This window comes from Cervus canadensis, chromosome 23, assembly GCF_019320065.1.
Source record: "Cervus canadensis isolate Bull #8, Minnesota chromosome 23, ASM1932006v1, whole genome shotgun sequence".
NCBI classification, from domain to species: domain Eukaryota; kingdom Metazoa; phylum Chordata; class Mammalia; order Artiodactyla; family Cervidae; genus Cervus; species Cervus canadensis.
The window spans coordinates 15,009,874-15,267,286 of record NC_057408.1 but is presented as its reverse complement, the minus strand read 5'-3'; the positions used below and the strand labels follow the sequence as shown (position 1 = coordinate 15,267,286).

General features: G+C 43.0%; 1 protein-coding gene, 1 long non-coding RNA gene and 2 pseudogenes across 3 annotated transcripts; 1 reads left to right on the top strand and 3 right to left on the bottom strand.

The window, feature by feature from the left end:
• Positions 1-21,343: 21,343 nt before the first annotated feature.
• CDH20 (cadherin 20) lies at positions 21,344-225,931 on the bottom strand. 2 transcript variants are annotated; one of them, XM_043444235.1, is made up of 12 exons: positions 225,805-225,931; positions 74,346-74,742; positions 63,428-63,722; positions 62,464-62,583; positions 59,489-59,656; positions 56,042-56,229; positions 45,523-45,776; positions 38,290-38,426; positions 36,019-36,140; positions 32,017-32,134; positions 27,263-27,514; positions 21,344-22,911 (listed from the first exon to the last, which is right to left on the bottom strand). In XM_043444235.1, the coding sequence occupies exons 2-12, from the start codon at positions 74,589-74,591 to the stop codon at positions 22,406-22,408; spliced, it is 2,406 nt and encodes an 801-aa protein (XP_043300170.1). In that variant the 5' UTR covers positions 74,592-74,742; positions 225,805-225,931; the 3' UTR covers positions 21,344-22,405. The 2 variants fall into 2 exon arrangements, with proteins under 2 accessions (XP_043300170.1, XP_043300171.1); XM_043444236.1 differs by lacking the exon at positions 225,805-225,931 and having other exon boundaries at positions 74,346-74,748.
• On the top strand, positions 22,449-42,406 carry LOC122425678. The gene is made up of 4 exons (XR_006264959.1): positions 22,449-22,567; positions 23,587-23,673; positions 24,283-24,392; positions 41,580-42,406. It is a non-coding gene; the product is annotated as an uncharacterized LOC122425678 (long non-coding RNA).
• LOC122425676 lies at positions 114,493-115,143 on the bottom strand (annotated as a pseudogene).
• An 18,788-nt stretch (positions 225,932-244,719) lies between the features above and the next one.
• LOC122425562 lies at positions 244,720-245,979 on the bottom strand (annotated as a pseudogene).
• Positions 245,980-257,413: the final 11,434 nt, after the last annotated feature.

Here is a 257,413-nt window from a genome sequence, read left to right as displayed (position 1 = left end):
CTTCATCTTGCTCTTTTTATTTAAAATAAAATTTAGAGATTTTGCTGCATGCATTTATTGCATACCTCATTTCTTTAACAGCTGAAAGTTATTCTGTTGTATATTCTGGAAGTTATTCTGCCTCTGATAGTTTAATCTTTTCTCTAGTCATATGTATTTAAGTTGTCTCTAACTATTGCAATTACAAATAATCATTTTATATATGAGCAAATATAAATGCAGGATAAAGTTCTAGAAGGGAAATGGTTATGTCAAAGAGTATAAGGATTTGTACTTTTGACAGATAATGCCAAATTGCCTTTTTTGAAAGTTCTTCTGTTGCCACCCTTACCTGTAATTGCTGATGTTCGGTGATAATTCCCAATATTAGTATAAATGTTGTAAATTTCTTATGGCTTTTCCAGTAGTGTGTTATTAAACTTTTTATAACTTGCCACTCTTTTAGATGAAATAAAAAAATCTGTCATTTTAGTTTGCATTTCTGTATAGGGGAGGTTGAATATCTCTTCATCAATTTAAGATGCTTTGCACTTATTTTTCTGAGAACTGTTTACTCTCATCTTCTCCCTCTTTCTTTACTAGGCTTTTTTTCTAGTTACTGTTCATTTGTTAGAGTTTTTATATATTAAAAAAGTTAGTAAAAGTTATTATTGCTGTGGTCAACTAGGGTTAAGGCTGCTGGAAAAAAAATTGTTAAATTGTATTTTAAGAATTTAAAAGTCATGTCATTTTGCTGTTTCTAAAATGAAGTATTTCTTTCTTTTTTTCTTTAAAAAGTATTTATTTATTTACTTCTGGCCACATCTGGCTGGCATGTGGGATCTTAGTTCCCTGGCCAGGGATCGAACTCATGCCCCCTGCTGTGTAAGCAAGGAGTCTTAACCACTCAACTGCCAGGGAAGTCCCTGAAGAAGTATCTGGAAACATACATATTTCTAAAAATGAAGAGGTATTTAGAAACCTGCAGTAACATTCAGATTCTCTAGACAGTATTTGATGTAGTTAGTGCTAATGCTGCAACGTGTGGTTCACAGCTACTGAGTGATCAAGCAGATCTTAGATTAGCTAGTTCTGCTCTCCCAGTTTATAGGTAAAAATTACGGGTAAGAAAACTTAGTCCTTTGGCTGCAACTAACAAGAAGCCTCGAGAAGGCTCAAACTGGCTTGCATAATAGAAAACATATTGTGTTAGTCGCTCACTTGTGTCTGACTCCTTGAGGTCCCATGGACCCTTCAGACTCCTCTGTCTGTGGAATTCTCAGGCAAGAATACTGGTGTGGGTTGCCATTTCCTTCTCCAAGAAAATGTATTGCTTGACTTAAAAGGAAGACCAGAGTCAGTGTTGGCTCTAGGGCTGACTGATCCATCCAGCTCAAGACACCATCAGGAACCCAGGTTATTTCCCACAAAGGGTCATTGCCCGCACCCACCCAGGGCTACCGTTTCATTCTCCTCCAACAGCAGAGAGAAGGCTCCTTCTGCAAAGCTGCTCAGAATGAGAACAAACCTTACTGAAAGTCCACAACAATCTCTTCTCATATCTCATTGACCCTTACTAAGTCACATGACTCCACCTGAACTACACATTGGCAAGGGGACCGCTCACCCTCAGACCAGTCAGGACCACCCCATGTTACTATCCTTATTGTGTTTTTTAAAGGCAGATCAGCTTCCAGTGAGGTGTGTGGGCTATTGGGGGGCTGGGTGCCCAAACAAAATCAGGAGTCCAAGTTGTGCATGGTGGTGGTGGTGGTTTAGTCGCTAAGTCATGTCAGACTCTTGTGATCCCATGGACTGTAGCCTGCCAAGCTCCTCTGTCCATGGGATTTTCCAGGCAAGCATACTGGAGTGGGTTGCCATTTCCTTCTCCAGGAGATCCTCCTGACTCAGGGATCAAACCTGGGCCTCCTGCATTGCAGGCAGACTCTTTACCGACTGAGCCACCAGGGAAGCAAGTTGTGCATAACGTGATGCAAATTGGCATTATGAGTGTCTCTTCATTGCTTTAATTTATAGCTAGCACTCAAAAAAAAAAAAAAAAAAAAACTCACTTGAAATCTGAATATCAGTGTTCTCCAGAGAAACAAAAGCAAAAGTTGTATAAACACGTGTACCACACACACACAAGTTGAAGAACTTGGCTCCACTGAGAAATCTGGCAAGACTGAAATCTCTAGGGCCAACCAGCATGCTGGAAACACAGGGAGAGGTTGGTAACTTTTGACATGGACGGGATTCTTTCAACAATAAACCCCAGTATTTGTTCTTTAGACCATCAACAGACTGGATGAGGCTAACTCACATTATTGAGGGTAATTCCCTTTATTCAAAGTCAATGGATTGTAGTTTTAATTATGTTTACAAAATACCTTCACAGCAGCATCTAGACTAGTGTTTGACCAAACTCCAGGATACCATAGCTTAGCAAAATTGATACATAAAGTTAACTATTACATAATCCTTATTCTCCAGCCTTGTTCTCCTCAGTGTTTTCAGCTTCAAATCTCCTTGGAGTGAGTGATATTGGTATGATTTCAGACACATAAACCTTACGGCAGAGGTGTGGCCAGTAGAGAAAGTACACAGATCATTGTTTTCATACCAGCCCACACCATCCGTAAATATATCCCCCCAAGTAGACGGACTCTGCCCAGTACTGCAGATGAAAATGCTGTCCCACTCATGCACACGCGGATTCAGATTTCTCCTGTAGTGTTCCGTGTGTGGTGGGGAACGAGGTTTTCTTTCCTGTCTGCGGTAACGTTAACGAAAGCCATGACCTAGCAAGTGTGCCAAGTATCAGGACCCAGGCTCAGCAAAATAAAGGGAAAACAATTAGGACTGGAAACCTTTAACTCTCTGTTCCGTCCGAGCCAGCCTCTGGCTGATAGAGCTCTCATCTGTAGGTGATGATGTTGGTGATGACGGTGGTGACGGTGATCCACTCCACTGACAGCGCCTGTGATTTACACAGTACTTCTGGGGCGTGAGGCTAGACAAATGTTCTGTAGCAAGTTACGGGATTTTAGCCCAAGTGTCTCAGATTACCCAAGATATATTTTGGGTGATTCTGTATAGTTATTAGATTGTTTTAAAAATCTTTTTTAATACTCAGAGACATCTCTTCCTTTCTGAGGAGGTAATTTTAGCATGCTGGTAATTCTTGTTTTCACATGCTGTGAGAGCTCTTGCTCGTCTCAAAGTTTAGGAACTTTGCTTTACCCAAAGAGTCATTGCAATCCAAGGGCTTAACGGGAAATTATGGAATTAGTAGATTTAGGAGGTTAAAACAAACAAACAGCAATAAAACCAACAAAAAGAACCAGTCTTCCAAAATTCTGATGAGGAGGTTTGAGTGAAAGGCTCCTGATTGGCCGCCAGTATTTCATCCGGCCTTATTTTAGAACTTTCCTGCTAATTCTCTGGAGACAAATACTATAGGGTGGTGGTGGGCGGGTATGTTTACAGGAGGGTGTGGCGGGAGCCAAGGGAGTTTGGGGAGCAGCCAAGAGCGTGCAGTTTAGGAATTCTTGCTGTGCAGAGTCAGCCCTAATAGTTTTCTTCCTTCAGGTATTTTAACAATTAATCTTCAGAACAAAAAAAATGAAAAGCGAATGCTCCCCCGCTCTGGTCATGTATCAGACCCGGAAGCCCCTTTCCTCTCCTTTATTGGGCCACCTCAGCACGCATGGGATGTCCCCTTGGGAAGGGACAAGGTTCTGCTACGTCAGTCCTCCACAGCGAAAGCCCGGAGCCCTGACCGCTGGACCGCCCTATCACCCTATTTTAAGCCTGGAGATGGGAGAGAATTTCCCGTTTAGCACCAGAGACACTAATTCCACCGCCTGATGAAACTGATCCCCTGTCTTTCATAGACGATCTTCCGAAAATATTTCCTGAGAATTTTCTAGGGATTATTGCCCTGTTGGCACACGCTGTCGATGGGAGACACTGTTTTCGGACATCCCGATTTCCAAGAGAGAAAATGCTGGAAGCTCGACGTGGGGCGCCCCCGCCTTCCGGGCCCCGCTGCTGGCGCAGGGCTTGGGGCTGCAGCTGGGAGGCGGGCCGCGGGGCCGCGGCGAAGGGACCCGCGGAGGCGGGAAGCGCCCCCCGGTGGCCGAAAGCAAGACAGCGCGCAGAGAGGCGCGCCCAGGAAAGCGTTTTCTCTCCAAAGGCCCTTTCCTGCTGATGTAAACAGAGACACCCAAGCTTCCGCCTCCACTGCCCGACCACCTTGCCTAGCTGTTTCTCAGCGGGGACCATGATGGGCGCTGAGGCGGGAACGTAAACGCTAAGGGTCTTTCCTGTTTCAGCTTTTGTCCACGGGCCCGTCTGCACACTCTGCATTCTCCCAGCCCACTGGCTGGCCCAAACCTTCTCTGGAGACCACCCCTCCTTGTCTGTCCTCAGTCTTACTTCATTTGCGTCTCAGGGAAGTAAGTGGTTCGCTTGTCCGCCTCCTCCGCCAGCCTGGATCTCCTAGAGGACACAGGTCACGCCCGGGCATACCTGTGTGGGGCATGGCGCGTTCCGGCAGGATGTGCAGAAAGCAGGCTCGCAGCGTGTTGAAAAGGCAGAAAGGCCTTTCGTGGTCATCTGGGAAGAGCCCTGGATCATTGTCTGATTGCAAGCTGGGATGGTCACGGTGAGCCAAGAACACAGGCTGATTTTAAATGCTGGTTCTACCAGCTCCCTCAGTGGACTTAGACTTGACAGGATGTGCCTGCTCACGTGGTTTCATGTGAAACATTCCTTTTGTTTTTGAAACAGCTGAGTGAATTAGATGGGGTAGCTCCTTACTTTTAAATAAGAAAAGTGTTCACAAAGCGGGGGGTGACTTGCCCGAGGTTCCCGGGCCATGTGTCCTGCTCAGACTGGCTCCTCCTGCCCGTTTGTCCAGAGCTCGCTCTTCCATCAGCCCCTTTTCAGGGCTCCCACTATCTGGGTAAGTAGATGAGCACCGCGTTCTTGCCCGGGGTCCTCAGTCATCTGGTGTAGCTACCTTCCCCCATCAATTTCCGTCCCATGCCCAGCTGGCTGGTGACCCACTGAGCATATGACATCAGGCAAGTCATTAACCTGGACCTACATCTGAGCTCCTTCATCCTGAAAATGAAGATGACAATAGATGCCAACTGCCTCGGTTGGTGTGGAGATTAATGAGAGGGTGCAGGGAGGTGCCCTGAGCTCTCGGGATGAAACGCTTAGCAGAGGCACAGAGTCTACTGATACTTTCTCAACAGTTTCAAAGGAGCCTCTGGGAGGGCTGGCTCTTGCTTCTAAATTTAGGGAGCATGCCTATGCGGGCTGGATGCTTTTCTCTCTGCGGGTTGGCCCGGCAGTCTCCTGCTCCTGCTGCTCTTGAGGGCTCAGCTCTGCTCTGATCCAGCCGCTCTTGGTCTGCCCTCGGACCTCATCAGCAATAGAACTTAGCCCTTAAGGCACCACCCTGTCTTCCTTGCCCATAGGAAGGAGCCTACGCGTCAGATGGGCCTCTATGAACGGTATGGAATCTGGACAGGGTCCTTCGTCTAAGGGAAGGCATGTAGTCTAAGGGAAGGAAGACTGGAAGAAGTCCGCAGGGCCCTCCCAGGAAAGGGTTTTCCTCCCTGCTAAGAGGAAGGTCTGGAAGGGAACCTGTCCGAGCCGGCCTCCGCGCCCCGCCCTTGAAGGAGGGCGGGACCTGATCGTCGGAGCCCCTGCTGCGGTCTTGCGACCTGGGAACTGTAGCGATGCTGGCCTTGGCGCCCCTGAGCCCCTGAGGCAACGCGGGAGTTCCTGCTTGTGAGAAAAAGAAACCTTCCCTTAGGCACGGTGAGTGTTAAGCCTCCTGTTACTGCACTTAGGGACAGGCCCCTCGTGGACACGTGGCTGCGTCCACCACGCCGGCCCGGCCCGGCGGTACTCGTGGCTCTCTGAAACGTTACCACGGAGGTTTTGGAACACTGGATTTTAGGTGATAATCTTCGGCTTTGCCCGCTTTCTACCCTGCGTTGACTTCCTTCTGGCCGTTCTCTCCCCTAGCTCCTCACCAAGTGCTCTATGCTGAACGTGGGAATAAAATCAGGGCGAGAGCCAGCTTCCGGAGTGAGGAGGTGGGCTTTGTCCCTGCCTTGCTCTTTCTCAGACAGGTATTCAGAGCCCCCACGGCCCCTGCTGCTCGCGCTCCACCAGACGCCTCTGGGCCTGACCTCCCTTCCGGCGTGCGGACCCCTCTATTTCACGTCCTCAGGCTTCAGGGTCACAACTGGGGGAGATGCAGTGTGACCTTCACAGGTGGCCCACCCGTCACAGGGCGAAAACAGTTCCAGGCATAACTGACCCCCATGGCCCTGTTTTGTTCTCAGTCCTCTCCTCATAAAGCTTCTCAGACGTCTAGGGCTTTCTTGCTGTTCAGTGGGGTACGCTCTTACTTCTAAAGGACTCGGTTGTCTTATTGTTTCTGAAATGGGGACCACAATGCTTTGTCTGATCAGAGATCGAGGGGTCTTGCCTCTACTCTCTTTGGATTCTCCCTGCTCCATATTCTGAGCTTAAATGACCCAGGCACCATCAGAGCCCTTTCTTCCTGGCTCTACAAAAATTTCCATCACTTCCTGATCAATACTGCTGTGGGAAAAAAAAATCTTGATAAAGAGGGTTTATCTCCTTCAGGTTATTTGCATTTTCTCCTGTAGGAGAAATGCTGAAAATTTAGAGACCTTTTCTGAAACCCAATGTGGACCACAGTGGTCAACTCTTTACCTTTGTGACCTGTTCCAGGGACAGGAGTAACCAGAGGCTAGTTTTCAGTTGATTTTCACTAGTTTCAGGTTTATTGTGGGTTGGGGCTTGCAGAATTACCTAAAGCTTTCAACATTCAGTGGTTAGTGTTGAAAGGGAAATAATAGACGAAATGCTAGTCTCAGAAAGCCGTAGAACTCTGAAATCAAATACAGACTTCCTTGGAGAAGGGAATGGCAACCCACTCCAGTATAGTTCATGGGATCACAAAGAGTTGGAGACACTGAGTGTGCGCGCCTGCACACACACACAGACACACACAGACACACACAGACACACACACAGACACACAGACACACACAGACACACACAGACACACAGACACACAGACACACACACACACACACACAGACTTCCCAGCCATCTCTAGGGAAGGGGCCATCTTACTGAAACCTGTAGGAAGCTAACAGATACTTTCAGACACTTAAGGAAGTAATAAAGCAGCTGAGCTAATTAAAACATTCTCCATACACTGCAACTAGGGAAGATGAACGCTGAAAGATGAATTTGATTGCCTGTAAGGGGTTTGATTTCAAATGACAAAGCTGACTGGTGAAACTCTCAGGCATTTTGGGAGAAGACCTTCAGCTGGCTTTCTCTCTGAGTGTGAGACAGAAATTTGTGTTTTGGTTGCATCTTAATATAGTGAAACTTAGTCCTCCTGAGATTGAAATGTGCTCATTCTTCGGTAAATAGGACTCTTTCCCAGACAAAATGAGTAAATTGGCTTTGCTGTATGCCTGGAAAGAAAGTTGAGTATGTGTGGAAGCCAGCAGATACCTTACCTGGGAGCCAACTCATTAAGATGAAAAACAAATGAATAAAACAGAAATTCTGTTGAGGGACATGTTATGTGCACAAGGTCATTGACATGGCCGTGTGTACATGAAGTCTCAGGTTTGCAGATCAACTTTTACTTTGGCCTCTTTAGTCTTAGGTTTCTTATTTTGTCCTCGTTGATTAATAATGGTTTGTTACTTCAAATACCCCAAGTCTGAATGCAGTCACTGACTGTTTCTTTGGTTGCTCGGATGTCGTCATCGACGGCAGTGACGTCAATGGACCAGGGCATACTTGGTGCTGATGCATGGACGGGCTTGGAAGCAACCTAAGTGTCTGTCAACAGATGAATGGATAAAGAAGATGGCGAGTACATATGTATGTTAGATCTGATAGAGTGCCTGAAGAACTATGGATGGAGGTTCCTGACTTTATACAGGAGGCAGTGATCAAGGCCATCCCCAAGAAAAAGACATGCAAAAAGCCAAAACGGTTTTCTGAGGAGGCTTTACAAACAGCTATGAAAAGAAGAGACGTGAAAGGCAAAGGAGAAAAGGAAAGATATTCTCATTTGAATGCAGAGTTCCAAAGAATAGCAAGGAGAGATAAGAAAACCTTCCTCAGTGATCAATACAAAGAAATAGAGAAAAACAATAGAATGGGAAAGACTAGAGGTCTCTTCAAGAAAATTAGAGATACCAAGGGAAATTTTCATGCAAACATGGGCACAATAAAAGACAGAAATGGTATGGACATAACAGAAGCAGAAGATATTAAGAAGAGGTGGTAAGAATACACAGAAAAACTATCCAAAAAAGATCTTCACGACCCAGATAATCATGATGGTGTGATCACTCACCTAGAGCCAGACATCCTGGAATGTGAAGTCAAGTGGGTCTTAGAAAGCATCACTACGAACAAAGCTAGTGGAGGTGATGGAATTCCAGTTGAGCTATTTCAAATCCTGAAAGATGATGCTGTGACGGTGCTGTAGTCAATATGCCAGCAAATCTGTAAAACTCAGCAGTGGCCACAGGACTGGAAAAGGTCAGTTTTCATTCCAATCCCAAAGAAAGGCAATGCCAAAGAATGCTCAAACTGCCACACAATTGCACTCATATCACACGCTAGTAAAGTAATGCTTAAAATTCTCCAAGGCAGGCTTCAGCAATACGTGAACCGTGAACTCCCAGATGTTCAAGCTGGTTTTAGAAAAGGCAGAGGAACCAGAGATCAAATTGCCAACATCCACTGGATCATCGAAAAAGCAAGAGAGTTCCAGAAAAACATCTATTTCTGCTTTATTGACTATGTCAAAGCCTTCGACTGTGTGGATCACAATAAACTGTGGAAAATTCTGAAAGAGATGGGAATACCAGACCACCTGACCTGCCTCTTGAGAAACCTATATGCAGGTCAGGAAGCAACAGTTAGAACTGGACATGGAACAACAGACTGGTTCCAAATAGGAAGAGGAGTATATCAAGGCTGTATATTGTCACCCTGCTTGTTTAACTTACATGCAGAGTACATCATGAGAAACGCTGGGCTGGAAGAAGCACAAGCTGGAATCAAGATTGCCAGGAGAAATATCAATAACCTCAGATATGCAGATGACACCACCCTTATGGCAGAAAGTGAAGAGGAACTAAAAAGCCTCTTGATGAAAGTGAAAGAGGAGAGTGAAAAAGTTGGCTTAAAGCTCAACATTCAGAAAACTAAGATCATGGCATCTGGTCCCATCACTTCATGGGAAATAGATGGGGAAACAGTGGAAACAGCGTCAGACTTTATTTTTTGGGGCTCCAAAATCACTGCAGATGGTGACTGCAGCCATGAAATTAAAAGATGCTTGCTTCTTGAAAGAAAGCAAGCTAGACCAAGAAAGCAAGTTATGACCAAATTAGACAGCTTATTAAAAAACAGAGACATTATTTTGCCAACAAAGGTCCTACTAGTCAAAACTATGGTTTTTCCAGTAGTCATGTATGGGTGTGAGAGTTGGATAATAAAGAAAGCTGAGCACCAAAGAATTGATGCTTTGGAACTGTGGTGTTGGAGGAGACTCTTGAGAGTCCCTTGGACTGCAAGGAGATCCAACCAGTCCATCCTAAAGGAGATGAGTCCTGGGTGTTCATTGGAAGGACTGAAGCTGAAACTCCAATACTTTGGCCACCTGATGGGAAGAACTGACTCATTTGAAAAGACCCTGATGCTGGGAAAGATTGAAGGCAGGAGGAGAAGGGGATGGCAGAGGATGAGATGGTTGGATGGCATCATCGACTCAATGGACATGAGTTTGAGTAAACTCCAGGAGTTGGTGATGGACAGGGAGGCCTGCCGTACTGCATTCCTTGGGGTCGCAAAGAGTCGGACACGACTGAGTGATTGAACTGAACTGATACACACACACACACACACACACACACACACATACACACACACAGATGTGTATACAGACACACAATGGAATTTACTCAGCCGTAAAAATGAATAATGAAATATTGCCATTTGAAACAACCTGAATTGGCCTGGAGGGTATTATGCTTAGGTGAAGTAAATCAGAGAAGGACAAATACCATATTTTTTCACTTACATGTGGAATCTAAAAAAATAAATAAATGAATGAATATAACAAAAGGAAAAGAGAGAGAGAGAAATGAACAAGACATTGCTTCTGATCCTGCTGGGTTTTATTTGGCTAAAGGAGAGTTTAGGCCCTGTACCTATTTTATTCAACTCAATAGAGACTTGGCAAACATCAAGGCTTAAAAATGCAGGAATGCGCAGGTCATCCTGTAAAGACTCATCATAAAAATGCCAGCCAGGTTGAGGAGCAGTAGAAAGTATAGCTAAAAGTCACTGTATTCATTTCCTAATGTTGCCGTCACAAAGTACCGAAAACTGGGTGGTAGAAAACATCAGGGTCTCCATCTTTTATAGTTCTGGAGGCCGGAAGTCCAAATCAAGGCATCAGCAGGAGGCTCCTTCTCGGCGGTCCAGAGGCTGTACCCACTCCTGTTCCTCTCCCAGCTCCCAGGGGTTGCCGACGTCCCTTGGCATTCCCGGGCCTGCAGCTGCATGACTCTATCTCTGCCTCCGCGGGCACATGGCTACGCTCCCTCTGTGCATGTCCATCTCTGGGCACAGTGCTGTTTTAGCCTTTAATGTCAAAAATGTGTGCTGTTAACTTTGAGGAGAAATGGAAAAGGATGAACTGGTCAACAAGATCCAGTCTTACTCACGGGGAAAAAGACAACTGGGGCGCATGTATTGTGGATGAAGCATCAGTAGTCATCATGAAGGTCAGTCATACCAGTTGGTTAGCTCCTCGTCCTATGGGAAGCTAGCAGTTTTTATCATTCTTGTATTACTACGGGCAAAATTATAGGACTTCCCTGGAGACTCAGCGGTAAAGAGTCTGCCTGCAATGCAGGAGACACAGGTTCAATCCCTGGATCAGGAAGGTCCCCTGGTGGAGGAAATGGCAGGCCACTCCAGTACTCTTGCCTGGAAAATCCCATGGACAGAGGAGCCTGGTGGGGTACAGTCCATGGGGTCACAAACAGTCTGACAGGACTGAGGGACTAAACAACAACAAGTAATTCCAAATCTCAGTGACTCAACTGTGAAATTCGGTGTGTCTGTCCTGTGACAGCTCTCACTTCATCTCAGCTACAGGCCAGAGGGAGGACATGACTTGATACGGTCACTCAGACCGAGGCTGACAGAGGCGCCATGGCAGCACGGCTGAGAGGCCTCTGCAGCGGGAGACTGGGAACCAGCGACCCCTTGGCTGTTAGGACTCCCGTTCGCGTTTCCTTAGCTCAGTGCAGCCACATGGCCAGAAGGAACCATAACCCCGTGGAGAAGTTCAGGCCCGTGTACCTGGACGGAGGGCGATTGGAGTATTTGTCATCTGCCCCAAAGTCGACCACACTGAGATGTGGATTTCTTCAGCCTCAGCGTTATTACCCGTTGGTATTACCGTTCTTCTCAGTGTGGGAGAGGGAGAATTCTCCTCTGTAGGGTGGAACTTTGGCCAAACAACTGAATACAATGCTGAGCAAATTGTCAGAATTTGACTATTTATAATTGATTATTCTATAATATTTTATCATATATAATCTATATATACGACCTATATGTTATAGGATAATGCTGTTTATAAACAAAGACTTAGAACAGAAAGATGAAGGATGTGTGGTCATCCTTTGAATAGTCTTACGATCAGTATTCAATAATTTTAGACTCCCAAGTGTGCTAGTTAATACAGAGTTCATAAAAATCATCTGTTTACATAAGCTTGCTATTTATCTAGTTTATCTATCTAGGCTTATTAGAAAACTTGGCCAAGGTTGGCAAAGTAACACAATTAACATGAACGTCATTTAGATGATCACATTTCTCCCATGTTGGCGTTTTTGAGTCTAGTTCTAACTTTGGCTAGAGGGACCCTATAGAAGAGACTTTTGTCTGTGCTATAAGTTCCTATTTCTGCAGCTTCTGGTGTCTTTTTGCTTTTTCTCTTTGAGATAAAACAGGAGGGTTCCATCATTTTCCTTTCCTTCAGAGGAAGGAAAACAAATCAATTAGGATGATGCTAAAGCTTGATCCCTAGTCAGGTTATATTTTAATGGAGCCTCGGGGTTTACCAATGCACTCAAACAGTGAGGATGGCGCTGAAATGGAAAGAGGAAAAATAGGCTCTAGCCTTCCATTTCAATAAGTCAAAACACAGTGCCCTTTTTATTTCAAACTAAAAGGATTGCACTGGAGCAGTTTCCACTCTTGCTCTCCTACCTCTGTGACAAAAGAACCAGTCAGTCACGAGCAGCCCACCTTCACGGTGGGGAGCTGAGCTGCGGACAGGCTCTGGATAATCACATATGGAATAATGGGAAACAGGAGCAGAAGCTGACCTCCCAAGTTGGATGTATTATTATTCCCTTCACCTGCTCACTGGCACAGTGGGTGCCATCATGGAGGCAGTGACTAAAAACCCCGATCCAGACGTCTCTGCCAAGTCCCATAAATAATCTGTTTGCCCATCGTGCCTGAGGTGTCCATGGCATCTGCTTAGGTCGGGTGGGAGTGTGGATGTGGTAACTGGCTTGGAGTTTACAGAGAATCTGTAGCCGCTTTGTAGGGAAAGGACACAGTGTAAACATGGCAGGTGCCAGTGTCCTCCGGAAACAGCCTCCTGCTCCTTTGAGAGGTTAACCTGAGCTGTGCAAGATCTCTGATGATGAAGTCCTAGCCAGTGGCATTCATTTACAAAAATCTTCATGTCAGAGTGAAATAGACATACTGTTGGTGCTCCCAGGTGGATCAGTGGTAAAGAACCCACGTGCCAAGCAGGAGACTCGGGTTCGATCTCTAGGTCAGGAAGATCCCCTGGAGGAGGAAATGGCAGCCCACTCCAGTATTCTTGCCTGGGAAATCCCATGGACGGAGGAGCCTGACAGGCTACAGTCTACAGGGTCGCAAGAGGCAGACACAACTCCGTGACTTGGCAGCACTCAGACTTTCAGGAAAGCACGTAGGACTGCATTTAACAGCATGGTGACTCCGTTCCTCAGGGGGCTCTTGTCAGCTGTCCTCGCCTGGTTTTACTGCCTACTGTGAAGGCCAGCCTTCAGTTCTCAGGGCTTCAGGTAGACAGATATGAACAATCAACGTGAAGGACACGTGCTGTGCAGAGCTCCTCACAAGTTATAGCTCCCAGCGAGGCCAATGGCGTCAACACGTGGGGTGAATGCTTTACACATGGCTCTGTGTCCTTCTCTGGTTTTAGATCTCTGCTTTGCTTATGTTTTCAATGTGATAATTTGCAAGAAAGCACCAGGCACTGTGCCTGCATACAGTAGGTGCTCGATAATTGGCCGTTTCCTTCCCCCTCCCTCTGCTTCGGCTCAGAAGCAGTGGCATCAGCTGGGAGCATGGGGACGAGGCCCTGAGTCCCCTCTTGGGTGTAATTAATATTCACCCTCAGGTAATGCCCTGCACTTAAGAATCTCATCTCATACCAACCATCATATAGTCCAACAACTGAAGTCCTGGAAGTCATAGGCAAATGTAAAAATTTGAGGTTGATGAGGCCAGTCCTGGAGGTAGACCCTGGGCCAGACAGCTAGTGCCCCCAGGAGGCTAGTGAAGACTGGCGATTAGGATGAGTGAATTTCACCACATATGGGCCTGGCGGGGAACCCCAGAGGACTGCATCCGTTTCCTGGGGCAGCAGGGGAATGTCAAGTACAGGAGACAGAAGGGAACCAGGCAGCCTGCTCTGTGAAGGTTAATTCTTTCACTTTGCAGTGCAGCTCTCCACCTGCGGCCACGCCAAGGGGGGATTCACTGGCACGGTCCGTGTGCTCCATATTGCAGCCGTGTGTGGGGCACCTCTTTGGACGCTGGCTTTTGGCCCATGCTGCCCGAGGTCCGATGGGCTCTAAGTATCGTTGTCAGCAGCGCAGCCTCTCCCCTTTGTCTGTAACCTCTCTGCACGGCCCACATGCATGGGGTCACAGGAATGGAGGAGGCTCTTCTCAACCATCTGGTGACTCACCCTTCCTCCCCCCTGCCCGGAGCCCTGAGCACTGCTCGAAGGCCGCCAAGTCGGCAGGGGCGCCTGCTGCCGCCTGCGACCTGCCAGAGAGCGGGGAGTCTCCAGAGCCTGCTCCACATGCTCGAGCCATGTGCAAAGGCTGAGTGGATATAAAAACAAATCCCACAAAATGAGCACACTAATTCATTAATTAATTAATACATTACCTGTGTGTGGATGTGTTTCCAGCCAAAGTGACAGGGACACATAAAGGGGTCATGCTGAGTTATTTTTTATGTTAAAATAGATCTTAAAAAAAACATAGAAGCATCCCTGGTGGTCCAGGGGTTAAGACTGTGCCTCCAAGGCAGGGGGCATGAGTTCCATTCCTGGTTGAGGAACTAAGACGTCACATGCTGCAGCACGGCCGAAAAATAAGTAAAATAAGAAGAATAAGGCAATTAAAAAATGTGTTTATATAAGGTCTGCATTGGCTTCCTAGGGCAGCCAGAACAAATGACCACAAGTCGGGTGGTTTAAAACAACAGAAATATGTTCTTCTGTGGCTCTGGAGGCTATAAGTTGACATGAGAGTGTGGGCAGGCTTGGTTCCCTCTGGAGGGAGACCTGTCCCGTGCTTTTCTCCTAACTTTTGGTGGTCGCTGGCAGTGCTTAACACTCCGTGGCTTGTAGATGCATCTCTTATATTGTCTGTCTCTACCATCAGAGGGCATTTTCCTCTCTGTGCCTCTGTTTCTGCATCCAGATTTCTCTCTTCTTATAAAGACACCAATCCGTGGACGAGGAGTCACCCTAATCCAGTGTGACCTCATCTCCACTTGATTACATCTGTGAACATAGACTCTATTTCCAAAATAGGTCACGTTCACAGGTGCCCGGGGGTTAGGACCTGAACATTTCTGTGGCAGACACATTTCAACTCACGACAAAGACAATGCAGTGGGACTTCCCTGGTGGTCCAGTGGGTGAGTATCTGCCTTGCAATGCAGAGGACACAGATTTGATACATGGTCGGAGAACTATGATTCCACATGCCGTGGGGCAACGCAACTCCTGAGCCTTCAAGTCACAATGAAGATCTCCCATGATGCAACGAAGATCTCCCATGATGCAACAAAGATCTCCCATGATGCAATGAAGATCTCCCATGATGCAACAAAGATCCTGAATGCTGCAGCTAAGACCCAACATAGCCAAATAAACAAATAAAAAGATGATGTAGTAAAACATCATCAATATGATGTAGCCTTTTTCAATAAATGGTGCTAGAACAACTGAATATCCACATGCCAAAAAAGAAAAAAAGAGAGTGTCAATTCATACCTAAGGATCTACAAAGATTAAAAACCAAATGAATTATAGACCTAGTGTAAAACCTAAAACCACAAAATTTCCAGAAAAAAAAATTAGAGAAAATATCTGTGACCTTGGGAAGACAAAGATTATATTTAGAAATGATACCAAAAGCACAGTCTGTAAGAGAATGAATTGGCGAATTGGATTTCATAGCGGGGGTGGGGGGTGGGTGGGGGCGGGGGGGAAACGCCTGCCCTTCAGAAGGCATTGTTAAGGGAATAAAACACAGGCCACAGACTGGGAGGAAAATCTCTGCAAAGTGTGTACCTGATAAATGACTCACACCCAGGAACTAAAAAGAAATCTCAAAAGTCAACAACACAGGGACAAATAACTCAGTAAAAACTGGGCAAATACCTCTGGGTACTCCACCAAAAGAAGACAAGTGGACAGCAAATAAGCACATGAAAAGATGCTCAACATTATTAGTCATTAGAGTACTGCAAACTAAAACCACAGTGAGATACTATTCTACAACCTTCCTATTATAATGACTAAAATGAAAAACTGACCATACCAAGTGTTGATGAAGATGAGGAGGAAGTGGAACCCTCACATACTGCTGGTGGGGATGGGAAATGGTAAAAAGACTTTGGAAAATAGTTCAGCAGTTTAGAAAAAACTAGAACTGAAAACGTAATACTTATCGTATGATTCCAACCATCCTGCTCCTAATCATTCACTTGAGAGAAAACAAAATATATGTCTATACAAAGATTCACATGCAAATGTTCTTGGCAGCTTTTAACTTGTAACAACCAAAAGCTGCAAATAATCAAAATGTCCATCAACATATGAATTGTTATGGACTGAACTGTGTCCCCCTCCATGGGGGCTTCCCTGGTGGCTCAGACCATAAAGAATCTGCCTGCAGTGTGGGAGACCTGGGTTCGATCCCTAGGTTGGGAAGATCTCCTGGAAAAAGGAATGGCAACCCACTCGAGTATACTGCCTGGAGAATTCCATGGACAGAGGAGCCTGGTGGGCTACAGTTCATGGGGTCACAGAGTTGGGACACATCTGAGTGGCTAACACTTTTACTTTCTGTGCCCTCAATTCATACATTGAAGCCCTAAACTCTAATGTGACTGTATGTGGAGGAAGGAAGGAAATAAGGTTAAATGAGGATATATGGTTGGGGCCCTAATCTGATAGGATTAGTGTACTTATAAGAAGAGACACCAGAGACACTTGCTCCTGTCACCATGTGAGTACACAACTAGAAGGTGGATATTTGAGAGCCAGGAGGAGAGTCCTCACTGGAATCTGACCATGCTGGCACCTTGATTTTCGACCTCAAGCTTCCAGAACTAATGGAAAATATTTAAATGTTATTTAAGCCACCCAATTTATGGCATTTTATTTTGGCAGCATGAAGAGACTAACACATAATTAACAAATTGTGTTGTATCTACACAATGGTATACTGCTTATCAACAAAAAGCAATGAACTATTGTTGCACACAGTGACATAAATGAATCTCAAAATAATTATGCTGAGTGAAAGAAGCCTGCCCCCATCCTCTACGGAAAAAAAAAAAAAGGAGCACACGTTGTATGATTACAGTGATATAAAACTCAAGAAAATATAAACAAATCTGTGGTGATAGAAAGCATATCTGTGTTGGCTTGCAGTTGGGGAGGGGTGGGTGGCAGGGATGGGAGAGAGGTATTACAGTTGGGTATGAGCAATCTTTGAGGGTGACAGATACACTTACTATCTTGATCAGGGTGATGGCTTCATGGGTACATACATAATGTCAAAACTTCTTAAATTGTATTCTTTACCTGTAGTTGACTGTATATTAATTATACCTCCATAAAAATATACTGAATGCCTGTTATATATCAGATATTTTGCTGAGCATTTTCATGAAATATTATTTCTGACAGTGCTGTATGGTCAGTATAAAACTGAATTTCAGAGATGTTATACACATATAACAAGAATGTTTTTTGAGGAGAGGGATGGAAGAGAGAAAAGAAATGGTGAATGAAATCCAAAGTGATTCTTGGAATAGAGGAAAGAGGCAAAGTGGAAAAAAGGGAAAGACAATATGACTGATTGCATTTCCCAGTAATGGGCACATTACTTTTTCTTACAATGTATCTTGATACTTTTTCCATTGAGAGGTGAAGTCTCTGTCCCCTCTTCTTCATTATGGAGAAGCTCGTGACCACTCTAGAGGTGGTATTATGTGACTTCTGAAATTATATAAGGTGACTCAGCTTCTGCCCAGATTTCTCTTGGAATCTACCCCCATGATGTGAGGACCCCCAAGCAGCTCGAAGGAAGTCCTGCTGAAGCTCCATCTGAGGTCTTCATTGCTATCAATGAAGCAGCCACCAGACATGGAGGGGAGTGAGCATTTGGATGAGTTGAGCCCTAGCCATGGAGTCGCCTCAGCTAAGGTCCTGATGTGAAGAGATATCACTAACATATCCTTCCAGAATTCCCAACTGATCCACAGAATCTGTGAGCACGGTAATTGTTTTATATCACTTAGTGTCTTTTCATGCAGCAATGGTAGCAAAACAGTTGGCATAAAGAAAGGGAAGTGAAAATAATGAAAGCTAGTATCCAATCTTTCTGAGAAGTAAGAAAAGACTCAGAGGTAGTTTCACTAGCTTTTGAAAGTGGGTCCTTTCAGTGAAGTGCCCTAAAGTTTTTGGGGATGGTAAGTAGCCCTTTTCTTTTCATCATAGGTACCAGGAAGGTGACCACAGCAGTTAAAAGCCTGGAGTGTAAGAAACAGCCTCATCATCAGTTATCTGGCAGTTCTTACAAATACAGAATATGGACCAAACACATGGGGTAGGATTTACAAGCCGCCTATCCCAGGAGGAAATATTTAAGAAAAATTCTGGTTTTGGTTGATGTTGTACTATAATTTAGTACTTACAATTTTTGCACAACAGGTACAAGAGACAGATATGTCTCATTAGTAGGTCATTTTACAAAGAAGATTCCTTGATTTAATTTTGTCCACTCCCTATACCAGAACCTTGACCCTTAGGATCAAGCAGAAGTCTCTCAAATCGAGGTATTTACACATGAAAGTATCTTGAAAGTTCTTTAATTGTTATGAAGATGACAAATAGATTTGAGAATGAGTCCATCTGCAAAAAGAACTACTTGTAAAGTGCACCCCAGGCTCATGTAGTTCAGGCACTAGAAAGGATATGCTGGGGATTCTGACATCAAGATTTAGTTCTGGATCACCAGTAAACTCGTAACAATTTAGTCAGTGTGCCTATTCTGATTTTGACTTGTCTGAATTTTGTTTTCAGGATTTATAGATTCTTCCTTGTGTAAACTACTCCCTTCTTTGTCTTTGCTATCTGCCATGTTGGGATATTCTGCTTTTTTTGTTCTAACTTTTTATTTTGTATTGGGGTACAGCCAATAAACAATGTTGAGTTTCACATGAACAGCAAAGGGACTCAGCATTAGGTATACATGTATCCATTCTTCCCCAAACTCCCCTCCCAACCAGGTTTCCATATAATATTGAGCAGAGTTCCCTGTGCTATATAGAGGGTCTTGGTTATTCTGTTTTTTAGAAATATTTTTCAATTTCGAATTTATTCATTTGGCCGCACGAGGTCTGTCGCAGCATGTGGGATGTGGGGTCTTTCGTTCTGGTGCACAGACTCTGTAGCTGTGGCAAGCAGGCTTAGTTGCTCTGTGACATGTGGGATCTTAGTTCCCCAACCAGGGATCCTACAGGCATCCCCCGCATTGCAAGGCGGATTCTTAACCAATGGCCCACCAGGAAAGTCCCTATTCTGCTTTTCTGATTCAGAAAATTCATTGCTAAACTTGATCTTTGCTGTGTGCTTGTTCAGAATACAGTTCCAGACAGTCTTATCAACTGATTTCCATAGTTGCTCCTTTTCCCTCTAGCATGTAAATTAAAGGCTAGCTGCTTTACCTGTTAACAGAGACCTGGCTGGATCACTTTACAGCTCTCTCGCTTAACCTGATGACACTGCATTCCGCCTGGTTGTGATGGTGTTTTATTTTGAGAGGAACCAGCATTTGTGGTAAACTGTGGCAGTGGAAAGGGAACTCCAAAACTCATTTGGAGGGAAGAGTCTCTTTCAGCTTAAGAGTGTGAGCTGAGACAGATCTCCTATCCTATGCTTCTCCAACACTTCCTATATCACACCATTAAACATCCTCCCAGGAACCAGAAGCTCCAGGAGCTTCTGCTTAATCACTTCGTACCCAGTATCACGGCAGACCACATTTGCAGGATGTGGGGCATGCTAACCCCCTGTGGTGAGACAGCTGTTCTGTTTTTAAAACACGCAACACAGAATGAGATGGTCAAATGATTATCCTCAGGGCTCATGATAGAAAAGAATGTAATAGGGCTTAATTTGCTTACGTTCACATAACTGGTATGTTTGCAAAGCCTTGTTTGGATTCAAGCTCTTACTTTTTCTTTGCTAAGTTTAATTTATTTTTACATCACACTTTACCCTCAAAGAGGACGTATAAGACCTGCCTTTCATGGAGGGAAAAGGTCAGTACGCTGAAGGCTGACATGAGAATTTGCCTTAGTGGTGGTATTGTGCAGTCCTAAGTCAGGTCTAACTCTTTGTGACCCCATGGACTGTAGCATGTCAGGGCCCTCTGTCCTCCACTAGCCCTCAGAGTTTGCTCAGACTCACGTCTACTGAGTTGGTGATGCGAACACTGTCTTGGTGCACCACATGGTAAAGAATGAAGCACAGCCTGCTGGCTCCCAGACTCTCATTAACCTTTTTACTGTTTTCTGCCAAACTGTCCTTCCTGGACAACGTGACTCTACTGACGTCTTCCTGGACAACGTGACTCTACTGACGGAGTGGGCCCCAGTACAAGTGGACTGACAATCTAATCTTCATATATTTGAGAAAGAGAGACCATACACCAGATGCTCTCAAAATGGGGTCCCTGCCTGGACCCTCAGCACCAGTGTGACTCGAGGAGCTTATGACAAATGCAAAATGCGGGACTTCCCTGGCAGTCCAGTGGTTAAGACTCAGTGCTTCTATTGCAGGGAGCACCGGTTCAATCCCTGGGAACTAAGATCCTGCATGCCATGTGGCCATAAATAGATAGCTTAAAAAATGCAGATTTCCCTGCATTTTTCTCATATGGAATGAGAAACTCTATGGGCAAAGACCCAACAAGCTACAGTTTAACAAGTGATTATGTTCCAGATGGCCCTGACACACACAAAAATTGAGAACGTAGAACGAAGACACTCAGAAAACTATTTTCATTCACAATTTGTTCCCAATGGTGAGGATAATTGTGTAAAATATCCTTGAATAATAGGATGTCAAAGAAAGAGATCCCTTTCATCATGTACCCACTGAGCGCTTACTGTGTACCCCCTGTTAGGAAACATATATAAATACGGCTCCAGCCTTCCTTGAGCCCATCCAGTATCGACAAGATGTACATATTTGTTATGTATTTTTGGTAGATATTTGATTTGCCAACAAAACAGAGATGAAAATAGCATCTCTGGTGGCTACGTGCAATACCCTCTCAGGAGATGAAAAAATATGGGCTAAACTCAGTACTGTGTTGTTGCTGTTATCAAACCATCCTTTGGTCTTTTAAGAGAAGGGGAAATGAAGACCATTCATGAAAATCTTAACAGGGTCACAGTTTCAACTATACGTTCATTTGATCAATGACCAAAACAGAACGCACAGCCTCATACTTCGGTGCTTTGGCCTTTGCCTTGTGAATCAGCTCTAGCCCCAAGAACCTCAGACTAGGTCAGGATCACAAAACCATCTCTTACCTGCTCAGCAATTAAACAAATGTGCAACAGACTTTCCCTTCTATTTAACTTTTATTAAAAGAAGTGCTAAAGGTACTGAGATACAGTACATCATATTTATTACCAAAATTATTAACAAATATACAAAACTTATACATGTAATTTTCTTACATCCGTTTACTCTCTATAATACTGATTTGTGTTCAAGTAGGTTATCTACAGTATGTAAACATCCCTTGGATTGACCTCACACAGATTAGGAAAGCCCGCTAACCCATGCTTTTATCAGATACTTCTTTTTATTTGGCTTTCATTTCGTAGCATCTAATCGTCACATTTGGCACATGGAAGAGACATCTACAGTGCAAAGAGGCAGATTTTCTGGTCTCCTTCCTAACAGTTTTGCAGGGGCACAGTTAAAGAGCTGAGGGAACAAGAGCGCTCTAACTCGGTGGATTGGCTGTGACGCCAACTCTTGGTTCAGCCATTCAACTTGAGCTTAAAGTCAATGCCTCTTCCTTCTCCCACCCCCCATCCCCCCCATGCAATGCCAGTTAGGCCTTAGCCTGGTCTTAAAAGGATGGAAAGAGATTCCATCCAGCCCAGAACAAGTGAGGTTAATCTCACCGAGGAATCACTTTCAGTGTTCTTTTGTGTGGGTTGGTTTGTGCAGGGTGATGCGCCCGCCAAATCCTTAAATGGAGAGAATAGAACATAACTTTCAAAAAAAGCCCCCAAACATATAGGAGATTAGAACAGTTTTAAACGGCCACCTCAGCACTGAAAAGCCCAGCCTCTCTGAAGTGGCAACGAAGACAAACGCCTTCGTGAATGGCGGAGACAAGCCAAACCCGCCATACGTAACCTCAGACTCCACACCTTGGGGTACAGGATCACAAAAATTTTAAAATAAAATAAAGGTCGTTGGCGGTTCTGCCCCCCTCTTCCTGTGTTTCCTTTTGAGGATGTAGCTTAATCTCACCGAGTAAAGCTGATCCAGAGAGAGCTCCGCGCGCCCCTGGCCGCGCTGCCCCGCGCGCCACCGCTCCCGTGGACGGGCGCCTCTTCCGCGAAGCCGCTGCCCAGAAAGGCCAATTTTGGCCGCGCGCCCGCCTCCCGGCTTCCGTCACCATAGGGGCGCGGGCCCCTCCGACGCCCCGTAGAGCTCCGCCAGCTTCCGGAAGCGGGGCCCCCAGTCCGTGAGGAAGTCGAAGCTCTGCTCCGAGTCCGACGTGGCCGACTGCAGGGAGCTGAGCGAGCCGGCGACCGAGCCGTCGCCCTCGAACATGTAGGTCTGCAGGGAGTCGAAGGGCGGGGCCCACAGGTCCATGTCGGCCTCGTAGAGCTTGGCCAGCACGTAGCTGTGCACGGTACTGCTGACGGCGCACGTCTGAGGCACGTAGCGCGAGAGGCTCTCGATCTCGGGCAGCATGTCCTGCCGCGTCTTGGGCGCGCCGGCCGCCTGCGCCTCGCGGGGGTTCCACATGGCTGCGATGTCGAAGGCCTCGGTGTCCTCCTCGCCGCCGCCCTCGTCGTCGTAGCGCACGATGTTCTCGTGGATGTTCTCCTCGTCGTCGAGGATGTAGGGCTGCTTCCGGTGCCTCCGCAGGGAGAGGATGAGCAGCACCAGCACTGCGGGCACACAGAGGCCAGATTGGCGGGAGAGCCGGGCCGCGCCCTCGGGTGGGGGTGCGGAGGCTCGTGGGGGTGGGGAGGGGGGTGGGGATGCTCGTCTGAGGGGGCGAGGCGGGGTTTGGGCCTCGCCTCCCTGGCACCGCGGTCTCACTCTGTCTGCCGCGTCCAGTGGAGCGCTTGCGGGCAGCTGAACCTTACGTGATAATGTAATTCCAGGTGGTTCAAGTAGACGTGAAAGTGATAGTCACTCAGTCATATACGACTGTTGTGACCCCATGGACTGTAGCCCGTCAGGCCCCTTTGTCCATGGGATTCTCCAGGCAAGGATACTGGAGTGGGGTGCCATTCCCTTCTCCAGGGGATCTTCCCCACCCAGGGATTGAACCTGAGTCTCCTGTATTGGCAGGTGGGTTCTCTACCACCAGCACCCCCTGGTCTCTGTCTTACTGTATCTCAGTGAAATGCGTGTGGGTGTCTACACCCAACCACCCAAGTGTAATGTCTCATTAACCAGGCACAAAGCCCAGTGTCCCGCCATGGAGCATATGCTTAAAGATTAGGTGATGTCTTCTGACTAGGTAAGGATGCATACACATTTCTCTTATCGCGATGTGAAAACCTTATTCTGTAGGTGAAATCCTGCTTTTTCTTTTTACATTGGCATCTCTATAGGATTCTACTCTAAATATACTGTTGACCCTTGAGCAACATGGATTTGAACTACTGGAGTCCACTTCGATGTTCATTTTTTTTTTCCCGGTAAGTACATAGTACAGTACTTGGGCTTGGTTGCCGCAGATGCTGAAAGGTGGATACTGTGGGCCAACTGTTAAGTTATATACCACTGCAGGGCTGGTCTGCACCCCTCACCCCACCCCACCATTGTCCAAGGGTCAGTTGCAATCATATAGTAATGCAAATGCACATAGACACATACGCTAAATATGAACCAAAGTCTTTGTCTTTTCATGTTTTCTCCAAAAAATAAGAGTGCATAAATAACTGCCATTGTCTAGTTAACTCAGATTCTTCAGAAAAACCTTCTTTAGAGAGATGGTTGTGACTTTGTGGATCTAAGGATGTTCATGGAAGGGAGGGAGTGAGCAGTAACATTTTATATGATTCATCGTGTTATCAAAGAAGCGCGACACTGTTAGATGTGCCCTTGCAGGTTTGGATGAAATTTTATTGCAACAAATTTCTTTTTTTTCCCCAGGGTATGTGTTCAGTGGGGTTTAAGGGGGAGATAGAGATAAGCCCATTGAACTGTTTATCTCTGTGACTGAAAATGTTTTCCAGGAAGTGTCGTGAGGTTTTTGGCTGTAGAACTGCTATTGATTTTTTTTTTTCTGCCATGCTTTGTTACAGCTGGTGAACAGTGACAGCTTGACAACACTGCACAATAAGACCCCGGTTTATCCAAGGGAAGGAAGAGTCATATGCCCATTAAGATTATGGACTGACTTAAAGAAATCACGGTAATGGTTTTTAAAACCTGAATATGGAATGTGAGTTGCAGTTAATAATGTTAATACATGATGTTTCCCTGTATAGCTTGGGTGACAAAATGCCCACACAGGAAACAATTATAAACTCTCGTATGTTATCTCTGTGTGCAGAAATGTAACTCAGCCTACCGGACCCTGGGATTTTGGAGAAATAGGCTAGTAGGACTTTAAGGAAGTGGTGGCTTGAAGTGGGCTGTGGTGGTTGGGGTGTGATTTGGATGGATGGATGCAGGTTGGAGAAATGGGACTGTAAGTGAACTTGTGTTTGTGGGATTCAGTGAGCAGTTACTAAACGGCAGTATTTGGGGGAATTATCTGAAGCAAAGGGGAAACAAAGTTGAATATGACATGATTTCTTTTTTTTATAGGCTTGCAATCTAAGGAGATGATAGGCGTTAATGATTAATATGAATCAGGCAGTGATAAGGACTATCATAGAGCTATAAGAGTTTCACAGAGAACATAGAAGCAGGACCAGTGCATTCTTCCTGGTGCACTGGGAAAACCTTCACACCAGTGACACTGGAGTGATAGGTGTGGGATTTCAGAAAATGCTGGGAAGCAAAATTAGAAAAGTCTCTAAGTTTCTACTGGGAAGAATTCTGGTATTGTGGAGACCCGGCTTCAGTCCCTGGGTCAGGAAGATCTCCTGGAGACAGGAATGGCAGCCCACTCCAGAATTTTTGCCTGGAGAATCCCATGGACAGAGAAGCTTGGCAGGCTACACGCCATGGGGTCACAGAAAGTCAGACAGGACTGAGTGACTAACACTGTCACTGATTTAAGTAATAAGTATTATATAATCCGCTAAAAATCAAATCTTGGGGAAAATGACCCTATTCAGCTGAAAGGCTTCCCTGACAGAAGAGAATTGGTTTTAGGGATGTTTATTATTTAGGATCTGTAGGCTGAATGCCTATGAGATCGGGCCTATGAGATTTTCTAGGAGCTAGATACATATTTGAGACATGAAAAAAATACATAGTCAAAATTAATATGTTTATATACTTGTCCACAAAATGTATTTTTTGACAGATCGGCTGCAATTCAGCCTTACTCAGTTTTATGAATTATATTTAATGTGAAATGTGCACTTTTAGAAAAAAGTGCCTAAGAGTATAAGGATTTTAGGACAGCTTTGCTCAGTTTAGGTGCTGAAAACTGTCTGTTTATTACATGCAATTCAAAAAACAAGACATAATGGGCCACAAAGGAAATTGCACCTTGCATGCCTCTCCTGACCTCGGCGCCTCCTTGTGCGTCTCTGAATCAGTCTCTCTGTCGTGGTGGTTCCTTCACTATTTGTGGGATAGAGTGAATTTATAATGTAGGCAGTTTCCAAAGATAGAGGTAAGGACAGCCAGACTGGAAGTTTCTCCTGGGAGCAAGTTTCTTCAGAGGCCTCTTGCAGGTTATGCTGTTAAAGGACTCTCATTGCCACCTTCTGGACACTCAGGGAACTGCAGGAGGGTTTTACTTGTTAATGTAAAAAGGGACCAGAAACCTAAAGGTTCTCTCTGATCCAGGGATTCAAGGATTAGAAAGGTAACTTCTTTATACTGTTATCTCCCCTTGCGTAGCACTGAGCTGAGACAACAAAAGTGAACCACCTATTGTACTTTAAAATGTTTTTAGAGAAGCATATTCAGCAGACCTACTAGAAATGCAGTCAAGCACTGACATTTTACAGTGAGACCTTTCTTTGGTCTGACTCAGTCTCTTGGTGTGGAGGTAAACTTAAGATCAAGGCTTAAATTCTAATTTAAATCCCCAGTGCTTTACTCTTTTCCCTTATAGAATGCTAGGATTTCTTCCAAACTGAATAATAATACTGGTTTACTGAGTCTGCTTTTCTCTAAGCAGAATATGTATGCTGTGAATTAGCTCCATCAGAAGAGGTGGGGGCTATGTGCAGATACTTTCTTGGTCTCAGGAGTCGGTTTAGGTGTTTTACGTCTGCTTTGGTGTGTGGATGTTGAGAATGATAGCCAAGTGGCCTTGGGTACAGGGGAGCTGGGTGGCTGCTTCACAGGCAGTGTGACTTCAGACGAGGAAGAGTCCCTGCCGCGGTGGTGCCGCCCGCGGACCTGTCGCCACGGCGTCCTGTCGTGGCAGCAGAGGCACAGCGGCCCTGGTCAGAGGCCGCCGAACAGCTTATCCTCCCCGCTCTCTGTGTGGTTCAGTCTGTCACTTCTTTCAGATCTCTGCTCAAAGGCTCTCTTACCAGTGAGGTCTTCTCTGACTGCCTCACTTAAAATGGCACCCAGCTCCGTCTCCTCTTCTCCCAGGACTCCATGTCCCTCCCTCCTTCTCTGTAACACTTACCACCTCCGGGAGCTGGGGGTGAAATTCGGGAGAAGGGTCCTACTGCTCAGATGCAGGGATGTGCAGAGGGGCCTGCCTGCCTTTCAGTCCTGACTCTGCCCCTGAGAGGTGGCTTGGGCCTGTCACTGCCTGTCATTCCATATCTGAGAGGAGGGCATTAGGAGAGGTGATCATCACATCTGTCCAAAATGACCACGTAGGTTCTGTGATGTCAGAATGACTTGCTTTGTTTTGAAGTAAGCTCTGAAGGCCGGGACATTTCTGTCTCACTAATCCCAGCGTCTAGGATGGCAGCCTGGCTCTAATAAATGCTTGATAAATATGTATGCTTTGATCTGGGCTTGAAGGAAGGGACAGTCTTCCCTCTCTTTCCTTTTTCCCAGCGTTGCTCCGCCACCCTTGCACTCAGCCCGGTGTGGAAAACCAGTCCTGGCCGGCTGAGTTAGGATGCGGATGGGATGCTGTCTAGGGCAGCACGTGCAGGGCCCCAGTGTGGGGAGGAGGCGCTCACTCACCCAGGAGGACGAAGACGCAGGCCAGGATGGCGATGAGTGCACCGCGGCTGAGGCTCACGGGGAGCAGGTAGGCCTCGGGGCTGCAGGACAGCACGTGGCCCTCGTCGTCACAGCCGCACACCTGGATGGTCAGCGTGCCCGTGCTGCTGAGCACCGGCTGCCCGCTGTCCGAGATCAGGATGGGCAGGTAGAAGACACTCTGGTCCTGCTGCCGGAAGCCGGACCTCCTGGTCAGAATCCGGGCGGTGTTATCTGGAGCAGACAGGGATTCCAGGATCGGAAAGGGAAGAGGGAAAAGGAGAAGGGAATGGAAAGGAAGAACCACCGAGAGAGTTATTTCGTGGATTGGTGAAATTAAGGGGCAGGAACCCGGTGGGGAAGGCAGGGAAGGGACAGCATTCCCTGGAGGAGGTCCGCTGCAGCTGCTCATATTTGTCAGGGTCAGCAGTTGGGTTCAGAAAGCAAGATTTTTGCTTGCTTCTAGGCAAAAGCCCGAGGCCTAGGAGAGAAACCCTTTTTGAGAGTCTGTCTTCCCCTTTGTGACATAAAGTGCCCAGGGCGAACTGTCAGGCCTCAGATCTAACTGAAATGTCCCTGGGAAAGCTCAACAGAAGTGAACAATCACTGGTGACTTGTGGTCCCTGTTTGTTCTCTCTCAGCAGCTTTCCAAGGCCCCTGCTGCCGCTTTTGAGCCCCCAGGAAAGGAATGCGGAGGAGCCCACGTGGCTCTGGCAGACTGCTGCTTTTTGCCACTGCGGCTGGAATTCATGTCTTTGGCTGTTTTTTTTTGTGCCTTTGAAATGCAGTCACCAGTTCCTGTGCTTTCTGATGAACTTGCTCATTTAGCAGAAGCTTATTTGAAATCCCCTAATTATATGACGCACCCTATTATTTCCCACTACTTGGTGGTCTGAGTTTAAGCAATTCATATGAATTTGGTGAAAATTCAATACTGGTTTCCCCTCCCCCCAGTTTTAAAGAGGATTAGCCAGCTTGTTTGGTATGCTTTTATAAAGCTGGTGTGTGTATATTTTTACATTTGCTTAATGTAATATTTTAGGATCTTTTATTTTTTAATCTATCTTCTCAAGTTTTCTTGAGTGGGTTTTTGCAAAGCTGGTGTCTTTTTCAGCCAAGGAAAAGTTTGAGATGTGGAAGGACATACAAACAGAGACTCTCAAAGCTAACGTCAGCAACATGGAAGATTCTCTGGATGCATTTCACATTTCACAGGGAGGAGTCTGGAACTTCACAAAAAATTCTGAGAGCCTAATCAAAGGAAATGTTATTAGTATCAGTATCGATATTTCTTACATAAAAAGGATTAGACTTTTCTCCGCTTTTGACTTTGGATACTTGTATATGATTCGCTTTTGGTGATGGGAATGAGCAAAGGTGATCCGTGTCACTTCCGGGCAGCAGCGTGTACCCGCTGGCGTGACTCTGGTGCTCTCTGGCCGTGGTGCGGTGTGTGAGAGCACATTAGCCTGCACGTGACGGCTGTCCTGCACTGCCAGGCCCGCAGTCGGCTTTGTGTGAGCAAGAAATTCACTTGAGTTGAGTTAAGCCGCTGAAATTTTGGTGTCCTTTGTTTGCACAGCCTAGCCAGCCTATTCTAGCACGTTCTTCCTTAATTCATTTTCCACCTCTTCCTCCCCCTGTTTATTCATGAGACCAGTTGATTCTTGAGTGCGTATGTGCACGGTATTTTAGACTTCACATGCAGCAGCTCATTTCCTCTTTAGCGCCACTTGGTGAAATAATGGTAATCTCACCCTGTCACACTGAGAGAGTTAAGGCCTGGAGAGATCATGTAATGGGGTCCAAGTCACTGGTTTACTAACAGAGCTGGGATTTGAACTCTGGTCTCTGACTCCAAATGCATACTCCTTCCATTTGTGTTATGTAACCACTTAGTTTTGTAACAATGTTGAAAATTATTCAGCTAGTTGAAATCTCTTATCAGCTTTTTAAAGGCCTTTTTTCTCTCATTTCCTTCTCAGTGGAAAAAGATAGCAGTTGGTTGCCAACCTGAAGATTATATTTGTATTTCCACCTGCCACGCAATCTACCTAGTCTCTCTTTTCTAAATTTAATAGCTAAGAACTATTAATTTTGCTTCATAGTTTTAATTTTTTTTCAGAAATCAGATTTTTCTCAAATCTTTTTCATTTTCATCAAGGACAGCTCATCATATTTTTAGAAAGCTGGAGAAGAACTGAATTTCTTATCAGTATTACATTATGCCTCCCATGCATCATATATTTCTTGATCTCAGAATTATTTAAGATTAAAGAAAATATCAGTATCACATTGCTGAGACTGGTCCTAGAAAGGGGCTGGCATGTAGTAGCAGATCTTTTGTTGAATATTATAACTGGAACTTGAATAACCCATTTGGAAACAGTATTTGTTTTCACAGTAACACAAAACTCTGTGTGTGTGTGTGTGTGTGGCTAAAATAAGAGGTCCAACTTCCAGTCCCAGTCTTAATGCTTACTCACTCTGATCATGGGCTGTTTACTTTCTTCCCTCATCTATCAAATGAGATGTGAATCAGAGGTGTTAGTAACTTCCTTAAGACCTTATAGGATTATTGTGAATATCAAATAAAGCAAAGTATGAGAAAATGTAGGTAAAACTATGAAGTATACACTCAATCCTTTTCACAATGCTTTGGGAATTTAAAAAAGTAAGAAAGGCTTTACTTGAGATAGTGCAGTGTTGTGTTCATAAGTGAAAATAGTGTTTGAGGCACCTGAGTTGGAGGGCTTGACAGTAGATCCACCATATCAGATACTGGTCAATTTTTTAATGAGCCTCAGTAAAGGATACTTGAGGGATAAATTGTCATGAGGAGATTGAGTTCATTCTCTCTGCTGAAGATGTGCTGATTTCTGTTTTGGAAAACCTTCCAAGAGATGAATCATTTGTTTTTATAGTCACTATGTTCCAGTGGCCCATCTTTTTATGGTATTGACTCCATGAATTGGTGTCCAAAGTCATAGTTAAGATAATTGCAGCATTTTGCAATTGCTGTATATTGTTTCTGTATTGATCTTACAAATATCAGTGAAGGAACAGTGACACTTAGGAAAATGAAGAAACAGCGTAATGTATTGTTTTTCCCCCCAGGGTTTCTACTATAAATCCTATCCTGAAGGGGCTAAATGACCTTTTAAGGGTTTCCAAAGGAAGTAACTTTCCCTAGTGGCTCAGATGGTAAAGAGTCTGCCTGCAGTGTGGGAGACGGGTTCTATCCCTGGGTCAGGAAGATTCCTCTGGAGAAGGAGGTGGCAACCCACTCCAGTATTCTTGCCTGGGAAATCCCATGACAGAGGAGCCTGGTGGGCTCCTGGGGTCACAAAGAGTCGGACACAACTGAGCAACTAACACAAAAGAAGTAGACAAATGAAATTCAAAATTTGACCCAGCAAAAATACTAGGATATTTAATTATAGTTCTTCTGTTGTTGTAATTTATACTACTCTTCCTTTCAGAATTATCACAATGTTTTGCTAATTTTTTTATGTAGAAGTTTAAAAGGATGACTTGGAAGAGTGCTTTCCATTTAGAATAAAACAGGTTTGATATCCTCAGGTTTTAATAGCAGAACGTCATGTGGGATGGAATTAATACTTTGACGTTTGAGACCAAGACTCAGTTCAGTTCAGTCGCGTCTGACTCTTTGAGACCCCATGAATCGCTGCACGCCAGGCCTCCCTGCCCATCACAAACTCCCGGAGTTTACTCAAACTCATGCCCATTGAGTCGGTGATGCCATCCAGCCATCTCATAAAAATATGGAACACTTCACGAATTTGCGTGTCATCCAAGACTAGGTGTGCCTAAATCATGGCCTTTTGTTACCCTTTGTTTAGATTGTTAGAATTGACAGCGCTTTAGATTGGAATAAAAATGAGGCCACGCGGCCCAGAGAAGTGATGCCCTTCCTCCCCAAGGTCAGACTAGTTGGTAACAACCTGGTCGTGGAAGGGGCTCACTCGACAGATTTAAGTTATTTTTTCACTTGCTCTGACCTTTCCCTGAAAATCCTCTGGCCAGAGTACAGAAGCCGCTCCTTTTCCCATCTGTGCCCAGGGAAGAGTGCTCTTGGTCTGTCAACTCTGTAGCTGATCCGAATGCTGTTTGGAGTAGAGGGGTGTAGAATTCTGTTCCAGCAGAGATGTAGTGGGAAGCAGTTTCTGCAATAGGGAGCCCCACCTGACTGTTCTTTCTGAATCACTCCAAAGTAACAGAGGTTTCGGTGCCAGAACTACTCACCGTGTTTCTGAATCTGCCCTTTGTTCTCTGTTACTTAGCCTCTGTCTCCCTTTTGTTCTGGGAGCGTTTCTCTGTTTCCCCCTTTGATCCTTGCTGAGAAGTGTCCCCTCAGGTTTTTCTGTGTAGGCTACTTCTGTCTCCTTGCTCAAATTCTTCTCATAGTTAAGGAGCGTATAAACGAAGCTGCTCGGTGGGGATGGAGGAGGCCCTTAGCCTGTGTGCCTCCGTCGCGTCTGGGAGAGAGCCAGTGCGCAAACGTGTGTGAACTGAGTCAAGTTTCAGAATTAGCAGAGGATGTTCTTTGTTTTTGATGTTCTGAAACAAAACTTTAAGAGGATTGTACAGATGAGTATTAATGCTTTCCATGCTATTAACATGAAAGAGCTGGTGACCTCCGACACTGTGCGTGGTATAGTGACCCACGGTGTCCAGCCCATGCTGAGGGGAAGCGTCAGCAGCCAGCCGCTTACCTTGGTTGTCCCTTACGGTGAAGTTGGGGTTGTTCGCAGCCTCAGGAGCCAGGCTGTAGTAGAAGTGCTGGCCATTGCGCGGGTCGTCCTGGTCCACGGCGCTCACAGTCTGGATCAGCTGGGGGAGGGACGTGAAACCAGGCAAGTCAGAGTCAAAGGCTCCCAAGGAAGACGAGACCCCAGGCTGCGTTACCTAGTGAGGCCATCCTGAAACTTCCCTCGCAGTCTCTGTACCACCCCCCAGCCCAGACTGAAGTTTGGTTTATTGTCGGGGCTTCCCGGGTGGTTCAGTGGTAAACAGTCCTCCTGCCAACAGGGATGACTCAGGAGAGGCAGGTTTGATCCCTGGGTTGGGAAAATCCCCTGGAGAAGGAAACAGCAACCCACACCAGTATTCCTGCCTCGGAAATCCCATGGACAGAGGAGCCTGGTGGGCTGCAGTCCATGGAGTCGGCAGAGTCAGACCCGACCGAGCTACTGAGCATGCACACATGTGTTAACAGGCCCAGGGTAGGTGTCACCGAAAAAATGCTTTGGACGTGAGATGTCGAAATAACTCGGTATCCTCAGTCCTCATCTGGCCTGTTTTGGGCAGTCAGGACAGAAGGCTGAATGGAAGGACTCGGGGACGCCGCAGCGTCCTGCTTGTCCCCCGCTGTTTTGTCCTCCCCTCACCGTCTTAGCCTCACCTTTGGGTTCATAGTTCACGGTCAGATTGCTGTCTTTGAGAGTGAAAGTGAAAGTGTTAGTTGTTCAGTCATGTCTGATTCTTTGCAACCCCATGGACTGTATAACTTGCCAGGCTCCTCTGTCCATGGAATTCTCCAGGCAAGAATGCCGGAGTGGGTAGCCAATCCCTTCTCCAGGGGATCTTCCCAACTCAGGGATCGAACCTGGGTCTGCTGCACTGGCAGTTGGATTCTTTACCACCTGATCCACCAGGGAAGCTTTGAGAGGCCTCTACTTAAAAATGAGCAATACCTGGTGGGCAGTAAACAGACATTTCATCAATGATTTCAAGTTAATGGAAAACAGATGTGAGAGAATGGGTCGCAAAGCAGTCCTCTGTTGGCAGAAAGGGGAGCTAGATAGAGTGTAGAGCACCAGACCCCCCAGGGCGGGGTTACAGAGCAGACAGGAACTGGAAGCAGAGCTTGGGGCCGAGGAGAGCAGGAGGTGGGGTGGCAGCTGCTTGAGCTTTCTGGCCAAAATTTTGCCTTTTCCATCTGCTCTTCAAAGTACTGAGTTGCTATGAAGGTTTTGATGAGCAGGATGGAAAAGTCGGTAAGAAAGCAGTGTGAGGTGCACAGCTGAGACACTGGCTGGCAGACGGGGGTGGTGGACAAGGTGCTGAAGGGGTGGTCTGCCCGTGTGCGCTCTCCCACCGGCCCGCAGCACAGACTGCCCACCCTCCGGGGCCTGGCTCCAGACGTGACACCCCTGCTGTCAGACGCTGGCTGCTAGCAGGTAGAAGGTGGGACATTAGAGGTCAGCAGCGGGGCTGAGGGGGGCTGGCTTAGTCTGTCTCTCTTCGTCTGTAAATGAAGGGAGGTACAGATACTCTAGCAGTGTCCCGAGGAGTGAGGAAGCGAAGGGGACGCTTCTAGCAAGGGGCTCGCTGTAAACACAGTGTTGCTCAGACCCCTTCAGGGGAGGACTTGATGCCTTCACCTGTCAGTCTCTCTGGGGATGGCCTCGGTTGGTGAGACCCACCTCCCCACAGTCTCCACATCCTTCCAGAACAATTTGTGTCCAGCGACTGATACGATGTATACAGGCCTGGCCACCCCATCTCGACTCAGGAAAGCCCTAGTTCTCAGCGTCGGTGGAGTCCCCATGGACTGTCCGTGGTCTGCACCACTGCTGGGCATCTCTTGTCCAGCCCTGCAGAATCTCTTCTCTGGCACAGGAGCTGGTCCCAAGGGCATTCCTTACTCATTACTAAACATCTTAGAGCAGCACTCCAGCTCAGCTCGCCTCCTGGTGAACCCGGTTGGGAGGATGGAGGCCTGAGTCTGCATAAGCCAGACGTACCTGCTGAGCTGTGTGCTTTTGAAAATCTTCAAAACATGTCCCAGAGCCAAAATCAAAGGGTTGGATTTATGTTTCTTGGGCTAAAGATGATGAACATGACAGACTACGATAGACCTGTGCTCTCAACCTGAAGCTGAAGTCGCACATAAAGGTTTATGTGCTTCAAAGGGCTGTGTAACAGACCAGGAGAAGATGGACACAGAAATGCAGACGTGGAGAGCTGTTTGTGTGCTGCAAGGACAGGGGCGGCGACAGCATGCTGTTATCCTGCCGTTCGTTTCCAGCAGGGTGGGAATGCTTCACTGGGGGGTGTGGGGGTTCAGTGTACTGCGTTCCTGTTACTCTATATTACAGAATAAAAATCAGCTTCTTGTCATATTGTAACATAAAGTATGTCATGTTATAGTAATAATCCTGTATAAAACAAAAGTTTTGTGTTGTATTTCTATAATATATGTGTAACTTATCATATTATAATATAAAAATTATTAAAATGAAGGCCCAAATCTCAACTACCTTAGGACAGTAGCTATTGCTGGTTTTCTATCCTGCCTTCCAATTTTTGTTCACATGCAGATACAACTTTATGTAACTTAAAGCATGTACGTGTAGTTTCTGTGCCTCCTTTCTTTACTTATATAATAACATGGATCATTTCTTATGCTTTAAAGTGTTAATTTTAACTTTTATTAGCTGCATAATATTTCAAGTTTCTCTAGACTAGAAATGCAATAGATATGAAGGTAGATTTACCTTAGTCTTGTTGAAAAAAGTGTAGGCGTGCTGTAGACCATTGCACTGGGTTTCAGGCTTGAATGGATGAGATGACTTACATGAGAAGGACTGCAGGACACATTTCCCCACTCCCCCACCCGGCACAAGGGAGTCACTTTTTCTTTGCGTGGAAAGAACAGTAAGGATGCATTGAGGCAATCTTTGCTGAGTTCAGGCAGCTCGTGTGAGTCCTGGTTGTACAGACAGAGTCTCCCTGTGCAGCGCGATGCTGCAGGAGAGGGAGACCGCGGCGGAAGCAGAAACTGCTTTACGGTCGAGAAGCCTGAATCACCAGACCACGGCTGCTGGCCGTCTGCACCCAGCGCCTGGACCAGGGTCCTCAGGGTCACAAAATAAGCTCGGGGGATGTAAGGCAGGACTGTTAGGGAGTCTGTTGGGGCAAAGGTAGAGAGGACAGCATCTTACAAAAGTAGGACAGAAGAGGAGAAACAGCATGTGATCTGAGGTGTGGCAGGTTGGGTATGGTGTGGGCACCGGCCTAACACGTGTGTTAATCACATGGCCATTCCAGACACAGTTCAGTTGCACTACTTGGATTTAGTCAAACAAATATTCACTTAGGTTTTAAGCAGACTTAAAAAAAAATAGGGAAATGTATATGAAGATGATGGAGCTAAAGCTGTTTCAAATAAGTAGACATTGGTTCCTTAAGATGCCTTTCCTCTCAAAACTTCATGTGATGGGAGGGTACTGAGAACACGGGTGTTCCAGCTGAGGGGGGAGAGCGTAGGTGGGAATAAGGCAGACAGTCCCTCAGGAGGTACTTGCTGTCAGAAGAAAGGGAGGCAGGAAGATTAAAAAAGGAGCCTTCCTTACTGCAGATGTTTTCAAGGATTAGTGCTAAGCAGAGAAAAAGACGTTTTTTTTTTCCTTGATATTCATGGCCCCTTGTTTCCAGGATCCAAAGCACATGTTACTACAATTGGTTCTGTACGGTTCAGTTACAAGCTGGGTAAACTACCTTGATTCACAACCTTTTTTTAAATCATAAAATGTAACAGAGGTTCTGAATAGTTGTCTTAGCAAATAAGTGGTTGTAACATGATAAACAGAAGTCGGGGACTCTTTTACTGTTAGCTTCTGGAGTCTAAATTTCTTTGATGGCCAATCTGGTTATCTGTAACTGTCATTTCCACCTGTTGGGAGGTTAACCACAGTGCATAGACTGCTTACCTGTCCTGCCTTGGCATTCTCACAGACAAAAGCTTCATAGAATCGGGGGAACTCTGGGGCATTGTCGTTCACATCTAAGACTTTGATTGTGACAGGGACACTTCCAACCTGGGATGGATTGTCTAAAGGAAGCACACACAACACAGGTAAACAAAAACCAAAGGTGAGAAGGATTCAGAAACGTAAGGAAGCAGCTCTTTGTTGGAGCAGGTATTTGTCTCCTCACTCTGGTGTTTGAAGGAAGGGATAAAGACCATGGAACTATCAGTGCCAGGTTGCAGGGGGCTCCTGCTGAGAGTGTGGCTGGAACGTGAGTGTGGGCAGGTGTGTGCTGGAGAGAGTGTGTGACGTCAGGAGGATGAGGGGCGGGGTGAGACTCCCCGGGAGCAGGCATCACAAATGAATCTTCAAAAGAGGTTTTGAGTTTCGCACTTGGCTTAGACTTCAGGGTCTAGAGTTGAAGGCAGGTTGCAGCCTGGGCGGTGAGAGTGGCACCAGCAAGCTCCTTGCCTGGGAAGCGGCACCCAGCATCTCAGCATCAGCTGCCATATCCTTGAGCTGTGTCTGTGATCTGTGCTTTTTATTTTGTGCCTCTGCCAGCAAGATGTGTCCTGATGGAACTGCTGCTTCACGTTACACCATTTTGGCCTACAAAAGGGTTCATAGGAACCCTGTACTTTCACATAGTGGGGAAAACCTGTAATCAGTTCTTTGAATTACTGTTTCAGAAGATTTTAAGTTATTCATGGGATTACAGGTAACACTGCACATTTATTTCTGCTTTTGGAGTCAGGAGATATTACGGGATCAGACACACACCAGATCCACATTTTTGGCTGAGACAGAAGCTACCCACAGTCACTCATGGGGAAAAACACCCTTTGACACTGCCACACAGGGAATTTCACTACCCGCTGCCGACCCTCCTGTCTCTGGCCACCATCCCAGGAAAACAACACAGAAATTATAAGACATGCTTAGTGAATAATTTTATTAAATCTCAAAATGTCCTGTTCTTTTGGTTCATTTTTTCCCTCAAGAATATTTATATCTTGTTTTTCCCCTAAGTATTTATATTGCTTGGTCAGCAAGAATGCTGACATGTTTAAATTTTTCCACTGTAACTTGTGCTGGTGCTTGTTTATAGAGGCAATGATGAAAATTTCAGAAAAAATAAGAATAAATGTGACCCATTGTCCAACCACCAGATATCCATTATATATTATGTATAATGTTACATGTGTCCAAACTCTCTCTCTCTCTCACACACACACACTCTGAAATTAAGCAAAATAAAAATGTTTGATTTAGACTTTAACATTTTAGGGCAAGATTTTCCTGAAAGTCATTGAAATGTACTTTGAAATTAATTAATTGGTACATTAATTGATATTAATGTAAACAGGATTTTATTGTATGACTGTACCATGATTTATTTAGTCAAACTCCTGTTATTAGACTTTTAGGTATTTCCCCTCTTTTAAAATAACAATGCAGTGGGCATTTTGGTACATAAATCTTTGTTAATATTATGACTGTTTCCTTAAGATAATTATTAGAAGTATAATTATTGAGAAGAAGACTATGAATGTATTGGGGAATCTGAATACAAAAGATTTCTTACCCAATTGCCCTCATGAATGACTGTACATACTTCTGCCAGTACGTTTACCATTTACTTCTGCCAGGATTTACCATTTCCCTTAATATTCCTCATCACTGGGTGTTGTGGGAAAAAAATGGAATGTAGTAGTATATAATTTGTGTTGAGATTATAATAAATATGTTAATTTAGTTTATTAATTTTCAATTTTATTTTCAGGTTTATGTTAATAATCTGTTGTAAGATGTTTCAAATTCTTGCATGTATATGTATGTGCATAGTAAGGGTGATATGTTATAAATGCTTCCTTTCATCCGATAATAATATGCTATTTGCATTCCTAATCTTATTAAAGACTGAAAGCCTCTCAGATTTCTCAAGAATTGTCCCTTTTCTTCATACAGACGTGTAGCTCTTTAGTTCAAGGATGCTATTTTTTGTGCTGCTTTTGCACGATATGCTTGTTTTTATCCCTAGCACAGGACTAGGTATATAGAGATCCTCAGTAAGTATTTGAACTAAATACATTAATTCACTTGCGTAAACCAGGATTTCCATCTGTTCCCATAAAGACTATAATTTTTGTTCCAACAGGCTCTGGAAACTTCCACTTTCTACAATGCTTATGTTTTGTCACTATATGGAGACCAGTGTATTGTTTCACTTACTCATTTCCATAGCAAGGACAGTGATATTATGCCAAGAAAACTCCTCCCGGTCAAGAGGTCTTGCAGTCATTAGGGCACCTGTTGTAATGTCCACATAGAAGAATCTTCCAGGATCACTGCTTCTGTCAATGGAATATCTGTAGAAATGGAGATTAAATGTGTTGTCTTATTTGGATAAGCATGTTTATTCATACTTATAGCATATTACATGAGAGAACTGAGTGCATATTCTGTGAAACAGGACTAGCTCTGAATTATAGGCCCTGAGAAGACTGCATTCCTGTTTTATCATGTCCAAAACCACTGCCTGCCCCCCTAAAAAAACCCCCAAACACAACAACAAAAAATTGTTACTGCTTTAATTTCCTTGTTCAGAAAATGAAATAAAACGGGGTGCCAAAGCCTTAGGACAGTTTTATGCTTTCTAAAGATCAGTCTCAGCTATTTTTAAAGCTTAAAACTCTTCTAAGATTTTAGGGACACTCTGAATATCAACCCCTGCATGTCTTTGTTCAAAACAACATTTATTCAAGTAAGTCCAGAAATGCTAAGTTGGAACTGGAAAAGACAGAGTTGTGTGGTTCTGGCTCCTGTAAGTAGTATCACCTATTGAAAAGGAAGAATTTGAATTAGGTCCTTTGTAACATACTGATGACTGACTTGTTGGCAGACACAGTTATGTTACTTGCTAGATGGGGTGTCCTTATCTAGGGAACGTTTTTAGCAAGATGGACCCGGGTCTGTCTAGGTTGTTTATTGTAAATAGCCTAGAATTTATGGGGCACAGCTTGCTTGAAAATGTCATGTGAGTAGTGTAGTTAATGGAGTATAAAAAGCAGATGTTATATAACTAAAACAGCTTTCAGGCAATGCCCTTCATTCATTGCCTACACCTTTCATATTCTGTGTGGACCAACATGCATCCTTATACAGAAAATAGAAGGATATTTACAGGTACCTACACCTAATGGTTCTAGACCTCTCTAAGGAAAGAGAAGTGTTGAAAGTGTTAGTCATGTTCGATTTTTTGCGACTCCATGGATTGTAGCCCACCAAGCTCCTCTGTCAATGGGATTTCCCAGGCAAGAATACTGGAGAGGGTTGCCGTTTCCTCCTCCAGGGCATCTTCCCGACCCAGGGATAGAACCCAATTCTATCCCTGCAAGCAGATTCTTTACCACTGAGACACCAGGGAAGCCCGAGGAAAGAGTGCTTAGGTCATGTTTTGCTGCTGTTTATATCCTTTGAGTCCTTACTCACCTTGACACGGGGTAAGAGCGGTAATTCCTGTTGAATCTGAGTTGGATACCTGACCCTTTGTGTTTTACCTGAGTTGTCTTACCTGGCCCCCATCTTAGGGGGGTCACTAGGTGTGGAGGGAAGCTTAGGAATCTGTGTGTTTAAAAGCCTTCTAAGGGATTTTGATGTGTAGCCATGATTGAGAACCATTCTTGAGAATCTTATATTGTCCTTGGTAATGGGCAGTAGTTATGATTGCTGCCATCTGCCGAATACCAGGCATTTTATAGCTTCTTTTTAAATTCTGCAGCATCTCTAAGATATATAGCTAATGATTTTCAGGTAATAGTAAGATCTGAAATGTATATGTTTATGTATAAACTATTACATATATTATAGATTGTAAATTATATATAAACACTGGAGAAGGGAACGGCAACCCACTCCAATATTCTTGCTTGGAGAATTCCATGGACAGAGGAGGTTGGTGGGCTGTAGTCCACGGGGCCACAGAGAGTCGGACACGGCTGAGCGACTAACACTACACAACGCACATATACATGTGTAAGCTACCGTAATATACTGGGTTCAAAATTCCATTTAAAGTTGCCAGCGGGTACGAACGAACCTCTTTACAAAACAGAGGTAGAGTCGCAAATGGAGAAAACAAACAGTGGTTACCAAGGGGGAAGGCGGGGAGGGATGAGTTGGGAGACCGAGATTGACGTGCACACCGCTGCATATAAAATAGGTAACTAATAGGACCTGTGTGTAGCACAGGGCGCTCTGCTCAGTATTCTGCAATGCCCCATATGAGAAGAGAGTCTAAGAGAGCGGATCTATGTATAACTGATTTCAGTTTGCTGTACCGCAGAAAGTAATACAACATTGTAGATCAGTTATAACCCAATAAAAATTAATTTTAAAAAAGTTGCCATCGGAATTTCCTGGCAGTCCAGTGGTTAAGGACTGCAGGCTCTCTCACTGCTGAGGGTCTGAGTTCAATCACAAGCCAAGTGGCACAGCCCCCCAAAGAAGTTGACAGCAATTGCAGCCTGTATCTTAAAAGTTGTTAAAACTGGGAAATAACTGCCCTTTTGATGGAAGTAAGCAATTTCTTTAGTCTAATGCATTGTTTTTCAAACTGAAATCAATATGGTGGGTTATGACTACTGTAGAAAGAAAATGAAATGGATATAGGTATGCCAGACTTATTTCCAGTAAGGGTAAATATTGATGGTAAAATGTTTGTTTCAGTATATATACATACATATAGTTTATACCTGTATATATGGGGCTTCCTAGGTGGCACTCACGGTAGTGAATCTGCCACTGCAGGAGATGTAAGAGACATGAGTCAATCCCTGGGTGGGGAAGGTCCCCTGGAGGAGGGCATGGCAGCCCACTCCAGTGTTCTTGCCTGGAGAATCCCATGGACAGAGGAGCCTGCCAGGTTAGAGTGCATGGGGTTGCAAAGAGCTGGACAAAACTGAAGTGACTTAGCATGCACGTACCTGTATATATGTTATTTGGTAAAGTATTTTGTTTCAAGTATGCATTTTTTTCCTGTTGAGATTCAGGATGACTGTTCAGAGAACTGGGAATTAAAAGGTAAGGTGATCACTAAAGGCTGGAGAAGTTGGAATCATTTCAGTTGAAACCCTTAAGTGTTGGGAAATTTAAATATGTAATGCTTTTGCTTCTGACCCTGTTACTATAGCCTGGCCCTGCTCTAAACATCTTACATATATTGTCTTATGTAATCTCCACAAAAACCTTGTGAGGTAGGTATTGTTATTATCCCCGTTTTACAAGTGAGAAGCCGAAGCATGAAAAGGTTAAGGCGTTTGTCCAAGGTTGCACAGCTGAGAATCAAACCTAGGTGTATGAAATGTGTGGGATGGCTTAAGGAAACAAAGCCTTGTCTCTTTTTGAAGATAGATGGGGCCATGATGACCAATAATTGACTATTTAATAAAGAATAAACACATGCCTAGCAAGTTCATTTAAAATTAATTGGAGCATTTTTTCTTTTTTCTGGGTGTTATTAGTGATTTAAAGTCTCCTGGCTCTTTGAAGATTTGAATTTATCTTAGAAAAAAAGCACCGGTTGGCTTCTGACAGTCTTTTCCTCCAGCTCCCCCAACACGAGAAGAGCCAGCCGTTCACCCACAGAGCCGGAGCCCTGCTGGCAGCTCGCCCAGCGGCCGGCGGACCACCGAGCGGGGAGGCAGCCTGTCAGGAAGCCGCTGTCCGCACGCACACCCGCGGGGCCGCCGCGAGGGCCACAGACGGCAGGGGACGCGGGGTGATGGAACAGCCGACGGACAGGACGCCTGACCGCCTGCCGACGCTGCGGAGACGCGGCGGGCCGCCCCAGAGCGCCGCCCTCGGCAGGCAGGCGGGTTCCCGAGCGGGGCCTGCACTGAGGCAGGGATAGCGTTCATCACTCGGAGTGGGACACTGGGCCGATTTTCAGGAGCCAGGAGGACAAATTTAAAGGTGGAGATACAGATGGAAAATGAGGAAATTGGGAGACGCTGGCGAATTATGTGGGTGGCTTTCCTTTCTCTAACTAGAAGACTCTCAGCTGCTGTGGGCCGAACAGGCGTGACATATCCACACACGACTGCCCTCAGCGAACAATGCTGGTGTTCACTGAGCTCCCTGCTTGTTCACTTGGCTGAGGACATTCTCTGAATTTAGGAGTGATTTGAAAGCAGAGTTTCATGGACAGGATCCCAAAATCCACACACACACTCCGGGAAAGCACAGAGGGGCCGGCTGTTTGCATACCAGCAGAAGCCTGTTTCAATTGCTGAATGGTTCCTGCTTGCTAGAAATTCCTCAAGCATTTATTAAAAATTTAGGTGATCCAGACATTGTATTTTTCATGTATATATAACTAAATCTGGAGACTTGGTTTTGGGCGTTACTAGTACTTGATAACCAGCTTATCTGCCTCAACACACCGTAAAATTTCTAGAAATGAGATTATAAAAGTCCTGATGTTATTTATATGTATGCCTATGGCTGATTAATGTTGAAGTTTGGCAGAAACCAACAAAATTCTGTAAAGCAGTTATCCTTCAATTAAAAATAAAAAAAAGTCCTGATAATCTTTTTAAAAAGTTCAATGACCTCTTATCCATAGCATTTTTAAACTAGGTGATGTGTTAATTTTTGGCGATTTAATATGTATTTTATTTTTAGGAATATGAACCTCATTTATTGGTAATTAAAATATAGAAGATAAATTTAATAGCCAAGCAGCATATAACACATTCAAAGTATTTTAAAAGAAAATAACTTTTATAGGAAAAAAGGAGAAAATGAGCAATTTGAGGAAAGATAACATAGGAAAGTAATTTCCAGATGGGTTTATTAAGTGATAGCCAGAGATCTGACTTCTAGGTGCCTTCTCTCTTGAGAATCCAGGATCCCCAGTGTTCTGCTTGGGCCCAGGGACCATACTTCATTCTTGTGGGACAGCACAGAGCCAGAGACTCTTATCTGGCTGTGTCAATTCTGATCCTTCTTTCCAACCAAAATGCAGAGAGACCATTATCTCCAGTTCTGATAAGTGGGATTCTATTTCACCTCTGTCCTCCAGATGTTAGTCTTCAGCAGACCTGTGGCTGTTGCCTTGTTCCTGCCAGTCTCTCTCTCAAGGCCTAAAGTCAGGACTTCCTTGGCTATCCAGTCTTAAGACTCCCACAGAGGAGGAACAGGTTCGATCCCTGGTCGGGGGAGCTAAGACTCCCGCAGGCCACATGGTGTAGCCAAAAAGAACAAAGACCTAGAGTCTTGCCCTAGAATAAGCCCCATGGTCCCTGCTCCAGGCCTCCTGCCTGTTCACTCTTAGATTCCTCCTGACCGGGATCTATTGGACTAGACAGGCACCCCACTATACATTATTCTGATGCCAGCTGTCCTGCCTTGCTGGCCAACTGATGGTTTTCAACAGCTTATCACCTGAAGCAGCAGTTTCTGTTAGCCAGACAGGTTTCCTCATGCTGTGTACCTCCTTCTGCTCCATGCCTGCCATGGACCTAGGCCTGCTGGTATTTCTCTTTCCGTCCTAGATATGTGTTGAGATAATGACCTTAGTCCTGGATATGCATGTTCATGCTAGGTGTGTGTGTGTGGGTGTGTGTGAATTTCCTTAGTTCCTGACTGCTTTCTGTCTCTTGCTTGTCATTTAGTAGAGTGACTCTTTGACAAAACCAAATTTCCCGTGCCTACAACTCAGGAGTCTATAGCTAGTCAGAATCTAGAAAAAAGATGTGGAATTATCCACTGAATATTCTCATTGACTTTTAGAAACAGGATTTGAGTTTTTCAAACTGTTCTTGTTTTATTTCAAGTATTTTCCCTCCATAAAGTTTTATTCTCTGAAGTTTTCCCCACAGTTCTCCAATATGAGTAGATCAATCAGAAGATACACATGTATTCTTGGCTTTTGACATAAATGTAATTGTATTATAAATATAAATTTATAATAGAATTGTTTTCATTTATGATGTTTTTTGGGGGACAATACAATTTAACTAACTTCTTCCCATCTTATAAGCTTAAAAAGCTTAAGGTTGAACTATCACTTCTATAAAATTGTCATAACTTATAAAGATTCGTTGCCTACTAAAAATCAAGTATCAGAATTGAAACAAGATTATTTTAGCCATTTTAATGCCTGAAAAAACATTTGCTACTTGGTTAGAGGAAGCAGATTTCCCCCACTAAGGTTAATCTCAGGAGAGAATCGTTTTTATTAAATGGCAGAAGTACATTTTCCTTCAAAATGGCACCTGGTGAGGGAAGTAAGCAGCTGACAGAAAAGGCCTCTGACAAATTGAGGTGTGTTTAAACTGTGCGCTCTGTGCTAACGCCCGAGATCCATTTGTGTGGCTTTCGACAATTAACGTGACAGATGGCCTCAAACAGCCTGGGAACCCTGATCTTTTATGTCAAGCTTCAGAGGCTTGGCAGTTGCTCTGGAAGGTTGAAGTGTCAACCTGTTCACCAGCTGTTTGCTCTTTGGTTCCAGGGTCGATAGGAAGTGGCCGTGGCTATAAGAGGAGCTCTTTGCCTGCTCTTGAAGGGGAAGCATCTAGGTTGGAATCTTGATGTTCAAAACATACTTTGGAGAGGCTGATTTGTGGATTTGCAATAGAAAGTCAGTCTACATGTCATCAAAGCTGTTGACAACCGTGGGAGTTTTCTATGTCTGTTCTTTCTATAATATATGGAAATATGTGTTTGTATGTATTATTTTTTCCATTTTTAAAGTAAAAATGTCAAAGGTTCACAAAAATTAAGAGTATATAATAATCACTGTTATATTCACCACTAAGATTAAACAATTTTTAATGCTTTGATATCTATGTGTCTATTTGACAACATCTGGGGTCTTTTTTGGGGGCTTCCCTGATGGCTTAGTGGGTAAAGAATCCGCTTGCAGTGCAGGAGACAAAGGAGATGTAGGTTTGATCCCTAAGTTGGGAAGATCCCCTGGAGTCTAAGGGAATGGCAATCCACTCCAGTATTCTTGCCTGGAGAATCCCTTGGACAGGGGAGCCTGGTGGGCTACAGTCTGTGGGGTGTGCAAAGAGTCAGACTTTATAGATTGTTATAACTCAGGGAATGCTATGGTTTTTTTTAGCAGGTAGAGGCCAGAGATGCTGCTAAACATTGTAAAATGTATATGATACCCCCCTCAACAAAAAATTATCTACCCCTAAATATCAGTAAGGCCACGACTGAGCACTGAGGGGTGTGTGTATGTGTGTTGCTGAATCAGTTGACAGGGAGTTGTAGTCATAATGACACTTCACTTCTAAATAATATGAAAAGTCCATGTCATTTAAGAAAAAAAAAGAAGCATTTAAAGAAAGAGTCTCCAGAGATGGAATAAACAAAAAGAAAAAGTGCTAGAAAATTAGAATCAAGGGCAGATTCTCGGAAATAAGGCAAAGGTGAAATGTGTGGAAAAACCTGATTGAGTTGTTGGTCACATCTGGGTCCTTGGCAGAAACGATCTGTATGGTTGTCCCAATTGCCACATCTTCAGGTACCTCCACAAAATAAAAGCCAGGGTCAAACACAGGGGGCTCATCCACGTCTTCCACACTGATGTGCACCGTGGTTGTGTCTTGAAATGGGCCCAGGTTCAGAAACCGCATCTCGAGGTGAGGGTTGGCTCCCTCCACTTTTAAGGTATAGCTTTTCTTTCTCTCAAAACTCAGGGGCTGAAAAGTAAGGACAGGAAGACTGCTTAGTTAGGAGCATGTATGTCAAGGTTCTAAAGGATGGATGATACTGATAGCTGGCGGGTAGTTTCCCAAATGCATTAAAACGGTGGAAAAGAGACAAGAGGAAAAATAAGCAGAAATTTTCCATTTGTTCCATGGTTCTTGCAGTTTCAACAATTTGGGTAAAGAAAGTAAAGGGGATGGTAGATGCTTTAGAGATAGTAAAGCAAGCCAGCCTGCTGATGAAGAAAGCCACTGCACCCTGAGCAAGGCTGACTTTGACCTGTCTACTCTGTAATCTGCATGGTCATCGTTAGAAAGACTTGTTCATTTGAAAAGGTGTCATGATAATTAAGAGTGAGTTTGAGTTCTTTTTCAGTGTATCCAAGCAACTGAGGTCTAAGCTTCTCTGTTTTCTCCCTTAAAAATATTCTTAAGGACAGAGGCAATAGTGATCTTTTCTAAGAAACTATCAATAAACACCTCATGAAGGTTCTTAGTGCATTGTGTCAGATCAATATTTGTGTGTTTAGTTTATCATAGACAATCTCTTTTAAAAACCTGATCCAGTGCCTCATTTTATAGTTAAAGAAACATTCTCAGAGAGCTAGAAGACTGGCTGAAGCTGATGTGGTTGTCCGTGTCAGGGTGGAAATGCTGCTAAGGGCTTTTAGATTCCTCATTCAGGGCTCATCCACAAAGTTTAACTTTGTCTAATAAAATCCCATGTCATGACATATAGCTTTTTTGGTGTTTCCTTTTTTGGATCTTTCTCTCTACCTTCAGAATATTTTATGTCAAAATAAATACAGCACTTCAAGGCAGAAAGTAGACTTGAATGCTATCTCTTTAAGAATAATCCATTTAAGTTTTTTTTTTTAGACTGACAAAAATGTATAAAAGTTTTAAGCAACACCTCAAAATATTATTAATAATTTTAAGAATCAGGGAAATTCAATTCTATACAATAATTGCAGAGGATAGGAAAGCAGTTCCTAAAGCTGAAAAGTCACATGTCAGCTTATGTGGTGACTTTGCCATTTTTTTTTTTTTCCATAAAATATGCTGCATGTCAGCACATTTCATGTTAGAAAGAGGCAAATGTCTATTTAAGCAACTAGTTTGCTTTTGAGAAACAAACAGCAGGAGGAATTGCTTTAACTAAATTTATTATTTTCAAATTCTAACAAAAAATTTTTGTTTATTTTGTTGCTGTTGTTGATTTATCACTGTTCTGTATTTACTTAGCACCATAGGTTGTACTCTTTGTTTCTTAGAGTCCACTGTTTCCGTCTGAACCAAGTAGCCATTCCTACCAGCCTCCCTGCCTCCAAAATTCCTAGTCAAAAGACAGGGTTTTCATAAACAGGAAAATCTGCCACTCAGGTTTCAATAACTCTGGTGGAATAGATTTACCAATTTATTTTATTTATGTTACTCTTTTAAGTCTAAACATCTGTATTTCCTGGTAATTTATTAATACATTGAATTCTTTCAGAATTCTATCCCTATGTAGAAGTAACCCAAAGTGGACACTGATTGTTTATGTTAGGTTTGAGCTAGGCAAAATATGTTGTTTCTGTAATTTTAAGTCATTTTTCTAATTTGTCATGAATTTCATAAAAATTAAGATGTAACTTATATACCTTAAAATTCACCTGTTTTAGTGTAAAGTTTTGCAAGTTTTGAGAAATGTATACAGTCATGTATGTGCTTCCTATGATAATTAAGATACAGAACAGTTCCATCACCCCGTTACTTCCTGACCAGTGCTTCTTTGTGGTTAAATCCCACCCCTGGCACCTACTGGTCTATTTTGTGTCCCCATTACAAGATTGTCACATATATGCAGTCTTTCAGTATGTAGTCTTTTGAGTCTGGTTTCTTTCACTTAGGTTATGCATTTGAGATTCATCCATGTCTTTGTGAACGTGGAGTTTTGTCCCTTTTATTGCCAAGTAGTATTCCATTATATGGGTTTCCCAGATGGTGCTAGCGGTAAAGAACCCACCTACCAATGTAGGAGACATAAGAGACCTGGGTTTGATCCCTGGGTTGGGAAGATCCATTATATGGATGTACTGCAGCTTATCCACCCTCCAGTGGAGGATGTCGTTCCCAATTTCTGACAGCTATGAATGAAGCCACTACGAACATTTGTAGACAGGTTTTTGTGGAAGCATAGGTTTTCATTTCACTTGGGTAAATACCTTGGAGTGGGATTACAGGAGTACATGGTAAGTATATTTCTAACTTTATAAGAAACCTCCAAACCAATCTTCACAGTGGCTGTGCCATTTTGCATTCCCACCAGGAATGCATGAGAGTTCTCGTTGCTCCACATCCTTGTCGTCACTTGGTTTTGTCAGTTTTTCTGATGTTAGCGTCCTAGTGGATGTGAAACGGTATCATGGTGGTTTCGATTTGCATTTCCCTAATGCCAAGTGATGTTGAGCATCTTTATATCTTCTTGAAGAGTTCTTTGTGTATTTTATGTTATAGTCCTTTATCAGACACGGATTTGCAAATATTTTTTCTCAATCTGTGGTTTGTTTTTTCACTCTTTTATCAGTGATGAGAAGAAACTCTTAATTTTGTAAAATCTCATGTATCACTTTTTATTTTGTAGATTGGGGTTTTGGTGTCATATCTAAGAAATCAGGGTCACAAGGTTTTCTCCTATATTTTCTTCTAGAAATTTTATAGTTTAGTTTTTTATATTTAGGTAGATCATCTAAATTTCTTTTTATAGGTATGAATCAAGGTTCTCTTTTTATTTTTTTTAGATACAGACATCCAATTTTTCTAGTACTGTCTGTTGAAAGACTACAGTGAGTTTTTAATTATTTTTACAGTTTCTTTTTAAATAACTTACTTGAAGTGAAGTGAAGTGAAAGTTGCTCAGTCCTGTCCAGCTCTTTGTGACCCCATGGACTATACAGTCCGTGGAAGTCTCCAGGCCAGAATACTGGGGTGGGTAGCTTTTCCCTTCTCCAGGGGATCTTTCCAACCCAGGGATTGAACCCAGGTCTCCCTCATTGCAGGCAGATTCTTTACCAGCTGAGTCATAAGGGAAGCCCAAATAAGTTACTTAGTCATTTTTATATTATTTAATATTACTGTATCCCTTAAGTAATTTTATTGCTTAAGATTTAAAGAAAGCATTGCCTTAATACCTTAAAGTTTAAATTGCCAATAATTGATACATGAGTTTGACATTTCTCTCTTGAAAAGTTTTTGTACTTGTTTTTACATATTTAAGTAGTAAATCGAAGAGTAGAAATGTCTGAGACCTCTAGTTAAATTCAGGAAATTTCCTAGAGTCGGAGCACATAAAAATGAAGTCATTGTATCCTTGAAAACTGAGTAATGAAAATTATGTCAGAAAATAGTAATGCAGTTCCCCTAAGCAGAATTAATCATTGCCTCTTCTTCTCCCACAATACTTTGTCTTACTTCCATTATGGTTCTTCTTATTTTGGATTATAAATATTTTTTTCTGTGTTAGTTGCCTTCATGATATTAAAGGGCAAAGACAATGATACAGTCAGATTTTTATTCCCCAGGGCCTCGCCTGAAACCCCAAAATGCTGTTACCTTGTGTAGTGCAAAAGTTTGTCAGTGTATTTACGTGTACTGGTTGAGTGGCGATATATACAGATGTTTTATTGCTATATTTTAGTGATTGAACGATATAAATTTTTTCATATTTTGACATTTTGGATATAGAGTTGCTTCTGCAATTGATGGCACCCTGTAACTTCTGTAGGAGGCAGGATGTAGTTGTCAGCGTCTGTGCTGGCTAAACCTGGTCAAAGTCATCAATGCTATACTTCATTTGAGTTCTGCATGTGTTGGTAATACATGTGTTGAATTTTGCTGCCTTCTAAAATATTTTAAAAAAGATTGTATTATGATTCAACATTGAAACAAAAGTTGTTGTGTAGGCAAAATGACATGGAAGCAACAGCAGGGAATAAATCTGATGTTAGTGAAGCAAATATGCCTGTGTTTGCAAGAGCTTTCCCGGTGACTACAAACCGAGGAATAAGAAAGCGTTGTGCCATTAAAATTAGCAGAGTTTTTTTTTCTTTTTGAAGTGATATCTAAAACAATGATGAGAATTCATGGCACCTTAGATTTGATAAAATACAAAAGTTTTCAGAGGGGAGTGGACTGGAAACAGTTGTTTATTGAATACTGGAAGATGGAAGACACTGAAGCCATAAGATCATGCTCATACATAGAATAAAGAATATTCTGAAAATTACATATCTCAAGTTATCTTTGAAGCATTTAAATTAAGAGACTGAAAATCAATTGACTGATTACTTGAACACCCAAAAGACCCAAGGTACTGAGTAGTAATCAGTGTGGCTTTATGAAGATCCGATTCTGTAAATTCAACTTAATTTCTCTTTTTGAAAAAGTATGTGCTATTTTAGACAAATAATAGGCCTGGGAGAAATAAATCAAAAACAGAACTTTTGTTTCAATTTCACATGACATTATTAATGATAAAGTAGCAAGATGGGTGTGGATTAAGCATCTGAGTGACTATTGTTCCAAAAGTATAGATTGATTAGTCAATAGCCTCTAAAGTATTTATTATATTTGACTTATCCATCTACTCAACTTATTGACCTCTTTCCTAATTCAATTTTCTGACACCTCATAAGTTCAGAAGAGAAATCCAAGTGACTTTGGCAAAACTGATAAATATTTTGGTTAAACATAGATATAGTTTTAGCAATGACAATGAAAGACAGTATTCTGTCTTATGAGATTTAATCTTGTCTCCAGGTAAGGGAGCTGGAGAAGCGACATTTTGAGATTCCTTTTAGATAGAGCCATACCACTGTGACCAACCTCGTTTTATACAAAATTGTAATAGTTAATATTTTTTAAACTAATGGCTTACAGTAAGGTCTAAGATATATTCTAATAATTTGATATACATTAATTTGCTATTATTAAGGGGGCTTCCCTGGTGGCTCTGCTGTAATGCAGAAGATGGTGAAGAATGTGCCCACAGTGCACGAGCCGGGGCTTCTGTCCACGGGTCGGGAGGATCCCCTGGAGCAGGAAGTGGCAACACACTCCAGTATTCCTGCCTGGGAAATCCATGGACAGAGGAGCCTGGTGGGCTGCAGTCCGTGGGATCACAAAGAGTTGACTTAAATATTATTTTAAGATATAAAATTTAAAATATACTGAAACCTCAAAGATTCTGTTTTTGATTGCTTAATTTTTTAAAGATAATTTTTGCCTTAGACAATAATTATCCAAAACTCTGAACTTTTACCTTGTTGATAGTTATCAGTCATGGTAAGCAATATATTATTAATTTATAACTTGAGGCATGCCACATAGGGGGAACCAGAGATCATATTGCCAACACCCACTGGATCATTGGAAAAGTGAGAAAATTCCAGAAAAACATCTACTTCTGCTTTATTGATTACACCAAAGCCTTTGACTGTGTAGATCACAACAAACTCTGTAAAATTCTTCAAGAGATGGGAATACCAGACCACCTAACCTGCCTCCTGAGAAATCTGTATGCAGGTCAAGAAGTAACAGTTAGAACTGAAGACTGGAACAAAAGACTGCTTCCAAATCGGGAAAGAAGTACGTCAAGGCTGTATATTGTCACCCTGTTATTTAACTTATATGCAGAGTACATCATGCGAAACGCTGGGCTGGATGAAGCACAAGCTGGAATCAAGATTGCCAGGAGAAGTATCAATAACCTCAGATATGGAGATGACACCACCCTTATGGCAGAAAGCAAAGAAGAACTAAAGAGCCTCTTGATGAAAGTGAAAGAGAAGAGTGAAAAAGCTGGCTTAAAACTCAACATTCAAAAACTAAGATCATGGCATCCAGTCCCATAACTTCATGGCAAATAGATGGGGAAACAATGGAAACAGTGAGACACTTTATTTTTTTGGGCTCCAAAATCACTGCAGTCAGATGGTGACTGCAGCCATGAAATTAGACACATGTTCCTTGGAAGAAAAGCTATAACAAGCCTAGACAGCATATTAAAAAGCAGAGACATTACTTTGCCAACAATGGTCTGTCTAGTCAAATCTATGGTTTTTCCAAAAATCATATATGGATGTGAAGTTGGACCATAAAGAAAGCTGAGCACCAAAGAATTGATGCTTTTGAACTGTGGTGTTGGAGAAGACTCTTGAGAGTCCCTCAGACTGCAAGGAGATCCAACCAGTCCATCCTAAAGGAGATCAGTCCTGGGTGTTCATTGGAAGGACTGATGCTGAAGCTGAAGCTCCAACACTTTGGCCACCTGATGCGAAGAACTGACGCATTTGAAAAGACCCTGATGCTGGGAAAGACTGAGGGCAGGAGGAGAAGGGGACAACAGAGGATGAGATGGTTGGATGGCATCACCGACTCAATGGACATGAGTTTGAGCAAGCTCCGGGAGACGGTAAAGGACAGGGAGGCCTGGCGTGCTGCAGTCCATGGGGTCACAAAGAGTTGGACACGCCTGAGCAACTGAACTGACTGACATAATAGGGGAGCGTTCTTAATCTTATCATATGATGACTTTGTATTATTATTTCTAATGACCTTTTATAATTTTTTATTAATCCTCAAAGAATATGAATAAAATAAACTGCAATATTTAAATTACACCCAAATTTATATGATGATACCAAAATTAATGTCAGCATTTTGCACAGTTTTGAGGTCATTGTGTGCCCGTTACAAAGATTTCTGGTTGGAGGAATGCTGGATGTATCCGTTCTTTTGCTGTACTTGATTGCACTTTCAGTAAATACAGGACAAACATGTGAACTCTTCCCTTCTTTCCTTCTAAAGCAGCGTTAACTCAGCTCCATGGAACAGTATAGAATAAGGTTATTATTAAATACATTAATTCGTGCCACAGTCTGCTATGACTGCATTGGTTTTGTCAGGGTCATCAATGGTCTCCAGGTTCCTAAAGTCTGTGACTGATTTCCAGTGTTCTTCTGTGTCCTTTAGCAGCCTCTACCACAGGCAGTCACTGTTCTCCTGGGAAGTGTCTCCCTGCCGCCCAGGACAGCACAGTCTCCTGACTTCCCTCTGCTTGCCCGGTCTCTCCGCCTCAGTCTCCTTGCTTGCCTTTGCCCTCCCTGACCTCACCTAGGGGCGCCACAGGCTTACTTCACTGCTGTCTTCTCTAGAGATGCTCAATCCCTTGGCATATTATTATTTTTTTACTTGCTTTAAGTACCATTTATGACTCTCAAGTTTATATTTCTCACTCAGAACTCTTCTCCAAATTCCAGACTCCTATAACAAACAGCGACTGTATATCTCCACTTAGGTGTCTAATGGACATTGCAAATGCAACATGCCCAGCACTGAATCCCAATATTTCCCCATCTCACTTAGTGCCAGCTCTATTCTTTTTGTTGCTCAACTGACTCCTCTTTTTCTTCCTAACAGATCGACTGAGGATGTGAAAGAAAAAGAGGAGGACTGTTAGTCCTACTTTCAAAATATATTCAGATTCTGACCGCTTCTCACTGCCTCCATTCCCAATACCCTAGACCAAGGCATCATCCTCTCTTACCTGGATTATCACAATAGCATCCCAGCTGGTGTCTCCATTTCCATTCTTGCCCCCTTATGGTCTTTTCCCAACACAGATTACACAGTAATCATTTCATAGTAGAAGTCCAGTGATGTCACACATCTGTTAAAATCCTCCAGTTCTGCACTTCAGTCAGATAAACACCCAGCGTCCTGCCATCTGCACACACGGCCCTAACACCGTCTGGCCGCCTTGCTCCTTTTCTGGCCTCATCTCCTCCTAGTGTCCCTCTCGGACCTTAGAAAGCTCCTTCTGTTCTCGAGACACGCCGGGCAGAGTCCACCTCCGGGTCGTGCTCTGACTGTCTCTTTGTCCGGAACTCTTTACACACCCGTTCCCCTGTGCGCAGGGCTCCCGTGTGTGGTTCTCACTGAGTCACTCACGGGGTTCCTCCTAGGGCTGTGCATCGTCGATCTGCCCAACTCCGCGCTGTAACTCTGCCTCTGCTGCTGCTGCTTCTTCTTCTTTAATATATTTAGTCATTTGGCTGCACCTGGTCCTGGTTGTGGCCTACGGGACCTTTGGTTGCAGTATGTGGGATCTAGTTCCCTGACCAGGGATCTCTGCATTGGGAACACGGAATCTCAGTCACTGGACAACCAGCGATACCCCGACTCTGCCCACTTTAAATCTTTGCATAAACGTCACTTCTGTGTGAGGCCAGCCCCAAGCATGAAGTTAAATCTGAAGTCATGCTGGCTCTTCTGATCACACTCCCTTCTGCACAGAACTTGCTACTTTCTAATTCACTACCTTATTGACTTACTTTTGATATTTTGATAGTCTTCTTCCCCTTATAGAATGTAAATTTCAAGAAGGCAGAGGCTTTTGGTCATTTTATTTACTTTCTACATTAAATGCAGTGCCTGGCACATAGGTAGGCACTCAACACATGTTTATTGAAGAAATAATTTAAGATACCTTGAATTTTAAAGTGTATTTGAAATAGAAGAAAAGGAAGATTAAACCAATACTTTTTTGAATTAATTTATCAGATATATTTATTAGGATGTTAAAACTTCGATTTTATTAGGTTCTGTCTTTCAGCTGAGTATATACATATGTGCTTTATGCCACAGAATTGATAGCTTACATTTAGGAAACGTATTAACTTACTATGAAGCAGAGAGTTTCAAGTGGTGACATCCCTCAGCAGCTATGTTTGATAAAGCCTTTCCAAGTCTAATTAGCATCCGTGAGTCTTTAAGTAGCAATTTAAAAATCCCTGCCTGTTATTTATTGATTAATAATGATAGGATAGCTTGCTTTATTGTTATTTATAGTATACTGTGGTAAAAATGAGGTTATTCAAATGCAGATGTTGGTTAAGTCATTAATATTATGAGGGAATTAAGCTATGACAGTTTTTTTTTTTTTTTTAAGTGGCTAAGTAGCTTTTTCATGCTGTTCATGGGGTTCTCAAGGCAAAAATATGGAAGTGGTTTGCCATTCCCTTTTCCAGTGGACCACATTTTGTCTTGGGCTCCCAAATTACTGCAGATGGTGACTGCAGCCATGAAAGATGCTTGCTCCTGGGAAGAAAAGCTATGACCAACCTAGACAGCATATTAAAAAGCAGAGACATTACTTTGCCAACAATGGTCTGTCTAGTCAAAGCTATGGACCAAAAGAAAGCTGAGCGCTGAAGAATTGATGCTTTTGAACTGTGGTGTTGGAGAATACTTGAGAGTCCCTTGGGCTGCAAGGAGGTCCAACCAGTCCATCTTAAAGGAAATCAGTCCTGAATATTCATTGGAAGGACTGACACTGAAGCTGAAACTCCAATATTTTGGCCATCTGATGAAAAACTGACTCATTTGAAAAGACCCTGATGCTGGGAAAGATTGAGGGCAGGAGGAGAAAGGGATGACAGAGGATGAGATGGTTGGATGACATCACTGACTCGCTGACATGAGTTTGAGTAAACTCCTGGAGTTGATGATGGACAGGGAGGCCTGGCATGCTGCAGTCCATGGGGTCACAAAGAGCCAGACACAACTGAGCGACTGAACTGAACTGAAGTAGTGAGCTAGGAGAAGTGACATGTTTATATTTTTATCATGACTTGGTACCCTTCCTGTAAAACGATGACATGGCCAGTGTTTACATGTGAACAAAAGGAGTAAAGGGTTTTCTTTGTTGTTGTTTTGTCTGAGTTTTTGGCCTTGTTGTGAGGCACACAGGCTCTTAGGTCCCTGAACAGGGATTGAACCCGCACGCCTTGCCCTGGGGCCTCCTAGGTGGCGCCAGTGCTAAAGAACCCGCCTGCCAATGCAGGAGACACAGGAGATGCGGGTAGATAGATCCCTGAATTGGGACGATCCCCTGGAGAAGGAAATGGCAACCCGGGCAAGTATTCTTGGCTGGGCTAATCCCATGGACAGAGGAGCCTGGTGGGCTACAGTCCGTGGGGTCGCCAAGAGTTGGACACAACTGAAAAACTAAGCCGGCACACGCCCTTGCCTTGTAAGTTGGAGTCTTAACTGCTGGACTGCCAGGAAAGTCCAAGATGTTTTTTTTTTCTTAATGACAGGAAAGTGTTTATCAGAGGATTTAAAGCAATACTATTAACAATATAACAGTTCTTACTAATATTTCATACACGTTCAAGGGCTCCCCTGAAATGACTTGGAAGAAGGAGCTCGGTTACCTTCTTCACGGTTATGATGCCCACTTGGAAGTTGGGATCCGTGTTGATGTCGAACGCGTCTGCCCCGTCCCCATCCACGATCGTGTACTTCATCTCCGCGTTGATTCCTTCATCCAAGTCCTTGGCAAACACCCTCCCCACAGTCGAGCTAACTGGAGCTGATTCCAACACGCTCATCTGGTAGTGTTCTGTGAAGAAGTCAGAACATGCAGTTTTTGTAACCTGTCACTACACAAGAAAACACCTCCTCTGTATCACATCACATCCGCCACGCTGTGCAAAACATCTTTTTCATCATCCAAAGTTAAAACTTGAGTTTTACCAATGAAAAAACTGAGATCCAAAGGACTAAGCAGACGTTACTGGGTCATAGCCTGCATGGATGTCAGATGAGGAGGGGCCAAAATACGTAGATCATAATCCTAGCAGTAGGACAGGACAAAAGCAAAAATACTGCTTACCTCAGTGCATGCGCTTCCAGGGTGGTAGGCGGTACCTTGCTCTCCAGTCTTTCAGTCCTTCCTGACGCACTGGTTCCCCAGTGTTAATGCTGTTGTGGTCACAAAGTGCACGTTTATTCTGTTTGTGTTTCAGACGCACACATTTTCCTGTGGCCGGGCCAGCACGCTGAGCACCCGTCTGTGACCAGCTGCCCACGTTCGGAGCTGACCAGCGCCTGCAGAATAGGCCCGGCCCCAGAGCCCGGCTCTGCCGGCTTCTGCGCTGTCCGTCCATCAGGGTGTCTGCACTGGGGCCTGCGCCCCGGCGGCTTCTTCAGGGACACATCTCGATGCTCTTCGTTCTCTTTTCTGGAAGAGAATACCCTCAGGAGTCTCACCTGTGTGGGAAGCTCAGAGCCTTTTCCACTTGATACCCTGAATCCACTTGTTCAGTTCATGTTCATCTCCACGGAGTAGCGTTTTCGTTAACTTGCCTCCTCTGGGGCTCAGCTCTGTGATGCTCCTCGCTCTTCTGCCGGTCAGTGTGGATGACTAAAGACTCAATCAAACAACCACATTTTCGATACGTCCGCGGTGCCTCTGGTTCTCGTACGCATTGCAGGCTGTGGGGTGTGACCCTGGGAAGTCGGGGGGTGAGGGCATCATTCTCACAATGACCTGGGGGCTGACGGCACCCAGCCAGCGCTCAGCAGCCTCCCTTGCGCGGGAGGAGAAACGATGCCTGTCCTTTGCCGACCTGAGCCAGGAAATGGCTAATGTCTGCGCTAAACTGCAGGCGCTTGGATTTCATGATCTCTTTGCATTCTCTTCCAAAGTTGTTGATGGAGCAGACTTTGCTACTGCAGAACATGTTTGGGAAAAATAATTTTCTCCAGGAAAGTTAGGTGTTCTGTGTCAAAACAAACATCTTGTCCATACAATTTCTATACATAATGCATTATATTAGAAATAAATAGCCTGAGGTCTTGATACTCCATTATATTTGGTTAAATTAAAGGTAACTGAGCTTGTTCAGTATAAAATAGAAGGCGTGTCACTGTGTCAACAATCCCTAATCGGTTATGAAAATATTTGTGAAAAAGAAGGAAAGCAGGATTCAATATAACTTTCCTACAATAGGTCCAAATCTATGTGAACTGTGTAATAACTTCGCTCTTCTTCTCGTTCTGCCTTCTCAGAGACACTGTCCAGGGTCAGATCACAAAGCCGGGGGTAGGTCAGGGATGTTCAGGAATCTGTGGTCTAGTGACAGGTCTGTGAGCCGTTCATGGAACAGCAAAGATGGGTCAGCAGATGGGTCACTCAGGAAGCCAATCCATGTGGCCTTTCATAAGCTGTTTCATGATGCTCTAGTCTTCTGAACTGCAGAACCCATCGGCTTAGCAATCTCCTTGTTCATATCACTTATAAAACACTCCTCTGGTATCTTGTCTTTTGGTTTCACAAAATCTCATGGGGACTTTATGGATGCCGGTTGTATGCAAATATTTGAATTTTATTCCTGTATTTACACAGATAAAATAAATGGTTTGCCCACAATGTAGGCTTTCAGCAGATGGTCTGGTCTGGCCCTGTTTTAGTTTAGCTGTTGTTGATCCTGATTTCCTGGTTGAGTCTTTCACCCAGAACTGAGTCTGCCGCACTCACTTCTCCAGTTGCTCCCTTTTAGAATCTGCTTCTCAAATTCACATCTTCATTCCCGGTCTCCATCCCACAGTCCTAGCTCTATATTCCACCTTCCTTAATTCAGCTTGATTGTCCTGCTGTCACTTCATGTTCAAGGCAGAATTTGTCTTCCTCTTTGCCTGCCACTAGTTCCGCTAGGTATCCTCTGTTTCTCCCATTAGGACAATCTTTTTCCCTGTTGTCCAGACCTAGAACATCATTGTTGTCTTTGACTCCACCTCCCCTTAGCCAAGAAATCAGAGGTAGAAATCCAAGTTTTCTTATTTGTCCCATTCCACTTCTTCCGCTGTTTCCTTACGTTCTTATCAGTTCAAATCTGGACCATTCTAAAAGCCTCCTACCTGCTTCTAGTGTCCATTCCTGCGAGGCAGTGCTCTGCATGGCTATCAAAGTAGCCCTTCTTTATGTCTCTCACTTGCTCAAAAACTTTGCAGTGACTTCCATTAGACATGGAACATTTGAATCAATAAAAGAGCAGGTATTCATTTTCGGGATCTTTGAACATAAAATTACATTTGCAGCTTTATTTCTAGGACTTTATATCCCATACTAGAATGTTGCTCAAAACAAAATTTTTTTAATTGAATGAACAGCTTTCCCCTTCAGGAATGTTTTCTTTTTTTCCCTGTTTGACTCTGTTATATTCTTCAATACCTGGTTGAACTCTCATCCTTTTGTTAAGTCTTTACTCATCTTGGTTTATTGTGAAGGCGTCACTCTGCACTGACCAGGTGGCATCCCACTTACATTTTGATGAATACCAGTATACGTACTCCCAAGTGGGATTTCAGCCTCACAAGGGCAGGCACTTCGCTTCAGGAATCTTGTGCCCCTCGTGCCCAGGGCCCTGACTAAGCAAGCGCTCAGTACCTGCTGTGAATCGAGGGGTCACTGTGCCCACCTCCAGCTCTGGCTGACTCTCCCTGCATGCATCCTCAAAAAATCAATTCTTGTTGGAGAGAGGTGAAAAAAATCTTAGATATGACAGTGGTTTGTGGCTCTATAAAGTTCATCCCTGCCCAACAAAATCCTCTTGCTTAATATTTAATTGTATGAGGGGAGCGGTCAGGGCATGGCACTCAAGGAAAAAAAGGGCCTAAAGGGCTCCGGAGGGAGGCGATGGTGACGAGTAGAGACACACTGGTGCAGTGCTCTGAGCAGCTGGATCAGGGGGAGATGGTGACGTGAGAGCTGCATGACAATGTCAGAGAGGAGCCCGGGGGTAACTGACCTCACAGAGGGGCTCAGACCGGCCTCTCTCTCGCCCCCGCCACGACACTCTCGCCGGTTGGGTACTCACTCTGGGGGAAGCGGGGCGGGTTATCGTTGACATCTGAGAGGGTGATGTTGACAGTCGTGGTCCCCGCTAGTCCTCCGAGCTGCCCCCCCATGTCCTTGGCTTGGACGATCACCTCGTAGTTCTCTTTGGCTTCTCGGTCCATGTTCATGAGTGCGGTCCTGATGACCCCTGCAGGACAGAAACCATCTCTGTTTGTAGAAGCAGCACCACCGGTTCCATTTTAAAGACTGGGTTCTAGGCTTCTCCCTGTGCCTTGTCAGAGATGCAAGGCACCTGTTTTATTACACTTGAGGTCAGAATGTCGTTTCAGCTCAGTCGTGTCCAACTTTCTGTGACCCCATGGTCTGTACCCCGCCAGTTTCCTGTGTCCATGGGATTTCCCAGGCAAGGATACTGGAGCGGGTTGCCATTTCCCTCTCCAAGGGATCTTCCCGACCCAGGGATCGAACCCACGCCTCCTGCATTGCAGGCAGATTCTTTACCACGGAGCCATCAGGGAATCCCCAGCTTTTTTTAAAAAAATGAAAAGCTGTGCTTAAACAAAGGGTGAACGAGTAAAGACTGTTTCAGCCGGCAGGGCTCAGTTCAGCTCAGTTCAGTCGCTCAGTCGTGTCCGACTCTTCACGACCCGGTGGACCACAGCACGCCAGGCCTCCCTGTCCATCACCAACTCCCAGAGCCCACACAGACCCCTCTCCGTGGGGTCGGGCTTGGCGGGCTGGTTCCCGCAGCGCACTCCCGAGAAAGACCAGGAGGTGGCAGCGGTGGCCCTCTAACAGACCTGGGACCTGATGGTCTGCAGCGACTCCAGGGCTGCTCTGTCTCACCAAACAAAACTGGGCTGCAAGTGGGAAACAAAGCCTCAAAGTCCGCAAGTCTGCGATTTTTAGATCCTTCTCCTTTAGCTCTCTCTCCAGTCGCTAGAGCCCTCCTAGTGTGAGGGACTCTTCTCCCGGCAACTCATTCCCAGTCTGCTTTCTCCTGCCTCCCCAGTGCCTGGAAGCAGGGGTGGAATTCAGATTTGCTCCTCTTTTTGTTGTGTGTTCAGTCTGTTTTACTAGGTTCTGCCTACCTCTGTGCTTCAGTGCATTCTGTGAGTTAAGACATACACGATGCTCTGAGATGTTTATTGTTAACATCCATACGAGATGAACTTGCCCAGACGGTGTGTAACGTGAGGGTGTGATAATGTGCTTCCGTTTAGAGAGAGGGCTCTAAGTCAGAACCCTGTGGAATGTGTTGTTTCGATCCTGCCAAGGATGTGTGGGCATGTGTGATCCTCCTTTTCACGCTTCCACTTAGAGAAGCTGACTTCTGTACTCTCTAGACAAGGATTGAAGGCTTGTTTACTGCGCGTTTACGGTGTGACCCCCGGCCCAGCAGACCTTCTGCGCGCCAAGGGGAGAGGCTGGAACCACAGACCTGTCTTCGCTTTACTCCTATCGTGTCTGTGTCGCGTCACAGCAGCAGTCTAAAGTGAAGCATGCAGTGTTTTCTTTTCATAAATGCCCCGTGGGCATGGCGGTAACTGTCTTCTCATGTATTTTTGACCTTAACACTATAGCTGCCCCCTGGGAGCTGTCAAAATAATGTAAGTTTCCTCTTAATGATGTAAAGGACATATTACCCTCTTCCTGTCTGTATGTTTCCTCCCTGCGGGCACCCCCCTCATGGTCCCTCCCTCCATTTGTAGAATGGTTAAAATTGCTATTTTATAGAAATCCCTAACTGGAACGTTTTTTTCTTTCCTCCTACTAATTTATACTCTCTTACTTTCTACTTTTATGACATAATTTTCTGAATCCTTGGTTCCCCTGAGGACTTCTGGAAAAAATTATATCAGGTTGCTAATAGAATGTGTTTTTTCTATTTCATGTAAAGAGATGACTTTGAGTGTTTGGCATTGACTTTGTCTCTGTGGCTGTAAGTTTCTTTACTCAGGTTTTTTGTTAATTACTCTTAGGTCCATATGTTAATTTTCCCACATGTAAAATGAATAATGCTTCCATATATTTCACAAGTTTACAAGACTACTGGGACACTCAAATATGGTGAGATCTATGAATGTATTTTAAAAGGGAGAAAGTCTGGCACAAGTGCAAGATGGCAGTGTGGAGTAATATATTATTAATATATTAGTAACAATCATATCTGAGTTCCTCTGCCCAATTCAAAATGGTTAAAGGGAATTCTTCATAGACAAACTATACATTCTGTTGTCAAAGTTCTTGAGTAAAACTGAAAACAAAACAGAACATCCAAAGCAAACTGACTTGTTGGCTGTTGACTTGTCCTTTTCTGGGCGGGGCCCTCGCCCGCCCAGTCCTCTGCGTGGTCCTCCTGCTGGAGCGTCCCACTGAGCCTCCCTTCTCGGGGCCCACATCAATGCTCTGTGCTCCACTCATTCTGCCTTTGCTCTCTGCTTAGGACGGGGCGGGCTGGCGGGAAGAAGGCTGGACCGCATGTCAGGGGACACATCTACAGCCAGGGGCACTGTGTGAGGTCTCCATTCACGATTCCCGTACCCACTGAGTGAGTGGCGGTGGACTGGATGACTTGCCTAAGGCGCTTTCTAGTTTCAAAATCAATTATGCTGGTTCTATAGTGAGCCCGGGTTAATATGCCAGTCCTCTTAGATCTTCCTGAAGTTATGAATGACCTTACTCCTGGGGAATGGATACAACCATAGGATTATTGTTATTATTTTTGGGTTTTGAAGGCTGGTGAGGAGGCCCTTCTGTGGAGGCAGTTCTGCAGGCCTCGAGAGCAGGCCCAGTGCACTGTCTGCACCACGCTGCCCTTACCCACCGCGCGGCGCTAGCTTGCTGTCTTCACCCCGCGCGTATAACCATCTTCCTAGTGAGTGCGCCGTCTGGAGAGTTCTTGAAAAGGAGAGTTGGGTCTGTCCTAAGTCGCAGTTACAAATTATGAGAGAACAAAACAAATACCTCTGACCCAACTGTCCCATCACATACCTGTTTTGGAGTCCACGGAGAAATACGGCTGGCCCTGCAGGACGCTGTACACCACGCGGGCACTGTTGCCGTAGGTCGGGTCATCAGCGTCGGTGGCTGTCACCTGGATCACAGAAGTCCCTGAGAGAGAGGTGGACACCTGTTCAGGCCGAGCTGCTCAAGACTGGAGGCAAGCCTGAATGGCAGTGTTAAAGCATTTGCAGGTGTTATGTCTGCTTCCTTGAGGGGGCCTGTTTCTAGGTCAGGCTTCTATAACTGCTTAGTACACAAGTACCTCTTTAGCGGGGATGGGAGTTATTGGTGTCTTAAATTCTTAATAACTTGTGAGGACAAACAGGCTTTGGGCTCTTCATTCCTCTTTTGGTAATACCAAAATGCTTCTCCCTTATGAATCAAATATCTGCCTACCTATCTTCCATCTATATTTTGTTTTGCTTTTTAAGAACCAGAACTGGGGATTTCCCTGGTAGTTCAGTGGCTAAGACTCCATGCTTCCAATGCAGGGGACCCAGGTTCAGCCCCTGGTTAGGGAACTAGATCCCACATGCTGCATTTAAAGATCTCACGTGGTGCACTAAAGATTGAAGATCCCAGATCCCATGTGCCACAACTAAGAGCTGGTGCAGTCAGATAAATACGTGAATAAAAATAGATGAAGGAAGACCCAGAGCAGAGTAACAGGACTAGGCTTCGTATCACTGCTGTCTGTACTGTGGCTGATCTCACGTCTGAGTAGCTCGGTGCAGTTGTGTGGACTGTTCTGCACTTTCTCTCCTCCACATTGAGGCGGGAGGGCCTTCTAGAGGGGGACCACTGTCTGCGAGGATCGGTGCATCCCCGCCTTACCCACTGGTGACATTTCCGGATCGGTGCGCCCCGCCTTACCCACTGGCAACATCTCTGGCATGGTGCATCCCCGCCTTACCCACTGGTGACATCTCTGGATCGTTGCGCCCCGCCTTACCCACTGGTGACATCTCCGGCACGGTGGCGACATAAGGCCCGTCCAGGAACTTGGGCTCGTTGTCATTGATATCTTGGATTTTGATGATGAACTCGGACTCCGGCTCCATTGGCCTGCCCGTGCGCCTGTCCAGGGCCTGAGCCCTGAGAGTGTACTGGGCCCTTTCCTCCCGGTCAAGCCTCTGAATGGCGTGGATGTCTCCAGTGGTGTCGTCGATTGTAAACACAACGCCTGCGCCTTCTCCCGAGAGGATGTACTTGATGGAGCCATCTCCCCGGTCCATGTCTGAATGAAGCTGAGGGGAAAAGCACCGGCCTCTCAACAGGTGTCAAAAACAAACAGATTTTCAGGATGGTACAAGTGTATGATTTCCTTTCAAACAGGAAGACTTTTTCTTCCCACTCAAATGTTTTAAATGTCTACAAAGAACTAATCGGCTTTGAACATGACTGTATCAAAGAGCAAATATAAGTTGATGAATAAGCAAAATTTCTCCACGTCACATTCAGTATCCTTAACTTAGTACTGTTTTTAGTTCCTCTCCCTGAGAAGTGCAGAAGATGGGAGTTCTGGAACGTGTGGGACCCATATTGTATTGTATTGTATCCCCTACTGTATTGCCCCATGTACAATAGGAGCAAGTCTAATAAGGAGGAATCCAGCTTTTCCATTTAATCTTTTTTAAAGGATAAGTGTAAACATTTAAAAATTTAAAAGTGTTGATATAAATTATTTTGGAATTTCAAAAACTTTAGGACACTCCACGTTGTCTGAGAAGCTGCTGAAGCAGCTAATAAAAACCGTCTGTGGCCGCTGAACTGGAAATACTAGATGACTTCTGGGGGGCCCTTGAAATTCTCTAAATTCCATAGCTGCCCTCAGCAGGACTTTGCCTGCTTCTGTCTCAGGTAACAAAATGGAGTCTTACAGCTGGTTATTATCCTCTGTGTCAGGGTATCTATCATTTTGATGGGACCCATTTCTGGCCTTGTAATTGACTCACTCAAATCTGTATGTAGAAGGCTGTGGTAGGCACATGCTTTTATCTGCCCATCCAACTATATTTTCTCCGAAATTACTCTGTGACGACTCTCAAAATGAGCCTAGGGGCACTGTGCTCATTTTAAGCCTAGAAATAAACTCTTGCAGCTCTAATTATAGACAGTGTATATAAGTGGCAAGAACCCTAGAGTTTTGTGCTATCTTATAACAGTCCTTCTCTAAGAGAGCAACGAAAAATTAATTACACCTAGTCAGTCACCACTAACTCTTGTTGCTGGGCTTGCACAGTTCAGTGATAAAGTCAGTGAGATTCGGTTAATAAAATAGACCAGTTTAGGCCAGAGAGGCAAATATAACTGGCCTGAACACTATCTGTCTCAGTTATAAATTGAATGCCCTTGACAAACTATTTAATGTTTATAACTCTCAAGTTCCTCTTATTATAAATGTAGAGAACAGTGTTAATTCTTACTTTGCAGGTTTGTTGGGATCATTAGAAATTAGTGTATGTAAAGCACCTAGCTTTCTCATAATAGGAAAGCTATAAATGGGGCCAATTATGATGATGATGTGCTTGCAGAGAGACGGGTATTAACATGCCCAGCTCTTCCGTACTCCCTTCGAACCTCCGGGAGTGCAGCAGAGACGACAAAAACAGCCTGCTGGCCTTTTCCTTATGCACAGCCCAATGGTGAAGCTGGGAAAGCTGCCTGAAGCATTGCTGGTTCAGTGTTAGTCTGCGGGTTAAATGGTACGGACCCCAAGGAAACACCTGAAAGTGTATCAAGACTTTGAGCTGATCTCAAACTGACTCACGGCCAAATCACACAAGCAATGATTTTGCTGCCTAGAGGAATTCAGCTGTGTCTTATCCAGAGAAGGGCGATAAGAGAACAAAACTGGCCGAAAAAATAGCCGTGGATTTTTTTCTACTTAAAGAATTCTATTTAGAATCTAAAGTCCTCACATTTTCTTACTCCTTATACAGTATTATTATTATTTTTCACATTCTAAGTCTTCTATTTATTTAATTTAAAACAAGCAAGGTGCCTAGCTCTTATTGTGTAGAATAGAAAGCTATTTTATTTGGACCTGGCCACAAAAAAATGAAAATCCATTCCATCTGGAACTGTGTTCCCAGGCAGAGGGATGGAATTGGGAGGAGGAGGACAAAAAAAAATCCTTATATATTTATGCATGTTTACATACATATATATATGCATATGTAAATATAAATATGTGTAATTTTAAGGCATATAGCATAGGACTTTCACTTAGAGTGAAGTAGGGCGTGGCAGATTATCCAGGGGAGAAAGAAGGAATTGAAGCTGACATTAGAGAAAATACCCAGGGTTGCTTGGAGGTGTTCTAGCTGTCATCTAAAAAGTTTTGTCCTGTGAACCTTAAGAAGGTGAAGCATCGTGTGATTATCACTGGCCAAGTTTAAGTGCTCTGCCTACGGAGAGTGCTTGGTAAGTTACAGGAGGCTAGAGATCTTTGCAGCTCAAGAGATGGTCCTGGCTCCTCGGGAGTCACTCGGCTGGCTGATGTCAATGGAGTCTGGGCTGAAACTGGATCTGTGATCTTTGGTTTTGTCTATATTGAGAGAAGAATTTGAGGAAATTTCTAGATTGTGAGTTCCTTGAAGTCAGGAACCATGTGGTTTTCATCTGAGTGTGAGTCTTTATGTGCAGCAAAAGCTCAGTAAGGTTGTATGAACGGGAGGTATAGGGTGCAGCGTTAGAGTTTAAGCTTTTAGTGAAAGCATGTTGTCTTTGTCTTAGAGGAGTTGGCAAGCATCTCTCAGGTAGCTTCTCTGTGTATTTGTGCACAGGAAAAGCGGGGAGTGCCGGGAGCCGTTATGGGGGGGGGTCCCGCCCGTGACGAGGTCATGAAGAAAATACCGGGCAGGCAAGGCCGTCCGGGACCCCATCCATGACGAGGTCACGAGGAAAAAACCTGACAGGCAAGGCCGTCTAGGATAAGGGACCCTCCAGGTTGGCCTCGGCCTCTACTCCACCCTGTATCCTCCCCCCCTTTTCTGCTGTTGTTCTTGCTTGCCCTGTTACAGATTCTTGTGTTGCCTGCCTAGAGCTCTCCTGCTTCTCTTTCACTGAATGAGGACCAACTTAAAACCCTAATTAATAAATCTCCTGGACGCTGGTACCCTATGAAGGGGCCAGGGATGAAGGAAATGCTTCAATTCAAACATTTTGCTGGCATTCTGGCTTGTTTGATAAATGTGTGATCTCATTGCACAAAATGCTCTTGATTGTTCTAAACATCCTAAGCACAGTACGCTAACAAAAACTATTAAGCATAGGCCCATTCACGGGGTGAGAAAAGCTCCACAAATATAATAGCCACAAATGTGCCTAATAGAAAATACTTTAGATAGAGATTAGCTGGCGACTTCTTGCAGGTGGTTAACTTTTAGACTAAGAGCCTGTTTTGTGCCATATCTGCTGTTTCTGCAGTCCTTCGCATTTCTGTTCTGTAAAAATGTAATCCTATCTAGTTCCCATAGAGATGACGCTTATTAAAAAGAAAATAGATTAATTATAAGAAAAACAGGGTTGGCTACTGAAGTTGCTTAAGTCACACCAGGTGCAAGCCATAAAATGTTAGCAGGCCTGAAGGCCAAATGATAAGAAAGACTCTTGTGAATGAAAAAGTATGTGGTGACATCCAGTTTCTGTTGAAGGTCAAGTTGCTGTAATGTTTTGAGATGCCCTGTGTGTAAGCAATATGCACTTCCCCCAAAGATGTTGTTAAGGTATAAAGGGGCCATGCAAAAATAAACTTCAGACTTAGCCCCGAGCTTTGTCTCACTCTCTCTCTCATTCACCGACGCCGTTCATCCTGAGGGTTCCCCTGGATCCTGCTGGGGCTGGACCCCGGCAGGGGAGAACATCACAGGGAAGCAGGGGCACCTCCCAGGAACAGGAAGAGTTGTTCAGTCGCTCTGTCCTGTCCAACTCTTCTCGACCCCACGGACTGTAGCCCGCCAGGCTCCTCTGTCCATAGGATTCTCCAGGCAAGAATACTGGAATGGGCTGTCATTTCCTTCTCCAGGTGATTTTCCCGACACGGGGATTGAACCCATGTCTCCAATGGCAGGCGGATTCTTTACCTCTGAGCCACCCGGGAAGCCCAAAGGGAAGAGTACCAGCTATGAAAAGTGTCTGGATCTACTTACATATAACTCATTTCTAGGGGATATACATTTGACCCTTGATCTACGTGGATGTGAACTTTGAGGGTGCATATATATGTGGGTTTTTTTGTTTTCAATTATAAATACTGCAAACAGACCTACGCATGTGTCTGTGGAGCAGAAGCACGGATTCAGAGAACCGTGAGTACAGAGGAACCGTGGATGTGGACAGAGGGCCAACTCTAGAGTTACGCCTGGATTTTCCCACCGTGTGGAGGGTTGGTCCCCTAACCCTCTAACCCCGACGTGGTTCATGGGTCAACTGAAATTGTATCAGTTCAGGATCTAGTCGGGTAACAAAACCCATACCAGTCATTTTAGCGGAGAGAATTTAATATGAAGGATTGAAAAGGAAAAATGTTCCTTTCTAGAGGTGTCACTGGTGATGGTAACCAGTAACTTGAGGAAACAGCTTGTGCCCCTCTGGTTGGGCGAGCAGAGGACAGGAGTTGGGGGTGCTTGGAATCTAGATGTTTGGAGGAGGCTGGGCTGGAGTCCTCTGAGAAGGGGGTGTTATCCCCTTAGGCTGGACTCCAGGCATTTAGAAGTGCCCCCACCACCCCAGTGCGGCGCCGCCGCCCCCCCCCCTCCCCCCCCCGCCCCCGCCGAGCTGAGACTCCGACCTCTGAGAAGGGGGCGCCCTCCAGTGGATGTGTGAGGCTGGGGTATGCAAATACTTCCAGAAACCAGAATCAGCTCCCACAGATAAAAGGAGCAAGTCCCTCTTCTCCTGCCTTTGGTTCTCCCCCTAGAACATTCCACTCTCAGAAACCCGGGAGCTGCTTGGAAACAGAAAAGCTGTGATGTGCAGAGTCCCAGCCCCGTAGAGTATGGGAACGTGAATACGGAGCTGAGACACTAGCCTAGTAGCCAGCACAGTGATGTGAACTGAACATGAGGTTCTCCAGTCATAGAACGCACATTTGGTTGCAAAAATTGCAAAGAAGAGATATTAACAGCTTTTCTCTCAGTCACTCAGCAAGTTGGTACTGCAATAAAGATGTGCTTTATATGTATCCATGTTTAATTCAGCTCACACTGACAGCACCAGCTCTTCGGAGGAAGGTGTGGAGCTTCGGCAATGGAGTTGGTAGCACACAGTTACCCCCATCCTGGAAAAACAGCTTTGCTGTCCTAGACAGAATAAGACAGCTGGATACCCTGCTTAGCCTCACCTTGCTTTCGTCTATAAGATCTTGAGCCAGAGGAGTAGTGAGTGACGGGAAGTACATGAAGCTCAACACGGGGGGCGATGGCGCTCCTGTTTGCCATCTTTCACGGTGCCTCGTGTGGTTCCAGGAAGGCAGCGAGTGCACTTGTTAACCTCAGCACGACTCAGGACCCCGGATTCGTGCATAAGCACAAGCTCCCTGCATCCACTTCTTTGCATATGTCAACATAATCCCGGTTTGACTTGACACTGCCTTGTCCCTGGGAAGCCCAGTGTGGATTTTATAAGGCCATACCAATTACAGCTGATAATTGTTGCCATACTCCTTTCTGAAAAAAGCAAATACTCAGGCAGGCTCTCTAAACAGACATCTTCCAGAGCTCATGGTGACGAGCTGAAATGATCCCTGGGAGAGAGGGATGGGTTCTCTTTCAGAAGAAAGTGAGGGGGAGCAGTGCCTGGGTGAGTGAGTACACAACTCTTCCTGTGCAGGTAACAGACCCAATCCAGGGCGCAGACTTGCATTGAGAGCTGGTTGGTCAGGATGACTGTGGAGGCGCTGGGATGGCTTGTGTCCGCGGTGGGTGGATTAGGACGGGGTGAGCCCCAATCACGGGCTTCCCAGGGGCGCTAGTGGTAAAGAACCTGCCTGCCAATGCAGCTAGATGGAAGAGACATGCGTTTGATCCCCAGGTCGGGAAGATCCCCTGGAGGAGGGAGGGCATGGCTACCCACTCCGGTATTCTCGCCTGGAGAATCCCATGGCGAGGGGAGGCTGGAGGGCTCCGGCCCACGGGGTCGCACTGATCCTGAGCCCTGGAGCGTGCTGCTCAGCTGAGTGCTCCCACCTGCAGGGAACAGGTGTGGTTACATCTCTGGCCTCACTGATCATGAGCCCTGGGGTGTGCTGCCCGGCTGAGCGCTCCCGCCTTCAGGGAACAGGCGTGGTTACATCTCTGGCCTCACTGACACCACGGACTCTTCTGTGTGTGTCTCAGGGTGAGGTCTAACGTCATGGCCACATACAGGCCAAAGAAAGAGAAAGCCCATGGCTTCAGTGTCAGATTTCCTATTACCCTTCCGTGTAACTTTGGGCAAGGAACATAACCTCTCTGAACCTTCCCTTATTTAAATTATCCAGGAGAGGTGCCTTATACTCACTTCATGGCACTGCTGTGATGCCTGAATGACCTGCCTGACGCGCGCGGGGCTGATGCTCAGCACCGCGGTGCCCCGGGACAGCATCAGCTCCCCTCGACTGTCTGCATCTCCGCGTCTGCAGTTCTCTGCCAGGTGCTAGTGTCAGGGAAATGTAGGCCAGGCCAGGCGTGAGGTCTCGGTGTGTACCCTTGGGAGGAGGAGGGAGGGCTCGAAGTTGTACAAACACACAAAGCCATTACTGAATACAAAAGTGTTTTCCCAAACTTGTTTTAGCAGGAGCTATGTGTGTCTAGTTGGGAGAAATGTTTTACAAATACAAGTTGCTAGAAAACTTTGGAACTCTGAATGAATGGAAGATGTAGTCATGATGGAAAATGCTTTTAAGCTGGGACCCTGAGAAACGTGACCATGACCGAACGGAGAGGAGGGGACGGAGCATCCCGGGCGAGAGCAGCACGCACTCTCAGGGTGTGTTGTGTCCGGGATGGAAAGGAGACCCAGCCTGACGGACAGCAGGGTGAGGCTGCAGCTATCCCAGCGGGGCTTATCTTCCGGCAGTCCTTGCCCTGTGTGCCGAGAGCTCCGATGAGCACTGCGGAGCGACAGTGCTTCCTTAATCAGACAAGCGACGTGATGGGAAGGGCGCTTCAAGGAGATAAACGGCCCGAGTCCCGGGGGAAGGACAGGGACATCCTCCCTTACGGCGCCCACTCAGTTAACCTAATCATGAAGACCCGGAGGACCACAGTGAGCACAGAGCTGGAGAGGATGAGTGACTCAGAGAGAGTGGCAAGGTGATACTGACAGGACATGGGTGCATGAAGGAAGAAGAGAAGGAGAGGGAGAAGTCAAAGAAAATCCACAGGCTTTGAGGCTCAGAGATTTGTAGGCACATTAGGTATGCGTCACCGAGCTGCTTAATTCCCTTAATGAACTTGCTATCCTATTGCTGCTGCTACTATTACTACTCCTCATCCTCCTCCTACTACAGGGTAATGATCATTAAGATCTCACTCTGGACCAGGCACTCTTCTAGGGCACTTTACCTGTGCTAGCTTACTTAACCCTTATTACTCCACAAGGTACTCGTGTCTGTGTGACAGGTACCGTGTTAGGTTTTGTGGAGAAAATGGAGGCGATGTCCTTGTCCTCACAGAGCTTGTAGTCTGGTCTCAGTTCTCCCAGGTGGCTCAGTGGTAAAGAATCTGCCTGTCAGTGCAGAAGACACAAGAGAGGAAGGTTCGATCCCTGCGTCAGGAAGATCCCCTGGAGGAGCGCATGGCAACCCACTCCAGTATTCCTGTCTGAAAAATCCCGTGGACAGAGGAGCCTGGCGGGCTACAGGCTATGGGTCCGCAAAGAATTGGAGACGAGTGACTGCACACACACAGGACTCCAGACAATACACATGTAGACAAATGCATAACTTAGATGTCGTAGGGTGATCAGAACGCTGAAAACCTGGTGGTACTGAGAGTCCAACAGGGGTGCGCCTTGGAGGACGGCCAAGGCAAAGCCAGGTGTGAACGAGCCCTCGAGGACGAAGAGGAGCCTTCCCCGAGGGGAGCCAGGACGAGCGTGTCTTACGATGCGGGGAGGAAGGCAGGGCCGGCCAGCCTGGTAGCTGCCGGAGGCCGCGTCCCCAGGTCCCCGCGGAGAGAGGGCAGCGGTCAGAGCCCCGGCTGAGACGGTGGGACGGGCAGCGTGCCCGTCGTGGGGGTCGGCGGGGAGGGTGCCTGTGGTGAGGGCCGGTGGGCAGCGAGCCACGTGGCGGGGGCCGGCGGGGAGCGTGCCTGTGGTGAGGGCCGGTGGGCAGCGAGCCACGTGGCGGGGGCCGGCGGGGAGCGTGCCCGTGGCGGGGGCCGGCGGGGAGCGTGCCCGTGGCGGGGGCCGGCGGGGAGCGTGCCCGTGGTGAGGGCCGTGGGCAGCGAGCCACGTTGCAGGGGGGGGGGTGTGCCCGGGGGGGGCGGCGGGGGGGCCCGTCGGGGGGGCGGGGGGCAGCGCACGTGGGTGGGCGCGGCGGGGAGCGTGCCCGTGGTGAGGGCCGGTGGGAGCAGCGTGCCCGTGGCGGGGGCCGGCGGGGAGCGTGCCCGTGGTGAGGGCCGGTGGGCAGCGAGCCACGTTGCGGGGGTCGGCGGGGAGCGTGCCCGTGGTGAGGGCCGGCGGGGAGCGAGCCACGTTGCGGGGGCCGGCGGGGAGCGTGCCCGTGGCGGGGGCCGGTGGGCAGCGAGCCCATGGTGGGGTGGGGGCCGGCGGGGAGGCGGCGGGAGGAGCGGCCTCGCGAGAGGAGGGCGGGTCCGCGTGGCTCAGAGCGCAGCGGGGAGGCCCTGACGCCGTCCCCAGCGTGACGCGGCTGTGTCGGTTGTGTCCGTCTCTGCGGTCCCGTGGACTGTGCCCCTCGGGCTCCTCTGTCCGTGGGGTTCTCCAGGCCAGAACCCTGGAGTGGGTTGCCCTGCCCTCCTCCAGGCGCTCTTCCCGACCCGGGGATCGAACCTGGGTCTCCTGCATCGCAGCCAGAGTCTTACTCTCTGACTCACATTTCGAAAGATCGTGTGTGGAGAATGGCCCGGAAGGAAGTGCGGGCAGAAGGAAGGCGGCTGTTGGGAGGCCCGGTGTTTGCGCAGCTGAGAGGACGGTGGGCGCGGGGGTGGGAGGGCGGAGGGTTTATCTGGCTCCGGACTAAGGGCATCTGCAGGCGCAGAGGCCGCCTGACCAGAAGGGCCCAGGCTTAGGAACCGGGTGGTGGCAAGGGCGCCCCTGGGACGACCGAGGGCAGACTCGGTTCCGGAGGGAGATCGGGGGCGCTTCAGCGGATGGAGGCTGAGGAGTCCTAAATGCGGAGCGCGAGGGTTTTCAGTCTGAAGCTCGGACGAGTGGTCTGAGCCAGAGACGGAGGCTTTGAATTCCTTGGTTTAGGGGTTTAAGGCCACAGGGATGAGTTTAAAACCACCCCGCGGGGGTGAGTGTGACAGGGAAGAGGCCCCGGGCAGAGCTGACAGGACCCCGCAGGCTGGGCCAGCTGGACAGGGAGGACCGGCGAGGGGCTGAGAGGGCAGGAGTAAGAACCGGGCTGTGAACGCCGCGAAGCTGAGGCAAGAACCCCGAGTCAGGAAGGAGGGGCTGGGCAGCAGCGTCCAAGGCCCCCGTGGGGCGGCCCCGTAAACTGAACCGCCAGCTCTGGGGGTGGCGAGGTGCCGAGGAGCCCCGAAAACACGGCGTCCGTGCGGAGGGAGGGCGGAAGGCAGCTGCCTGGGCTCAGTGGTGGCTTAGCCACTAAGGTGTGTCCGGCTCTTTGTGTCCCGGTGGACTGTAGCCCGCCAGGCTCCTCTGTCCGTGGATTCTCCAGGCAAGAAGACTGGAGTGGCCTGCCATGCCCTTCTCCAGGGGATCTTCCCAACCCAGGGATCGAACCCAGGAAGATTCTTTACCGACTGAGCTACCAGGGAAGCCCCGCCTGGTTGAGAAGTGGGTGGAAGTTGAGGAAAGAGCTTATGTAGACAACTCTTGAGAAGTTGCAATTCTCTTATTATTCTTCAACATTTGGGGAAACAGAGGTTAACAGGACTTAGTGACCTGCCCAGAGTCACTCTGGAAGCAATTGGCAGAGCTGGGTTTTGCACCCACATGTGTTTGACTCTGCAATCTGCACTCTTAGCCTGTGTACTAAGCAAGTGTTTAAGTTATTTGAATGAATTATTCATTTTCTAATTAGTTCCTTGTTTCCCGTGTTCTCTCACTTAGTTGCTTTTGCAAAATGGCCTCTGATTAACATGCAAATAAAGTAAACACAGGAGAAAGCCCCGATTAAAAATGAAATGATGCTAGATGAATCAAGGCATTTCGAGTGTAAAGTTTATAAATATATTCATTGATCGTCTCCAGCTATCCTAAAGCACAAGCTAGGATCTTCTGAAATGAAGAATGTTTTATTCTTTTTTTTTTTTTTTCCCATTAAGTTTTGGCCTCAGGCAATACCTGTGGAAATGTTTTGGGGGAAAAAAAAAACACCCTAAGCTCCTCCCTTTGCATTTCTCAGTTTACTTCTTCCTTATCCTGTTATTCCTGAGGCTGCTGCTGCCTGTGTGAGGACTTGAACAGTTCTTGCAGGACCCAAGGCTTTTCCTCCAAAAACCCAATTCCTAGCCTTTCACACTCAGAACAGAGGCAAGGACAAGGAGAGAAGTCTTTCCTTTCTGACCAGTATCTGACAAAGCAAAAGCTAGATCTCAACTAGCTGTCAATTAACATACCTCTAGTTTAAAATTGTTCTCAAGCCTCAGACTATGCAAACTTTCATAGTTCATATTCCTATTCAGTTTCAATATCCGGTACTCAGATAATTTATTGTTCTCTTTGGCAGTTCTTACCTTGCCGACATACAAAGGGTCAGTTCCAGTGTATTCTTCCAGAACAAAAAACTGGTTCCAAACCCAACTCCTCTTTGTCCGTGGGTGTGACTGTGGCTTGTCTGACAGGAACACTTGTAGTTTGCCTGGTGGTGTTGGTGTGCCCGAGAGAACAGGGGTGGTAAGGTCCATCAATCCCCAGAAGTACAAGGACATGCCAAGTCCAAGCCAGCTCTTTGCATTGCTCATTCTACCAGAAGTCCGCATGGGATGGCCAGGTTTTCAGAAAGTAAAGTCCAGGATGACAAAAGCCACTGCTCTTCAGTATTTTCCAGATGAAAAAATAATGCAGTTTATTGAACACTTATGCTTCCCCAGTGAGGTCCTGATTCAAGTCAGTCTGCTTGAAGTCGACTTCCTGTCAAGTGAAGGAAAACACAGTTTGATGATGTCAAATTCTTTGCTGTGGGCTTATAGCAAGTTTTGAAGAAATGTCAGTAAATATTCGGCTTTTCTAGTCAACAAATGAAGGACTCATAACATGTTACTGCTTTAGAAGTGTTTAAGTAGTAAATAATATTTTGATAAAAAGAAGACAACTTATCTTGATATAATCAATCCCAAACCTTCAAAAATGGATTTCAGCAGAAATAAAACTAGTGAATAAATTTCTTCACATTGGTAACTAGAGGGGTATGCTGTATTATTGATTGGCTCTTTGAAATATTTATGATAAGACAACCTCCTACATTCTTAAAAATAGCATTCATTTCCAAAATTGACAACTAATAGTTAATATTTTCATTAGCCCCACTGCTTTTCTTGGTTCCTTAGAAAACCGAATCTAACCATCTTTTTTGCCACCCGCAATTATATTTTGCCTGCTCCACGTTATTGATAATATCAGGAGTCAGACTTCATTTATGAGCAGCCATGGGTCACTTCTGACTTTAATCGTTCTCTGAGCTCATGGTGGAATTTGAGTGTCACACACTACCGCTTCAGCTCTGAAGCACGGACAGGGGCTGCTAATGTGACCTTTCTAGGATCTGAAAAGTCAGTTAATCATTATATCATTCACAATAGACTTTAAAGTGCTATTAGTCACATGCTTCCCTGGGCACAGGAGAGAGTTCTAGCCAACATTATTTTCCCCCTGAGCTGAAAGACTCATTTAGGCAAAGGGATGTTGACTTCTACCCCGGGGACACCTTTTCATCAGTCAAACTTCTTTTGTTGCTATGAGGTCAGATTGGCTGGTGACCTCACTCCTGAGCTATGACCTCATCAACCTTTTCTTCCTTTACTTGGGCTGGATTTAATGAGCTGGCCTAGCACTCAAGCCATTCTGTCCGAACAGTTAGAATGTCCTCTGTGGGCTTAATATTTTCACTGTTAACGTGGAGAACTGCTGTCATCTTAGAACAAATGTGTTTATTTGGCCATTTCAGACTCATGCAACTAGGTAATGCCCCATTTCTGCAAGTGGTTTAGAATGCATGCACTGATGCTAACTCAGTTACCACCTTCTACCTGTCATCAGAACTCGTGTTCGCTTCCTCTCAAATACTATTGAACAAGAGAATTAAAAAGATATCTTATAATCATTCCATGCAATATGCCATTTCACCTCTGAAGAAGAAATCATTTCAATGAGAGGTGATAAAGGGGAATAAGCTGGGGGAGACTATAGAATCTCTATAACAGAATGGGAGGCTGTGCCTCTTATCGGTTCTAGCTCTAGAGGCAGATTGATTGTCAAGTGAAAGCAAGCTAGCTATGTCTTCTTTTGAGTGACATGTTTGTTAATGTTAAGAACAATGGTGTGCTAGAAGGGGGTCACCAAGTATTAGTTGTTCCTCTTCTCTTTAGACTGATCCACGGAAACCCAGCTCACTGATCCTTGTCTAAGGGGAGACCTTCTGGAAGAAGGAACCTTAACCCCAGAGATGAATTAATGAAAAAGATTGGTGAGAATTAGCTATGCTGTTTTAGGGAGCTAGAAGATGGACTAAAGAGCATTACCAAAAAAAAAAAAAAAAGAAAGAAAAAGGCAGTTGCTAGAATGAATCCTGGGATTGGTAGCCACAGTGGGAATATTCCATACCTTGTGAAACACAGACCTATCTGAAATTTCGCATATGTTTGCTAGACTAAGGGTCAGACAGTTTGACCCCTGGTTCTGCTTTCATTACCTCTGACTTGTTGACATCTATGAATTTTTATTCCTCTATTAAGCAGTGAATGCTATTAATATTTCTCCCACCTACTTCACAGGATGCCCATGAGGATTTTTTGGGACAATGTAGGTGACCATGTTCTGTAAATGACTAAGGTGTCAATTGACATTTGAACAGCCACACGAGGAAAAATTACTGAGTCATGTGTAGAAATGATGAAGCTGAGCCTGAAACATATCTCTTGGGCACTTTTTGGACCAAAACATATATCTGAAAGGGCTAACTATATATAAATATTATTATAAATTATATATATATATTATTTTATAGATCTCTGCATCTGTGATAAGTATTATTGGGGAGTAAATTCTGGCCCAGACCAATTCTGTAATAGCCAAGCTTTTTTTTTTTTCTTTTTGGTATGAGGAAACATTGAAGAACCATTTGAAAACTTTGTAGAGAAAATTTTCTTTTGGGGTCACACTTATCAAAGATAGAACTCAAAATGTATATTCTGTTTAATGCATTTCCTTTAACGTCTGTGTCTCATATGTGTACATTTTGCCTAAGCATTACTTTCAATGATTTTGATGACTTTCTCTAGCTACTTTAATCACGTTGCTTTTGGGCTCTAAGTGAGCAGATGCGTGTACATTGGGTGAGAGGGTGGGCCATACAAATGTTCCCTCTCCTGCTCCCACTGCTGAATTTTCTGAATGGAATGAGTTTTGAGGAAATTTTGAGAGGAATTTTAGGGAATTTTAAGTAGATTTTGAGGAATTTTAAGACTGTCCCTTCTATTCTCCCATCTCTAACAAACTAGATATGCATTCTTGCCAATTAAAACCTCCTATCTCTACCTATAAGCGTGATCTGAAGAGCTCAGGAGAAAAAGGAGGCGTTCTGTGGAATCTTTGTGATGAATATTTTGTAGGCTGTTCAGTTGCTTCTGCTTTCATCTCTCTTTCCTGCCCACTTTGGCCTCCTACACGCCAGCGCAAAGCCCTCACGTACTTCCGTTTCACGAGAAACGCACAGAAGTGGCTTCTGGATGTTTGGGGCCTGTGGAGCCCTTGGTGACCCTGTGAAAGGGCTGGTGGTCCACGTGCCCCTCTCGTGTCCCTAGTGATACACCTGGAATTCCAAAGCCCGCAGTGCCTGGGAACTCTTTTTGTGTTAAATAACTCGATGGCTGCAGCTGATTGGCAAGTACTTTCTTCCTGCTTTCTTGGGACAGAATGCATGAAAAATACTCCCTGCTTAACTTTTCTGAAAGCAAAATCTGGGTTATCCAATAGTTAAAGAAGAGTTATTCTTTTCATAGTTAGAGTTGTTTATACGAGTGAGGAGAAAATAGGTTCTGTCAGAAATACTAACCAGTCTGCAATTATTATAAATAAGATGGTTCTCATATTAACGTTTTTTTCCTCCAGGGTAAGAATAGCAATGATGTGTCTGATGGTAGGCTAATTGCTGTTGTTCTTATAAAGGAAGAGACTACTATATGTATATATAGGTCTGTTTTGAAAGACCATGTATGCTACATGAAGACAACATTAGTGGAAATTGACTTCTGTGTTAAATGAGTCCTTTAAAAGTTTTTTTTTCCCCTCCCATCCTGCCTGAAGAAAGTAAACAGCTTGGTAATGAACCCAGTAGGAAGAAATTAAAGTTGTACATAAAAGTGTGCTCTCAGTGAATTGTTTATTTTGTTACTTAAATTTGTTGTGATATTTAAAATGTAGGGGAAAGGAATGGTTACTGCTTTCTCCTTGAAATGAACTGGGCTTTTATGGTCTCCCTCTGATTTCTCTCTTCGTTATTCCAGTTTTCCTGAGCTTTTCGTGGTTAATGGAAATACTGCTCAGTAAAGCTCAAACGACATCTCTACGGGACCAGAAGAGTCAGGACAGGGGTGGGATTGTTTTAATTTTCTGTTCTGACCTCATGCTTTGTAGCGGTAAATGGAGGCTGTATTGCTGTGGTTTCCAACAGCTAAACTTCTTAAGCCATCACTTTTACTTATAATAAGAGCCTCTATAACGTACTTAAAAAGAAAGGCAGAACTTTGCGAGGATCCCGGACACTAGAGTGAAATATGACGGTGCACCGCGAGGAGTGTCAGCATGAAACCAGACCCGTCTCCGTGCAGAGTCACCTCACCTCCCAGTCACGAGTCTCTCCTGAGACATGTTTCACCGAGGAGTCAAACCCCTCAGTGTGGAGGACAGGTGGTCCCGGGTGCAAACTGGAGTGAAAAATTCATAGGAAGATGGTGTCTTTGAATATGTACAGTTCACAAACAATAAGGCTCCCATCGGAAAAGCCCACAAAGAAAAAATATTTTCAGCGCTTCTGTAAACGAGCTTTCAACATCCCTGGATCTGTGTGTGCATGTCTGTGCTACTGATGAAATGGAAATGGTGTATAGTGTAGGTTTGTATGCTGGAAGATGACATAGTTCCCTGACCTGAAGTCTTTTTCATTCCCTACAGATGTTCCATTTTACCTGGGCAGTCATTAAGTGAGTAGAAGCTCCAGTCTTCTTCTGTGACCGTCCACTCACCAGCCTCCCCAAAGCTACCTGTCTGTGGAGGTGACCGAGTCTCAGCGGAACAACAGAACCACAGAACCAGGAGAGGTGGTCCAGGTGTGGGGGTTTCCGGGTTTGGGCTTCGCTCTTGCTTCCAGGCCCTCCTCCACGCCTTACCTGCCTAATGAAGGCCCTCCTCCACTGCCCCCAGCTCCTCAGCTAGCATGTCTGAAATGGGATGTATCTTAAAGTCAGTACATAGGTTTAATGTGGTCCTAGTTCCTTTCCCATCTTTCAAAGAAGCTATTAATAAATTGATGGTGAATCTAGAATTGAAGAATTGTGCTTTTACCTTTTTATAAAATCAAACGGAATTCTTAATTTCCATGGAGAGTTCCTAGAAAAGGTAGTCATCACTTGCTTATTTATCTTCCTTTGACTTCCTGCTCCTCCAAGCCCCTCACAGACTGTGGAAACCTTGAGCTACAGGCTGAGGTCTTACAGCAGCCACTAAAGCTGTGATCAGCCCCAGAAATCTTCCTTTTCTCACCACTTGCTCTCTTTGGTCTCCTCTCCTTCCCACAACCAGATTAGTTTGGGAGAGGGAGCGCTGTTTTAAGATGTTCAAAAATGGAACTGTGGGGTTGCTGTGGCAGAGGGGGAGGCACAGGGTGGCTTAGTTGAAGGTTTTAGAAACAATATATGGTTTTATGTAAGACGAGGGGTGTGTGAGCGTGAGTGTGAGTGTGTGCATGTGTGTCTCCCCATGTGGGTGAGAGGAACAGAAGGAAAAAATGGTAGAAAGCTTGAATTATGTAATTAAGAGCTGGCTTTGAAAAACCTGATCAGTCCCATAACAAAACCTGTTTTGTATATCCTGTGTACAGGTTGCCCCTCCGGCTACGAATTTCCTAGCTTGGGCCGTGAATGAAGGTGTTTTCACTTTTAAACCCTCTCGCTGGAGTCCGTGCCCAGTTCTGTGTGTTTAATTCTCTTGTAAGCAGTTTCTCGAGTTGAGGGTGTCCTGACTTTCTTTCCACATCTTCTTAGAATGGCAAATAGATTCTTACTGAGCCTTTCACACATGCTGGCGTCTAGTGAATCTTTTAATCCTAAAGGAGTCAGGAAGTTTTTGACCTACTTTACCCTTCCTCTGGTTTTCACTTTTAATCAAGCTAATGAAGCTACAGTTCAGTCCATGGGCACTTTCTTTGACTGCAGTTAGACAAGAATGATCAGTTTTGATTTTTTCAAGGTCGTCTCACATGCTCACTAATTTCTAGCTTTATGTGCCATTTGTAATTGCATTTGTGCCTGTTCATTCAAGAAAAGCATGTGTTTTAAATGTAATTCTTTGGCTAAAGTTCCTCTTTCATAAGAAGTTACAGATAATCACAACTCAGGTTTTTTTTTATTAGCTTTGACTTCGTACAGAAGTTTAGGCAGGTAAGATAATTCTGATAAGTCTTCCCTGGACCATAAAGATTAATCCACAGGAGGAAGAGTTTAGGGGAAAAGGTAAGTCTGCTGTCTAAAATTGAGACAATTTATTAATTTGATAGATAGTGGAGCATCAGATGGGTTTAATCAAAGAATGGTTTGTAGGGACTTCTCTGGCCGTCCAGTGGTTGAGACTCCACACGTCCAGGGCGGGGCACTTGGGATGCCCTCCTCCAGGGGATCTTCCCAAGCCAGGGATGGAACCCAGGTCTCCCACATTGCAAGCGGATTCTTTCCCGTCTGGGCCACCAGGGAAGCCCATGAATACTGGAGCAGGTAGCCTATCCCTTCTTCAGGGGATCTTTCTGACCTGGAAATTGAACCTGCATTGCAGGCGGATTCTTTGCCGGCTGCAAGGGGAGCCCGTGCAATCTTGAGCAAGTGACTTCAACTTTTTCAGTCTCAGCTGGATGTCTAGAAACTGGAGATAATTATAGACTCTCATGGGGTGACTGTCAGAATTAAGGGAGAAAGTATGTATAGCTTGGTGTTAGGAAAAGCCTTGCACTTGAAAACTAGTAGGCACTTCCCCACTTCAAGACGTTTGCAGTTTAGTGGAGCAGCATGCGTGTGTGTGTGTGTGCGCTAAGTCGCTTTAGTCATGTCTGATTCTTTGAGACCCCATGGACCATAACCCCCAGGGCTCCTCTGTCCATGGGATTCTCCAGGCAAGAATACTGGAGTGGGTTGCCACTTCCTCCTCCAGGGGATCTTCCCCACCCAGGGATCGAACCTGCATCTCTTTTGTTTCCTGCCTCTTGGCAGGTGGGTTCTTTACCACTAGCACCACCTGGGATGCCCTTAGTGGGGCAGATACTACCATTACTTTGAGCAGTGGAAATAGTAGCAGAAGTAGGTCCAGGCCTGACGCCGTTCCTAGCAGTGGTGACGATAGGGTCCGAGCAGCAGTAGGAGTTATGGAGCAGTCTCAGCGGAAGCACTAGCATGGAGTGTTTACTCCACGTCAGGTGGTGTTGAGTAACATGCATTCTCTTCATTAGTTAATCTTTGCAAGAATTCCATGGAAAGGTATTCCTTTCCCATTCTGCAAAGAAACAGATGAAGAGTGGTGTGCTCCGGTTGCTCCTCCCGGCGATCATGGAAGCCAACTTGCACGTCTCTTGCCAACTCTTTGAAATCAACCATGGTGTGAACATTTCCACCACAGCCATTGGCAGATGCCACATAGCGAGTCATGGGGTGAGCTGCTTCAGCAGCACATGACTGACTGTAGCATAGTCTCTGTGATCAGGGCCCCAAGATGGGTAGAAACAAAGTGCTACACCAGGTTGGAGGGGCTTCCCAGGTGGCGCAGTGGTAAAGAATCTATCTGCTAATTCAGGAGACACAGGAGACACAGGTTCAATCCCTGGATGGGGAAGATCCCCTGGAGGAAGAAATGGCAAACCACTCTAGTGTTCTTGCCTGGGAAATCCCATGGACAGAGGAGCCTGGTGGGCTACAGTCCATGGGGTTGCAGAGTCGGACACAACTTAGCCACTGAGGACACATCACTGCACACCAGCTCAGAAGAGGGAGGAATGATTTCTAGTAGGGAGGAAACATTTAAGGTGGCATCTGAACCACACTTGCAGGACAGAAAGGAAGGAAGGCATCGAAGTGGAAGAAAGTGCAAGTGCAGAGATGTGGGTGCAGGATGCAAAGGACCTATCTGGGGGAGAAGAAGAAGTTAATTTGCTTGGAGAACGAGGTCTGTTCGGGAGGGCAGTGAGAGGTGAGGCAGGGCAGGTGGGCGAAACCCAGTAGCTCAGGAGCTTTGACTATTGCTCGACTGGAGTGCTTGGAATATATTTAATTGTCCATAGTGAGCAGTTAAGGGCTTTTAAGCATGCAAGCGTATACTTGTTGGGTGGGACGGGTGGGGGTCAGTGAGAGTCCAGGGAAAGCTGGCGAGGGGCCCTCGGCCAGGGGTCAGGGCGGAGCAGGTGGTGAGACCTCTTCAGTACTGGGGAGACAGAGTCTGCAACACTTGCAAGCAGACCCCACTCTTAAAGGGTATGAAAGAAGGTGCGTGCTTGGGTTAGGGCAGGAAGTTGAGAGGAGGCGCTAGTTAGAGGCAAGGTAATAAATTTGATTTTAGACTTAAGGATAAAAAATTCATTCTTTGATGCCTGATTATTTAAAGAGGCAAGAACCTTCCTTCTCTTTTAGTCCAAAACTTCAAAGCAGCTTTGGGCATAAAGAATGTGAACTCCCTCCTCTCCCTTGGAGCAATTCTCAGCAACTCCGGACGCGCACACTGAATCCAGGCTGTTGAGTGACTTCCTGTGGCTGCCTTGAACTCCACCTTAGCCGGGGACGGTGTTGACCCGTCAGTCCCCACATAGTGTTCTTTTCACACAATACTGACTCTCACATTGGGGTTGTGGGTGTTTTATCTTTCATAGTTCTAATGTGTAAAGAATGAACACAAAGAGACAACTGGATAATCTGTTCAAGGAAAAGAAATCCCCCTGGAAAACAAAACAAAGCAAAAATCTCGTTGATATTTATTATCTATTCTGTTAAAGGAAAAGAGAAACTTGTCTCCTACTGCATGGTTTCAAAGTACTTTCCTCTCTTTGAAAGAGTGAGTGATGCGTGGTGGGGCTTGGGACGCCTTGGTGAGACTTCCTCCAGCTCTGCTTTTCGATGTGTGACACACGGGGTGTCTCCTTAGCCTTTCTGAGTCTCAGATATGAGGATAATAATCGTCTTCAAAGGATCATCGTGCCTAATACTGCAGATTAAGTCCTGTTTTTATTTATTTATTTTACTTTCTATTTCCCTTTTTGTCTTTTCCTCAAAGCACCTCGTGCATTTCCGTTCTTGGCTTTTGGTCATTCAGTGTTGTAATGGCTTACTTGTCTCTGTCCCCATTCTGTAAGCTCCTTGAAGGTACCGATAGGATCTTTTACTCATGTATCCTTGATTCCTACGGTAGCATTTGGTAAATGCTAGGTGCTTAATAAATATTAACTGGGTGGCTAGTGTATTTTTAAGCTATAAGAAGTACTTAACAGCTTGATATTATTATTCTAGGCTTTCAGACTTTTATTTTGAGTTAACATTTTTCCATACTGATTTTAGTATCTATTTTTGAGTGAATATGTTAGTTGCTCAGTCATGTCCAATTCTTTGCAACCCCATATAGACTGAGGCCCGCCAGGCTCCTCTGTCCATGGCATTTACCAGGCAAGAACACTGGAGTGGGTTGCCATTCCCTTCTCCATCTATTCTTACCAGCAAGGTATTAAGTGGTGTGTAAATAGTATAAAGGCAACAAAAATCAAGGAAACGGGTACCGAATGTAACAAACCTTTACCTGTCAGAAGCACTCTAGACTTAGGCATCACTTGTTGTAATCTAAAGAATCTTTTTTTGAGATACTTGGAAACCTTACAAGGCAATTGGGATTTGAAACATTACATGGCCTAAAATAGATTTCCAACAGTAGATGATTTTAAAAATTATGATATACCTATGCAAAGGGATGCTATGTAACTCTGCCTTTGAAAGAAGATCAATTGGTTTAAAAGCTGTCCTGAAAAATACCATTTGTTAGCAACTTGTTAAGACATGTTGCCATACAACCTTCAATTGAAGAAACAAAATTTAGCCACTTCAGTTTTATCAGAAAGCAAGAACTATACTCTAGAAATATCTCAAATGAACTGATACAGTTAAGTCGTTACATTAGAACTGGCTGATCCTAGGCTGATGTTATCCCTTATCCATAGATCTCAATGACCTTTTGAGAAGGTAGTTGTAGAAAGTATTGTCTTTAAGCCTAAGATTCAATGTTCTCTTGTCCACTTTGATACCACTTGTATCTTGGATTGCCGCAGCAGACCAGGCCTAGCCATCCACACATGATGTGAGTGGTTCTCTGATCTGTAGGCTGCAGCAGCAACCTGGTTCTAATTACATCATAGTGATACCATTGTGGGGCAGAGACTAGCTAACTGTTCTCACTTCTCTGGGCTATCTTTAGTCCCCGATTGTCCTCTAGCTCAGTAACTGGCACCCCCTTTCAAGCAAGAGTGTGAGGTGGTCCTCATTTGGACTCTAAACAGGAGTCCCTCTGCACCCCGGAAGCCTGGCCCCACTAGCCCTCTGCTAGAATTGCTGAGTTTATATTAAAGCTAAGTTTGTGTGCTTTTCTGGAGGAGTTGTACCATGTTAACAGGTGATGTATAAAAAAAGAAATTCCCAAATGACACAAAGCAAAGTGGCCTAAAACTAGGTCTCGCGAGCAGAGTGGGATCCTCGGGAAGTGACCTGATGACTCTCAGGAGTGAGAGCTGCTCTGAATCCAGGGTCTTCTCAGTCCTTCCAGGCTCATCAGAACCTGGTGTAGTTTTGGCATCAAGGGCACCAGCAAGGCTCAGGCCTGGATCGAGAGGCACAAACATCTCACGGAATGAGGCAAAGGGGATGGGATCCTCAGGTCTTCCATCATTAGACCTTGTACTGAGTTATTTTGGTGCTAATTCCTGATTTCTGGCTAGCTATTGCTATGAAACAAATCACCTCAAAATGTAGTGGCTTAAAACAGCATTTCATTAGTTCTTGTGGTTTCCGTGGTGAGGAATTTGGGTGTGTGGGCCGGGAGGTTCTGGTGGGGTTTCTCAGGCCTCTGCAGCACATGGGGCTGGACTGGGCTCATGGGGCTTCTGGTGCCACGTGGCTTCACCTAGTAGTTCATGTGCCATTTCCACCTGGACTAAGGCGGGCTTCCTCACAGCGTGGTGGCTCGTGAGGGCCGCTGACTGCGGGCACGGTCAGGGCTCCCGTGTGGATGCTGCTGCTCCTGTTCTCCAAGCAGAAGCCGCATCGCCTCTTAGGATCCAGCCTCAGAATCCTCTCAGCATCACTTCTGTTGGTTACACGCCACTAGCAAGTCCACACACACAAGGGAAGGGGAGTCGATGCCACCTCAAACCAGGGGGGCTGCAAACCTCCGGCTGAGCCTGGACAGGAGATGTCGCTGTGGCCATTTTTAGGATGTGCAGGCTGCCACACCTGTATTGTGAATCAAGCCGTTCAGGGCCATTGAGTTCAATGTGGAGGAACGTTGGTAATCTCAAATAGCAGAGGTTAAGTTTTCGTATTTAAAAGGGATTGATGCAGTAGGGGTGGGGTGATAGTTATTCTTTGGTTTAAAAAACTTACATAGAACAGATCCTGTCCAAACGACCTAGTCTGCATTTAGGAATGGAATAGGCTGTGCGGAGATGGGTGCCCATAAAGAGGGAGCTCTATGTGAGCTGAACGCGTGGAACGTTGATTATGCCTTCCTCAGGCGTGACCGATGAGAAGGTATGGTTCTGACTGTTCAGTGCTGACTGGAGAATTGTCATCAGTGGATCATTCTGAACTTTAGTGCAATGACAAGTACTATTACACAGGAGCAAGTTCTGCATCAAGTGTTTAATATTCATTCATAATTTTAAGGATATCTAAAGTCATGGTCACTAAGCACTGAGATTTTACCAAAGCAGAAACCAGTGAAAATGATGGTGATAAAGCTTGTGGCTTAGCTCTCGACACATGGCTCTTTGGAGAGGTATTAGGATATAAACAGAGCGGTGATGAACATGATAAAATCTAGTAACAACTCAAAATGAGAAGTCATTAACAAATGTAAGATTGATGAGTCATGGTGGATATCACTGCCTCCCAGTCTGACTCCTAACTTTTTTCTCTGTTGGGTCTCTTGCTCTATTTCTCTTTTTTCTAGCCTGGAGAATGATTGGCACTTTTAGCTATCCAAGTAAAATCCAGAAGTCAGATTCCTTCCGTTCCCCTGTATCTGGCTTCTTAGACCGTCAGATTCTACCGTTTCTGCTCTCTAAGCCCTTCTCAAACCCTGTCCTTCCTCTCCAGGCCTGCTGCCCTTGTCACAGTTCTCACACTCGAAACTTCATGTCTTCACCACCGCAGCAGCTGCATAGCTGGTGTCCCTGTTCTAAGCTACTCTCTAATCAGCCAAAGGGATCGTATCAGGGCACACACCTGCTAAAAGGCCTCTAACAGCTTCTCATTTCTTAGCTGATACAATCTGAACTCCTTGACAAGGCACTTAAAGGACCTACATGACCGGACGCCTACCCACCATTCTAGACTCATCTCCTGCCCCTGCCCTCTCGCTTTCTTGTCCATCAGAATAAACTACAGACTCTACATCTCCACACCCTCATGCTTTTGCTCAGACGTGAGTGCCTTTCCCAGGCCCGTCTTTGCTTAGCAGCCTCCCTCCCGGGAGCTCTGATTAATCATCAAGCCTGCCGTCTCTGCCCCCCTGCTGCTCTGTCCATCCCACCAGCACAGCCCCATGGTCTGCCTGCCCCCACCCCTGCGAATTCTCTGAGGTCAGTGACTGTCACCTCTGAATCTTCAGAATTAGCACAGTGTTGGCATCAAACAGGAATAAAATAGAATGTGGAATAGAACTCAAATAAAAAGTGGACATCAATTCAGCAATGTGACATCATTCAGAAAGCATCTTGGCACCTGGAGGGCGATGTTCAAAGTAGGATTAAGGGTAGGATTCCAAGGAGCCTCCAGGTGGGACTGCGATTCTCACCAGAGCTTTGCCAGTTTCTGAGAGGACTGAGGAGTGAGGTGGGAGCTTGGAGCAGATACAGAGGAGTCATCAAGGCCTTAAAGATGACACCTGCAGTGTCCAAGGAAAGAAATCTCTAAGGCTGGAGGAGGAAAGCCACGGTTCAGCTCAATAACGACATCCAGATTTTAAAAATTCATCATTACTGAAGATGGACATGTCCTAGGAATCTGGAGTGGGGAACATGGCCTTAGTAGCCAAAGAGATTTAAACAAAAATGGGTCTTCTGGCAGTGAAGTTTATAAACTGGGACAGCATTTATGGAGATTATGGAACCTGCCTTTTTTGGGGGGCAGTGGGGAGAAGATGGGGCACAAGACTGCAGGCAAGGAGTTTCCCACAGACTGAACTTTGGGTCTGCCGAAAGCTGGGGGTGGAATCCAAGGGCCAGAAAGTCTTTTACAAATCATTTACATTGGTGATATTTTCAAATGCTGACTTTACATCATATTAAGAGCGTTTAACTCATTTTTGCCTAGGAGAAGTGTTGACCTTAAAAGCATCCTGGCGGCACAGTGGTCAGGAACCCACCTGCCAATGTAGGAGACTTGAGTTCTAACCCTGGGTCGGGAAGATCCCTTGGAGGAGGAAATGGCAACCCACTCCAGTATTCTTGCCTGGAGAATCCTATGGACAGAGGAGCCTGGCGGACTACAGCCCATGGAGTCACAAAGAGTCAGACACAGCTGTGACTGACCACACACACATACGCACACACAGAGGAAAAGAATTAGTGGTCCATCTCTAGAGAGCAGTCAGTTGGGGATGATGCTTGATTCTAGCTGTTTCTATTTTGACTTGCTGTACAATATCAGTAAAGAAAGGAATTTTAAAAAATGACCTGCCGATTAATCTCAGGTAACATTTGTGGCGAGATAGGATTGTTAGCTCTTCTGTCTGGAAAAACCATATGCCTCCCGTGTTTTTATGCTGACATTTCCCCCTTTCGGATATTTAAATACCATATAGGGGTGTCACAAAGATGTTCTAGTGGAAACTGCATTAGCAGTTAAAATCTCTGTATATTCTTTTTTATGTTGGTAAAGGGTTTGGATTTCTTTGGAATGGAAAATGCTCTTATGTATCTCTTTGCAAAATTTAATTTATTTTTTCTTTCTCCTGTAACCCCTTTCATCTTTTCTATATAGTAAAGAGTCTTTAAAAGAAACCCATATAAACCCTACAAGCTTTTGTTCTTATACTGTGAGGCTAAGAATAGTTTAACAGGAAACAATCCACATACTTTCATCCATGTTAAGGAAAGAGATTTTGCAAATGTCTTTCTTCAAAGTACTAAAAGTAAATGAAGGCTAAAGAAAGAGACTAACACGAAAGCCTTATTAATGGGAAACGCATTCTGATAAATCAAGCTGATTCCCATCTTAATAGTCAATTTAAATAATGGAATTGGTTAATAGCATCAAATTAGGATTAAAGAAAGGGATAAAATCTATTTCCACAAGTTGTTTCAAAACAAGACATTCACTGGCTGATGCCATATTATATGAGTCTGATTATACTGTACATAATAAAGCATGCCCTGCAATAAAATCCTGCTGGGAGATGTGTTTAATCAGATGCCTTTGATATTATTTGAGTGAAAGCTAGTTTGGATTCAAAAGACTCAAAGAGAAAAGTCTTTAGCTCCTGTAGTCAGTCTTAATCCACTGTGGACACTTGTGCTCCACACACACCCCATCCCAGCCTATGCCCAAACATAAGCATGAGCTAAGTGGCTGTGGTTTCAGATTTGTCTTTTCAGAAGTCATGAACAGAAATTGGTTTTGCTTAATTACCATGTTCCACACTTACTGTTCATTTCTAAGCTTATCAGCAATCAAGTCAAAGTAAAGATTTTCTGTTGTCAGGAATTTTAATGGACACAAGTGACTACACTTAATAGCTCCCCAATAATAATTTTAAATTACTGTCTTAGCCAGCTTTGAGCTTTGTTTGGCTCCCACAGCAACTAAACTGACACACTCATTTCCCAAGACAATCCTTCTATGCCACTGATCAATTTTAAACCAAATCTCTTGAAGACATGTCAGAAGTAAGAGAGCACATGAGAAGTTTTATAACTTCCTTCTCCCCTTCTTCCACGGAGTGTACTAGTTTTGCGTTTTTCTGAGCTTGCCCCTTTGGTGGTGGAGTTTGCTTCCTGCTGCCAGCCCCACTGTGTGTCGGAGCGATTTGAAAGTGGTCCTCCCTCTGCCAGTTTGAAGTCGGTCTCTAAATGATCATCAGCTCTGAAGGAGGCCGTTGGAGGTGGGGGATTTGGTCCAGTCACTTTGAGGGGAGAAGGCTACCCAGAGCTAGGGTTTTTCATCCCCCTCTACCCCCCCCCCCACCCCGCCAGTGCCACGGGTGCTTCTCTGGGGGGAGATGAGACCAGCCAGCCACCAAACTGCTGATGCAACCCAAAGCTACTTGGGAAGGGAGTGAGAACAAAAGGCATCACTTGTGTGAGGTGATTAGCGGCAAATGATGGATGGGGGTGGGAGGGAGCCCCGCGGACACAAGGCTGCGGGGCTGGCGGTCGCCCTTGTCTAGATGGGGAAGCACAAAGAAGGCTCTCCCTGAGCATGCGAGGCCCTGGGGGATTTCTTAACAGAAGCAAACGGCACAAGACCATTAGCAGCCTTGGGCAGTAAGAGCTGAAGTTCTTTAGACATATTGGCCTAGCAGGCAGCTGAAAATATCTGGTGGCAAATACCTACCAACTACTTAGGCATTTCAGAAACAGAAGATAATGGGAAGGCTAACAAATTGCACGTCTTTCCCACTTACCATTGCTTAGCGTTTCCAGTAAGTAAATGCAGTATCTCCTCTGAGCTGCTCTCTCAAATGATTGTTAATTAAATAATACTCCCTAAGAAATCTGTCATTACCGGCAGCCAGGGATGGGCTTGTGGAGTTTGCCTGAGGCTGTTAATGCTCCAACAAACGGGCTCTTAATTGCCATAAGAGGTAATTTCACTGGGGACTGTAGTTCACTTTTCCAGCACTTTCATGGTGCATTTTATATCTTAAACTTTTCCTTTGTGTTTCTGTGTCTGGAGTTGCAAAAGGCCAGAGGGATCATTCTCTAATGATTCGTCCATCGAATTAACCATTCTCTGTAATGGAAGAAGTGCCCATTGTTATTGAATCTGTAATTTTTTCCCCCCTATTTTCCATCATGACTAAAGAGAAGCAACTAATAACAGATTTTAAAATTAACTTAGTTTCCCCCTGTTCATTACTTATTCTTTGAAATGAGGGACGTGCTGGAGAAATGATTTCTGGTCTGTCATGCGTGTAGCTCTGACTTGACTGCTTGTCAACTGTTTTCCTAGTAGACAGGAGTGTTGGACAGTAGAACAACTATCATTAAATCCAGTTGAAAAGGGGAAAGATGAGGACAGTTGGCCCCGGAGAAGAACATGTGCCATGGCCCAGAATTTAAAGTGACCTTATCTTCAAACATTTTCCTTCTATGCATGAGCAGAGAATAAGGACAAATATTAAGAAAAAGTGACTTCTTTCAGTGTTGTAAAAGCCTCCATATGCCATTTCAAGAAAAAGTTCTATTCAATCTTTTCTTAAATGACTTCTTTTTCATCATAGTGTAATGTATTTTTTTCACCTTTTGACTTGTACTTGGGTTTTTTTTTTAATAAACTTACACACTTGTTTCAGAAAAATTACACTTTAGACTGCATCTTGTTGGTATTTCATCTGAACAGTTTCATTTGGTTGAATTAAAGTGCAGCTGCACCTTAGTGAAGGGAAAAGAGAAAGAGAGAGAGAAGGGAAGAGAGGAAGTAGAAGACAGATGAGAGAAGCTCATATAATCCAACCTCCAAGCATAATTTCCTTCAGCTCCACATTTCAGTATCATTATAGTAACCTTTATCTGTAGTAAAAGCATCATTTGGCTGGATAGCAGTGAAATATATGTATCTACATTATATCAGTGATTTACTGTCCTGCAGTCAAAATAGTTTCCTTTCTTCCCTCTTAACCAAGTTCACGTTTTGTTGTCTGGTGTCACTTGATAATCTTTCATTCTCTCTTTAAAAAAAAAAATCGGGTTCTTCTCTCTCTTTTTCCCATTAAGATGCGAATGGGCAGGATCTCAGCCAATATGTCTCTACATGGCTGAATACACTCAGAGAAAAGCAGGGTCTCCTTTGTCTGGACCCTGGATGGCTGAGTGTCATTCCGCGCCGATGGGCAGGGCCTCCCTTGGAGTAGGAACTTTGTGATGATTGCCAGAACAAATTGAACCCAGGCTTATTGGGTCTTTTCCTTTTTCAGTTGGGAAATGGAGGGAACGGGAGAACAAGGCCATTTTGACCAATGACAACACAGCGTAGAAATAGATTAGATACAGCCAGTGCCCAGTGGTGGGCAGACCACAGTCACGGGGTGTCCTTGTACAGGATGAGAAGGTGCCATCCCAATCACCTGCCAATCCCAAAGGAACTCAGCCCTGGGTATTCGTTGGAAGGACTGATGCTGAAGCTGAAGCTCCAATACTTTGGCCACCTGATGTGAAGAGCTGACTCATTGGAAAAGACCCTGATGCTAGGAAAGATTGAAGGAAGGCAGGAGGAGAAGGGGACAACAGAGGATGAGATGGTTGGATGGCATCACTGACTCAATGGACATGAGTTTGAGGAAGCTCTGGGAGTTGGTGATGGACAGGGAGGCCTGGTGTGCTGCGGTCCATGGGGTTGCAGAGAGTTGGACGTGACTTAGTGACTGAACGACACCCCCGCCATCTCTAGGCTACTGAGCCTTATTCCCTCCACCTGCTGGGGTCCAGTGTACACTGCCTGCATGTCCAGCAGCTGGCACGGGGGTTAGTGGAACTGATGCACAAGCAGCCAGTAGTGGGGAGACCACAGAGACATGGCTCGTCGGCACTGGTGTTCTATTTACACCTGGTGTCGACCAGCAGAAGCAACATTCAGGTTGTTTTCACCAGCCGACAGTGGGAAGCAAATGGTCTTTGAGAGGAAAGCTGAATACAAGGGAAAGAAACCCATTTAGAAATCAATTATATTTTTGCCTGCATGCTTGTTTTTGACCAGAATCTCGATGAGTGATTTGACACCTTCCATATATTACATTGACAGTGCTTCTAGACCCTTCTCTGTGTCTGTGTGACCATGGGTTTTATTCAGTTGTTAGTTCCACATGCATGATGGTAGCTGGAAGCTGTAATCGACACATGTAAAGGCAAATTGATGCAAAGGTAGAGGTGAGTTTCTCATTTTTTACGTATGTTCACACTCCACAGGTTAATTCTAAATCTCCACAAATGCCACAGGCTCACTTCCAGAAACCCTCCCCTCATAATGAGAGACTGCTGGGTGACACTTGCAGCCGTGGCCGTGTGCCGTGCTGTCAGCGCGGCGTGATTGAGAGGCGGGCCTCGGCAACTGCGCATCTGGCCTGGTGTGTCGTCAGAACTGCTGGAGCAGGCAGACCACCTGGCCGTGTGACAGCCCAGCCTATATTTTTAAAATAATATTATTTAAATTCAACATTTGAAACTGTGTGTGTGTGTGTGTGTGTGTGTGTGTGTGCGTCCTCATTCAATAGGGGTTAAGCTTAGCTCAGCCGTTCCCAAGGCAGTTGGAGGTCGATGAGATAGGGTGCTATGGCCAACTGAACACCCTTCCATCTGCCCTTTGCTTTGCTGGGAAATAACCAGCCAGACCAACGGCTTTTGCTTTGTTTGGCTTTTCTTTTTTTTTTTCCCTCATCTGAAGCAGAGGCTGACATGAAACAAACATGGCATTTCCTTTTGAAAATTGGATTCTGAAATTGGCTTCGTCTTTTCAGAAGCACAGCACTACTGCGGTTCTTTTCCAGTTTTGTGAATGTCATAAACAGTTTGCATATAAAGCTCCAAATCTGGAGGCAGTTGCCACATTAGTTTTTTGCAGTTTGTCAGCGGGGAGGTGTTTGGGTGTTGGTGGACATGAAGGGATATGTTATAGTGGGAGGGATGGAAATGGTTTCTCTGAACAGAAAGGGATGAAGAGAATGGGGGAACAGATTCATAATCAAGGGCACGTTTGTCTCTCGTTAGCGGTTTTAAAGGAGACACAGCAAACTATGGAGTCATGCAAATAGAGCTTCTTGAAGAACATTAGCATCACCCACGAGCTATAGTTTACAATCAGTGGCCACAAGGGCCCCCATAGGTCGCGGCCTGAGGCCAGCTGAGTGCAGCTGCAGCGACGCTGACGGTAAGGCGAGTCCCCGGACACGACGTGTGGGGGCAGATGACACCACATTGTGGACGCCAGTTGTGCAGAAGTGGCCTGAAATCGGGAGACTTCTAATGGAGCAGGCAGGGGGAAAACAAAGACTCTAGAGGAATGCAGTCCTCATTATAGTGCTCCTCACAGAGACTAAATATGCTTGTGCTTGAAAGGAGGGGTAAGGGAAAGACCATTCTTAGAAGAGAGCTACCAGCATCCTTTCGCACGGTGCCCTCCCTCTCCTCAGACAGACTCACAGACCTGCACGTGGAGATGGAGAGCTTTCCCTCACCATCGCATCGTCAGCATATCTCGATGCCTTGAGTCTTTAGGGGATTTGGGAAGAAGAGCTGTTTTAGGGTGAGATAAGGATTTGAGAATCCTGGCTGCCAAGATTGTCATTTCCTTTCTCCACCCATGCAGTGAGGAGATGAGCTGTGCAATTGTAACTTGACTTGACCTTGAACTTGTGATGGACTCATGGCTGTTCTCAAAGACACAGTTGAGGCACATTGAGTCAACAATGGGAGTGTCACCAAGGAGGCCCTGTGTGTCTGCAGAATCGAAGGAAACAACTTGACCTGCCGTGTAGTTGGACTGCCTGGGTCCTAAACCTAGCTCCACTGTTTATAGCTTTACACTTAACTTCTTTGTGCTTCCCTCTTACATCTGGGAAATGGAGCTGATGGTAGCCTGTTCGTACACTTACTATAGAGTCAGTGTATGTGGAGTGTTGGGAACCGGGAACCTCAGCCCACTGTTGGTGCTCCATAAATACTAACCACTAGCACAGGGGAGGGGCTTCCCTGGTGGCTCAGACGGTGAAGAACCTGCCTGCAATGCAGGAGACCCAAGTTTGATCCCTTGGCCAGGAAGATCCCCTGGAGAAGGGAATGGCTACCCACTCCAGTATTCTGGCCTGGAGAATCCCATGGACAGAGGGGCCTGGTGGACCACAGCCCGTGGGGTCACGAAGAGTCACACGCGACTGAGTGACTAGGCATAGCAGTCGTGAGAGGAGCACACGGGTCTCGGGATCAGGCAGAGTCAGCCTTAGACTCTACTCTCCTTTTTCTTGGGCTTGTTGTTGTTTAGTCTGTAACTTGTGTCCGACTCTTTGCGACCCCGTGCACTCTAAGCTGCCAGGCTCCTCTGTCCGTGGGATTCTCTAGGCAAGAATACTGTGGTGGGTTGCCATGCCCTCCAGGGGATCTTCCCCACCCAGGGATCAAACCCGTGTCTCTTATGTTTACTGCATTGTCAGGTGGGTTCTTTACCACTAGTGCTGTTCTTACGGGGGCGGCAAATTATTTACTCCTTCTGAGGCCCTGAGAGTTTTTTCCAGTCCACAGAGTTTCAGACTTGCTCCAAGGACAAAATCATCTTAGGTATACAATGTGCAAAGTATAATGTGGTGAACATAATACATAAGTGCTCTTTCAAAGCTTGATTCTTTCCCAGAGAGGAGACAGTACACCTATGGTGTAAGCTATTACTATAATGTTACCCTTTTCTTATCATTGTTTGGATCTTTTCGTTCATTTTTGAGGGGGAATGAGTCTTTCTAACATGTATTTCACATAAACTGTTTTCCAGCACTGGTGATCTCCCTTAAGATGTTGAAGTTGCAAACCCCGTGTTTGGTGGATGGTGGGAAATGGAAGATTGTTAGTAAAAAGATGTAAGATTCCTCCTGGCTTGTCAAAAGGACAGTATTCTTGACATATCTGGGGGGATAAACAGACCGGAAACCTGCAAACATGCTTCTTCATTGTGATTATGTGAAAAGTGGCAGATTCTCAAGAGGAGGGGAAGGAAAATTATGCTGCTTAAGTATCCTCAAATATAGAAAGAAATATGAAACATCAGTTCAGTTCAGTCGCTCAGTCGTGTCCGACTTTTTGTGACCCCATGAACTGCAGCACAGCAGGCCTCCCTGTCCATCACCAACTTCTAGTGTTTACTCAAACTCATGTCATTGAGTCAGTGATGCCATCCAACCATCTCATCCTCTGTCGTCCCCTTCTCCTGCCTTCAATCTTCGCAGCATCAGGGTCTTTTCCAATGAGTCAGCTCTTTGCATCAGATGGCCAAAGTATTGGAGCTTCAGCTTCAGATCGTTCCTTCCAATGAGTATTCAGGGTTGATTCCCCTTAGGATTGACTGGTTTGATCTCCTTGCTGTCCAAAGTGTATCTCTTCTTCACCACAGCCTTATTTGTAAAGGAGGACTCTGCCCCTCCCTCAAGCCAAAACTTTGTGTAATAGAGGTGGGGCCACCTGAGGCAGACTGGGCTGAGCAGGCCCTGTTTTCTGGGAACGTGGACTCGGGATGGGCAGGGAGGCCTGGATTTCCCTGTCCCACAGAGGCAGCGCAGAGGAAATCGGGAGATGAGACGCAGGAAGAGGGCAGGGGAGAGAGCCTTCCTCCCCGTTCCCATCCCTCGTCCCCTGGGGAAGCTGAGCTGAACTTCCTGCCTGGGATTCCGTGAGACACCACTGTAACTGCACAGATTTCTCTCTCTCTCAAAACTAGCTCGAGGGAGTTTTGGTTCCCTCAGACCAAAGCTCTTCCAGCAGGAGTCATGTCTAAGCCTTGGAAGACTGGCTTCAAGCTATAGATCCAGGGGACAGCAGTGTTAAGATTTTTCTCGGACTTGCTCCTCTCTCCTGACCCCTAGATTGTTTCAGGTAACTTTGTTATTAATAATAAGGTGAACTGCGGAAAGGAGAGTCATAACAAGAATGGCCTTGGGAGAAATGGCAGTGACGTCATGAGCTGCAAATTCCGTAACTTTCCGTGACCCGAATATCATGTCATGGGAAGATTTATGAACACTGATTGCTAAAGAAGTTCCCTGTGATAACAGCATTTAAATGAAATAGGAAGTTTCTGTTATAAACGTTAGAAAATAAACCTGAACATTTGTAGATAACTAAGGTAGAATTCTTTCTTGTTTTGTAAGAAGGTGGTAGAGAATCACTCTCAGAATCATGTATCTATTGTAAATCTTGCATCTATAATATTTATATCCCAAAGTGATGGACTACTGTTCAAACAGGGAAAAGAAGCTGCTTCCTCGGGGATATGCCTTCTTGTGGCTTTATACTGTTTAGGTGACAAGTACACCTGCTTCCCAGGGCAGATCCCGGAATTTGAGTTTGTCACGTTTTCTGTAGAATTAGAATGAGGATAGTTCTTATTGACTTTGCCCTCACAAATATCCACTTCCATTTTCTAGATGCTTTTGTCTGCTATAGTGTACAACCTTCTTGTTTCATTTCAGTGTTAATTTTTAAAACAAGTCATTAAAATTCACCTGGTTTGATAATAAAATTCCAGGCCATTAATTCTTCCTGAAAATTAAGAATCATTTCCAAAATATGAAAGTTTTAAAATGGTTTGGAAATCGAATGTCAATTTATTAACAATTTAATAAATGCCAATTTATTTTTGCAAACCTAGTGATTCTAACCAACTTCAGGATTCTTACTGCCAGTTCTGTTTTTCTCAATGTGATGGGAAATATGCATGTTACTAGCAAAAGGTCCATCCAGTTAGAAGATGGGAATGGGACCATTTCTTTGTAAGAACTGACAGTGGTAATTATCGGATGCAACGTTTTGGCTGACGGCGGCCCGGGAGCCAGAGGATGGCTAGAGTTAACAGACTCGGTGCTGCTCTTTGATTGCACGCCGCGCTTTTCAGCAGCTGTAGGAGAACACGTGGAAAGTAAAGAGTGCCGGCGCCTGTTGACAGTGACCCTGTTTTCAATTTCAATTAAAAAAATATCTGGAGATATTCTTGGAAAACCAGGCCAACCAGGGTTTTTCTAATGAGCTCTGGGATGATCACGTTTGAAACATTCTCAAGGATTTACTTAGGAACTGAATTTGTTTGCTATTACAAGGCTTATTTTGAGATGATTCATTCCATGTGGGGATATTGTCCTTTCCTGAATCTAGGGATGAATCAAGGATGTTGTTATACAGTGATCAATACCACTGAGGATTTCCCAAATATGTTCGATGACGCCATGGCTTTTTTTTTTCCCACTAAGAATAATTCATGTCTGGAACATGGGGGAGGACTCCAGCTGGTTTCACCACAGCCTCAGCTTCAGCGTCACCTCCATGCTGGCAACACTGGTCTCTGCTTTCGGGTTGGGGAGGGCTGGCTGTGCTTCAGTCTGGGGCCAGTGTTTCCTGCTGCTGCTGCCGCCAAGTCCTTCAGTCGTGTCCGACTCTGTGCGACCCCACAGACGGCAGCCCACCAGGCTCCGCCGTCCCTGGGATTCTCCAGGCAAGAACACTGGAGTGGGCTGCCATTTCCTTCTCCAATGCATGAAAGTGAAAAGTGAAAGTGAAGTCGCCCAGTGGTGTCCGACTCTCAGCGGCCCCATGGACTGCAGGCCACCAGGCTCCTCCGTCCATGGGATTTTCCAGGCAAGAGTACTGGAGTGGGCTCCTATTGCCTTCTCCTAGTCCCAGATATTTATTCATGGAATGTGGTTGCTTTCAGCTCCCCTGAGGCATCAAGTCACCGCTCACATTCACGCCCAGCCAGTGTTTTGATCAGGGATTCTATAAGGTGAGGATAGATTTGACAGGCAACTGTCAGCTCATGTAACACACCTTGACCTGGCCAGTGTTCCAGGCTGCTAGGGTTGAACAGCGTGCCTGTTCAAAACCTCCAAAAAAGCAGATGGAAGGGGATATTCCTGGAGGTTGCCTGGTCTTTGCTAGCAGTATAAAGAGGGCGAAGGGAGGGAGTGTTGTGTGGAGGGCGGAGGAGGGAGTTTGGTGGGGAGCCTCAGAGTCGAGGGCTGTCAGGACGGGAAGAACAGTGAGGAAAGCAATGGCTCACGCTGCAGAGGATGCTAAAGTTTTTTTTTTTTTTTTAATGCCTTGTTAAACCATTAAACTGTTCTTTCCTCAGATGTTTTCTTGCATTTTTTTTTGAAGGTTAGGAACCAATGACCATGCTGCATAAGCAGAAAAACTCTGAGCTTACATAAAGGGTATAATGATGTTATCAATAAAATTTAAAACCAGAATTACCATAGTGGTACATATTTAATTACAGGCACACTTCTTGCTGTGCTGTATGGTAATAATGGTAAGCGAATCACAGAGAGGATGGCTGGTGTTACTTTTAATAGGGGAGGGAACTAATACTTATGGAACTCCTCCTATCTAATAGGCTCCGTGCTGGGTGCCTTACATATATTGTCTCATTTAGTGTGGTGTGCAACAAGGCCTTTCCAGGGCCCCGTGGGGGGCGGAGGAGGCAGTTACTGCTCTGGGCCCCTTGGAAGACCAGGGTTCTCTTTCCTTGGGCAGGGGTGCATGATGGTTTTCATGACGGTTTCAGGACCATTGCCCTGTCTCAGGTTCTGAAGTTTCGGCGTCCTGGGCGCTGGAGGCGTGCTCACACTCGGACCCACACTTGGACCCGCTGACATCTGACCGACCTTACTTTCAGGTTTCACAAAGGGCTGGGAGCTCACCTGGCAGGCAGCCTGTGCTCCAGCCTCCAGATCAGAATTCTGTTCGAATTCAAGGAAGCAGAACCTGGAGCAGCCCCTCGTTTGAGTTTGAGGGAACGTGTGTGGGCAAACCAGGGCAGCCCCCAGCCCCACTGCCGCATCCCCCAGGCAGTCACACAGAGGGGAGCCCTGGGCTTCCAGCCGCGCGCCCTCTGCCCTTCGCCTTCCCACGCCCTGCAGAACATGCGTGTCAACAGTGCCGGCCCTGTACTCTTTAGACGGTGCCTTTTTAATGTTTTGGGACTAGGGGATTCTTTGAAAGTCATAACAGTCTTGACTCTGCGCCCCAGAAAAATATAGTAATATTTACACTGGAAGCGAAGACTGCTTGATTTAGAGATTCACACAAACTGCTCTGGGAAAACCTCTCCGGGGCATGGGGTGGGTGGGTAAGGACAGTGTATCAGCCATTTATTTTTCAGTAGGGTTATTTCGCTCATTTGCTTACCTGAGCTGTGCTTAAGGCGGCAGAGGCTGATGAGAGAAGACGGGTGGGTGGTAGGGTAAGAGATCATTTTGAAGCAAGAGACCTTGGGAGGCCCGGTGGGGGTGGGGAGCCTACAGTGAAGGCTTTGGCGTGTGGTCAGGTGCGCAGTCTCGTGGTGTGGTCCACGGACAGCGCATGGGCATCACCCAGGGGCTTGTTGGAAATGCAGGATTGTAGACCCCACCCCAGACGCACTGAGTCAGAACCTGCGTTTTCACAAGCTCTCTCCTTCGAGTCTGAGGAGCGTGGGTGTAAACTGAGGACCGAGGAGAGGAGTGGGGAGCCGGGCCTGAGCTCAGAGGAAGCCAAGGACAGGAGAGCGGTGTGAGGATGCCTGTGAAGGCGCCTCTGAGTGCCCACCAGGAAGGGAAAAGGAGCCCAGACAGGAGGGGGAGAGACAGAGGGCAGGACATAGAAGGGGTCCTCAGGGGGAGTGGGAAAGCTGTAAGTGGGAAGAATAGGATGTATTTAAACACAGGCTCAGAACTGCAGCGAAAATGAGTTGTTTACTACAAGATGTTGGGGCTTCCCAGGTGGAGCTAGTGGTAAAGAATCTGCCTGCCAATGCAGGAGACACAGGAAGACATGGGTTCTAGTTCCGGGTCAGGAAGATCCCTGGAGAAGGAAATGGCAACCCAGTATCCTTGCCTGGGAATTCCCATGGGCAGAGGAGCCTGGTGGGCTACAGTCCATGGGGCCATAGAGAGTCCGATGCGATTGAGCACACACTACAATTATGGAATCACGAATGGTACATAACTTAGTGTGAACTATGTTTTCTAAACATTCAGCTGGTATCAAAGAATTGTCATGCTAAATTACTTATGATATTTATGGAGTGCATTAGGCAGGCTTCCATCTCATCCCTTGGATGAATCTTCTGAACTTGTAATTTTGTTTTCTTGAAGCATAAGCCATTCAAGATGGGTTACTTGAAAGTCTCGAAGATCTTGAATTATTAGTTCCTGTTATTAGCAGCTGTCATTGACATGCCTTAGATGCCCTCTGCTCTGTTCCAAGAGAACCTTTATCAAATACTTGTTGGGCACATTACATTAGTAACTGTTGCTTGATCTCTAACTTCCCTTGTTTTGTGAAGGAGGCAACTAAAAAGAAATTATAATCTCTGGATCAGAGAGAGAATAACACTGTCATTTTGGTAAAGTTACAGGTTATATTTCGTTACTAATGCTAGATAATGCTAGATACATGTTAGGGGTTGAATTGTATACACTCCAAAAAGATGCTGAATACCTAGCCTCTGGTATCTGTGAACATGGCCTTATTTGGACATAGAGCCTTTGCAGGCATAATGGAGTTACAATCAGGCCATGAGGGTGGGCCCTGATCCAGCATGACTGATGTCCTCATCAGAAGGTAGAAGGCAGACACCCAGAGGGAGGGTGGTCATGAGAAGGCGGAGGGTAGAGTGATGCTGCCTCAAGGTCAGGGAACCCCCGGGGCCATCAGAAGCCGAAAGGCAAGGAAGGGTCCTCCCCTAGTGGCTTGGAGGGAGCACGGCCTGCCGAAACCCTGACCCTGGACTTACAGCTTCCAGAACTGTGAGCCAGTTTCTGTTGTTCAAAGCTACCTGGTTTACGGTGCTTTGTAGTGGAAGCCTAGGAAACTAATGTACCATGCCTAGCTGTTTTTCTATAGTTAGTCATCATTTTGATCCAATTTTGAATTCGTTAGTTTTGTATACTCCTGTTTGAGATGGAATACTCATTAAAGAAACTAAAACATTTTCTGAATCAATACTAAATTTGAATCCTCTACTTGAATAGGCTGCAGGTGTACTTTTTATATAATCTAGATATGCAGTAGTTCAAATTTATCTTTTCATAAAATGCCAACATTGCTTTTATGTTATCTTAGTAAAAATATAAATAAAAATGCCATCCAGTTCATTAGTACTTAGTGTGTGTGTGTGTGTGTGTGTGTGTGTGTGTACGCGCGCCCAGTTGCTTCAGTCAGTTTGAGTCTTTGTGACCCCATGGACGGTAGCCCTCTAGGCTCCATGGGATTTCCCAAGCAAAAATACTGAAGTTGGTTGCCATTACCTTCTCCAGGGATCTTCCTGACCTGGGGGTCAAACCCCCATCTTCCTGTGACTCCTGCATTGTAGGAAGATTCTTTACCCACTGAGCAACCTGAGAAGCCCTTAGCACTGACTACTAAATAAGATTCTGATTCAAAAATACTGAAAGATATGTTTAATCCTAAATCAGTAAATTATTAAAAATTAAATGAAAAAAAAAGCATTTAAACAGTGTTTGTCATTAGTAGCTACTGATGTCTACAATATCTAACATTGGGGGAAAAAAGTAGCAAAAACATAAGGGAAACACAATTGGCTAAGGAAAAAGGAAACTGCAAAACAGCTTATGTAATAGATACACCATATGGTCAAGGGATGTCAAAAATCTCAGATTTATTTTGAGACCAGAGTCAGCCTGATCCTGAAAATTACCTTTAAGAAAGGAAGGTCGAGTTGCTGGTCCCTTCCCTGGATGGCTTTCCTGAGCGGGAAGTCCAGGAATGCATTAAAGTGCAGAGAGGATCCTATTCTGAGACACCCTGAGCTGGGTACGGGTGGCCTTTGTGGTGCTGGCTGATCACATGTGTTGTGACTTCCCCTGTACTGCATGAGGTTTCTGTGACTGGCTCCTCCACTTAAATTAGATCCTACTACACCTCCCCCTTTTGGTCATTTGCCTAAAGTCTGTTGTTTTTAACTCAGTGCCAGGAAGACTGGTTACAAATGTACCCAGAAGAACCTCAGAGATGTCTCTGAGATGTGACTGTCATTGCAGAATGTCATCAAGGTCACTTGTATTTATTTTTTCCTAAATAGTTTCTTGACTTTAAAATGCCTTTGGAATTTCCAGCTCAAAATTCTAATTCCTTTCAGTGAGCTCAGTCTTATGCAAAACTTGCTTCCCGCCTGCCAGATTGAAAGCATCTGGATGGAATACTGAATTTAGGTCATTTTTTTTTTCCTAATGTGTCCTTCTTTAGAAGAAAGGAAATCAAATCCAATAACATCACAAGAGAAGAGGGTAAAATATTTCCAACAAGAGTTTCTTGTTTCAACAGTTGTTTGCAATGAAGTGTGTGACACTCTCTCTTCCCTATCTCTGCCTCTCCTACAACCAGATCTCAATGGTTGATTTGAATTTTTAAAGGCTTCCCTGATAGCTCAGTTGGTAAAGATTCCTGGATCAGGAAGATATCCTGGAGAAGGAATGGGCTACACACTCCAGTACTCTTGGGCTTCCCTTGTGGCTCAGCTGGTAAAGAATCCACCTGCAATGCCGGAGACCCGGGTTCGACCCCTGGTTTGGGAAGATCCCCTGGAGAAGGGAAAGGCTACCCACTCCAGTAGACTGGCCTGCAAAATTCCTTAGACTATACAGTCCATGGGGTTGCAAAGAGTCAGACACGACTGAGCAAGTTTCACTTTCACTTCACAGTCTTTTACTTTCCATTATCTCTACAGTACCATCCTCTCCTAAGGGGGACGACTAGAGTATTCCAATTCCTGAGGTTAATCAAGGCGGATTTTCCATCTTCCCAGTGGAGGCTCTGGGCGAAGTACAGACAGGGCTTCTTCGACTTGAAAGTGCATAGGAATCCTCTGAGGGTCTTGTTAACGTGCAGATTTTATTAGATCAGCCTGGGGTGGGGCTTGAGCTTTTGCATTTCTAAAATACTCCTAGGTGGTATAAGAGCTGCTAGTTCGTAAAAGACATCTAGAGGGGCACTGCATGGTCCACTTTGGGAGTATCTAGCTTCAGGTTCACTTTCTTGGCTTAGTCTCTCTCTTGTCACCTGGCTATTTCTGGGCTTGATACATTGAGGGCATATAGGATTTAGCACTGAGTAGGCACCCCACTCCAGCACTCTTGCCTGGGAAATCCCATGGACGGAGGAGCCTGGTAGGCTACAGTCCATGGGGTGGCGAAGAGTCGGACACGACTGAACGACTTCACTTCCACTTTTCACTTTCATGCACTGGAGAAGGAAATGGTAACCCACTCCAGTGTTCTTGCCTGGAGAATCCCAGGGACAGGAGCATGGTGGGCTGCCATCTGCGGGGTCACACAGAGTCGGACACGACTGAAGTGACTTAGCAGCAATGGCAACCCGCTCTAGTACTCTTGCCTGGAAAACCCCATGGACAAAGGAGTCTCAGGGACAGGAGCCTCGAGGGCTGCAGTCCATGGGGTCGCAAAGAGTCGGACGTGACTGAGTGACTTCACTTCCATGCGTTGGAGAAGGAAATGGCAACCCACTCCAGTGTTCTTGCCTGGAGAACCCCAGAGATGGAGGAGTCTGGTGGGCTGCCGTCTACGGGGTCGCAGAGTCGGACACGACTGACGTGACAGCAGCAGCAGCGGTGTCTCCCACACTGTAGGGCTTTCCAGGTGGCGCCTCAGAGCAGTCCAGCCGCTCAGTCGTGTCCGACTCTGCAACCCCATGCACTGCAGCACGCCAGGCCTCCCTGTCTGTCACGAGCTCCCAGAGTTTACTCAAACTTATGTCCATTAAATCGGTGATGCCATCCAACCATCTCATCCTCTGTCATCCCCTTCTACTCCCACCTTCAATCCCTCCCAGCATCAGGGTCTTTTCCAATCAGTCATTTCTTCACATCAGGTGGCCAAAGTATTGGAGTTTCAGCTTCAGCATCAGTCCTTCCAATGAATAATCAGGACTGATCTCCTTTAGGATGGACTGGTTGGATCTCCTTGCAGTCCAAGGGACTCTCAAGAGTCTTCTCCAACACCACAGTTCAAAAACATCAATTCTTTGGCATTCAGCTTTTTTTATAGTCCAACTCTCACATCCATACATGTCTACTGGAAAAACCATAGCTTTGACTAGGTGGGCCTTTGTTGGCAAAGTAATGTCTCTGTTTTTTAATATTCTGTCTAGGTTTTTCCTAGCTTTTCTTCCCAGGAGCAAGCATCTTTTAATTCATGGCTGTAGTCACCATCTGCAGTGATTTTGGAGCCCCCCAAAATAAAGTCTCTCACTGTTTCCCTATTTATTTGCCATGAAGAGATGGGACCAGATGCCATGATCTTAGTTTTCTGAATGTTGAGTTTTAAGCCATCTTTTTCACTCTCGTCTTTCACTTTCATCAAGAGGCTCTTCTTCTTCCCTTTCTGCTATAAGGGTGGTGTCATCCGCATATCTGAGGTTATTGATATTTCTCTCGGCAATCTTGATTCCAGCTAGTGCTTCATCCAGCCCAGCGTTTCTCACGATGTACTCTGCATATAAGTTAAATAAGCAGGGTGACAATATACAGCCTTGACGTACTCCTTTCCCGATTTGGAACCAGTCTGTTGTTCCATGTTCAGTTCTAACTGTTGCTTCTTGACCTGCATACAGATGTCTCAGGAGGCAGGTTAGGTGGTCTGGTATTCCCATCTCTTGAAAAAATTTCCACAGTTTGTTGTGATCCGCACAGTCAAAGGCTTTGGCCTAGTCAATAAAGCAGGTGGTGCTAGTGGTAAAGAATTTGCCTGCCAGTGCAGGAGACATTAGAGACATGGGTTTGATCTCTGGATTGGGAACATACCCTGGAGGAGGGCATGGCAGCAACCCACTCCAGCGTTCTTGCCTGGAGAATCCCACAGACAGAGGAGCATGGCGGACTACAGTCCACAGGGTTGCAAAGAGCCAGAAACGACTGATGTGACTTAGTACAAGTGCATGTCTCCCACACATGGAGGTGATGTCACCATTTCCCTTTTTCTATATTCCTGTTCTGTCCCCACTAAGTGTTCTGAGAGTTCAAAAATCAGTGCACATAGAAGCTTGCTATTACAGAGAAGCCATTTTTAACTGAGTAGAGAGAGGGAAAACAAGGAAAGATTTGTATCTACATTGATCGAACCTATATTCCATCATCAAAGAATTCAGAATTTAATTTTACCAGAGGTGATAGTTTCTTTAGTATTTACTTAGCATTAAGGTAAGTAATAGTCAGAATGATACCAGGTTGAAGCATATTTAATTTTTAGCTTTCTAAGTGCTCTAAATAAAAGAGATTGTAATAATATGACCCAAGCTATTATATCCCCAGTGGCACTTAAGACTGATAGATATAATGTTCCACTTAGGAGCTATCATGGTACAATTAACTGGATGGTATTAAAAAGAAGTTTCTTAAAACAGTTAATGTTGTAAAGCTATTTAGAAATAGATCTGTGCTTCTCAAGTAAATACAAACAAGGACTCCAGTGATTTTAGTGGATAATACAAGAAATCAACAAGCCCAATTCTAGTTTCCCATGGATGAGATTTAAACAGCAAATCTATGCTACTTTAGGCAATTAACATAAAATATACTTAAATTTGGAAGATTTACTCTGTCATCACCTTCCCACACAATAAATGCAGCTCCCAGGCTCCTTTGCCTTCATTAATTCACGCAGCATTGCTGACGTCTGCTCTCGGCTGCTTAAGCACAGCCTACCTCCAGGTTAAGTTCCTGCATCAGGGCTCTTTAGCTTCTGTTCAGGTCCTGAAGGAATCACAGGATACACACATTACGAGCCTTTCAGCCTGATTCTCTAGCCCTGAGGGAGGCTCTGTTGGTGTGTGCAGAATCAAAGAGGTTTGTGGAGAACAATTTCTTGCCTATCGCCTGGCAGAGCTCAAACCCAGCTGCCTGGCCCTGGAAAGGAGAGGGATATGATGGGCCTCATGTGAGAGGAGATGCTTTCCGAGATGTCTCTCAGACAGGCTATCTTCCTGACTCTCCTTCCCAAATATTACAGGAATGGGGCTAATACATTGTGATTCAGGGCTATATAAACCATGAACAATTTCAGATACTATGGTATCTTTTTTTTTTTGGAAATGAGTGTTTAGTTGTTGTTGTTGTTTAGTCGCTAAGTCGTGTCTGACTCTTGCGAACCCATGGACCACCAGGCTTCTCTGTCCATGGGATTTCCCAGGCAAGAGTATTGGAGTGAGTTGCCATTTCCTTCTCCTGACTCAGGGATTGGACCCGTGTCTCCTGCATTGGCCAGTGGGTTCTGTGCCAAATGTGCCACTATTCTCCTTAACCAAGGAAAACCCTATTCTTAGAGTGAATGTTGGTTCAATATCGTAAACACTAACAGTAAACTGAGAGGAAGGGCCATGAAGGCTATGGATGGAGAGGGTCTGATACCAAGAAAAAAGCAGACAGACGGGAGGAGAAATAGTCACGGAGAGACGGCGAGAAGATGCAGAGGCAGAGGAAGCAGCAGAGCAGAAAGACACTGCCGTGTTTAAACACTGTGATAAGCCCTGTGTGTTTTCTTTAAGTGTTTGAAGGAAATCTAGTTCCTTTGCTTGTAAAAGGAGTCAATTCAGGATCCAGGCTGTCCGCTGGAGAATCTGCATTTGAGAGTGAGCTATATCATACAGAAGAGGGGCAGCAGCAACGTGAGGCTGACCGGGAAATGCAGGTGGACGGCGTGGCCGTGGAGGCTCCGGGCCTGAGTGGACAGGAAACGGGGAGGGGTGAGCAGGCTGGAGAATCGGCTTCCTGTGTTTTCACAGTGTTTGACTCCAGAAAGCACTTAATTCCCACGCAAAGAGCTAGATCTTGTCATGTCTACCAAACCATGTGGAGATCACAGAATACCTAGGCCAAGTCGTGTTTTGTATTTGGTTACCTGAAAGAAGGAAAGACAGATTTTGTGCCTGTTACTTACCATCAACTGTGCTAAAACTTATTATCTGGCAACCTCTTGGATCCCATTACTACCTAGGAGCAAATAAGAGGAATGGGGCTAATCAAAGTATAGCCTAGAGGATTGAGGCTGGCAACTGACTGGAGAATAGGACCACTCTCATCTGTACACTTATAAAGTGATAGTGTCATAGGAGACCATTTGGCTTGGACAGGAAAGGTCTCCTGCAATGCAGATGACCTGGGTTCGATCCCTGGGTCGGGAAGATTCCCTGGAGAAGGGAATGGCTACCCACTCCAGTATCCTTGCCTGGAGAATTCCACGGACAAGGAGCCTGGCAGGTGAGAGTCCATGGACTCGCAAAGAGTTAGACACGACTGAGCTAATACTTCCACTTTCAGGGGACATTTTTAGTGAAGCTGGATGCAGAATTTAAACTTACACACCTCTCTTAAAACATTTTCAGTAACTTATGAAAAATTCTTTCTAAAACAAAGGCTCATCATGGATATTATGTTACAATTTATATAACAAATATTAACTTGAGATAAAATTAAAGGATCTTTTTTTTTAATGTCCCTTAGCACAGAAGTGTATAGCATTTGTTTTTCATGGTAACCTATAGTTTTTTGTTTGCTTGTCTAACTCATATTCTCATAATATCTTCACATTCCCACATTTGGCAAATAATTGTATACTTGCGGAATTTCTTGGAAGAAATAAAATGTTGTAAAAAATATTATTAAGATAATAATATGAACTTACAGTGGTTTTATAATTAGCCATATTGAAGAAATCAAAATATGGAATAAATTACTCAAAAACTATGTCATCTTAAGACGATTTAATTATGCACATTCACATTTAAAAAGTAGAGTTGACCTCCTTTCCAAAAAATAATTTCATTAATGGCTCCAGAATCTTTATCTTACAAACTGTCCTATTAAAACTTTTACCCATCAATCATACTTTTTAATTAACTAAACTGCAGACTTTATTTAGATTTCTCCAATTTTTTCATTAATGTCCGTTTTCTATTCTAGGATTCAGTCCAAGATCCCACACTGCCTTTAATTGTCATGTCTCTTTAGTCTCCTTCAGTCTGTGTCATTTCCCAGAGCCTTCTTAGTCTTTTGTGATATTGAACAAAATGATGTAGCCATCAGTTTTGTTGGAAATGGTTTGCAATTGTTCTCTTTAGCTTGGTTTCTGGTGGAAGAGTTTTGGGATAATACTAAGTGGTGGTAAAATATCTGTGGTAAATAATATTTTTTAAAGAGATATAAAAAATCCCATATAGAAAGTACATAAAAACAATAATATAATATGACATACATACATAGAGTTATGAAGACTAAAAATGTATAGGGCAAATATGAAAAAAATGATAAGATTCTAACAATGAATATAAGAGCTGAATGAAAGGAGGTTGTATCTCTGGAATACTGTTGGGGGGGGTTTGAAAAATTGTTTTAAGTTTATCTGGAATAGCTGGGTGGTGTGGGAGAAGAGGAGTGCTGTTTGCCCTTCTAGATATTAAATGTGTTTTAAAACTATAAAAATTCAATTGTTATGGTACTAAGGACATAACACAAAAAGGTCAATGAAACAACACAAATTTCAGAAATAGCCAACTGCACATAGAAACTTAGAATACAAAACATGTATTTCAATTTCTATAAAGAGAATGTTCCTCAAAATATAAAACCTAAACAGTAATGTGCCATGAAATGCTTTACAACCAGGTCCCTGAAAAAAACTGTATGCAAATATATATATGTACATAAATATTATGCATTTTTTACTAAAATAGAGGATACGTAGCATACAATTTAAAAATAAAAATACACAATACTCTTTATTGTCAATAAATGTTATTAACATAATCAAGTTTTTGTAATGTAATTTTTCAGAATGCTTTTTTTGATTTATTTCTAACTTTGAACTTACAGTCAATATTCAGCCATGATTTCTGACACATGGAGTTGCATCTCAGTCTGCTAACTCTTTTCCCAATAAATATATTGTTATTAAATCTGATATGTGGCTTGTTAAGCTTCTTTTCATCCCCTTCTCATTAATTAACTAAGAACTCAGTTTCAGAACTAAATCAAACCCTGATTTGTAGCACTAGCTGATTTCTGTGGTGTAAATACTCCCTTCACGACCAATTTTAAGCTACCAGTGGTGTCACTGAATGTGGAGTTGGGAAAAGATGTGGAATAGCACACTACTATATCCACTATCTGCATATTGTAGTCATAACTAATTTTGAAAGTATAGATAATAAGAATGTTTAGTAAAGTAACTAGTATTTATTGATTTTGTTTTAAATATAATTTAATTGTAAGTTTATGTAATTTTTAAATAATGGCTACATTTTATGATTGATCGCTGAGGTCTTAATCCTATAGATCACTGTTTCAAAGACAGGACCACAAAGTAAAATACTGGAAACTTTCTAAAATATTTAGACTGTAAAGCAAGTTAAAAAATAAGATGAAAAATCAGAAAATAGATTAATTACTTCTCTGGTGGGCAATTTAGCAATACATATCAAAATATAAGAATTACCATTTCTTTGATCAAACTTTTCCTTCATCCGTTAATTCCTCATATTTATTGAGCACCTATTATGTTGCAAGAACTTCTAAGAATTAATTTTACAAGCATATAAAGACCTATAAGATAGGAGAGCTGCCTCAATGTTTTATAGTAACAAAGCATTAATAAAATATAAGTGTTCATCAATAAGGGATTGGTTAAGTAAATGATAGTTCATTGATATGATTGTAACCATTAAGAATGAAGCTATAGATCAATAATGTTCATTGTAATGGAAATATGTCCATGGTGCATTTAAAAGCAAAAATCAACAAGTTTTAAAAGTGTATATGGTATGATTCCATTTTGTAAAGAATAATTACATCTCTAATACATGCATCTACAGGGACTTCCCTGTAGCTCATATAGTAAAGAATCTGCCTGCAATGCATGAGGCCCCGGTTCTGTCCCTGGGTCAGGAAGATCCCCTGGAGAAGGAAGTGGCAGCCCACTCCAGTGTTCTGGCCTGGAGAATCCCATGGACGGAGGAGCCTGGCGGCCGCAGTCCCTGGGGCCTCAGTCAGACAGGACTGAGTGACTAGCACTACTGCTGCTGTACACGGACAGACGTGTACACAGAAGGTCGGGACGGGTTTGAACAAGCTGTTAATAGAGGCACACTTTTCTCCTCTGAATAAATGGTTTTATAATGAACATGTATTACTTCTTAAAAATAACACTGAAACTCTTTCCATTAAAAATTGTTGTGATAAATATGTCCATCATAGATGAATCATGTTCTAGAGAAAGGACTTTAGACTTTGGACTAAACGTCTTGTTTGGAGTTCATAGTACCATTTTCTCTAGTTGAGTACCTATTTGAAAAACCCCATAATAAATAGTAAAGTTGAAAAAAGAGAGGTTTGAATTTCAGTTTCACTTCTTTTAAGCTATGTGACCTTGATTGAGATAACTGTCTGCTCTGAGCCTCATTGTTCTTTCTGAGTGGCAGGATAGACTGCATTCTTTATTCATTGGTGACTTGGCTCAAAGTCAGAATGTTCTGTTGCTTAGTTTCTCTACTTGGGGAGTGTTGGTAACAATGGAAATGGTGGTAATAGTTGTATCTACCTCATAGAATCATTGTGTTAAACGAATTAAAATGCATGCCTGTCATTGAACAAATTTTGATTATCTTCATTATCTGCAAAATGGGTTGATGGTGATGACAGTGATGCTAAAACACACCTGGACGATTTTTTAAATACTTAATATTTAGACCAAATGCTAGTTGCATCTACATTAAAACACAGCCTGAGTAAGATTTCTTCAAGAGAATGGCCAATGTAATTTATTTATCTCATGTCACATCTAGAAATTAGATAACAGGAGGTTGAATGCAAACTTTGGATTTTGACTCATTGAATAAAATACCCTTTCTCTGTTCAATTATCCAACATACTATTTCAAAATCTGGACTGCCATATTTAACAGCAAAAATATTTCTATATAATTTTATTTTGAGAAATCTCTATTGGATCATCATAATTCTTTATTATTCCATTAACTCAAAACAATTTGTACTGCCTCACTTGATATTCTCTGTAAATGGAGGCGATGCAATTACGCTATTTTAAATAATTTAAAGTGCCATGTTCCCTACTACCCATCCATTTGTATATATATTGTTCTGTGTGCATGCCTATGGGATGCCAACATACGGCCTAGTCCTTCAGTATGGAGCCATTAACCATGGGAGGATCAGAAACGATGTATATATTAATGATGTATTTTAATTTAACACATGACAGCAAGGGAAGGCTGAGTGACACATCATATTTAGCTACAAATAAGGGAAGAACTCATTGCTTAGGAGTGTTCGAGTCACAGGTGAATAGCAAAAGGTTTTTATTCCTTCTCTGACAGAATAAATTTATCTCCTTAAAAGTCACCTTTATGCTTTCTACTTATCATCAGGAAGGCTGCATTCTGTATTTCAATTTTATGTGGACAAGACATTAATTTTAAGTGAAAGACATTGTTCTGTGCTGGAATTAAATGAGGTCGTTATTGGTTTGAGTGCTAAAGATGTGTCTGTGGGGGGGTTCAGGCTCATGTTTGGCTTTAATGAGAAAAGTGCTATGTGAATATGGTCCTCTTGACTTTTTTGGCAGTGAAAGCAGAATCTAAATGGGGCCATATAGTTGAAAGCGATCAGTAGCCTCCCTAAGTATCTGGAGTCAGAGTATACATCTGCTATCAGATAGGGGATGTATGCAAGAATAGATGGGTCCTTTCTCAGTGGAGAGATGGATATGGCCACTTATAATTGATTTTAGATAGAGGAGCTCAGAGAGCATTAACTTCTGCTATTGAGAAAGGAACTTCAGAGGTCATCTAGTTTAAACCAAAGTTGAATCCTTTCAAGAATCACGTCTCTCCATTTCTTAAACACCCCCAGAAAGAGATTTTGCCACTCCTCCCAATACATAAATGTCACCAAATTGGCAGGAAAGAGAGAAAGCTGGTGATTAGAACAGGATGAATATTTAAAACAACTTTAACGCGTTCTATATCTGAGAGAAAATAAATGAGGTTTCCTTCAAATAAGGCCAAGAAGACCAATTCAGCTCTATTCAGGGCAAGTTCAGGTGATTGTAGAGGAGCACAAGCTAATTATAATTAAATAGTGCCTCACTATCCTTCCTGCTAGACCCACACTTCCTGAAAGGGAACTTGATAGCATTTTCACTTTCTCACTTCCCATTCACTCTGCAACCTAGTGATAGCTGACTTTTGCTTCTCTAATCAATTGAAATGGTTTTTGAAACTCACCCAAGGTGCTCCTTCCCAGTGTATAGACACTTTACAGGCTTCTGTTATTTGACCTCTCTGCTGTATTTGAGAGAGGAGGAAGGTTTTTACGAGTATTCTGAAATACACAGTTTCCCATTATTCTGCTAAATAAGTGTTATGGGTGAGGGCTGGTCTTTCTAAAGCTTCCTTTCTAAAACAAGGGAGGCTGATTGGTCCTAATCATTAGTCTTCTTTTCCTTTTGCTTTTGATATTTAACTAGCATTAAGTCAAGCACTGTGTTGCTTTACAAATGTTATGTGATTTAATGCCCCCAAATATCAATAGAAGGGAGGTAGCATTAAAGAGTCAGACACGACTGAGCACAAGCGTGTACGTCAGCATCACCTTCATTTTACAGAAGAGAAAACTGAAGTTCATAGTGGTGAGCTACTTGACTGGAGTTATGTAGCTTCTTGGGGCTTCCCAAGTGGAGCTAGTGGTAAAGAACCTGCCTACCAATGCAAGAGATGCAGGAGACATGGGTTCGATCCCTGGGTCAGGAAGACCTCCTGGAGGAGAGCATGCCAACCTACTCCAGTGTTCTTGCCTGGAGAATGCCATGGGCAGAGGAGACTGGCTGGCTAAGGTCCATAGGGTTGCAAAGAGTCGGACAACTGTTGCTTCAGTCGAAGCAACTTAGCATGCATTAGTGTGTGTGTAGCTCTTTAATGTGTAGTGTGGTGGCACTTGGATTTAAACTAGCCTTGGGCCCTTGTCCAGTATAGCATAGAAGAGGACAGCTGAGAGGAGCAGAAATCAGCTGCTCAGGGCATATGTTGCAGCGGCAGGAGTGAAGTGTAAGTGCAGGTCGTCGTCGTTGTTCTTTAGTCACTAAGTCGTGTCCAATTCTTTTGTGACTCTATGGACATTGCCCACCAGACTCCTCTGTCCATGGGATTTTCCAAGCAAGAATACTGGAGGGGGTTGCCATTTCCTTCTCCGGGGACCTTCCCAACCCAAGGATTGAACATGAGTCTCATGCATTGGTAGACGGATTCTTTACCACTGAGACACTCAGTTCTGTTCAGTCACTCAGTCACGTCTGACTCTTTGCAACCCCATGGACTGCAGCATGTCAGGTCTCCCTGTCCATCACAAACTCCCGGAGTTTGCTCAAACTCATGTCCATTGAGTTGGTGATGCCATCCGACCATCTTCTCCTCTCTCATCCTCTTCTCCTCCTGCCCTCAATCTTTCCCAGCATCAGGGTCTTTCCCAATGAATCAGTTTCTTTGCATCAGGTTGCCAAAATATTGGAGTTTCAGCTTCAGCCCTTCCAATTAATATTCAGGACTGTTTTCCTTTAGGATTTATTGGTTGGCTCTCCTTGCAGTCCAAGGGACTGAGCCACTAGGGAGCCCATAAGCACAAGTGGTAGACTGTTATTAGGCTGAACACATTGGGACTGAGTCAATGACACCCGAGTCAATAAAATGACTTCAGACCAACTGCCTAGGAGAGCAGAGAACAACTTCTCTTTCCAAAGAGAATTTTTGATTTAACTCATCATACTCATAATGACTAATTAAATGTCTCTTCACCCCATAGGTCATGCTTTTGCTTTTTTTTTTGTTAGATATTTGAAATACAACTTTACTCTGATTCTAAACGGAAAGGAATGGGAATGACAGTAACAAACAAGATTGCACCTCTGAATATTGTCATGCGACTACAGCAGTCTTATATTTGAAAGTCAAGGAGGAAACAACTGTGTTCCAAAACACCTAAATATGCAGGTCCAAAAACTGAATTTTTTTTTTAAACTTCCACATTCACTCCAAAGCTCTGTTTCCTTCAGTATCCAAAGATTAAGCACATGTTCTGCTTAGCTATATAATAAAGTGGCAAACACACTGCACCACTGACATCACAGGACAGTTGCCTTTAAAACTAGATTTCTGACGCTGAGCCCCAGCCTCACTTTCTCACAGGTTATCTTCTTCATCTGGGAGAGCAGCTGTCTGAGCAACCTCTAAATCGTGCTCAAACTGTGCTGCCAAGGCTGGGTCCATGACCACCTCTGGCAGGGCAAGAGCAGGCATGGCGACAAACTCCAAGTTAGGGTCTCCTATCAGATTTCTAGCAAGCCAGAGGAAGGGCTTTTCAAAGTTACAGTTACTTTTGGCAGAAATGTCATAGTACTGAAGATTCTTCTTTCAGTGGAAGGCAACTGACTTTGCCTTAACCTTTCTGTCCTTAATATCCACTTTGTTGCCACACAACACAATCGGGATGTTCTCACACACTCGTACCAGATCTCTATGCCAGTTAGGCACATTCTTGTAAGTAACTCTCCATGTTATGTCAAACATTATAATGGCACACTGAGCTTGTATATAACAGCCATCTCTCAGTCCACCAAATTTCTCCTGACCAGCTGTATTCCACACATTGAACTTAATCTGTCCTCTGTTGGTATGGAACTCAAGAGGATGGACCTCAACACCCAAGGTAGCTACATACTTCTTCTCAAATTCACCAGTCAGATGACATTTCACGAATGTAGTTTTTTCAGTACCACCATCAGCAACCAATACAAGTTTGAACTGAACTTGGGGTTCTCCTTGGGCAGCCATTACGATGTTACTTCCAAAAGCGTCTCCGCGCCCATCTAACTGAGGGCTGGAAAGATGGCGGAAGCGCAATTCAAATGCCCGGACACGCAGCCGACGCCGGCGCGCGCTGAGGGCGGGGCAAGGACGGTGGCCGCTCCCACGTGGCTGACGCGCGCTTCGGCGGCGCACCCGTCAGCCTGGAGCCTAGGGAGAGGCTCGAGGCTCACGGGGCGGAGGCAACGTGGTGGCGACAATTTTGCTCCCAGTTTCAACTTCTGTATCCTCAATCCATAATACAAAAGCGATTAATGAATATTTATTGAATGTCACAAACCCTTTTCCTCTTGAAATTCTCTGACATCTACATGCAGGTTTTCCTCCCAACCCACTGGCTGCTCATCTTCAGTCTCTTTATGTACTTTACTTTCCCCTTGACTTTCCAGGGTTTCTCAAGAATCTACCCTTAACATACATGGAAATCTACTATACTTATACTATTGAGGCTATAACGTCCGTCTAGTGGTATTCACTGTCCTATAACTATTGCCTCCCCAGTCTCTAGTTCATTTTAAACTTCTCTTCTGAGCATCATGGCTGTATGTTCAACTGTCTTCTAGCAAACTCTGTTTTGGAATCCTGTGGACACCTCAAATTCAGTAAGTCTAATATGATGTATCTTAGCCCCCATAATCAAACATTTGTGTTTTTGGAATAAAACATTTTATCCCAAAGGGAGGATCTAGAGCTTTCATCATATGCTCTAAACGTTCCATGGCGGAGGAAAGTTCAGAACTAGTGTGCATTTTTCCTAAGAAACAGTGCTTTCCTGTGAATCCCAATCCCAGGGGTTAGGGCAGATTCTTGTGTGCAGGCATAGAAATGTTGGCCATTGCAAGGTTTCTCACCACAATCCGTTGCTCCTTGTGAGAATACCATAATTATTGGTCTATATATATGGCAACCTGCTTTGCTGTGCTATCATTCAACACTTGCTTACACTCTGTTCTGCTTTTAGGACCAGCCTTCCTATTGGTTTGCTTCAGGCTACTGTCTTAAGGTAAAGTGAACAGAGATAGGAAAAAAAAAAATCCCAGGATATAAAAAAGAGGAAGAAATTTGAAGGAAGTCAGAATAGGCAACTGTATCAAATCACATAAGAATGAGAATGAGAAATGAGACTAGGTAATGATTAGGAGGTAACTGGTAATTTCTGAGTAAATAATTTGAGAGGAATTGTGCAGAAGACAGACTACAAGTGATAAAAAAGGAATAGATAATGAAGAGAGTGTGAAGGTGCTAGAAAAGGCAACAGTGAAATTCATGACCATGGAACCGAAACAGATGAAGGACTCGAAAATATGGAGGAAGGGATTAGAGTGTTTGATGGAGAAGGTCAAGTTCAGGAGCAAGGTAGTGAGAGAGGTGAGCACAGGAAGCAGTTAAAGAAGGTGGGAGCCAGAGGCAAACTCTTGTGTTTTACATTGTCTTCAGTGATACCGAGTAAGCTAAAGTGTTTTTATTTTCATGGGTAGATTAGCAGAGTGGAGATGAAATCGGTGAGAAATTGTGGGAGAAGTGTGTGTGGTAGGTTTTAACATTTCTATAGATTATTTGATATTCGTTCTTATGTGTCTAATTCACTTCCCCTTAAATATGAGCCAGACTTTGCAATTGACTTCTAACATAAAATGCAATGAAATGATGCTGTGTGGCTTCTGGGACTAGATCATCAAAAGTGTACAAATTCTATCTATCTCTCTCATGGGATGCTTGTCTTTGTAACTCAGCTCCTATGTGTTGAGGAAGCATAGGCCATGTGGAGAGATCCACATGGAGAGGCAACCAGGCCTGTGGCTCTCAGCCCAGGCTGAAGAACTAGTCAAAATCCACCACCAACTTGGCAGTCCTCAAAGTGAACCATTGGGAAGAAGATCTTCAAACCTTGTTGAACTACCTCAGCTGATGTCACATGGAGCAAAGAGGAGCTTTCCCTGCTAAGCCCTGCCCAACTTGTATATCTTAGAGGAAAATATATAATTATTACTGGTTTTAAACCATTAGATCTGGGTGGTTTATATGCAGTGACAGAAAACTGGAGTAGAGTTTTAGCAAGGCAGTGAACTGAGATGTTTCACTTTGAGTGACCTGAATTTAAATCTTTGACCACTAGTGTGACTTGGAATAGGTTACGTAACATTTCTGAGCCTCACTTTTCCTGTCTTTAAAGTGGGAATGATTTAGACTGCAGAGGTTTTGTGTGATTTAGAAATAGTTAGTATAAAGTCAATGGCTGTTGCATAGTGGCCATTCAGAAAATGATAACCATCTTTGTTATTATTAGGGAAGCTTGGAAGGAGCTTGAACTTTGGCACAAATGATATTTATGTTTACCTTCTGGTTCTGTTGCTGATTGTGACTTTGGGCAAGGTATGTAATTTCTCTGAATCGTGCATCCTTGTGTAAATGGAGGATGGAACCCACCTTGTGGGTTGTTATAGGTTAGAACTAGTATCTGTAAGATAGACTAGAGACCACATAGTAGGACTTCCCTGGTAGGTCAGAAGTTAAGAATCTGCCTGCCAATGCAAGCGATATGGGTTTGATTCCTGGTCTGGGAAGATCCCACAAGCTGTGGGGCAACTAGACTCATGCACCACAGCTATGGAGCCTGTGCTCTAGAGCCTGTGAGCCGCCACTACTGAAATGCATGCACCCAGAGCCTATGCTCTGCAATGAGTGAAGCCACTGCAAAGAGAAGGCCACGCGCCGTGACAAAGGGTGGCCTCTGCTCTCTGCTGCTAGAGAAAGCCCCAGTGCTGCAGAGTAACGACCCAGCTAGGCCAGAAATAACATAAAATAGTAAAAAAAAAAAGAAAAAAACATAGTGATGAACACATGGTAGGCACTCAATAAATAGAAGGCATCATAATGATTAATAATGACTGTTATAGCCCTGAAATTAATATGGCTTCAGGCAGGAGTAGGGCAAACTAGAAAATTCTGAGCCAAGCATCAAAGCCTTTGAGGCAGTTGGAGAAAGGCTCTAGTAGAAGATGGTGATGAAGTTTTGGGAAGGATGATATTAATAATTGATATGTTTCAAAAGAAGGATCTTTTGAATGATGAGCATAGAATGAAGACTTACAAAAAGCATTTAGAGTGACCCTCTTCTTCTACTAGTACTGGGAGTAGGAGGAAATAGGTTAAGGAGATTGGAAAAATAATGAGTTTCTTAATATTAGAAGAGGCTACAAAACTCCAACATAATGGATCTGAAATTATGAGAGAACAAAGGAGACCAAGAGACTGTAAGAAAGGTGGTATGATTGATAAGCAGTGTTAGTTTCAGGAATTTTGGGGAACAAGAGGGAGATTTCAACCTCTCAGTCATTCAACAAACTCACGGTCATAGCTCCATTCTCTGCTCTAACGTTAGCCGTACACATAGGCTTGCACAGAACTTGAGGTCATTCCCTGGTCTTCCACCTTTGGGCTGAGTCTCTCTTAAACTTAAACAAATGAATCTATTCTTAAAAGACTCTCAATCAATAGCTTAATAGCTCAGTGTCTGGGATCCCTCATTCTGAATTCTCATATCTACCAACTTCAATCTTTCTTTTTACAAAGACCTTGGCTTTCAAGCATATCCCGTACCATATTCCATGACCATTGAACTTCTCTTTTGACCTGTTTGACCGAAATGCAAACAGGCTTTACTCAACAGTTCCTGAGAAAGGTACATGTCAGCTTCTGGAAGCATCTTTTAAAAAAATGTTTTATCAGTCTAACTAGCATGATGCATGCTCCTGTCTTATGTAACTTTGCTATAACACCATTCATTCATCTGATATTTGCTGAGTATTAACTATGGGCTCGGCCCTGGTCTAGACACCCTGTGCCTCTGGAGCTTGTAATCTGTGGTGGGACTGGGGATGGGGTGGTACTGATGAGCAAATGAGCAATAAACAAATGAGTAAGTTCTACTAAAGAACATCCATGACGTGCAATATATCTGGGCCAACTCTGAGACCCAGCTCTCGGGTGCCTGAGAGAGTCCAGGTGCTGGGTAGGTTGGGAGAAGGACAAGAGGAATTAATTGTTCTGGTGGCTGACCTCCTGCCTCCCCGTACTGTACGCTCAGATCCACTGACTCCAGGCGGGTCCTGCTGCCCTGACTTAGTCCAGGGCCTCCTGTGAGCAGCTTTCTGGACTCTACCGGAGTTCTCTCTCCTTTTCCCTTCCCCGTCCTTCACAGAGTACTGGGCTTCAAGGAGCCAAGGTACTGGTTCTTAGTTCTCTGAGATGGTACCATGAGAAGGGTCCCTGAATGATATTTTCTGGAGTAGTGCTCCTCCAGATTTCACCCACAATGAGATCAGGAGCTTGTGCCAGAATGTAAATCAATGCCCTGTGTCTTCTGTAAGGAACAATCTCCCTATGGAAAAAGATGTCAGCTGAACTCAACAGCCTTCAGCGTTGGCTTCCGATCTTGCCACAGATGGGAACAAATAGTGTGTGGACAGGTGCTGATCTGTAGGCCACACTTTGAGAAGCACTGTCCTAAAATGTATATTGCAAATTGAGGATCCAAATTGCTGCATCCAGCCTGCAGATATAGTTTCTTTGGCCTGCCGCTGTTTTTAACATTCTGAAATGGAAAAATTTCACATAAAATCTCCCGTTTCCCAAAACCTCTTAATCATACCTTTCTTTGTGTCCCTTCATCTTTGGATGTCTTGGGATTCCACATTCCTACATGGCAAGAGTCGGAAATGACTCTCTCTTTTAAATAGGGCATGGACGGACAAGGGGCCCATTAGGCCCCTTTAACCTACTTTGTTTCTTTATGTTGCCTACTGCCTCCTAGAGGCGTTTGGTTTCATAACCCCTAAGAATCTTGGTGGTGGGGACAGGTCAGTGAACAAACGTGATGGTTGCTCTGTCCACGGAGGGAGAAGAACTGGGCTGCAGTGTGATTAAGAATGCCTCTCCTCAAGGGAGGGACAGATTAGGAGAGGAGCATGGAAGCCTACGTATCACCATACGTAAAGTAGATAGCTAGTGGGAATGCGCCCTGTGACGCAGGAAGCTCATCCTGTGCTCGCTTTCAACCTAGAGGGGTGGGAGGTCGGGCAAGAGGGCGGGGACCTGTGTACACCTGTGGCTGATACGTGTTGATGTGTGGGAGAAGCCAGCACAACATTGTAAAGCAATTATCCTCCAATTAAAAATAAAAAAAAAAATAGGTTTATGGATGCTCGAGAATGTAATGGATGTAACAGGCTACCTATTACTCATAGTGGCAATCCAAAATATAAACATTCAAAAACTGAAAAGATAAAAAGAATGCCTCTTCTCTTCTTTCCTTTATTCTTCCATCCATTCGTGGAGTCTTTTCTCATACCCTCTCCATCATAAAATTACTCAGCATTTATTGCCCTGAGCCTGCTCAGCAATGAGACTGGCAGAGAAAAGGTGATACGCATGTGTTTGTTCATGCACAGCAAAGTCATGTTCCAATCCGTCCAGCACCGTTTTTCCAAGAATCTGGGGAGCCGTTAGATCCACAGACCTGAGGGCAAATCCATGCGGGGTAAGAGGTTTTCTCGGAGGACCAGCCCTGCCTACCACTGCTGACTGCCCGGAGATGACTGACTGAAGACCTTCCCAAGAGAGGAGGCTTTATCAAAGGACTGCTTTAGAAAGTGCGTTTTGGTTTTCTAATGGTCCAGCAATCTTGTTACAAAGATTCTTGTTCCACTGCTCCCTCTAATCCTTACAAATCTTACAAAGTGGTGTTTGATCTGACTTCTCTGAAAGCGCACAGTAGTCTCTCGTTTTAGTCAGATTTCTTGATGCTCTTTTTTCTCAGTTTAAAGCCTTGAATATATTTTCCTGTGCCTTGTGAGGTGTATTAATTAAAATAGAAGATTATAAGGGGTAAGTGTGTTGCATACCACTGGACTTTGGGTAGCCCTCATTTAACCAGACATGGGTAGAGTTCTGGAAAACCCCCGTGATGGTCTAAGACAGAGGCTCCAGCTTGCAAATCCCTGGGACCAGCACTTGGCTTGGTGCTTCCTTACTTGCATTTTCTCGGTTTTTATTTATATGATACAAAATATTATAAGATGAGTGGTTCCTCAAGTGAGGACGGAGAGGAAAACTGAGTGCAGAAGTCACTTTTTTCTCAATCTAAAACCAGCGGAGTTTAGAATTTTAAGCAAGTCATGGTGGATGGGAAAATACAAAGACGCTGCTAAGTCACGTCAGTCGTGTCCGACTCTGTGCAACCCCATAGACAGAAGCCCACCAGGCTCCGCCGTCCCTGGGATTCTCCAGGCAAGAACATTGGAGTGGGTTGCCATTTCCTTCTCCAGTGCATGAAAGTGAAAAGTGAAAGTGAAGTCGCTCAGTCGTGTCCAACTCTTCGGGACCCCATGGACTGCAGCCTACCAGGCTCCTCTGTCCATGGGATTTCCCAGGCAAGAGTACTGGAGTGGTATGCCATTGCCTTCTCCAACAAAGACACTACAGTCTGTAAGTTCCACAAAACAGGGACCACAATTGGAGGGGAACATACAAGACTTAAAAATCACATTATAATCAATCTAGATCATATACTTTTGGGAATAGAAGTCTATAAATGAATAATAAAGCATTCCTATTACATGAAAAATATTCTACAGAATAAACAGAATTTGGGAATGTTGAAGGGACACAAAATAAATGAGGAGTCCAAGTTGGACTCTATTAAATGCTCAGAGGAAGGTGGCTCTGCCATCAGTGTGACTCTGTTATGGGCACAGAAATTGTTTGGTGTTCTTTTTTTAAATATGTATTTATGGCTGCCCTGGGTCTTTGCTGCTGCTTGAGTTTCCTCCAGTTGTGGAGAGCAGGGCTACTGTCCAGTTGCTGCTGTGGACTTCTCATTGCGGAGGGGTCTCTTGTTGAGGTGCCTGGGCTCTAGGGCCCAGGCTTGATAGTTGGGGCCTGTGGGCCCAGTTGCCCCACAGCACATGGGATCTTCCTGGACCAGGGATTAAACTGGTGTCCCCTGCACCACAAGGCAGATTCTCAGCCCCTGGGCCAGCAGGGAAGCCCCATTCAGTGTTTCTTTGACTCACGGAATACCTCTGTGTGCAGCATCTGTATTTACGGCGTATTTGGTTCACCTGATAAAAAGAACAGACAGTTCCCAGATAAGCTCCAGCCCTTAATTTGGCTCTTTCTGAAGTTGTACCTTCCCTGTATCTACACCCTCTGCAATGTGACTGCAGCTCTTTCTTTGAGGTGGCGCTGGCTTCCTCTCCCTTAAAGCTGGGAGGCCTTGTGACCCGCTTTGGTCAGTAGCGTGCAGCAGAAGGACAGTGGCCTCAAGCTGCAGCTCAAAGCCTCGGCCTTAGAGTACCTTGTGTACTGACCACAGGCGTAGTTTGCTGGAAGGTGAGACCTTGGAAGCAAAGCTGAGTAAGCCCACCTGGCTCAGCCAAGTTCCCAGCTATGCTGCGGAGTCTAGCCAAGATCAGAAAAGGTTCCTAGCTGGCTTGAAGCTTACGACAGAGGCATAAGTTTCACTGAACCCCGCTGAGGCCAGAGCTGTCCAGATGATTTTCGTGTTATTAGTAACAACGAGTAGTTATTAAGTCACATGTCTTTTGTTGCTGTTGTTGCTTTGTTACACAGCGTGACTGTGGCATTTGTAACTGATACAGAGGGAGTGTATCGATCAGCTTTGGCTGTGATAAAGCCATGTGACAAGCAACTCCCAAATCTTGTGGTTTACAAGATGTAATTTTTTTTTTTTTAATTTCCTTCACATCAGTTTCAGACTGATGGCAGGGTTTAGGACTCTTCGGTGTATCTCTCATTCTGGAATCAGGGGCTACCAGGGCATGATTTTCTCATGACAGATGACAGAGCACAAGGGCCAAGCCAGATTATGCAAACAAATTGAAAGGCTTTGTTTGCATCATGCCCACTAACATTCTGTTGGGTAGAAGAAGTCACATGGCTAAGCTGAAAATCAATGTGGCCTTTTAGTTTACCGATACTGCTGGGCTCTGTGAAGTCACATGACAAAGGAAACGATATGCAATCTTATTATAGGAAAGAAATGAAGAATTAGGAATAAATTCACCATGTGGAGAATTATTCAGAAGGTATAATCGGGAAATTATTTTCTGAAATATTTGATGAAACTCATTAATGAAATAAATAGTTTGCCCCAGAAAAAGCTAAAATAGCCTATTGAAGACAGATTGTGGTTCATATACTAGTGTGAATAAATAATTACTTTATTTTTGGAAACATTAATTATCTAGGATAGGAATGTGCCAAACAAATTTTCATTTTTCTTGGTAAACTCACCTATTAGTTTCTCTTTATATAAGTTCAGTACAGTTTTGGGTTATGTGATAGTTCTCCTCTTGGGTTTATAATTTGATCTACTCCCCTTTTAGGTTTCCTTTGGGTTTACAGTGTTGTAAAAATAGGAAGGTATCTTTCTTCTGCTCTAAGAAGTCTTGAAGGCAGCAAAAAAGTCATATATGTGAGTTCAGGCTAATATGCACTGTAATTATTAAAATGCCTTTTAGTTTGAACTGTAAAGTGAATTGAAACAATGAAACGAGGATAAGTTTATGCCACCATAGAAATGCAGGAGTCTATCTTGTATATACACAGAAAAGTGCTCTGAACACCCTATTACATGTGGCACGTTGCACTCTCCTCTGAGAGTTTCAGAATCGAGACTCTGCTTTTTTTGTGGTTGACTGTTAACAGTGCTTCTTGCCTTGGTAGGTCTTCCCTTGAGCACTGCCACTTTATTATGTAGGAAGTATGACAGTCAGTAATCATTTTTCTTTGTTAAAAATAAATATATACTAGTGCCCAGTGTCTACAACTATTTATCAGAAAAACTATTTGAAATAACATATTGAAAAAATTGAAGTACTCTACATGTTTTTGGCTGGTTTGCGCAAAGGATCTGTCTGTTCTGTCTGTCTGCCTGCCTGTGTCAAATACCTGTGACAGGAGCACAAGTCCTTGGCAGAGAGTTGGGGTCCTCTGCAGAACCCTCTCCACCTTCCTGTCTTCTCTGAATCAACCCCTCTCTTTTCCCGGTTGTGCTCCATGCGCTTGAGCACATACGGTGTCAGGGAAGACGTCTGTTATGGCCCTTGGGAGCGCTCGGTGGCGGAGGCGTTGAAGGGAAAGACAGCAAGAGAACCAGGCAGAAGTGAAGGAAAGGGTGGAGAGCTAGCATGTGGATACCAGGGCACAGGAAGTGGGTGGAGACAGCAACAGGAGTGGTTTTGGATGTAGAAATAGTGGTGACCCGCCAGCTGGGCGGAAGCGTACCTGTTGTGATACCACTGAGCCCACTTTCTAGCTTCAGAGCATTTGTTCTCGGTCATCCACATCACTTCACTCTGCTGCCCAAGCCCTCTGCACTTGGCTGAGGTATCTGTGCCAAATAAAAGCAATTTATGCAGCTCTACCTCGAGATTATTTGTGTTTGATGTTTCATCCAACCCAACCTGAAAACACAGTGCAGATAAAATGAAGAGAGAATTCCCTGAGGGGAAAAATGAGTGGTAGAAATAAATTCTGCATGGAGTATTTTTATGGATTCAAAGAATGCCAGAGTTGGGAAAGAACCTAGACACGATACTGTCCAAACTCTCAAGTTACAGGTGAAACCAATGTTCAGGGGAGTATAGTGACTTGCTCAAGGTAATGTGAAGCCCAGAGACAATATAAACCCAGACTCCTGACCCCGAGGGCAGTGCTCTTAACCCAGAACTTCCTTTCTGCTTGCCCTCTTTGAACCATTTAACAATGATTTTTGTGCAAGGAGAAATCAGGAAACGTAGCCTGTTATGGCATCAGCAGGGTTAATGAATCTTTCCTACATGCTGTCGCTTTAGTGCACCTGTTCAGCCCTTCATTTAACAATATTTAATAATGTCTATTGTAAGTTCCATGTATTATACAGTAGGCACACAGGGCCAATAATATTTTATGTATTCTCATCAAGAGGGGAATTGTAAGGGCCATAAATGGCCTGATGGAAGAGGATGGTGAGCATGGCGGCTCACAAATCACGTTTCCTTGGCTGAAAGAGCTGAGTGACTGAGGACGTGAGTTCTTCCTGTCTCACAGGCCCACGGGGAGCCACCTGCCAATGGGGCAAAACATATGAAGACATCTACCATTTACATTCTGTTCTGGTCAAAGGATGGTGGTGGCAGTGGAATGTTTGCCCTTGTGGTACATTCATCTTTACAGCTTGCATGTATTGAGCATGAATAGTAACTGTTGACCACTTACTGAGTGCAGGTCACTGTGCTAGATCCTTTTCTGTCAATTATTTCCATTAATTAATGAATTGATTCAGTTGGTCATTCAACCTTCATTAACTGAGTGCCTCCTATGTACCAAGCCCTTTTCTATTTCTTTTATATTCCTCACAATAACCTTAGTATGGGGATACACATGCTTATTCTCCATTTACAGCAAAGGAAACAAACTAAGAGAAGGTAAGTAAAATATTCCCAAGTCAAGCAGTATGTAGTCTGTAAGTCAGGATTTAAACCCACAGGCAGGGTGTCTAATTCAGCAAGTCCATGGACATAACACAAAACATGAAAAACCTGATTATAGTTTCGCCAAGGCTAGTCTTGGGTGTGAAGAGTGAGTAGTTACCCATGTGGTTCAATTTTGTAATTCTTAGGAGAATCCCATGTCCCAAATAATTTCTACTTAATGCTGTAGTGCCTAAATTCCACAAATAGGAATGCTTTCTTTTAGATTATTATACTGATGGCTTCTAAGTGTAACTACAGCATCTATCCTAAGTTTAGAATTTCCACTAAATTTAAAGCTGGATATTTAGAAGCTTTCTACATGTTTCACAGGCATCTCAAATTTGAGGTGCCTAAAACTGAACTTCATTAGTCATTGGGAGATGCAAGTCAAAACCACAATGAAATAGATTGCACTTCACATTCTCTAGGATGGCTAGGAAAAAAAAGACAGGCAATAACAAGTGCTGATGAGAATATGGAGAAGTTGGAGCCCTCATCCATTGCTGGTGGGAATGTGAAATGGTACCGTTTCTTTAGAAAGAGCATGTCATGTCCTCACAGGATTAAACCCAATAATTCCACTACTAGGGTTAGTCTCAATAGAATTTAAAACATATGTCCTCATAAAAACTTTTACTTGAATATTCATAACAGAATTATTCATAATAGTCAGATGGTGGAAACATCCAAATGTTGGCCAGCGGATGATTGGAAAAATGTGGTATACCCATACAATGGAATGTTACTTAACAGTCAGAAGGAAGTACTGATAATTGCTACAAGATGGGTGAGTCTTGAAAACACTGAACTACAAAAGACCATATGTTATAAAATTCCATTTATATTAAGTCTCCAGAACAGGCGAATCTATAAATACGGAAGGTGGATCAGTAGTTGCTTAGGACTGGTGTAGGAGGTGTAGTGGAAATGGAGAGGCTAATGTATGCAGGATTTCTTTGGGGGGTGTTTAAAATGTTCTGAAATCACTTGTGTTGATGGTTGCATGACTCTGAATATGTTAAAAACCATTGGACTATTTTAAATGGGTGAATTATATGACTTGCAAATTATATCTATCAGCTGTTATGTTTATTAAAAAACAAAAACAGCTTGTTCCGCCCATTTTCTAGGATAGCGACACCCCTCCTGCTCCCCCTAGCCAAGCTGTGTGCTCTTTGCAGTGGTCAGCTTCCTATTCGTATTTGTCTGCCTGTACCTAGCGTCGTGCCTGGCCTCTGTTGGGTTCACTTTACGATGTAGATTATCATCAGGAAGACAGGAGTGTTCTCCTCCCTGCTAGGGAGAACCTGGACAGGATGAGGCTCTTGGGAACCTGGGAGAAGCGGATGCCCTGAGCGGAGGGAAGGGAGCGGGGTTGTGGGACCGCGCGGGGTGCGGAGGGCGCCTTCGCCCGTTCGGCTTTGCCGGAGGTTGCCGGTGCACCTACCGCGGCACCGCGAGAGGGGTCTAAGGCAACGGACGGAGTTCAGCTTGGCTGGAGCTCCCAGAGAGAGGAAGGGATGGGGTCAGCCCGTGAACTCAGCGGAGTGGCTGAGTAACCGTCCTTGTCCTGCGAGTTTCTCAATCTCCTGATCCGTAGAAGGATAGAAATACTTCTAGGAATTATGAAGATACGATGAGAATGCGGTAAAGTCTGTAGCGTGGTGGCAGATGCTTTGTTTTTATATTATTATTTTGACTTTGCGTCCTGTTCTCAGGCGCTATCACAGTCAGGGGCTAAACGGAGAAACCTTACTGCGATCTCTCAGGCCTTCCTTGCCTCAGACTCCTGAAAGCATTCTGAAAGGGCTGAGAGAAAGTTCTCTGAAAGAACTGTGCACTGTACAAAAATTGGAATAAGTTCAATTACTAATCACTTTATGGATCAAAATGCTCATACTTCATGACCTTCATTTGTGTTATGTTAATTCTTCTCATCAGTCTTAGCTTGACCATCAGTGAGCTTCAGGAGGGCCTGACTGCGGCCGGACTTGGTCCTGGTGTCACAGACGGCCCCAGGATGCCCCCGCGGGAGAGACGCGGCCAGGGGTGGCCCTCTGTCGGCCTCACTCTGCCGCCTGTTGCTGTGTGCGCCCTTGGTAGGTGACTAACCTCTCGGCCACAGTTTCCTTGTCTTTAAGAGTCAAGTCATGCTAATAGTTCCCTTGCAGGCGTCGGAGGGGAAAAGTGAGGCAGGCAAGTAAAACTATTACAATATCTGGCGCTTGGTAAGCCCTTAATAAATGTGCTTTAAGCTGAAGGATACGTTGAAGACACGTTCTCCACGTAACCAATAAACCAAATTCAGAGTTCCATATCGCATTTTACAGCAGTTTACCTCCAAGTCAGTTCAACAGGTTATTTCTCACTGCCTGAAATGCCAGGGACTGTGCTAATTGTCCTGGTCAGAGACGTCTTCTGTTTTTAAACTTTGATATTTTATTCATCATGGATTTTTATGTTATTTTGTTTTTTAATAGTGCAGGAAATATTATTTAGTTACTGAGCTTTTTTTTGTTTTGTTTTGTTTGTTGTTTTTTGGGGCCACACAGTATGTGGGATCTTAGTTCCCAGACCAGGGATTGAACTTGTGCCCCCTGCAGTAGAAGCTCGGAGTTTTAACCTCCGGACGGCCAGGGAAGTCCCTGTCAGGGACTTCTTATAGTAGATAGAATGGACTTACTAACTGACAGGAAGATTTCTATATTATCAGCTGACAGGAAGATTTCTGTTATATCAAGTCTCCTTTAATTGACTCATAAGCATTATGTTTGATTTTTACAGAATGCTATATGAAGATGTATTCAGAAACATATAGACACATCAGATGTCACAGCGGGACTGTGGCTATTACTGCTATTATGTTGGAGCCCTCCTAGAGTACATGTGCCTAGGTTCGTCCCCCAGATGAGCCCTCCCAGACTTCTTTTCTACAGGGAAGTTCTAGTCAGATACTGAAGAGCCCAATACGCTTTCTTTGTGTTGTGATTCTGCTCTTGAAGTTGTTTCTAAGGTTCTGTTTTCTAAGAGTAAACAGAAATTACATCTTCTATACTGTTTTCTGATTTCTTATTTTTCAACTATGAAATCCAATACAAGTTGAATCCTTGTGAACAACACAAACAACAACCCCCCAAAGAGGCAATTGCCCAAATAAAATGACAAAAACACCACCTAAAATTCATCCTTGGTTGAGTCACACTGTTTAGATTTAACGTGGGTTGTTTTGGGAGCTTATTAAGCCTTTCGCTTAGTCCCAGGCTCTGATGACACATCTAGGTTTGAGGATCTGGGGCTTATAAAGGCAAGGGGCTACCAAACACATCATAGCCCAGATGTCACTTTTCAGTGGCCCTGTTTTCATGTGTGAGAATGGTGATAACTCAGAGAAAGTTTATAATCCTCTGGGAGATCTAAAGTAGCGGTAATATATTATGTTCAGTAATTATTTTTTAACATATGCTTTCCATCATTATATTTCAAAATAAAAATGCAAAACAAAAGAAATAAATATCAAAAATGACAATACAGATCTATATTTAATCACAAAGAGTTTTGTATTTCATTGAACAAAGCACTAGGTACCAAATTTGGAATGTTGGTATGATCTCATGTTTGATTAAACAGATATTCTCAGTAATGCTGACCACTTATTGCACATCTGTTCTGTTCTTGGCACTGTCCTAAGTGATTTACATATATTATCTTGTTTAATCCTGACATAAATAATGATATGGTATATTTTAACCATATATATATATGGTATACTTTGACCATATATATATATAACTTATCCCCATTGTACACATGTGAAAACTGAGACTTGGAAGGTTAAGCAGCTTGTTCAAGGTCACGCAGCCAGTATGTGTGAGAGCCAGGTACACTGCCCCTGACAGGTACAGACAGAGACACACACAAATGTCAGTAATTGTTACCTGTGGGTGTGGAATTTTTTTTTTCTTTTGGCTTATCTTTGTTTTCTAGTTTTCTCCAGTGAGTTTATCTTCATGATAAATGAAGTCAGGGGGTAAATTGAACTGTAAACAACCTTCATATCAAAGTGGAAGGAGGTGAAGGGAGAAAGGAAGATAAGAGGGAAAAGTAAAAGGCACCTAAGAGAAGGAAGGAAGGAAAAGGGGAAGGAAAAGGGGAAGGAAAAGGGGAAGGAAAAGGGGAAGGAGGGAAGGAGAGAAAGAAGGCTGTCTTTCTGAGGAGGCTGTGAGATGTTGCATACAACTCTGTACCCTCCTGCCTGCCTCTGGGGGTGGCCTTGAGTGCACTCCAGCTCAGAGGACGGGAGCAGCAGAAAATGTCCTTCAGAACACGGGATTTGGGGAGGGGACTTCACATATTTAGAACACTGTGTTCTTTCCAGCTATGGAAAATTGAGCATCGTGATACTGAACTGGGTTGTAATTTCTCCTGAAGACCGTATCTTTTAAAAAATGCAGTCATCTAACAGAATACTTTGAGTATTTTTAGCAGAAGACTAGTAGCCACCAAAAAGTTTACCCTGTTTCATCATCAGGGCATGTTGTGGGCCCTGGGCAGGGACAGAGGAAGGATTGGCAGCTAGATGGGTGGGCCAGTTATGTGGGAGACGCACGATACAGGAGGCCAGCGGTGGGACACGGTAGGGCTACCGTATGGTGTATCTTTCTAAGTGAAAAGGGGTCATATAATCATTAACTGGGACAACAGACACATATGAAGACAGTCACTGATAAACTGGGAAGTTTGATTATCCTAGAGAAGCCAGATCAACAGCCTAACCAAGAAGCCAAAGAACTAGATATAAGGCATGAATGTAAGAAGCAAAGAGAAATTAAAAAAAAAAAAAAGATCCAGCCTCATAAGTAATCACAGAGGTTCAAATTCAACCAAAAAAATGTTTCCTTTACTTTTCAAAATGGCAAAAAGTCATTTAAAAAATAATAAATCTGCCATTTGTTGAACACCTATATATGCTGGGTAATTTCTAAGCCTTTTTGAAAAGAATGTTTAATAAACTTTAATTTTATAATAGTTTTTCATTAACAGAAAAATCACAAGAATATTACAGAGAGTTACCACATACCTTGTATTCAGTATCTTACTATATTACGATGGTACACTTGTCACAACTAATTAATCAATAGTGATGCATTTTTGTTAACTAAAGTCCATGTTTTATTTGGGTTTTCTTGGTTTTTACCTAATGTCTTTTTTCTGTCCTACTATTCTGTCCAGGCTATCACATTACCTTTAATCATCACGTCTCCTTAGTTTCTCAGACTTCATTGTTTCTGATGACCTTGACAGTTTTGAGAAGTACTGGCCAGGTACATTATAGGATGCCCCTCAATCTGAGTTTGCCTAATGTTTTCCTCACAGTTAGTCAGGGCTTGCGGGTTGGGAGGGAAGAAGACCACAGAGGTAAAGTGTCGTTCCTCATCATATTCAGGATGCATCTGTCGACATAGCCTATCACGGTCGTCGCCCGGTCCCCTGGCTGCCTGAGAATGTCAGGCTTCTCCAATATAAAGGGCTCTTCTCCCCTTTTCATGCCGTACTTTTTGTCATACTGAGTGAAGTAAGTCAGACAGAGAAAGACGGATGTCATATGATATCACTTGTATGTGGAATCGAAAACAAAGGGTATAAATGAACTTATTTACGAAACTAAAATAGTCACAGATGTAGAAAATAACCTTATGGCTGGGAGGGGGACAAGCGAGGGGCCAGATAAATTGGAAGACTGGGATTACCATTTACACACTGCTGTATATAAAATAGACAAGTAATACGGACCTATAGTAGCTCAGGGAACTCTACTCGATACGCTGCAATGGCCTATATGGGAAAAGATCTAAAAAAAGAGTGGATATATCTGTATGTATAAGTGATTCACTTTGCTCTACACCTGAAACTAACACAGCATTGTAAGTCAACTGTACCCCAATAAAGACAAAACAAAACCACCGTGCTGTACTCTTTGAAAGGAAGTTACTATGCAATGCACAGTTAAGGAATGGGGAGTTATGCTCCAGTTCATTGATGGCATATTTGCATTAATTATTTGGAATTCTTCTGCCTGGAGACTTCTCTCTTCTCCCTTTCAGTGATTTATTTAATCATTAATTTTTATTGGTGTGGACTCATGGATATTTATCTTATACTTTGGGTTATGATTTAATACTGTGTTATTTATTTTATTGCTCAAATTGTTCCTGCTTTCACCACTGGGCGCTCTCTGGTGTTGGCTCCTGTGACTCTCTGACATGCCCCCATCATTTGTTTTCTGAGCACTTTTTAATTTGCTGGCACTAGAAGGTGCTCTAGGTTCATCTTGTGTATTTTCTTCCCAACCCCTTAATCAGCCATTTTTTTCAAGGACCCCTGACGAATGTTAGAAAATGCTACTAAAAACCAAGATACGGGCCCTAGCTATACCTAGATATGCCTCTCTATCTATCCACTTGTCCATATTAAGCTAAATGTGAGTTACCCCTGTGCCTCTGGCTGTCGTCCATTCCTGCACGATCCAGTCTAGTGTCTCCCTTCACTGGGCTGGAGCCTCTCATTCCCACTGTGTCTCCCTTCACTGGGCTGGAGCCTCTCATTCCCACTGTGTCTCCCTTCACTGGGCTGGAGCCTCTCATTCCCACTGTGTCTCCCTTCACTGGGCTGGAGCCTCTCATTCCCACTCACTCCTCCCCTGGGAGGCTACAATCCATGGGGCCGCAGAGAGTCTGGCACGACTGAGCGACTAAGCACACATACTTCCAGCGTAAACTTCACAGGATCTAGACCGTGAACCCTCCGGGAAGAGCAGTGTGTATTTTTTTTTTTTTTAACAACTACTGTAGCCTCCCAGGATGCCTCTGTCCGGGGAATTTTCCTGGCAAGAGTACTCGAGTGGGTTGCCATTTCCTCCTCCAGGTGATCTTTCCCAACCCAGAGATTGACCCATGTCTCTTGCATTGGCGGGCGGATTCTTTACCAACAGTACCACCTGGGAAGCCCTTAGAAAGTTTGAAACCTGTAAAACAACAACCTGTAAAAACAACTCAGGCATTTTCCTGGAAACAAAAAAGGGTGGGGGATGCCTAGGACAAGGGGGCAGTTATTCTACGGTCTTCACTGAGCCCCTCCAGCTGCCCTGCACTGTCCAGACGCCAAGGTAGGTCACCGGTGAGGTTACAGCTTCCTCACAGTTAACACGTGTGATACATGACAGACTTAGGGGCTGAACTTCAGTGATTCTAGAGTCTTTCTCTTCAAAGTATCAACTGCAAAGGAGCGGAAGTCTGAAGTCAGTGAGAGAAGTAACTATAACTTGAAGCAAGGAATAGTAATTGTAAACCATCACTGTTTATTTGAGAAGGGATTAGCAAAGAATCCCTTCTCAAAATGAACTCCCCAGAGCTTCTCTCTGCTCTTGATTTGATAGGCACGTTGCTAAGACTCTGAAAGAACAGCCAGTGGTGGTTTAACTTTCTGTGCTACAGAGAATCACAGAGGAGAGGCCACCCAGGTGGGCTGGAGAGGAGAGGGGGGAAGAGCGCCCTGTACTTCTGCAGGCGGTCTGGGGAAGATAAGTCAAATTTAGGGGAGAAAAGCTAAAACAGATCAGTAAGTTGTGGCTGCATTTGAAAACCAGGATTTCCTTTTAGAGCAGAAGTCACTGGAGATGTTGAGTTGGCTTGCTGTTTATTTGAACAACAAGCATAATAAGGGTGATTATTTGGAGGTTATAAACAACTGAAAGGGCATGTACCGTATCCAAAAGTCAAGTTTTATATAAGTTAGAACAACTGAAAGAGGAAATATAACCAAGTTGTAGGAGGTGTCCTGCCTCCCCCGGTGGCTCAGATGGTAAAGAATCCGCCTGTAATGCAGGAGACCTGGGCTCAATCCCTGGGTCGGGAAGGTCCCCCGGAGGAGGGTATGCCTCCTCACTCCAGTCCTCTTGCCTGGAGAATCCCATGGACAGAGGAGCCTGGCGGGCTGCAGTCCGTGGGGTCGCAAAGAGTCAGACACGACGGAGCGACTAAGCACAGCACCGGAGGTGTCCTCTAAAACTTCCAGACTCGGCATCCAGTGCAGGAGATGCTCAGTGGCGTTTTTATGCTGCCCTGCCAGCTCCCTACCCTGCACTCAGCTGGTAGAAAGGATGGCTTAGGAATCACAGGTTTCATTCCTTCTATTTCCTTTTTTTCTTTCTCTTTTATTTTTTAAATTATGAAAATATGATAACACATTTATAGGACACTTGGAAAATACAGAACAAAGTTACATGTAGTTTCACTATATATTACAATTGTTTAGGTAGATAAATTAAGATTTTTAGTTGGAGTTTCAATATCAAACTCTCAGAAATTAATTGAATGAATGTAGAGAGAAGAAGAATACAGTAGATCTGAAGGGCATTATGAGTCAATTCGACATAATTAAGATTTATACAATTTAAATGCCTTCTGTTTCTTGAAAGGGGTTGAAGGGAGAGAGGAAAGAACATCTCTTCTTTCTGCTCTTACAGCTTTGAATGTCGTCAGCAGTGAGGGGCAATCCTGCATTAATAGCACCCACTGTGGCTTTTGTCCTCTCTTCTCGGCTCCAGAATCCCTGCAGACGGTGACTGCAGCCGTGACATTAAAAGACGCTTGCTCCTGGGAAGAAAAGCTATGACCAACCTAGACACTGTTTTAAAAAGCAGAGACATTACTTTGCCAACAAAGGTCCGTCTAGTCAAGGCTATGGTTTTTCCAGTAGTCATGTATGGATGTGAGAGTTGGACCATAAAGAAGGCTGAGTGCCGAAGAAGTGATGCTTTCGAACTGTGGTGTTGGAGAAGACTCTTGAGAGTCTCTTGGATTACAAAGAAATGGAACTAGTCAATCCTAAAAGAAATCAATCCTGAATAGTCATTGAAAGGATTGATGCTGAAGCTCCAATACTTTGGCCACCTGATGCGGAGAGCTGACTCATTAAAAAAGACCCTGATGCTGGGAAAGACTGAAGGCAGGAGAAGGGGACAACAGAGGATGAGATGGTTGGATGGCATCACCGACTCAATGCACATGAGTTTGAGCAAGCTCTGGGAGATGGTGAAGGACAGGGAAGCCTGGCGTGCTGCAGTCCATGGGGTCGCAAAAAGTTGGACATGATTAAGTGACTGAACAACAACTAAAGTCAGAATTTGTGGAAGGGGCTGTATCCTGGTCTCTCTGTCTATGACACCTGATAGAATGCTAAAAACAAAACAGGTTCTCAGCAAATGCTGTCAATGAAGGGAAGGTTCTAACTTATAACTGCTATTTTAGGTGCCCTATTTAACTTTGACTTTAGCCTCTACTGGGATTGAGTTTTTGGAGAGAAGGAGGACCCATGGGCAGTTTTTCAAAATTCGTCCTTTACAACCACAGAGCTGGAATTCAGAGATCGTTAGTTTAGTGCTACATGTAGCATGGTTGATGGACGGGGGCTGGTCTGGGAACCATTTGTTTCTGGTCTGTGATAAAAACATGGACATGGGAAGCATTTAGAAGCTTTATAGTAATCTGACATCATGAGAACATCCAACTCTGTGCTCATTTTTCTAATACTTCATGTTTGCAATAGTCTCACAATAGTACTGGTGTACGAAGGACTGGAAATAAAAGAAATAAAATAGTCTGTCTTTTTGTCCATTTCAAAGAAAAGTTTGAGACACACCTTTGTGGTCCAGTTCCCTACCTCTTCAGAGAGGCAATAGAACGTAATGGTTGGACACATGGGCCCATTTGGGAATTCTGACCCTCTGCTTTCTAGGTAGGAGACCTTAAAGATTAAGTAATTTTAAGCAAAGATTAAATTGCTTCATCTTTGCTCCTCCAGTTTCCTCTTCTATAAAACGGGTTATGATGATGATGACAAGGCTTTTAGTACCTACCTCATCGTGTTGTTGTGATGACGGGATGAGTTGACACGTACAGCTGCTAGAACAAGGCCTGCCACATAGTCAACATCATACACTTATTATCATTGTTCAGACGAAAAGGAGACCCGGAGAAGTGGAGAGAGTTGCTCAAGGTTTCATGGCTCCTCAAGAGAGATGTGGACTTCCGCACGCCTCAGCAGATCCCTCTAGCCCAGGTCTCCCGCTCCTATTCTCTTCACTCATTTATGGCTGCGCTGGGGTTCTGCGGCTGCGCGCCCGCTTTCTCTAGTTGCGGGAAGAGGGCTGCTCTCCCGTTGTGGTGCGTGGGTGCCTCACTGTGGTGGCTTCTCTGCTGCACAGGCTCTAGGACACACGGGCTCAGCAGTTGCGATGCATGGCCTTAGATGCTCGGCGGCATGCGGGATCTCCCTGGACCAGGGATGGAACCCATGTCGCCTGCGCTGGCAGGGGGATTCTTAACCCCTGGGCCACAGGGCAGCCCCCTGCTCTCTCAGGCCTCGACGCCCTCCCCTCACTGCTCTCACCTCTGTTTGCTCTGTGCCCCTTGCACACTGTTCATTCTTAAACACGTTTCACTGTCGTGGTTCCGTCCGGGCCCTGCCTGACTGACCACAGACCGAATCACTGCCCGCCCGTGCTAGGGGCTTGTATCTCCCTGTCGGAGTCGTCGCAGAGATTGGCAGGGCTGGCCAAGCTCCTGACACAGCACACAGACAGCTGCTCAACAAAACGGCGGGACGTGTCACAGGAACACCTGCGGCAGAGATGGGCAGCGACTGCAAATGTTTATGAAAATGATGACCGACTTTCCTGCGAAGAAAATGAATCGCGCAGTATGCAGCTGATGCCGGCCATTAAGCCAGTCCTTGCGGGCCGAGCAGTATTGACCTGTCACGGAAGGAACAGGGGCAGACAGTGGACAAGATGTTTTAATTCTCCTCACACTCTGCCTGTGAGTTACTATGAGGCTGGAGTTAGAGAGTCTTATGTTTGGTCAAACAAGACAAAACCCAATCAGCAAGCAAACAAAAACTGCTCCCTTGCCCATTTTCTAGGTCTGTTTTTAAAAAATTGTGTATTTTGAGAAGATAAAGAATACCATTTTCCTCATATAATTCCTCTCCTTCCCCTAGGCTTTGAAAAGCCCTTTTCAAGCCCCTTCTACATTTGACGTCCTTAGATCTCTGGTATGCCATGTTGTATTCCTTAAAGAATGACTTAGTGAGGGCTTTCGGGGGTCTGGGCCCTTCTCTGAGAGCTTTCTCTGCTAACCCATTTGGTCCTACAAGCACCCGGGGAAGTCGTTTCTCTTTACTCCCATTTTAAGCTGGGGCGAAGCTCAGAGCAGGGAGTGGCAGGGTGGACGTGCTCCAGGCCGGACAGGCCTTGCTGGGGTCACCTGCTCACCCCCGCCTAAGGGAGCCGGGGGCCCAGGAGAGCCCTCCTTCTGCCACCCCTCAGCTGTCCTGTGGCCCTTCCTCCTCCATGCCCCCGTCTCCTTCCTTCTGAGCTCCTCTTCTCTGAGAGAGGAGGACTACACTTTCTGCTCGATGGGGCAATGACACAGTTTTCCCGGGATCTTTCCACCACTTCCTGTTCATCTGTCTCTGCCTGATTCTGAATAAAAAAGATGAGGAAACTGTAAATACAGACCCTCCAGTCTGTCGGAAGCATCTCAAGGAGTTTGGTTTTCCTCTCAGAAATATAATTCTCAGTTTTTTTCCTTGCATTTGCAGTAAGACCCTTTCAGGAGGGAAGGAGAGAAGGGGGGAGGGAGGGAAAGAAAGAGAAAGGGATTGTTGAGTAATGGGAGATATTTGAGAAGTTCTGGAATCTCATGATTAACCCTGTCATTATTACCTTGCTCATTGCTTGTTTAAAAAATTGGAGTGAGACTATTGAGGAATTCCCCAAAATGATTTGTGGCCAAGGGTCAGATTCTCATACCATTTCTTTTTACTGTAGGAAAGCAAAAGTATTAAAGGAGGAAGAAAAACTATATGACTTAAAATTCTATAAGTAGAGAGTGAATTCTTGTCTTTTTTTTTTTTTTTTGAGTGGGTTCTTAGATTGGACTCCAATATTATTCCAATGATACTAAAAAAATCTACCTCAAAGCAGATGTCAAAAATGCATTCTGGGAAATGTTTTTTCAAAACTACACTGACTAATTTTAAATCAATGCTACTTGACATTAAAGAAAATGAGTATATACAGAAGTCTAGATGGATGACATCTTAGTAACACTGTTTATTTTGTAAGCTTCCATAGTGTGACAGATACTGTATTGATTGGGAAGGGCAGTATTCTCTATCCTAAAGCAAATTCAGTCTAATTTAGACACAAGGAATAATCACTGCTAATACTGCCATGTTGCCCAGTTCCCCCAGAGAAATACCATTTTTTGGTTTCAGGTGACCTCCCATTTAGTAAAATTGTACAGGATGAAAAGAGGGTTTTCAGCATCCACAGCACAGTGCTTGTAAACATGAACTGAGAGACTGGCGCGACTTTGCATTGGATGCTGTTCTCAGGGTTGTCGCACACGCTGTTTTTTGGAGTATAGGAAAACCAGGCTAAAAAGGGCATACTTAACAGATAAGAGGAGAAAGAAAATTGGGAAAAAATGATTAATATCTTTGAAAGGGAGTTGTCATCTCCTAGTATATGTAACATCCTTTAATTAATTTGAGTACTTTAGGAAAGAATAAAGCAGTCAGGTTGAAAGAATTTGATCTAGCAGTTGAAAGTGAAGCACAGACAAACTGTTGCTTAGCATTTAGAAGTGAAATTTAGACAACGTGTAATAAGTGAAAGAATTTTACAGAACATCAGATTTATAGAAACAGCTCGCAGAGCCCTGAATTTAGGAACTCTCACGGGGAGGGAGGCAGGGAGGAGCAGGTGCTGGAGAGGCTGAAGCCCATCCTGATGAAACAGTGGCTCTTGCTGGCTAGGTGTTACAATGCAGCATAGATTTATTAAGTTAAAAGGGAAAAAAGAAGAATTGCGGAGAGGCTCAGCGTGGGCTCTCGTAGACCCTCCGTCGCGAGCTTCGTCATTGTCCGCGGTCAGGGCCGAGGGGAGGCGGGCAGTGGCCGTGGAGGACGGGGCGGAGCTCGCCGACAGGCGGACTCCCGGGACCGGCGGGTCAGAGCGGCGCGTGCCCCACGCCGAGGGATGGGGCCCCGGCCACGCCGCGAGGCGCTCGGGCGGGAGAGCCGGGCCGGGCCTCACAGCGCCGGGGTCCTCGTGGACTCGGCCCTGGCGGGGCTGACAGGGCACCGGATGCGGGGCACCCGCTCCAAGGACTCCGCCCGCGCGCTCTGAAGTCTCACTCGGCTTCCTTGGCGCTGAGCGGAGTCTGCTGGCTGCATCTTTCGTGGCCCGCTCCTCACGTGTTTCTTGACCTGCTGAAGACTCGCGCTTGTTCCTACTTTTTCTCTGACTGGACAAAGCCATTGTGTGTCCTCCATACTCCATGATTTAGTTTTAAAAACCTACTAGCTTATTAAGCTTTGGCTCACTCACATGTTTTCTGAAGTAAAAACATCATGTCAGTTTCATAATTTTGCTTAGGATAGATGCTGTGGGTAAGCGTTACGTGTAGTGACTAGTACTGATTGTGACGCTGGGTAAGAGGGAAGAGCAGGAAGCAATGAAACTGAGTGATAATTATAAAGCTGTGTTTTTAGTTAGTAGGTAAGCCAATCGCTTGTTCACAAGCCTTATCCTTAGCTGCAAAATCAACAGTTTAATTTTTTCTTCTCTTGTTTCCAGCTGTTGAAAGTTAACTTGCCCAGAAGAAGGGGAAGAAGAGTTGCAAATGTTTAAATTCATAGAAAATATTTCCTCCTTGCTGATTGTTAATGTTTATAGACTCAGGACAATAAATAAATGAAAATAATACAAAGTCACATCTCTATCTGTGCAAAACAACAGTCAAAACCAAAATATAGTTGGCACATGTTTCCCCTAGTGTTTCAGAGTGTGTGTTAAATAGACGAATCATGGACAGTTTTACTTATGAATTATAAGCCCTTTTACACGTACTTGTTATATCTATGAAATATGGTTATTTATAAAAGCATATTTTAAAATATATGCAGATATTTGACATGTGTTTATAAATATGCATGTATTTATATATTTACTATATTTCATTGACATCACATTTAGCAAATATGAATTTTTCTTCATAATTATAATGTATTCTATGCATAATTTCTATTAGGTCTCTTGTAATCAAAAGCTCACAGTGTGATGATCTTTTTCAGAATCCTAGCTCCCATGCTGAGTAGTAATATTTCTCTGAGAGGTAGAAATAGTTTGTTTTTTTTAAAAATGTAATTTGCAGTTCTAACCATGTAGTTTTCTGCTAATAGCAGCTTTTCTCAAAGACACAGAGCAAAGGTCAACAGAAATGCCTGGCTAACTAGAAAGTAATTAGAGAAAGTCTCATTAATTTGACTATTTAATTTTTTTTCACTTGTAGTGACATTATTTTTTCCAGTAAAACACTAATTTCTAATTCAACAAATAGTATCAGGCAGTGGAAAATGAGGTGGAGAGATAAAAGGAGAATCTGAAAAGCCATAAAATAGCTTATAAAGAACCAATAGTTTCCCTTTTGCCTGGAAACTGCCAATGGCTTACCCTGCAGCTGTTATCAGATGTGCTCAAAAGAATATTCTTGAAAGAGAAATGAAATATGTTTAATTATGGCTTTAAGCTTATGTAAGAAATCAGTCTTCTGTTCCACGGAGCTCTAGAACTACCGATGTTAATTTAACATTGCACTTCATTAATTTTTTTTTTTTTTTAATGTTACATCCAGATTCAGGTCATGACGGCATGGTCTTAAAACCATATTAATCCCAAATCAATATGCTTCTTTTGTTATTTTAGATATTAAGCACAGTAAGCGTGCTATTATATAGATTTTTAAAAAGTAGCTTAGAAAGTGAGCTCCTTTTATGATATGGACTTTACTGAAAGTGGAATTTATAACTATTCAGATGAAAATCACTGTTTAAAAAAAAATCACTGATACTAAACAAACCAAATTCAATCTTTCCAGTGGAATTGTTAATTCTATGTTACCATGTGTACCTCTAAAGAAGCAATACTTAGGATAGTTTATATTTTGAGAGACCTACAAACTTGGCAATAGAGCTGACCATTGTCCTAGATATGAACTACATGATTACACAGTGAAATCTTTAAGCCTGATTGCCAGGGACTCAGACTTAGTCTGACTGGACTTCCCTTTTGGAACATGCAAGTAGGGGATATGCCTCTGGTCATAGTAGTGAATTTTAAAGATAATAAGAGAGAATATTATGCATTTCATTAAGTGAAATTTATCTTCATGTTCAATGGATTGTATTACACTGCTCTTCCATGTTCTGAATTTGCTGTAATCTTCTTGCTATCATCTATTGTCCTTTTCCACTTCATTGACTTATAAAAAATGTTCTTGTATGCTTTTTAGACAACATTTTGGTAACTCACCATTCTTAGTGTTGATCAGATAATGCCAAACTAGTTAGCTATTAAATTTTGGAAAGATGAAGTAATTTCCTGACCCTTTTTCTTTTTTTTCATAGTGGGCATACTTTTAGAATGGATTATTGGATAAAAGTTTTGGAGCCCTCAGCAAGGGGTGTGGTGATGACTTGGAGCCAGTATGAGCGTAGGACTCCCTCATCAGACCAAAGCTCTGCAGGAGAGGCATCATTTTGTCATGTGAACCATTGTAGTTCCAGCCCACGGAGCGTCCCTCTCACCTAGAATACGCTCAGAGAATCTTTTGAAAGGATACATGAACATATCAGGGCAATGCAAACTAATATCAGTTCCTGTTTTGATATTCAGGTTACTCATTTGATAGACTGCATGATACTATGCATAAAATATACCTGGATTTCAGCGTGACATTGATTGATTTTTACTAGGATCTTTTGTGGTGAGACAAGTAGGTGTTAGATCACAGCTTAGTTAGTCTGGTCCACAGTGGTGACTTAAAAAATACTTGTGGAAAAAAAATGAAAGCTTCCAGAGAGAAGCAGTATGGCATACTGTGCTCCTACTTAAAATTTTTTCATTGATGTGACCGAACACATTTGTAAGTTAGCAGACTTAACAGTTCACAAAGAGCTCAATGGGCTGATGGAATAGCTTGAAAGTGAGAAGATGAACCATTAAAAGAATACTGGTTAGCTTCAGAAAGTGTAAAAAATGCAGGCTGACAAAGATATAACCCTCCAGTAGTTAAATATGTGATGTAAATTAGACCTGAGATATTGTTGATTGCAAGCTCAATTATGAATCAACAATAATGATCGGGCTACTAAAATATAAATGTGATTTGGGGTTGCATTAATAAACGCTTAACTTTGGATCTGCAGTTCATGAAACCTCTGACATTGTATGCATAGTGCATGTACGTGTATTTTGTTTTTTAGGAGAAAAGATTTATACCTTTTATTAGATTCTTAATGAGAACAGAGACTCACAAAATACTTAGATCTACTAGCTTAGAAGAATATAGGTAACAGTCCTATTTTGTACACAGGTCAGGTCAAAGTACAGTTGTACCATTATAACCTGTTCTTGGAAATACATTTGAAGAGCTACAGGGATGAACAGACAGCTCCAGGAGGCAAGCTGGAGAGTGAAGGGTGTAAAAGCCACGGCCTGTAAAGGCAGTACTGAAGCAACTGGAGGCTAGGCTTGGAAAGAAAAGACTTTAGAGATGTTGCAAATGACTTAAAAATGTTTGTTTCGGATTAGGAAAAGGCAAAAATATTGCTAGCATCTAGTGTGCTGTGCTGGAGAAGGAAATGGCAGCCCACTCCAGTGTTCTTGCCTCGAGAATCCTGTGGACAGAGGAGGCTGGCGGGCTGCCGTCCCTGGGGTCGCACAGAGTCCGACACGACTGAAGCGACTCAGCAGCGGCGGCAACGTGCTCTGCTCAGTCGCTCAGTCGTGTCTGACTCTGCAACCCCATGGAGCCCGCCAGCCTCCTCTGCCCATGGGACCTTTCAGGCAAGAATGCTAGAGTGGGGCCATTCCCTCTTCCAGGGGATCTTCCCAACCGGGGATCAAACCCAAGTCTCCCGCGTCTCCTGCATGGGCAGGCGAGTTCTTTACCGTTAGCCACCTGGGAAGCCCAATAGTGTCTAGTACTTGAGTATTGTAAATATACCATTTTTTAAAAATGCACATTTGTAGGTGATTTAGAGAAATTTTGTACACAGTACATATGCACAAAGGTGCATATACAAATAAATTTACAAAGCTGTTTAACAGTTTTGTTAATTGCCACAAACTGGAAATATCCTAAGGGTTTATCATAAGTTGTATCCTTGATACAACAGTAGAATACCATGGAGTGGTTAAAATTAAAGAGACAGATCCATAAACTTTAATGCAAAATATCATCAAGGTCTATTAAGCAAAAAAAAAAAACATGTTGTATATAATGTGAGTATTATAATTTATGGGGAAACTCCACAAAACAGTATATTTCCTTGTGTGCATAAAGAGATAAAGACCTGGAATAATTGGTAACAAGCTTATAATAGTGGTTCCCTCTGTAGGATTCAGCGAAGGTCAAGGGGTTTTTTATTTGTATAATTTATAATTTTTATGTAAAATATTTTAAGACATCTTTTAAATAATGAATAAGTAGAAGTTATAAATGAATAAAAGTAGATAAATAAAATTTTAGAGGATTTATATGTGGAATAGTGATTAAATTTCTTTTTTTGTATAGTTACAGAGGCGAAATAGGGTAAATTGTGTTAGAATACATATTTAAATTTTGTATAAGGGAGCATTTTCTAGGATTAGAAAGGTTTTAAAATGAAATTGGTTACTAATAACTGACTTCATCTTCATTCCAATGGTTCAACACTTCTAAGGGTTAAAACAGAGTAGATAACTCGCCTCCAAAGGTGTATTTAAAAATAATCACCCTATTTAATGAGAAAGATTCCTTCTGAAATAATTTTAAATTTTATGAGTTTATGATTCTATGGGTAGATAATGTCTAAGTACCTGTTTCGTTATAAATTCCAAAATTCTAATTTAGAATTCCTTAACTAGAGGCATACCACTGGTCATTCGGGAGGTGATTTTAAGTGCTACATAAATATGTCATTAATAATATTGAATAACTAAATCAAATCATTGGGGGAAATTGTTATTGTCCTTTATAGTACTTTTGAATAAAGTCAAGGAGAAAATTGCTAACATTTTTCTAGTACTTGATATTTTCCCTTTTTTAACCAACTGAGAAAAGCTTTTGGGCTTTGAACTTCAGTTATCAATAATATCTATCTATCTATCTATAATGTTATTTTTTCTTGTATGTGTTGTAATTGCCTTCTGGTTTTTGGTAGTTGTGGCACAAAATATTAGTTACCTACTCTATATTCATTTTCTCTTCTTTTTTACTAAAGGAGGCTCTTTGTTAATTGGTGGCAATACATCCAGTCTAACCCTCCTGACAACTGGGTGTGATCATGTGTCTTAGTTCTGGCTAGTGAGATGAGCAGAAATGCCATGTGTGACATCTAGGAAGGATGCATAAGGAGAGCTGATTCATCTGAGAGATGTGTACTTTCTGTCACAGCTCTGTTCTTCCTTTCTGCTTCTTATACAGATGAGATGCTAGAGCAACAGCGATTGAATTAGACCATGAAACATCTTGAGAACAAATGAGTCATGCTAAGAAAGGCAAGACAGAAAAGTAAGAAGGATACTGATCCCTGATAACCAATGCACTACCATTGCCAACTCTTGACTACTTTTTTATGATACATTTATCCGTTTAAGTTGTTGTTAGTTTAAGTGGGTATATAAAGGAACACCATCCTGACAGATTCACAAAGTATTATTGATTTTCTAATTATATTAGTGATACAAAATTTACTTCTATAATAAATTTATTTCATTGGGAGCCATTGGATTCAGTTTTAGTTTTGGAGTTCATTTTTTGAACAGGTTTAACTATTTGTAAGGACTGGTTTGTTGTTCAGTCACTAGGTCGTGTCTGACTCTTTGCAACCCCATGGGCTGCACAGCCAGCCCCTCCCCTCAGGAAACTCCATCAGAGGACAGACAGAAGAGGCAAAAACTGCAATCCCATGGCCTCCAGAATGAAAACCGCAATCATGGAAATCTAACCAAAATGATCACAAGGGTCCTGCCTTGTCTAACTCAATGAAACTATGAGCCATGCCCTGCAGGCCATCCAAGACGGATGGTTCATGGTGGAGAGTTCTGAGAAAGTGTGGTCCACTGGAGAAGGGACTGGCAAACCACTTCAGGATTCTTGCCTTGAGAACCCCATGAACAGCATGAAAAGATAAGGACTGGTACTTCACGACTTTTATTCGTTCTTCAAACCCTTCCAAAGAACAAACAGAAAATTAGCCATATCTATTAAAAAGCAAAAAGCTCATTTAATCTTGTAATTACTGCATGGGTCCATTAAATATTTTGTAAATATAAAATATGAGATCTTAGTGACCTTACCCTTATCATTACTTTTTATATCTTGAAACATCATTCTAGTTTATCATCTTAGGAATTATTTAATCATTACTCATCAATTATTAACGAGACCAAAAAAGACTGAAATGATAAGAAAGCGTGAGAACAATAGAATCCCCTAAATTTGAAGCCCTCTGAAAATGACATAGTAATAAACCATTCTTCAGCTTTCTTATTATGTTGCTGAGAGTATTGTATCATATTTTAAGAATCGTATTAAGACTGAAGACATCATCCTTGTGGTCTGCTTTTAGTTTTCATTGAAAAGGTTGAGATTTCTGAGTTTTACATTTCTGCTCAAAATGGCAAGGGGAAGGAATAGAAGAAACTGGTTCAAAATTATAGGAGGAATCAAAGGATAAATCCAAAGAGGCAGATCATAAATTGTTCATATAAGCAAAATTTGAGATGATTAGTTTTCAGATGGAGCTATCTAGCATGAATTTCCCCAAATTTAAAAATCACTGAGTGAACAGTTTATTTCTAAGGACACAAAAGAAAATAGGGCATTCTTATCCAGTTTGTCATTCAACCAAGAAAGGCTTCAATATGCCTATATTTTGTGGCAAGACTCACAAAAAGCATGTATGATAGCATTATTTCATCTTTTATGATGCTTGTACATAAAAATTTACTCAGTCAAATGAGGTTTATTTGTTTAAATTATTATGAAATTTTAAATAGTTTAGAATTTTTATCGTTATTCTTCTGTAATTTATTTGTAAAATGATCTAACATATAAAAAAGTAAAAAGGGCCCATTGGACTTAGAGAATAAACAATGATGAGTATTTTTCCCTGTGTTCTTAGGGGTAAGTGGAAATAGCTAGCTAACCAGATAATAAATATGAAGTTAATAAAATGCTAATTAATAAATAGCATTTTCTTGTTTTAGAAAAAAATAGAGGAAACAAAAAATAGAGGAAACTGGTTCAAAATTACAGAATGAATCCAAAGATAAATTAGGTTTAACATTTATAGGTTGGTAAACATCTATCATCAAAATCTATTTTCTTCATTCTAACTTTGACATCATTTTAAATGATGATGTTGTACATTGAGTTCTTCCTCTATTTAGATTTTTTTTTATTATGAGTAGTTATTGTTTAATGAGTATGGATTTCAGTTTGGGAAGATGAAAAATTCTGGGCATGAATGGTGGTGATAGCCCAGTGATGTAAATGTACTTAATGTTGCTGACTGTACATTTGGTTATAGATGGCTAAAATGGTCAATTTTATGTTTATTTATATTTTCCCACAATATAAAAAATTAAAAAAAAACTTAGTTCCTCTGGCATATTAAAACTCAAATTGTTTCCAATAGAATGCTTTAATTAATGACTGCTTTCATCCTTACTAATGCCTTTATCTTGGGTGTCCTACCTGTTTTTGGACAGAATTACTATTAAGTGGATATTGTACTATATGAATATGCTCACATAGGAGAGCAGATACAGTATGTATGATGGAGTCTTAAATAATTTCATTTTGACACATACCCAGTAGAGCCCCTATCAATGTAAGCACACTGTGTCACACTGTTGTCACTTAATGTCTATCTGTATCTTTCTACATTAACTTCTAATTAAGCTCGCACCCCAGTGAGGTGGCCTACTTCCTGTCCTTCTGGACTACTGCTCTGCACAGTGTGAGGGTCGTAGGAAGCGAATCCACGTGCATGGCTGAGATAGCCGATTCTGGTGAGTGGTTTCTCTTGTGCTTCTTTGGCTTCTGAGTCAAGCTGCATATAACGAGATTCTGAGCTCTTCTTACACTTGAGTACTCAGTATCCAAGACCTCTGGAGCCCAAACTTTGCATCTGTTCCTTACTTGTCTGACTTCCCACTGGTTTAATTTCATCCCATATTATCCACATGGCCATTCACACCTGCATCTGATAATATTTTATATTTTGGTTTCTGGAATTTGATAGAGGAGCCATGAAGTCCTTCAAAAAACTCACTTATAAGAATTCAAATAAAGATGATTTTGATTAAGACCAGGAAGCATGAGAACAAAAGAGCCGAGGGAGAGATAAGACCATGTCTTCTTCAAAATTAAGTTTCTCTTGATCTGCTGAGGTTTATTATACACAAGTTCCCTGATAAACTAGTTTCTTTAAGGATACTGCCTTATACTCAGATGTGAAGAGCTTGCATAATGAACTGTGGCACAGGAGGAGTGTTCTATATGTCCCCTTTGAAATTTCTTTCTATTTGTATGCTGAATGTTACTGTCACATTTTTAAGTAGACTGCAGTTTTTCCTAGGAAATTGAAATGCTTTTATGCTCTATTCATTGCAAGGATTTTCCTGCAAATTAAAAAAAAAACAAAACCAAAAACATTTCTACCAATGGAGTCCTTTCAGAATGCCTACAGAGGATATAAAAATTATATTGTAGGGCATTGTATTGATGTCAACAGAACTGTGTGTTTTCACCCTGGTGTGATGTCAGAACAATGCAGGGCATCTTCCACTGTGCCAACTCACTGGAATAAAAGATCCATTCAGAGAGGGCCCTTGGATGGGCTCAGTTTTTCAGAGTTTTTATGCATGGCCACACAAGCTTATAACTTAAATTTTTTCTTACAGTTCATTATATTCTCTTCCTATTGCAGCTGTGCTTTCAAATTGAAAAGTGAATATTTTTATATATAGCAGCTGAAATGTAGTGTTCATTTTTTGCTTAAAAAAATAAACATGTTTTATAGAATGATTGTATCCCAAGGCTAGGGTTAGCACATTTCATTCACGCTACTTTCCAACACCCCTGGTGTTGATTGACAGCAGAATGTAGACTTCGTAGATCCCACAGTACAAATTCTAAAACCCCTAATGTAACTGATAAACAGACGTGAGTGTGGATGGTATTATTGATGCTTTGGGGATGAAATTAAAACATTTTGCATTTAGATGTACAAAATAAGCATACAGCATTTCACTTTAGGTGGTTGGGGCTTAAGAAGAAGAAAGAAAAGCTTAAGAGGAAAATAAAGCACTTTGCCTTCATTCCAGGAATTCTTCCTCTTCCTCTCCCAATGCTTCATCTTGTTGTTCCTATTAAAATTTTATTTCCCTAGTTATAAAAGTCAGTTGTGATTATTGAAGAAATCGAGAAATACAAATAAAGGGAAAAAATTAAACTACCTTGGAACACCCTTTCCTGCTCTACCCAGAGACGTCATCATTACTGTGCTTGTGTGTGTCTTTTTTGGAGGATCTATGTTGCAAAAATAGATCATACTAAATGTGTGATACTGTAATATCATTCTAAACCATGGACCTTTTCCCATTTAAGTAAATATTCTAAAGCGTCATGTTTAATGAAAGTAAAGTATTTCATTATAGATGAACCAAAAGTTTTAAAACAATGGCATGATTATAGCACTTATTTTAATTTTTTGTTTATTGCTGTTGCATTTTTGCATTCTACATGCCCTTTCAGCTGAATCATTGTGTCTCTGCCCCATTCATATCCTCCAGTTGATTACTGTTGAATTATTCCTGTTTATTTCCAGATTATAAGCAAAACTGCCATAGTCACTTTGGACATACATCTTTGTGCACATGTTGAGTACTTATATAAGACAGCTTCCTAGAAGAGAAATATCTGAGTAACAGTATGTGTGGCCTTTTTTTTTTTTTTCCTGTGGGGAAGGAAGAAGGAAGGGGTGGCCTTTTAAATTTAATGGATTTCGCCAAATTGTCATTCAAAAAGTTGTATCAGTTTATACCCTCCCCCCAAACAGTGTGGATTCCATTTTTTCACACCATCTTGAACATTATGAAAATGAAAGTGTTAGTCGTTCAGTCGTGTCTGACTCTTTGTGACCCCATGGACATTAGCCTGAGATGGTCCTTCGTCCATGGGATTCTCCAGGCATGAATACTGGAGTGGGCTTCCATTTTCTTCTCCAGGGGATCTTCCCAACACAGGGATTGAATCTGAGTCTCCTGCATTGCTGGCAGACTCTACAATCTGAGCCACAGGGAAGCCCCCTTGAACATTATAAATAATAAAATTTTACCAATCTTATAGGCAAAAACTCACATATAGCTTAATTTTCATTGCCTTAATAATTTAAAAAATTAAGCATTTTTCAATGTTTACTGTATACTGTATTTCCATTTCAGTGGATCATTTTCTCTTCGAAACATTTGTGTATTTTCTACTAAACTGTATCTCTTTTATTGATTTATAGAAACTTTTAAACTTTTGTTTTTTGTATATCTGGTAAATATGTTCTTTAAATCAATCATTTAACTTTTAATTTTACTTGTGGTATTTTATTTTTCCATACAAATATTTTAAATTCTAGTTTAAATTTTAGTCATTTTCTTGATGAGTTCTAGGTTTTATGCCTTGGCTAAGAAGGGCCTTCTCTTCTAAAAATTTATGGAATAGTTTTCTATGTTTTCTACTTGAGCTTTCCTGTGTAGATGTTTAATCCATTTGAAATTAGTTTTGGATTAATGGTATGAGGAAGGAGGTCTAACTTTCTTTTTCAAAGAATATCCTATTGTCTCCAAATCATTTCTATTTTATACCATCTTTTGCCACTCCTTTACGTACCAATTTAAGATACTAAACAGTCATATCTGTTTCAATTTCTCTATTCTGTTTCTTATTCAAGTAATACACTGCTTTAATTTTTATAACCCTTTAATGTGTTTTGATTCTGGAAGGAAGAAAAAGACATTACCTACTTCCTCAGGTGAAATTATTTGGTCAGATTTTTGTGTGGCTTCAGGGCTCCAGAAAGGCCATACCAGTTCATAGATTATATGTATTTTAAATCACCAACTTGATAGACAAACAGTATCTGATAAACTGTTGTGCATATATTTGATTACTAGTAAGGCTGGACTCATTTCCCATATAGTTATTTAGTTTCATAATTCTTTTAAAATATTTTCAGTTTGATGTACTCCTATTAGGAATCTGTACATTTCAGTAATAGCATAACTCAGTGGGTAAATAATCTGTCTGTAAGGTAGGATACCTGGGTTTGATTCCTGGGTCAGCAAGATCCCCTGGAGAAGGAAATGGCAACCACTCCAGTATTCTTGCCTGGAGAATCCCATGGACAGAGGAGCCTGGTGGGCTACAGTCTATAGGTTGTTATTACTTATTATTATTATTTTTAATGCAGAGAGGTAAGTTACTGCTTTATCCAATTTAGTTGTGCTTACTTTTAAGTTTTAACATGGTGAAAAACTGATAGTGGAGTTAGAAATGTCAGTTCTGTCATTTATCTTATTGGTATTATCTTTTATCTGCCCTTGTCAATTTTGTAAAGTTTCATGAAATCTAGGCAAGTCCAGCTGCTGCGATATGACTCTTTAAATATTAGACAGATGGTTATTTTCCTTTGGTTTCCACGATTAGGAGGGCCAAAAGTTCAGCTAGGGTTCTAGTTATCTGTTTATTTCTTACTAGTCTACTGTCTAGAGTTTAGGGGTAATTTGGGGGTAGTAGAAAGAGTGAAAATGAATCCAAAATTAAATATTGGTAAGAAACAAGTCTTACACATGTGGGTTGCACTTCATACACAGGTCTAAACTGCAGTTTGAAGCATCTATAGCCACTGCTATGAGGAATAATATTAGAATCACAGATTGATCATTTTAACATTGATCAGTGTCCTCTGCTCATTCGCTGGGAGCCGGATTCATGAGATGACATTTTAGAGGTGAGGTTGGAGCTACTGATCATCTTGCCCATAACCCTGTGCCTCCCTTATCTCTCTCTGCCTGAATAGATGGCATACCTCAACAGTTACTGACACTACACTCCTAGAAATGATCCCTGACTTTCACTTCTCACATTCAACATACCTCCACATACTGGAAAATTTTCTGCATCTTTGCTGTTACCATTTTACTTCTCCCCCAGTCAAAATATCAGTAGCCTAAATGGTATTTAAAAAATATTACAGTGAAATTTTTTAATTGGAAATACATTTTAGGCCTCTAGAAAGTTCCAAAAATAGTGTAAGAGTTCTCGAATATCCAGCTCCCTCTCATGTTAATGTCTTCAGTTCAGTTCAGTTCAGCTCAGTTCAGTTCAGTCACTCAGTCGTGTCTGACTCTTTGTGACCCCCATGAACCGCAGCACGCCAGGCCTCCCTGTCCATCACCAACTCCCAGTGTCCACCCAAACTCATGTGCATCGAGTTGGTGATGCCCTCCAACCATCTCATTCTCTGTCATCCCCTTCTCCTCCTGCCCTCAATCTTTCCCAGCATCAGGGTCTTTTCCAATGAGTCAGTTCTTCACATCAAGTGGCCAAAGTATTGGAGTTTCAGCTTCAGCATCAGTCCTTCCAGTGAATATTCAGGACTGATTTCCTTTAGGATTGACAGGTTGGATCTCCTTGCAGTCCAAGGGACTCTCAAGAGTCTTCTCCAACACCACAGTTCAAAAGCATCAATTCTTTGGCACTCAGCTTTCTTTATAGTTGTAGAAAACAGACAAATCCAAAATTGAGGGGCATTCTACAAAAGATCTGACCAGTACTTTCAAAAAGTCAAGGTCATGAAAGACAAAGAAAGGCTGAGGACTAAGGAGACATGACAACTAACCATCACGTGAGATCCTGGATTTATAAGACAATGTTGATGTCTTACATAACCAACTATGGAAACAAGGAAATTAACATTGATGCAACCTTATTACTAAGGTAACAGACCTTATTCAACTTTCAGAGGTTTCCCACTAGCTGTTTCTAGTCTAGGATCTAGTCCAGGGTCTCACATGATGGTTAGTTGTCATGTCTCCTTAGTCCTCAGCCTTTCTTTGTCTTTCATTACCTTGACTTTTTGAAAGTACTGGTCAGGTCTTTTGTAGAATGCCCCTCAATTTTGGATTTGTCTGTTTTCTACAACTAGGTTTAGGCTAGGCATTTTTGGCAAGAAAATCATGACAAGAAGTGATGTTGTGCCCTTCCCAATATTACATTATATCAAGGGGGCTAAATGTCTCATTAAAGATGTGAATCAAACCATGTCACAGACATTCAGTGGGTTTCCATTTCTCTGAGAGCCTAAGTCCCTGAAAATTCTAGTCTCCTGTGGACTTTAATTCATGCCTCTGGCAAGGACAAATACAAATGAAAAATAACAGGCTTGATTCTCCCTGTTGAAAATAAGGGAAGAGACTTCCTCCTCCTCTCTATTCTTAGAGCATTTATTTTAGAGCACTTGTAATTGTTAAATTATTTCGGCTGTCTCTGAAATGTCATTGTCCAGGAAGAGAGAGCCCCCATCGCCTAGTTTCTGTGGGAGGGTAGGAGCCTAACTTCAGTGGTGCCTCGCTCCCAGTTCCAAAACTACCTCTTGTCATAAAGAGACGTTAATTTTTCCTTTGGATAAAGCCAATTAGCTAACACAGATGGTCACCCCAACTACTAAGTAAATTTGGGAAGAACTATGTGTGACAAATGGTGCTGTCAAGTCCTCTTACTTGCCTAGTTATTGTTTATCTTGAGAACATGTATGGGAAGGGTTGATCTGCTCGATTCTGTGAAAGGGGGGATATCTTGCCGTCTTTATAATCTCTTAGTGGACTGCCTGTAATGAGTATCACATTCTGACTTAAGGCTAATTCAGTAACAAAATTGTTTTCTTTCTCTTCTACATTTGTGGAGAGGTTTCCTGGACTGGGAGAAAATTTTGTTTTTAATTATATTTCCCCAGCACTTCTCCACTGACTTATGTTCACATTTTGAAAAACACCCAGCTGTTGCTTGTGATAACTAACCTCCACCAGAAACTCTCCACCTTCCTCCACCTCTTTAAGTGATTCCTTCCGATCTTTAGGACTGAGTTCAGATATAATCTGAATTTGTAGAAGTCTTGACAAACTAGTTTTTAGCAGTTTGTATTGAATGAACACGTAAAATAATTATATAGAGGAAGCAATGAGCCATTTCCTTTTCCAGGGGATACTCCTAACCCAGGGATCGAACCCCAGTCTCCTGCATCGCAGGCAGATTCTTTATCATCTGAGCCACCAGGAAAGCCCTTCAGGGGAAGCCATGAGTGAATATGATACATGAATATACCTTTATACTTGAATAAAAATAGGTCCAAATGCTTGTTTTTCAAACAGGAAATCCACAATGTATTTTAAAAAACCCACTCAAATATTTCAGGAAACTTTTCATGTTAACTCTGGATACAGCTGGGGCCATTTGAATTGTAACAGTGACTAAGTGGCAAGTGTGAACATCAATTAGTCCTGAATGAAGGGCAGGAGACGAATGCCAAGCGGGAGGAAGTGAGGATTCAGATCAGTTAGCAAATCTACCAGGGATCTTCACATCCTCATAGAGGAAGCTTCGGGGGCTCTGCTGACGTTTGAAGGAAGGCTGAAGACAGTGTTGCTCAAGTGGAAGTGGAGGGCTTGCTTAACACAGGTTGCTCGGCTGCATCTTCAGAGTTTCTGAGTTGGCAGGCAGGGGTGGGACCCCAGAATTTGCATTTCTAAGACTTTTCCAAGAGATGCTGCTATTGCTGCCCTCAGCTGGCACTTGGAGAATCATTGCTTTAAACTGTAGCGTGGCTAGAATACGCTGATGGAATTTATTTCAAACAATCTGCTGGGAGTTGACAATGCTTTCTTTTAAAAATTAAACAGATGTTACAGTTTATTTGAAACGTTGCCAAGGGGTGGTCTCGTTTTTGCATGTTCCCCTTCTCAGGTGCCCTTCTCTATTTCCGTTCTCACTTGTTGAGCTTATGCCAGGTACACACATGATTCATTCAATCTTCATGTGTGCATGCTAAGTCGCGTCAGTTACGTCTGCCTCTTTGTGACGCTGTGGACTGCAGCCCGCCAGGCTCCTCTGTCCATGGGATTCTCCAGCAAGAACACTGGAGTGGGTTGCCATGCCCTCCTCCAGGGGATCTTCCCGACCCAGGGACTGAACCTGCATCTCTTGCCTCTCCTGCATTGGCAGGCAGGTTCTTTACCATTAGCGCCACCGTATAAAGATAAATGTTATTATCTCCATCTTACTGAAGAAAAATTTGAGCTTCAAGGTAGCATGATACAAGGCGGCTTCCAGGTGGACTGCCCAGCGGTTCACGCCTGGTCAGTGACAACGCTGGAATGCAGCAGGGCTCGCTGGCTCCAGGACCTGAGAAAATTCAAATTAACTTTTTCAAGTTTATTTTTTGGTTGCGGCGTGCACTGCTCTGTGGGATCTCAGTTCCCCAATCAGGGATCAAACCCATGCCCCTTGCAATGGGAGTGTGGATTCTTAATCACTGGACAGCCAGGGAAGTCGCCCCCAAAATAGTTCTTTTCCCCCTTGACCAGGGATCAAACCCCAAGTGGAAGTGCCCAGTCCTGACCACTGGACTACCAGGGAATTCCCTCAAAATAATTTTAATCTAAGACTAATGGGAAACACCTTGAGGAGTTATAAAACTAAGGGAGAAATTACTCGTGACCTTGACATTAACCTTTTCTGACAAAGAGGCTGTTTAAGATTTTTAAAAAGTCCTACTGTGAAGTATAGCATCTAGGTACCTTATTACCCAAGAAAGGCAGTGGATTAGATTCCCAAGGGAGTTGGAATATTTTAAAGTTAACTCTGGAAAAATCTCATTTTGTATATGAATCTGTGTAATTTATTTAAGTGGCAAAAACAAATTGTTGTTGTTGTTTTTTTGTATAATTTTCTACATGAGTCAATGAATTCTCTATCGAGACACCAAGACTGAAGAGGTTCTCCTTAGTATCCAAAGAATGCATGGGTCACCTTGAAAAGTCTATGAAAAACTAGTTACAAGGAGCAAATGACTGAGTTTATAATTGTCTCCCTTTCTCTATGCCAAAATTGATGGCCAGTTGGAAGGCATTGAAATCTAGTGCACACTGACACTGTTTATCGGGTCTTGATGTTTTAGATTTGTATTGGACCATTCATCCTCGGATCATAAAAGTGGTTGTTAAAATTTATGCCATATTAGTCTGATTAACACTGAGATGGGTAAAAATAAAGGATTGAGGAGAAATATTTATTTCACAAGGGTAGGGACTTTAATATACAGAAAGCTGCATAAATCTGCAGATGTTCTAATTAGATTCAGCTGAACTGCTTCAGAATGCAGGATAACATGGATTTACTCTGCCAACAACTAAGAATAACTTTTTTGATGCAAAAAAATGTTCAAGTTTCAATATTGAAACATAAAATACCCCAGCCCAGGGGACAGATTCTTTTCACATCAATTTCTTCATTGGCTCACATTCTTCCAGCGCTTAACGTTACCTCTTTATTATATGACTTAAACAGAACGAGCTACGTGGTACCCCAGTGGTACTCTTCTCAGGCCATAGTACCTGAAATCTTATTTCCTGTTAATAGTTAAACATTAACCTTAGATCGCTAGAATACCGTCAAGCAAGTTATTCATACGACATTTAATTTACAATCAGGGAGCCATTTAGGCCATAAGAAAATGTGACTCATGAAGAAGATGACATTGGGAATCAAGGGATGCATTTCATCGGTATTTTTGTCAGCTGATTTCCATTTTTTTCTTGAATATATATATATATATTTAATCTTGGGAAGTTATTCCTGCATGCTGGCAGGGTAAATCTGTGTCATTCTGCATTCAGAAGTAGTTCAGCAAATCTTATCAGAACATTTGTTCAGGACCAACTCATAGCCAGGAGGAAGCATCAGCCCTCTTCCATCTTGGGAATCCTGCTTGATCCCCAACGGCACGGGGTTGCTGCCTTCAGAAATTCCTGCAGCACCAGGTTTTATACTTCCACAGAACCCGGCTGTCAGATCCAGCTGAGTGTTTTAACAGTTCCAGTTCTGGAAAGGCAAGGGGAAGGAGGATGTTCCTTTTCAAAGGATGTCAAGGAGAAATGTGACATAGGTTGTGTGTACAATCTCGTGTTCCATCGACTGCCCCTTAGACAAACCGACCTTTGGTCAATATTCTCTCAATTATATTTGTTTAAGCTGAGCTATTGTCCTTAATTAAAATGTTGGCAGGCAGTCTCCATGTGGATTTATGCCAAGGATTTGTAATAATCTCCTTGTTTTATGATTTCCCATTTTGAATAGTGAAAGAATAATTTCATAAGCCCTTCTGAAGGAGAGTCTCTGCAAATGACAATTTTATCTCCTTTATAATCTTTTCTGATCCCTGCAAATTTGTGTGGAACAAAAAAATACACTGCCCAAATATGCTGTGTTTTAATTTGTTAATAAAAACAATATATTTGTGAAAGGCATTTGCAGGAAATTGATTTGAAATAGATGAAATAGATGTGGTGTAAGCATTACTTTGTAACCTTAGGAACAATGAATTTAAAAAAATCAACATTATTTATAGACTTGCCAGAAGCCTAGTACTATAGGATCAGAGTCAAGAATGCTATAAACTATGTAGACCCATGACTTTGAATTTACATTTAACCCTTATTTGTCTAGTATCTAAGACAAATACAACATTACCTTGTTTCTCTTTTAATCCTAACTGATATTTTAAAAAAGCTGATCACTGATGTAAAACAAAACAAAACAAAACCTCAGATGGACAAAACTGGTGACTGATGTTGAAAGCAGACAGTACCTATAACGGAGAAGGGGCTCAGTACATGTGGGCTCTGCGTCCTACATCCCCCTTTTAATTTAAGGGGCATTTTTCTTTCTCCCCTCTCTTCCATCAAAGGGTCAATTGGGAATAAAAAAGCTGCAACTGGAACGAGTTCATTAGACTGATTTGCCGTACACGGTACTAGGAACTTTTGGCAGACGAATTTCAACATGGGTAAAACGAGTGTGAGGATGATTAGTGCCTTTTCTCCTTCCAAGAAAGCTTTCTCCTGTAGCATGGCTGCTGCTGACACAGCTGCATGATTGGCAGAAGCTGATATGCTGAGCTAGGGGGAAGTCCAGGGAGACCCAGCTCCTCAGCAACGATCAGATGTTCTCAGTCCCAGAAAGCCAGTTCCTCAGCTCTCAGGGCATGTCCAGATGGCAGCTGCTTGCCCTTTGCTTGACTCAGGCCTGGGTCATCTGGGCTTCTAAACTCTAATAATCATCTTTCAGTCTTTTATTTCCTTAGTTCACTGGGGCATCAAAGACTGACTCCAAGTCATCCCTTGGTTCTCAGTTCTGAGATGGATTCACCCAGCTGGGTTTCTGTTGGGATAGTGTCATACCAGGAGATACATAATTTTGCCTTTATTATAAGCTCCAAACTAAATAACTTGCCCATTACTCGCTATCTCTACACAAGAACATGTGGCCCCTGTGAACTGAGTCTTAGAAATAAAATTGTGTTAGTAATAGAGTGATGGGTGTACTTGAATCTGGCAGAAGCACTTTAGAAATAGACAACACCCTTAAGGGGGGAGAGAACAGTAGGGGTGTGTTCTCTTCGCCTCTTTTGAATGAAAGGAATTTCATTGTAGTTAGGAGTTTTCCTTCAACTCTGGTTTTCTACCCTTAGTCCATCTCCCTTTGCTGTTCTCATTTGCATATCATCAGAGAAGAGAGTCTGGCTTTTGCCTTTGAATCTTCCACAAGGTAACTGAAGAAAAGAATGAATTTTTAGATTATTCTCTCACTAACCATGTCTGGGCTTCCCAGGTGGCGCTAGTGGTAAAGAACCCACCTGCCTAGGCAGGAGACAGAAGAGACGCGGGTTTGATCGCTTGGTCGGGAAGATCCCCTGGAGGAGGGCCTGGCAACCCACTGCAGTATCCTTGCCTGGAGAATCCCCTGGACAGAGGAGCCTGGCGGCTGCCGTCCACGGGGTCGCAGAGTCAGACACGCCGGAAGCGACTGAGCCTGCAGGCATGCACCCACATCTACCCCCATGTTGAATAGTATCCACTTGACTTTGTACAGCCTAGACTGTTTACACTCCTCAGCGGGCTGGACGGGTCTCCGGGATCCTCGCGGCTGGGAGGGGTGAGGTCAGGTTCTCCGCCAGGGTTTGGGGAGAGCTGGAGCCGCGGGTCGGGGAGAAGGACGTGTGATAGGAAGCAGCCCTATTGTCCTCTCACCTGGGAACAGTCTCAGAACAGCGGCACATCCAGCTCCCAGGATAAAGGCAGGTGTTTTGCTTTAATTAAGACCAACAAAGACTTTTCTGCTCTCAATAGGCTTATATTTTTAGACACTAAGGTAAGGAGGAAGAGAACATTATCCCATTCTGTGCGCAAAAATAAAGATTCAGCCTGAGCTGCATAATTAAGAACTGAAAGGGGGAAAATGCAATTCAATTAAAACTGACAGAATAATACACGGAATCAATGGCTTTATTTGGTGTTTAATGATGATACTGTTTTCATTTTATTATACATGAGTCATAACCAGCTTTGCCTTAGTTTAATTGTATTCCTTACAGTGTAAACTGAAGTATGCAATTTGCAGTAGGCTCATCAATTAAAAAGAGGCTTATTTAAGATCATTATAAATTGATCCCTGAGACGGAAACTAAATTTTTCCCATTCCAATATATAAGTTTATTGGAATGATGTAAAATTTTAGGCAGGGGGAGGCGGGAGAGAGGCATTGGTTGGGGAGATGAGGGGCAATGTGCAAAGGACAAAGTCTGATTTCAAAGAGAAAAATACAATGATAGTAAGTATGTTTTCCAGTGGAGAAAATAACACGGCAGTATATATTTAATCCAGTGAGCCGAACAAAACACGATGAGATTTTAGACTGGAGAGGAAATGCTAGACTGAACTGCCTGTATGAAATGAATCATGGTATTGGCGCAAAATCGAGTGTAACAGAGAGATAGCATTGCTATATATGGCCATAAAGCCACAGAGATTTAAAACTGGGACATGGGACCCAAAGAAAGCAGAAGAGAGGCAAGTGTTAGACTACTGAGTACATCATGTATTAGTGGTGGAATATAGAACATGTTGCTTTAGGCACATTAATCAGAGAAAACTTCTCAGATGTCCTGCTCGGCAGGGTGGATTCATTGCCAGAGCCCTCTGAATGCGGCTGAGGACTTCATGTGAATTAGCAGCGAACGCTGAATTATGATAGAGTCCAGAACTGACAGGCTGGTCACTGCAAAACACCTCCGTCTTATGTCTTTATTCAATTAGTTGTGATAAAAGTTTTATATTCCTCATGCTTGACTAAATTTCAGTCCTACTATGTAAACCAACAGATTATAGGACTTTTAACAGCTCTGCTCTCCTCAAGAGCTGATAATGGTTTGAGTCTGGGAAAAGAGTAATATTTCTTCTCATCAGAGAGTCAAAGGGACCATCCTGCCCTCCTTGAAGGACGAGTACTAGGCACCTAGGACATGCTTATATAGCCTAGATTTTCACCTAGTAATTCTCTTGCCTGAAGAGTTCTGTGGCCAGAGGAGAGAGTATTTCCTGGAATATGGGGAGTTTGCAGGGGGAGGGAAAGTGTGTGGGGGAAGTGAGGAGGGCAGAGTGTAGGCAGGTCCCAGGAGAAGTCTTAGGGGCAGAGACTGAAGACACGGACATGAGGGGCGATCTGTTCCCTGCATCGTGGGTTGGTGCCCACAGGAGCAGCAACAGCCGGCGGCATAGGAGGCAAATGGGGTCATGGATCGCTTCACGGAGATTCTGGTGCCCCAGCATGGCGCCAAGGCCCAAGCAGGTCCTGGATCCCAGGACTATAAACTGCAGAGAGAACAGCCAGTTTTGAAGGGATTGTGCAGAGAGCCATAAAGGAGTCTTGGGGAGACTTCATGTAGATGAGTGCCAAATGCCCTTAGCAGTGTCTTTCTACAATGAAAGCTCTCCCTGTCCTCAGAAAGCTAGGCCAGCCCCAGGAAAAGTGGAATTGCTGACTGCCGGGAATTAACTGCCCACCACCCCCACAGAATGGAGACTCAGAAAGGAAGTGGGATAAAGGAACAATAAAGCTGGTCTCTTGCACATCTGAGTTTGTGCAGTGAGGCTCCTACTTGTTTCATGGGGAGTCATCTTCTGGGTTTGGCAAATATTCACACCATGGATTTTATTACAAACCCTAGTTTGTACAAGGGCTTCCATGGTGGCTCAGATGGTAAAGAATCCTTGTGCAATGCAAGAGACTGGGGTTCAATCACTAGGTCAGGAATATCCTCCAGAGAAGGGAATGGCTACCCACTCCAGTGTTCTTGCCTGGGAAATCCCATGGAGAGGAGCCTGGTGGACTACAGTCCTTGGGGTCACAAAGAGTCAAACATGACTTAGCGACTAGCACTTTCACTATCAGAGTTTGCACAAATCCTAGAATTAAAGCCAGGTCATTTGGAGGTAATTTGTGTAAACTGTGGGAGAACTGATAACCAGAAATGAGGTTGACTCTCAGAAGTCACTGTTGATTTTGGAAATGTCAGGGGACTGTGATGAGGCTGAGTTTGAAAAACTACAAAGTAATTTTTTAAACTTTCAGGGAAGGAAAATAACATGGTTTTCAGGAGAAAGAATGAGTAGGTGAATGTATCCTTAGAGGTCTTTCTTTAAAAATTTATTTTAAAGTTTTAGTTAATTAAATTACTGAGTTTTAGAAGAATACCTAGAAATGGTGAGTTCTGAATATGATTTTTTAAAATTTATTTTATTGAAATACAGTTGATTTACAATGTTGTGTTAATTTCTGTAAATTATGTATACTCAGTCATACATATATATGAATATATATATATTCTTTTCCATATGGTTTATTACAAGATATTGAGTATAGTTCCGTGGCCTTGTTATTTACCCATACTCTAGAATATTCTCTCTATAATATATATACATATATATTCTCTATGTAATAGTTTGCATCTGCTAATGCCAAACTCCCAATCCACCCCCACCCCTAACCCTCTTGGCAAACACAAGTCTCTTTCTATTTCTGTGAGTGTTTCTGTTTCAGAGATAAGTTCATTTGTGTCATATTTTGGATTCAGCATATAAGTGATGTCATGTGGTATTTGTCTTTCTCTGGTTTACTTCACTTCGAAGGGTAAAGTCCGTTCGTCCCACTCAGCGGCATTATTTCATCTTCTCTAAATGCCTGAGTAGTACTCCCGGCTCTGTGTGTGTGACATCTTCAGCCGTTCACCTGTCGATGGACGCTGAGTTTGTCTCCAGGTCTTGGCTGTTGTAAACAGTGCTGCCATGAGCACTGGGCTGCATGGGTCTTTTCAAACTGCAGCTTTTCCTGGCTTTGTGCACAGAGTCACATGGCAACTCTAATTCTGGTTTTGAGGAACCTCTATACTGTTTTCCATAGAGCCTGCGCCAATTTACATTCCTGTCAACAGTGTAGGAGGGTTCCCTTTTCTCTACATCCTCTCAAGCATTTGTTATTTGTAGGCTTTTAATAATGGCCATTCTGACTGGTGGGAGGTAGCACCTCATTATAGTTTTGATTTGCATTTCTCTAATAATTAGTGATGATTAGCATCTTTTCATGTGCCTATTGACCATCTGTATGTCTTCTTTGGAGAAATGTCTATTTAGGAGTTCTGCCCATTTTTTGAGTGGGCTTTTTAAATTTTTTGTTATTGAATTGTATGAACTGTTTGTATATTTTGGAAATTAAGCCCTTGTCAGTTGCATTATTTGCAAATATTTTCTTCCTGTCTGTAGGTTGTCTTTTGGTTCTGTGTATGGTTTCCTTTGCTGTGCAAAAGCTTAAGTTTGATCAGGTCCTATTTGTCTATTTTTGCCCATATTTCTCTTGCCTTGGGAGACTGACCTAAGAAAATGTTGGTACAGTTTATGTCAGAGAATGTCTTGCCTATGTTCTTTTCTGGGAGTTTTATGATGTCATGTCTCATATCTAAGACTTGCCCCATTCTGAGTTTGTTTTTGTGTGTGGCGTGAAGGTGTGTTCTGACCTCACTGATTGACACGTGTCTGTTCAGCTTTCCCAGCACCACTTGCTGAAAGCCTGTCTTTTCCCCATTGTGTATTCTTGTTTCCTTTGTCAAAGATTAATTGACCATAGGTGTGTGGGTTTATTTCTGAGTGTCCTATTCTGTTGCATTGATCCATATGTCTGTTTCTGCATATGATTTTTATAGCTTCTAATTTGGACTGTGATTTTTCTAAATGAACTAACAGTTACTATTCCAGGGAAAGAAAGGGCAATTTGCAGTACCAGCAACAACAGTGAGCATACTTTTCTTTAGTCTAAGAAATGGCTATCAAAGTTAAAAGTGAATTGAATATCCCTTCAACGATGCTTGCTCCTAACTTCCCACTGATGCATCCTTCCACATATACACAAACACACACAGGAGTGGAGATACCATGTATGGGGAGAGAGTGGGGACCAGACTTCACTACACAGCTGGTGCATGGACACAGAGGGGCGTGACTTCTAGGATTATTCTTTACAGTTTTTTTTCTTTTTCTTTACATTTTTACATTCTTCTTTACATTTGTTTTTTGCTTTTCTAAAAAGAAATGGGCATTTTGTCATAGAGTATCCCCATAAATAGATCCCATATCTGTCAGTGAAGACAGAAACAGTGTTTGGAGAATGTGTGGGGTTTCAGGAAAGAACCTGAGAGTGGGGGTTAAGTCTTGGAGGGCACCCGTTTGCCTCTTGAAGCAGACATATATCCTGGGGATATATGACCATGACTAGGGGTCGGACTGGGATCCCGCAGCCAGGGACAACCAGTTACACACCCAGTTATGTGCCAGTCGACAGAGTGCTGCCTATTAACGTATTTTAAAAGAACAACCTTACTGTTACATGGATGACTAACGGAGGGGAGGGAAATATTTAAAGGTGTTAACCCCACTGTACCTGTTTCTATGACTTTATAGGTTGGGCTAGGATTGTTGACTTGGTTGAGCACCAGCGTGGAGAGGAAGGATGCTGGGGGCAGATGAAGACAGGGGAAGGTGGGTGAGGACTCAGAGGGGCATCTATGGCTCGGACGCCATGGGCGGGGGTAGCGTTTTTATAATGAGAGTATTTGCACAAGTAAGCAGAACAGATTTGAAGCTGTGATCAGAGAATGGTTTTTTTTGGTAATGTAACAAGTTGGAGGAGGGAATATACAGATAGATGAAACAAAGTCCCTGGCTTCAAGAACCTGGAGTTGGAGGAGGTCGAATGTGTAGAGTATGAAGAAAAGTCAGAAATCTACAACACAGCTAGGATCTGATAAACGTGGTGAGCAAGACACAAGCGGACTGTCACACAAGTTAAACATTTATTTGAGAAGGGAAGGAGGTCTTGGAGCTAATTTGTTTATTTTTTATTAGACAGCTGGGCTCCCCTGATGGTTCAGTGGTAAAGAATCTGCCTGCCAATACAGGAGGCATGGGTTCAATCCCTGGGTCGGGAAGATCCCCTGAAGAAGGAAATGGTGATCCACTCCAGTATGCTTGGCTGGGAAATCCCGTGGACGGAAGAGCCTGGCAGGGCTACCGTTCACAGGGTCGCAAAAGAGTTGGGATGCAACTAAGCCAACAAAGAGGGATCTTACTTCCAGAGATGTCGAATGATCTGATGGTGATCTACCAGCTTAAACCTGCTCTTTCAACTACACTATGTATATAAACACATGTGCAGACCTATTTTCTGCTATGTCAAATGTCTTTGAAATGTATTATTTTAAAAGTTATATAGCTGGTCAAGAAAAAGATTACATGAGCTTGTGAGCACAGTGGAAAATAATATATAAAAGAAGTCACATACACTTATATCCAGTACAAAATGACTGCGCTGTTGACTAAATATTGACTACAAATCTTCAACCACCCACTATCCACAGGTGCCAATCTGCCTACAGTTACACACAGTTTATACAGTGTGTATTTGATGCCAAAATACACAGTAACTTTCTTGAATTCTTTAAAAATAAAATCGTTAGCCACCTTGAACCACAATAGTCTTCTCCTTAATGTCATTCATTTTCCTAAGTGAGATCAGAAAACCCTAATTTGGAGAAATGGGCTGGGCTCTACAAATAGGCTTGGGTTCCTCACTGAGTTGACAGATAAACATTGATTATTGGCCAAACAACTTCAAATTTAACAGATAGAATGTTGAGCTGGGATCTGTGGAATGAAACATGATAATCATGGGGAGCAAAATGTCTGCCCTGGGTGCCACAGCTAGTTAGGGGAGAATTTGACGGGCTTTGTGGTGTGTGGTGTGGAAAGCCCAGGAAAAGAGACAATGAAGAGGAAATTGGTCTTTCTCTTTTTGGTTTATAGTGAAATTGGAAAGAAAGTGGAACTATTTTAGGCCATGGCAAGATGGATCGAGAAGTAGACATCTGGAATCAGCTATTCGATGTAGAATTTTTTGTTTTACTATATGCAGATGGAAAATAGACCTGGCTTTGTTATCGGTGGTATTTAGGAATTCAGAGCTCTGGGTTGGAGATGAGTGTGGCTGTTGGCATCAGAATTCCTGAGGTCCTGTAAACTTGACCCAAACAGTGGTCCTGCTACAGGAGATGAATTTTCTGTTTTGTTTGTGGCAGTGGGGAACAGTATAACCAGACATTGCATCATTGATCCTCTTATTTGAGAAGAATAAATAGTAGAAAATGCTTCACTATGTTTTTTTTTTTTTTAAGGGACTGTATTTTATGGCAGTTTTAAGTTTGCAGCAAAAAGTCTAGAGATCTCCTGTATGCCCCTGTCCCCACACTGCACACCTTCCCCTCTTATCAGCATTCCCCAGCAGAGTGATGAATTTGTTATAAGTAACGAGCCTACACGGACACCTCATTACCCCCCAGTGTTCGCGCTGATTTATGTCAGGCTTTACTCTTTGCGTTGCTTGCCGTCCAGGCTCGTGTATGACGTCTCCACAATTACCGTATCCAGAGCGGCTGGACTGCACTGAGAGTCCTCTGTGCTCTGCCTGTCCATCCCTTTCTCCTCCCAGCCCCTGAGAAGCAGTGATCTCTTTACTGTCTCCATAGTTTGGCCTTTTCCAGAGTTCATATGTTTGGAAGCATACAATATGTGCTCTTTTTATATTGGCTTATATTTATATATATGCATTTACATTTTATATGCATTTTTTATTTATACATTTACATTTCCTTCAGGTCTAGTCATGATTTGACAGCTCATTTCTTTTGAACACAGAATAGCATTCCATTGTCTGGACGGAACAACTGTTTAAGCCTTCAGTCACTGAGGGATACTGTGGTTGTTTCCAAGTTTCGCCTATTATGAACAGAGCTATTATAAAAATCTCTGTTTAGGTTTTTGTCTGGACCTGCATTTTCAACTTCTGGGAGTAAAAGCCAAGGAAGGCAACTGCTAGATTGTCTGATAGGAGTATACTTAATTTTGCAGAAAGCTAAACTATAGGAGGACGGCCCAAGAGGAAACTGAGGGTGGAGTGCAGTGGATGCAGCAAAGAGAAGACTGCACGCAGTAGTGATGGAGATGAAAAGAGGGGGCTGATTCAGGAAATATTTAGGAGGCAGAGTAGTTCTGTAATCTTTTATTTTCCACTTGACATATTATGGATATCTTTCTATATTTCAAAAATGTAAGTCCATGTAATTAGGTCTTCACAGTAGTTTCTCATATGGATCGATAATGACATATTCAATAACCTCCAACTGATGGACTTTTATTCAATTAATAATGATTCTGCAAAGAATACCCTTTATATATTAATTGTCTGGTTATTCCATAATGTATATTTTGTATTTGATGCCAGACTAACTCCCAGGGACTTTGTCTCTGCTTATTCTCTCATAGACGCACGAGAATCCTGTTTTCCATCCTCTTGCCAAGCCAGTGCATTGCCAGTGCTTTTAAATTGAGCTAGCGGAGATAACAAGTAAAGGAAATTTAATATTTTAACTTGTATTCTTTTGATTACTAACGAGACTGGTTATCTTTCTGCATGTTTACTGGACAATTTATGTTTATTCTTCAGTGAATTATCTATTTCCTTTGCCCATCTATCTATTGGAATGTTCTTTTCCCAGTTGATTTAACATCACCCTTTCGTAATCCTTTATCATATATATGATGCAAAAATGTTTGCCAGTTTTTTGTTGCCTTGTAATCTTATTGACAGAGTTTCTAGTTTTTTGTTGCTGTTGTTTTTACCATATATATTTTTTCACTTTTAAGTCATTGAGTTTGTCTCTTGTCAGTGTTTTCCTTTATGCTTTTAGTTTTGTTGATATATTCTAAAGGCCTTCTGCACTCCAAGCATGCAAAATTATTTTTCAATACTTTATTTTCTACTATGAATGTACTTAGAGTTTGGTGTGAGGAGTAAGAAAGGGTTACTTATTTATTTTGCAAGTACATAGGCAGTTGTCCCTAGACCTTTTATTGAATAACCACTATGTCCCTCCTTGATTTGAAGTTCTGTCTTTTATATTTACAAAATTCTCAAATATATTTGAGTTCAGTTCTGAGCTCTGTAATCTATTTCTGAGCTCTCATCCTGTACCAGATTCGTGTTGTTTTATTACTGTAATTTTATAGCACAGTCTTTGTATCTCATAGTGCAATTTTATCTACATTCTTCTTCTTCATTGAATCATCCTAGTTATTTAAAAATATTTGTTCTTTAAAGTGGATTTTAGAATTATCTTGCCAAGCTATGCAAAAACTATCCTTATAGTAATTTTGGTAAGGATTAAATTGCATTTATAGATTAACTTTAGTGTTATGGGTCATTCTGCATTTTTTTCAAATAGTGGTTGAAGGAATTTCATTCGGAATCAAGTAAGATTTAGCATTTTGTGACCCATCCTTCAGAAATGTATGAAAAATTCACCAGCTATATAATTCACTAAATCACTGTATGGTTCTTGATGACTTATTTTTATAAATACTCACTGAGTTGGGCATATGGTACGTGCTGTTCCCAGTGCCGGGACTGGTGACCAAGCAGGATCCCTCTTCTCACACACTAGAGGGAAGGGACGACGGAGCCTGACTTCTCCCGCGGGGGCTGGTGGGGTTACGAATGGGGAAAACACAGTGGCTTCAGACAGCTCTTTCCAAAAATATTTACTTTGAAAGGAACAAAGGAAACTGGGTGGTTGTTGGTCATGGGAGCAAAGAAGGCTTTTGTTTTGTTTTCGGTATGGGAGACACTAGAGCTTATGTACATGCTGTAGAATGATCAGCAGAAAAAGAGAAAAAACAAACATACAGAAGCGTGAGGAGGTGGCTGAAGTTTCCAACTCCTTGAAGGTGAGAGTAGGTGAAAGGTATTTCACAAGTGGAGTGTCAGCTTTTGATAGAAGGAACAAATTAATGAGAGGAAATTCAGTGAGGTATACCCAGATACAAGTAATTTAGTGTTTATTTCACTACTGTAATTAAAGAGGTGCTTTTGAATGGGCAGTAAATAAATTTATAATACTCTGCCCACTGTTCATCAATTCCATAAAAGAATGGAATGCTGTATTTCAGACTTAAGGATGTCATAACTTCTTTGAAATTGAATTGTATGTAGTATTGAAATAAGTACTTAGAACAATGTCTGGCACCTATCTGACGCTTACATATTTATTGAATAAATATACAGATTAATGAATGAACTACAGTTCTATATTGCTGAACAGAATTTTCAAATCGTACGGGTGATGTCATATCTGCTATATGCACTTGTACCAATTCTTAGCACTTGGGTATCAGTACGCGTATTTATTTAACCCTTCCGTGGGGTATGTCCGAAAAGCACTGGGCTTGGAAATGGAAGGCTTGGATTTTATCATTTGCTCAGCCATGTTATTTATAGTTACTTAAGCTGGGAGGGGGATGGTTACTTAGTTTCTCTGTGTTTTTACTTTTTCATTGTTATATGAACAATTGGACGAATCAGTGGTTTTCAGTCCTTTGAAACCATTGGGCATTTTCTTCAGATGGAAGACTTTCTGGAGCCCAAAATGTAAAGGACGCATTAACTGAAAATGGGGTGTGAGAGAGGGGACCCTATCCATTCGACAGCAGTTTCCTTCATCCTGTTCCCATCCTTCCTGCATCTTGCTAGGGCCCCTGAATGGATCTCTTGGAGTAAAACCTAGAAGTCAAATAAGATTATCTTTAAGGTCTTTAACAACTGCATGACTGATAACATGTACATTTAAAAAAAAAAACATAATATCTATTTATTTTTATATATACACATGCATTTATTCCTTTTCAAATTCTTTTCCCATTGAGATTGTTACAGAATACTGAGCAGCGTTCCCTGTACGATATAGTAAGTCCTCTTGGTTATCTACTTTGACATGTACATTTTGTTGTGATTTTAATAATCTTGTGAAGTGAGGAATACATAGTATTTATTATTATGTTTTTCACAAATGAGAAAGCTGAGTTCAGATTTTAAAATTTGCCATAATCTCATGGCTAATAAACAGAGGAACGAGGATTAGAGCTCTCGTCTTCCGTCCTTTGGGCAGCCCTTTTGTCCCTGTGAAATGATTTCCTCTAACTGGCTTTATGTAGATTTAATGGGAGTCTCTGGTTAAAGTATCTGAACGGATTTCTGCCAGAAACTATTACTGCATACTTATATTACAGTTCACATCCTCACACATGTCATAAAACCACTTAAATATGCTTTTCTAAATGTTATTCTATACCTGAGTTACCTATGTTATAGAACCTTTAATCAAATTGATAAGAAATAATGAGCTGTGGGAAACCATTATAATTTCTCAAGAGAAGCATCTAAAATGCAAATCAAATGAGTTGACTGAACACTTAAATCTGTTTAGTTTTGAAATCAGTTTCATATTTGAAATTATATTAACATTGGTACAGATGACACATACAGATGTATTTAGTGTGAAACATTAAAACAAGGAATCAACCCAAATGTATAATGCAGAATTAGAACTTGAGCAAGATGGCACGCTGGGCTGGGCTGGGTGAGAGTTGGGGTGGCCGCATCAAATACGGGCCGTGACCCCAGCTCCCTGCCCTGCCCCTCGCGTGCCGCGGGCTTTCAGGCTGAGTCTTGCAGGCCGCCTTCTCCCTTGGAATGTTTTTCCCATCAGATGCAAATATTACTCATCCTTCAAGTCCTGTTTCAGAAGCTGCTTCCCCTGTGAAGTTCCCTCAACCTTGTGGCTCCTTTCCTTCTTAGGCAGAATCAATCTTTTCTCGCTGAGGCTCCGTCAAAGTTTGTACTGTGAGGATGCTACTCTTTATGTAGTCGCATACCTAGTCTGAAAGCTCTCTGCCCTCCTTGCCAGATTTTAATTTCCCCAAGAACAGAGAATATTAAACACTTTAAAGATTTTCCCCTCTATTATATCAATAAAAGTAAAATATACTTCTTGAGAGAAAATTTGGAAAAGTTACCAAAAGTTAAAATGAAAAAGAATCATTTCATCAATCCGTTGCCCTAATACGTATTATCAGCGTTTAGAATCTGAAATAATTGATTCCAGTGTTCCCCCTCCCATGGGCACATAAGTGTTGACTTTAGTTGGGTAGGCATTTTAGATGCTGGAAGGTGATACAAGACCGTACGTCCATCTCTGTGTCGTCTGACAGTGTCCAGGACAGCAGCTGGCACATATATGTTTATGTCTGTGTCTGCACATACATATATTACTCTAGGGAAATTTAGAATAAAGAGGGGATTTGCGCAAAGTACAGACAAGCTTGCCTAGAAAGTATTGCATAAAGTTAACTCGACTCTGGAAATCTCATCAAGAAATTTAGCAGAGTTTACTGAATTCCAACCTCTTTGTCAAGTGAGAATTGGGGCCGGGAAGCAGGGCTCAGGGACCGGTCCATCGTTTCACAGGAGAAAGGGCAGCTTGCGCCTTGAGCGCGGGCTCGGGCTTCCCACTCCTTTGTTCCCCGCTTCCTTTGGCAGGACCGACAGTCTGTGCTGCAGTTGAGAAATTCAGACCAGGACAGCAGCAGAGGGGTGCTTGCCGCGGGGCCACGCTGATGGACTTGCCTTTGTTTACTCTAGTGGGCGAATTCTACCATGTGATAGGAGCGGTTTTATGTGCGAGAGCGGAATAGACGCCAGGAGGAAAACAGGGCGCTGATAGGGGAGCTCCTTAGGGACAAAAACGGAGCCAGTCTTGAAAGTTTTACTTGGAGGATATCATTATTTGAGATTACTTTGTCTTTCATAATATTTTTTGACTATAATACTTATATGAGTTTCCAGTTGGGACTTTGGACAATGCAGAAACATTTGAAGATGTAGATCAAAAACAATCATATACCTATCACACGTTGATAACTAGTATCAATATTTTGATGTATTTGCATTCAATCATTTTCTATTAATGTATAAATAAGTGATTAGGGTTGTATTTTATATATATACATATATATATATATGTATATATATAAAACTATGCTAGCCTTTTTTCTAAAAGGCTTTTCTTTTTTTCTAAATTTTAAAGTTTAGATTTAGCTATTTATATTTTAATAGAAATCATTTTTAAGCTGTGTGAATATTCAAACATTTTAGAAGCTAGCTTAATTTCTGTCATAAGGATGAACTAAAATTAATATAATCATTACTACTCTTGTTCAATAGTTAGTCTGGTCCCAATTTTTTCAAAGTTAGATGTAACATTTCAAAGGATAGCTTTTTATATGCTGCTGTTGTGTCCGACTCTGTGTGACCCCACGGACTGCAGCCCACCAGGCTCCTCTGCCCATGGAATTTCTGAGGCAAGAATACTGGAGCGGGTTGCCATTTCCTTCTCCAGGGGATCTTCCTGATCCAGGGATCACACCTACGTCTCCTGCGTTGGCAGATGGATTCTTCACCGCTGCACCACCTGGGAAGCCCCAGCTTTTTATATAAATTGTTCAAATTTCTAATTATTTCCTTAGGGTAAATATATAATGTTTTGAACAGTGTTTTGAATTATTTGAACAAAGGTTTTGAAATGTCTTAGAGTCTGTATTTATTGTAAATTTCTGTCTAGAGAAGTTGAGACATTTGCCCTCTACAAGTAATTATTCCAGTGTAGCCTTAAAAAATTATATTTGAAATGTTTGCTATTTTGAGCATTAAATTTTGTAAATAAATGTAAATATACGGGTGTCTCACTTTCAAAAATTATACTCTTTCAAGTGCTAGTAAGGCTGATAATTTTTCTACATATATATCTATTTATCTACTTAGATTTTCTGAATAAATCATTAATGTCTTTCATGTGCAATCAATGTTCTTGAGCATTGAATTCTTGTTTGCCATTAATATGTTATTGATTGTTGGTTTAGAGCAAATAGAGTTTATCAGATTAAGGCTGTTGCTTTATAATCTTTTTAAACGAAGAGTATAAATATTATACTATGATAAATTAAAGCCCAGGTTTGGAAACAAGGTGTTAGACAATTTCTTCAGTGTCTTTAAGCCTTGCTTTTTTAAGTTGAATTCTGTGATGATATCTTCTGGATGGGGTTGATGAGATGGTTAAAAGAAACTATGATTCTAGCAGAGAGCCTGGAACATAGGAGGTGCTCAATCAATATTTACCATTTTTAGGAAAAGGTAGAGATTTTATGAAGTTTCTTTTTAGTATCTATTGAACAAACCATATTGGATTTATCTCATCTACTAATAGATCCTTATATTGATGAGATAAAGTACTTGATTGCAGTAGGACATTGTTTTTACATGTTCTAAAATTTGATTTGCTTCTCGTTATTTTTTCAAGAGTAAATATTGATGTGGAGTTTTTAATCATCCTTCAGCTGGAAGCTACCAATAAACAGTGGGTTATTATTTGGAGTTAAGCCCTCAGTGCTAAGAGAATCCTGTAAGAAAGCAACTATCTCATTGATTTATCTATCAGATATTTCTTCAGCGCTCACAACCGCAGGTGAAGGTTCATGCCAGGCAATCTTCACCACAGAGCCTCAGCAGCTGTTTAGATGTCTAAGAGTCGTGGGCAGTGATTAAGTGAGAGAAGGCGCTGCACTCAGAGGGCACGGAAGTCTCCTTGGCACAGGGCGGCATTCCTTTCCACCTTCAGAAGACTGATCACAAAGACTGAAATATTGAAGACTGTATTAACTTATTGTCACAATTAGACTGGATTAGGACCATTAATCAGTACAACTCTTATTTTCTTTCTCCTGACGAGGTACAATGAAAAAGTTATGAATGATGATGACAAATGGTTTCCATCTCTTCTTTTAGACTGAAAATTGAGCACAGGGTTTTCTGAGTGATCTACTATTTAAAACAGTCTCTAAACAGAGATACCTACGAGCCTGAGGCACTATACTGACAAAACTTTAGTAAGCAGTGTTTACTCTTTATAAAAATTCAAGAATCACTGTCTGCCTCTTTCAATGAAAGGAATAGGAATGAGTAGATTTGTTTCGTGGTTTCTTTTCAGAAAAGAGAAGAAATTACATCTGTGATGGATTTCTGTGCAAGGTAGGGAAGGCTTATTCCAAGAGAGGTCTGGTAGTCCCACAGACTGCAAGGCTGGGTCTTTATATCCCTGAAAGACATCTAAGTGAGTCCAAGTCTGCCCCAAACCGGAACTTCCACTTAGGCTGAGCTGTTCCACCGCCATGCACAGAACTTTCAGACGACCCTGTCTCTCTCCCTATCTCTGTTTTCAATTCTGAAGGCATAGGGGAAAAAAGGCTTCTTTTAATATACTGAAAACAACATTCACTTCAAAATTCTAAATCTAAATGTAGTATCTCATTTTTCTGTTACTCTCAGTGGAATTGCAGATAACATAAATATTTCAGATACCTACATTTTCCTACTGTGTCTATTTAAGAATGTAACATTTTTGATTGCATGAATTCTCAAGGGTATTGCCACTTGTTTTTAAAAACAGAGGGTACAGGAGTAGTATTTGATGGCTCAGTCTTTCAAATAAGCACTGTTGATGGTATCAGGTTATAATGATAACAGTGAATATTCCTGTGGTCACTTGTTATGGGTCTGGCACTGTTGTAGGTACCCTAGAGCAGTAAGTTAGTTACTTCTGCATTTACTTACATGCAACCCTCTGGCACAGGTACAAGGATCATCTCCATTTCACGGAGAGTTTGATAAACTTGAGTTCATAAGCTAGCGCACAGTACAGCTGGGCTTCAAACCGATGCAGCAGATTCCAGAGTCTGAGCTCTTCGCCACCGCAGAGCATAATGCTCCGTTTCTGTGCCGCCCATGGTGCTTCCCCCCAGGGCTGTGACGTTCCTTCGCCCTGCTGTGGCACATTTTAAGTTCTTGCATCTGTATGTTAAGGCATTCTCTCAAGCTTCCTTGTTGTCATCTACTAATTCTTTCCATTTTCACTCTGCCTGCCTTTCTCTTCATCAGATTTGGGCTTGAGAAATTGGAATGGAAAATGCTTATTAGAATTGTTCATTGCCACTGAATAAGAATCTAGAATGCTTGTTTATGTATGTGTATCTGTGGATTAAAAAAAAAAAACACTCTAAAATAGCCTTGGTCCTGAATAACGAAGAAAATCCAATATTTGTAAGTGCTTAGTAGTAAGAACAACAATTACAGTTGTTTGTTGAGTATCTACTGTCAGTCTGCATTAAGTATTAACCCCTGTTACCTCATCTCAAACCCCCACCAGCTCCTAAAGTGGGAACTATCTTCCCCATCTTCAGGGTCAGGAAGTAGGCCTTGGTTGGTAAGCCTTGAGGGTTTAAGCTCATCACTCACATCTATCTCCTGACTTCTCAGGGTTGATTTTATCAGCTAGGATGCTGTGGATAGCAAGTAATAAGATTATCTGACTAAAAGTGTCATAAGAAACAGGAGGCTATCTTCCCTCACCGCAGAAAGATTTCTAGAAGAAGGTGACTCCAAGCTTTTTTGCATGACTTAACAAAGGTAGTTTCTCAATCAGCCTCTCGTCAGAATCTTCATAGTCGCAAGATGACTGCCACAGCTCCAGCTATTACTTCTTTCCATAATAACATACAAAGAAGGGTAGAGAGATTAGCGATGTCCCCCTTAATACCTCTCTATTATTAGAGAAGAAGATCTTTTCCAGAGGCTTCCGGCAGACTTCTCTAAAAGTTCTGTTGACCAGAATTATTCCTGCCCTAAGCTGGTCCATGGAAAAAGTAGTAGTATTACTCCTTAGTCCAGTGATTGACTTCATCCAGTCATGGTTTGTCTCCTAGGACTGAAGAAGTGGCCTACTTCCCCGAGCATACTGCTGTTCCATCGTTAAACAAAGTCGAGGCTCTGTTGCCGAGGAGGAAGGTGGTAATAGCCACAGACAGTCCGATACTCTGGGCATGTGGCTCAACAAGAGAAGTTGACCTCCTTACACACCGCCTCCCTGCTCTTCCAAGGGACCTAGAAGCACTCTTTTTCTCTGGACCACGTAACAAGTGGCTCTGATTTCTGAAACTGCCCCAGCCAGTACTGCTGCCGAGGGGAGTGCCCCTGAGGACAAAGACAGCTCAAGGAGCAGGGCGCGGCTGTGAGAACAGTGAGGAACTGTGGGAGACGAGTTAACTGCTGGATCAAACAGTCCCTGAAGCCAGTTAATCTCAGCGTGCCCAGTTATAAAAGAAAAGCCATTCTCCATCTTTGCTTAACTCATTTTAGACTGGATGTTCTGTTTTGCTTAAGGCATTTTAGACTGGATGTTCTGTTACATGCAATATGAAGAATTTTTACAGTAAAAGGGTTGGGGATTTGGGAATGAGGCTGCCCACTCCTTTCCATCCTAATGAGGAGGCCAAACCTCATTTTCAGCTAAATAGAGTTAAACACGATTGTTGAATTTCTGATATGGTTTTTTTAGCTTTGTGGCAAGGAAGTTTTATTTACTCCAGGCACCTAGAGGGACACCTCTCTATTTGAGGAAGGCAATGAGGACAAGCTGACGATATTGCCCTTGAGACACGTGACTTTGAAGTTCTATAGGAAAAATAAATAAACAGCCTCTCTTCAAAACCTTCTATATTTAGTGGATAGAGCAGTACTGTTTTTCATTTTCTTCCCTGCCCAAATGATTCTTCCAGACCGCACTCAAAGGAAGGTGCCCCATCAGAGATTAAATGAGGCATTCACGGCACATACTTTTAAACCCATGATCTGTTTTTATTGGACCTAAAAAATAATGTCTTACTTGTGAACACAAATGTCAGTGTGTCTCATAACCTCTAATTTCAGCTCCAAGCAGTTTTATCCTCTTCGAATGACTGGCAACTTGATGATATTTTATTTTCATCTTATTTTGAAGAGCGATTTAGTTTGAAATAAGCAAACAGGTAAGCAAAAACTGCTTTAAGCCAGATTCTTCAAAATGAGCAATGCCCCTGTCCTCAGGGACTGCCAGATTTATGTCCTTAGATGAACAATAATTACATTAATAACTTTAAGGGCTAATTAGCATTTTATAGTAAACACATTGTTCATCACACTAAGGGGAGGGACGGCTGTATCCTTTCTGCAGAATAATTGTTTTTCACAATCAGAACCCATTTATCTTACTTCAGCAATACGTGCCCCTAACTGACCAAGAAATACTTCAGTGCTGACTTATTTCTTGTTAATTCTTACAACAGAAATTACATAAATCCAAACAGTGAAAAATGAATTAACTTTAGTTTCTACTTGTGTGAACCAAAAAAAAAAAAAAGCAGCTAAGAATATCTTGTCATCTCTTCTTCACATACTTCAAGTTTTCCAAGGCTTTTCCCACTTAATTTTCTATGGTATTTCTAATGTACATAAAGTTTGAGATCACACTTCCTTCTTCAGTCTCCATGCAGCTCAGCCAATTGCCATGGTTACTTCTTTATTGCATCAGGTCCTGGAAATACACTTTGATTTCACTTTAGATTTTGCAAGCTCAAAGCTAACTGTGGATAAATCTAAGAAGACTTTTCATCAGGGTACTGACCCTCCTCTCCAGAAGCCCCCTTAAGGGGATGTTCCTGCCTGCAGCCACTTTCAATACTTCCCTTATCCAGAGTTGCAGCAACTTCAAATCGACAGTCTTGTCAGAACGAATGATCTAAAATAAACATCCACTAGTCTGCCCACATTACTGATCCTGACAAGGATGCTTTGCTTGTAACAACTGTGAGCCGATAGTCCTTGGAAGTTCTTTGCTCATTGCCTTGGTCCAGCAGCAGATGGAGAGCAGATACAAAATCTAAAGTCTGATTGCAACTGGTTCATGACGTTAAAATGAAACTGAAATTTAAATGAAATCATCCAAAGTAAACCTACCTGCTTTCTCCATCTTGGCAACCTTCTTACTAGTAGCAGTTATCTCTTTTAAGCAAAACACTTGATCACTCACATTAGAACATCCCCAAAAGAACCATTTTATGTACAAAGACTGGATGATGGAGATGATTATAAATCTCAAGGCCACAGTTTTGCAGGCTAGGTTTCCCCTCTCATGTTTTCTTAGCTACTTAATGAACACCAAAACTTTGATATCTTTGGGATTCATACTATCTTATAGTACCAAAAACTATTAGCCAATAATAGACATTCTGTCTCTTTGGTCCTAAAAAATTTTTTGTAGATTTTTAAAAATTAATTTATTTTTTATTGAAGGATAATTGCTTTACAGAATTTTGCTGTTTTCTGTCAAACCTCAACATGATTCAGCCATAGGTATACATATGTAGTTTTTCCCTTACTCTTATTAAGCTATACAATGAGCCTAAAGAATAGAAAGAGAAAGGTTGCTAAGTTTGTTTGTTCTATGTCTTAAGACCAAGGAAACCAATGCAATACTATGAAGGGATTTTTCTATTAATGCTTTAAGATTTGGTGCCCTCAATAAAGTCATTAAAATTTCGATATTACAGTTTCCCTAAGAACCTTAACAATTTTTTTAAGGGGCATAATGATGCTTCTAGGCTGCTGAAATTATATGTGCCTAATACAAATTAAGTAGAAATTGCTTGGTTATTAGGCTTATCTGATCAATTAAAATAGCCAATTGGAATAAAAGAAATCCACTCTTGTGCCATAATTATCCAAACTGATTGTCTGTGTTACAGTCTGTGTCATTATCATTTTTATACATCATTTCAAGAGATACAGACAGCCTAAAAGCTCTCAAATTAGATTTTCATAAGGGAGAAAAACCTAACTGTGGATGTTACTCTTGAATTTTTATTTTATATCATATTTATCTAGGTGTTTCAGAAAGTCTTTTATGAGAAGACTACTGAAAGGGAGAGAAAATGGCCACTATCCAAATTTATCACAAGATTGTCTCTAATTGCTACATGTTCTCTCAGACTGGCCGTTTGAGGTATATATTCTATTCCCAGTAAGTAGCCCTGAGTGTCTCACATTAATTGTGCTTGGAGTGTGGTTGTTTCCTTAAAATATATTCCAAGTCACACCTAAGCTGATGTGCCAAATGCCAGTCCTTTAGAAATTAAAAAAAAAAAAGAAAGAAAAGCAAAACTGTTTTCCTCACTGTCTACCTGGTAGTTTTGTCATATTTGATCTAATTCAGAGCTTTTACTAAAGAGGATAAAGATAGTCATCAGCAGTGCTGGTTAATCTTATGTGCTAACTTAGAAGGGTGCCCATAGACGGGTTAGCCATTATTCTGGGTGGGTCTACGGGGATGTGTCTGGATGAACCAACATTTGAATCAGTGGCCTGAATAAAGTAGACTGCTCTCCCCAGTGTCCGTTGGCAGCCACTCTTTCGAAGGCCTGAATAGAACAAAAGGCTGAGTGAGAGGGAATTCATGCTCTCTGCCTTTGAGCTTCGACATTGGTCTTTGAGCTGGGACATTGGTCTTCGCCTGCCTATATATGTATGTACACACACACACACACACACACACACACACATCTTATTCGTTTTGTTTCTCTGGAGAACCCTAATACATCAGCTAACCAAAGTCAACATAATTTTGACAGTGAAGCTATGTCATAATTCTCCTGTGTTAAGTTTTAATTTTGAATACTTATAATAGTATTTAGTCTGATCCTGGTAGAATGAACCTGTAGTGAGCAATCTTCCATTTAGCATTTTAGTCATTCCTGAAATGAACAGAGCTCTACTGACTTGAGAATCGACAATAAAGGCAAGGGCATCAGTGGAATACATGACTAGACTCCCCACAGACATGTCCTGTTTGGCAAAGGTACAGATTTCTCCTTCCCGGGCAGACCTTTCCTTAAAGGGATACCTCACATTTCAAAAAATGTGAACTAAATAAACGATTATTTGTTGGGACTTAAACTCAATATAATCCAAAAGATAGTAAGTGGTCTAATATATGCAGGTCTCTGGGATGAAGAGTAACATAGAGCCAAAGCACAATTTCTTCCCTCAAGGAAGGAATTTTGAGTCACAGTGTAAAAACAGATAAAGAGGGGTAAGGGGAAGGGCAAGATAGGGGAAGGGAATTAAGAGGTACAGACTGCTAGGTGTAAACTAAACAGGATGCAAGGATATACGGCACAGTGCAGGGAATATAGCTGATAGTTTGCAATAACTGTAAGTGGAGGATAATATATAGTAGTAGTTCAGCAGTTTTAGCCGCTCAGTCGTGTCCAACTCTTTGAGAGCGCATGGCCCGGAATCTTCCAGGCTCTTCCGTCCTTGGAATTCTCCAGGCAAGAATACTGGAGTGGGTTGCCATGCCCTTCTCCAGGAGTCTAATCTATAAGAAGATCAAATCACTATGCTGTCCACCTGAAACTAACATAAGGACGGAAGTCAACTATACTTCAATTAAACAAAAGCACAGACAAACGGCATTTCCAGGGAAGCCATAATGAAGTGCTCAAATAAGCACCTGCTGATTACTCCAGCACTGTTTCCCCTGTTGCCTTGTACTGGGGTTCATCCGGGTACGTGACCGCCCGGGTACCACGTTTCCCAGACTCCTTTGCCTTGTACTAGGGTCCATCCGGGTACGTGACCGCCCGGGTACCACGTTTCCCAGACTCCTTTGCCTTGTACTAGGGTCCATCCGGGTACGTGACCGCCCGGGTACCACGTTTCCCAGACTCCTTTGCCTTGTACTAGGGTCCATCCGGGTACGTGACCGCCCGGGTACCACGTTTCCCAGACTCCTTTGCCTTGTACTAGGGTTCATCTGGGCAAGTGACTGTCCTGGTACCATGTTTTCCAGACTCCTTTGCAGCTAGATGTGGTCCTGAGACTCAGTTCTCTGCAGTAAAATGTAAATCAAAGACCAAGTGTGACTTCTACAAGTAATTGCCTAGAGTGAAGCTGCTGGTTGCAGATTTCCTTTTCCTACTTGGCCGATGAGAACTGTAGACTGGTAAAGTGATGTGGAGGTGAACTCAACCTTGTGTATGTGCTAAGGGTTCCAAGTTGCAAAGAACAAGCATGTCTCTGAATGACCTCACAGAGCAGACCTGCTTCACTTTATAATTGTTATAAAAGAGAAATAAACTTCTATTCTGTGTTTTTATTGTTGTGGTATCAGCTTAGTCTTTATCCAGAGCAGCTAATACAACTAACAGTCCTTTTTAATGGTACCTTAGCAGAATCTCTAAGTTTATGCCATTGTCCTCTCTGATGCCTCTTCTCTATAAATAAGCAGCTCCATGCACACACACACACCTATTCCTAACCATTATCTTTCTGACTGGATGTTAGAAAGGATGTTACATCCTGAAATAACTTACATGTAATTTAAAGAAACATGTGACTAAGTTAAAGTTAAACCTCCAAAGAGATATGAGGTGTTTTTTTTTTTTTTTTTTTTTGCCACAGAGAAACTGTCAGCAGAATAACTTTTCTTACCTGTAAAGTTCAAAGCTTTTAGCATTATTTTCTCTTCTTCTTCTTCTTTGTCTCTGTCTCCCTCTTTGGTTCTGCCTCTGCCTTTCTCTCTCTTTCAAACACACACACACAGTATGTATTTTAATAGTAAAGGATTAATTAGAACCGCTAATAACAAATCCAATAAGAGACAACTCTTCTTAAGGGAAAGATCAGATTAGAAATCTTCAGTTTTCAAGAGAAGCAACACCTAAGAAGCTATCCATTTGTGTTTCATATTTAATACTAGAAAACTATCTCTTAGATAATACAAAAAATACTACTGGCAGTTTTAAGAAAGGGACTTTCTGAGGGAAAAAATAGATAGATGACAATATTTTATATTCAAATGTAAACTAAAACTCATGAAAGTGTATATGTAAAAATTCATCATGGCTATATAACCTTGATTCTTTTTCTTTAGAAAGAGACTGGTTGGTTTATAAAAATGCTGCCTTTAGAGAGTTGAGTAGGGCTGTCTTGTATTAATATCTTTTATACATTTGATAGTAAAATCAGGATAAGGAACAAACTGCTATGTATAGATCTATGCGTTCATTTGACGTGTGGACAGGATCTGCTGGAATAGACTCGGAAGTGAGTCGATTTCACACCTCATGATTGGCCTACAATCTTGGTGGCCCTACTCTATTTTAGGGATGGAGGGCACATGCCAATGTGCTATTCTGAAGCTTCTGTTAAAAATATTTGCAAGTTAGAACTGCATCCCAGAACTTTATTATATTAAGAACATTCTAAAATGGATGACATATGGTATTCAGGTTAACAAATAAAATGTTTATAAGAATTACATGACTTCTTATTATCAAATGACTCATATTTTCAGCAGATACTTTTCTTAAGTCAATAGGTGACTCCTTTTTACTTCCTTTGGGTCTGATTTGGGGCCAGACTGCTTCCCGATTGAAAAAAGGGACTATAGAGTTAGAGAAAGTATTCATTAGTTTATGATCAATTTATATATATAAATACTTATGGGCTTCCCAGGTGGCATTAGTGGTAAAGAACCTGTTTGCCAATGCAGGAGATATAACAGACATGGGTTTGATCCTTGAGTTGGGAAGATCCCCTGGAGGACAGCATGGCCGCCCACTCTGGTATTTTTGCCCGGAGAATCCCATGGGCAGAGTCCATAGGGCCCATAGGGTCACAGTCCATAGGCTACAGTCCATAGAGTCACAAATAGTCGGATGCAACTTAGACACATGCATGCACATAAATATTTGTTAGTAAATTATACAATATTTATTCCACACTAGGGGTTCAGTCATTCTCAACTAACTAATGTTTCTGTGTTAGTAGCTCAGTGATGTCCAACTCTTTGTGATCTCATGGACTGTAGCCCGCCAGGCTCCTCTGTCCATGGGATTCTCCAGGCAAGAATACTGGGTGGGTAGCCAGTCCATTCACCCTGGGATCTTCCCGACCCAGGGATCAAACCCAGGTCTCCCACATTGCAGGCAGATTCTTTACTGTTTTTTTATAAGGGGACCATACAAAAAGAACCTCCTGAAGTATTGCTGTGTTTGCTCAGTTGTGTATGACTCCTTGGGATCCCCTGGACTGTAGCATTCCAGGCTCCTCTGTCCATGGAATTTTCCAGGCAAGAATACTGGAGTGGGTTGCATTTCCTACCCCAGGGGAGTGTAGCTGTGTTCCAATAAAACTGTATTTATGGACACTGAAATTTGGGTTTCATACAATTTTTAATGTCAGAGAATATAACTCAATTTTTTCTACCCCAAATACAAAAATCAATTTAAAAATGCAAAAATCAATTTTAGGCATATGACAACAAGCAGTGGGCCTTAGATCTAAATCAGAGGAACCTGTTGGGAGGACCCATTTCCATTGGGGAAATTTTAGGAGACACTTTTGGTCTTCTAGTGAAGTCTTCCCTGAACATTTACATATTGAAATACATTCTATTATAAAATATTTTCCTTTTTACTAATAAGGGATTATCAAATTAGAAATGAGTTGAACATTTTAATGGATCAGAGGACACAGACAATGTTTTAGCATGGATATTGTGTACAGCTAAGTAAAACAAGATCTAGGACTTTGAAATTATGGGGAAAAGAGAGCTAGGAAGGACAAGTGAAAATTAATAGTATAATGCTCATTATTTCAAATTTTAAAACAAATGAAACTTCTTTGTTAACTATATGTAGTGTGCACTATTTACACGCACACACAGATTTACACATGCACAAATATCTAGGGGGTGAAAAGCACAAGGACCCTTGCAGGTTTGTTCCTGACTCTGACCTCCAACTCGTGTTTTCTGCAGAGATAGTTCCTCAACTTGCAATTTTATTTCTACGGGGATTTTTAAGTACACGACCTTCAAGCATCAGGAGGGAATGACTGCAACTGAAATATTGTTCTTGAAGTCAGTGCATTTCTGAATAACCCAGCTGTTTACAGGTGGTATGTCTCTGCTGAAATCATCTATTAGACATGCTGACTTGTAGCAGCGTGTATTCCTATCCTGTAATGAAAGGAGGGAGACCATTTGGAAAACGTAAGGCCAATAATCTTATTTGTCACAAGGTTAGCTGTAGGTTACATAAAAAGTCGTTGCTTTCTAGCTCCTAATGAGCTCTTTCCACTTGGCCATTTATTAGTCTTTCCTGAAACTAAGCCCTCTGGGCAGCTGTCAGTCATTACTGTGTAATGACACAGAGGGCATGGGGATTTTTGGATAGAAAATACCTCATTTTTCTTTTTAGTTCTATTAAAAAGAATTTTTTTTCTCCTTACATGCAAGGAAATGTATATTTTATATCCATGCATATAAATGGATTACAAAATCTGTGCGAGTTCATTTCCTTGAGTCTAGGCTCGGTTCAGTAAATGCCACGTTCCAACGACATGGATGGCAGTCCTGAAGAAGCTTGTACTGAGTCACTATACAACACCTATAACAAGACAGAAACCGTCTCATTATCACCAGTTAATTTTTTTCCAGTCGGAAACAAAAACCCAGAACAAGCCAGCCAGCACTAATGAAGAAACACTGGCCCGCTGCGCTGCCTCTTCAGTTACGACGGCAGGCACGCTGCCTAACGAGAAGGGCGCCAACACAGCAGGTCGACTGCAGGTGACCAATTCCCATTTTCCCCCCCAAACCCAGAAAATACAAACTCAAGGGAAGCTCTTTTTGATGAATATTTCTTGTTCTTAACATTCATTCTTAATCCAGAAGATCTGATATGAAATTATAGTCCTATCAACAAAGAATTGTATTAAGAAGGGCCCTTTTGTTGTTCAGTAGATTTTTTTCACCCATCAATAATTACTGCTGGAGCTACCTGTCTTGTCTAATACTTTTCTAATTGGATAAGATGCCACTGTTATTTTAAAAGAATGTCCTGATGATGGTTTTCAAGTTAAAAACTGATCTGTGACTGAATAGTTGTACTTTTTAAAGAAGGCACTTTTGATGGTGATGAACTATTGGAGCAGATAATACTGTGAATAAAAAATTAATATGGTGATCATATAAAATCAGTTATAAAAACTGTCCTATACTCAGAGGGTATTAGACTTAACTGGACCTCAAGGATAGATGCGTTCACTTTAAAACAACCTAAATTACTAAATCAATAACACTCCAAATGCCTTGTGGAGAAAGACATGCCAGGAAGCAAGCATCCCATCAACTTTAGGGCATCCTTAGAGAAGAAGCACCACACTCAAGATGAGAAACTTTGTGTTTTATTTCTCTAGCACAAAGGACTTCGTGTATCGAAACAACTGAACAAGCACGTTGCTAAATTTTAAGTGTCCTGATGAGAGCAGAAATTCTTTGTTGTTGTTCAGTCTCTCAGTCGTGTCTGACTCTTTGCGACCCCGTGGACTGCAGCATGCCAGGCTTCCCTGTCCATCACCATCTCCCAGAGCTTGCTCAAACTCATGTCCATTGAGTCGGTGATGCCATCCAAACATATCGCCCCCTTCTCTTCCTGCCCTCAGTCTTTCCCAGCATCAGGATTTTTTCCAAGGAGTCGGCTCTTCTCCTCAGGTGGCCAAAGTATTGGAGCTTCAGCTTCAGCATCAGTCCTTCCAATGAATATTCAGGGCTGATCTCCTTTCGGATTGACTGGTTTGATCTCCTTGCAGCCCAAGGGACTCTCAAGAGTCTTCTCCAGCACCACAGTTGGTAAGAAATTCTTAGTTGAACAAATTCACAATTAAGAGACAATTCTTGGAAATGAAAATTTAAACGTAGGACATACATCCATTTTAAAATATATTACCTAAAACTACTAGACTTAGCTTATAACCACTAACATCTAAGCTGTACATTTGAAAGAGAATACTTAATTTGGCTATATATTATGCAAAGAGTCATGTACTCACATTAGAAGTTTATTCTATAACTAAAGAGATTAGAAATCCGTAGAGTGTATTTTCCTCTGGCTCAGGGAAGCAGCATGGAGTTGAGCAGGAGCTTTGCAGTCAGCAAATCTGCGTTCAGATTCTAGTTCTGTCCCTGCAGGCTATTGGAACCTAGAGAAATCACACACCCCCTTTGAGCCTCAGTCTCCATATTTTTAAATGTGGAATTTAGATGCTGCCTACCCCCGTAGCACCGCTGTTTGAAATGCGTGTAGGATCTCCTGCACGGCAGGCCGCCACAACAAGAGGTGCTGTTCGCTTTTTCCTCTTGCTTCTTTGTTGAATTCAACCCACAAACTGTAGTTTCTATAGAACATTTTCAGGGCCTAAGAACTATCTGTATTTTAGAACTTGTTTTCAGTAAAGTTACTACTTATTATAAATTAGGCTTATAAATTATTAAATGCGAGGGGCAGCTTTTCTACAGAGCTAATAGAATGTGAAAACATACAGAATTCCCAGCTAGTCTGGAACTTGTTTGTCTCCTGGGAAAGAACTAGTCCCTGTTTTACTTTTTCAGGCTGGCTTTGTGTGAACTCCGTGTCTTGGTTATAAATTTTGCTTCCTTGTTGACATTTAAAAAATGTTTGCCTTCTTCCCCACAAGAAGGTTTTTGGAAGTTTATTAAATAGTGTACTTATACTTTAAATGTAGTTGGTTACTAATGTGCTATTAAGAGATGTGATATGTAATATTAGCCTAATAATTTTTTTAACATCATCTGGTTTTTAGATGTGATGGTATTAACCCGACAGAATACTTGTCTAGGACTTTTTCTATATCCACACATATTTAAAATTTGTTTAAAAAATATTATCTATTGCATCTGTCTTTATAATTTCTAGGATTACTTATTTAACCCTAAAAATGTATGTTGGCTCTGTTTATAGCTGCTAGTTGCTTCACTCCTTACTGAAACAGCAGTTCTATTAGTCCCCGTTTATCAGTTATCTAAAATATCTTAGGTATCAACATATATAAAATAGATCAGATTTCCTAACAAACACCTGCCATTAAATAAGAAAGAGAAAGTGAGTGTGATCAATAGACTAATTCCCCACTGACCCTCCCCAGCCAAAGATGTCCACATCCTTATCCCCAGAATATGTTATGTTAATAGCAAAGGAGGAGTTAAGGAAGCAGATGCAGTTAAGGTGGTTAATCCACTGGCCTTAAAGTAAGACTGCCATCCTGGATTATCCTGCTTTGTGGACAGATTCCTTACCGTCTGGGCCACCAGAGAAAGACCAAAAAGGCAGCTACCCACTTAGACGTCTGAACTACAGGCCTGTGAGATGATAAATGTGCGCTCTTTGAAGCCACTAAGTAGCGATTTGTTCCAGCAGCCGTAGAAACCTTATACAGCAGGTAGGTGAAGTTCCTTGCACGTGTAACATCCGACGCCCGTGGGTTCCCGCTCGGCCTCCTTGCCTTCTGGTTTCGTCTCTCTGGGTTCAGAGCTCTGGGGCACTTGCTCATTCTTTCTGGTCTGCTGTTCGAGAGCGGGTGAGACGCTGTTAGAGGCACTCATCGGGCCTCTTCTCACCTTCTCGCGGACTGCAGACCCCTTTAGGATGTTCCCTTGCTCTATATAACAGGAAACATTCTAAAAAATGCGCACCTTTTCTAAAAAGGCTAGAGAAGCCCTTTATACTAAGACACACAAAAGACCCATTTTCCTATTCCTCTCTTCTTCTCTGAGATCACTTCACAATCTTGGAGGCACCTCTTACGTCACGCCACAGATGGCCCCTAGTATACAAAGGATTAGGGACTGATCTTACCTTTTTGAACCCTAATATATTCATCCTGTTTTCTCAAAAGCGTCTTTAGTAATTCCACAGTTTTTTCACAGTAATTTAGCATTGTGTAAAGTAACAGTTACTAGATAATCTCTAGGTAAAATACAACCATGCAACAGGAGATTTCTTTTTTTTTGCACTGTTTCTGCTTTGTTTGTGTGTGTGTGTGTGTGTGTGTGCAGCATTATAAATTTCTAAATAGTATTCAGATTTTTCTAGACAAAGCTGTATAACAAAAGCTTTATAATTAAGGTATGCCTAAATCAGAGATGCTAACTACTCATTATAGACTAATTTCACATTAAAAATTAAGAACTACAACTCCCATTATTGTTGTAACCTACAGCAGTTGCTTTTTTTTTTTTTTTAATTTTTTTGGCCACATCATGCAGCTTATGGGATCTTAGTTCTCCAACCAGTGATCGAACCTAGGCCCCCAGCAGTGACATTTGCTATTCTTTAAAAAATATCAAATATTTGTTATTAAAAAGCACAAGAATTTATAGGCATGTCCAGTTCTTTCACATGTATCTTAGAGAAATAATGTATGCCGCATTCATATGTCAAACATTAATTTAAATGTTCCTAATGACATAGCTGATGTACTTCTGTAAAGTCCAAGGAAACTTAACATGGTCAAAAGCAGGCCATGAAGGAAGCAGAAGTCCTTTGCTTCTAGCTTTGAAAACATGCTCAGGGTTTGAAGTGCTTACCACCAGTACCGAGCACACTAATGATGTTGGTTTAGCTGCCTTGCTTCACACCACGTGGCAGGATGGGAGTTTGTTTTTCTCTGGCGTCTGACATTTACACAAGAAATGAATAATATCTCGGACAGGAAAATTCAGGAGGCTAGTTTTAGAACCAAGTGAAGTTTGAGAATTTAGTATTACAGATTCATGGATACAGGTCGCACAATCATTTGTATTTACGAACGACCATCATGTTGATCAAATTAGACCATCTGCACGAAAGCTGTCAGAGGTTTAAAACGTGCAGTGTTCTGAGCAGTGTTGTTTTCCTAAAAGTTATAAATGTGAAAGTAAAACTCCAATATCTCTACCAAAAAGTTTTTACCTAAGGAGTTTAAAATACTTTATAAATATTAAACACATAAATCCTCCAAGGTCAATTCCATTTTGTAAGGAGCCGAAGATTTGTTGGCGGGGAGAGAGGTCGGAGAGGGGATCAGAATGGCGGGGACACAGGTGTACCTGTGGTCGATTCATGTTGATGTATAGCAGAAACCAAGATATTGTAAAGTAATTTTCCTCCAATTAAAAGCAATTAATTTTAAAAAGATTCGTGATATTAAAGGTTGAAGTATGACTTTGACTACGTACGTAGCTTACAGGTTTATAGAATCCATGAGTTCTAAGAAAACATTGACACTAAGAGACTTGATTTCCAGGAATCTGTAAACTGGACTATAACTACAAGAGGGTTTAGGTTTGGAAAATGTGACTTCCCAGCTATGTAATCAATAACCTCCTTTCTCTGATGCATATTTGAGAATCAAGAAAAAAAAAAGCTTAAAAAAGAGGTGGAGGTGTGTGATTCTGAGTTGCCAGGAGAGAGTTTACAAAATTCTTTCATTAAGGCTCATGTTTTTACTCACTGGACCCTTTTTACTCCTGGGATTTATCACTGGAAATCTACCAGTGTGCCACAGCATCTGAAAAGAGTGCGGTGGTCTGGTTTATCTGCAGATTAAAAATAACAAAAACTCCAATACTTGCTATAGGAATCTAAAAGCCCACAGCGTCTGGGACCAGCTAATAGGGGCCAAAGTCCTGCAATCCTGAGTAGAAGTGGAGGGAATCTCTGATTTGCAGTCCATTTCAACAATGGATGTTCGTAATGACGTCTGACTCCTCACTGAAAGAACCTCTGTGAAGGAGCCAAAGCAGTCACGGTAAGGGCAGCGCAGATTCGTCCCACAAAGGTCACCGGTCACCTCCCCTGGGCGAGGCAAAGCTGGATGGACAACGCTTGCTGCATCCTAGCAGCTGAGGTAGGGACAACGTCCTCGGGTGGCGGGCAGATGTGGAAATTTCTAGATGGGAGGTTATATGCCCTGAGGGAGGAGGCAAAGCCTGGAGGCACAGGCATCCCCTAGTAAGAAAATGGGATTTCTGTCCAAATCACTGGTGGTTCAGATGGCAAAGTGCCTGCCTGCAATGCGGGAGGCCCGGGCTCAGTCCTTGGGTCAGGAAGATCCCCTGGAGAAGGAAGTGACAACCCACTCAAGTATTCTGGCCTGGAAAATTCCATGGATGAAGGAGCCTGCTAGGCTACAGTCCATGGGGTCCCAAAGAGTTGGACATAACTGAAGGACCTCACTTTCTCTTTTTTCTTTCTTTAAAATAATAAAGATAGTTTAGATGCTTAAAGATGTAAAAATCTCAGCTCTGCCTTAGCTATTCAGAATGACTCGTTCCCAAAACATTCCTGTATTCCCAGCTCTATCATGTTTTTTCTTTTTCTTTTTTTGTCTAATGGTTAAGTTACAAATATGCAGAATTTTCATTAATTTAAAGTGATTATAGAGATAGCACTTGTGAGTTGGACTCAAGGTGCAGTTCTTAGCAATTCTAACATCATCCCACTTTGGCACTGCACTGAATAATTTCAGTAACACCGCACTGTATGAAGATGAATTTGACGGGCACTTTCGTTTCCTTCTTTCTATCTTTTCTTTAAAACAAAACAAAACAAAAAAACAACATAAAGGATCACCCAGAGGAGGGATATCCATCTCACTTTATTTAGGTCATGAAGTCACACACCACTGAAGGCCAACTTCTCCTCTGTAAGCCACCACCAACTCTGATGTGATAAAAGGCTGTTACCACCATCCAGTGGGACAAATTCCCTGACTCTTGATTTAAGTAAGATAAAATAAAATTTTATAGACGTTCTTCATAAATCCACAATAAGTCATTACTCTCTCTGACATGTAGCAAAAGCCCAGAAAATAAACATCACCTTAAGCCACACGAATATTCAAGATTTACACTCTTTCAGCCGAAAGAACAAAAGTAGTTGAAAGGTATTGAAGCATGCCTTTTCATTTGTTAATTAAAATAATACCCAGTACATTAGAGGGATGCTATGTTTTATTTTACCGATGACTCATTTTTTCCTAAATTCTTAGCCTTGAGAAATGCTCTTTTGTTCTGCCCCCTATTTATTAGCTACAGTGGAAAGAATTATACCACAGCCTCCTTGTTACACTGTTATTTGATGGACGGTAGAATTCCTTAGTTGGAGGATTTGGGGATCTCATAGAAAGTATGTGCGTGTGCATGCTAAGTCACTTCAGTCATGTCTGACTCCTTGCAATGCTATGGATCACAGCCCACCAGGCTCCCCTCTCCATGGGATTCTCCAGGCAAGAAGATTGGAGTGGGTTGCCACGCCCTCCTCCAAGCGATCTTCCCCTCCCAGGGATCAAACCCAGGTCTCTTATGTTTTCTGCACTGGCAGGCTGGTTCTTTACCACTAGCTCCATCTGGGAAGCCCGTGGAAAGTACACCACTGAATAAGGAGATTCCCACCTAGGGCTTTGGTGAAAACCCTTCGGATGTGCCTGGCAGCCTTGCTCTGTCTTTCAGCCACTACTTCTTTACCTTCATCCCAAAGGACTCTGGGACTGTTTTAAGTACCTTCTTTATGATCACCCCAGCTGGACTGTAAACTCCCCAAAGATAGGGCCAACTATCTTCTTTTTGTTTTCTCCACAATTCCACCACAGATCTGGGCATGCTATGGGAGCAGGATAAACACTCGTTGACTAATCATAAAAGGTGTGTCTGCTTTCTTTCATTTCTGCTTCTTGGAGCATGAAGATGGCAAGAAAGGGACACAGAACTTCTCCAGGGCATTTAAATCTTCCAAGTCGCCTGTCCTTCTGTGAAGGTATTAATAGTAAACTATGATTTTGCTACCTAATGTACTTCCATCATTGGTCAAAAGTGATGACATTTTGAGAAACTCTGAAGAAATAAATTATATACACATGTACACAGTATGCAAATATGTATATTTGAGCAAAGATAATGATGTCTACCATGATGACTCTCTTAAAATTGCTGTTGACCTCCCTCTCACTGGGCTTCCCCGGTGGCTCAGCTGGTAAAGAATCCACCTGCAATGCAGGAGACCCTGGTTCGATTCCTGGGTGGGGAAGATCCCTTGCAGAAGGGAAAGGCTACCCACTCCAGTGTTCTGGCCTGGATAATTCCATGGACTGTATAGTCCATGGGATCACAAAGAGTCGGGCACAAGTGAGTGACTTTTACTCCCTCTCACACCCCCTTTCCTCTCTTTTACTCTGAAAGCACTTATTACTGTCTAACATGTTTAACTCACTTGTATTTATTATCTGTCCCTCCCCATGAGAAAGTAAGCTACTAGAGGATTGGGATTTTTTTTTTTTTTTTGGTATCCTTAACACCTAGGATAGCCCTTGGTACCATCAATAATAAGTATGTGCTGTAAATAATGAAACTGTGTTTAACGTGGTGGAAAGGACACAGGGTCAGGAGAAAAAGCATTTATCTAAGGGCGGCTCTGTTGATATGCAATACTTAGAGAGATTTCTCCCCACCTCACTATCCCAAAGGAGAGTGCTCCTGTTAAAACTTCCTTAAGCTGAAGGGGCACTAAAGCAGAGGAACAATTACCTTAAGACTCCTCTTGCCAACAGATGTGCAAGAGAGACAAGGCACAGAGGCTCCCGAGGTTGAACGCTCCAGGGCCGGCTGCTGAGCGGCCGGGTATAGCTGCCCAGCGAGGAGTCTGGTGGCGCCGTTCTTATGGCCGAGGGCGCAAGATGCCCCCAACGGCTGGCTGCGAAACACATGCAGACTGCTATTTTTGAGTTTCACCTCTTTTCCTAAAAGCGAAACTCCTCTTTATGTTCTTTTGGGGTTAGTGAAAACAGATACTAATGTAGGTCTTTCATAAAAGTGAAATGGCTTAAAGAGAACTTTCAAGGAGCTGGGGATACCTATGTTCAGGTCTCTTTTTCCCATCTGTATAATGGGAAGAGAGGTAGGTGCGTTATGGACCCCTGATATCTCTGTTGGCGTGAAAGTCAGGCACGAACAGAAAAGTATTTTTAAACACTACAGCTCAGTTACACTCTGAAGTTTTCTTAGAAAACATTCCTTCTTCATGTTGGTGTTTTCTTAAGTTTTCTGAAATTTAATTTTTTTTTTTTTCTGAGTTTTGGTAGGAGAGAAGGAAACCTTTCTCAGAGTCAGGGGCCATAGGTCTTGGTACTAGGTCTGCCTCAAAATTGCTGTCTGACCTTTGAATGATTCACTTAACCTCTCTGGAGATGGATTTCTTCTTCTGTAAAATGGAGACTCACAATTAGAAAGGTTGCACTCAAGACCAAGACAATATTTGCAAAACATGAAGCTTTGTCAGCTGTAAGAATGTTGTAATTACTATTATCATAGGTCTGAGGGTTATCTTAGATCAGGGCATCTCGAATTATCTGTGATAGATCAGCTGCTATTATTTTCTAATCTATTACACTCTGATGTTTTTAAATAATACAAAGAGAGTTGGCTAGAAAAATGCAGTGGAAAAAAGTAAAAAAATACAAGTCCCAATTTAAATTTCTTTTTAGATCTAAGAGACAAAATATTTCTCAAACTGCTACAGATATTTATAAACACTCCCAGTTTCTACGTGCAGGTGATCATGGACCGTTGCTGGTGGCTATGGAGGTGACCTTTAATGAGTCTTCTGTTTGATTACTGTGACCAATGAATGTGATCAGAGAAGTGTATTTTATTTAATAATGTTTTCTCTTCCTGGTTCAATGGTTGTTAGGTTTTCCTCTATGCATATATTCAAGAGGCTAATTATTTCAATGATAAAATTCATTAAAAAAAACAGGTCAAGTAAATTGAACAACAGAAAAAGAGAAAAAAAAGTCTTAATGGGAAAAAAAAAACAAAACATGTAAAATCTCAAAAAAAATTTGCTCCTTAGGGTTAAATTTTCATCCATGTGTATAGCACTGACAATGCTGGACGCTGTTACTTATAACGGGATTTCCTTCAGCCCGCACATTCACCCTCTTCTCCTTAGCGTCTTCTCCTGGCTTCTGTTACTCTTGTGCTTCCAGCCAAGGAGAAAGGCAACCACCAATCAGTGGGGGAAAGTGAGTGGAATTAGCTTTAGCAAACAAATGGAAACACTTGCAGCCACTATACAGGGCTTGCTAGAGACATTCTGAGAAAGAGTCTGAGTGACAAATCAGATGAGTTGTCCACGTTAATGACCTAGTGCCAAGCACCCAGACTGAGGCTTTGTACACTTGGAAAATCTGCGACATGAATCATGGTAGCTTCTCCACTGCAAACACGAGTGTGGCAAAGACGGAGTGATTCTGCACACCGCAGCTGTGTCAGCCCTGCGACAGGTGAGGGGAAGTTTTGGGTGAGGAAAGCATTCACGGTTTTGATGGCAGCTTAAGGCAATAGTCTCCCACCATTTCTCTGCCTGTGCCCAGCCCTGGGGCAAGCAGAGGTGGGCATACGTTGCTTTTTTTTTTTTGCCTGGCTGTCCGGTACTCTTTGATCCTTCTCCCTGGAGTGTTCTCACCGTAACCACCAGGGAAATCCCTACTCATCCCTCAAATGTCATCTCTCTTCCAAGGCCTGGCTCCATTCCACCAGGCGGAGCATGGAGGGCACCCGTCTCCACGGTGCCTAGCAGCTCAATACACCCCAGCCTCCCCTCCCCGTGGCCCCTGCTCTGCGTGTCTCTATTATACGCTCACCCGGCGAGTGGAGGCTGCTTGTGCATCTTTCAACAGACTGAGAGCTTCTATGGCAAGGATTGTTTCTTTCATTTTTGTATTCCCTTCATAAACGTTCCTGAATAAAACATTCCATTCATTCTCTTATTCATACTCCCCATTCAGCAAATCTAACATAAAATTTGGAGAACAGGCTTGATTTTCAGTGCAGGAGCCATGTCACCCTTTTCCCCGTCTAAATAGTTCGGGGCACCTTTTCTCAACGTGTTAGTTTAGATCATCTACAGCAGAACCACCTGGCGTGCTTGTTAGACCCGATGCCCGGGCGCCCCATCCGGCCTATCGGACGCCAGTCTTGTACTGTGCTCTGCTCAGTCGTGTCTGACTCTGCGATCCCAGGGACTGCAGCCCGCCAGGCTCCTCTGCTCATGGAATCTTCCAGGCAGGAATACTGGAGTGGGTTGCCATTTCCTACTCCAGGGGATCTTCCCCATCAAGGGATTGAACCCGCGTCTCCTGCGTTGGCAGCAGATTATTTATCACTGTGCCACCTGGGGAGCCCATATCCAATCTCAGTTTAGCATTATCTTCACTTCCACTTCTACGCCACTCACCTTATTCAGTGAGAGAGTGAAAAGACAAATGACTGCATTTTCAATGAGTTCTTCAGCGGATTCTTGCACACCCTAAACTTTGATGGGCACCCCTTTCTTTGGGATGCTGTTAACAAGCATTGACCCATCATCTCAGGTGGCGGGTCCCTTGCTCAGAGGACAGCTCCCAGTGTCTGTGGATTCTGCGCCTAGCGATGGAGCCAGGGCCTGATGCGAACCTCAGAGCATCCACCGGCAGCCTGATGACCAGTGCCTGGAACCCACGGCCACAAAGGTCAGTTCTGCTTCACCTATAAGGGCTTCCCTTGTGGCTCAGCTGGTAAAGAATCCGCCTGCAATGTGGGAGACCCTGATTGGATTCCTGGGTCGGGAAGATCCGCTGGAGAAGGGAACGATACCCACTCCAGTGGTCTGGCCTGGAGTATTCCATGGACTGTATAGCCCATGGGATCGCAGAGAGTCGGACACGACTGAGCGACTTTGACTTCAGTTATAAGGAACAGCCTTTGTCTTCACACATGTTTAATTCTTTGTCAGTATATACAAATATCCTTGTCTCTTTAGAAAGAAACCGCAGGGTTAGGACAGTTTGATGATAAAAAATAAAAGTAGGTGCCTCGGGATTCTCAAGAAGCACTCTTGTCAGTTTAGCACTGTTTTTACTTCTGCTTTACCCTGATAATCCATGCTCCCCAGCCTTATTCAGTGAAGTTAGGGTGAAAAGAAACATGAGTTCTTAGAAGACTGGTTACGAAAGGTTCTCATTTATGCCTACGAGGAAAAGGGAAAAAGATTTCTAAGCTTGGTGCAATTTTTTTCTTTTTCTTTTCTTCCTGCTCTCCTATCTTTTTGTCCCTGCAGTGGGACAAGTGAATATAAAGGAAAAATCTAGACACACACACACACACACACACACACACACACAAGTCTTTAGAAGCTTTGAGCATAATAAATGTTAAATCTTTGGGATAAGGAAAATTGAGTCCTTCTATAATGCTCTGCAAAATGTATTATGGGGATGCAAAAAGAATAGAAAATTCACAGTAACGTCACTTACTCTATCTACCAAATTTGAATCAGAGACAAAAATCAGACAGTCAAAAATATTTATATTCCCAGGGTTAGTGATGTGTCTGACAGCGGGATGAGAAAAAGTGAAGGTTTTAATTGTTCACTTCATAAGGGATGTAGAAATATTTGTGAAATATTATTTAATGTATTTTCTTGGACTTTAAAACAGAAAAGGGACCAGTTTTCCAGTTTTGAATAATAGTCCGTACAACACGGAGTCACTCAGAAATTGTGAAAGAATGGCTCATGGCACAGATACTTAGAATGATTTAAAGAAGAGGCTCATAAATGATGGGAAAATAAAAAAAAAGTCCCAATGCACACAGAAAACAATGGAAAGAATTTTCTCAAATACATTTTATGACCAAGAAAATCATGCTTACAGAAGCCAAGCTGACTAAACAACACAGTAATTTAAGAAAACACAAAATGTAATTTAAAAACTCGAATAGAACCAAGCAGCATTCTGCTATTACTCATTTCAGAGTTATAGATGAATGTCTAGGAATGCAGTGAAAAGAAGGGTTGAAAATTCAAGATAGGAGAACCATTGTTCCATTCATTAAATCAGAATGAGACTATTAACTCAGCATCTACCCTGCTCGAGACAATGTTCAAGGCACTGGATGTAGCAGGGAGAAGACAGGGAAAAAAAAAACCAAAAACAAAACCTCAGCATTATAAGGTCATGTTCTAGTGGGGGAGACAACTAGCACAAAAACAACAAAATATTTCAAATAACAATAATCCTATGAAGAAAATAAAGTCATACCAACAACAGAAACAAAATTAAAGAGAAAGAGAGCAATCAGAGATGGGGTAAAAACTGTTTGCTGGAGCGATCGGATAAAGCTGCCTGAAGGAGTTGACTTCAGTGCAGACGTCTGAATGATGGGAAGGTATGACCCATGCGGTCATCTGGAGAGAAGTTCAGGCAAAGGGAACCTCAAGTGTTAGGATCAAGAGATAGGAATGAGGAAGGAGTATTCTATTTATTTATTTATAGTTGAATCTATTTATTTTAGTTGAAGAATAATTGCTTTACAATACTGTGTTGGCTTCTGGCAAACATCAGCATGAATCAGCCAGAGGTGCACCTACGTCCCGTCCCCCTTGAACATCCCCGCCACCTCCCTCCCCATCCCGCCCCTCTAGGCTGTTACAGAGCCCGGGTTTGAGTTCCAGAGTCAGACAGCAAATTCTCATTGGCTTTCTATTTCACAAACGGCAATGAGTGTTTCCCTGTTACTCTCTCCACACACCCCATCCTCTCCTTCCTCCCCCCGCCCGGTGTCCATGAGTCTGTTCTCTATGCCTGTGTGTCCACTGCTGCCCTGCAAATAGGTTCCTCAGTTCCATCTTTCTAGATTCCATATATATGCATTAATATATGATATTTGTTTTTCTGACTTACTTCACTCTGTACAATAAGCTCTGGGTTCATCCACCTTATTAGAACTGACTCAAATGCATTCCTTTTTTATGGCTGAGTAATATTCCATTGTATATATGTACCACTGCTTCTTTATCCATTCATCTGCTGATGGACATCTAGGTTTCTTCCATGTTCTAACTGTTGTAAATAGTGCTGCGAGGAACACTGGGGTACATGTGTCTTTTTTTTTTTTCGTTTTCCAGTTTTGGTTTCCTCAGGGTATATGCCTAGTAACGGGATTGCTGGGTCATATGGTGGTTTTATTCCTAGGTTTTTAAGGAATTTCCATTCTGTCTCGCATAGTGGCTGCATCAATTTACATTTCCACCAGCAGTGCAAGAGCATTCCCTTTTCTCCACACCCTCTCCAGCATTTACTGTTTGTAGATTTTTTTGTTGATGGCCATTCTGACTGGTGTGAGGTATATCTCATTGTAGTCTTGATTTGCATTTCTCTAATAATAAGCGATGTTGAATGTCTTTTCATGTGTTTATTAGCCATCTGTATGGGAAGAATGAGGTGTTTTAGAAACAGAGGCTGGGATGGCTGGAGCATGGAGAATGGAGTGAAGAGATTAGGAAATGAAGAAAAAAAAGTCCTAAAACACTTGATTCTCTTGTACTGCAGTAGCCTTGTGAAATTGTCCTAAACAAGATGATGACTATTGGGTGGGGGTTCTGGAAAAATGACTGTTTTCCTCATTAAAAGTGACAGACTCAGTTGGCATGCAGTACTTCCATTCTCTGCAGTTTTCTCTTCCTTCTTGCTTGGAATACAGATACAATGCCTGGAGATGGAGCAGCCATTTTGTAACGATGAGGACAAAAGTCACATGCTAAGGATGGAAGAGGAGGAAGCCAGATGGCAGAGCAGGTTCCTTAGCGACGTTGCTGGGCAGCTCGATCAGCTCTGCACTGTTCCCTCTAGACTTGTTGTTACATCAGAAAAAAAAATACACCTCTTCCTTGGTTAAGGGTAAAGTGCTTATTACAACTCGGGCTGGTTTAAATGTTACAGTGTTTAAGCCATTGTAGTTGGGGTTCTAATTCATGTAACTAAAAGTATAAGTCGTCAGAGTCAGAACATGTTGGGTTTATTTGCCACAGTAAGTATTTTTGCATTTTATTGTCATTGCACCAGGAAGTCTTTAGGAGCTTTTAAGAAAAAGAGTGATATAATCTAGGAGGCATCACTACGAACAGCCTAATGGAGGTAATGGAATTCCAGTTGAGCTATTTCAAATCCTAAAAGATGACGCTGTGAAAGTGCTGCACTCAATATGTCAGCAAATTTGGAAAACTCAGCAGTGGCCACAGGACTGGAAAAGGTCAGCTTTCATTCCAATCCCATAGAAAGGCAATGCCAAAGAATGCTCAAACTGCTGCACAATTGCACTCATCTCACATGCAGTAAAGTAATGCTCAAAATTCTCCAAGCCAGGCTTCAGCAATACATGAACTGTGAACTTCCAGATGTTCAAGCTGGATTTAGAAAAGACTGAGGAACCAGAGATCAAATTACCAACATCCATTAGATCATCAAAAAAGCAAGAGAGTTCCAGAAAAACATCTATTTTTGCTTTATTGACTATGCCAAAGCCTTTGACTATGTGGACCACAACAAACTCTGGAAAATTCTTTGAGAGATGTGAATACCAGACCACCTGACCTGCCTCTTGAGAAGTCTGTATGCAGGTCAAGAAGCAACAGTTAGAACTGGACATGGAACAATAGACTGGTTCCAAATAGGGAAAGGAGTACGTCAAGGCTGTATATTGTCACCCTGCTTATTTAACTTACATGCAGAGTACATCATGAGAAATGCTGGGCTGGATGAAGCAAGGCTGGAATCAAGATTGCCGGAAGAAATATCAATAACCTCAGATATGCAGATGACACCACCCTTATGGCAGAAAGTGAAGAAGAACTAAAGAGCCTCTTGATGAAAGTGAAAGAGGAGAGTGAAAAAGTTGGCTTAAAGCTCAACATTCAGAAAACTAAGATCATGGCATCTGGTCCCATCACCTCATGCAAATAGATGGGGAAACAGTGGAAACAGTGACAGACTATTTTTTTGGGTTCCAAAATCACTTCAGATGGTAATTACAGCCACAAAATTAAAAGACCCTTACTCCTTGGAGGGAAAGTTATGACCAACCTAGACAGCATGTTAAAAATCAGAGACGTTACTTTGCCAACAAAAGTCTGTGTAGTCAAGGCTATGGTTTTTCCAGTGGTCATGTATGGATGTGAGAGTTGGACTATAAAGAAAGCTGAGCACCGAAAAATTGATGCTTTTGAACTGTGGTGTTGGAGAAGACTCTTGAGAGTCCTTTGGACTGCAAGGAGATCCAACCAGTCCATCCTAAGGGAAATCAGTCCTGAATATTCATAGGAAAGACTGGTGCTGAAGCTGAAACTCCAATCCTTTGGCCACCTGATTCAAAGAACTGACTCATTCGAAAAGACTCTGATGCTGGGAAAGATTGAGGGCAGGAGGAGAAGGGGACGACAGAGGATGAGATGGTTGGATGGCATCACCGACTCGATGAACAGGAGTCTGAGTAAACTCCGGGAGGTGGTGATGGACAGGGAGGCCTGGCGTGCTGCGGTCCATGGGGTCGCAAAGAGTCGGACAGGACTGAGTGACTGAACTGAACTGAACTGAATCTAGTTTATTCCTGGAGGGCATTTTATTTGCTGTGTATAAGTGAGATAGCAGTGAGGCAAGATGGAAGCAGAGGGCACAGTTAGCAGGCTGTAATAAGGGGCCTTCCCTGGTGACGCAGCTGATGCAGGGGACACGGGCTCCATCCCTGGTCCAGGAAGGTTCCACGGGCTGCAGGGCACGTGAAGCTGTGTGCCGTCACTACGGAAGCGACTGGAGCTCATGCGCTCCAGAGCCCATGCTCTGCAAGAGCGCCAGGGCAGTTAGAAGACACCCGCAGCAGCAGCAAGCCGCCCCCACTTGCTATAACTTGAGAAAGTCCGCCTGCAGAGAAGACCCCGTGCAACCAGGAATAAATAAATACCTCTCTTTTAAAAAAGAAGGCTGCAGTAAGAGATGGTATTGCCTCTTCCACTTGTTCTATGGCGGGTATTTTGGTATAGTCCCACCTCCAAAAATTAGTTCCTGTAATAGTAATATCAGCTGGGCCATTTGACAGCCTCCGAGGTGTCTGGGAATATAGGACTGGAGGCTCCTCTCTGTAGCATGTGCTTCAAGGACTTGTCAACAGAGCCGGGACACTTGCGTGTCTCCGTTCAGCTTGCAGATGTTTAAATGATGAGAGTTAATTAGTGGTTATGTACTCTGTCTCCCTGCCTGATCTAGCTTATCCCCACCATTGTAAATCTCCTTTTTTTTCTCTCTCTTTTTTGGTTTCCTTCACTAGGGATCATTAAAACATTAGCCAGAACTGTCAGCCAAACTAATGGAAGGCCACCTGCCTTAAGGTTCACCCTAATGAAAAACCAGGAACTTAGAAAATTGATCAAATTGGGTTTCTTAATTGCCTGTGAATTGCTTAGGAATGAAAATAAAGACCAAAATAAAATGATAACACATATTAATCCCACATATTATGGATTAGAAAGTTTTTCATAGGCTGAAGAGGAAAATTTTTTCTGAAGAGTAATATATTCCTTATTTTAATATTATTATCATAGGTCAGTAGAAGTAAGATTTGTTGAAATAACATTTCACTTATAAATATCTAATTACAAATATCTGATTTCAAGGTTCAGAAAAAATAACCTACATGAGAAAAATGTGAAAAAATAAGCAGAAGACACAAGCAGAATAATAGTATACAGTGTTTAAAATGTCTTAAAAGTGGAAAGTAGATGGTATACACTTGCTAAACATTGTAGAGATCATAAGAAATAAATGACAATTCCAAAAAATTTATTTTAATCGTAGTTATTACATTTTCAGGGAGTATGAGAAGCTTTAACTATTTCCTTCTAAATGATGTCCAGCATTGCAGAATTTTAGAGCTGGAGAACTCTTGGGTTTAAGTCTATGCAGACCCCGCGGGGTCAGCTCACTCCTTATTCCTGCCCTAGTCACCCCTGGGGACAAACAGCGCTTCCTGAATTGATGAAGAGACGAGGGCAGTGATCAGGCAGCCCTGGGCCAAGGTTCCAGGGATGCTTCGAGGCGGAAGTAGACTTGGTCCCTCTCTCCAGGTTTCAGTCTAGTAGTATTCTTTTATCTCTTTCTTTCAGTCTTACATCATGAGCCTTATCTGATTTTTAGTTACATTAATTTATGGGACTTTTGGTCTAATTTTTGTCCAGTTTTATTCATATTTCTGTAGATAAAAGTCCATGAAAACAGACTTCCAAATAATTATTTGCTTTATTTCACATTTAAGTGAGTTTGGCAGTGCTACATCATCATCTTCATTTTTTAAGCACCTGCACCTGTTTTTGTCTTTCCTTTCTTGAAAAATAAGGGTTCATGTTCTATAGTTTAGCATATTACAAGGATTTTGTTGGCTCAGTTGCCATAGTGAATGGCAAGTAATAGTTCATGACCATTAGAAGCTATAGGTTTCCTCCAAACTGGCACTTTCACAAATAAAGTGACATATGTTGAAAAACTTTCCCAAGCAAAATTGCGCCTTGTTGTCTTTCCTCTTACTGGAATCTTACAATGGAACTTCAGGCCACTGTGAGCTTTTACTGTACAAGGCAGATTTCTGTGAACAACTGGAGTCTCTCTATAACAATAAGGAAGATACTATATCCAAATTTTGTAACCTCATTTATTCTGCTCATATTTTTCTAATGTATATACAAATTTTATTTCCATTTGTATTCTCTTTTCTTCTTTTTCTGAGAAAAAAAAAAAAGAACTGCTAAAAGCAGTAAGATGATATGAACTTAAGTAAGATAATTGGTTGTTTCTCATTCTCTGATAGCTCATTTGGTTTGTAAAGAATCTGCCTGCAATGCAGGAGACACCAGTTTGATCCCTGTGTTGGGAAGATTCCATGGAAAAGGGATAGGCTACCCACTCCAGTATTCTTGGGCTTCTCCTGTGGCTCAGCTTGTAAATAATCTGCCTACAATGCAGGAGACCTGGATTCGATCCCTGGGTTTGGAAGATCCCCTGGAGAAGGGAATGGCTACCCACTCCAGTATTCTGGCCTGGAAGATTCCATGGACTGTATAGTCCATGGGGTAGTGAAGAGTCAGACATGGCTGAGTGACTTTCACTTTCAATTTCTTTCATGATAGCCTCATGAATTCAATGGAATGATGTAGTCTGAAATGACATAAAATTGAGCCAACACATTAATAGATTTTTCAAAACAGCCCAGTCAGTCTGAGGGATGTTCTCCAGTGATGGGGCAAGGGTCCGGGATGTGACCTCTCGTGGACAGAGTTCTCTCCTTCCGGAGTGAGACTTGAGTCCCAGTTAATGCTGGTGACTCAGCATAATTTTTACAGCATTCCATTCATTCTGAAAAGTGTCCCAGTTTGGAGGACAAATTATATAGTCACTCTATTTACAGACAACATTTTAATCAACAATTAATAAGAAATCGGAAGTACTTTAAAATGTGCAGGTGACCCAAACCTGGGATAAGATACCTTAAAAGATGCTAGAATTAAAAAAAAACTGAGTATCTTGATAAGCTAAAACATGGGATAAAAACAGAGGGGATAAAATATGTTAGAGTTCAAGGAGGGGAAGGGGGTTGCCTTTAGGTCCCTAAAAGTACTTGTCTAAGTACAATAGGAAGGAATATTAAAAGCTGTTCATGAAAAGATCCTGGGTTTTAATCAGAGGCTGGCATGCTGTTTGCCCGCAGTGTGGTGGGGCTGGTCACACAGCAGGGAAGGTGCCCAGACCTGCATCCCCAGCGGAGCTGTCTGCACTGACATTCCAAACCTGTGCTGCCAGCACGGGCCTGTCTAGCCACATGTGGCTCTTGAGCGCTGGATCTGTGGCCAATGAGACGGAGGAACTGAAGATTTAATTTTATCTAACTTTCATTGATCCAAGTTTAAAATTGAATAGCCACGTGTGGCCGGTGGCTTCTGCACTGGTCAGGATAGATCAAGATCAAGAGACGTCTCAATGGTCACTGAGGTTGGAAAACCGGGGACTAGTGGCCAAAGGGGCTTTGAGACTTTGTGTGCCTACTCAAGAGCAAGTAAGGCTGTCTGTGCCCTACAGATCTTGTCCTATGAAACCAACAGGGGCAAGTGAACACCAGCTACAGCTCTGAGGGGGCTTTGAGGAAGAGATGGGCTCTGAAAAGGAGCCAGGGAGATGGAGGTCAGCATTTGGGTGGGAAAAGCGCAGGCCAGTGGCCGTGGGAGGGCGGACAGAGGGCGTGCCCTGGGGCGTGTTGTGCATGAGGGAACGCTCTCCGGGAAGCTGGTCTGGAAGCAGATGGTAGAGATGATGGAGCTGCCCCGAACACGCTGGGCTGTGTTCTCTGGATAACTGCATGTTCCTCAGCTGGAAACGGATGTATCAGACCGTCCTTGTGTCTGAGGCGCCCATCGTGGAGGTGATTGGAAGTGAGAAAGCCGTGGAGTGAAGACCACGGGCAGCAGATGAGGGTTACCTTGGGGAGGCCGACTGGGAGACCACCTCTCTTTCTATATTTATGGAGCTCCGTATCACAAGGGGTGAGAATTACTCTGGGCAGTGTCAGAGGACTGAAGCAGGGTTGCAGTGTCTGAAGGCAGACTTTGGGTCAATAAAATGAGTAAATTTCTAATAATGAGAGCTTTTTGTGACTGCCACAGGTAACTTGTAAAATGATGAGTAAGCCTCTGGCCACTGAAGATTGTGTGCTGAGATGTTACTGGGAAGAGTTCAGTTGGCTTCCAGAGTTTGTGATCTCAAGGACTGGTCAAAACTGATGAGGGGAGGAGTTAGAGCTGCTAAATGTTAATTTTGCCAAATATGAATATTACACATTTTCCTCAACCCAGTCATCTAGTCTTATCACTATTTAAGACAAGAAAGGGCGTCACAATACCTCCTGCCTCCCCCAATAGTAAGGACATAATTTTAAAGTAAACAATGGCTCATTCTCAAGAAAAGACAGTGTTGAGCCTGGTTTCACCCCCTGCCCATCTCCTCCATGGTGCTATGTGTCTCTGAGAACATCTAGCTCCCTCTGCTTCTCTGTAGCCTGGCTAATGCTAATAAACAATGATATTTAAGTTGAAATAATAATTAGTGTTTGTTTAATGCTGAGAGACAGCTAATGTCATCCAGTAGCTAAGGTAATTACTATTTCTTAAATTTAGATTGGGAAAATCATTATTATTGAAATAGTATTATGCGAGGCCCCTAGGAATTTGATGGAACAGTTACAGAAATGAAATGGTGGTCCAAGTACAGAATGATGTAATAATTAGTACAACAAGTATCACTTATAAAGCCTCCAAAATAGTAAAAAGAGAGACATGCCAGCCACAATTAGTTATCATAGAGGGCAAAACTATCCATTGCTTTATTATCATAAATTGTGACGCTTCATTGATGCTTATTTTATCATAGCACTCTTGCCATATGTGATCTGAGGGTTCCAAGCGTATCCCCAGGGACCACAGTTCCTGATACAGATAATCAAGAATTCCTTTTATGCTTCTCTCAACACTGCCACAGCTTGGGTTGAAATTAGCATCTTTTACAATGAAATGCCAGTTGCTGTCACAAACAGACTTGACAGCTGAGGAGAGAGGCCTGTTTATCCAGTTATTCTTCACATCTTCAGTTCATTGTGGTTTATTAAGATGGGTACTGTAAGTTCCTGAATGAAGAGACGTTGATTTTTTGCACAGTGATTATCATTTGAATAAAAGCATTGAGAAGCCGTTGTCAGATGGGACTGGGGGGATGTGATGAAGGTCAAAGATAGAAAACATCACCCTAATAAGCATCTGATTGAAACTATAATCACTTAATTCTCTCAAAATATGTCTTTCTAAGATGACTTTTTCTCACTCTCATGGTTTGAAACATTACTTTCCATTGTAGAACCATTTTGAGAGAAACTTGGTAACTACATTGAACACAAACCATGTTACAGGAACTATGCTAGAAGCTTCTACTTGCTATCTCATGACAAAGGCGGTCATTGCCTCAATCTAGTGACATAGGTAATAGGAATATAAAGAGAGACGTCAGGTTACTTGGCCAAAGTCACATAACTTGTACATAGACTTAGGCATTCCAGAACTGCCGCTTTTTCAAACTACCCCATGTGAAGAGAAGTTGCTCAGTCGTGTCCGACTCTACGCGACCCCATGGACTGTAGCCTACCGGGCTCTTCTGTCCATGGGATTTTCCCAGGCAAGACTACTGGAGTGGGGTGCTGTTTCCTTCTCCAGGGGATCTTCCCGACCCAGGGATTGAACCTGGGTCTCCTGCATTGCAGACAGACACTTTACCATCTGAGCCACCAGGGAAGGCCCATACCACCTAAAAAGTCATTTTAAAGAAATTCAATTTGCAGTTTCTTTTGAAAATTATTTTATCTGGAGCATAGTTAATTAACAATTTTGTGTTAGTTTCAGGTGTACAACAAAGTCATTCAATTATACATATACATGTATCTATTATTTTGGAAATTCTTTTCCCACTTAGGTTATTACAGAATATTGAGTAGTGTTCCCTGTGCTATACAGTAGGTCCTTGTTGGTAATTATTTTAAATATAGAAATGTGTACATGTCAATCCTAAAACCCCAATCTACACCCCCAACCCTTCCCCTGTGGTAACCATAAGTTCATTCTTTTAAGTCTGTGAGTCTGTTTATGCTGTGTAAATAAGTTCATTTGCATCATTTTTTAGATTATGCTTATAAGCAACATCATATAAAGTTTGCCTTTCTCTGCCTGACTTGCTTCACTTAGTATGACAATCTCCAGGCCCATCTGTGTTGCTGCAAATGGCAGTATTCCGTTTGTCTTTTTGATGGCCAAGTGATACTCCATTGTATGTATGTCCCACGTCGTCTTTACCCATACATCTGTGGATGGATAATTAGGTTGCTTCCATGTCTTGGCTACTGCAAACAGCACTGCGGTGAGCGCTGCGGTGCATGCATCCTTTTGGACCACGGTTTTCATGGGAATATGCCCAGGAGTGGGATTGCTAGGTCACGTGGTAGCTCTAGTTTTAGTTCCTTAAGGAACCTCCGTGCTGCTCTCCATAGTGGCTGTACTAATTACATCCCCACAACCATGTAGGAGGGCATCCTCTTCTCCACACCCTCTCCAGAGTTCATTGTTTGTAGATTTTTTTAATGGTGGCCATTCTAACTGCTATGAAGTGATATCTCATTACAGTCTTTGAGGTGATATCTCAGTTAGCACTATTGAATATCTCTTTATGTGCCTCTTGGCCATATGTATGTCTTTGGAGAAATATCTGTTTAGGTCTTCTGCCCATTTTTTAATTGGGTTGTTTGTTTTTTTGGTATTGAGCTGCATGAACTGTTTGTAAATTTTGAAGATCAATCCCTTGTCAGTTGCATCATTTGCAAATATTTTCTTCCATCCTGTGGGCTGCTTTTTTGTTTATAGTTTTCTTTGCTGTGCAAAACCTTTTAAGTTTCATTAGGTCCCATTTGTTTATTTTTGTTTTTATTTCCATTACTCTAGGAGATGGTTCAGAAAAGATATCGTTGTGATTTATGTCAAAGAGTGTCCTGCCTTTGTTTCCCTCTGTTTTATATTATCCAGTCTTCCATTTAGGTCTTTGTCCATTTTGATTTTATTTTTGTGTATGATGTCAAAGAATGTTCTAATTTCTTTTTTTTTACATGTAGCTGTACAGTTTTCCCAGCACCACTTATCTTTTAATCTTTTGTCTTTTATTTTTTTAAATTATGAAAGTATGATGACACAGAAGACTTGGAAAATACGGAACAAAGTTACATATAGTTCCACTGTATATTACAGTTATCTTTTTAAATAGATAAATTAAGATTTTAAATTGCAGTTTCAATATCAAACTCTCAAAAATTAGTAGAATGAATAGAAAAGTAGAAGGATATAGCAGACCTGAAAAGCACTATCAGCCAATTCAATGTAATTAAGATTATACAATTTTCACACAACAACAGGATAAAAATACTATTCAAGTTCCCATAGACTATAAACCAGGAGACACTGGAACATATCCAGGGACATAAAACAAGGCCATAAAACCGTTTACTGAAGAGACCGTCTTTCCTTCAGTGTATAGCCTTGCCTCCTTTGTCATAGATTATTGATCATAGGTTCATGGGTTTATTTCTAGATTTTCCATCCTGTTCCATTGATCTCTATTTCATTTTCTGTGCTAGTACCATACTGTTTGATGACTACAGCCTTGGAATAAAGTATTAAGTCAGGGAGCTTGATTCCTCCAGCCCCGATTTTCCTTCTCAAGATCATTGTGGCTATTTGGGGTCTTTTGTGTCTCCATTCAAATTTTAAGATTTTTTTTTGTTTGTTTTAGTTCTGTGAAAAATGCCATTGGTAATTTCATAGGAATTGCATTAAACCTGTAGATTACCTTGGGTGGTCTACGGGTATAGACTGCCTGTAGACTATAGGCAGTCTATAATCTGCCTATATAGTCATTTTGACCATATTGCTCCTTTAAAACCAGAGAAAAGGGACTTCCCTGGTGGTCCAGTGGTTAGGACTCAGTTCAGTTCAGTCGCTCAGTCGTGTCTGACTCTTTGTGACCCCATGAACCACAGCACACCAGGCTTCCCTGTCCATCACCAACTCCCCGAGTTTACTCAAACTCATGTCCATCGAGTCGGTGATGCCATCCAACCATCTCATCCTCTGTTGTCCTCTTCTCCTCCTGCCTTCAATCTTTCCCAGCATCAGAGTCTTTTCCAATAAGTCAGTTCTTCACATCAGGTGGCTGAAGTATTGGAGTTTCAGCTTCAGCGTCAGTCCTTCCAATGAACACCCAGGACTGATCTCCTTCAGGATGGACTGGTTGGATCTCCTTGCAGTCCAAGGGACTCTCAAGAGTCTTCTCCAACACCACAGTTCAAAAGCATCAATTCTTCGGCGCTCAGCTTTCTTTATAGTCCAACTCTCACATCCATACATGACTACTGGAAAAACCATAGCTCTGACTAGATGGACCTTTGTTGGCAAAGTAATGTCTCTGCTTTTTAATATGCTGTCTAGGTTGGTCATAACTTTTCTTTCAAGGAGCAAGTGTCTTTTAATTTCATGGCTACAGGTACCATTCTCAGTGATTTTGGAGCCCCCCAAAATAAAGTCTCTCACTGTTTCCATTGTTTCCCCGTCTATTTGCCATGAAGTGATGGGACCAGATGCCATGATCTTAGTTTTCTGAATGTTGAGTTTTAACTCAACTTTCTCACTCTCCTCTTTCACTTTCATCAAGAGGCTCTTTAGTTCTTCGCTTTCTGCCATAAGAGTGGTGTCATCTGCATATCTGAGGTTATTTATGTTTCTCCCGGCAATCTTGATTCCAGCTTGTGCTTCTTCCAGCCCAGCGTTTCTCATGATGTACTCTGCATATAAGTTAAATAAGCAGGGTGACAATATACAGCCTTGACGTACTCTTTTCCTGATTTGGAACCAGTCTGTTGTTCCATGTTCAGTTCTAACTGTTGCTTCTTGACCTGCATACAGATTTCTCAGGAGGCAGGTGGTTAGGACTAAGTGCTTCCAATTCAGGAGGCGTGGGCTCTATCCCTGGTCAGGGAACTAAGATCCTACATAGTGTGTAGTGTGGCGACAAAAGAAAAAGAAAAAGATACCACAAAAAAAGAAAATTAAAGATCAATATCACCAGTGAACATGGACACAAAAGTTTTCAACAAAATACTAGCAAACCAAATCCAACAGTGGATCCTATACCATGATCAAGTAGGATTTATCCAAGGGATGCAAGAATTTTTCAATATCTGCAAATCAATAAGTGTGATACACCACATCAACAAACTGATGAATAGAAACCATATGATTATTTCAATAGATGCAGAAAAAGCTTTTGACAAAATTCAACACCCATCTATGACACACACAAAAAAAAAACTCTCCAGAAAGTGGGCATAGAGGAAACCTACCTCAACATAAAAAAGGCCATATATGACAAACCTATAGGTGACATCATGCTCAATGGTGAAAAGCTGAAAGCATTTCCTCTGAGATCAGGAACAGGACAAGGAATGTCCACTCTCACCACTTTGGTTCAACATAGTTTTGCAAGTCCTAGCCACAGCAGAGGAGAAAAGGAAATAAATGGAGTCCAAATTGGAAAACAAGTAAAACTGTCACTATTTGCAGATGACATGCGACTATACACAAAAAATCCTAAAGATGCTAGCAGAAAACTACCAGAGCTCATCAACGCACTAGTGAAGTTGCAGGACGCAAAATTAATACACAGAGATCTTTGCATTTCTATACACTAAGAATGAAAGATTAGGAGAAATTAAAGAAACAGTCTCATTTACCATCACATCGAAAAGAAAAAGAAACACCTAGGAATAAATCTAACTAAGGAGACAAAAGACCTATACTCTGAAAACTTTTATGAAAGAAATCAAAGCTGACACAAACAGATGGTAAAAGATACTATTTCTGTTGGGTAGATATAGTATAGGGGCAACATATATTGATATATATATATATATATATTTATAAGATGCATATATCTTATATATATAAATATTTGTATTTATATATATATTTATATTTATATATATAGAGAGAGGGCTCCACATTTACCTACCTTCTTCTGATAATATTTGCAGTTAGCATTTAATGTTGTTTCTTATGTTATTAGGGAAGGTGCAAATAGTTTATATATATAATTGAATATTATTGCTTTGAGATTGGCATTATTACTTCCAGTTTTCAAATGAGTGAACTTGCTCAGAGAGATGAAATAACTTGTCCAGATATTTAAGAAACATGCCCACAGGGAGGGCCAGGAACAGTGAGCTAAAGCAACCGTATTCCAGCGTCTACTGGCTGCTCTGCCACCTGACGCTGCAGGAGTTTCCGTGCGGTGAGGAGAGGGACACCCACGTTCAGAGTGGGGGATGTGCTCTGGTCTGCGGTTCTCGGCATACGATCCTGGAACCAGCGGTGTCAGTTGTTCCTAAATTGTGTGAGTCCTGAGACATGCACTTAATAATTACATGGCACTAGTATGTTGTGTCTGCTGAGATTCACGAAGGAGTTTGCATTTCAAGTTGCAGCTAATGAAGAATTATTGGCAATTATTTCCTGCTCTCCCACCCTTATTACCCATTCCCCATGCCGCTGAAGAATTGATGCTTTTGAACTGTGGTGTTGGAGAAGACTCTTGGGAGTCCCTTGGACTGCAGGGAGATCCAACCAGTCCATCCTAAAGAAGATCAGTCCTGAATATTCATTGGGAGGACTGATGCTAAAACTGAAGCTCCAATACTTTGGCTCCCTGATGCAAGAAGCTGACTCGTTGGAAAAGACCCTGATGCTGGGAACGATTGAAGGCAAAAGGAGAAAGGTGAAGCAGAGGATGAGATGGTTAGACAGCATCACTGACTCAATGGACATGAATTTGAGCAAACTCCAGGAGAGAGTGAAGGACAGAGGAGCCGGGCATGTTGCAGCCCATGGGGCTGCAAAGAGTTGGACATGAATGAGCAACTGAACACCAACAAATGCCACTGAATCAAGGAGTTCACCTGAGAAAGGGTGGTGAGCTATGTCAGAGACTGACCAGAGGCTAATGGGTCCCATTTCCTCTTACTAAACTCAAGAACAGTGCATTTCCCAGTCTCCCTTGCTGTTAGGTTTGGGTCACGTGGCAGAGTTCTGGCCAAAAAGGGCAGCTGGAAGTGGCCTCTCCATTTTCACTACTCACTATAAAACATTCTGAAAGATCCCCCACACTTTCTGTCTCTGCTTCTCTACTGACTTTGTGCAAAAATTTCTGTTCCCTAGGTAAGGTGGGGCCTCAAGCTGGAAGCAGCCTTAATTTCTGAATCACTGCTTGGAGAAAAAGCACTCAGAAAGTCCACCTGACTTGATATTGAACTGTGATGTGAGGAATAAGTAGACAATAACTGTGTTAAACCACTGACATCTGGTATTTTTGTTATAGCAGCTAGCAGATATGATCCTAAATACTGCTTACAGCAATGGCCTTGAGCCCTCACAGTGCCCCCTTTCTTTTCCCAAAGCACAATAAGTCATTCACTTATCATCTCCATAGCTACCTTGACATGTCAACTTGAGACCCCGGGAGTCCAGTTCTAGAACCAAGGGGATTATTGAAGGGAGGACAGCCTTGATAGGAAGTTCAGCGGTCTGCCACAAAGATAACGGAGGCATGGCAAACACCAACACCATGGAGAACAATGTTCAGCTAGAAATTTAGACAAAAATGACAAGGGATGGAACATAAAGCAGTAGAATGGAGAGAAAAACCTAGATTTTTTAGATATTTTGTAAGACTTGACAGCAGTAGACATTGCTAAGTAACTTAAAATTCAAAGGCCACCTAAGCAGTAGAGAGACACGTTGGCGGGGGTGGTGGGAGGTGGGGGGAGGCGCAGGGCGTGGCTCCTCCACTAGCAGGAACAATGACATGGGGTCCTGGAAGCCAGTCTCAGGTCAGTCAGCTACTGTGTGACCACGGGGACAGTCGCTTAAACTCATTGAGTTCAAACAACATTCAGGGATTTCTTAATGCTTGACTCAATCTAAATGGGACAAGACATGAATAAGATTTATTAGTTAAAACATTGCTTTTATGGATAGAATGTATATGTCTGCCTCAGATTCATAGGTTGAAACCCTGCCTGCCCCGTGTGGCTATATTTGGAATAAAGAAGTAATTAGGTTATGTGAAATCAAAAGGATGGGGCCCCAATCCCACAGGATTAGTGTCCCTATGAGAAGAGACTTAGATCTCTCCACTCCTCTCCTCTCTTCTCCTCCCCTCCCCGCCTCCCCTTCTCTCTCTCTCCCCTTACATACATGCACAAAGAGGTCTTCAAGGAGGCAAGCCCTCATTAGACACCAATTCTGCTGAGCTGGGACTTACATTTTTGCCACCCAGCCTGTGCTATTTTGATATGGCCACCTGAGCACTCTAGTACATGACCTTGGCCCTTATTCTCTAGCAATCCGTTTAAATCATCAGCTCCAGTTTGTTTGTGAAGATATAAACCAAGCTACAGTGTCTCAAGCTACAATGTGAGAGTGATGAAAACATCCAATTGTGATATTTTCTTCTGTCACTCACGTGGCTATTTAGGAGTTTAGCACTTTGGTCTTATTTGGGACATTGCTTCATTTGGTTTTTAGTCTTAGTTTGGATAGCGATGGCTTGAATGAACAGATTCTAATTCTCGATACAGAACCTGTAGATACTGAATCTGTAGATAACCATGTAAAACTAATTGTCACTGTACTGTAGAGAAGTGAATCTCTACAAAGTGCATGCTAACAACCGTGAAAAGGGCATACTTCTTTACACGGCAAAAACAGGATGGAGTTATTATAGAATCTGTAGGAAATGCTCATTAAGAACTCAAATTTCTTCTAAATTAGCCTGTTTCCTGCATGTCTCAGATTCGAGCATCTCATCCTGGGAAGACATATTCAGAGAATGACTGTGCTTTAGGTTGAACTTGTAAATGAGTATTTCAAACTGCTAATGGTTAATAAATTTCTCCAGTTTTCCCCTGAAAGTGCCTATCTCCAGCACTTAAATCCACCTGCTTATTTTGGATTCGGGTTGGGTTTGCTAGGAGGAGGCAGATGGTGGAAGTCAAACAGAAGATTTTTTAGTTGGTAGGGCACAGAGAACAGATTTGCCAAAATGCCCTCTGGTGCCTGGAATTTAGGAATGGAGACCACGGCTAGCTGTTGGGTAATTCTGACGCTTCTCACAGCCACTCCTAAAGAGCACATGTTTCAGCCTCTGCAGTCCTCAGCCTTCAAGGCACAGCCCCCATGCAGTTTAAAGAGAAAATTCACTTGCACCAGCACATCATAAAGCTATACCTACATTCCAAGTTGTAAACATAAATGTAATTATTCATATGCATTTTTTAAAGCCTGAGAAATTTCCCTTCTCCACGCAATTCTGCTTTACGGCTCCTTTCCAACACCCTTCATAATTTCCCTTTCTCTAGCACTGGTTGTTCTCCTGTGCCTCTCACCATCGACCTTTGCAGCTCCTCCTTTCCTGAAACGGCAATGACCATCTGGGGTTCCCATCTTTCTGTGGCCATGCCAACCAATGAGCTGAGGGGCGTGTGGACTTAGAACATTCACAGCATCAAGCTGGCACAACAGAGTCTTTCAAGGTAGGAAAGAACAACAACAAAGAATGCTTTAGGGATGTCATAAAGCAGCCGGCATTGGTACTGATGAGCCGCCACCATTCGGAGCAGGGAGCCCTGTGCTGCAGGAAAGGAAAGCGCACCGTTTCTGGCCTTTGAAGGAGCTGTGACTCATCTGGAGGAGGGAAAATATCCACCTGAGACAGCCCCCACTGTTAGTAAAAACAGCATCAAATGTGCTGCAGAAACGAAATTTAGCAGAGGGGACAACGACAGAGTCCTGGGGTGGGGCAGAAAATCTAGGCAAATTGTGGTCTCATTCAGGAAGATGGGTTTTGAGCCATCTTCAGACATAGGTCCAAAGAAGTGTGGTTTCTTCAAGAAGAGCAGGGTAACGAGCAAGGCAGTAGCAGAGACAGCTCCTAAGAGTGGAAGAGGAAGGAAAGCGGCTTTTTTGGCTTGGAAAGCCTGGACTTTCATCTGAACACATTTGCTGAGACCTAAAATGTTCCAGTGGAGGAAAGACCTAATATGAAATCAGTTGTAGCCAAGAGAAGGGTTGTTGGCAGATGGTGCAAAAACATGAATTAGCACATGTGAGATTAATTCTCAGAGACAAAGCTCTCTTTACCGAGGAGAGCATCTTTATCACTACAGTCATCAACTAGCGAAACTATACTGGGTTCTTGACATGCACTGGAGGGAGGATAAATACTAATAATTGGCTAAAAAAAGAAAACACCATGAATCTGAAGGAAACGTTAGCAACATGTCCATCTCAAAGAGGCTGACCTGGTGGCTCAGCGGTGAAGAGTCTGTCAGGGCAGGAGACACGGTTCAATATCTGGTTGGGAAGACCCCCTGGAGGAGGGCACGGCAGCCCACTCCAGTGTTCTCACCTGGAGAGTCCCATGGACAGAGGAGCCTGGTGGACTACGGTCCAGGGGGTCGCAAAGAGTCGGGCACAACTTAGGGACCAAACAACAACATCAACCATCTCAAAAGGAAGAAAAAACACGGTCTGTGTTATTTCTCCAAGTCTCTAAAAAGCTCCGCAGGGCGTTCTCCCTCCTAAATGGTATTGCGAAAACTCCAGATTATCCTGGAGGGAGGCCATGTGAAGAGAGGGTAGAGAAGAGAGAAGGCATAAAGCGGCTGCTCCAAGGAAGAGCGTTATTTCAAGTTTATTGACAGCATCTCATCTCCTTAATTATAGCTTTGTTGACAGCTATTCACTTTGCATGCACGGGATCCTTTGGAAACAATTTGTACTCCAGCTTGCCTTGGAACCAGAGAAGTATTTGAGGGAGTTGGCATTTTTCTCTCTGTGTTTTTGATAGCGGTACCCAGTCCGGGGTCTGTCAGCCCTGGGGTGGTGTCACTGGGGCAGACTCCTCCCGGGCGAATACACTTCCTCAGATTTCTTGCCCTTCAAGCCACACATTTCTCAGATCATGGGTCCTCGAAGGGACTAGGAAGCCAGAGCAGGAATACAGCCAGTGAGCCATCCAGTTATCTGGCGTCCTCAGCAGAAAGTAGGCCCTGCGCTTGTCTGGTGAGTGCGGCCCACGAGCTCCCCAGGACAAGTGGGGCGGGGGGGCTGAGCTAAGAAAGGAGGGGGAACACGAGAAGTATCTAGGGGCTTCCCTGGGGGTCCACTGGTTAAGAAACCGCCTTGCAACCCAGGGAACAGGGGTTCGATCCCTGGTTAGGGGATTGAGATCCCACAGGTCTGGGAGCACCTAAGCCCGCATGCCACGACCGTTGAAGCCCTGGAGCTACAACCAGAGTCTGTGCCCACAACAGAAGAGCCCGCCTCACACACCCGATCCCGCATGCCACAACCCAGTCCTGATGCAGCTAACTGAACAAGTATTAAAACAGCATCAGAGAGCAGTGTCTACGCTTGGGCATCTAGACTTCACTTATGAGATTTCCGTCATTGTAAACACTGAGTTGGTAGATCCCCAGGCTTACCAATACTCAAGTCAAAGACCAAAAGCACTTCCCCAGTCAACCATAAATGATTTGGAATCATTTACAATCTCACGTAATCCTGACCTTCTGTTCTCTCATGAGTGTAGATAATGATCATTGAATTACACTCTGCAATTAACCTCATATCTACCTAGATTTCCCTCTTATGCCAAACCTCAGAGAGGCATGTACGTGTCCAACTTGCATTTTATTTTAGCATTTTTGTGTTTCTTAAAAAACTCTACTTACACTCATAAATAAGGAATACTTGTCAGAAGCTATGCTTTTTAGTTTTTTAAAAAAACAATTTTTCTGGGCTCCTTCCATAAATTGTTTATTGTTCAATATGGCTGTGACTTTTCAATGCAGTCGCTTATTTTTGATGTCTTCAATTTGGCTTATGTATTTCTTTTACCTAGCACCAAATGTATGGAAGTTTTCCTTTTGTCTTAAAAGATGCAAGAGTTATCTTCGGTATCTCCTGTAGGACATTAGTAGAGGTGAGGTTGGGATGGGAAAGAGAAGGTAACATCTCTAACTTGAAGGCTGCTTATTATAATGAAACAAACTCCTACTGCACATTTCCTCTCTAGTCTGTGACACCATAAGGCCACGCCTTAGTGGTCACTGGTTTTCTCCTCTGTACATCATTTCATCCTAACCCAGCTATTCATGTCCCTCAGCCAGTGACTTCTAAAGGTACCAGGACTTAAGGCCATCCACACTTCTCAGAACTAGGAATGAGGGTAGAGGTTGAAGCCATACGGCTTTTGACACACTTTGACCCGGGAAACCTGAAGTCCAGGGCCAGGTACTGGCAGCAGCATTTGCTTGGCACATTCTTCAATGCTTGTAGGATGTCTCTTTCCCAGGTTCATCCCTAACTCGTTCTGTCCAAATCCCCTGAATAACCCATCCGATCCCACACTCTGGGTGGCTCACACATGATGGAAAGCATAATTTCATGGTTCCATTCTGCTTCAAGTTGTGAGATGTTCCCAGTGACTCGTGGTCATTGAGGAGACGTCTTGCTTCTTGATTTACAATACTTCCCACCATGAAGGATATTGAAAACACTCTTTGTATCAGTTTCTCCCTATGGATATTGTAAAAACCCAGGGGCAGGTACTTGTGAATAAGACATCAGTGTGATAATCTCCACTGCACTTCACAAAGCTTCCGCAAGCCACAGTTTGACAAGGGACAATGAAACGCTAGTGAGGATACGTTACGGTAAGAGGCTCAGCAAGGCTGTTATTTCAGACACGTGCCTCAGTGGGCTGTGAGCTTACTGCACAAGACCATTTCTTTATCAGCAGATGACGTCCAACGTCCTCTTCTGGACGGCAGAAGCCATGGGGTCCAGTGATGCTTCCTTCCTTTTGACAAGACAGCTGCCCCAAAGACAGCTGCCTAGGATGCCACTTTAAGTTCTATGATACCTGCTTGAACCACCTCTGACAACTGCCCTCATGATTTACAAAAATAATAAGTACAGCAGTCTGGACTTCAATAAGTGCTGAAGTCTTGCAAGCACCAGGGTAGCAGTAAGTTTAGGAAGAAGATGCTGAAGAGTGTTTTAAGTCTTTAGCTGATCGTTGTCTGGAAAGGTGGGCATGAAGAAGTATTGCCTAAGAATAGGAGGTCACCAGATTTGAGTTGCAAAGTGGAAGTTTTCTTCCACTAAATCTGAGTCACAAATGGGCTGCGTCCAGTGCTCTCAGGCAGAATGGTTTAAAGCTTTTCAGCATCATTTTGGCATTGAAATAATAAAGGCAGAGAAAGCCATTTGAAAATCAGTTTGGTTTTATGAAATATCTAACAAGATAATCATTAAGACAGAAGATCATGCAACAAGATACTTGTGATCACAAGAAAGCACAATCTTTAATGATGCACTCAGCTAAAATAACTCGACCATTAGAATTTCCTAAATTTGTGGGAATCCACAGTCCTGTTTTCACACTAGTACTTTCAGCCTGGAGGTCTAGGTTTTAATTCTCTAACTTACAGAATAGATGAACTTAGCATATGTCTGAAGGTCTGAAATTCCAATACCAATCTTTCTTCTAAAGACATCTTTAAAAACCCTAAAAACCTTGTTTTCCCTATTTACTTAAAGTTGACTCACAGCAATTTACACTCTTTGAAGGAAGCAACATCATAAATAATAGAAAAAACCAAATAGTTTTTAAAATGATGTATTTTGTTCTTGAAAGGTGTTTTAGGTATTTGTATTTAAATAACCACACATCTTAAACTCTAGAAAAAAAAACATTTCAAAGATAATAGTGTACTCCCATATGCTGAAAGGGTGAGGAGCATGACAGACTTTGTAACTTTGGACTGACTCAGGTTCAACGTTGTGAGGCTGGGGTTCCTGGCTGTGTGAGTCTGGAGAAGCTGTGTCCCTTCTCTGCCATTCAGTTTCCTCAGTTACAAAGTGGTGATGGTACCAGTTCCTGTTTCATGAAGCTCAAGTCAGGAATCAATGGGATAATGCTGGTGATATGCTTTACATAAAGCTTGGCACACAGGAAGTGATTCTTATTCTATGTGGCATGTGGTAAAATTCTCCTGCTTATTCTGTTCACTCCAATGACCCTGAATATGTGAATTAGAGAAAATACAGTGTGCGTGCGTGCTAAGTCACTTCAGTCGTGTCTGACTCTTTGTGACCCCGTGGACTGTAGCCCAGCAGGCTCCTCTGTCCATGGGATTCTCCAGGCAAGAATACTGGAGTGGGTTGCCATGTCCTCCTCCAGGGGATCTTCCCGACCCAAGTAGAAACCAGGGATGTTGCTAAAAGTCCTAAAATGCACAAGACAGCTCCTTTTCACTCCTCTGATAAAGAACTACTTTTGAACTGTGGTGTGGAGAAGACTCTTGGGAGTTGTTTGCACTGTACGGAGATCAATCCTGAAGGAAATAAGTCCTGAATGTTCATTGGAAGGACTGATGCTGAAGCTGAAACTCCAATACTTTGGCCACCTGATGTGAAGAACTGACTCATTGGAAACGGCCCTGATGCTGGGAAAGATTGAAGGCAGGAGGAGAAGGGGATGACAGAGGATGAGATGGTTGGATGGCATCACTGACTTGATGGACATGAATTTGACTAGGTTCTTGGAGACAGTGAAGGACAGGGAAGGTTGGCATGCTCCATGGCGTGCTTTGTCCGACTCTCACAAAGAGCCTGACACGACTGAGTGGCTGAACAACAAATAAACAATTAAGAATGATCTGGCCCAACATGTCATTAGTACCAAGGATAAGAGACCCTGCCGTAGGGGAGACAGTGTAACTGCATGATTAGAACCCCAAACTTGGGAGCCAGAGACTCCTGGGTTTGAAATCTGCCTAGGTGACCACTTAATCCTCTGCCTTGGATTCTGTATCCATAAAAGGAAGATGATAACTATACTGCCTTCACAAAGAGGATTAGTGAGGTCATGGATCTGAAGCACTCAGCACAGTGTCTGGCACAGAGGCAAGGACTAAATAAATGGTGGTTGTTTTCACGGCCCTTTCTACTTTCTGTCTGAACGCTACGCATTTTAATTGACACATGCGCATAATGTGAAAGTGTTAGTCGCTCAGTCGTGTCCAAGTCTTTGCGACCCCGTGGACTGTAGCCTGCCAGGTTCCTCTGTCCATGGGATTTTCCAGGCAACAATACCAGAGTGGGGTGCCATGCCCTTCTCCAGGGGATCTTCCTGACCCAGTGACTGAACCCCAGGTCTCCTGCACTGCAGGCAGATTCTTTACTGTCTGAGCCACAAACTCAGCACAGCGTCTGGCACAGAGGCAAGGACTAAAGAAATGGTGATTGTTTTCATGGCCCCTTCTACGTTCTCTCTGAATGCATTTTAACTGACACAGGTGCACTGCATAGATGTGTCTAAAGAAATGGACGGCACTTCTATATCGTGAAGAAATCTGTTGTTTTTCCGTATTTGAAGAAAGAAGCCTCAGATACTCACCAGCCCCGTGAGTCAGATGATCACCTCTGTGCTTAGCTGCCTGAAGTCTTCCACTGCAGTGCTGAACTGCCAAATGGATTAATTTTTTAATGACTACTCAAGGATTTTAGTTCCAAATATGAGTATGCCTCATATTTTTAGACTGAATAAATGTTCCCAATATTATTGAGAGAAGAACATAGGCTATGGATAAAGGTAGATACCATTATAATACTTCAAAACTATACTATTAATGAAGAGATACTTTGCTAAATTTGCTTTAAATACAATTTGTAGTGAGATTGCGCTCAGTCGTTCAGTCATGTCTGACTGTTTTGCAACCCCATGGACTGTAGCCCACCAGGCTCCTCTGTCCATGGAATTTTCTAGACAAGAATACTGGGGCGAGTTGTCATTTCCTACTCTAGGGGTCGCGGGGATTGAACCCGTGTTTCTTGTATCTCCTGCATTCTTTATCACGGCACCACCTGGGAAGCCAAGCAGTGAGATTAATGATAGCATAAATCTTATTTCATACTTATTTAGAAGATGAGCATCCTTGGGAGTTCTTGCCAGTTTGTGCAAAAAGTATGGCACAGATTTAGAGTCTTATTCAATATCCAAAAAAAGCTTACAAGACACATGCTCTCCAGCGTGGCTTCTTCTCTCAATGATGTAATGATGATGCCTTTGCAATTCATACTTCCGATGAGGTCTTGGGTGTAAGGGATCAAGAAATTTGAAAAAGAGATATTGAAATTTGCCTTGTTTCTTAACAATACAAGCAAAATGAAGGAAACTTTTGGGTCTGTGTAAGGGTGGGCACAGAAATAGCTGGAATGTTCAGCTGGTTCCCCCCAACCCCCGCCAAAGTAAAAAGGTACTAAGTAGGTGATACTGTGCATTCTACATGTCTACTCAAAACATTTGCATGGAAAAGGATCTTAGATGCAAAAACTGAGTGTTCACTTCCCTCTGTTTTGGGTGCTATTGATAATCATCTTTCTTATCAGAGTGCTGAGAATCTTTCAAATTAAAAAAAACACATACTTGGTTTCCTTCAGAGATTACATCTAAATGAAACTCCTTCAGCCAATTTCTAATTAAATGTGCTAAATAAAATTACTTCTTGTTGGTTTTTACAAACAGATTATGCTAAGTTCATTGATTATTCATAATATGTGCACATTAACCCCACATTAGGAATTGATAGGGGTTCAAAGTCACTAGCTTTATAAAATGAAAAAAAGGAATAATGAATATGATATGAAATGCACATAATTCCATCAGAGAAAAACACTATGTTGCAATATCTTTAACCACAAATTTTTATAAATACATCTAAAATACTTATGTTCAGCTGTACTCTTTAATTGCGCACTCAACATTTCTGTCAGCTGCTATCTAATAAACTCTGTTTGATTTACTGGTGAAAAGTGGAAACCAAGGTTTGGTTCCATCCAAAGATATCAGCTAGAGAACAAACAAGCTGCGCGGCCCATCTCCCCATCCTATTCTGACCGCAACTTTAGCACTGGTCTTGGTAAACGGCTGCCTCTGGGAACAAGAGGTAATTGAATCTTCCTGTTAATTCTAGCCTAGTTTTCTCTTGACTATTAGCTCCCAATTATGCCAACGAATTACACTATGTACTGTTCTCCAGGAAAACCCTGAGACCACCTTGTTCATTCAGCGAAGGTCAGACATCAAAGAAAAACAAACAGAAAAGAGTCTGATGATATTATAAATGTCTGATGATAGACATTTAAATTCCTTACGTTTTTCGTTTTGTGGAAAGTCAACCGAGCTTATTTTGGTCATCAGTCAGGGGCAGGGAGGGAACTGGAAGTGTGCTGGGCAGAGGTGATTTCATTGCAGGTTTCGGTCCTCCTGTATGGAGCTGAACCCCGCGGCAGTTGCATGGTTGGGTCTGACCATTTGGCTGTGTGTCAAACAAACTTCTATGACAACCAAGGGGAGCCACTACCAGGGAATGAAATTACTGTTTTAATTACCCTTTAGTTAGCTGCCACGGCAGCCTTTTAGTCATAATCGGTCAGGACGTCAGTACCTCAAAGACAGACTCTTGTGTGATGACTTCTTGTGAGTAATAACCATTTGGTAAAGTGTCATCTTTATTACGGAGCAACTGAGAACAGAGTGGCTTTATCATGAAGAGATAATATGCATTTTCACAACTTAGATGCATGTAAACACATCTAATATTCAGGTAAAACTAAAATAAAAGGAAAGCCTTTACATTTTTCCTCTTTTTTTTTTTTTTTAACTTCCCTCTTACCCAGACCAGAATATTGCCTATAATTGTGACTATTGGTCACAAGCCTATCTCGCCAGTTTAGAGGAAGAATTTGAAGTAACAAAGAACATTGAGGTTTTTGACTTACTATAAACTCATTTATCTTGGAAATTCCATTAATTCAATTTTACTTTCCTTATAAAAATGAAATAAATACCTATTTATTGAGAATCTACCATGTATAAGATTGCAATTAGGAGCATAGAACTATAAAGAAATATCTCTTCCATATAAGATACCTCTTTACTCTTAACATGATAATGGCATTTGTTGGAATACATTTTTAACTTTTGATTAGATTGTCAAACATCCTTATAAATCGCAAAAATAGTTCCATTTCAGGCAGTGTTGTACAAGTCTTTGACATTTGTATTTTGCATGGCTGTCCCTTCCTGTTTTGGAAGGAGAAATGAGCTTACTTTGCATATATTTAAAAGATCTAACAGTTTATAGCTTCCCTTACTCTTTTATTGTAGTTATTCATTGATGTACTCCCATACCAAATGTTCACTCTTTTATGAGTCCTTAAACTTAAAAATATTACATATACCTTTAGGCAAATTGGACCATTTCTGTTTTGCATTGCACTTGAGTAATGCTTTGAGTTGAATATTCTTAGGGTTCTAAAATTAAGTTAATCCATATGTAATTAGGAATATTCTTAACTAGACAGTCCTGGTTAGCAGATTGGCAGATTACTCTGAAAACTATTTAGCAAACCATGAATAGCAATTCAATGAGAAAAGGCTAAATTTCTCTTTAAAATGGGTTGTTTCTATAATTTAATGTGGAAATATGATTTTCTATTTTTAATTGCTGTAGACAGTGCGTTTTGTAAAGTAGAATTCTGCCTTCTGAAAACTCAATAGTTTTGTACCACTTTTGCTTCTTGAACACTTCAGTAAGTATTCTTCCTTTGCAGTCCTTTTTGATTCAGGATGGATAAAAGAAACTAAAGGTTAGGAAGGACGGTTCTGTACCTCTTAAACAAATTGAGACAAAATGAGTATCTTGGAGAAACTAGGTATTTCTCTTTATGAGACTTTATGACCTTATGTGATTTATTATGCTTTCTTTATAGCATAGTGTTTTTATTCCCAGAACAATTATATTTAACACTGACACTTAAAAATGTTCCTTTTTAAAATTCAAATAATGAGAATTTGCTCCGTATTCTATGTCAACATTTAGTTTCAGGGAGGGTTTGAACTAACGAATGCATGGTTCTTCCTTTCCTGCACCCCAGACGCTAAGTACTTAATGTTCTCCATTCCTCTACTCATTTCTTCACTGCAGAAGTCATTTCAGAAGGGATTTATGACAGTGCCGTCTTTTAGTAAATAACAATAAGTCACAGTCCACTGCCTATAATAACTGTAGATGCTCAGTCACTCAAAAATCACCTTTATCACTTACGTTTGCTTTTTTTTTCCATACTAAGTTAGTATGAAAATACTGAAGAGGCCATTTCTTCAATTAAATGTGAAAGATTAATCACTAGGCAATTTGGTTCACAACAGAAAATATAATTAAATGTCAAAAATGGAATATTTACTTCTTAAACCTTATATATCTGTGAAATATTTGTTGGAGAAGCACAAAACTTTGGTGCTATTTGTGTGTATTTTGATTGGACTGATACTAAGGTTTGCACACAACAAACCTATTAATTAATACTGGAGTTACCTAATGCATTCATTCCTCCTGTAGTTTCCCACGCTGATTTTAGAAGATGAGAAATTTTGTCTATAACCAGAGTGGAGCCTGGAAGGGGGAAAACGGCTGCAGAGGATCTCGGATTGCCAGTGTTCTCAGTGTTCTGGGGAGATGAATGTACTTTAAAAAGAGAGGGAAAAAAAGCTAACCAGGATTTTCCTAACACCCTCAGAGTAGAACACGTGAAGATGAAAGTGGCGTGTTACTTCTCTGTCTCTCCTTGCTCTTATTTCACTGCTCTGTGCTACTGATCACACCACCACCAGCTCAGAATGAACAATTAACTGTCTAATTATTCTAGTCACACCAGCCCACAATGAAATCTTTATTCGGTGTTTACAGCCACCTTTGGCAGAGACTGTCTTGCTGTTTCTAAACTAAGAAGAACTGCCCTTTGGCTCCTCTCAGCATCAGCTGCCTTGGTTTCAGCCTTGGATGCCAATAATCAGACTTCTTTTTCTTCCAGAGTGGACACTCTTTTTTTAGGGTGAAAAGACCTATTCTCATCACCCCCCCATATATTCTGGCTGATTTATGTCCCCTCTACTGCAGCTCTTCCTTCCGTATCTCTTTACATTTTTCCTCTCTCCATAGAACACCATCAGGCCGAAGCCCATTTTAAGTCCAAAAGTATAAAAAAATGCTTAACCAAACAGTGCTCACTACTATGAGGGAAAGAAAAACACAGCTCCTGGCTTCTGAGTAGAGGGAAGTCAAGGAAATCCCTTCTGCTTTTCTAAACTGCTAATTTTCTAGCTCAAAAGGCATTCAAAAACTTCTCCACCAGGGAAAAACATACCCACTTTTCAGTGCCTCTCTTCATTACTTCCAACTATTTACTTGAATTTGCCAACAGCTGCACATCTGAGACGCTTCAGAACTTGGGAGATATTTACAAATATATAAGGGACTGACAGTACATCTGAATCGCTTTGCAAAGGCAAGGGAAACGATCATTGCAGTGAGAAGGCAGGGAGAGGGAAGTTAACAGCAATCCCAAGAGCGGAGTAGGGCAGTGTCTTTACCCAAGGGAGGAGGGCCAGGCCCCTGGTTAGCTCTCTGCGGAGCAGGGAGTTCTGGTCCTGAATCTGTGAACAGACAGCAGCCAGGGCTGGGTCGATTGCCCTACACTGCTCAGCTGTTTTTTGCAGAACATTTCCCTGCTCCGCAAGGAGGATGGCATCTCTCTTCCTGTTTCAGTCTTCAAAGTCCATGCGGTGGCTCCCCTAACAGCCCTTCTGTGCTCACTTTCAGCATTCCCATTGCCTTTCCTGGGAGAACTGGGTCATAAAATTTTACTGGGGAGAAAGGTAGAAGGGGGCGTTTCAGTAGTATAAACACTGATTAAACTCGCGAGCAACTCTCCCCAAATGAAAGATAATTTTTCTACAAGAATGTCAAGAATGCTAAGTCATTTTTATGTTTGTACTTTCCCTTTCCATTTTAATTTTACACTGCCACATGGCACGCATGCTAAAAATGTAGCTCCGTAACCTGCAGTGTGGCAAACTTTTCCCACAAAACGTTAAAACTGCGTATTTTATAGACTGTCTTTTCCCAGGATGCTTGCAGCATTTTGGGGATACAAAATTAGATCATCTCACCGTGACCGTCCTATTAGAAAGGCCCGGCTACTCGTGCATTGGCAAACGGAAAATCGGAAGCACTGGCAAGGGAAGGTCATAGCAAAGTCAATGGCAACAGCCTAAATAGACTCTGAGAGCTTGGTTCCAATTTCTAATACTTCCCGTTTGCTCTCCATTTGTCTCTCTTTTCTCTGGCAGGAAGGGATGTGGCCAGCGAGGAGGCTTGACCTCATCTCCTGTTCTTGGCTTGACTCACACGCTGTTCTCCCACCCTCCTGCCCTGTCTTCTGCGTCATCAGCTGGCCAACTGCACCCAGGAGCGGCTGGGACCAGGGGCCAAGCCCCAGGGAGGCCACCGCAGGTGCCCTTGTGGTGCCTCTGCTGTTGGGAGCTGGAGCCTGCGGCGGCCAGGTGACCTGCCCAGTGGGATGGCGAGGGTCACAAGAAGACAAAAGTACATTTCCAAATTGTAGGAATACACCAAAAGAGACAGCTGAGTCCAGTATGGGTTAGAGATTGGCAATGCCTCCACTGTTCTGGAGCCAAAGGACGCTAGAGCTGATAGAAATATAACCCTCATCCAGAGCGCTGGTGCAAGCACATTGTGAACTTGCGACTTTTTGCTGTTTCTGTTGTTCTTACGTAGCTACAGTTCCTTTGCGGGGGGTGGGGGGTGGGTGTGTGTCCCTGACACCCCCACAGATCTGAGGGATAATTTTCTTTGATGGGGAGGAGCATCAAGAGATTAAGGGGATCAAAGGACATTTGGGGGCGGAGAGGGGCAGACTCAGTTTCCAGGCGACTTATAACAATCTGAAGACAAAATCCTTCCTGGCATCCGTGCCAATAACAACGGCATTAAAAATAGCGGTACTAATGATGGCATAGGAAACTCCGAACCTGCTAGGATACCAACCCCCCAGTGGTCTGATGCCAGCCCTGTTACTCTCAGCCTGTCTTGGGGGGCAGGGGGGGCGGTGGGCGGCGCGCAAAAAACAGCTCGGCGCTGCCTCCCGGCTGTCCTCCCGGTTCCATCCTCCAGCCCACCCCGAGGAGGATAGCCAGGTAGAGTTAGGCTCCAGCGTAGGTCCAGCTTACAGTCTCCCTGTGTTGCTAAGGGCACGCTGGAACTCCTCAAGAGCGTTTCCTCTGCACAGCCGCAACTCTCACCCCATCTGGTCCCCCGCCGCCCCACCCCCGGTCTCCATCCACAGCAACTACAGGGAGCAAAGCCCAGACAACCCGCGCGCCATCCAGGGCGTCCCCGGGAGTGTCCGAGCCCGGGGAGCTGGCGGTGTCCGGCAGGTGGCGGGAAGCGAGTCGCCGCCACGGTCTCCTCCCACGGCCGGACTCGGGCGTGGGTGCCGCGCCAGGCGCGGACAGGGGCCGGCCGCGCAGCGCCCAAGCCTCCCTGGAGCCCATGTCTCGGGTCCCCCGCCGGCGCGCATCTTCGAGCCGGGGACGCGGCCGACCCTCTCCAGCCCGCGGCTGCCGGGGAGAGGCGCCGCCGCCCGTGGGCAAGCGAGGGCGCAGCCATGGTCGGCGCCTCCGCGAGCGGCGCTCCTGGGTCTCGGGTCCCCACGGCCGGGCGCGCAGCCCCCGGCCCGCCCCACCGCGCTCCCGCTTGCAGAAAGCGGCTCCCCAGCGCGAAGGGAGCGCCCTCGCGTCCCCTGCTCCCAAAGTCCGAGCAAGTGCAACTCCGACCCGCTGACAGGGTGGCCGCGGCGGCGGGGAAGGCGCGGCGCGGGGCCGGAGCGCGCGCAGCGCCCGAGGGGGCTCCTGGGAGCGCGGACCCCGGGGCCCCGAGCAGCCCCGCACTCCGAGCCCCGGGACAAACGCGTGGCGCCCCCCTCCCCCACGAGCTCCCCGCTTACCTGGCACGGCCGGCGCCTCTCCGGGGCCGCTCGTCCAGACTCCTGGGGCCGGCGCCCGGCTCACATGGTGACCCCGCGCCCCGGGCGCCCGCTGTCCCGCTGGTCCCTTCGCTCCGGCTGGAGGCGCTGCCCCCGGCCCCCCACCCCCCGGCCCCTCCGTCAGAAGTGGCACAGCGTCTCGCCCTTCGGCTCTTTGGCAAAGTCTCCGCGCGGGAGCCAGGAGTTGCGCTCGATGCCCGGCGCGCCCAGCCGCCGAGGCCCTGCCCCGCCCGCCGCGGTGCCCGGCGCTGCGCCCGGCCGCGAGCAGAGGCCCCCGGCGCGGTCACCGGCCCCCGAGCGCGGCGCGCGGCCCGCGTCCCCTCCCTCGCTCCTTCCCCAGCCCGAGTGGCTGTCGCCTGCCTGTGCCGCGGGTCCTCATTCCCCTGCTCATGAATATTCCGGCAGAGGCTAATGCAGTGCAAGCAAATTGAATGAGCCAATTGGTGCCAGGAATGTGCGCTCCTGCCTTCTTGGGAGCCGTCTGGAACCCCACCAGAAGAAAGCAATTAGCGTCCGGTTGGCACCCTGTGGTTTAGACCAGTGAGGGGCAAAATGGGTTAATTCTTTAAACGCAGTTTAGAGCCGCATTTAAATGCTTCAACTCCTCCACTGGCTGACAGAGTAAGGAAATGTTCAGAGGGAGAGGAGAGGGGCCGGTAAGCAGGCACGGGGGGCGCTTCTGCCCCTGGACTCCCCCTGAGCTTGAAGTCACTTACTCTGCCCACATCGTGAATTCTGGAAGAGGCAGTTGGTGACAACAGCAGAAGACGGGCAGACAGGACGGGAAAGGAGATGAGTCTCAGCCTGGATTCAACGCTGACCTTGAGGATGCTGAGGACGCTAGTCCTTTTCAGTAGGAGGAGTGAGGAGGCTTGGCAGACGGAGAGCAAGACCTCAGTCATCTACTGTTAAGAGTTTCTCCAGGCCTTCAGATTGCCTTCCTTTGTCCTCAAAGCAAAAACGTTGAGTTTTAAGCGTCTGGATGAAGGAGAGGTGTAACTGAGGTGTCTAAAGGTCTCAAGTTTCAGAGGAGGAAGCTGAGACCGCCTCTGGGTGAAGAGAGCTTCTCCACTCACACAGTGACTATGGCAGGGCCATTCCAGAAGGTAATTCCCAACAATGATCCAAGCTTCTCCGCCTGGGTGGCCAAACAGACAAGGTGGACAGGAGGGACAATCTCTCACCCTGCCTCCTACCCCGGAATGCCAGGCCCTTCACAGTCACTGATGACAATTTGGGTTTAGCCAGTGGGCGAGAAGGGATCTTTGTCCAGTTCTTTATCCGAATCTCTCTTTATAATCTTCAGGTGTTTTAGGGTTTCCTCCCGCATCACAGAGTTTTTAAATACAGAAAGCTCTTTTGATTGAATTGTTAGTCAATGATCTATGTGTATAAACAACTGATAAAACTATGTGTATAAGTAACTGCTACCATTCCTGTGTGTGCAAATAGAGAAAAATACCTGGCCACGGCAGTTGTGTGTATTTTAACAGGTTTAGGAAGGCCTGAAATTTGAGCTCACTGAAAGAAGAGGAATTATTAATGTTCGAGCAGCTAATGTTTCTCAAGAACTTAGTATGTGATGTGCATTAGACAAGACCTCTCATTTAATCTTCCCAGCTATTCTATTCAATATACACTTTTATTTTCCTACTTTAGTAGATGAGGGAGGTGAGGCTCAGATAGCAAAATCAGTGTCCACATCACATAGGTCTTAAGTGGTGGAAACAAACTCTGATCCCAAGCAGCCTAATTAATACGTTTGAGTCCTCAGTTCGTGGGCAGACCATACTGCTCCTTATCTAAAAATAGAGTTGGTTTCTTGATGTTTTGTTGAGGTGACTTGTCCTTGGTGATTAATTTCTTACTGAAATGTAGAGCAGGAAAAAGAGGGTTTTTTTTTTTTTTTTTTTAACAGTATGGCTGTTTTTACGTGTCAACTTGATTGGGCCACAGGGTGCTCAACGACCAGGTCAAATGTGCTGGGTGTTTCTGTGAGGATGTTTTTGGATGAGAGTAACATTTAAATTGGTAGGCTGAGTAAAGCAGACTCCCATCCTCAGTGGGGGTGGGCCTCATTCAATCAGTTGAAGGCCTTAATAGAGCAAAATGCCTGACCTTCGCCTGGGTAAGAGACAGTTCTTCTGCTTGATGAGCTTGTAGCTGGGACATCATCTCTGCAGATTTTAGACTTGCCAGCCTCCAGAACTGCATGAGTCATTTACTTATCACCTGTTGCTTGCTGGTTCTGGGTCTCTGGGGAATCCTGACTAATACAGATGGATATATTCAGTAAATACAATTATTTGTGAAATTCCCATGAATGTCTAAGTACTTCCATTTCTCAACACATTGACTGATACATAGTATACAGTAAACAAACATTTTTTACTTAAGATTTTCCAGATTTCTTATTAACAAGGGAGGACCAGTTATATATATGGATGAGATTTATTTGTTGTTGTTGTTCAGTTGCTCAGTTGTAGCCGACACTTTGTGGCCCCGTGGACTGCAGCACACCAGGCTTCCCTGTCCTTCACCATCTCCCAGAGTTTGCTTAAACTCATGTCCATTGAGTTGGTGATGCCATCCAACTATCTCATCCTCTGTTGTCCCCTTCTTCTCCTGCCTCAATCTTGTCCAGCATCAGGGTCTTTTCCACTGAGTCAGCTCTTCATTGATATGATGGCCAAGTATTGGAGCTTCAACTTCAGCATCAGTCCTTCCAATGAGCATTCAGGATTGACTTCCTTTACAACTGACTAGTTTGATCTCCTTGCCATCCAAGGGACTCTCAAGAGTCTTCTCCAGCACCACAATTTGAAAGCATCAATTCTTTGGGGCTCAGCCTTCTTTATGGTCCATTTCTCACATCTGTACTACTGGAAAAGCCATAGCTTTGACTATATGGATGTTGGTTGGCAAAGTGATGTCTCTGCTTTTTAATATGCTGTCTAGGTTGTTGTAGCTTTTCTTCCAGGGAGCAAGCGTAATTTAATTTCATGACTGCAGTCACCATCTGCAGTGATTTTGGAGCCCAAGAAAATAAAGTCTGTTATTGTTTCCATTGTTTCCCCATTTATTTGCCATGAAGTGGTGGGACTGGATGCCATGATCTTTGCTTTTTGAATGTTGAGTTTTAAGCCAACTCATCCACTCTCCTCTTTCACCTTCATCAAGAGGCTCTTTAGTTCCTCTTCTGCCGTTAGAGTGGTGTCATCTGCATATCTGAGGTTGTTGATATTCCTCCCGGCAGTCTTGATTCCAGCTTGTGATTCATCCAGTTCAGCGTTTCTCATAATGTACTCTGCATACAAGTTAAATAATCAGGGTGGCAATACACAGCCTTGATGTACTCCTTTTTCGAATTTCAGCCTTTTTCTTAGATTTAAATAAAATTTTATCTTTGAGGAACTAAGTAGTGGACTATAATGGATTGACTCAACACAAGATTGATAGATGTTATCTGAGGGGAAATTTTTATTATTCCAATTTTAGGGGTAAAAATGATCAGATTAGATCTCTGAATTCAACAGCCATTGAGTATCTATTAAATGCAAGTCACATTTCTATTCAAATATTTTCTATTGAAGTTCACAGTTGAATCACTTAAAACAGTTGAGGATCTGCTATATTTTATTCTCTGAAACTTTGGGTAGTTTAAAACCCTTTGTCTTAAAAAAAGTATATACTGTTTTATCCCTGTATTAAATATTTAAGTTTTTCCTCATCACAATTCCTCCCTTATGAGGATCTCTGTTGGAGCCTTCTTTTATGGAGAGAATCCTCTTAGGAGTTAGAGGCAAAATTTCACAGAGAAGTCTTCAGATGTTGGAATGTTTACTTATATGAATATGTTAATATGATTTTGGGGCCCATCAAATGGTATTAGGGTGTGTGCTTTCCATATGTGCTCAGAACTTGAAGTGGATGCTGTCATGGAAGGACCCCCAGAGTCCCAGGTGGGACATGGGCACTAAGTGAGGGGTGGGATGAGGAGGGCGTGGCACCCGCCCCAGTGTTCCTGCCTGGAGAGTCCCACGGACTGGAGCCTGGAGGGCTGCAGCCCACGGGGTCACACAGCCCTGGGCACAACTGAGCGACTAACCACACGCACACAGCGGGTGGGGCAATCTTGGACCAGCCATTCAGGTTTGGAGTGGACCCAGCTGGTGCCTTGGCAAGGTGGAAATAATAATACCATATATATTGGGGGCTTTGATAGTACAAATTGCTCGCCCATGTGCTACATCATGGGCTTCCCTGGTGGCTCAATGGTAAAGAATCTGCCTGCAATGCAGGAGATATAAGAGACTTGAGTTCGATCCCTGCTTAGGGAAGATCCCTTGGAGAAGGAAGTGGCAAGCAACTTCAGTATTCTTACTGGGAAAATCCCATGCCTGGCGGGATACAGTCCGTGGGGTCACAAGAGTCGGACGTGACTTAGTGACTAAACCACCACCGAAACCATGCTCAATCTTTCCATCCTCCTAGTAACCCTGTGAATTCAGCATTGTTATTTATATTTAATCAACGAGGAATCTCAAGCACACGGAGATTCAGTAACACTCACAGCTTCTCCTAGGAACAAATAGAACAGGGACTTTAATCCAGTGACAAAGTCACCTTCTCAGTGAAGCTGTCTTTAATGTCTCCCTCTGTCCAACACTTCCCTCACTGCACCGCTGTGCGCACACACATACACACACACACTTTTTTCTAGGTAGAAATACAATCTTCTCCTTTGTGTTCCCTTAGGGCCTCTAAGATGCATAAGGCAGTAATTGGAACACAATGTCTTGTCTCCACCGCTAACCAAAAGCAACCTGAAGCCAGAAACCTTGTCTCAATCGTTTTCCTATCCTCAAATTCAGCTTAGTTGAAGGTGCTCAGAAAGTGCTCCAACACCAGTTTTGCATGCTTTCCAAAATGTGTCCCATTGACTTTACTGGACTAACAGGATTAAATGGAATAACTGGCAGGTGCTTTGGAAACTTATCAGTAAAAACACTCTGGAATGACATTATTATTTTTATTTTTACTATTATTAAAAAGTAGATTCGGGAATAAATATAAATAATTGTAGCCTCGACCTGTGGCTGATAAACACCATGGGTGAGAAAGCAGTTTGATAATTTTGTCAGCTACTGTTATTTAGGACATGGATGGATAACACTTGCTCATATTATAATCATCTGGTTAATAGTAGTACTAAACTGGCCCATTAAGCAAGACGATATTAGCCTGGGAAAGGTGAGTGAATGTGTGCGTGTGTGTGCATATATGCAACCATTCTGCAGTGGTAAGAGTGTTTTCTGTGTGTGAGCAGCATCAGCCGCTAGTATAGCCATATTTCTGTAAGGCCGGAATCCGCTTTCCTCCTGTGGGATGATCTTTATTAAGAGCTCCCAAGGTTACCGCGTTAATGACAGAGCTGGGACTCCCCATCCTTGTTCGATTGGAAGAGTGCTATTTTCACTCTTCCACGCTGACCCTGATTGGCAGCCACTGCCCACACGGTGTGGTTTATGGTTTTACAATTGAGATGAGCGATAGGCAGCTCAATACCTTGTTATAATTAGTCTCCTGAGTCAGCTAATACCCTTCTAATGCAATTTCATGATCTAGATTATTCAGTATTACCCATTCAGGGTATTTTTGGACTTGAGATGATAATTATTTAGTAGAACTGATGACAATGACAACTAAAAACACTTTTGCAGCTTTGTAGCCCATCTTACCATAAATATTCATTATGAAACAGTTGTTTTGGACACACATGCACATTCACAACATCAAGAATTCCCGTTAATAAATATGCTTTTTATTTTTCTGTAGCACTGATGTAGAAATTAGGTGGTGCTTCTAGACTGATGTACTGAGGCCATTTGAGGTTCTATGTTGCCTCACTTTTGCTTTTATGTAACGTGCGTGTTCATTCTGGTCTTTGAATTTGTGGGTTAATCAGTGACTTTCATTCTCAGAAGAAATTGGTTCTCTCACTGTTGATGTCTGTCAGCTCCTGTCTGTTTCACTGAGTTTGTGAATATCATGGAGAAAATTGTACCCACCGACCATCACCTCCAAGGAGAACTAGTCAGAGAAACATTCAGTGCTTGTGACAACATTCTAGAAGATGCCGCTGCTGATCCACTCAGTGGAATCTGACAAACTTGAGTACCTTGTGCTTGCTACAGGCAAGGTGCTGTGCTAATTATTGGAGACGTTTCAAAGAGAAAGAAAACCAGTGACTGCTCTCAAGGAGGGTATAATCTGAGAGAGGGGCCTTGATATTTAGCAAAGTAAAAGATCTAAGGCAGAAACGGATAGTCTTTATTAAAGAATAAAATATGATGCACTGTAGGATCCCAGGTAGAGACAGATTGTTTTCAGTGGAGAAGGGACAGAAGACCGTTCTGTGGAAGCAGTGATGGTTGGTCTATGCAATGAATGCATGCATACTTAGTCACTCAGTCGTGTCCAACTCTTTGCAACCCCATGGATTGCAGCCTGCCGTGTTCTGAAGAATGGATATTACTTCTGAAGAATGGATATTGGCGAAAGAGTCGAGTGGCCTGGGAAAGCACAGGGCAGTTTTGCGGGACTTCTGTGATTGTGGTCAGCCCAAATACGCATGGTATTAAAAGGACATAAAATGAGGAAGGTAGGAGGACCCCAGAGGGCTTTGGAGAGCACGTGGAGTAGTCCCTACTTTTTTCTATAGGCCATGGAGAAGGTGTCGCTTTTGAGGCCGGGAGTGACATAGCTACGGCTGTGTGTATATTTGAGTGTGGAAGGTATCAGAAGTGGGAGGCTGAGAGAAAGGGGACCAGCAGGGAGACTCACAGTAGCCGAAGAAAAATGTGATAATGGCCTGGGCCAGGCGTGTGGCTGCAGGACTGGGAAAGGGGAGCAGAGAGAAAAGAGGCATAGCGCGTGTGTCAACAGCACACTGAAGTAGTGTTTTCTGCCTGTCCTCAATGCTCTGTCTCAGCAACTCTCTCACACCCACACCCACAAGCACACATCACATACACACGTGACACAAATATGCACACACACATATACACATACACACATGCATGAGCTTCCCTGGGGGCTCAGTGGTAAAGAATCTGCCTGCCAATGCAGGAGACCCGGGTTCGATCCCTGGGTCAGGAAGATCCCCTGGAAAACGAAATGGCAAACTACTCCAGTATTCTTGCCTGGGGAATCCCATGGACAGAGGAACCTGGTGAGTTACAGCCCTTGGGGTCGCAAAGAGTAAGACCCAACTTAGCACTTAGCGACTAAACAACTCACATGCGTGCACATGCATGTATGTGACACACACACAGTGAGCTCCTCAAGAATATGCTTTGCAGTTTTTTCTCTTTGTATTTCAGCACCTCGCATGGTGCCAGGCATTTTGTTGGCACTAGATAACAGTTTACTGAATGGAATAAAAAAACAATTGATGTGGGGCATCAGAGAAAATGAGGAATTGCAAAATATTGATCCTGGCTATGCTGGGTTTGGGTAGGCAAACTACAAAAATTCTCTCATGTCCCTTATTAGTTGGCATTGGAAAAAAGAGCATGTCTGGGCCTGAAGATGACTTCTGATCCTAGACGTGTCTGAGCAGATGCAAGCATCCGTTGGAGCTCATGATGGGCTCGGCTGGAAAACCTCTTGGCTGGAATAGATCTCCTCTCTGAGGTCTGAAAAATACCTTCTCATGTGAACTCAGGACTGTTTATCAAGGTTGCATTTTAATTCCTTAGAAGCTGTGGTGGACAGAATAATGGTCCCTCCAAGATGTCTAAGTGCTGCTCCCCAGAAACTGTGACTGTGTTAGGTTACATGGCTAGGGGAACGCAGGGTGGTAATCCGCTGACATTCGAAAAGGGGGATTTATCCGTGTTATCCAGATGGCTCAGTGCCATCATGTGTCCTTAAACGGGTGATGAGAGAGACAGTGACAGAGTATGTGCTTCAATGACCCTACTGGCCAACACTGGCCTTGAAGATGGTGGAAGGGTCCATGAGCCAAGGAATGTGAGCAGACATGGGAAATGAAAGAGGCAAGGAAATGTTTTCCTGGAGCTCCTTCAGAGGAGAACAGAGCTCTTCTGACACCTTGATTTTATCCCAGTGACATGTGAGACTTCTGATCTCCAGAACCATAAGATAATGAACTGGTGCGGCTTTAAACCACTAAACTTGTGTTATTTGTTATAACGGTGATAGAAAACCAATACAGAAGGATAATCAGCATGTTTACTACTTGTAAACATTTTAAAATTTATTATTATTTATATTAATATATTATTGTCAAATATACTATTTATTATATTTTATTATTATAAAATAATGTTTATTATTTAATGATTCATTAAACATTATTTATTATTATAAAATATAAAATAACTTAATATTTAATGAATTATTGTTTATTATTATTTTGTAATAATTATAGTTTGTTATTAAATATTAGACTACATGGTACCCCAGACTACATGAGTTATGGTTTGTATAATGTCCTAGATTCAGTTACAGAAGTCTGTTTTGTTATCAAATCCCAATCTTGGCCTGGGTATAATAACCGTGACAGCTTTCGTGGTATGAAGGCAGAGTGTATGTCCTTTAATTATGTCATTCCATGTACAGTGAAGAGGCTGATGGTTGTAAGTTAAGCTTCCTATTCAGCCCCTCAGATATTCCTCCTGTAAGAAGTACTTGTGAAACACAGCATGAACGCACAAAGGTCACAATGTGTATTTATAACCTTGTTTGAGACACCCAAGTTGTGCTCTGCTAAAACACAGCAATCATTCAAGAATTTTCATTTTTATAGTTCATTTCCAAGTGGTATATCGTTGGGAAGTACAATTTAATTTCTTTTTTTACTTTCATTATTGTTATTCATACTGCAAGCGTCATGCAAAATGACTTAATAATTCAAAAATGAGAGTAATAATAATATTAAATGTTGTATCTTCATAGAGAAAATGTAAGTTGCTGGTAACTGAGCGGGAATTTCTGTGTTTTAACAACATATGGGTTTGGCCTATCATTTAGTTTTGATGTTTTTTCAAAGAAGAGAGTAAATGGCAGAAAAAATGTTGAAAATATAGTCACTGTTCAACTCACATGGACACTCAGGATGATACACATGCATAATGATCACTCCTTGTTCCTAACAAATCCTTTAAAAGCTGGGCAAGGTATGTGTTATTTATAAAAGCATTAATTCCTAAAATTAGCATGGACTGTCAATTAATATTTGAACATGAGCCTCTGGTAAGGAACTCCTCAGAGATAAAATTGCTGTGATTTTTGATATTCAACTGCACCAAATGTTAAGAGAACATAAAGCAGCCTAAAAATAAGGTATAGAATAGGATGACTAATTGTATGTGACAAGGTTTTACAGATGAAGGAAACTCAATTTGCCAGCCGTTTTGTAAGTTAAAAAACTATTTGTTATTCTTGACATTATTCTTTTTTTCTCTCTCTTTTTTTATTTTTTTCCCAATTATTTTTATTAGTTGGAGGCTAATTACTTTACAATATTGTAGTGGTTTTTGCCATACATTGACATGAATCAGCTATGGATTTAGCCAGAGGGATGGGATGGGGAGGGAGGTGGGAGGGAGGTTCAGGATGGGGGACACATGTATTCTTGACATTATTCTGAAATCCTTATGCAACAAATAATTACCAGAAACAGCTCTAGAAGTGCTTATTGATAACCTATTAAAGGCAAAGTTGTACGTGATTTAGTGGATTAGTGCTGTATCTGAAAAGTTAATAGCTGCTAATTATTATTTTTCTTTCACTGAAGGGCATTAAGGAAGTGAAAGCAGTGGAAAGTGGTGGTGGCTGCCCCTGAAGTCTCACTGTCTGAGTTAAATCTTGGCTCAGCTACTTGCCCGTGACCTTGAGCAAGTTATTTAATCTTGTGCCTTTATTTCCTCATCTGTAAAATGAGTATAAATAGAGCTACACAGTGTTCTTACAAGGATTAACATAACAATTATTTAGCACTGGCACATGATAAGCATATGTTAAAGATGATCCATTATTATTAATAAATGAGTTATACACGTTTCTCTGCTTTTTAAATATATTTGTTAAGAAAGGAGACTGAAATATTGTTTTCAGTATTACTTGAATCATTATTAAAATAATAATATCACAGAATGTTTCAACACCAGGGGTCTTAGAAACAGTCAGACTCAGAACTCTTATTTTATTATTGAGAAAACTCAGATGTAGAGGGTCAAATCCCTGGAGGAGGAAATGGCAGCCCACTCCAGTATTCTTGCCTGGAGAATCCCATGGACAGAGGAACCTGGAGGGCTACAGTCCATGGGGTCACATAGAATTGGACACGGCTGAAGTGACTTAGCACAGATGCACGCAGAGGATCTAAAGATCCTGCCCAAAGTCACACCATCTTTCCTCTTGATGTGCATAGCGGGTATTTCTCCTTTTCATGCGGATTCATGAACCAAATCAACTTTACGGAGCCAATCAGTCTGATTCTTGCTCTTGGAAGGAGGAGCAAGCTTTGTCCCTGTGGAATAACAGATGGGGGAAGACAAAAAAACGAAAATGGTTTTCCACTCGAGGCCAGTGTGCACTGAGCCGTCCTGTTGAAAATACTTGAAAAATGTTCCCTTTCTCTTGTAGGAAAAGTGGTGGGATCATGAATGTATTGCTTTTTCTATCATTCAGTGGACCTTCGTCAAGTTCTTCATTTCTTTTGATTGCACTTTCTCATGGAGAAGGCAATGGCACCCCACTCCAGTACTCTTGCCTGGAAAATCCCATGGAAAGAGGAGCCTGGTAGGCTGCAGTCCATGAGGTCGCTAAGAGTCGGACACGACTGAAGTGACTTAGCAGCAGCAGCGCACTTTCTCATCTATGAGTCTAACATCTGATAGAACTACCTCCCAGTGTGGTCAGGAGCTCAAAACAGTTTCAGCTGAGAGATCTCCCAGAAAGAGGTTGTAGACATTACTAAAATTGCAAAAGAGGCCCAAGAAGTAGACATAGTCTGTTACAGCTCGGGGTGGGTCCGATCCTTACAGCTTCCTGGGGTCAGTTATCTGCGTGAATGCCCTATTTTGGAACAGAGGCTTTTGGGTGTGACGTTTTAGCCAGGTTAGGGTGTGTTACAGTGGGAGCTTGACGAGAAGGAGGCAGTAGAAAGCTGAAAAGCTGGGTGAGGGTGGAGAAGGGTGAGGAGGAAAAGGAATGATTGCAGTCCTAACGGCTGCTCTGTCTGTTTTGCTTCTCATGTGCTGTAGGTAGAAACGGATAAAATAGAGAACTAAGGAAAATCTGGGAAGTTTGTGAAAGAGGAAGGGAGCACCATAAACATGGCATCAAAGGCATATTTGTTGCAAGAATTCTTTTAACAAGGGGCAGGAACAGCTGTCCAAAGAGAGGTTATATGGCTAGGTACCCTATGAGCTCAATTAGGATGAATCCAAGGGAAATATTTTTCAATAAACCCAATTTTTCCCTATTAGAAGTTCAATGTGAACTTTAGATAAATAAAGAAAATAGATTTATTTTGGAGATCTTATAGGAGAAAAAGGGACAGGACCCAGGAGAAATTTGTTGTGATTTTACTTAGCATGTTTAGGACTAAAAATTCTCAGCATTCTTTCCAGAAATAAAACACTAGGAGCAATTGGGGCTTCTTTGGGGATGAAGATATTTTTAGAAAAGAAAAAGAGTATTTGGGGATAGAGAACCAAAACTGAGGGGAGATGGAATTAGAATGACAGTCCAGGAATTTTCACTTAACAAAGAAGGACTACAGTTGGTATATGACAGAGCTGATGATGACACCAATGATAATAATATCTCAGTTCAGTTCAATTCAGTTGCTCAGTCGTGTCTGACTCTTTGCAACTCCATGGACTGCAGCATGCCAGGCTTCCCTGTCCATCACCAACTCCCGGAGCTTGCTGAAACCCATGTCCAATTGAGTCGGTGATGCCATCCAACCATCTCATCCTCTGTCGTCCTCTTCTCTTCCACCTTCAATCTTTCCCAGCATCAGGGTCTTTTCCAATGAGTCAGCTCCTCATATCAGGTGGCCAAAGTATTGGAGTTTCAGCTTCAACATCAGTCCTTCCAATGAATATTCAGGACTGGTTTCCTTTAGGATGAACTGGTTGGATTTCCTTGCAGTCCAAGGGACTCTTGAGAGTCTTCTCAAACACCACAGTTCAAAAGCATCAATTTTTCGATGCTCAGCTTTCTCTATGGTCCAACTTTCACATCCATACGTGAATACTGGAAAAACCATAGCCTTGACTAGATGGACCTTTGTCGGCAAAGTAATGTCTCTACTTTTTAATATGCCGTCTAGGTTGGTCATAGCTTTTCTTCCAAGGAGCAAGTGTCTTTTAATTTCATGGCTGCAGTCACCATCTGCAGTGATTTTGGAGCCCCCCAAAATAAAGTCTGTCACTGTTTCCATTGTTTCCCCATCTAATAATATCTCGGTCTGATGTTTTTCACTTGTTTACTATGGGACTGAGACGGTACCTAATATTTGTATACATATTTAAATTGCATCATCACAATTTAAGGTAGCTACTATTACTATCCCCATAGACAAGGACAGTGAGATTTACTGAGCTTAACTCATTTTACCAGAGTCCGAAGACAAATGGATTATGGGTACAGTTTAAGAAATTATTCCAGTAAATATTCTGCTAGCAGAAGTCTCTCAGGTGTGGCAAACAAGGACACAGCGATGATCTCTTTATACAGAAGGCTTAGAGTCTTTGTGAGGAAGAAGGGCGTGTCTGTGGCCCTTTGGGAGGACCCTCTGGGAGGACCCTCTGGAATGAGACCTTAAAGGACTAGAGCCCCTGCCACCTGCCCTTACCGAGGCAGCCGCGCCACCTAGAGGTGGAAGGCGAGATAGGACGAGGGGCCACAGAAAAGACGGGAAAGGAACAGCATGGGGTTGACGGGGAGGGAAGCCAGTCCTGGGAAGGGCAGCAAGCACGACAGAGAGGAGCCAGAAGAGCTGTCAAGGACAGTGCCAGTAGGAGAATTCCTGCTGATCAAAAGAGCTGAGAATCCATGCTCTAGAAAGCATGGGTCTGCAGAGGGAGAAGGGAAAGGAGAGACCTTTGGCTGTCATCAACAGGGAGACCCAAGGCAGTGAACGTGATTAATCTGCAGAACATGGGATCCTACTCCCTGAGGTAAGAATAAAGGAGAAGAGACACAGGAGGAGGGGGAGGAAGCTGGGCTCCTAAGAAAGCATCTGAAAGACAAATAACTCAGGAAGGTAGGAAGTCAGTGAAGCTGTCTGCTGGAAGCAGAACCAAGCAAGGTGTGGGATGCGGCAGGTTCACCGTGGGTGTTCTTGCAGAGTAGGAAACCAGACGTGTGGTTTGAAAACAGTTGTCAAGGGAATTAGTGTCTGGCCAGGAATGGGCTGGAATTTGGAATCACATTTAGAAATAGAGTTAAGCCAATGATTGCCCTCTCCTGTCCATTTTACCACTCACTCTGTGGTGTGCTAATGGGCAGAGTTCAGCTCCATTTTCAACATTTCACTTCCTTTTATTTGGGGAACTCTTTGATCACTTCTTATCAATGGATACCTCTGGGCCAGCCTCCCTAGAGGTACATGTTGCATGGGATGCAGTTGTTTCTTGGCTCATCTAGCTCCACAGTAAATGTGACAGGTCTCTCCATCATCTGTCTAGCTCAGATATCTAGTACAGTGTTTACTAGACAGAGGTAGTAAATAAATGGTTTCCGGAAAAAAGTTTCCTAACCTCTGAATGAATAATGCATTTTCCTTTTATTTTAAAGATAAAAGTCAAGTTAATTAGAATCAGGAAAGTTTAGTTAATATCTGTGGTGGAGGAATACGTTCACTTCAGACTATGTAAAAGCTGAAACTCTTTAAAAAATCATGGAAGGGTGGGCATGTCTTAATTCAGCAAGAGAGAGAATGTTTGCAAGACGGGGGATGAGATTAAAGGCTTTCAAAGAAGAAATTCATTTGTATAGGAAAACAATGAGGAAATTAGAGCATGAATAACAGAAATCAAAGAGCAATAAAGGAAGATTTATATATAGGATGAAGCTGATAAAGAAAAGAAGTCGAGCAATGGCAAATCCATCTGATTTGCAAGCAGAGAAGGGGTGCTCGACTGGAGAGGAAAACAAATAGATTAAATGGGGCTGAAAGAGTTAGTAATGTGAACAATGGAGTACTTTTAAGAACTGCTTGTAGAGCAAGAAGAGCTACACTTGGAGATGAAAGGTTGTGGAGAAATGACGGAAGAAAGCCTGAAGAAGTAAAGCAGTTAATGGCCTCTGAGTTCGGTCTCTGAGAGTAGAGATGAAGTAGGGTCTCCATGAGGGGAGGGTCCGCTGGACCTTGTTGTCCCAACTCAGGTTCCTTGAGAGGCACTGCTCTTGGGGATTTTCCTGATCATCTGCCTGTTTTCACTGGGTAAACCCAGCTCACTTTATAAAGTTAAACTCAGATACTCCAGGCTGAGAGGACAGGCATAATCACCAAGGGAGAAAGAACTAAGAGCGTCTGAGTGTGTGAAGTGTGTGTGTGTGTGCATGTATGTTTTAAAGGAAGCCAGTTAGTTTCCTCTCACTGAGACAATTCTGCAAAGAACAGTGATAGCGTCTTTTGAAATATCACTTACTTTCAGCTCCAAGTTAGCAATGTGATCAAGTTCTTAGGCATGGCAAGCATTTCTAACTTAGATGGTTTCTTTCTGCATTTTGGAAGCTGAGGTGAACAAAATATTCAACGTTCTTCATGGCAACGTGGTGGGGGAAGTGAGATGATCTGTAGAGAGAAGGAGGAGAAGGCAGATAGTAAAATGTGATTTCATTGATATTTCCAATGCTGATTACACAGAATTTGTGAGAGAATTCTGCCTGCTGGAAAGCTTGGCAGTACCAGTGGGCGTTAAACAGGTTTCGAAGCTCTTCTCCAGATCTTGTTTACGTGGTGGCAGTCAGATGGCTGATGCTGGTCTTAGGGAAGAAACAAAGGAAGGCGCCAAAGGAGGCGATTTCGTTAGGGTTAGACCAAGAACAACTTTTGCATCTAGCGAACACAGTTTTTCTTTAAGATCATTCAAAGCTGTGTGTACCAGCCAAGTTGCTGTAATGTATGAAGAGTCTACACAGAAATGAAAGACATCCATCTTTACTCTCAATGGTGGAGAGAGAAAAAATGACAGGAATAAGAAGTGTGTCTTAGCCCTTGCCATATTGTGGGTTTTAGATATTTTTTCAGAGGCAAAAAGCAGGGAGATAACCAGTTATCTCGTTTAAGGGTGATAGATTGTAAAGGTGGAAAAGAAATATTGGGTAGCCTAAATGCCACATTAACATATGCAGACAACGTCCCACTGGTAATAAGAAAAAAAGAGTCAATACATGAAATGTAAGAATTATACCAAAAATACTATGTGATCCTCAAACAAAGGCAAACATCCTAAAATTGTAAGAAAATGGAAAGTATTGAAAATGCATTCAACACGATCAAGGATAGTAAGAGTTTAGACTTGCAGTTTAGAGTGATAAAAGAGGCCAAATAGAAATGGAAATAAAGATGTAGAAAAAATAAATATTGGACATTGACAATCAATTATTAGAAAACACATATTTAGTTTTATTTTGTTGAAAATTTTCTGTTGATCTCTATGGGAACTCGGGGAAAGTTTAATGACATGTTTTGCTACAGGCTCTAAATAGTGGTGAGATATTACTGGATTCTGTACAATCCTCTGTTTGGGGAATGGAATGTGATAACCAGAGGGCGCGCTTTTTGTTTTACCTGTCCACAAAAAGGAATGTCTGCAGAATAACAATGTTCTGGAAAGCAGGAAGAGATGGGCAACCCAAGGGACTTGGTGAGGGAGACCATGGAGCAGGGAGATAAAGGCTGAACATCTTACAGGGAAAGCCAGAGATGTCTCATAAAGACGTGTCAAAGAATGTTTGAACTTACAAAATAGAAATTGAGGGATTTAGAGTGAGAACATTCAAATCGTCCTTAAAAAGCTTGAGGAAGTAGAAAAGCGAGAGATCAAAGCGTTGAAGTCGCAGGAAGTATTTCATGCAGCAGGCTTCTACCGGAAGCCAGCCTCATGCTCCTGAGGAGATCCCATTCACCCAGGAAAAGTGTCAGGAGGAGGTGAGGACATCCCGTCTCCCCAGCGTCACACAGCAACATATTGTTCAAGTCAAGCAGGAAGGATTGTCAGGGAAAGAGGAGGCAAGCAGAAGTGACCAAAAGAAGGCTCTCTTTCGAGAGAAAGTCCACAAAAACAAGATCTGAGGTGGCCTCTTTAGCCCAGTACAGCTGGAATGTGGAAGACTATGTGTGATTTTGGAGAAGGGAATGGCTACCCACTCCAGGGTTCTTGCCTAGAGAATTCCATGGACAGAGGAGCCTGGCGGGCTACAGTCCATAGAGTCACAAAAAGTCGGATACGACTCCATGTGTGATTTATTAGAGGCCGAAAGTACTAGTAAGATGGATAAAACAAATAGAAAAGTATAGATAGAACAAGTGATGACTTCAATAAAATGGAACATAAGCATATTGAGTTGTGAGAAACTGATGCAGCCTATGGTTCTTGGAAAAAGATAAATCTATAAATTATAGATGAATTATTTTATAATTTATCCAGTGATAGGAAATAAAGGGAATCATTTAAATTAAAAAAAAAAAAAACTTACGAAAACGAGGGAATCTCTAATATTTGAATGTAATAGGATTCTAGTCATCCTGTATGGATCTCCACATGATAACATTTCTACAGTTATATACACTTAAAACTAAGATATTTTTAACCACAAATTTAATTAGGTTTCTCTGAAGACCCAGCCATGCTCTAGGCTGGCTGGAGATGCAGCGTGCCACTCAGGAGACTCCAGGAAACCTGTCAAAGTTAGACATAAATAGGAAAAAATGAGTGACCGTTTCTGAAGCTCATACTCCATCTACGTCAAGCCAAAGTAACAAACAGCAACAAAATCCTGTCAAGTAGTTATTTCATGTCTGCGACACCCAGGCCACAGTTGACTAATTTTTTTCCCCTTTCAAAATTGGCCAAATCTTTACGTATCATGTAGAGAGTATTTTTGTCTTCACTTGGAAACGCGCTCTAGTGGTTGGATTACGTAAAAAAAAAAAAAAAAAAGGCCCAGGAGAAAGCGTGCTCCTTAATTAACACAGTGAAGGGTAACTTCAATTAAGAACAGATATGGGCTGCAGTTTGGACGGACTGTTGATGAGAAGAGGAGGCAGCTGGAAGCTGGGCAGCCCAGGACGATGCCTTCTGCAGGAAGGTGAGCCTCAGGCAGGAGGAACGCAAGGGGACCTCCGGGGAGCGCGGGGCAGCCTGCCCCGTCGCGGGCCTGGCAGGCTCGTGCGCCCACCGCCTGTCATCACGAACCAGCGCTCCTGCCCAGGCCCCGAGCTCGGCCCACCGGGACGCAGGCCGAGAGTCGCCGCCCCAGGCCCGGGGTGCGGCCCGCGGCGGCTGTTCCTGTTCCTGCGGCTCTGGTCCCAGGCCTGGTAGGGAAGGGAGGCCTCTCTCAACACACCGGCTGGTGCCTGCCGCTCGGGCTGCCGCGGGAAACGCGCGCCCAGTGTGCCGGGCCCTGTGCGTGCTCATCGCGCGCGATAGGAAGTCCAGCGGCCGCACCGGGGAAACGGCTGCGAACGACGGCGGCGGGGGCAGGGGGCAGGGGCAGGAGCCGGGCCCCGAGCATCTCCAGGGGCTCCTTCAGAGCTGGCTCTGCGGGCAGAGTCTCCGTCACCATCAGCTGGCTATTTCTGGTGGACTTTGTCACTCACATGGTTCTTCCTGGAATTGTTGGAGAAGGCCAAGCAAGCCCTGTTTATTTTGTTTGTGTTTTAAGAGAGAAATAGAAAGAAAGAAGAAACTGGAAGAAACATAAGTCTTTTCAATAACCAGAAGTTTGATTTTGAAATGCAAGAATGGTGGCAGTAACAACAGTGCTCCATGGAAATCAAAATTTTAATATAATTCCTACAAAAAGTAAGTCACTCAAAACTCTTCAGTGTTTTTTCAGAATATGGGATTTGGGACATTCAGACAAAAGTCACTGATTTTTTTTTTCTAAAAGGAAGATTTATTCGACAAGTTTCACTTAGCGAAATACACCTAAGAGAAAAATCACAGTACAATGAAAAATTTAAATCAGAATTTCATACAAACACCAAGACCAAAATGCTAAAGTATTGGTATTGTGTGTCAAATTTCCCCCATTAACTTAAAAAAAAGTGTAAGCTTATGTACCATAGAGGTTATTAAATGAAACTAGAATTAACATGCCAAATGTTTCACTTTTAATAGACACAGCTCCTGTGTTGAGTTTTACACAAAAGCATGTCTTTCAACATGCATCCATCATTCAATGTAATGTGATGTGAGAGCAACATTTAACATAATTCACCTGCTTTAACCCAAATACACTTACTGCTTAAGTACATCCTACAATAGAACTAACTTGAGAAAACCTGAAGATTATTTAACAGTAATAGTTTACTCAACCTGGTTGGTACATCCTAGATGAATGTTTGTGTTTAAAAATACCGAAACTTAAGTCTTTAAAATAATCCTGATTTCCACTTAGAGTAAGCATAAATCGCAAACTTGTATTACAAAACAGCTACAACTTAAGTTTTTCTTTTAAAAAATGTTGACCAAGGTCAGTGATCAGGATCAATGACATTCCCCATGTGCCACTTGTCCTGGACATGCTAGACATCCCCCCATTCCGTCCACGCCCACAGATGTTCGGCTTCCACGACTGCAGTAGCTGGTATTCACTGCTCCTTGGCTGCCTATACAATGTTTGATGGAAAAACCGCTGGATTTTCATGTAAAACTTGGTCATGTCCACCCATGCTGCTCTGGCCACCATGGCCGCCTCCATAACCACCACCCAGCTGCTGGCTGGCCAGGCCACCATAACTGTGTTTGAATAAACACCACCGCTTGCTCCTGCTGTAGAAGTCAAGAAGAGTTCTGCATATTTGCATTGCATATTTGCTTTGTCTTTTGACATAGCTGCCACAGCATCTTCATGCGTTGCAAACTCGTCATCTGCTTCACCAGTTACTCTGCCATCAGGACCAATTTCAATATGTACTCTCACAGGGTTGGGTGGTGAGAAAGGATTATAAGTGCCGTTCTCAGTAGCTCTGTGAGATAATCCTTGAGTGTGTGCAGTGTCCTGTTCCACGGTGTCCTCCGGAAAGTAGAGCCACCGTCCCCGTATCTGTGATCTGGCGTTCCTGAAAAACAGTAATTGAGGTCTCTTCCAAATTTATCTGACCCAAATCCATAGCCATTATAATGATCATAGCCTCCATAACCTCCACGGTAAGCACCATGCCTCGTCCTTCTGAAGGCAGCTCCTCTTCCGTGCTGTGATGCCCTCTGCCAGCCCCAGGTCTGTCATAGGGACCTGGCCACTGCTCAGCCATAGGTTTCCGTAGTGGGTCACAGTGACTTCTAACTTCAGCTCCACTGCTCTTAAAGATTCCGATGTACCTGTGCCCTATTCTTTCCTTGAGTTTCTTTAGAGCCTTTTCAGCTATTTCCTGTGAAGCAAAACACATGAAGGCCTCCCCGATACTCCTCCCCTGGAAGTCCACCGGCAATGTTAGCCCATCTGGCACGATTTCCAGCCCTGCGAAGAACTGAACGATTTCTTCCTTGCTGTATCCAAAGAGGAGTCCTCTAAGCCATACAAAGCCATCATTGGCCACGTCGGGACTATTTGGACCAGTATGCTTTAACACCCAATCCATTTCAACGTTGTTTGATTTGAATCCTTCAATATGTCTGTGTCCCAGTTTCCCTGTCTTTTTTCATGGCCAGTTTGACTTCATCTTCTGATTCCAGTTCAGCAAAAGCCTCGCCACTTGGTCTGCCTTCTCTGGTGTAGATGAAACAAATACCTTGAGTCCCATTTTGAATTTTGCAGTCAGAAAAAAACCCACTGCACTTCGTCTGCCAAGCAACACCAAGGCCAGCCCCAGACCTTCGCCACGAACCCCTCCACGCCTTCGGTGCCCAGCATCATCGTCTCTTGGTGCTGGCGTCGAATCAGACTGCCCACACAACTTTGACGCAGCTAAAAGGGAAATACAAGACCCCGATCTTTAAAGAGTCAAAGCTTACCATGACAGGGAGAGGAGAAACAGCAAATAATGAATATGATTAAAATATCAGTTGATGTTTTCTTACTACATGCCCTTGAAATATTGTCAATCAGCGTGTCTCTCTTGCCGGTGAAACAGATGAATGTGATATTACAACACCCATCACTGCCCAGCAATGATCGCCCTACATTGTTGTGTTCTCTTTCAAAGTGCTGGGCAAGGATTTTTCATTAAATGCATCATTTACAGCTCACTGCAGTGTTCCGCAAAGTCAATACATATCCTTAACAGAAAGCAAAGAATGAAGCATGTGAGAGAGAGAGACGGAGCGTGGATCCAGCAATTGTCAGGAGCCCAGGGCACGCATTCCATCCTGACGCCAGGCTCACTGTCAGCGCCTTGGACTGCAAGCAAAGAGGAAAGGCCTGTATCTGCATATTTATCTACCATTCTGGGTTCCCTTGACGGCGGGGTTCTGGGAGTAAAATGGATCTGGGAGTAAAACGGAAATAGTGGGCAAATACAATTTGGAGAGATGGTAGTCGACCAGCTAGATATTCTCATCACATTACAGTCCCCAAAGTAACAGGAAACATTTTGCCAAAATGGAATAAAATGACCATGAATGACTTTCCCTCTTCCTGTTGTTGTTATTATTCAGCCTCTAAGTCGTGTCAGACTCCTTGCTACCCCATGGACTGCAGCACACCAGGCCTCCCTGTCCCTCACTATCTCTTGGAGTTTGCCCAAGTTCATGTCCATTGAATGTGTGATGTTATTCAACCATTTTATCCTTTGCTGCCCTCTTCTCCTTTTGCCTTCAATCTTTCCCAGCATCAACATCTTTTCCAACAGCTTTCAAAAGCTACTGAGAAGGGGAAGCATAGTGAAGATCCTTTATCAATTATAATTTGGGTATCAATCCATGGAAATTTTTAATGGTTTTAAGCTGACATTTTTTGAGAGTAGTTGCCTTAAAATGATACCAACTATGCATCAGTAATGCAGATATTTTGGAAGCAGTTTCTGAAGCCATACTATGTGCCAAGCACTGTGTGAGGGAAGAGGGAATGAAAACAAATAACAAAAAGCAGTCACTTTTCTCAAGAAACTTAGGGTTGAGTTGAGCTAGCAAGCTATCATAAAGTTAAAACCATAGAAGAAGGCACTTGTCAAGAATCTTGTACGACACAGGGAATATAGCAAATATTTATTAGTAACTATAAATAGAATATAGTCTTTAAAAATTGTAAATCATTATATTGTACATCTGTAATTTATATAATATTATACACCAACTATGCTTCAATAAGTGGAGAAGGAAATGGCAGCCCACTCCAGTATTCTTGCTGGGAGAACCCCATGAACAGGGGAGCCCAGCGGGCTACAGTCCTTGGAGTTGCAAAGAGTCGGACATGACTTAGTGACTCAACAGTAACACTTCAATAAGGGGCTTCCCCTGGTGGCTTAGTGGTAAAAAATCAAAAACAAAAAACCCTCATGCCGATGCAGAAAACACAGGTTTGATCCCTGGGTGGGGAAGAGCCCCTGGAGAAGGAAATGGTAACCAACTCAGAATTCTTGCCTGGGAAATCTCATGGACAATGCGATTTTTAGACTAAACAACAACAACAACATACTTCAAAAAAGACTTCCTGACAAATAAGCGTATTAAGATAAATGTAGCTCTGTTTACAGGGACATAGTTATATCAGCAATACAGGCAATTAGTCAAAAATATTTGTCTTAATAGAAGCCAAAGCTCACTTGTGATTACTATTATTATTGTTATCATTATTAAAGAATTTAAATGATTTAAATTTACTATGTTGTTAGTATAGCAGGCTAAGTAAGTTGGCCATGTGTTCAAGGAGAAAAGAAATGAGTGTGATCCACATGGGCAATTTGTTCCTTGACCTTGTGTTAATTCTTACTTTCTGTCTGCTTGGTTTCTTTGTTTTGCTTCAGAATCTGCTTGGGAAGGAATTCTGAATATGTCTATAAGGAAAAAATTACTTCCTGGGATACCATATTTTTAGGGAAATTTTCCTTCTTTTTTTCAGTGGCTGTTGGTGGTTTAGAAAACAGTGTGAAGGGACAAACCCGTGGAGTGTTTATAAAGAGAGGACACCTGGAGAGCATTGTTTTAGAATAAAAATCTTTCATCAGCACAGATGTACTTTTTCATCTGGGTTCTGGCCCCAGCAACCAAGGTGTCAGTGAATTTCTAGGAGAAACTGGATTTTACAGGTGCCTTCAAATGCTTTGCATTTGGCCCTGGTTTCCGAGAATTTACTGGAAAGTCAAGGGAGCTCTCCAGTGAGCCGCCTATCTGATCTGAAATAAAAAATAGAGTTAGGATTCACCGGGGGCAAGCTGGCGGCTGGCTGCTTTGTCTTTTTAGTTTGCTTCTTTGTTCTCTTTTGTGCTCAGGGTCCCAATTATGGTTAAAACAACCAGCTTTGAGCGGGCATGCATGCCAGCTTGGCATAGCCCAACACCATTTAAATCTCTGCACTTGCCGAAGTACATGCAAATGTTTTTTTGTAAAAGAATTTCTCATTTGGAGATAGATTTTTACAGCTCTTTCTTTCCTTCTCTTTTCTTTCATTTTTGGTTTCAAATCTATTATTTTATCCACTACCTGCAGTCTTTGGTGGAAGACATGAGAGTGATTGAAGGTGAAGAGAAAGGCCAAAAGTAGAAGAATTTGATTATTTTATGCAAGTCATGGAAAATATAGTAGGGGTGATGGCATTTGCAGAGCTACTTAGAATAATTGTCTTATGTCTTCTGAGACTCAAAAATGGCTTTTAGATTTTGTTTGTTTGTTGTTGGGCTTAAACCAGTCAATGCAGCATTTCATTTCTGTGTCTTAAATCTGAAATGCTCGAATCTGCAGAAACAGAATTGCTCTGCTGTCACTAAATTATGTATTTCTCATTTAGAAAACTTTCCAAGTTGACTGTAAATAAATTAACTCTAGTTCTGAATAAATTAAGACTTTTTATTTTGTTGGTATTCTTAAGGTGCCTATAAGGGTCCAAGGTTTTCATGACTACTTCTCAGGTAAAAACTTTACATCTAAAACAACTTACTCACCTAAATTAATTTTATCTTTTTAATGAGGCAATTTAGTCAAACTTTACTTTTCCTGCATTATTAACATCTTTGCATATTTCACAGACATGCAAAATTTCAAATGTAAAAATGATACACAAATGATAAGAAGAACAAGAAGAACGGAGTTATATTAGAAGTGCCAGAATTATATTAGAAACTAAATAAATACCATTTGAATGAATTAATAAATGATAATGGCTGACATTCTGCGAATATTAGATACGTGGCTGGCATGGTGCTAAGGATTGTTTTAAGGACAGCTTTGTTGAAATATAATTCGTATTATTACAGTTTACCCATTTAAACTGTACAATTCACAGCTTTTAGTTCCTTCGCTATGTGCAGCCATCACCACAGTCAACCTCAGAAGGTTTTTATCACCGCGGAGGAGACTCTGCCCCGCCTCTCCCTCCGGCCCCGGCAGCCACTAGCCTACGTGCTGTCGGTGCAGATTTCTCCACTCCGCACGTTCACATGAAGGGCATCAGAGTGTGTGGTCTTTGTAAGCGTGTCTGTCTCTCAGCATGATGTTTTCAAGGCTCGTCCAGGCTGTAGCGTGTACCAGCACTTTATTTGGGCAGCGTGTCTCACGGTCAGTCACCGCGGAAGCCTCCGCAGGGGTTTCTGTTGTGTCTCCACAGGTCAGGCGAACAGAATGAGCCTCAGGATAAGCAGGTGACTGGCCCGCGGTCACACAGTGCAGGAACGGGAACCCGCACTCTCAGCCATTTTCCTGTTGTCGAGAAGCTTCTCCAGTCTTGGGCAGTTTGGGACTCTGAGGTCCTTCTAGAGACCCGGGCAGAGAAGGGTCTCAGGTACCCCCTGCTGCCGTCTGGGGCTGTCTTAGGAGACTGCGGGGCCATAATGCCGCCCGGCTGGGCCTTGTTCAGGAAATGGGCGGTATGTTTTGTTTGGGGCGCGCTTTGAAGCACAGACTGCTGTGAGGAGAACTGAAATGGAGAACTAAAACGGTGATAGATTCTTCTCAGGATGAAGGTTTTCCCTGGGGCGTTGACAGTGGACACACCTTGGGGACAGAGGCGGCTGGTTCGCTGTCAGGGTTCTGAGGAGGGCAGGCTGAAGCGAAGGCAGTGATTCCCGCTGGGACAGGAAAGACCTTCCGCCCCTCTTCCAAAAGCCGGCGCCGCCGGCATGCGCCCAGCTCCTACAGCCTTCCCTCAGCGCGGTGAAACGTGTTCACTTGCACAAATCTCCCTCAATTTGTGTGTGAGTGTGCTCCCCCCCCCCTTCTATGGCATCTGGATGATTTACACCTTGGTTCTCATGCATGAGACTACTAGGTTAAAAGAGGCTGAGGGAACAGTGACGTCTGGGCTCTCCTGTGCTCAGTTCTGTGAAGGGCTGGGCTTCCCAGGTGGCGATCGAGGTCAAGAACCCGCCTGCCCGTGCAGGAGGCGTAACAGACATGGGTTTGATCCCTGGGTCGGGAAGATCCCCTGGAGGAGGGCACGGCAACCCACTCCAGTTTTACTGCTTGGAGAATCCCATGGACAGAGGAGCCTGGCGGGCTGCAGTCCATGGGGTCGCAAAGAGTCAGACGTGACTGAAGCGACTGAGCAAACACGCACGTGAAGGGCCTGTAATACCTGCTCGATGTCACCTCTTAGAGTAACTAAAGAACTCAAGGATCAAGGTGGTGGAGCAGTCCTGGAAGATCATCATGGGCCTCGGAGGCAGAGCGTCTCCCAGCTCGGAAATCTCTGCCCCTCTGGAGATGGTGGGTGTCGGGGACTGCTTCTTCTCGGGTCATTCTGCCTCCACGGAACATCCACGCCCAGTAGACTTGACTTGAGCTGTGGTCTGCCATCCAGGGTCCTGTTCCTGTGGACACCCTCTAAAGCCCCAGATTTCCATGGGGCACATTTAATGGCCAAATGATTTGCAACAGTGGAGAAATATTTGTGCTCCTACCCTCACTGAATGCTCAGTGCTCAGCAGAAGAAGGCTGTGCACTTTGTTAATTCAGCAAAGGCCCACCGCGCCCCCTTCATGGCCAGCACAGCCCAGGCACGCTGGACACGTCCATGAGCGGAAGGTCCCCGTACTTGTGGAGCTGAATCCTAGTGCTTCACGGCCCTTGCTTTTTTCTTCCTTTTTAAAAATATTCTGCTCCATATGTATTTTTTTAGGCATTTCACTGATAATTAGAATCTCCATCAGAGGACAAGTTGGGTAGGTTAAAAAAAATTGAATTCATTTTGCTATTTCAGTTCTATTAAAAAGAAATTATGTGGAGTTGTGGTTTCACCTAATAGACAAAAGGCTGTTTTTACATTATTCTCATATTTCAATTATCTATGCTAACCCTTACGCCTGTTTCCACGGATAATAGCTGGCTTCACTTCTGGAGCTTATTCTGAGTGGGTTTCATTTTCGTTTTGCTTCAATATCACTGTCAAAAAAAAAGAATTGGGAGATTTCCTCCACACATAAATAGAGAGGGAAAATATTTTGTAGTTCCTCTCTTCAGAAGGATGATCTAGATAAATTTGTACATATTTTATTTCTAGCCATCAACAGCACAGCACAACGCAAGCCACTTCAATTACTTCAGCAACAAGCTAGCAATGCAACTTTATCATTTCAATTTTTCATGTTTTCTCTTTGACTTGATGCGTGTTCTACGCAGTATATCAGCAAAATCTCATCAGCCCCAGCCTCCTTTAGGCTAATAAATCTCAGTCACAAATTAATCTCACACAGAATGAAAAAAGGAAGATCGCAACAGGAAAAAGCTAATGGCCACAGTCAGTCACCACCGTATTTCCCAAGATAAATACTCTCAAGCCATGCTATGAGAGTTTCAGATTCTTTGTGTGCATGCTCAGTCACTAAGCTGTGTCTGACTCTTTGAGACCCGATGGACAGTAGCCCACCAGGCTCCTCTGTCCATGAGATTTCCCAGGCAAGAAGACTGGAGTGAGTGAGTTGCCATTTCCTTCTCTAGGGGATCTTCCCAACCCAGGGACAGGACCCACATCTCTTGTGTCTCTTTCATTGGCACGCGGATGGTTGACCATGAGTGCCACCTGGGAAACCCTAGATTCTTTAACCAGTGTCACTGTTATCACATTGGCTGTTGCTTTCATTGCTTTGACTGCCATGATTCTGTGGGGGCAACGTGACCTTTGGGTGATTGTTTATTCAACCAATGAGGTCATTGGTGTCCCAATCACAAGGTGAGAATTGTTCACGCAGCTTGAATGATGATTTTGCTCCCACTGAACTTGGATCTTTCACATCAGTCTTCCTTCAAATGTAAGAGCTGGATACATTTCTATCATTAGGAAGGAAATTTCCCTTCAAACACCTAGATGGACCCAGAGCCTACACCCACAGCAGTGTTGCTTCTTATTCTTTCTTGAGCGGGAAGCTTGCTGATGTAAAATGTTTCCATTCGAGGACCTACAACATCACGTATAAAGAAATGAAAAGTCATATTTTGCAGTCATGGCAAACTACTAAATGTCAGAGGAAACAGAAAAAAAGAAAATAGAATGTGGACTGTTTGTTTCTTTTTTTTCAGTGTCCAGAGTCAATGTTATGAGACAATACTGTGAATGAAGACATTAAAATACAGCTTTGATTACACCGAATGTGTTTTGTTAGACACAAATGATCTCTGTGGAGAATTTTGCCAAATGAGTTTGGTAAAAATGTCATCATCACCAAGGGAGCATGGTTACCTATTAAGTAAATCTTAAACCAGAGTCACCAAAATGTAAGTCTTATTTATAACACCTCTGTGTTTCTACAAATTTTCAAATGAAGTTAGTCACCATGTACTAAGATGTTTGTCACTCCATGGGGAACACGCCCTGAATGAACTGTTTAAAACATTGAAGAAATATGGACACTAATTAAAGTTATATGATATTTGAGAGGCCAAACAGGTTTGTTAAAAAGCTTTGAAGCCGCTAATTAAAAATGAAAATCATTAAAATATAAACACATGGTGTTTTCTTTCTTTTTTGGTTCAGTGCATGAAGCCATCAGATTAAATTCTTTGCCTTAAGTATTGTATTTTTGGTTAGCACCTGCAATTAAATTTTCTGCCATTTATTTCTTCAGTTCTCCCATTAGCTGTGAAAAATCATTCAGAGGTGGCCCAAAGGAGATAGGGTGCTGGTGTTACAGCCAGCCATTGATGTAACGTAAAATGTTCTTGTTCATTTTTACATGGCTTTGTTCTCTGTCCCTGTCTTTTTCTTTTTCAATATAAATCCAAGGTAGACTGTGACAACTGGTTCTTTGTGTTCTCTTTGTTGTGGCCTCTTGGGTCCCTTCTTTAAACTTAATAAAGACTGAGACTAAAGATTTCTTAAACATGTCAAAGAACAAGATAGCAACAGATATCTGGTAGGGCCAAAGAATGCCTGAGGAAAGCAGCGTTGCAAGACGCAGATGATTCCAAAATCAAAATGGAAAAAAACATGGCAACAGAGCTGCTGCTTCTCCAGTCTCCAGGCGCTGATCCACTGGCTTCAGTCCAAAGTGATGAACCTCTAGCTCCACAGGATTTTTAAATTTAATTTTTGGTTTTCCTTTTTTTTTTTTTGATTGGCTATTTTCCTTTCAGTACTGGAATTTGAGATCTGAAATAACAAACAATCCAGGGATTTCTGTTGACAAAGCTAGAATTTCACATATTTTTACTGATCCCACCCCTGATCATAAACTAGGTAACTATCGGATGAAAGGTTTGCCTTACCCAATGAAACACCTTTAGGGCCTTGCCCTTACATTTCTCCAGATTCCTCTCCTGTCCCTATGTGTTTATGATTCAACACAACAAGGATACAGAAAACTTAGCTACAGTGTTGATATCAATCCCCTATCATTATTCATTTAGGTTATTTCAGATTCTTAACAAATTATATAATATCTCATTATAAATCTCCCAGGTGGTGCTAGTGCTAAGGACCTCAAATGCCAATATAGGAAACATAAGAGACACAGAATCCATCCCTGGGTTGGGAAGATCCCCTGCAGGAGGGCCTGACAATCAACTCCAGTATTCTTGCCTGGAGAATCCCATGGACAGAGGAGCCTGGCGGGCTACCGTCCATGGGGTCGCAAAGAGTTATACATGACTGAAGTGACTTAGGATGCACACATGTTTAACTAATACCTGCTTACATAAATGTAGGACAAATTTCTATTATTAACTAGGAGAATGAATAAAGTAGATAAGTATGCTTTATTTTATCAGTTCAGTTCAGTCGCTCAGTCGAGTCCGACTCTTTGCGACCCCATGGACTGCAGCAAGCCAGGCTTCCCTGTCCATCACCAACTCCCAGAGCTTGCTCAAACTCACGTCCATTGAGTCGGTGATGCCATCCAACCATCTCATCCTCTGCTTTATTTTAAACATTCTGCCAAAAATCCCCTCCAGAAAAATCTGTAGACATTCACTTACTCTTTAAACAGCAATATACAGAAACGTCTCTGTAATATTTTTTGTTCTGAAAAATCACCAAAAATTTAATAGAAAGAAGAAAAAGAAGAGGAAAGGGATTGTGCCAAAGGAGCTCATTTTTCTCTATGAAGTTTTCAAGAATCCCTCAGTGAAATAAATTTTCTTTTAAAAGTTTCATTTTGATTTATTTTTTATATTCCTTTCTCATCCTTTCTTTTTCTTTGGGACAACCTTAAGGGTTTTTCCCATGTCAGAAATAGCTGTTGTCAATAGTCTTCCAGGGTCAGTCAAAACTTTTAGTAAAAAGCAATTCTTAGGCACAAGTTCGCATGCACCGCTGGTGCCCCCCGCCCCCCAACCCAGGGCTGGGTGTAGTTGGAAGGAAGCACCTGTGGGCCTTTGCTCTTGAACAGAGAATATCACACAATGGTTTAGATATTGCCCGAGTTGTAGCTGGACTTCCCTGGTGGCTCAGACGGTAAAGAATCTGCCTGCAATGCCGGAGACCTGAGTTTGATCCCTGAGTTGAGAAGATCCCCTGGAGGAGGAAATGGCAACCCACCCAGTATTCTTGCCTGGGAAATCCCGTGGACAGAGGAGCCTGGCTACAGTCCATGGGGTCATGAAGAGTCGGACATGACTGAATGACTTGGTTTTTTTTGAGTGTTATTTGTGTTCAGATTTAAGTGTGAAAAAAATCTTCAACCATTTCTAGTTTTCCTTTCACAATAGTGCTACATTCCACTCAGGCAGAGCGCTCTGAATCACCTTGACCATCCAACACCGTCTGCAGTGCCAGCACCCCAGCCTGATCTCCTGGGTCCTCCTGTCTGGGCTGTCCCGGTAACTTAATGGCAGTTGCTTCCTGCTTCCCGCTTGCGTTTGGCCTAGTCTGGTGGTCTGGGTGGTAAAGCCAAATGAAATCACGTGTCTTGCTCTAAATTCTCTGCTGAATTTCCATGGCAATAGGATGGCACAGCTCAGGAGGCGCTGCCGAGTCTGGGCCCGTCTGACGCTGGCCTCCTCTCCTTCCGCTCTCCCCGTCCAGCCTTCTTTCTGGCTCTCCCGGGTCGAGCTCGTTCCTGTCTTGGGGTCTTTTCACTTCCTCTGGTCTCGGCGTCTCCTCTCAGAACGCTTCTCTCCCAGTTCCTTGTGTGGCTGCTACCTCCTCACCACTCCGTTCTCAGCTTGCGTGTTACTTCCTTGAACGACCTTCTCAGACTACCTTGTCTGAAATAGCACCTTCCACTCACCGCTCTCTATGTCACCTTCACATTTTTGTTCTTCCTCAGAGCATTTATTAGGAACTGAACTTATGTGACTGATGACTCAGTTTCCATGTCCTGCCTCCATATTCCTCAGAGGAGTGTAAACACTATGGTGCAGACATCTTGTCTACCATATTCACCAGTGCCTGAAACAGAACTGACCCTCATAACTGTTCATTGAATTAATTGTCTTTGAAACCTCTGTCTCCCCTTATCCAATCAGTTTCCTATTTGATTGATTTTTATTCCTAAATTTTTCTCACCTCTGTCTATACTGTATTGTCTTTCTCTTTCAGTTGAACTTTATGTCCTCTGTCCTAGGCTTCTGGATGAGCCTCCTAACTCATCTCCCCATATTCCTTTCTCTCCAATACATCATGTAAACTTCTCAAGAGAGTATTTTGGTCAGGGGCTTCCCTGATGGCTCAGACAGTAAAGAATCTGCCTGCAATTCGGGAGACTGGGGTTCGGTACCTGGGTTGGGAAGATCCCCTGGAGAAGGGAATGGCAACCCACTCCAATATTCTTGCCTGGATAATTCCATGAACATAGAAGCCTGGTGGGCTATGGTCCACGGCGTCACAAAGACTCGGACACAACTGGGCGGCTAATGGTTTACTTTCACTCTGGTCATATGGTTTTCAGGTTTAAAACCTCTAGTAGATTTTTCTAGCCTGAAAGCACCTTGGCGACCCATTTCAGTACCTTCCTTCATTATGACTGTCCAGGGCACATAGTCTGGGAGTTGGTGATGGACGGGGAGGCCTAGTGTGCTGCAGTCCACGGGGTCACAAAGAGTTGGATATGACTGAGTGACTGAACTGAACTGAACTGAGTGCACATACATCATTAATGCAATTAGACTTGCTTTCCTCTAACTGCAATAGTCAGTATATGACCCATGAACCCATTTCCCTGGAGTCCTTACCTTGAACGTATAAGTGAATTTTTAGAGATCAAATTTCTTTCTTTTTACTGGGTTGTGAAATTGGAGAAGTTGAGTTTCCTGAAAGACCAAGTTCCCTGGCCTCCTGGTCATAGCCCATCAGCAGCAAGACAGAGGGAAAAAAAAAATCCAATACATAAAAGACATTAGAAGTGATTGCAAGAGTGAGAAGGAAAGAGAGAAAAAGGGCTGATCTCATTTGAGTGCTTGGATCCAGCCATATCTGAATTTACCTCTGCCCTTTACTTAATCAACTGGGGAAGTCAATGAATTTCTAGGTTTTTAAAAATAGATTACTCTCTTTGAGAAAACTACTTTGGTTCAGGTTTCCATCACTTTCAGTCAAGATTTCTGATTAATGTGACCTGTCTTTCAAACCCTTCTACAATGTGATCAAATCTTACTTGACTCCCTCACCTCTTCCTTCTACTCTCCATGCTCTCAACACCCTTCTGCACTTTTAGCTTCTCCTCCTGTCACTCAGGGCTGCTTCTTCCTGCTTTCCTCTTCTAAACCCCCTCTAGTATTTCATGTTTTTGACATTTATTTAAAAGTAACCATACAAATACCATCTTATG

Coding starts and splice junctions, on each gene's coding strand:
- CDH20 (XM_043444235.1), bottom strand. CDS start 74,591: ATGCGGACTTCTGGTAGAATGAGCAATGCAAAGAGCTGGCTTGGACTT. Junction 59,657..62,463: donor CTCCGTGGACTCCAAAACAG/GTATGTGATGGG, acceptor TCTGTCCTGCAG/GGGTCATCAGGACCGCACTC. Junction 56,230..59,488: donor CCCGCCCCGCTTCCCCCAGA/GTGAGTACCCAA, acceptor ACTTCTTCACAG/AACACTACCAGATGAGCGTG.